Here is a 270,956-nt window from a genome sequence, read left to right on the forward strand (position 1 = left end):
AGCGATAAAGGGCAAGGGAAGGGAAAAATAGTCATTGCTTTGGATGTGCGTATTTCGGTTAAGTTAGAACAAGAAAGCCCTCATAAATTTACTTTTGCGAGGTCAGAACAAAAACTCCTTAAAAATGTTTTTTATTGCCAAGATCCCGAAACTAATCAACTCGATTGGTACCCCTTTTGAAAAATATATAAATCAGCTCGATTTGTCGGTTTTTAATCAAAACCCTGGAAAAAAAAATGGTCGTATGACATGTTGGAATGACATACTTCGTTGAATTCGTTATAAAATTTCCAATCCAATTGTAAAAAAAAATATTTTTCTCAAAAAATTTTGGGGGTACTCCTTAAGAAAATTATTTTGGCCGAAATTCGTAAAAATCAGCTCGATTTTTTAATTGAAACCATGGAAAGTATTGCTTTAATTTTGGAATGTTATACCTCGTTGGATTCGTTATAAAATTTTAAATAAAGTGGCATTCACAAAAATCATGAAAAATGTATTGAGAAATACAAAATAATAACAACAACCACAAATTTAATCAATTTGATCCGATTGTTGCTATATGCAACTATATTGTTTTAGACATTCGAACTGCGACGTTTTAAACTTTCAACACATTAAGACACCGTGTGCTAAAGTTCGATTGGTTACTTATGACATCACTTAATTTAAATTTATCTAAAGGCAATTTCTTATTTTTAAATTTGGCACTTCAAAAATGAGTGGTATTGCGGTTTCAAAGTGCATTCATTACTTAATGCACCCTTATTAGCCATGATAAACCAATAAATAATATTACTATTTTTATTTCAAATAAAAATTAAAAGCCTGGATAAACATTTAATCGATGAATCTCGCACATGATTAAAACTGGTCTTTTGAAAAAAAAGTAATAAAACTCACTCAACTAAAAGGAAATAAGCGTCATCATGGTTTTCGGAAAATAAAGCAAAATAAACTGTTAACTAATTTCCCCGAATCAACTGCACTGATTCTGTTTACCCAATTGAAAAGTGAAAAATGAAAAGAAGACTCAACGATGGCGTAACAAAAATTGCAAAAAATCTTTGTGAGTGATTGGAGTGCATCGTGATTAGCCAGGGGCTCGTTGGGGAAAATTGGTGGAAATGGAGCGAAAGTGGGGGAAATGGAATTGCATTTTCCGGGCAAGAGGGGTGTGTGGCAGGGCAGGGCAAACAATTTCGAGTTTATTGCGAATTAGAATAAAGCGAAGTCCGCACGGCCATACAAATCGAAATCAAATTGAAGCCTCCTGCTCATCTACCCCTCTCTTTCACTTCGCATCCGCCCGTCTCTTTCGCCATTGAGGAGCACAACAAAATTACGAATTGCAATGAAATGCTGGCTCCTAGCGAAATTCGAGGGCCCGAAAACAGCACTAGGTCAGCCTACAAATCAGGCACATTAATTATGATGAATTCGAGCGGCACTGCAGGCAAAAGAGTCGTGGGCGGGGACGGTGGCGGTTAAGGGGGCGTGGCTGCAGGACGAATCCTCGACGGAATCTGGATGGTGTCCATGTTGATGTGCATATACCCTAGTGCAAGATATTTTGACATTGACAGAAATACGCTGTCTTTAAATATAAATTGGTAATAAGTTCGAACATAAAGTTTATAATTGTAAAAATGTAATGTAATGTAAAATGTAAGTAAAAATTTAAAAAAAAATATCTGTATAAATAAAAAGTTGTACATTCTAAACATTTAAACAAGTTTTGAATAGATTTGTTTGTTTTTATTATTTTGTTTTTAAAGAAAATAGCAGTGTATTGCAAATACTGTTAGAAAAATCACGTTTTTTACCTGTGTTGTGTGATGCAAAATTGAAATTGGATTGGAAATATTTGCACGAAATTCCAATTCTCATTTTCAATTGACGCGGCCGATAATGCTGGACTATTGTTTCGTCACACCCCATTTTCCGCGGGGGAGTGGATATGTTTTGGGTGATTCTTTCGGGGTGGCATTACCAGTTGCAAATTGGTGCTGAGTTCCTGTTTTCCGGCAGCTCTCCACTCAATTACAGGCCCTTTGTGTGCCCACTGTGTGACTCCAACTCCACTCCAGCTACGAGACTTCGAGTCCCGTTTTCCACCTGCGATACTATACTCCTGTTTGGCCACCGTAACCGAAACCATTCCCTCAACCGAATCATCTGTCAGGCGTGCGTGCCTATGCGTCTATCTGTTGGTTATTTGTTTGTTTTGTTTGCTACTGGTCAGTTGTTGTTGTGCCTTCCGCCCACCGCCCTCGCCTGCTGCCCCGCCCCCCAAAAGGACCAAGGGAGTGGCCACAACGAAGTGGCTCCTTGGTGATGGACGCCCGCAGAGCGGAGAATAGATTAAAGGCAGGCAAGGCAGCGCGCCAAGTAAAGCTCAGCCGTAAGTTCCACGGCTGCAAATGCACTGGAAGAAAATCTTTTAGCCAGCATATACAATTATATAATAGTTATTAATATAATACCATTTGTTTTGTATCAAGTTATTCATACTAAGCCCTATCAATCGATGATTTGAAGCATCGACAATTTGGACTTTTTTTTTAAGTAAGGGAACATTTTTCAATTAAACTCTTGTTCCGGTTTCTTTATTTTTTGGTATATTTATATTTCTTGTTACTATTTTGAAAAATTTTTAATCAATTTAAAATATCTATTTATATACAGTAGAGAAATATAGCTAATCAGCTGACTTCCAAAGCTATTTATATCTGTGGTGCCTTAATTTTAATTGTACCAATATAATATTTTAATGCCAAGTAAATTAAATATGTTTTTTTACCAAAATCCTAAAAAAAGAAACTGCAATAAATTTAGATTTGGGAACCATTGAGGAATACGCACATTTAAAAGTAGCTCTCCCCCATTTGATGAAAAAATTATAAATTATTAGAAAAGTGTGCTATACAATTTTCTTCGGACTTAAACTTAGGTACATTTATTTTGTTAATTGTATATATGTTTTTTGGAGTTGAAACAATAAACAATTTTTTCCAGTGTTCCCAAAGCAAAGATTCCGGGCGAACGTGAAAAGTGTGGGTCGAGCGGCACGGCCCAAAAGATGAGATTCAAAGCGATCCGTGGTAGATTTACGGTTCAGAAGGTGCTCATTTAGCCAGGGTCATTACAAGAAATTTGCATAATTTCGTCTGTGTGGATGAGCTGCAGTGCTGGCATGGTTCGCTGCGATTCATGAATACCTTTGTGCAAGTGGAGGTGTGTGTGTGCTCCTGGCCAAGTTACTGGGCCCCTCAAATGGGCCAAGAATGGCGGCACCATGTCCGAGCTGATGGTGTGTGAATGAATTATGCCAATGCATCACGTAATTAATGGTCACTTAAAAGGGCTAAAACGAGCGCAACGAATGTGGTTATATAAATTTCGTGGAATTTTAAATATTTCATAAGCGAAGAATATTTTAAAAGAAAAACAGCATAATACAATTATCAATTTTGAAAATACTTTTTTTTTGATCCCAAGCATAGTTATACCCGTTACTCGTAGAGTAAAAGGGTATATTGTATTCGTGCAAAAGTATGTAACAGCTAGAAGGAAGCGTTTCCGACCCTATAAAGTATATATATTCTTGATCAGGGTCACTAGCCGAGTCGATATAGCCATGTCCGTCTGTCCGTCTGTCTGTCCGTCTGTCTGTCCGTATGAACGCTGAGATCTCGGAAACTATAAAAGCTAGAAGATTGGCATTTTGCAAGCAGATTCTAGGAGTTCCTACGCAACGCAAGTTTGTTGTCAAAATGGTGCCACGCCCCCTTTAACGCCCACAATCGCTTATATACGATTTTAAAAATTTAAATATTTCGGAAAAGTAAAAATGCAGTTTTATTGTGTTTATCAATACCTATCGAAATGTAGAAGAAATTTTTCAAATCGGACCATTCGTTAAAAAGTTATGTTATATATCAAAATTTCTATCTCCATCTCCCTCGCACTCCCTTTACCTGAGTAACGGGTATCTGATAGTCGGGGCACCCGACTATAGCGTTCTCTCTTGTTATACCCTTGCAGAGGGTATTATAATTTTGGTCAAAAGTGTGCAACGCAGTGAAGGAGACATCTCCGACCCTATAAAGTATATATATTCTTGATCAGGATCACCTCCTGAGTTGATATAGCCATGTCCGTCTGTCCGTCTGTCCGTCTGTCTGTCCGTCTGTCTGTTTCTACGCAATCTAGTCTCTCAGTTTTAAAGCTATCGAACTGAAACTTTGCACACAACCTTCTTTCCTTTGCACGCAGTATATAAGTCGGAACGGACGGGATCGGCCGACTATATCCTATAGCTGCCATATAACTGATTGATCGGAAATGCAATAACTTTGGTGTTTGTAAAGTAAGGAAGCTGGGACTTCCTATGGGTTTTATATTTGGCCAATCAATCCGACCTACCAAATTTCATAAGGATCGACCGACTATATCCTATAGCTGCCATATAACTGAACGATTGGAAATGCCATAACTTTGGTGTTTATACCCTTGCAGAGGGTATTATAATTTTGGTCAGAAGTTTGTAACGCAGTGAAGGAGACGTTTCCGACCCTATAAAGTATATATATTCTTGATCAGGATCAATAGGGGAGTCGATATAGCCATGTCCGTCTGTCCGTCTGTCCGTCCGTCCGTCTGTCCGTCTGTCCGTCTGTTTCAATACCGTTTGCGAGCTCAGTTTAAAAGCTAGCGATCTGAAAGTTTCACAGTCGTCCTAAAACAAGTGTACGCAGATCAAGTTTGAAAACCGCCCCGATCGGATGTCTATATCCTATAGCTCCCATAGGAACAATCGGATATAACTTGCAAGAATGGAAGATATTTCGCGCAGTGTAAAAGCTATTGACATAAATCTTTCCAAATCTTATTTTTTATGCGTACCTTGATCAGAGTAAAAGCGCGTGACGATCGGACGTCTATATCCTATAGCTCCCATAGGAACAAAAGGGTAAAATCGGTTAAAATTTAATGATTTTTAGGATATTTCACGCAGTATACAAGCTATTGACATGAATCTTTCCAAATCCTATTTGTTTATGCATACATTGATCAAGGTGAAAGCGCGTGCCGATCGGACGCCTATATCCTATAGCTCCCATAGGAACAATAGGGTGAAATCGGTCCAAATTTGATGATTATCAGAATATTTCGCGCAGTGTGTAAGCTACTAACATAAAATTTTCCAATTCTTATTTATTTACGCATATCTTGATTAGGGTAAAAGCGCTTGCCGCTCGGAAGTCTATATCTTAAAGGAGATAGGAAAAATTGTTAAAGGCTGCGAAAGTATCCCTTTTTTTCTATTTGTATATGACATTTTTGCAGTATAAAAGCAATTGACTTGAAACGATGCAAATCTAGTTTACTTATGTATACCTTATTCCTTTCGCTACTTTTTCACTTTTAGCAATTTGGCAAAGTCTGCAAGGGTATTAAAACTTCGGCTTGCCGAAGTTAGCTTCCGTCCTCGTTTTAAAGTGTATTTTATGAGTATTAAGAATGCATCATATGAATAATTTTGGAGAATATAATTTACAGAGTATTCTGCAAGGGTATATCAACTTCGGCCTCGCCCGAAGTTAGCTTTCCTTTCTTGTTATACCCTTGCAGAGGGTATTATAATTTTGGTCAAAAGTGTGCAACGCAGTGAAGGAGACATCTCCGACCCTATAAAGTATATATATTCTTGATCAGGATCACCTCCTGAGTTGATATAGCCATGTCCGTCTGTCCGTCTGTCTGTTTCTACGCAATCTAGTCTCTCAGTTTTAAAGCTATCGAACTGAAACTTTGCACACAACCTTCTTTCCTTTGCACGCAGTATATAAGTCGGAACGGACGGGATCGGCCGACTATATCCTATAGCTGCCATATAACTGATTGATCGGAAATGCAATAACTTTGGTGTTTGTAAAGTAAGGAAGCTGGGACTTCCTATGGGTTTTATATTTGGCCAATCAATCCGACCTACCAAATTTCATAAGGATCGACCGACTATATCCTATAGCTGCCATATAACTGAACGATTGGAAATGCCATAACTTTGGTGTTTGCAAAGCTAGGAAGCTGGGACTTCCTATGGGTTTTATATTTGACCAATCAATCCGACCTACTAAATTTCATAAGGATCGGCCGACTATATCCTTTAGCTGCCATATAACTGATTGATCGGAAATGTCATAACTTTGGTGTTTGTTAAGTTAGGAAGTTGGGATTTTCTATGGGCTTTATTTTTGGCCAATCAATCCGACCTACCAAAGTTCATAAGGATCGGGCGACTATATCTTATAGCTGCCATATAACTGAACGATTGGAAATGCCATAACTTTGGTGTTTATACCCTTGCAGAGGGTATTATAATTTTGGTCAGAAGTTTGTAACGCAGTGAAGGAGACGTTTCCGACCCTATAAAGTATATATATTCTTGATCAGGATCAATAGGGGAGTCGATATAGCCATGTCCGTCTGTCCGTCTGTCCGTCCGTCCGTCTGTCCGTCTGTCCGTCTGTTTCAATACCGTTTGCGAGCTCAGTTTAAAAGCTAGCGATCTGAAAGTTTCACAGTCGTCCTAAAACAAGTGTACGCAGATCAAGTTTGAAAACCGCCCCGATCGGATGTCTATATCCTATAGCTCCCATAGGAACAATCGGATATAACTTGCAAGAATGGAAGATATTTCGCGCAGTGTAAAAGCTATTGACATAAATCTTTCCAAATCTTATTTTTTATGCGTACCTTGATCAGAGTAAAAGCGCGTGACGATCGGACGTCTATATCCTATAGCTCCCATAGGAACAAAAGGGTAAAATCGGTTAAAATTTAATGATTTTTAGGATATTTCACGCAGTATACAAGCTATTGACATGAATCTTTCCAAATCCTATTTGTTTATGCATACATTGATCAAGGTGAAAGCGCGTGCCGATCGGACGCCTATATCCTATAGCTCCCATAGGAACAATAGGGTGAAATCGGTCCAAATTTGATGATTATCAGAATATTTCGCGCAGTGTGTAAGCTACTAACATAAAATTTTCCAATTCTTATTTATTTACGCATATCTTGATTAGGGTAAAAGCGCTTGCCGCTCGGAAGTCTATATCTTAAAGGAGATAGGAAAAATTGTTAAAGGCTGCGAAAGTATCCCTTTTTTTCTATTTGTATATGACATTTTTGCAGTATAAAAGCAATTGACTTGAAACGATGCAAATCTAGTTTACTTATGTATACCTTATTCCTTTCGCTACTTTTTCACTTTTAGCAATTTGGCAAAGTCTGCAAGGGTATTAAAACTTCGGCTTGCCGAAGTTAGCTTCCGTCCTCGTTTTAAAGTAAGAAAGTTGTGATTTTTTATGAGTATTAAGAATGCATCATATGAATAATTTTGGAGAATATAATTTACAGAGTATTCTGCAAGGGTATATCAACTTCGGCTTCGCCCGAAGTTAGCTTGCCTTTCTTGTTTTATTCTAGCTTCAACTGAAAACCTGCGGCTTAACAATTTCTTTACCTAATTTCGCTAATGAAAATGTTCTCTTTCATTTTTAAACTAAGATTTTCTTTTTAACTTACGTGAGTGGCAAGATTTAGGCTCAGTACTCTAATGACATTTCGATATTTCCATTTATATAAACGCCCATTTTTGGCCATAAATTAATCCAAATGAGTTTTATTAACAGAAATCTTTACCGCTGCACATAAATTAAATTGAAGGAGGCGAAGAATGAGCACATAAAAATGAAGGGAAATTGAAAATAAATAATTTAATAGAAATGAAAAGTTTTTCGATTTATTTTGGTGTTTTGCTGTGAACTTTTGTGCACGGCCACATAATTCACTTTGGCCAAAGGAGGGTAGATATTTATTATTATTTTTTTAAAGACTTTTGCTTGGGCAGCAGGTGCAACGGCATGAATTTATGTACATCGGGGAAATTCAAGAGACGGAGTCTAATACAAACTTAAGGAATGGGAAAGCTCTGCCGTGACATTGATTGGCCAACTGCTGGTCCTTCGTTTGTTTGGGACGGCCAAATAAAGCTGAATAAAATGAAATGGAGTGGGGGTTCTGCTTTGACTGGAAGCGTTTTACACCTGAAAATGATTTCATTTTGGTATGTCACCTGCTCTTTGCCGCCCTTGTTTGCGCACTTTTCGTGCGTCTGGGCCAAAAGTGTATTAAAGGAAAAAAGTGACAACAAATATTGTTACGCTCGTGCACTCGGCTTTTGGACAGTGAGAGAAGAAGCACCCGGCTAATGCGCAGAAAATTGGCCGAAATTTCATTTTGCAGTCCAGACATTCACCCCCATTTTCCCCCGCTTTTCCTCAATTTTCAGCCGCTTTTCGCAGGTAACTAATGGAAGCGAAGCTTACTTTACTTGTAAGCAAATATTTGCAGGTGAAACAGAGTTGCCACTCCCACTGCTACTCCCCTGTAAGCCACCCACCATCCCCCCACTCCCCACCATTCACCAAAAGATCCGCGTTCTAAGCTGTGTGCGGATTATCAAAGCAAACAAACAGGATTCTGGGGGTGGGAGTGGGCGTATCTGGGGGGTGGTGCGACAATGTTTAAGCAAAGGGTCGGAAAATGGGAGTTACGGGTGAGAAGTCGGCAGAAAAAAAAAGTGGATACCAAAAGCCATCGGAAAGAAGTAACTCTCTTCTCCTGACAGTTGACATTTCGTGATCGAATTTCGCGCTTAACTTCAATTATATTGCACCCAATTCCATTCGAAAACAAATGCAGCATAAAATGTCAATCCCTACAGCTAACAACAATTTGGAGAGGAAATTGAATACATAAGTTGGCATTGAATGCATTTGCAAAGATCAGCGGTCCATAGCTGTGACTTCTGTAAGTTATTTAAAATCAATTTAAATGTATATCAAAGTTCTCTTCTAACATATTATAATAATATATGTAAGACTTAAACAAAAGGGATGTTTTTTATTGTTATTTTAATTTTTTTATTTAAATAAAAGCTTGAAAACTTATAGAAACTATTTAATAAACAATAATCTTCTGATGAGTAAAATATTTGTTGTACAAATAATAATTTAGTATTTTTTTCCAGGTGCGCCTTTGTGTATAATATATTCAGTCCGAATCAAGGAATAATAATATAACAGATTAGGAAAAATTTGTCACAAATTATTATCTCTTGATAAGATTAATCTAATATTAATTAGTAAACATATTTGGCTTTTGGTCGCTCAAGACCCCAACATTTCAATGAGCAGAATGTGATGCATCGAAGGACCTTCTAATGGCGGGACATAAATCAAAACGAATTATGGCGCGACCTTCATCAATCAGGGCGGTTAACAGGGCTCATAACGTCACTTAACAGGTTGGTCGGGAAACGGAATCGAATCGAGCAATAGGAATTAATTCTCAGCGTTTTTCCGGGCGAAAGGAAAAGCGGAAAAGCGAGTGTCTGAGTGGGTGTGTGTGCTGGCACTAAAGTCTAATTAAGTTTTCATGCGTCCTCCGTGCTGTTGGCCTGAATGAATGAATGGTCAACTTGATTAATTTGAGGCAGCTAGACAAGCATTAATAATCTGGTTAAAGTGTGGCCAGCACACGCTCTCCCGCACAAATGTAAACACACTTAAGTACCGCTTGTGGCAACACCAGCAAATAAATATAACGAACACAGCAGTAAACACAAACTAAGTATAAAAGTCAAAACAAAGCCACAAACTGTTGGCACCACACGCAGAAAGAGACGGCTACAGCGGGCTTAGAAAGAGAGGGGAGCCGGAGATCTGGCAATGGCGCATTGGAGTTGCAAGGGCGCAAAAAAGACGGAGACATCTACATCTCGTTTTATTTCGTCTCGACAGCGCCGTGAAGTATGCAGTCTTTTGCCAGCTCAACTTGAATCTAAACCGGTGAATAAGCCGAACTATGGTTGACTAACCATCAAATAGCCCCGAGCAATTCAGTAATGGGGAACGAGTAACTTTGGATACGTTTTTACATATATATGTGTAAGAAAGAAAATAAAAGAATTAAAATAAAAATGTCTTGATCGATCTTATAAATTCACCAATATTATAAAAAGTTACTTAAAACATGTAAGCACTCATTTTGTATCTTCATCTAGTGTAACTGAGGCATTATTGTAAAAGTATAAGTTATACTCTTAGCGTTACGATACTAAGTACATCAAATCAAATTTAATAAGGTTGAATCATTTCGATTGCATTAAAAATATTTGTGCCGAACTGGCATCGCAAAATTCTGCGTAATTTAGATCCCAACTGTCTTGTTTTTATAGTCGACTTTTATGGACTTTTATTGTTGAACAACGATATATACACTTTATATGGTTAAAACCACATCCCTTTCTCTATTTGGAACCTTTTACAGATAAAAAATACCCCTTTTCTACACGATTAAGGGGTATACACATGTCATTACATTTTATACAATAGTTTCCGTCTTTAAAACTCCATCCATCATCTTTAAACTGTTAAGTAATATTTAATAAACCATCTTGTATGCAATTAAAAATAAATATTTAACACACTTAATTTATTGGGTAGAAATTTGTGCAGAAAAAACAATTTCCCTACGAGCAGCACAACAAGGAAGAAAAATCAACAAAGGCGGAGGCAATGAAAACGCAATTGGCTTAGTTTATGGCAAGTGTCAGTGTCTCGGCGAGTTTTCCGTTGCTCGGCCAGCCCACGCCCACCGCCGCCCCCAGAGCTTTTCTATTTCCCGACCAAAGGAAATTGTTGGCGCGGCAGTGTGTGAGGTCAGGTTCATAAGTAAGTCAATAAGTCACTTGGTTAATGACAACAACAGGCAGCAACAGCATCTGTGGCACTTGTCAGCGGAGTTTGGGAAATTCCCTCATTTTCCTTCGGCTTGTCAGCGGATTTTCCTCTCCGGCTGCAAGTTAAGCAACATCTCGTTGGCAACATCTTCAAATATATATTTAAAATGAAATGTTTCTTAGTTCTATTATCATAAATAAATAAAAAAGCTTGATTATTATTTATTAAAATAAAGAATGTCTCCCAGGATTTATCGACATATACCATTATTATTCTATTTATCTAAATTTTATGATCGAATTAACCATTTATGTAAATTTACTTGGAAAAATGGTAGTTACTAATTTTATATTTAAAAAACTTAAATAAAATATAGAGTAACCCAATAATAATTTAGATTTTTGACTAGATCTTATAAGTTTCATATTAGGTTAAACTATTTTTGATCAATGAGTTATATTTGCAATGGGGTTAAGCTTTGCTCTTTAATTTGTAGCAAATTTGCTAATGCTTTGCAGAAAATACATTTTTATAAAGCTAATGAATAATTCTATTTATATTTTTTGTCACTTTTGACAATTTTGTTCTTTTTTTTCTTAATGGTAAATATAAATCTAAGCTTTTTACATCCTACAACTTGTTATTTGTTGAGCCCTAAGTTTAAACTCCACAAACATTCAGCGGGGGAATTTCTCTCGCTGAATTTCACTGCAACACCCAGCGGAATCTGTTTTCCGGGAAATTATCCCTCTGGCGTGCTGTTCATTTTTTTTTTTGTGTGCAGACACTCACTTGGAATTTTCTGGGCATTATGCGAAAGTGCCGGCTAACTGGATTATCCCAGGCCATGGTCACTTAGGGGGAGGGGATGTGGGTGTGGGTGGGAGTGGCAGATGGTGGTGGGGCTTAGTATTTTTTCCTGTTCGCAGTTTTCAATGAGAAAATGCGCCGCAGTCAATTTGATGAATTTTTCACAAATTCCATCTTAACGTCAAATTGGCCAACATTACTTTTTATTTTTCTTCGAGTTCTCCTTTGCGTTGAGCCGCGAAAAGCGCAGTAGTTTGGCCTGTCCCAGCATATATATTTTGTATTTTTTCTCGACCACCCCCTTTTCTTTTTTGTGAACTCCTCTGTTACCCAACCCCTTTTCCACCGAACTATTCCCGTGATTGATGCATTGCGCTTGTAAATTTGATGCTGGCTTGTGGGCAAAGAGGGGGTGGGGGATTGGACTTGGGGGTGCACTGCCTCCCAAAAACTCCAGCAGTTCCACGGGGTTGGAAAATCTAGGTGGTGGGCGGCGGCATGCAAAGTGCGCGAAATTGACTTTGCTTCTGCGGGCGCTGACAGTGGCATTGCGGGTAAAAAGGAGTGGGAAAATGAGGGAAAAGTGGTAAAGGCGGGCGAGAAGAGTGCAGCAAATGATGAATGGAAAATGTGTGGAAAATTGTTAAGGCAAAACAGTGGGGGCAGCTGCAAAAGAAATTGTGAAATCTTAGTTGAAATTATTATAAATTAATGGCTATCCTTGTGACCCAGTTACCCGAATGTTTTTCGGTTTGAAGGGGGGAAAACGTGGAAAAGTGGTTGGGGAAATGGGGCTGGAGCTGAGGCTGGGTTGGTCGGGGGAAAATGTGGCCAACAGGGCGGATGAGTGACCTGGGAACGGAAGCCGTCTGTGGTCTTCTGCTGCGTCGTTCATTGTGCACTGAGAATAAAGGAAGTTGCCGACTCACACACACGCACCCAGTGAAAATCCTTAAGAGGCCAAAGAGTAGGGATCAAAGGGGGGCTGCAAAATGGAGAGGGCGGAAGAAGGGGAGACGAGGAGACGAGGAAGGAGCTCTACCTCCTAATGTCGCCTCGGTTTGACAGTTGCATTTTTAATGCTCGACATAATTAAGTTTGGTTAGCAGAGCAGGGATTTATCTTTTGTGTGTGTGTGTGCTTAGTGAGCTCACTGTGGTACAGTGCACCCTCCCCCTCAGGCACTCCTTTTCCTGGCTAACCACTTTTGGGACTTTTGTGCTTGAGTTTTGGAACAAAGCCAAACAAAGCGCCCAATGTCAGTGGGCAAGTTTTGGCATCGATAAATGAACTAATTATGTGATAATTTCAATACACAACGAAAATCCTAAAACAAAAAGAAATACCATAGATTGTGTTTATATTCAATGGATTTGATGAAAAGAAAGTTAGTTATTTAATATTTAGTTAAGTAAGTTTAAATGTTGATCACGTTATTATATCATCCATCAAGGTTTTTATTTCGCCACATCATGATTTAAAAGTGACTTGCTTTTACTTTAAATTATTTTTAACTAGCATCTTTATATTAATGATTATTCTATCGATTTTATGCTTTAAATTATTCAAACTGAATATAGCAATATATTAGCTAGTAATTAGAAATAGTCTTGGAAATAGTTTAAAGCGAAAGTTAAATAAGTTTACAATGTACCCTCTACTTTAGAGTTGTCGAAGATATTATGTTCGCACAACTATTTTTTTTAAACTAGCATATTCATATTAATGATTATTCATCTTTTTTATGCTATAAATTATTTAACTAGAAATAGTCTTGAATATAGTGGACAGCGAAACTTTAAATTTGTCGTAGATATTATGTTTGCACACCTGTGTTTTTCTGAATGTATTTTTTGTTATTAACGATGCTTAACGCTTCTTGCATTTATTAATTTTTTCGTCGCCTGCCAGGGAATAAAGTCCATGAAATATTGAAAATCCCCCTCGTCGGACAAGCAGTGTCATCTGTTAGCAATAAATGCAAACCGCAAGCTAAAAACATAAATGGGAAAAGGCAAAGGGAAACTGTTAAACAAATAGAAGAGGACACTGAAAAAAAAACATTAGTATTTATTAATAGAACTCCAGAATGTATTAAAATAGATTTTTTGTTTAAATGGTTTGTAATCGAGCTATATTGTTAGCTATTTTATTTATTCGTGTCTATGTGGGCACTTAAACATTTTTTTTCTCACTCCTAAAAGAACTCCTAAATATACTGACGATTAATTGAGAAACTTGAACTGTAAACCTTTTGTTTTTTATTTATTTTTATCTTTATTTTTTATTATTATTTTTAGGTTATTGACTTATTATATCTGTATTTAACAATAAAAGGTGTTCTGATTAAGAAAATCACATGATTTATTTGATTTTTTAAGTATTAATGCTTATGTTCTATAATATAATATAATATAAACATATATTTGTCTTTCTGTTCAAATGCAGTGTTTGCAGCTGTCAATTATGCTTCCTTCACTTTTCCCCCAGTGCATCTGCAGTGTGAAAATAAATTGAACATCTAGACGATGCCGTGCGAAGCGTCACTGACCTAACGCACACGTGAGCCAGCGGCATTGGCGGCGTTAACAAAAATAGCACGCTGTGGAAAAAAGGAAAAGCGGCTGCCCCCGCGGCGGGAATTTTCCTCGCGGCGGCGGCAACAAAAACAAAAAAAATGTGAGGCAAGAACGACGAAGAACGCCCGATGACAACGAGAACGAGAACGACAACGAATACCGCCGACATGTTGCGGCAACAAGCCACTTCGTGGATGCTGCTGAGATGGTCGGCGGAAGCTCGGGTCCGCTCGTACCGCTTCGCCGGGGAAAGTCGCCGAGGTCGGGGAAAAGCCGAGCCGAAAGCGGGATGCAGTTGCCGGCAGCTGACGGCAAAATCAGTCTTTGCGCGTTTTCCAACTGCTGCGGTCCAGCAGAAAGGCGACGCTCGAATTTCGCCCGCCAGACATTGTCGAGATTTTACGAGTGCCAACAAACCAACAATTTCCAAAACTCATTGCAAAACACTGAAATTTAAATAAAAAAAAAAAAAAAACCTAACGTATGCAAATATTTGATTTCAAAATACAAATATTTTATTCAGTTTTTGTGATCCCGACCCCACGCGAGTGTTGATTTATTTTTTGAGAGTTTTTGTGCGGGAGAAGCGCACTTTTTGGCTTTATTTTGGTGGCGTTCAATGTGTGTGTGAGAAAAATCCGAAACAGAAAGTGCAGCCCTCCAAATAAAAAACACGTGCCAGTTTCTCGGGTGAGTGCCAAGATGTAACCCCAACCGTAACCCCAAAAACTAAACCGCAGAAACCGCAGCTCGAGCCTTTCGTTTCGGGGAAATTAGGGGAACGGCGGTCTAACTTTTCTGCTGATGCACAGTTGTTATGACAGCGGCAAATTGATTGATTGACGATGACTGGGCGGAAAATGCTGAAACAAATACCCAAAAACAAGGCTTTTATTAAATCAAATATTTTCCATGGTCCGCAAGTTAGAGAATCATGAAAAATAAATCCACTGGTCCCTGAAACTTTCACTTCGTTTAGTAAAGTCAACAGAGAACATAAATATATTATTGTTCGTTGGCCATAATTCCCTTTCAAGCTAAAAAAAACAATGGAATCAATATATTAAAAAAAAAAGAACATGCTACTTTTCCTCATTTAATGAAAATGCGCCAAGCACATTATTCACAATGAGCTTTTTTCTATGGGCCACCTAAAAGGCTACTAAATTATTAAAAGTCAATAGCATTTTTAATGTCCTTGGACATTTTTTATTAAATTTAATAAAGTTTGAGCGAAAATGATTCAAATAATTTGTGAAATATATATATTACACATTTTAACCATTGAAAATACCAAAGACTTTAATAAAAAACCGCATCACATAAATTTGTTTCAGCTTAGTGGTCACAGTTTGCTTAACTAAACTAATAGTTTTTTTTAAATAAAACTTTTTAAACATGAACTTGCTTGATTTTTTTTCAGTTTGATTGTAAATAAAAATATGTTTAATTATGAATAAATAAGAGGCGAAATTTTGTTTACCTTGTGAATGGTTTGTCAAATAACATTTTTTGTTGTTATTCTTTTGCTAGAAAATTTTTTATATACCTTCCGGGGTGAGTATTTGGCCAAAAATTATATATTCTTGATCAGCGTTATGGTTTGATGTAGACTTATTAAGTCGGGCTAATATTTGGATTGTACAAAAATCGCATAGTTATGTTTATTCTATTGCTGTTTCTGGAGTTAAAAGTATAAGAAATTGTGTGAAAAAAAAAAAATAACTAAGCTTGAAAAATTAAAGAGCCAACCATGTGGTTTTTCAATGCGGAATTTTGTTCTAGGCATTTCGATGTATTGTGCCTCTCAAAAATAGTAGTAAAATCTTAGTAAGCTGTTGAACTAATTATTATGAAACCTCTTTCAAGATATACAAGATACAAGATATACAGGATATGATTTTTGAGGGAATGTATTTAAGTCAATGTTCTCGTGTATCATTTCATTTTGTGCCTCCAGATGTTGCACCTTCGACTCCTTCTTCGATATAAAGAAACGGCTTGGAGTTTGGAGTGTGTTGGGTAACGGAATTGATTTGGCCAGGTGAATCGTGAGGGAAGGTGGATATGGATGGTTGGGCGGTGGGCGGTGGTCGGTTGTTCGGTGGGCGTGGCTCAGTGGCACCTCCCTGCGGAATGCAAGTGAAAAACCAGCAAACAAAGCTCAAGCTGAATAAATAAGCACTCGGCACCCGGGCACAAGGAAAAATGACTGCAAATACAAATACAAATGGTAATACAAATGGAAATGTTGCCTAATGCATTTTCCAGCTTTTCCAGCTGTAAGCCGAGCAGCACAAAATACCAGTGGCACATCAAAAGCCAGCGGAAATGGACAGTAAATAAGTGTTTACAATTTTTTCGCCCCCACTGTGCGCGTCCTTGTTGCATCTTCCTCTCACCCTTGTGCATTTGCTGCTGCCTTTCTGGAGGGCATGGCACATAAATTTGAGCGGGAATTGTGCAGACCCCCTTGTTGTTGAATGCCCAACGCCCTAAACCACTGGAAATGAAATCTCAGCCAGAGGTAGGCGAAAAATGGCAAAAAATGCTTAACATTTCAAAATATTACTTCGCAAAGTGTGGATAACACTTTGCTGGCGAAACTTGGGAAACTAAATGATCAATGTGTCTTGAAAATTGATGGATATGTTTTCTTATATTTAAGGAGTTGTGCTTTTTTGGGAGCTCTTTTTAATATTTAATATTCTATAAACAAGAAAATTTGCTACTGAAGGAAAGCAGAACTCTAAATATTTATGACATAAATATTCGACTGCCCCATTCAGCTCTTTAAATTTATAAACATCTCCAGAAATAAGTTGGTTAAAGGCTTGGAGAACTTTTCGCTTTTATTATTATTTATATATTTTTTGCTGAATACATTTGGGAACCTACTTTCGCCCGAAAATCAAATTCATTCATTGTCTTTAAGCTGTTTCTATGTGAAAGCTGAAGCTTCTGCTGGCGAGCAGATAACTTTATTCCATTTGGCATGATGAGATATATTTTTGTATTTTTGTGCGCTGCGCTTTTCATTAGCGAAAAAGAATTGCACTTGAATGCAGCAGTCGGGACAAGTACTGCAATTACTGCATAAAGTACTTGTAACGAGCCAACTGCCACTGGAGCTGACTCTGACTCTGAATCTGATGCTGATGCTGAATCTGAAGCTGAGTCTGATGCTGATGCTGATGTGGATGTGGATGTGGATGCCTGGCAACGTCCTTCTATCTGTCCACCCGCCCAGCTAGCAGCACTTCCCCGAATGCAGCGCTAATTTAAGGCAATTATTCGTGCCACCCGCCTCATTGCACAGTGGGGCAAATCGGAGGACATGGACTTGGTGTCCTGGGATCGGTAATTGCACTGCCATGGATACGGCAACTACGTCTTTCGAGTGCATTCCGCGAAGCAACCAGTTGCATTTGCTTAGGTGCCGTAATTAGTATGGTGTTGTTGGTGGGGTGCTCGTAAAGGGGGTTTACTTTACTTAAGTTGTTTTCTCATTTATTTCAAAATATACATTTCAATATCGCTATTTGGTATTTTAACATAGCAACTTTCACTTGATTGAATCAAAAACGATATTCTACTTAAAACTACAAAATAATCAAAGGAGAATAGGAAATATGCTTTAAGAAGAAAAAAAAAAATATTGCGAACAATTTGTAGCTTTATTTCTTGATTGTTTACTCATTAATTTTTAAACTAATAAAGGAAAACTTATCACGTTGTGCCAAAATAAGTTATTGATTAATATGTTTAAATTAAATTAAAAGCTGAAAGGCGTGAGGTGTCACATTGAAAGAAACCCAACTTTATCTGTACAGAGAAAACTTATTTGAAACTGATTTACATATATTATTATGTGTGATTTTCACTCATATAGAATATAGTTTTGCCATTTTTCTAGTTACTACTATAAGGTTAAAAGCAATTCTTAAATGCAAATAAATAATTAAATGCTTACCTTCCAAAGAGTTTGACTAATTTATTAATTTCGTAAAGTTTATTTGCCAAAAATGTAGATACCATGGTATATTTATATATTTGGGTGGCTTGAAAATAAGACACAGTCCAACGCTCTTGGGCCATTCATGTTGTTTGGTGCTGGGCATTCATTTGGAGGCCTCACTTTAGTGCGCGCCCTCTCGCTTCCTCGCCTCGAAACCTCTCGCTCGCACACATTTAAGCACATCTATTCATATTCCAGTATCGGTGTGTCTGTGTGTGAGAGTGTGTGTGTGTGTGGGTGAGTGTCTAAGGCCTAAGCCATTCAGTCATTCGCCATGTCCGTTTCTGCTCCCCAGTCCCCCGCCCCCCCGACAACCCTTTTCCTCCCCCTTGGCCATTTAATGCACTTGTTCATTAAAATAAAGCACAAAAAGTAGAAAAATAAATGAATAAGAGGAGTGGCGAGGAGGAATGGGGCAAAAAGAAAAAATTAAATAGATGGCGAGAAGGCGCAACAAGAATGAAAATGAATGAAATAAAAAATGTAAACATACACAAGTGCAATGCAAATTAAAGCAGACAGCAAAGTGGCTGCACTGCGGGGGGCGGTGGGGGTGTGGTTTTTGTGGGCGCAAGCGGGTGGGGCGTGGCTGGTTGGCAGGGGGTGGGCAGGAGGTGGAGGTGGTACTCTCTGCGAAGAGGCAATTCATTAGCTTTAATTTAGGTAAATGTCCTTGGTCCTTGTGGCGTTGCCTCTTGCGGTGAGCGTCGCAAATGCAACTAAAATGTTGCGGTTACCATCATTTCCGCCCACAGCCACGCCCCCAAAAAGCTAGCACACTTGACAAAAATATTGCATTTGGATATAAGTGTAAAATGTTTAAAATATAAACTAAAATTGATATATTTCTTATTACATTTTATTGTCATTTTACACATTTTCTTTTTAATCTAAAGCTTGCATTGTTTATATTATTATAAAGCTTTTACTATTAAAATTTCATCATTCATAAACTGCTTATCTACAAATCTGTTTAATTATTGAAAACTATTTTTGTATATAATGAAAAAATGTTTGGTTCTTAGTCTACTTTTGCTACCAAGCACATGAGTTCAAGTTAAACCAAAGAATTTAGTTATAAATAAACAAAAAAAACTTAAATATTTAATTTGGAAAATAATAAGTCTTGCTTTTAAGTGGCTTTATATTAAGTTTCACACTGCATTAAATGGAAGTAACTGACTGAATGACATGCCTCGTTCATTAGCATAATAATCAAAAAACTTAAAGTGATTTCTACCTCATCAGCCCCGTTTTTCTCAGTGCACGTATGAGTGTCTTCCCATTTGGCAACATGCTTAATATTTAAGGTAGCCCTGCATGCGAGCGCCCAAGTGGGCTATATAATGGACCCATGGAATTCGCCACTCCCTACACTGTCGCACAAAATTGGGTTCTGCGGTGAATTTTGATTAGTGTGTCTGTGCATAACCGATTCGCTGTCCCCCTCCCCTGTCTTTGTCTCACTCGCACACTTGGCAGGCTTTTGGTTTGGTAATTGATTTGGTTGTGAGAACATAACGCCTTTGGCGCCCGACTACCAAACAATTTGCATCTCACATTATTGACCGATAACCCTGTTCCATCTAATCGATTTGTTTGACACGCGTTAATCGATTTACAATGCGATTAATGTTTTGTGTTATATGTAGCTTGTTTTCTAATTCCAATTATTTCAATGTTCTTTTATTTTCTGTATCACAAACTATATTACTAATCATTAAGTGAGAAAAGTTTTAAATAATATAGAAAATAAAATCCGGAAAAAGTTTATAGCTCTCATGGAAATACATTTAATTTCCTTTGGTTTCGGCTCTTTAACAAACCCCGCCTGTCGCTTTTCCATATTGAATGGCAACCCGATTTGGTTCGTTTTAGAGATGATTTAACAATTGGATGAGTGGGGCCCTGGAATTGGTTGCTTACATTGGTCTTAGCAACGAAACGCTGTTCAATTCAATTGTGTGTGCTTGCAACATCCGGAATGCAACCAGTAATTTTCGTTACTCGGAGTGTACCCCATTTAGACGCCCTTTGTTATCCTCTTCCACCCATTTAAATCCCCCTTCCCCTTCCCCCTCCATCAGTTGACACCCCCCTATCTGACCCCCTTTGGAAACCCCTCTTTCTGCAGCCATGACATTGGCATTCGCTGTCATCGGTCCGAGGCTCTGGAACAGTGGCGTAGGGTGGATGATGATGATAAGGAGGGGGAGTGGGTTGTGTGTGCCAGACCAGGGAGCTGAAATAAATCATTTCGAGTGCACGCAATGGGAGGGGCAGGGGGGCGGAGGGGATCGAGGCGCTGCCTTCTGCCTAATTAGATAATGTCAAATGCAGCAGACATCGGAGGACACCACGTCTCTGGTGGGGGACCCCTCTCGCGCACACTCACACACACACTCGCATGGGCACTCTTGACCCCAATTAAATTTAAATTATTTGAGTGCTGCTTAAGTAAAACTAATTGTATTGACCGACGCATCTTCCTTCCGTTTCAATCACTTGAGCACTCGAATGCTTCACTCGCACATCGCCATTGTCTCAAGTGTCATCTGTTTTGCTTTATCTTTATTTGTTTTTTGTGTCTGCTCTGGTTTTAATTCAATTTGTCAAAGCTGCTGGACAAAAAGCATATAAACTTCAGACGGTTGGCATATTAATGCGTCTCTGGTCGCTCATTAATGCGCTGGATAATGGACCTGGGGGGTAGGGGGGTTGGTTTGGAGGGTTGAGAAGGGGACTACGTGTTCCCACATGCGTTTCGCAAATGAAGCCGACCCCGAACTAATTCCCCGATCCGCTTTTGAATGCAATTTATGTAGCTGGAACTCACTGGCCGACGGAAGTTAGTAACATTGCTATATAATCGGGTGTGTCAACAGAAAATCGAGCGAAACATACATTCATTTCACACATTATCCAAAATTTAAACATAGACTTTTTTGGAAAACTATTTAAGACATATGTTTCGAAAGTTATAAAATTTGTTTCGACCATATGAACCTAAGGTGAACAAATTTGCGTTTTTCTTGCAACAACTTTTATTTTATTAACTTGAAAAATAGAAATCTTAAAAAAAAAAACAATATTAATTTTATAAAAATCGAAGGAATTGAATAGGAACGAATGAAAAATTTAACAGAATATACAATTTTTATATGTTTTTATAAAATAAATAAATTAATAATATACATTATTTTTAGCTTCAAGGGTATATCGAATTCGACTTTTTATACCCTTGCAGAGGGTATTATAATTTTGGTCAAAAGTGTGCAACGCAGTGAAGGAGACATCTCCGACCCTATAAAGTATATATATTCTTGATCAGGATCACCTCCTGAGTTGATATAGCCATGTCCGTCTGTCCGTCTGTCCGTCTGTCCGTCTGTCTGTTTCTACGCAAACTAGTCTCTCAGTTTTAAAGCTATCGGATTGAAACTTTGCACACACCCTTCTTTCCTTTGCACGCAGTATATAAGTCGGAACGGCCGGGATCGGCCGACTATATCCTATAGCTGCCATATAACTGATTGATCGGAAATGCCATAACTTTCGTGTTTGTAAAGTTAGGAAGTTGGGATTTTCTATGGGTTTTATATTTGGCCAATCAATCCGACCTACCAAATTTCATAAGGATCGGCCGACTATATCCTATAGCTGCTATATAACTGATTGATCGGAAATGCCATAACTTTGGTGTTTGTAAAGTTAGGAAGTTGGGATTTTCTATGGGTTTTATATTTGGCCAATTAATCCGACCTACCAAATTTCATAAGGATCGGACAACTATATCTTATACCTGCCATATAACTGATTGATCGGAAATGCCATAACTTTAGTGTTTGTTAAGTTAGGAAGTTGGGATTTTCTATGGGTTTTATTTTTGCCCAATCAATCCGACATATCAAATTTCATTAGGATCGGCCGACTATATTCTATAGCTGCCATATACATAACTGAACGATTGGAAATGCCATAACTTTGGTGTTTTTAAAGTTAGGAAGTTGGGATTTTTTATGAGTATTAAGAATGCATCATATGAATAATTTTGGGGAATATAATTTGCAGAATATTCTGCAAGGGTATTTCAACTTCGGCTCCGCCCGAAGTTAGCTTTCCTTTCTTGTTTGTTATGATAGTGTGAAAAATGTATATTTCGTTCAATCACCTTAAAAACTATTTATTTTCTACTCGTTTAATGAAAACCAATGTTGAAATACATACTTTGAAAGTATTTTACCAACGAAACACAAGGTTTTAATGCTCAGCAGCCTACAACTCCAAACTAAACGCACTGTTCGAAATATAAATTAACTATCCACCAAGCTTAAACTAATTCTGACAATTCTCTCTCAAATAATACAATATAAGCACTCGAATTTCGACCTCCTAAATTGATTGTCTTCATAAAATAAACAAACATAGAAAAATTGTTTGGGTCATATATTTATTGTAAAAGCCACACTTTTGAATACCCTTTTTGTGGATCTCAAATGAGCGGTATTTGCCGCCATGGGAAGGCTTCAAGGAGTGCTCCATTCTTCGCTGGAATGACCTTGGAATAGGCCGTTAAATGTTTTCCATTCTCCGGAAGGACGAGCGAATTCCATCTGGAAACAAATTGCGGCAACTGTTGTGGCCATTCGAAGGCATCAAATTAGTGCTGCTAATTAATTATAAATGCCTTGGAGTAACATATTTGCCAACTCGTCTTTAATAAATTTATAGTGGGCCTGGCAATTAGCAAATGCCGAGGATGGCTATGCATTCAGTAATGCCCGCAAAACTTTTCCCCTGAATCCCCTGGAATTGGGTATAATCCCAAGAACTGGGGACAAAAGAGTGGTGGAATGCTTGTGCCCCGGAACAAGGCAAACATTTGTTGCCTGATTACTTTTAAATTATTTTGTGGCATCATTTCAGGCGGTTTTGGATTTTCCTGGCTTGCATAATAATAAATAAAAGACATGAAAGCCCTTGTGGACACACACGGAGAGAAAAAACGGGTGGACAGGGGTAGATTTGTGGCTGTCCAGTATCAGGGATGTATGTATAGCTAGGTATGTATGTATATATCTTGTATCCACACGACTAAGATGGCTCTTTGAGGCTCGTCGCATTATGATATGCTTAAACAGCACAAAACTGTTTCATAATTTATGGCTCCATTGGCTTAGTTTGTAAGAGGGGAACATGAATTTAATGCAAACAGCTGTGCCCAAAAAAATAGTAGAAGACTGGGAATTGTTTTTGATATTATTAAGTTCTCAATATAAAAAAATCAGAAAAGCAGTAGAAAGTTAGAAGACTAAGAGTTCCACAACTAAATAATGATGCTCATTGTTTTACCACAAATAAAGAAATCAATATATGAACAATTATTATTTATAAAAATAAAAAAAAAATCATTATACATAAGCAATTGTCTTGTCTTGCGAAATTTCCTTGACCACTATGATTTTGAGCACCACTGTATAATAACGTAGTGAAGCATATGCCATTAATGGATAACAAAGCAGTAACAGATCAAAAGATACCGAAAATGGCATGAATAAATATGAATTATTGAAGCCCAAGTAAAAAGGAATGAAGAGATCAAAAAATTAAGTTGTATAAAATCAAGGAAAACATTTTTAGATCAATCTTTTTCTTTTTCCACAGAACATATGCCTTTAGATGTTTTTCATTTACCCTCCCTTCTTTTAAGTTACATTTTATACTTTATGAGAAAATACACATGTCCCTCTTTTGGACTGTTTATGTGTGGAAATTAATGAGCTCTTTGTGGGACTTAAAATAATATAATAGCTACAATATAACAAACACCAACAAACTTTGTGTATGAAAAAAGGCAGGTAAAGGGACAAGGGAAAACAAGAACAGATGCTTTGGCAAAAAAGGGTTTTCAAAGGGACAAGACAAAGCAACAGCACACACATACCCGGAGTGGCCGCAAAAAAGGGACACAGACACGGACACATGTCGTATACGTCATATACGCTAATCAGCGACCCGGACCCGAACCCGAACCCGAACTGAAGCCCGGCTAGGCAGCCGGATGTGGATCAGGACTCGTCCGTTTAGCCATTCCCACATCCTTCATTGGAGCCGAATGCAACGTCTTTGGGACTCTGGCTGAGCCCTTTTCGGCTTGTTTCCATATTAAGGCACAGTGGGGTAAATTCAGGGATATAAACCGAAATTGTGACACAAATAAATGCTGATTTTATTAAGCAAGGTGTGAAATATAAATATTTTATAATAAAATGATCTGCTGACTAGATAGCTATCAATAATAACATGATGCTTATCAAGTATCAATTAGAAGATTTTACTTTTTGTTTTATATTTGTACATATGATCTAGATAAAAAAAATCCGATTAAGACCATTCAACCTTATTTTATTTAATTTTTGTTAATTGTTCAATATTGTTAACTATTTAAGTGAGTAACAACATGATTCAAAATCAGATTAAAAATGAATAAAGTCTTGAATGTGTTAACCTTAAAACGTAGGAGCTGTAACCTATTTATGAGCTTTTTGGGCCCACTGTTCCCCGGTTTAAGGTCCATCCCAATTTCGGTTTCAACCCGTTCTCATCTGATGATGCGACTTCTCCGACGACGCCGCTGAGGCTGCTGTTGTTCTTATTTATTTTTTTTTGTTCTTTTTTATGAGAGCTCACATAAGAAGGATGTCAACATAATTTAAACATCAAAAAAGTTTCTTTTTGTTTTGCTCGCATTTTATATTTTATGTTATGCTGCGTTTACGGCTTTCGGTTACGTGGACTCCATCATTTGCTGTCTCTGTCTGGGTCCGTTACCCCTCCCTCTCTAACACTTTATGCCCCTTCTCTTTTTTGGCCACAAATTGGGTACCTCCGAAATGCGTATGTTCGAGTGCACTGGGAAAAACACTTAAAATTTATTTTAATTTATCATATTTGGTGAATTCAGTTCAGCTGCAACGATGTAAGTACTTCAACGTACCAGGACAAACTGGTAAACAACTTCCTCCCCAAATTGAACTTTAAAGATAATGAGAATAAGCTTAGTTTTTTACTTGTGTTTTTATGCTTAACTAACTACAACCAAAAGTATGCAACGCCTTATCATTGAAAGGGGTCAGATTTGCACTAACCTCTCCGTTTAAAAAAAAAAATACGTCAATTAAATGTTAAGTTATTTAACACATCAGAGGTTAAAGCAAAATAATTGGGTTTGGAAAAATCTAATTTGAGCTTTAGAGCAAAGACGGTGTAAGACGAAGTAACTTAAAGGTTAATACAACTAACACATTAGGAAGCATTACTGATATTCCTTGTTTTATAGAAGCTTTATTTTTGTATTACTCACAACTTTGTGAGGGGCTCAACCAGCGAAATACAAAGGGCGGTCGGTTTCGCCCCACCTAATATTACGAATTAGGGATTCGGAAGGCTGGAAGCCAAGAAATTTTGATTTTTGCTAAGCTTAGTTTTAAAACCATTCTGCAGCACCCTTGTTAAATTGAATTCGCCTGCTGATTTGTTCACTGTGTACCGAAAGATAGCGTTCCAGACACGTTAGCTCGGCCCAAGGAGATGGGGCCTTCGAGTGATGTATGACCGGAAGCGGAAGTGCGCGCACACGGCTGCCGCCTACTTTCACGCCCACTTACGCAATTTCACAGTTCGCATATCCGCTGGCGTATGTGTGTGTGTGCGTGTGTGTGCGTTTGGTTGCGCGTGTGTGAGTGCAGGCTTATTTACTTTTCGATAATTCCGCCCCCCGAGAGGTCAAACAAGATTCACCCAAAGGACCCTGGCGTCTGGGTTGGATTTTATTATTTTTAATTTTATTACATTGCTATATTATTTCATTATTATACGACTGTAATTATGTGCAATCTCCGCACACATATGCAAACAGATAGACTCACACAATTGAATGCAATTTTATCGCTGTTTCGCATGAGTTGGCATTTGGCCACGAAAAACACTGACCGCTCACACAATTTGGCTTTAATGTGGACTGACATGGGCGTGGCCAAAAGGGGCCCCTCATCAAATTCAGATAGTCAAGCGATAATGATTTATACATAAATCTGTTTATGGGGCTTCAGGCAACAAGCACCAAAGAAGTTGGCAGAAAAACTTTATTTTCAATTTTTTTCATTTTAAATTATAAAACAGAGCTAACAGATCCAATAAGTCTATGATAAGCCACTTTGACAAAAATTAACTATACAATAAAATAAACAATTTTTATGTTTAAAATTGTGAAGATATTAAAAAAGACTTAAGCTTCATAATTTATATTTTTTATAAATCGTAATCTCGTGTTTTTAATTGATTTCTTAACACTTTCATCGAGTATCACAAATAATCGTTACATTAAAACATTAATTATGCTATTAAAGTATCGATTTATCCTTATATTCCCCTGCTATTTCCATTATTGTATCACATTAGCTTAGTCCTATTTTCCAGTAATTTTCCCCTCCCTTTGATAATCTATCCTTTTTGTTATTAAATTATCTGTATCAAGGACAATTATAATTTGAATTGGGCTTTACAATTAAATGCAAATTTGGCAATTTGGCGCAAATACAAGACCCGAAACCCCGGGAAACCACCCATCCAGAAATTGGGGGGTGGCAAACTGTAAATAATTAGCCGATAACGGTGTATAAACAAACAATAGCTGCTTGCAACAATAACGCCAAAGTAATAATGTTCAAAAAAAGAACGCCAGCCGAAACATGTTCATTATATGTTATCGAAATGCGGCAACTGCCTTTGGGGCCATAATAGGTTATTGGGCGCCCATCATAAACTGACAAAGCGGCTTTAATGCTCCCGAAAACATGCAATATGCTCTTCCATTATTTCACAATTATTGGCCACGTTTCACTATTAGGAATGGCTATAATGGAAAATCAAATTTAAATAGATAAGTGCAAACATCGTTCAACGCTCGCCTTTAGCCAACGAAAAATGACTGCAAAATCGCTGAAAATTATCAAATATTTATTGGTCACAAAACCCCGAGAAGCGAACGATAATGCTATATAATTGACAGCCGATTCATGCGACATTTGTAAATGGAAAAACAACACCATTTCTGTTTATTTTCCCGACACATTCGTTATTGTTGATTCAGAATCGTTTCAATTATTAATTTATGGGTTTCAGTAAAATCTGTAAATGGTATCTTGCTGTGATTGTCCTTTTTTTTTTGTCATACCGAAATTAAGTGATTAGGAAAATTAGGAGAAGTTAAAGGGATTTTTTCTACAGGTTATGAAAATTCAAATAATAGTTGATCAAAGATCATACAAAAATTCTACATTTAATAATCAAATTTCGTAAACTGAAAATTGAATCACTTAAATGCAAAACAAATTTTGCTTTAAATTTAAGAGTATTGAATAAAGATTAACAAAAACTGATTATTTAATGAACATTTCTTCGTCATTGTAGAAAAAATAGTTTCAGATCCAATAACCCAAATTCATCAACATCAAATTTAATCACTAAAATGCAGCAAAAGTCAAACTCAAATCTCATTAATATATACACAGAAAAAAGTGAACTTATATAATAGCGTTGATACTTATTTGAAACTACAATATTTCCTATTAATAAACAAACGGTAAAGTTAGTAATTTGTTTTTAAATGCTGGTAACATTGTAGTGATCAGAATTTAATTTCATTATCCCCCCAAGTAAGATAAAATTCATACATTTTTCTTCAGTGAATCGGCTCACGTATACTTTGGCTAAAAGCTGAAATTCCTTGCACTTTCTTAGATTATTTTTTCCATTCCGCTTTTGCTATGGCTAAATTTGTTTTGGGAAAATTAACAAAGAGCTTGCCGAGCGAGCTAAGAGATTAAATTATTGAATGCAGTCGGCACATTCACTCCGGTTGCATTTATATGCGAGGCGGGTGGGTGTATCGATGATGCAAAACATTTCCGTCACAAAACGCTGAAATGACACGTTAAAATGATGCTTAAATTGATGCTGACTCCTGATGCCTGTCATTTCCCCAGACAGTTTTCAGGGCTTTACGGAGGTGGAATGTCTGATGCACAGAGAAAAAATCGCACTCATATTTAATATAGGAGAAAGTGGGTCCAAGTGGAGCCCTTGTTTTTCTTTAATAATTCATTGACTATATGTCTGGATACAAATAAAATTTGTATTTATGATTTATAGGTTATAAATGTATTGCTGAACAAAAGTAAAAGAAAATTATAAGCGGAGTCGTTATAACCGTATTCTACTGTATATTTTTGAGGGTTATTATTATCATTATATTATTCATAAGAAAACTTAAAATGTTTGCAAAGACAATAACAAATTTGTATATAAGCTGTTATTCTTTTAGATTCGTATGATAAATGTGTGTGGAGCAAAGACAACTTTTTCGGACTGGCCATCTATTTCGCTCAGTGTAGCTGGTGGGTGTTTGGGCGTTGATAGGTGATTGCGAGGGAGAGTGGTTGCCGTGTCATTGACTCGTATGGCGATGTCCCCAAGTCGCTGGCATGGCAAATATGTGTGTCAACTGGCAGTCGATGCCACAAATGCATTTTCCCTTTTCCCGTCCCCCGTCCCCCGTTTCCCCTTTCCTTTTGTGTCCCTGTATTTGTGGCTGTGTGCCTGCCTGCGTTCACATTTGTTTTTCCCAGCAGCTCTGTCTGAGTGTCTGTGCGAAATTCCTTGCATAATTTCGCCAAAGTATCGCCGTTTGCCATTCGCCATTCGCCATCGAAGCTAAATGGGCGGCAAAGTGTGCAGCTTGTTCGGCAGCAAAATGCTAGCAATTTAAGGGCAACTTCGATGAGGGCCACTCTGCAGGCCAGGAAGCGTCTTCAGTTGCTCTGGCCACTTTTAGCCAGTTCGAGTACTTTTCTAGCTTTTCCACAACAATTTTCGCCAATAAGTGTGTGCCATACACATGTGCCCCCATAAGTATGCTCACTTTTTATGCCCTTACTTCAGGCATTTCAATTTGTGCGGTCCATAAAAGAGAATATTTTGAATTATAAAATAAATAGGAAACCTGAGATTTTTAGGTAGCTCAAATAAGTGAAAATACATTCATACCTTTATTTATTTTTCAAGTGAAAGACCATACTTAAAACGTACTGCACACCGTTTTTATAATATTTAGCTTAAAAACAATTTAGTAAATAGTTCAGTGCATAGATTCGAAATAGCACAGTTGCTTTGGGAATCTCAAATTAGAGTATTTACATATTGGTGATGGCAGACCAGTCTCCACTTCATGTTTTATTATTATATTTTTTAGCTTTTTACATAAAATGCGCCTGGTCGGCGCCTTGGCAAATGACAGTAAGTGGTTCAAATGTGTGTTGTTGGCCCAAAAATGCTAACAAGAAAACTATTATCCGAAAGCCAAAGGAAATGCGGAAGTGATTTTTCAGGCCCTGCACGTTTCGTCGGGATTTTGCTTAGATTGCCTGGCTTTCCATTCCGCTTTCCACTTTCCACTATCCACTTTCCGCCCATCCCCCTTCAAATTGCTCCTCGTCGATTGTTTTATTTGCCCACCATGCTCCTTTTGCATTTAATGACGTTGCCGGCGCCTCCTTTGCAGCTGTCTCTGCCACTTTTCAATGCATTTTCATTTATTATGCAAATTGACGTTTCCCCTGCCCATTTCCCCGGACTTTTCCAGCTGACGGCCGAGCGGCGATGTGCTAAAAAAAATATTTGCCCAAGCACTTTCCACGTCTTTTCCTTCGATGGCGTTGCAATTTTTTTGGCAAACTAATTTGACATTGAAATTATGTGAAAAGCATGAAGTATATTTTTTTTAGTCCTGTTTCGCCTTTCAAGGAAGCAAATTATGATAAAAATATCCCGATAAAAGGCAACACAAACACAGCGCAGCCAAGGAAAAGACCAGCGAAAAGCCGAAGAAAGTAGAAAAAACAATTCAGCGCAATGCGCGAATCTGTCAATTGATGGGTGGCGACTAAGATGAATTGCTTGGTCATGTTTTTGGGCGTTTCAGGGGGTTTTTAGAGATTTTTTGAGCAAGTTACAGCTGCGCTTCCGAGAAAATTAAGAAATGATTGGAGCTCTTGCACTGGGCTTGAATGCGCACTTTTGTCAGTTGGAAAATGATGAAGTATTAAGACAGTAAGTCAGTAAACGTTAATTAATTTTTTGATTCTTTTTCATATTTGTTATAAGACTTTTATTAAAAATACTTAGAAATTAAATTAGGTAATGAGTTTTTGACAAGCGTTAGTTTTAAGAAATAAATATCTTACTTATACAAATATGTATAGATTATTCTTACTTTTTTATTTTATGAAATGCAAGGAGCATTAAAAAATGATTTAAAACTGACCCAGACGAAAACTCGAATTTAAAATTTGGCCAGGAGCAGACATTAATTTAGCCAATTGATAAATGAGTGCCATTTCCTTCAGTTAGACTCACAATTAACCCACACTGCCACCGTTTTAAATACATTTGGAATAGAAATGGCAAATGCTCGACAATCCAAAACTCATTTTACATTCACTTTTCGACTGCTGCCCGCGTCGCCAGCTGTGCCCCCGAAAAATCGACATTATGTCAAACAATATTTTGATTTATGGCCAAGTTGCCATTTGCCATTTGCCATGGCTCATTCTTCCCTTTTGCCGCCTCCGTCGCACTTTTCCGTGAGGAAAAATCAAATTTTCAATGATTGGCCTCCAGGTCACGTGGCCGGGCAATGTTTATGATCTGCTATCAATTTAATGGCTCGAATCAATGAAATAATAAAATCCAAATAAAGGTTCATGCAACCGGTGCATGCCCCCGTTTTCCCCCTGATTCTCCTCCTCGAACTAATTTCATTTTACCCCTACCACACGATTTTCACAATCCAAACTCCTGCATATAAATAGAATTTCAGCTAGAGAATTTAATCATTTCCTTGTGGCTGCTTTGGGACTTCTTTAAAATATGAAGACAGCTGAAAATACTGACGAGTATCAGCAAAAAAAAAACGACATTAATAAGTAATTAAAAACAAATTTAAATACAAATTTCACAATCTTATTATATAGACAAATAAATGTTAATTGAAAGTACCAAAAAATTATGTTGAAAACCCCCAAGTGCTTTGGTATTTATTTGCCATATTCGATATTATTGTTTTCCCCCTTTTTCATCCGGTTCAATTTAGATTTCTCCAGCGATGCGCAGTGTAAATGTTTAAATCCAATTTGCATAATGTCGTTAACTCCGGCCATATGTCTTGGCATGTCTCAAGGTTTTCGCAATCAGTTCATGCAAATAACTATCTATCCATCCCATCCGGAGCTGCTATTTTTCAGTCCCGACCCCAGTCAGCATCCCTTCACCCATTCACCCATTCAGTCCGTCATTCCGTCAGTCCGTCAGTCAGTCTGTCATTCATTCAGTCAGTCATTCAGTCAGTCAGTCAGTCGCTCATCGAATCGAATAAGACAATTCATTCATCTGAGATAATCGAATGGTGGCAATCTGTGTACGATGCCAATGCCCCGATGTTGTTTACAGTTGTCTCCGTCGGAACGTTTCTATGCCAAACTTTATAAAATAATGAACTCGTTCCGGGCCAAAAGGGATAAACTGCGGAAAGGGGGGAAAACGGGGAAAACTGGGAGTGGAAATGCGGGGGATAAACCGTCACTCTAATGCGAATGGAAAACAGTTTCATTGGCTGCTTTGCCATCAAATTATGGATAATAATCTAAAAAAAACATAGAAATATAAATGTTTACCATCCCTCCATTTCAATAAAGTGGAATGGGATGGAAATAAAAGAGGAATAGAATATTAATAAGTAAAATATATAAAACGAATCGCAATTCATAAGTAGATTAACGAATCTCTTAGTAACTATTAGTTGATTTTTTTTTGCTTAAACACCTTAAGTTTGTTAATTAAAGGGCAATTAGAATGAAAAGTTTATTATCCCGACTGCATTTTTGGGCGTCGTAAGTCGCCCATCATGCAGTTATGAATGTGTTCATTAGCATTTCATTGCTGATTGTTGACTTGACGCCATATTTCATACCTAATACCCCATGCTCCTCACATTCCGAGTCATCTAACCCCAGGGATGCCAGTCACCCGGCTCACCTCTGAGCCGCTCCATTTCGTACTCTTTGCTACTTTGCCACGCTTTGCCATTAAATGCAAATCTTGAAATTACATGTGTATTTATTTGCCACAAATATGTAGGAATATATATGCAAGGGGGGGGTTTGGGGGAGCCAGTCGACACACCGAATGAGAACCAGATGCAGTTGCATTTCGCCGGCTGAGGCGGCGGAAAAACGCATAACCAGAAAACTCAGACAGACGCCGTCGTCGACATTCTGGAATGTAATTTTAGCCTGGGGAATAAACTGCGAAACTTTCATATACGACAAGTGCAAAAATAGAAAAAGGAGCGAAAAAAAAGGCTTTCCGCGAAAAACGAAGTTTAAAATACCCTTAAATCTTTGGGATGTTCTACAACATTTTTTGAAGTACATAACATTGTTCTTTAAGATACTTAGCAATAAGCTACAATATCGAATTCTTTAATATAATTCCGTAATACAAATCATATTTCCATTGTAATAAAGAGCTACAATATCCATCGTTTTAAAACCATCTTTTAAGAATGTTCATCAATTAAAAATGATTTTGCTTAAGCACTCAAAACAAGGCATACATTTTAAATATTCCATAACCATTTCGGATTAAAGCTCTTCATCTGAAATAGTCTTTATACTTATCATTATTCTTAAATTAAATTGGTTGGTAATTGAAAGTACGTATACCCTTTGCCAGTGAATCAAAGTTGAAAATGTGTTGGAAAGCAGAAAAAAAGTCTCTTATGGCAGACGTTTCTTTTTTAGGTATAAATACATATATTCGCCAGTCCGTACCTATAGATATATATGTATATATATAGAATATATCCAGGGGGCGAAAATGCAACAGTTTAAACAGGCAAAAACAAATGCGCACACATGCCAAAAAACACCCACATGCAAGCGAATGCGAATGCGAATGTGAATGTGAATGTGAATATGAATGTATTCATTCTATATGCATGGAGGCGCACAGAGCGTATCACTGGAATTCTAATTTGCAAGCGAAATTGAACGGAAATGGCAATTTTCAAAGTGAAATGGCAAACGACGACGTCGGCTGAGACGACAAATGCAACTGAAATTGCGACTTGTTGACAGGCCAAAACTTGGAACGGGCGGGTTTTCCCCGAGGGGGTGGCTTTTTGGGCTTCGGCTTGGGCTTGGGTTTTTCCTGGGTGGCTGAGGGGAGGGGGGGCTGAAGTGCGGCAATCTGGGTTAGCCACCTGGGCGTGGTCCCATGCTCGTTATATATATTTCGCAGAAGCACCTAAGAAAAATACACCAACGGATAATGACATTCCGGGCGAGCACTCAATAAACACCAAAATAGCGAAAATAAAGCCCAAGACAGTAAGTAACTGGAACACAGAAAAAACAAAGGTTAACTTTTCCCACGAACATGATGAAGCACTTTTTTTAAGTGACGAAAATTTTTAAGACTTAAAACGTGTTATAAATTTACTCTTTAAAAAATCTTATAATTTTTCGTAATATTTTGATATCCCCACACTTATTTCACAAACTTACTAAGGCCAATTTCTCATTGTCATATTTGGGTTCTAGTTTGTAATCTGTGGGAGAAAGTCGCATATTAAAACAATATGTTCGGACACACAATCTTTATAGGGTCTGTTGTAATCGGTAAAAAAAAGTAGGACAGCCCAAGCTGAAAAATAAAAGTAAGCAAGCCTTTCTCTATTTTTACGTTTTGCCAAAAAAAATATTAACTAGAACGTTGCACTTAGTAGTGAGTAAATGTAAAACACCAAACAGCAATCTCAAAACATTGAGAAATTGGCTCTAAGTAAAATGTATTTAATAATTACATTTGTACCCTTAATTTTTTTTCTGTGCATTATTGCGACTCATACCGAAACAGAAACAACAGCCTGTGGCCATAAGGCATTTTTACAACTCATTTAACAAGGCGTTGGCCACTCTTCCGCCCTCAAAAAAACATTAACCACAAGGACGACGATGATGACGACAATGAGGCATTTTCCTACCCTGCAAAATTCGACCCAACGATTGTGTTTCTCTGGTGAAAAACAAGTTAATTGGGGGTTTCTCCAAACAAAACGTAGCCAAGTTAAAACTGTTCTTGCACAAGAAACTCAGGCATTTGCTGCAGTATCTCGTTAAAGAAATCAATGTATAGGCTGCACGCCTTTTCGGTGTCCAGAAAATGGTTTTCAAGTACATATATTGACAAAGGTTTACCTTGTTATTCCTTCAACAAACATATGCACATGCAAATTATTTTGACAAGAGTCAAAAGATAATCGTTATCCTGCACCGCATCGTTTCACATTTTGTTGTAGCAACTTCAGAGGGACTTATAACTTTATTTTGAGTGGGGAAATAATCGCCATCCCTTTTGGGAGTCAGTGTTTACCTGAGGAGTCCTTCAGCTTAAACCGAATTAAAATTCCACCCTTGGGTATCAAGTGCACGGATCCTTTTCTCCCCTCGGATAAAGTCATCTTGTCGCTCACAATTTGCATATTGGACTTCATTAAGCTGCTTCTCTTTTCCCATTCTATTTCCTCCCTTTTGTTTTCTTTTTTTTTCTGTGGAGTATCTTTTTAGCCAGTTCATCGTGTTGGTCAGTCGCCGCTCAAAGTTACCCGGCCATTTATCACGAGACCCAAAAGAGACCGACCCCAAAATGAACCGCAAGTCGGGTTCGAGGGGTTCGCCAAGGGATCTGGCTTCTAATCTGCGCCTTGTTGGCAACAGATTGAAATTTATTACGCATAAATCTAGGCATTCATTTGCACCTGCTCCTGGCTTTCGAGGACGCGTCGCTATGCAAACTATTTCCGCGGCCCGCAGGAGCAACAGCATTTCCCAGCTTCCGGCTGAGACGGCGGATTGGAGGTGATGGTGCGTGCCGCTACGCACAGGTGACAATCGAAGTAACCGGTAAAAGAAGGGCCGCCAAGGACCAAGGACGAAGGACGAAGGACCAAGGACGTGCCGCAATGCTCGTGATTCCAGTGCCTCTTCGTCCACTCCACTCCACAGAAAGAATTTCTAACCGTTCAATGTAGTTCGTTAGCTCGTTATGTAGGCCTGAAACCAAAGATACCAACAGCTACCACTTTTTTAATAAATTTTTTATAAATTTATATTTTAAAATCAAATGCAACTGCTACTTAAAAACTAAATCAAAATTAAACTTTTATGCACTTAATCGTGTTGTATTATTAACAGGAAAAAAAGGGAAAAGAGTAATATGCGGTACAAAATCTTCTTAATTTGATTTTCCATGAGTTTTAAGAAACAGAGAATTTTTCTTATCATGTCAGCACAACTCAATCCAAAGAACAAAATAAAAGAAAACGACTTATTTATATTATAAAAGTCTCTTATAAACATCAGTAATGCCGTTTATTTACTAATGTCTTTACTAACAAATGCTAAAATAGCTGTTTATACCCTTGCAGAGGGTATTATAATTTTGGTCAGAAGTTTGTAACGCAGTGAAGGAGACGTTTCCGACCCTATAAAGTATATATATTCTTGATCAGGATCACCTCCTGAGTTGATATAGCCATGTCCGTCTGTCCGTCTGTCCGTCTGTCCGTCTGTCCGTCTGTTTCAATACCGTTTGCGAGCTCAGTTTAAAAGCTAGCGATCTGAAACTTTCACACTCGTCCTAAAACATGTGTACGCAGATCAAGTTTGAAAATCGCCCCGATCGGACGTCTATATCCTATGGCTCCCATAGGAACAATCGGATATATCTTTCAAGAATTGATGATATTTCGCGCAGTGTAAAAGCTATTGACATGAATCTTTCCAAATCGTATTTTTTTATGCATACCTTGATCAGGGTAAAAGCGCGTGGCGATCGGACGTCTATATCCTATAGCTCCCATAGGAACAATCGGATATAACTTTCAAGAATGGAAGATATTTCGCGCAGTGTAAAAGCTATTAACATAAATCTTTCCAAATCTTATTTTTTTATGCATACCTTGATCAGGGTAAAAGCGCTTGGCGATCGGACGTCTATATCCTATAGCTCCCATAGGAACAATACGGTGAAATCGGTTAAAATTTAATGATTTTTAGGATATTTCGCACAGTATATAAGCAATTGACATGAATCTTTCCAAATCGTATTTTTTTATGCATACCTTGATTAGTGTAAAAGCACGTGACGATCGGACGTCTATATCCTACAGCTCCCATAGGAACAACAGGGTGAAATCGGTCCAAATTTGTTGGTTTTCTGAATTGTTCGCGTAGTGTGTAAGCTACTGACATACATTTTTCCAAGTCTTATTTATTTACGCATATCTTGATTAGGGTAAAAGCGCTTGCCGATCGGACGTCTATTTCTTATAGCTTCCGTAGGAAAAATAGTTAAAGGCTGCGAAAGTATCCCTTTTTTCCATTTTTATATGACATTTTTGCAGTATAAAAGCAATTGACATCAAACGACGCAAATCTAGTTTATTTATGTATATCTTATTCCTTTCGCTACTTTTTCAGTTTTAGCAACTTCGGCAAAGTCTGCAAGGGTATTAAAACTTCGGCTTGCCGAAGTTAGCTTCCGTCCTCGTTTTTCTTTAAGTTAGCTTTTGTTTGGCTTGGTTTTTCTTAGTGAATATTTACATTTAGTCTGGTGTTCGGCCGCCTGGGCATTTTGTATTGATTCCCCGGCAGCTGTGGCCCTAATGGGGTTTCATTAAACTTCGCGCAACACAAGGGTTCCCTTAAACGCGAATCCTTTGATATTCGAGCGTCCAGGACGTGCTGCAAATCCCTAAACATCATAGCAATAACAAAACAAAGTATGTAGAAAAGGATTCGACTAAAAGATACTCTGTATCTTATCGCTTGTTTCCAACTAAAACTTCACTGATCAAAAATCTGAGAAAAAACACTGACTGCATTTGGTTGCTCCAAGACTTGTTGTTTATTTAAGGTTATAATTGTCTTATATATTTTTTCACACCAACTTTCATGGGTGAAAATGTGAATAAACCCAGGAAGAAAAATGTTGAATCTTTAAGTTTATTCGCAGCAATATGAGCATAGTCGTTTGGTAAACACAATCGATCCCGACAAGACAGACTCAAATTCCGAATGCTGACTTAAAATTCAGACACTCGGGCAGACACACAGACAGGCAAAGCCCCAAAGGACTCGCATATTATAACAACATAAAATAAAAACTGAAAACAGCATCCGAAATCACATAAACACTTCGATTTGTATGCGAACATGAGAGTGTGAACAGAGGCGCCATTGGCACAGTCTGTGCCACAAGTTAATGGTCCCCTCTGGCTTGATTTATTGGGCGAGGAGTCAATAAAAGCTAAATAGACATCTGATCAAAATACATATGAATAAAGTCCATACCGTAAACAATTATATTGTTAGGATGGAGAGTGAGGATAGATAATAATTTAGGTATTCATAAGTGGCCCAAAAATCAGTAGGGTTTGGAAATCACTGACAAATAGTAAGTTTTTAATACTTACTGCAGATTTGCCATGAATATTGCTAATATAAGCTTGATTCGTTGTTTTCTCGTTAAAATACTTAAAATATCCATCAGCAGTTGGTTATTTATAAAATTCTTATACTTTGAGTTAACTAATCAAATTGTTTTGGTAAACGCTTTTTATTCACCCCCCAATTTTGAGGAAAGTGCCTTTATATGATATAGTTTTTTTATCAGGATAAAATAATTGTTGGATCATGAGCAGTGATCATACCCCTTTTCCAAAACTCTTGTTAGAAATCCATCTGTTCGAGTTTGTTTATACCCACCGCTCGGCATAAGCCATAAACTATAAACCATCTGGGCATTAACTATTCGCACTCACTGCAGACGTCAGTCATCCGGTCGGCAGTTGGCTTGAACAGAGAAATAAGAGGGTCGGCAGCTCTCAATATTTTTTCATGTCCCGCTTGTCGACTATTTGTAAGGACTATTTGCTTTGACTTTATAGTTCTATTTTGTTCTTCGCTCTGTTCTCTTTTTAAGTTCAGTTTTCAGTTTTATGGTATTTTTTTGGCTCTGCCCTGCTTTGTAGTTCTTTGTTTCTTGTGCGTTGTGTGTAGTATGTAGTGTGTAGTGTGTTGTGTGCTAGCCTGCTAGTTTGCTAGTTTGCTAGTTTGCTAGTTTGCCAGTTTGCCAGCTTGCCAGTGTTCTAGTTGCTTGCTGGTTTGCTTTGACTTTGCATGCCGTTCGCCGAAAGTTCATAAGAATGTCAGAATGTTGGAAAAGCAAATGGCAAATGACACTAATACCAAGGCAAGACCGGCCAAAGAGCTGTCAGTCAATGTGCAAACACAAAGACATGGTGTGTTTGGGTGTGTGCGTAAGACTGTGTGTTTGTTGGCCAACTTTAAGAGCTGCGAAATGCGATGCGTTAAATTTTGATACTTTCGCGGAGGGGAATTCAATGCGTTATCAGATGTTTCTATTACATGTTTGTCCATTACATACATTTTCTTCATTTTGTTTAAAAAACTAACAAATTAAAATTAAAAAACTATTTTTAAATATTTTTAGCCTTTAAGCGGTTTTTTTTAGACAAATTCGTTAGAAAATTTCCAATCAAGTTGTATCCTTAGAATATAGTAAAGAAAACCTGGGAATAGTGGTGGAAAAAATTGGCTCGATTTTTGGAACAATAGTTTCTTTATGCAAAGAGTAATTATTGCGAAACAACTAACCATCAGTTAAGGCATAATAGCGAAAAGCTAATTTTCCTTTTAAGAAATAAAGGCTGGGTGTAAAAGGCTATTTATAAATGTTTATTTAACCTTAAGCTAATTTTAAAATTGTCATCAAACGTTTTGATACTTTTAGGCGAAACTAACAGATTATATAAAATATATAAAAATCATGGTGGATTTGTATAGGTGGATTACAATTTTCTTGTTTTTTTTGTGCAATTATTTTAAGTGAGTGATTTTTTCATCGAGAAAATCTGAGATAAAATTGCTTTCGCTGCCTGATTTTAGCACATTTGCCTATGTGAATTTTCGCATACTTTCCTTTGACATTGTGTTGTAGTTAGTTCATAGTTCACACATCGTGTAAATAGGGGCACTCGAAACTTCGATCCCCAAGGCTTGGCCCAAATTCAGCGTGTTGTGCTTGTTGTTTGGCTGTTTCTCAGTTTCTCAGTTTCTCAATTTCGTTGTTTTTCTGATGCTGGGGAATCTGGCAGTTGCCTTTGTTTCTCCCCACTTTTTTCTGTTCCAACAGAGTGTTTGCTGCTGTTGTGTGACCTTCGTTACGTGTTTGGCAAGTTCATTTTTAGCGCGCCAAGTTAACTCACAGCACAGACACACAAGTAGTTGCAAGTGATGCTGAGTGTTTGGGATGGTGAAGTGTGTTTGCGTGTCTGTGGCACACGCCCCATTATGTGCCCTATATGCTTTATAATATGAACTTCGCGTATTTCCTTCGACACGGGCACCAACATGTGTAAGACCCCCTGACAAATGTCTGTGTGGGTTTGTGTGTTCGTCCGTATATGTGCATATAAATATAAATAAGTTTGTGTGTCAGCGGAGAACTTATTCCACACAAGAGCAGCTTACACGCACAAACACACACAGCGGTGATCAAAGTAATAGTATTTTCTGTTTCAATAATTAATTCAGCGGTGTATGTTTAGAGATGCTTCGCCTTGAGAAAACCTGTGTTTTTAAGCGAAATTCATTTTAAAGTAAGATGTATCTTGTTGACACGTAATATAAAATATATTTTGGTTAACCTCAATTGAGCATACAATTTGTATAATATATTTTTAAAAGGTCATTTATCATAGGTCTTAAAGACTTTTTATTTAAGGGCCACTTAAAAGGGTTAATAAGTAAAGTCCTAGAATGTTCACAAGCTATATATATTCAAATTATATCAATAAACATAATTTGTGTCATCAGTTTTTAGGCCAATTATTAGGTTCAATTTAAATCACTTCGCCTTGAGTGTCATTAGCTGGTAGTCTTACTCAAGCACTTGTTTGGAAATGCGAACTACAGAGTAATCGTATTAAAGGATCCGCGTTTAAAATGCTATTATCTTGGCCGCATCTGTGCGAAAACACACTCCTGGGCTCCCTTTGTTTGCATACTTATCTGTCTCAGTGTCGCTCGTTCGCTCGCTACAACCTAATTTGGCCGCGTCTTGCGCATTTCTTCTTCATTTTTCATGCATGCTAATGTGTAATATTTTGACAGGCATTTTCCGCCCATCCCACTGACACCACCCACTCGGAAAATGCCACCCACCTAAGCCAGCACCTCTGATGGCCCCCAAAGTCAGACAGGCTGTCTAGGCTGTTTACAGCTGCGTATTATGGCAACATGACTTTGGCATATTCCTCCTCCCTCCTCACCCACACTTATTTTCCCTCGTTTTCCCCCCCTTCTACACTCTCCCCTCGTCCTGCCCATCTTCCCCTCTTTCCCCCGCTTTCCCACTTTGTATGCAAATGTGTTTGGCTTATGTTCGTACTTAAGTCAAATTTATGGGGGATAACTTTTGGTTAGTATTTTGACCAATTGTACGACAAATGTTTATTAATTGCGGTGGTCATTTCGAAAGTCCTGGACGCTTTCCAAACATCCAGCATCAATTTGCATTATTATGGTTCTCGAATGACTTTGATTTCTTGGAAATTCGAAAAATATTTAAGGTTTTTGATTTAGTAATCCCATGTAAATTTAAATTAAAATCGTATTACTTTTTCATATTAATACTAGTTGTATCTGCCTATGTCTTAAACCAAAAAACCCAATTAGCCCAAATGAAAATATATTTTTTAAAAGAAACACTTCCTTAATTTATCTTTTGATCTTGGCATATAATAATTGTTGCACACGTGAAAGTGAAAACCTCAGGTTTGAAAGATTAAAAACTAACAGATTAGATCTATCAATATATGCACAAAAAAGTTATTTTTTGTTTAGAATATATAATTGGCACACTTTAAGGCATACAAAAGCGGTGGTTTTTAATCTCTGCAGATTTCTGTTTGTGTCGTTAGATAAGAAGTAAAGACTTTGGCAACAGGTAACCGTAAGTAGAAAGTTTTCCAATTTAATATTTGCCAAAGATCTAGCCAGAGCTGCAACTTTCCGCCAGTTGAATGTATACACAGATGCCATACGCATCTTATATGCAGTTCTATATATATATATATATATATATATATATGGTATATCGCATGTGTGCTCCACTTTGCCAAGAGTAAAGTTTTTTGGCAAGCTGTGCATGGCTGACGGAAATTTCCATAGTTTTACAGCGAAATTTGCTTAATCCGGGAGACCGCCGCCAGCGGTTGCACGCGGAGTCTTGAGCCGGAGTCTTGAGTCCGGGAGATGGAGTCCGGGGGATGGAGTCCGGGGGATGGAGTCCGGGAGATGGGGACCACGAGATGGGGACCCACGGCCTGCAGATGGAATGCACTTGCGGGCGGAGGCAGGGGATTGACAGAGTGACGGGATGACGGCGAAGATGTCCCGGGGGCTTGTGTAAGTCCCCGGCTTAAGCCATTTCATTCCATTTCCATTGCCATTTCATTTCACTCCATTCTTCGATCCGTCATCGCAGTTCGACAAGGCCGAATTCAATTGTATTGTCGTGTGTGGATGTTGGGTGGGTGGATGGGTGGATGGTTGGTTGGTTGGTTGGATGGTGTGTTGGTTAAGTGCTCTGTATTTCGCATTTTCATTTCGCATTTTCATTTTCATTTGCAACCGCAGAGCCACCAGAAAGAAGAAAAAGAAGTAGCGGTGGGTATGAAAGGCAACATTTTGTCAGCGAACCCAGTGTGCACAATAACAAGGAACTATCCTTCTGACTTTATTAAAATAAAACTCTTAAATAAATCCAAATTAAATAGAAGTAAAAAAAAAAAAAAAGTACGATGGGTGCGAGAGAAATCCAAGGTGATTTAAAAGATTGTTTTTTACACAAGCCGAGTCCGGTTGTAACTTACTTATCTCCAACTCGACTGTTTTTCTGCTGTTCACCCACCAAATGGGAATGTCTATCACCTTGTCGACTGCATCGACATTTGATTTTTGTTCGCCCCATGCAATCGAATCACTTTCGCTCACTCTCACTCCGCCGAAAAGAGTGTCCTGTGCCGGGGGAAATGCTCGTAATAAAGGAAAAACATTAAACCGAGATTATGCAAATCAAAGGCGGCCTTGCGGGCGAACAGTGGCAAGTGCATGCGGTGGAGAGCCACCCCCCCACCACCCCCTTTGGGAAACAACAACCACATTGACTTGCCCCCTCATGCATATGGATGCGTGCTCGTCGTATTTGTTTATGCGCCCGCCATCTTGTTTGATCAAACACGAGCGCAAACACATCTGTATATTTATGAGTTGTGTGGCCCGCCTACACTCCCACTCTCGCCACCCACTTTCACCACCCACTTTCACCGCCCACTTTCACCACCCGCCCGCAGCTTGGATTAACCGCATATCTGCCAGTGTAACGGCACTGTGAGCGAACTAAAAACCAACAAAATAAAAATGGGGAACTCCACTGCGATACTTTTTATGCAGAGCTGGCACAATATCGATAGCATCTATTGGATTTTCGCCTCTCACGTCGATTAATGCCATTATGGACTTTGACCAATATGGAGCACGATTTAAAGGACACACATGAATTCATCAACGAAATAAAACCGCGAATTCTTCAGCACAAAAAAATTGTTTGGCTAGCTTTAATTATGCAGAGCTCAAAATAAGTTCATTAGCAAACTAAGACCGCAAAGACATTTAAGACAATCGTCTTTATATTTGTTGATTTTATCGAATTCTTAAACAAGTGCGATTTCTTTAAAACAAAAAGATTAAAAAGCACTTCTTAAGATCATTATGATTGAACCAGGAATATCGGGACAAATATAAATGTTAAATACTATTGTCGATACCCAGTATATATGAATACATATTTTCTGAACAGGGTGTTTTCAAACGGCTTTAAAGTTTGCTTGTCCAATTTCCTTTATACTCTAATATGCTTATGGTTTTTTTTTTTAAATATGAAACCCCATAACTGAGATTTTTGAGCAAAGTCTTGCCGTCCAAAAATGTGATCCATTATTTAGTGGCAAAACCAAGGTTCCGCAGGTTATGAATTAAGACCTCTTGTGTTTTATATAAATTTATTTTTGGGCATGCATTTTCCCACAGCAGAAGACCTTCATGAACATGCAGATTTTTCCATATATGCAAAGGTGTATAAATATGCATTCCATTCGGTGTGTGTGTGTGTGTGTGTGCGTGTGTGTGAGTGTGCGACAACCAATTCGATTTCCATTTTTGCACAAAATTTATGCGCAAGTGCAATGCAATTTTATTGAATTTGATTAGAAACGCATCAAAGCTGCTGCTTCTGTGGCTGCTGCCTGAATGCTTCAATGCCACCATTTGCACACCAGTCGAAGGTCGTTCATTACGGAACCGATGAGCCAGGGGTCCGGGAACTCGACCTGACTTTGAATATGCATTGGGGTTAAGTTTAGCCATGTCGGTGAAGTGGAGTTACTTTCACAGCTGGAATTTATTAATCCAAGGTATCACAACTTGTACCATTATTTATTCTACTAAGCTCGGCTCTATATGTTGTTGTTTTAAATATTGAAACTTTAATTAAACTTAAAGTTAAGCTAGTTTGGTTGATAGTTTCATATTTTGACTAACTTATTATTATTAGCAAAATCTTAATCATTCTATTTTTAATTCCAATAAATCTTAGTAACATTTTTTTTAAGTATTAAATTTGAATACTTGTTTATAGCTTTTACTATACTCCCTTTTTAATAGGGGTAGGTCATCAATTTGATTGCTTGAAAAGTGGAGCTACTTTCACAGCTGGAATTTATTAATCCAAGGTATCACAACTTGTACCATTATTTATTCTACTAAGCTGTGCTCTATATGTTGTTGTTTTAAATATTGAAACTTTTATCAAACATAAAGTTAAGCTAGTTTGGTTGATAGTTTCATATTTTGACTTACATATTCCTATTAGCAAAATCTTATTCATTCTATTTTTAATTCCAATAAATCTTAGTAACATTTTTTTAAAGTATTAAATTTGAATACTTTTTTATAGCTTTGACTATACTCCCTTTTTAATAGGGGTAGGTCATCAATTTGATTGCTTGAAAAAGTAGATGCTGGTGGCCTTATTCTTTCATGTGGCTTCATGAAATCGACCGACAAAGTGTGATAACATCCAGTTGATACTCTGCTCCTTTGCTCGCATCCTAATTGCTGCGCCAACTCATTGTCCAGATATTGGTTTTCACATTCGCTAGTACCGGCGAACTATACTACTATACTACAATGCTGCCGCAGGCTGCTGCAACGAACTTATCTGCAATTTGCCACATTCCCACGGGAGTTTTCCACACCGCCTTCGCCCCCTCTGACCACGCCCCCTTTTCCGGTCCGTTCGGACGGTGCTTATGCAAAGCATATTGTTGCTCATTATCTTCACAAGGATTAACATGTTATCCTTAGCACGCGCGGCCGCTTCCCATTACGCTTGGTCCTTGCATCTCCACTTGCTCTTTTCGCTTTTCGTCCTATTTTCCCGCTTCCTCCCTAGTTTTTCAGTACCCCCCCGCACCGCCGCCTTCACTGGATTTTCCCCCCACTTTCTCAGCACTTTTTTGTGCTGTCTTTCGGCTTGCATTGTTTCTGCAGCGTTGTTCCTGTTGATTTTTGCATGTCGCTGGCTTTGGTTTTTTTGCCGGGTTTTCCCTGGACTTTTCCTGGTTATTCCTGTTTTCCCTGAGTTTTTTTTAGGTTTTTCGCAAATTCTTTTTTTTTTCCTTCTCTCTCTGTGCGCTAAGTAGAAGCCTCTTCTGGCAGCTTTTGGGCACCTTGCGAGCATCAAATGCGTAAGAAGAATTATTACCGCATTTTCCCTTTTTCGCCTTGCGCTCCGACGGATTTGCACGTTGCCTTTGGCTTGCTTAACCATCCGGTTATGTCGCGCACCTTCTCCCGTCGTGGTCCGTGGATGCCACGGGATCTGGAGTTTGATACCGGGATTGTCGTGGTCCTCCGGCTGGCGTATTGCTTACAAATTGTGCGTCGCCTCGCCAGCGGCAATATTTTCTGATGCAATTTCTGCCTTTGATGTCGCTCATACGCCGTGTTGCACGTGGCCCTCGAGGATATGCTTCCTTCTGCTCTGTTTTAGCAGGCACACCAACATCTGGTTGGCATGATAATAACATTCATTTTCGCTTCTGCCACTACATTCCGAAAATGGTTACCGTATGAAGGCCTTTTAATCATATTGAGTAACTCAGGAGAAAGCTATTTCAAAGTTACCATCTTAAGCTAAAGATTCTAATAACTAATATGATGAATAATTCATATATGAGAGTAAGAAATTAATGATTCCATCTGTAATATATTTTTAAAGCTTCTATCTAAAAAACCCAAGCCTTAAAAACTTTTATCAATTCGAAACGTTAAACATTAAACTTAAACATTTATGTTTATTGTGCATGTGTTGTATGAAAGCAATTAAGCTTGAATTTGTATACTTTAAAATTATCAAAAATGAGCATACTTAATTTAAACAATTAACTAAAAATCCTGTATTGTATTTTCCGGTCTTTAAAGACCTCTTTAGAAATACAATGAGAGCGTATACATTTGTCGAACAACGCGACGCACCTTTTTCAGACGGTTTTAATTCTTTTTTCTACGAGCTAAGCGGCCCTTGGCTTTTGGCTTAACGTGTTTACCTTTGCCATCCGATACCCGCCATCTCTCATACACCGGCTTTGTTTGACTTGAACTCTGCGCTCTTCTTGTTTTGTTTTTGCGAATTTTTTCTTGACAAAGAACGCCGCTCCTGATACAATTGCGGAGGTAACAACAAAATAATAAAACAGAGCACACAGAGAGTAGAACAAAAAGGAGGAAAATAACACAAAGCGTTGGGATTGATTGAATTCCGAATTTTTAAGCATTTCGCCGCAGTCCAAAATTTTGTTAGTCAAACTGCAGGAGCGAGTGCACGGAACCGAAAACTGCTACAAAAAACAAAAAAATAAACCAAGAAAACGGGAACGTTATAAATATTTCAGAAACTTTTTTTTCAAGTACAATCAAATTCAACTTTAAGGCGAGCTTATCCTCAGGCTAATTGAAACATCAAAAAAATGTACAAAAATTTTATTTAAATTTTGCAAACACCTTTTTTGTTGTTGGATATTATAAAGAAAATTATGTATAGAGTTTTAAGACAAGAGCTAAGATTTTGCAAGACAAAAGGTGTGGGTGCCAGTAATTTAAAAAATGTATTTTAATATGGGAAATACGCATTATATTCAGATTACTAGAGACTTAATCTACAAACTTTGAAAGGATACCCCTTGGAAATTTGGTTTGGTTTATTATTTTGTCCACTGTATAAATGTTAGGCAAATAATTAAGCAAATGAAGTGCATCCTGATTATGTTGTAGTGAGTCAAGAAGGCTAGCGATATATTAATTACAACTTGCACAGCACGTAACAATTTCAATAAGATGGAAATTAAACTATTACCCATTAAATATCTTCTCCCCTGTGGGCTATTAAATTCCCGCGATTGACCCCAAAAATCTGTTTGTAGAAATATGGAATCAGAAACTTAAAGTTGGGCACCCATTGAAAATGAGTCACCTTCGATAGGTCCTTATTGACAGGAAATGGGCGGAAAGTTTGCCAAGCGTATGTTAACGCATCACATTTTCGTGTTCTTCCTTTCTTTTCAGTGTCCAAGCCAGAGAGTCCGAGGTAATTGAATAAACGATCCACAATCACGAGTCAATGTGTGTAGGTGAGTACGCCACTCGAACTACGCCCCTTTTCACTGCTGTTGACCAAGTCAAAGATGCCCAGACGCACTATCAGTTTTCACCGACAAGAAGAAACCAAAGAACACTTAAAGAAATAGTGAAACAATTCATTAAAAGTTTTGAGAGGCTTATTGAAATAATACTTCTAAGTAAAAGCTGTTCATAAAACAAATACTATTTTCAAGTGGTTTCTTGATACAGATTGCTTGGATTATAAAAAGCTAGAAATATTTATAAAAATGTATTTTCGGTTGTTGCAATTATTTTAAATTTCAAGTGGTTGATTGCAATGATAATTTTAAATAAAAACTCTTTAGTAAACTAATACAATTACTAAGTAGTTTTTCTTGCAGTCCTTTTCTGAAAGAGAGTTCTTTTTGAATAATAATAATAATGTTAGTCCAAGGAAATTCAATCTTTTAGTGCATCCGCAAATTCAGAATGAATGTTGGACAAGACAGGCGAGAAATAGAAGAAAGTGCCATAAAAAAGAAACAAAAGGCCAAGGAAAAGAAAAAGAAAAGGAAAAAGAAGATGGAAAATAAAGAGTGTGAAGAGGACTTGTGCATATTGAATTAAGCGACAAGTGCAAGCAAGTTTGAGGCTTTTTAAACTGTTTATGTATGTGTGCGAGTGTCCTGGCAGGAGTGCGGCTGTGTGGGTGAGTAAGTGAGTAAGTGAGTGTATGAGGGCCATTATTTTGTTATAACAATGGCGAAAGTTTCGAGCAATGGCCACAAGCCGAAGCTCCAGTGGGAAAACCCTTAAACCACCCATTGCCTCAAGTGCACCGAACACTTAACACAATCAATACAGGCACACACACACACACACACACACACACACACACACGCATGCTGGGAAAATGAGAGAGGAAAATGAGTTAATGGAAATTCTTAGCAAGTATTGTGATTTGACAGCTGCGTGTAAACTTGCGAACAAAAGAGGACTACACGGAAATTAAATGTGCAGTATATTATTATGTTCATACGCCTGCTACTTGCAATTTAGTAACTTGATGTTTTTATTACGTTACATATACATTTCGTAATATCAGAAACTATTTGCTTATATTCATATATATATTTTTTAAATTAGTGACCATTTTTTATTTTTTTAAATCCTGCATTGATTTAAATTTGTGCAATAACTTTAATTTTGAATATTCATTAAACAAGGCGGTGTTGCTTTTTTTTTGTATACTTTTTATTGCAAACTTGCTATTAAAATAGTTTCTGTTTATGCATTTCACACGTAAATTTCCATTTAAAATGGGGGTCTAGTTTTTTAGTCTGTATTCTGAGGATGATGATGGCGCTGATGATGGTGAAAATGGAGTCGGAAAAAGGGGTGCGAAAGCTGTTAAAGCATCAACTAACTGCACAAAGACCGGCCAAAAACTGACAGTTTAAAGGAGCTGGTCTCCTTTTGCAATTGAATCTCGTCAAGGAAAACCCCTTGGAGAGTTTTCCTTTTGTGCTGAGACGGGAAAACTTCAGCTCAACTTGAAAAAGAGCAAGTTCGAGAGTGTGAGTGCTCCATTTCCCCTTGGAAAATTCGGGGATCCCCAGGCGTCCTGGCGATTCGGGCGTTTGTTTGTCTAATAAAAGCGCTCCCAATACACAAACGCATCATTATCCATTTTCGATTTGTGCGTGCACAACCCATGGCTCCAGCATAATTTTCATTCATCGATTCATTCATTCACTACACACCATTCCATTTAAGCCCGGTTTTTGCTGGTTTCCTTTTTCGGACATTGTTCTACAAATTGATGTTGGCCAAGAACATTGGAAAAAGTTAATAGGGGCAGTCAATGGGGCTCATATGCCCCAGAAAGTTGCGGCTTGGAAAATGTAATTGGAGCTCGGTTATCACACTTTCATTTCATAAAGCAAAGCGCTTTTTTCCAAATTATTTCCATTATAAAAGTGTAAATTAATCGCATTTAATTATTGATTTATAAAATGTAAAGCTTATGAATAACTAGACTTATTTAATTTATCACTTTTTTAAAATGTTTTGACAGATATTTTTTTTTAATTACCATTTTTTATTTGAAGTCTTTAAAAATTAATTATTTCTTTAAGATTGTAAGCAATTATGGTCTACAGCTTTTTTATCACTGAATGAACCATCTGTTTATGAATTCACCCAATTTTTAAGCACCAAAATCTGAGTAACCCTGTTGATTGATAAAGCCGAAAATACTCACCAACTTTTCGTGTTACATCTTTTTTTTTGTGGTTTATTACCCTGCACTCGGCTGATTGATGCATTAAGCCATGTCGGTGCCTTTGGTGGACTGTCCATCTCCCGAATCCACAGCCATCCCCCAGGACATCCCATCTCGAGCCAGTCCATCCCCAATATCCCCGCCTGTCTCCATAGGCTTTTGGCCTTTGATTAATGGTTCGACGACGATGGTCGGCCAAGCCATGTGCCATAAAAGTCAGCGGATAAATGGAATTAAACCTAGTTATGGCCAAAATGCAATGCCACTCAATTAGACGCGTGCCAAATGAATTTATCTACATTATTGGAATTATCTTGCCCATTAAAATCCAACGCTGTTCTGGGCATTTGCTTCTTAACGAGAAATTATAGCTGCATTGTTGTTCTCCTACTTATTCTTATTGTTATTTTTAGTGTAAGTGTTAGTGTTAGTGTTAGTGATATTGTTATTGGTGTTGTCCTTGTCACCAGAGGAACGAAAATAAGAAGAGGAAAATGCGCGTCTTTTATGACTTCCGTTTGGCTAAAATGCCGCAACGGGGCCATGGCTGTGGTGCAAAATAAAGTCGATGGGGGTGGTGCAACGGCAGCTTGACTCCATGCTCGAGTGCGCTTGAACCCACCGAAAAAGCACCCGGGAAACCCCTCCTCGAAACCAACCTCCCAAAGGCCACCCACAATTGTCTGCTTTTGGCCACCAAAGGCAGCTGCCATCGCATCGCCGCGTTTTGTTTGCAAAATAAAACTAACAAACAAAATTGTAATGAAAAGCACAATAAACTGTCAGTTTAAATATGAAAGACTCTGCTGTCTGTCTGACTTTCTGAGCACCTAACGCCCCCGCTGGACACGCCCCCAAACGCCCAAGACGCCCTCGGCGAAAGTCCATCAGTGGTGGGCCCACTGTAGATGTAGATTGGAGACAATAGACAAAGCAAGCAATATGGATATAGCTACAAAAATGTGTGGATTTTTGTAAAAATTACATCCCGAATTCACTAATACATACAATTATTAATTACAAATAAACTTAGAAATAAAACTGTTTTTATATAAATACATTAAATGAATGATATTCACTTTCCACAAAAAAAAAGAGTTTAGTTTTATTAAACAGCGTATTAAGTGGTTCTGGATACATTGATATTAAGATCCTCGAGCTGCCTGGCTACAAAATTGGTTGTGGAGTATCAACTAAAAATACTGAACTCAATAAAAATTTGGACTTTATTATATCATATGAATAAATATGAAGTATTTGAAAGCTTCAAGTAAGTTCAAGCGATATTTAGGTCTTAATTATGATTTTCAGCGGCATTTATTAAGCTCAAAAGGCTTAATATATGATTAATATGGAGAATTCCCGGATCTCGCCGAGAAAACGGCTAAATGGTCACCTCGAAAGACAATGCTCTTCCAGCGGAGACGTCTTCGAGGGACGAGCGAGTGAGTGACTCCGAGTCGGAATCGCAGTTGCAGTGGCAAGTCGGCGTCAAGTGGCGAGCATTGAAAGGAGCAGCTGCGTATACGTAATGCTGCCGCCCGGCGCACCACCCGGCGTATACGTAATGCCACACAAAGTCTTCGCTGTGCGCCTTTGTGCGAACTTGTCGCTACTTAGCAAATGGCTAATGGCAAACTCCCCAAACTGGGAAATCTTTTGGGGTCACTCTTGGAAAATCTTTCACCAGCAATAGAACAATGCGGGGAAAGTATTTGCTGTGAAGTGAATCCATAATGAATGCAGTCACTCGACTGAGGTGAGAGTTCCGCATGTGAGTGTGTACCCCTCGGGGTTAGCCCCCCCACACACTCAGCTTTTCTCCGGTATTCTTCAGGGTTAAGTCGGTTATGCCGCTGGCTTAACTCATATTCATGAATGTGGGCAGGTTGCGTACCGACTGAGCCCACTTCAATGGAATTAATTTGGCTTAATGAGGGGGAAATTACTATTATAATAGTCTATTTTCATGTTCTGTTTTGTAAATTAAATACCTCTAATTAAGGAAAGGATTAGAAAGTAAACATCAATAATTAAAGTTCAAATAGATAGCATTAATTAAAGAAATTCAATCAATCTTAAGAGTACTCACAGAAAATGACTCTTTAAAAAACTAAAGTAAAAATATGCATTTACGTGTTCAATTAAATTCAAAGTTATATAAGTTTAAGGTGTATACTCTTCGTACTCGAAACTTCGAAAACCAATCAATAAATAATGCAGTTGTCTCAGTCGATCCCTGTACAACTACGAATATTTTTGTACATCTCCTCCTCGTTATAAGTGCTATATGGACCAACCCATTAAATCGATTCAAGCAAAACTCATTCCACCCGCTCAAAGCCCTGCAGAGTGATGACAATTTGCGTTCATTCCGGACTCGGAAACGTTAACAATGCAGAGTTATCCTCCCATCCTGCCGCTCCTGCCATCCTGTCATCCTGCCGACCAGGACCTCCCCGACGTCTAAGCGCCATCCCAGCTGCATAGTTTGTAGTCATCAACGGGCAGCGGCGCAGTCTGTCGCAGCTCGGCCATAAAAGTAAAATAAAATGCAATATAATAACAATAACTGTAACAATAACAGTAATAACAGAGCACCAGGATGTGGGCAAAAGGCGGTGGGCGGTGGGCGGTAGGTGGTAGGTGGGCGTGGTCCCGGCGACAATGGCTGAGTCGAAATAATTAAATGGCATCAACAAACAACGGGCAACAATGGTCGCACAAAAAGAATAAAAATTGCTAAACAACATTCGGAAAACGAAAAGTTATGAAGTTGCCAACACGAACGAGTCAACATTGTGGCATAATTTTTCGGAAACTGCAATTATAATTATCCAAATGATTGCAGATGTAATTGAAAATGCAAAAAAGTTGCGTTAAACTGATATTTCTATATGAATTTATCATTGCTACATTTTTTGTGGCAAGAAAGGATAAGCAACTATCTAAATAATAATCTTTGTATTTAACATTTTATCAAAATAAATGTAACTTTAAAACAATAATTATCACATTTAATTGTTGTATAACTTTTACTAAAAGTGGGTACTGTGGAACAGCATCTTTGAATTGTTTTCGTAATTCATGTTTACCAGTACTAAACAATTAAATTGCTTCTTAATTTTGAAGAGTTTTCAATGATTATTTAATCTTTGAATAACAGATCTTATTTAAGACTGAGGCAATCATTAGTTTAATAATGATTTATAAGCCAAAATGTTAAAAATGTTAATAAAACAAATATGTAATACATTTTTTATTGTGTTTAATCTTAAATATTATTTTTTAATTAAACATGTAAAATTTATATTTAATTGATTTAGTTTTCTAAACACCATTTTTAATAGTTTTCGGTGATAAAAAATTATCTACATTCAGTAGATTTTATTTAAGAGTTGGCTAAATATTAGTATTTTGAGGGTATTACTCATCTCTAATAAATAGGTTTTCTTTTTTAATTAAAAATATAAAAAGCTTTGCCGCTATTACAACCATTTTACACCACTGTTCTTGAATAGAATCCACAGGAAATGCGACACTGCAGTGCGGGCCAAAATGGTGCTTCGCAACACTGTCAAATGGCGGGCCAAGGACTTCCTGTTAACGCTCCGCCATTTCTTTTCACTTCAGCTTGCAGTTTTAAGTGTCCAAATTGAAATGTATTAGTGTGCCCGACTGTGTTTGGGCGACTTTGTTGGGAATATATCGATGGAGGCGTCGAGTGTGTGCGTGGGCCATAAATCTCGACGCCTCAGCTCATTTGGAGCAGTAAATGTTCTAAATGCGACAGCAATTAAAAAACGGCAAACACCGAAGGAGCATAAAAACTGTGCTGCAGCTTCCTTCGAAGACCACTTAACAGTTCCTTAAGGATCCGCAGGACCTGCCCCTCAACTCGTGCAACTCTGTTGCCCAAATGCCAGTCGTAAAATGTCGAAGATTTACGCGACTCGGTCTAGAAAATGACATAATATCTTGTGGGGGCGATGCGCTTAAAAGTGCAACAGGACAAATGAAAATTTCATCCGATAATCGTGAAAAACGCAAGCTGCAGAAGTGCATTCATATGCTTCAGAACAGCTTACAAATCAGTGGAGAGCGTGCTTCTAGTTATTTTAGGTTTTACGACTGCTTAAGTGAGTCGAAGTGGATGTACTGATTTTATTAGAGCTACAATCTTGCACGCCACTAAAAAGTTCTACGAAAAACACCCTACCGAATGATTAAGCTAATACATTTCATAAATTACACTCTTTTTTTATTTCTGGACTGGACCGAAGATGCTCACTTTTTTTCTGTTGAGTTCACAATTAATCAATAAAAAACTCATAAATACTCATGACCAGCGTATACTTGATATCCTCTCCCTCGGCATATTAATCAGCCGCACCGTGTTCGACTGGGCAAAAGCTGAAAAGAAAATTGCATTTGTTTACTTAGTTTTAAGTACCTGCATTAACAGCGCAGCCGCAGGAAGCGGATGTATAAAAATTAATGCCCTGCCCTAGACGCAGAATAACTGGGAATAAGCGGGAAATCAGGACTTTCACTCAACCGCAGGAAAAGCGATTAAAATTCAGCAGAACAATTTACTGAATTTATGGGGGCCACGGCAACATAACTTTGGGACTCAATAAAAAAGTTGGGGCATGATAGAGGAGAAGGGCTCGCCGGCGTTATAAAACCAAATGATTCTATTAAAACGAGATTTGTGCCAATCAAGCGGAAATCAATCTGCTCTCCCACTTACATACTGGCCCGCCATCATCTCTCGAAAAATCATAAATAATTTCACCCACCTTGTTGAAGACAACAATAAAATATTCATTGCTTGTTTATTGAATGTAATTTAACAACACTTAACCCGCTCAAGGACGGACGGTCAATCACAGTAAAAGGGCCGGAGAAAAAGGGGAAAATCCGGCCCAGTCCAGTGCGGCCATCAAAGGGATCTATTACGTGGTATTTAATCAGATTTTTTACGACCAACCAACAATAAAAATGTAAATAGACAAGAAAGGATTGGCCCGGTCGCTCTGCCTGTCATTTTCCGAGGAGGGAAAGCGACTGGGAAATTCCCACATCCCCGGCCACTGACCACCACTAAACTTTTCTGCTACGTTTAACGTTTGCTGTACTGTTCAGCTCTGTTCTGTTCTGTTTTCCGTTTTCTGGCCCTTAAGCGTCTTCATTTTGGCAGTTGGCTGACTTTGGCTATGGCTTTTATGGCCATATGCCAACCCAACGCTGGGCCGTAAAAAAATATGGTTTTACGACCGGCGGAGGGTTAAGTGAAAATGTCCATCGATAAACCCAATCAGTCAGCAAATTTACCATTGGCCTGTGTTCAATTATATGTCCAACATTTTATTATGTCGTGGTTTTAGATGGGCACCAACAAAAACACAAAAAAAAAAAATAATATAAATTGTCCTGGCAGGTGAGCTGTGCGTATAATTAATTTCCAGTAGCTGGCAAAAACTTTTATTAGCTTGTTTCCCATTTGAAGGCTGTCAGACTAGAACAGTATGAAATTTACCTTGCTCTCCTATTTTCCCAGAAATCTGCCAGCCATCTACCCGCCGTCATATTACATAGAATAATTAATTAATTTTTGCGAAACAGCCGTGAGTATTTGACTGCCCAAAAATTTTGCAATTACTGTAATTGTATTTGCTCAGCAGAAGTATTTGACGGCCAAAACTTTAGCTTAAACTTTAACCATACTCATTTGGCCTTATCGGCTTATTAAAGCTATTGTGCTATCAGATTTATTGCAGGCTGCTAGAGAATGTATTTAAATATTAAATGTTAACATTTAAATTGGAGAGGAGAAAGTAGCTTCTCGACTTTTGTCAAAAATTTCAGTCATATTTGAAAAGGATTCATATGCCGAAATCTCTGAAATCTGGGGTATTTAATTTTTACTTATAAGAAAGAAAAGAAAATAAAAAATCCATGATGTAAGATATATTATAAAGAACGTAGGAAATAATTTTGTACTGCTTTTCATTTATAAGACAAGATAAACAAGGAGCTTTCAATGATTACATACACAAAAAGAAATTAAACAATTTCTTAAGCCATTTAAAGAAATTAACAAAAAAGAAAAGTAGTATTTAAAATAGTATTTATCTCCTATAGGATAAGCCTGATTGACAAAATTTGTATGCTTGTATAAGCTGATTTCCTAAGATAAATATTGGCTTATATCAAAATATATTTCTCTATTTGCTTAAAAAGACAAGACTTTATTTTCATCTTTAATAAAACGTTGTGTATTGATTTAGCTTGAAAACAAATAAAAGAACTTTCCCTCAATAACGTATAATTTCGGCTCTCACAAATCTACCATAGGTTTAAAATACCCCCGCAAATCTGCGATTGACATTGGATAACGATAGAAATGGGCATGTGCAGCTTTTCATTTTCGTTTCAGGTTTTCATACAGGTAAAACATTAATAGGGCCATACATAAGGATAATCTGGCTCTTGCTTTTAAAGCCATTGTTTGTCACCATTGTGTATTTGTTACTCTGTTCTGGGTGTGTGTGTGTGTGTGTGTTTGTCTGCCGAGAGAAGTAAAATCCATAAATATTACTGTAAGTGTTACCATTACGTTTTCCATGGCCGTGCTGCCTTGTTTTCACTTTGATTGTTACGTGTTGCCTGCACCGCTCGAGCTTTCCCGCCCCGCCCACTTTTCCGCCGCCCCTTTCGCCATCTTTCCCCGCAGCATGCAGGCAAATTGGATTTTCATGCATACTTGGTCACACGCGCCCGAAAAGGCAGCCCAGAAACGGATGGCGGAGATTGGGACTGAGAGATGGCGATGAATATGGAGCCATAAGGCCGAGCCACGCCCATGGACAGAGTCCTCTTCGGAGGTGCCCACTGTGGATAAGGGGGAAAACAGCCAGAAAATACCTCTCTTTCAGTATTTCACAAAACAACACCTAACATATTTTATCATAAATGAGTCAACAAATATACTTTTCTAATACAAATTGCATCATATATATAAATCAGAAGATTTGATTACTAGCTTTAGCTTTTCTGTTTATTCCGCAGTGTGACCTTGCACTTAAGCTAAATCTTAACAGTGTGACCATGGTATTCAGCTAAAGTTGTAAGCGACGATTTGTATGCCATATATAAATATATAAATAATAAATAGTAGCCGAATTCCTTAGCTTTAAGAAAAATTTATATTAAATTTAAGAAAATATTATTAAAACCTTAAAAAGCATTAAAAATTGTGTGATAAAAATGGCTAGAATCTCAACTCTGCCAACGACTACTATCCAGAATTTGAAAACTCTTCCCGCCTTCTGCTAAACGTTGTTATCTGCCTTATTCTGCGTCGCCTTGTCGTCTGTCCCATGTCCTCTGTCCCCAGTCCTCGGTCGCATTGTCCTTTTCCTTTTCGGCTTGTGTTTTATATCCTCGTTCTGTGCTCGTTTGTGCGTTCGATTCGTTGTTGCTGTCGCTGCTAGCATAAATTTATTATAAAATAATTTGCATAATTCGTTATTACTCAGCATAAACAAAGTGAAATTAAGACGATTTCTTTTTATGCCTACACAGAGCCTCCATCCCGCCATCCCGCCACCCCTTCGCCACTTGACTCCATTCCGAATCCATTCTCGCATCTGAATCCAATCCCCATGCCCTTTGTCTCGTCTTTTGACTGCTCCGTGTCTATTTTGTCAATGTCATTTGTTTAGTCAACGGCTCAGCTCGACAGTCGCCTGAATCATTTGGATGTTGTTCCGTCCCAGGCATTTTCCGGGACACCTTTATGTCGCAGCTGCTCGAATTTCCAAATCCCGGGCCTTTGTCTTGCCGGGAAAGTGGGGAAAGTAGCATTGAAACATCCAATGCAGCCTAAGCCCTGAGCCCTGAGCCTCTGATGGCTTAATATTTATGATTATTGTAAATCTATTTGCATGATTTAGAAAAGCATCCAAGGAGTCGGCACAGTGGGATTCGAGGATCTTTTCAGGGATCAAATCTGCACCATTCAATAGGTTTTTCTTTGGACTTTGGATGTATTTTTCGGTTAGGATTGAATAAATATCGTTATTTTTCGTTATAAAAACTAGGACTAAAAATCTTTAATTTTTGGTAAATCCAAAAAGTGATTACTTTGTTTTAGAATGGTTTTCTTAATTGATTTTCTTGAAAATATAAACATTTGTAAAAAATATAAAAAGACGGATCATTATTGAAAATGTGATTGGATTTTTACGAAAAAGGTGTCTGGGAATAACTAATAACGAATGGTAGGATTCTTTTAATATCTGTTAAATTTAAATTTAGACCACAAAAGTCGAAGTTGGCCCATAGTGCGCTCTTCCTAGGGACTTAAAATCCTTTCAGGTTCCTGTGGCACCTCTCGATATTGAGTTTCCCCGATACTGCTCCCTGTAATACATCTTGGAGGTATTTGTTTTATCTGGCAAACTTTCTTGGCCTGTTCACTTTGCCAACTTCCCTCGCAGCTGACCACTACCAGAAACTTGACCCAATCGGCGCCATTTTGCTTAAACACACGAACATACAAATGCAAATACACGAATGTATATGCCATACATATGCAGATATGCCATACATATACACATACATATGCAGACGCCCATAGGTGGAATACATTTTGTAGCTTTTGAATGCTAACTGAGTTTACTTTTCAATTTGATTTCGTTGTCTAAGCAAATAACGTGAGCCAGCTCGCAAGTATAAACAAATGGGTGTACTTACAGTGGGTCTCCTGAATGTGTGTGTGTGTGTGTGTTAGAGTGTGTGTGTGCGAGAGAGAGGGAGATATTGGGGCGGATATATGATACTTTAGATTTTGATGGCCTGTCTGAGAGGCAGAGCGTCCTGCGTTGGTCCAATCTCCATACAAAAGCACTACTTATTATGCCAGTAAGTAAATATTATTCACGTTAACTTCTACAAATAGTTCCCACACACAGAAACTCGTAGTGGATACTAGCACATCGGACACTCAGAGAAAAACTGTACACACGTGAGGCAATTTAAAACTCTAAACGGAATTTTAGATGCTATGTAAAAGTTTTTATTGATACTTGTTTATGAAAACAAAAATCTTCTTTTAATCCATTTTCATATGCAAATAGCTATTTGAAATGCAGCAAATTAATTTATTTATTTATTTGCTATTCTTTGTGGAAATTTCAGTTAATAATCATTTTATTATTTTTTTATTTTAATTTAATTATAGAACCTCTATCACCCATCATACAAAATTCGAGCTGTAATGATACTTATTACTGTAATTTTTGGATGAAATACTTACGCTTATGTGTTTGGAACACTTTTTGTTGTGGTTTCATTAAGAAAACATTACAAGCTGATCAAAAAGAGGTCAAGATAAAAGGTAAGCTATCGACAAGAAAATGATCTTAAAAATTCCAAAGTTGAGCCCATATTTGTGACGCGTTTAACTGCGAATGAGCAAACTATTTTGCAAGTGCATCGGTCCAGGACCATGTAACTTTGCTCTTGTTGATGCCGGGCTGAATCTTGTTGTCCTTCCTGTTCTGTCCTTCCTCTAGAAACACACAGATACACTCTCACACACACTCCCTTATTTATTGCCCTCGCTGCTTACCTTTTGTTGGATGAGGGAAAAAGTCAAAGGCTGCAGGGGGAATAGCATTTCAAGTTCTTTTCAAGCTGCTTTAGTGAAACCTTTTTTAAAGGAGTTCTAGGAAGCAAAATACTTCAATAAATTACCCAAACTCGCTTCAGGTAATCCATAATTGAATTAAATTTGTAGCCTTAACAGTTCGATAAGTCAAGTTTTTTTTTCAACTTTTAACTCTGGAAATTTGTTGCATCTTTAATTGGATTGGGAAGAATATGGAAATTCTGCATCATGCCTAATATACGAAATAATTTAGGTACGTAAATAAAAAAATTGCAAATGAATATTCGCATTAACTACTAATTAAAACATCTAGAAAAAAGTTAAAAAAAGAGGCATGTGAAATTTAAAAATGCCTACCCAAAAGAAAATGCAACCGCTTAAGAATTGGAGGAAAAGTTATGGAGTCAGCTAAGGAGCCTGTTTCTTTGAAATCGTTTTTGGGCAAGTTGATTTTGGACTGGCCTCTTCGTGGAATTCATAAGGCAAATATGCTAAAAATGGTCAAACAAAAAGTTCAAAATTCGTTTTGTACATAAAGCGGCGCCGGCAAAAAGCAAATACCCTCCTGCGGTGGGTGATTTTTCATTTCTTTTTTCTCGTGGCTGGGTGGTAAGGTCGCGGCAATGGAGCTAAAGAAAAAACGTTAAAGCGGCTAATAAAATCGTGCTCATTAAAGCAAAGCCAACTTTTGCCCCTCGGCTAAAACGTAATAAAGGTTAGAGGAGTAAACTGAAGCCCAAATCGGTGGCCAACGTCCCACCATCCAGAGTTCGTAGCCGTCGGCGGGTCAACAGAAAAAAAGGAGAAGAGGTTGCTAAAGGGGGAAAGGGGAGTGTAGGGGAGGGGCTCTGGAAAAAATGAGGAAAATCAAAGGAAAGTGCACACCGCAGTCTGGTCACAAAAGAAGAATCAGGAATCAAGAGTTCAAAAGTGGATACAATGTGTCTGAGTATATGAGTGCACATTTGTAGAGTTGACTGTCTGGAACTGCACTTGAAAAAAAGGCTAGATACACAAATTCGATTGGATAATAGTGTTAACTTTTTCAAAGTTTAATATTGGATTTTTAGTGTTTACGTATTGAACTAAATTATTAAATACTTTTTCTTTATTTTAAAGGTTTTTATCAGGGACCGAAACGATTAAAATTATTATATTCAGGATTTTTATTATTATGCATAAAACTCATATTGGGGATTCTTATTTATTTTACGTTATGTTTAAGGCATTTGTTTTAAAAATAATAAAATTTCCGCATAACGATTCACTGGGGCTAAATATCTGAAGGCTTCAGAGTGGCCATGGATTGTAGTAGAAGTAGAAGTAGGATTTCTGAAAGACATGTTTTTAGGTGAATTGAAAATCAGCCACTCCCAAATTTCTTCCAGTGCCTGTGGCATGCGCCATGAAAGGCGAATGAGCCGGAGTGAATGTCCTTGCCGGGTCTGAGCTGGTGCACATGTTGCCATGAATACGAATCGCATTTTCTGAGGGCCGGACGAGGGCGTCCATAGGCCTGCGAGTTGCACTAGCAGAAAGTCAAGTTGAAAGACGAGGTCCAGCCCGTTTTGGGGGTCAACTGTTGGTCAGCCGAGCACCACTACCAATACCGCACCACCACCACCGCATTCTGTAGCACCACTCGACGGTGGGGCCAAGAACAAGATTATTTAACCAGCGGCAACATGCACATGGGGAAAGCCAAAAGGAAAAGCCAGAGAGCCACATTCGGAAAACAGGGCCAGGAAAGTGTAGGCAAACAAGCGAAGAAAGCCAAAGAAAATGTTAATGGCTCTCGGACTTTAGCCATCTCGCTCTGGCATTTGCTATCTCTGTCTGTCAGTGGGTACACAGAGAAAAATATTGTACATATTTAAGATTTTTTGGTTTTTCATGAGAGGCTATTTTTAAAGTTAAAGATAGTTTAAACAGAGCAACAGAACAACTAGAAGTATGTACTTGTAAAGGTAGGATATAAATAAATAACATTACACCATATTTAATAATAAGTTAAATTTAGTTTTGATTCAAATCACCAAAAAAAACATTTTAGGTTTCATGGCTTATAAAATTAAGTTCATGGTTATGCCGTTAAAAAAAAATTAAAATTTTCAAGTTCCTAAAACAACGAATTTCAAGACAAAAGTTGTACAATTTTATCCCGACATTTATTACACATTTTTTTTCTGTACATTTGTGTATTTGCTCCTGCTGTTGCTGCAGGCAAAGTTTTAATAAAGACAAGGACAAAAGCGTTGAACAATTTAGGCGCAAAACACAAGGAAAACAAACATTTCATGCTCAAAATAAAAACGAAAGCAACCGAGACCGAGCACACAGCTTTTAGATACGGCTACAGCTACAGATACAGATACATCTACAGCTACATATGAGCTGAATTTTGGAGTGCAGAGTGTAAGTCAAAGCTGAAAAGTCAAGTCAAAACCAGGCGAGGACCATGAAAGTAACCAAACGGCTGTCTAATGAGAGCAGTCAAGCGTTTTCGCAGCGAGGGTGCGAGTTCGTCTACATGGGCTAATTTACCATGCTCCGCCGCTCCTGATATGTGGGAACGTACGACAGGGGGGGGGTCTTTATTGTGGGCGGCACCCCAAGGCTTTGCAGAGATTGTTCAAGCGGTATTCAATTACCTCATAATTGAACACTGACCTCCAAGATGATTCGCTCACCCACCTTACACAGCCTCAAGCAAATGATGTGTAATTTAATAATAAAATGAACAAACAATCAACAGCAAACAAAGCACTGCCCAGTAGGTTATGTAACAAAGAGGTAAGATTCAAATTATATATTTACAAAATTGGGGAGGAATACTTTATCTATACATATATAATTACCTACTAGATATTTTTCCTTTAACTGGAATCTTACCTTACTACATGCTTAAAAAGAGCAGTGCCCCACAAATCACTAGACTTTTCAAATCATTTATAAAGGTGCCTAAAAATATGCAATGAATAAAAAAACATGGTCTTGCGGAATAAGCCCAAGGAGCTCAAAATACATTGTTGCATACTTTTAGGCACCTTTTAAGTGATTTCAAACATCTAAACATTTTTTCGGCATCCACCATAGAATGAATAACTGAGTACAGTAGTAGATTTGTATTCTACGAAATAAACATTATTCTGCCTATTTTAAACAAGCGTTGATCCCCCAAATAAGGTTTCATTGCCCCGATTACAAGTCCCCGAGTCCACGAATCACAACGATAATGAGTGGGCTCGCTTTTATTCCGCTTTGGTTTCCTTTTTGTGGCCTTCGGCCGAAGATTAGAAGCCTTTCAAATTATTCAAATCGATTTCTTGTTGCGGTCAGGCGAACAATGTGCGGTTGTCGGGAGCGCCGCTCCTGTGGTGACAAATCCGCTGCAACATTTATGAGCAGGTCAATTGGAATTGCCGCCCAAGGTGGCAGCTGTGACAGGCCGGCGAATCGGCCGGCGAGGGGCGTAATGCATCACCTCATTTATAAATCATACGCTCACACACGCGCGCATCGCAAACTGGAGGCGGCTGGCGACTGGAAACTGGGGTCGATTTATGGCCCAGGATCAAGTTTGGGGTTAAGGCGAGGGGGAGGTGGGAGGGGGAAGGGGGGAAGGGGGTCGAGGACACGCGCGAATGAATTTTCTGCTGGCGTATGAATTTGTTACGCAAACCCACACACACAGACGTGCCCATATAGGTGAGAGGCCTTTGTGGTTGCTCGTATACAGATAGAGAAATAGTGAGCTATTACTGTAATTCTGATTTATTAATACCTTCTTGTTCAATACAAAACTTTTTGCAATTAAAAAGTTTGCTCTTTACGTATGTAATTTATCGTTCCTGACCGTTACGCAAACCAAAACAATCAAAAAACTTTTGTTTTCATTCATATTTTATTTGTAAAATTTGTTCGTATTTTGCGATTTGACAGGAATTGGCTTAAAAACTTCTTACAAGTTAAGACCAAATTTGCAAATAAGGGCTTACTCTATACGAGATTTTATAAGTTACTTATTGGCAAACGTCAAATTGTGAAATATTTTCGAAAATGCTCGTTTCAAAAGAATTATGCAGGTACACTTTTACTAGTGTTTCTAATGGATATTTGAGCTCAAAACCCAAGACGATTAGGGGTTTATAACATCGTATATTAATATTTGTTTTTCCAAAATATCTTAACCAAAATAAAATTATTATTTAGTGTTAAATACATTGTCCAAATTTATCTTTTAAGATTTGTCCTTTTAAAGTTCAAAGTATACTAAATATATCGAGGATAAAATTGGTTTTCGACAAGTTTTAGTTGAGTTAGCTTCATAATTTGTATATACTTATATCAAAAAGTAACTGTTGGACTGCTTGAGCCTGTGAATGTAGTCCCGAATTGCTCACAGTGCACTCGAAATTCTATTTGTATTTGCCTGGGACTGCCTACGTCAGCACTGACCAGCGGCAACTAAAACGGGGCGGGGAACACAAAGGCCCAGTTAGTCATTGAAAGTCAAAGTCAAAGGCAAAAGTACAAAGGACCTATCCAATGGAAACATGCTGGCCTACGCAGGATAAACACGGCCGAAAGTCCTGCCTAATTGTTATGGGCCGAATGTCTTTCTCCTCGTCGGCCGAATTCCAAACGCGTTCGCAGCCAAGGAAAAGAACATGGGCGAACTCCGAGGACGGAGAAAGTATGGCAAAGAAATGGTTTTGAATAAAATGAGCGAAATTAAAACGGAAATTAAGCGCAAAATGAGCAGCAGCAAAAAAGAAAGGCTCGAAAAGTGAGGAAAGCGAAAACAAGGGGTAAAACCAGAAGCTAACCCAAAAATGAGTTGTCCAACTCGGTAAACAGCGAAAGCGTGAAAATAACAAAACAAAAAAGTCCGTTTAAACTAAATTGGGAATGCTCTTTCTGGAATTTTTCTATAAGTGTTTATAAATATTATTAAATTTAAAAGAAATTTTTGTAGCTATTGGAGATAAAATACTACATGTAGTAATAATAAATATTTACGTAACTTATAACAAATATAAATACATAAGCATATTTTATATAAAAAATAAATCTTCAATATATTTTAAAGACTCGATTAAAAAAGTTGTTCAAGCATCATTTTTTACCGCAAAAATGTCTTTTTATTTTTATAAAGAAAAAAAATTCCTCATAATAATCATAGTTCAAATTTAGTATCAACGACATCTGGATAAATATCGAACTGTTCCCAAATACCTATAAAAACTAAAGGAATATGAAAATGAAATACCCATTAAGACTGTTTTTTTTTCTCAGTCTTCCTCCAATTTTATTGAAATGTTTGGCAACCGGTAAGCTAAATTTGAAAACCCCTTTTAATGATCGAGTGAAAACCCCAAAATCCGAGAGCAAATAAAAATGGCGAGTGCTTGGATGCGGCTGGCAGAGGTGAAAAGTAGAGGACCGCAAGTGTTTGCGGGTAGCTAAAGGAATGAAAGTTTTCCCCCAGCCATTTCACTCGTCCCAAGAATTTTCCCGCCCATTTTCGCTTGTTGCTTAGCCCAAGGAAAATCAGGAAAAGTTGGGCGAGGTTAACAGACGACAGCGAGTCGCGTTTGGCAACTAATTCAAGAGCGTGTTAAGAACGACGGCTCATTAATATGCGGTGGGCGTGGCAGTTAAGCAGCGACAAAGGAAAAGGTGGAAAATTCGTGCGAAAACCTAAAGAGAAAATTCTGCAAAAAATAGGTGTAGAAAGAGTGTAGAAAATTAAAAACAAAATTCTCCAAAGTCCGGTCACAAATGATGCTAATAGCCTGGCTTAGGGCGGGGAAAACTGCACTCATACTCATACCAGCTGGGAAAAAAATAGCAAAGATTCGCATGAACTACCTTTTCTTCTTTTTTTTTGCAATTTACGCTAATTTGCTGATCTTGTGGAAAGAGGACTAGCAAGTTAATGCGCTGCTGACAAAGCAAAAACGTTTAATGCGCCTAAAAGTAAAAAAGGAAAGTGCGTGAATGACATCAAAAATTGGAGGGGGTGATAAGAATTATACAGGAAATAGAGCTATCCGAAGTGTATATACCCTTGCGACTTCAAATAAATGTATATACTCTTATTCCAACGCACTTAATTACATTTATTTATGCTTTTATATCCAACCAAGTAAAACTTTGATTGTTTTCAATTTAAAGAAAGTTTCATGTTGCTTTTGTTAAAAGCTTTGATGTTCCGGTTTAAGAATATTTATACTTTAATAGCCCAAAAAAGTATATTTTACCGAGTTGCAATCAGCTGAATAAAAATATAATACCCTCTGCAAGGATATAGAAACTATTCAGATCGAGGTTATTGCACATTTGCCACTGCCAAAGTTATTATCCATTTTTAATTGTTTTCTTCAAAAACTGTTCACTACTTTATTAAGATGTTCCCGAAGAAACTAATAAACGGTTAAATATGTTTTCCACTTGATTAAACATAAAAGGAATAAGTATTTTGTAAAATAAGGGAAACTCTAAAAAATGTAATTAGGAAGCTAGCATGTAAGACAAAACACTTCGTCAAATTGGAACTTAATTTATTACATCATTTTACAAATTGCTAGATATATGTGGGCCACTTGCAGATATTTAGTTACAATAACATTGTCAAATATTTCTACTGCACTCAGTTTATTAAATTGAATTGCGAAGCCACGTTTGCCTAATGGAAAATGCAGGTTTAATTCCTGATTCGAGCTGCAGCCCCATAATCCTCGTTTCGGGCCTTTGAAGCCTGCTGAATAATTTAAATTCGATTTGAAAGCTAATTAGTGGAGTGTGTCAATCGTGAGGTGAAGTTGATTAGTTATGCAAAACTTCAAGTTCAGATAATTCGCTTTGAGCAATATAACTTTGTGTGTGGGATTTTCGCCTTGAAAGTTTTCCATACTTTCCGACAGCGCCGTCTCTTTCCCACCCTTTGACCCTTGCCGCAGCGTCCGTCTCTTTCGCTCCGCCCGTTTATACAGATTTTTCCCGCTTGTCAGCGTTTCTAAGCGACTGGGGACTAATGTGGGTTCTGCAAACTAATCAGAAAATGTGTTTGCCATTGTTGTTGCTCCTCGGCTTGTTTCTTGTCATTTAGCATAACGACCACACACACAAAGAATCGCATACACACGGAGAATACGACATTGCTGCATTCAAAAAGAAAATTCTATTGGTTGTCGATGGTTTTCAATCTATTCCTTTCGAAATTTCGAAAGTGACCCTAACCTTTAAAGTTAAAGGCCATAACTTTTCTCACAGAAATTCGATTTCTCAGTGGTATACCTTTAAAAGCCTGTGGTTCAATTCCCTAAAAATCTGTATTAAAAACTTGGTTTTTAATTTTTGGTCAATTTTTTTTAAGTTTTTATTAATGTAACCCCTTTTGAAATTTTCGAAAAAATCCATAGATTTTTCCACTATCGATAATATTAATTTGATTTTTCATAAAATATAAATAGTCCTTAGTTTTTACTTAATTTTATTTATTCTTACCTATTACATATGTCGTTGGTAAAAAGGCAATTTCGCAAAAACGTAGCGCCGCTGATTATCTCTTTTGTGAAACACTACTAAAAATATTCATATGAATGTGGAATTATATAAAATCCTTTTCATTTAGAAAACAAAGATTTAATTCTGTGTTTTAAATTAAATTATCTAGTATCAATATTTTTTTTTCACTGAATCCATTGACAAGTTTTGTGTGCATATGTAATTTAGTTTTGTTATTGTTGCCTTTCGTTTCGGATCTCGTTTTCGTTTTCGTTTTCATTTCGGCTCTTCATTCTTTTTCAATTCAATTCCATTTGCCAACTAGCACTCCGTGCTCCTCTCGCCCGATTCGTTGTCCCTTTCGCTCCTGAAGAGTCTGGCAAAATATTGACTGACATTGATTATACACTCAGGGGGGTGTTGCGAACCCCGGAAGTCCCTGAAAAAATGTCGTGGACATGAAGCTTATAGCCCCAAGATGCTTGCAGACACAGTTTTTCTATTATGGTCTGTTATGGCATTTGCCGTCTCCCTCTCCCGGCTATACCCATCTCTTTCGGAATGCGTGCGTGTGTCGTGTTTGTATGCTTTTGGTGCCCGGTTAAGTTTAACAGTCAAGGACTTTGTTGTCGAAATGTTGATTTTTGTTGATTTGGCTTAGTGGCTGCCACTCACATCACGTCACTCACACACACACACACACACACACACACACACACACGAGAAACGCACACCATCACGGTCGCAAGGCATCGATTACTCCGCCGTACTCACTGGACACTATGGCCACAAGAAGGATCCCGGAATCAGTGCTGAGTGCTATATACTGGACCTAAAACGCTAGGGTATATAATCCAAACGGTGGGAATTGGGCAAACATTTATATATGTGCTTCTGCGACTGGCTAAATGAAATTTAAACATATTTCAATATGGCTTTGCCGTTATTATTTTCCAAAATAATATATACCTCTCTAGGATAAACATTACAGCAAGACATGTCTTTTATCCAAAGTTTTTCTTTTTTTATCCTTTTATAACGTAAACAATAAATTTTGCAATCTAACGCTAAAAGCCAAGTGATACTTATCAAACGGATATAATTTATTATGTAAATAATCGATAGAAAGCTACATCATTTTTAATTTTTTAAAACTTGTATTTGATATTTTTACTATCTTTAAGTTTGCGGGTAGCAAAACTAAAGTTTAAGAACATAAAAAATTTTGACATAATTAAAGCAATCTATTTTGATGTCTAAAAGTATTTTGATCAGTGGTATTATTTTTATTAGCATAATTATAAGTTTTATTGGTATTTTAAATAATATCAAGATTTTTTTCATATTCATTTTTTTTTTTTTAAATAAACACAAATTTAAAAATATAAAAGCAAACAATTTTTTGTTTTCTAACTAACAATAGTTTTCTACACAATTTAAAATTGAGGTTTACTAAAAAAAAGTGAATTGTCTGATATAGGGTGCATTTCCCCCTTTAATATTTTCAGAAACGGTTTAATTTTGTACTCATTGATTTTAGAAAAGTATTAAACAGTTAAAAAACTTAAAAAGCCTTCAGTTCTCTAGTCCAAACCAAAAGCCAGAGTTGGCTTGGAAAAAAGACAAAAAAAGTCAGCAACTCCAGTCTTTTTCCGTCACTGAAATGTTCCAAAGGCAACTAAACTGCTGATGAAATGGATTGTCATGTGCGTTTCAATTTCCGCCAATGACATTTCCCACACACACACATACGCATACCCGCACACAGACACACCCTCAGACACACTCACTCACACACACACACACACAAACACAGCACGCACCCACACATGCGACGCAGTGTGTTTGTGAAAAGTTTGCACAAAGTTTAGCCATGTTTTGTGTGCGGCCATTAAGTGCCATTCGAGGGGCGCTAGAGCGTGTGTGTGTGTGTATGTGTGTGTGAGTGTGATGGGGGCGTGGCCGAAGGCCTTTGTGTCCGTTTTGTGTTTCGCTAATGAAAAGGATAATCAACGGGTGGCCCGCAATGATTCCCCAAATGATTGAATACAATTTTGAGTGCAGATCTGTTTGGGGCAACTGATTGATGAATATGAAAAGCGGGTGTTGCCAGTGGGTGCTACCAATTTGGGGCTATGAAATCATAATTTTAAAGGGCCCTAAACTCGTAAATGACTGCATTAGAGCGCATTGATTTTACTGGAGGGGAAAACATGAAGTGATTGGACATAAAATAAAATATTTGTATTTCAGTAATCGATCCATTAACATTTACTGAGGACTTTTCATAACATATTTTAATTAAATTATAAGTAAATTTAGGTGCAAAATTATACATTACCTATTATATATTGTTCGTTTTCCTTTATTTATTGTATAACAGTGTTATTTGGGTAGCTTGTGCAGTTTTATTTTTACCTCGTAATATTTGATTACAAATTCGATAATTTGTGCAGTAATGAGAACCACTTTGCAATTATTGAATTTAAATGATGGGTCGTATCAAATTACTTGACTCTTCTCCTAAAACAAAAGCAGCAAGTTCACAGAGATTTGAGGATTTTCTGAGCCTTCAATTTGCATCGCTTAGTGGATTTCCCCCAACTAAATCTCCTCAATTCTTTGGCGAGGTAAGTCCATGCATAAGCTATGCTTCCTCTCCTTCCTCCAAATGTACTGAAATATTAATGGCTGCCTAAAAAATAAGACCTTAAAATAAGCTTAGTATAAAACCATTGTGAAAATGATGTTTAAAATTTAGAGCCAAAAATATAGCGACAGATATTTTTTTGTTAACCATTGATAAATATTAAAGTCTGCAATTTAAAAATGAAATATGGAATGGTGAGGATTTTAAAATTATAGATCAGCAATTTTCTTCTAATAAACTGAAACTTTTATTTGTGTACACATTAACATTTTATTTACTAAACATATTTTTTTTTTATTGGATAACTTATATATTGAATTGGTTATATTTTAATTTCTTCTATAACACAACGTTTTTTCCACTAAACTTGCACTTAATGGGGATATATTTTATTAAATATTATAAGTTCTAATTTCATAAATTAACATTTAGTTGACCATATAGTTTTTTATTTATTTTGATTATAGCCGCAATGCTAAAGTACTTCTCTCGGTGTATTTTCCATCGCATTTCAAGGGGAGAAAATAACAAACTTTTGGTGTTTTGCTCTACTTTGGCACTTGAAATGACCGGGGAGCAGGCGATGAAGCCAATGGTGATGATTATTACTATAGTGATAGTGGGTGGAAGCTACACGGACGACCATTAGACAACTTACTGCGATGTTTAACTATTTTGTTTATGAAAATTACACGCAAAATGTTGACGATGACCTCAAATTTAAGCTTAACTTTAACTCTAACTTTGACTTCCACTTGGGCCGCAACTTCAACTTTGGCTTCCACTTCCGCCGAGGATTGGGATTATGGGAGTGGGCAAATGGGATCTGAAATGGCAATGGAAATGGCTCCTCTTGACTAACGGCAGTTTCAGTTTCCACAAAAAAGGAATGTGTACTTGGACTTGTATAGAAAAGCGATAGACGCAAAGGCAAAGAAAGCGCCGAAAAAGAATAGCAGAGCGGCGAAATGAAAGCAAAAGGAGCCCGCAGGATGCGAGAATACAGGGCCGAAAAGGATCCATTGGCAACTTTGGCCACACCCCCTCCCCCTCCCCCTCCACGTGTATATGTGTGTTTGCACCGTTAGAAAAGCGCGCAAAAGTAAAGTTTTTGCTTTGCAAACAACAACCAATAAAACTTTAAGCAATCTTCCACGGCTTCAGTGGGTTAAGGGGCTGCTTCCCCAGCCTGCAGCATAACTTTCGGCGCAAATGCCTCGCATACGGTTTGGTTCTGTTCAGTCCGGCTTGGCTGCTGCACTGCAAAATAGTTTGGGCGCTTACCTTTAAATATTTCTTAAATTAATATCTTGGCTTAATTCAAACTTCATATTAAGAAAACAAAGCCCCTTCGATATATCTTTGATTGAAAGATGCACTTTATAATCGATCTAGATTTTCAGTAGAAGTCCGGTTAACTTTACCATTGGTTTTTTACTTACCACATGTTTTGGCCATTTAATTTGTTTAGAATGTCATTAAAATGATGAAATGAATAGGTAAACAAATTCTGATTTTTGATTTTATTTTAATATTATTTTTTTGTATTATTATTTTGAACTCTTGCAGCTTATTGCTATGAATACATGGGTCAAAACTTGATGTGTGATGATTAAATAAAATTGCTTGTAAGGCCTTTTTCAATTCAAGTAACATGGAAATTGTTTCTTGTGCCATTTTTTGTATAGAAATGTACATTTTTAAGGTTTTCGGTTAAAGGGAGCATTTTGGCTTAATACACAAATTGTTGACAATCGAATCTCAGTGTCAACACGTGTGGATTTCAAGTGACTCAAGTAGATTTTGGTTTTTTAAAACGGACCGTTGCTTTTCTTGTTCTGAAGTGTCAACAATGTGTGTTTTGAAAACGAACTCTTTTTGTTTCTGTGCTTATAAGACATAAAAGCTGAGTGTGTTAAAAATGTTTCTTCGCATGTGAACTCGAGCCCTGTATGGATATGTTTCCAAAAACAAGAACAGGGCTTGGAGTCCATTGGGTTCACTAATATATGTGACACACTTGTCAATAATTTTGTTCATGCTGTAGAACACAACTTGTAATATTTGGAACATGTGTTTCGCTTTGCGAAGTCTCAAAAAGCATCAATAAAAATATGTCTCCATCTTTGACATAATTTCTTTCCGTGTGTTTAGATGTCTGGCCTTTTTTCATGTCTGACTGAGTTCAGTTCGCGGCTTCCTCTGCTCCATTTTGCTTTCGTTTCGTTTCATTTCTTTCGCCGCGTCGCTTCTTTTTTCTTTGTTTTTAATTTATTTTCACTGCAGATTCAATTCTTCGCCTTGTCCTTTTCTGCTGTCTGTCTCTTTCGCTCAGGTATGAGTGTGTGCGTGGGTGTGAGTATGAGTGATGTGGAAACGGAAGTTGTAGTAGCGGCTTTTTCCTGTTTCCGCTTGTTCTTTTTCTTTTTTCGCTTTTTGTTTCTGTTTTTGTTTGGCCATAGGCAGTCATTTTGACGTCGCCATTGCTGGCTGAAATCTGCATGCCAAAGCGCCACCTGCCACGCCCACTTTTCCCCCCACTTTTCCGCATTCGATAACGGAGGCTTTCATTTCCTCATGTGCGAGTGTTTTTTATACCCTTGCAGAGGGTGTTATAATTTTGGTCAAAAGTGTGCAACGCAGTGAAGGAGACATCTCCGACCCTATAAAGTATATATATTCTTGATCAGGATCACCTCCTGAGTTGATATAGCCATGTCCGTCTGTCCGTCTGTCCGTCTGTCCGTCTGTCCGTCTGTCCGTCTGTCCGTCTGTCCGTCTGTCTGTCCGTCTGTCTGTTTCTACGCGAACTAGTCTCTCAGTTTTAAAGATATCGAATTGAAACTTTGCACACACCCTTCTTTCCTTTGCACGCAGTATATAAGTCGGAACGGCCGGGATCGGCCGACTATATCCTATAGCTGCCATATAACTGATTGATCGGAAATGCCATAACTCTGCTGTTTGTTAGGTTAGGAAGTTGGGACTTTCTATGGGTTTTATATTTGGCCAATCAATCCGACGTACCAAATTTCATAAGGATCGGCCGACTATATCTTATAGCTGCCATATAACTGATTGATCGGAAATGCCATAACTTTGGTGTTTGTAAAGTTAGGAAGTTGGGATTTTCTATGGGTTTTATATTTGGCCAATCAATCCGACGTACCAAATTTCATAAGGATCGGCCGACTATATCTTATAGCTGCCATATAACTGATTGATCGGAAATGCCATAACTTTGGTGTTTGTAAAGTTAGGAAGTTGGGATTTTCTATGGGTTTTATATTTGGCCAATCAATCAGACGTACCAAATTTCATAAGGAGCGGCCGACTATATCTTATAGCTGCCATATAACTGATTGATCGGAAATGCCATAACTTTGGTGTTTGTTAAGTTAGGAAGTTGGGATTTTCTATGGGTTTTATTTTTGCCTAATCAATCCGACATATTAAATTTCATAAGGATCGGCCGACTATATTCTATAACTGCCATATAACTGAACGATTGGAAATGCCATAACTTTGGTGTTTTTAAAGTTAGGAAGTTGGGATTTTTTATGAGTATTAAGAATGCATTATGAATGATTTTGGAGAATATAATTTGCAGAATATTCTGCAAGGGTATTTCAACTTCGGCTCCGCCCGAAGTTAGCTTTCCTTTCTTGTTTAATCTTAAATTTATTTTTAAGTTTTTATAAAAACTTGCGGAAATGCTCACAATTTGGGCATGTGCAGTTCAACCTTTTCAGCGGAGAACTCAGGAGCACTTAGCCAAATACACACACACACACATAGACAGACACACAGACAGACAGTGCGCACTTTGGCTGTAAGGCGGATTGGCGCTAAGGACGATTTAATTTATTAGTGCACTTAATGAGCTCGAAATAATGGGAGAATCTACTTGCCATCCGATCTCATTGGAAAGCTGTTTAATTTTATTGAGTGTTGATTTGCAGTTAGCCTGTGAATGTGATCTGAGTGACTAATTATTTGCTGGTGATTTTAAAATTATATTGCAAACAAATCGGTCGTTAGCTAAATAATTTAAATAAATATTTGGAAAGTAAGAAACAAAATATATGAAATGCCTAATATTGGTATTGATTTCTATCCCAGCCAGACAACATTTATTTTTGTGCAAGAAAATGTTTTAAGTCTGAAGGAATATTTCCATTGCTCTTACAATATCAATAATTGCTTTACAAATTGTGAGACCGAATGCGTTCTGCAGATGGCTTAGTGCTAAATAAGTCTACTTCTATTGAGCTCCAACATGTTCTTTATTTATTTACTTTATTTTGTATCGTACGATTGGCAAGCCCAAATTTCAAATTTATAATTCAGTTGGCCTCTTTCATTTGTCGGCATTTTGGCTAGTTTCGATGTAAGCCAATGCAGCTACCTGGCCTAAAAGTTTAGGCCAGAGAAAATTGCCTAGCACGGAAAACAAAAACGCGTTATTGAAGATAGCAAAACACACATGCTCGTGTGGTGGGCGGACAAAGTTTACATCGCTATTGGAATGTTTGCTTTTTTTAGTTGGCCGCCTCCTTTATTTCATTTTATTTATTTTACTTGAATTCTATTTTTATTTTTATTGGCCGGAGAGAAGTTTCTGGAGAGTGGCCCTCGAACAACGCGCCAACACAAACGACACTACACACACACACACATATGCAGTTGTCATAAAGGAAAAGTTGTATTACATTTATGACACTTTTGAATATATATTTTTGTACATTTTTCGCCCCTGTGAGTGTTGGCATATTTCTGGCCCCCTCTTTTATTTAACTCGCCATTACGTTTTTACAACCCTTTTCGTTTACTTTCGGGCCCGCTTTTCCCCAGCTTTCCATCCGTTTTTCCCCCGGCATTTCCCCGCTGTTCTTTGTTGCCTTTTCTTTTCCTTTTTTTTTTGTTGACAAAGCGGCAAAGGCAAACAACGCAAACGGCAAACAACGCGATAAACTTGGTGGGCGCCGGGAAAATGTGAAAAGCGGGGGGCGTCGGCTAGTGGGCGGGGCAGCCTTGGGTGGGCGGGAAAGTGGAAGGCATTTTAGTTGGCGACATTCCATCAAAAATGGGTAAATGAGTCAATCTCCCAGCCGGAATGTCGGAGCACGCACTTAATCAAAGTATACTTCCCTTTGGGGACTGATGGTAAAAAATCTAAGACACGGACAGAAATTCGTTGTATTTTCTATCATGGACCTTTTTACTTCAAAAGTATTTCATTTTAAAATATACTAATAAATGTAGGCAAGTTTTTTAATGCCTTAGTTTTGAACCAAACAATGTCTTCAGAATGCAGTAATTTAATGAATAATTAATGCCACTCAATGTTATTAATATTTCGAAAATGGATATTTGCATACTTGCAGCACAACATTAACTTTAAGATATAAATAAAATACTAGAGATCCAGCTAATTTAACAATAAAACTTAAAATTTAAATATAACGTTTTACAATGCGTCATAACCTTAAAATTTGTTTTTAAAAAAAGATTCATAATTAGAGTTTGTGGTATTCTAAAGTATGAACTTATTTAGTCTAATAAAATTCCTAGTCACATCTCATATTTTCAGTTTTTCTTTATAACCACGAACATTATTAACGTTTTTTTCACTGTGGCCTAGAAATCAGAATCATAAAAGGGGAACCACTCCCCTGTCTACGCTAAATAAATAAACCAGACGTACATATGTGCGCCTTTGGTTTCAGTCAGTAAATATAAATAAATAATTTAACAGAGCCCTGAGTGTTGGCTGAAAATTCCTAGAAATGTGACAAGTTTGCACTTGAAATAAACGGTGATGTGAACTCAATTGATTAACGAAAACGATTAATGTGGAAACCAATTACGCACTGTTAATTGCGCCGTTAATTGATCCTGCCACGCCCGACCAAACTAATCTGCCGGAGGGGGCGTGGCAGTTAATGCACATTCCACCGCCCGGAGTGTCAATCATTTGGACGGACATGGTGTCTGGCGGAAAGGCACTCTCAAGGCATTGTAACTTTAATTAATGTAGTACAATGAAATATGTTTTTTTAATTATATTTTTCCTTTCTTAAGGGGGCGGTATGGTCAATTCGGCCAAAAAAGGCCTATTTTCATGATTTTTTTTATGCGATACGGTTAATTTCAGATGAATTATTCTATAACCATATTAAAGTACAACATTTAAACTACGTTTTCACAAATTTTAATAAAAAACAAGAGAGAACGCTATAGTCGGGTGCCCCGACTATCAGATACCCGTTACTCAGGTAAAGGGAGTGCGAGGGAGATGGAGATAGAAACTTTGATCACGCATAACTTTTTAACGAATGGTCCGATTTGAAAAATTTCTTCTACATTTCGATAGGTATTGATAAACACAATAAAACTGCATTTTTACTTTTCCGAAATATTAAAATTTTTAAAATCGTATATAAGCGATTGTGGGCGTTAAAGAGGGCGTGGCACCTTTTTGAAACAAACTTGCGCTGCGTAGGAACTCCTAGAATCTGCATGCAAAATGCCAATCTTCTAGCTTTTATAGTTTCCGAGATCTCAGCGTTCATACGGACGGACAGACAGACGGACAGACGGACAGACAGACAGACGGACAGACGGACATGGCTATATCGACTCGGCTAGTGACCCTGATCAAGAATATATATACTTTATAGGGTCGGAAACGCTTCCTTCTAGCTGTTACATACTTTTGCACGAATACAATATACCCTTTTACTCTACGAGTAACGGGTATAAAAATAAATGAGCCGTTCACAGCAAAGCTAATTAGGCGCCTCCAAGAAACAAGATTATGCGGTGAACAGCAGAACTCGTTACTGTATCATCAGAAAAAACCAAAACAAAATTGTTTATTAGTTATCAGTACTTGCGGATTTAGGTACAGAAATTGTTGCAGGTTCGTGTTCACCGACTTTGAAATTGCTACTTTTCAGGAGAGCGTTTTTAAAGTTTTGGACATCGCAAAATCGCATACAAAACGAGCTAACTCACCTACGTTCAACTGCCCATAACTTCGGAAGTTTTACTGGAATGAATCTAAAATTTTAACGCAATATTCTTCAAATGTTGTGCATTCAAAAAAAAAATTAAAAGGAGCTACAACAAAATGATTTGTATTGCACCAAAGGTACAAGTAACTAAATCAATAGCTCTTATGTTTATTCCTTTATTTAATAATGTATTATTCGCTTCAATAAATACTTATTTTTTAGCTTAAAAGCTTATTATACAAAAAGTATTTTTGCACAGAATAATACCTCAAATTTCTTCTATATCGCAAAAAAACAACATAAACCAAGTTAGCTGCTATTTGAAAAGTTAATGAGAAATGTTGACGTACTCCAAACGAAACCCAATATTCCGAATTGGATCTTTTTTGCTTGCGCAGTCCACTAATTAACGTCAAATATCAGCTCGAAACTTTGATATCTGATTGGTTTGCTGGCAGAAACTACTTTTTCATTTGTTGGACTTTTGGAAATTTAATACTCCCCATAATGAGAAGAATGGCCCTCAAATTACTTGAATAAAAAATCGCGAGTGATTGTTAACGCGCACGTAGCAACTACACATTAATTTTAAAATTAAGGGAGGGGCTGGGAAAATAGAGGGAAATAAAATTCAGGGCCCGCAGAAATGCCAGTTTCCAGATGACGATATGCCTGGCATACACACACAGGCGTGTGTGTAAAAGGAAAATGGAAAATCATGGTGTGAGTGTGTGAGTGATAACGACTCTCCGCCTTTTTGTCCTTGGGCTTCGCACATTCGCGCAATTTATTTAACTTGATTTGCTGCAATTTATTTCAAGTGTTGTCGTTTATTTAAACACCACACACACACGGACATGGAGAGTTTGGCGGCACGTGGAAAATGCACCGCAAGAAAAGGCACACACACTCGCCCATTTGTGCAATTAACCCTTTGATGTAATAATAAATTGCATGTTATGGCGCACACTTTTTTCCACATTTTTTACCGGCTTTTCCTTGGAATAGTTTGCCGCCTGTTCGCCGCATTTTTTCCCCGCTTTTCTATTTCCATTTTCCTATGCTCTTGCTTTAACAGTTTGTCTACCATTCATAAAATTATTCAAGCAAATTTTATTTGCACAAATGTACGCGACTTGTTTGCCTTCGGCTTTGTGACCCACACAACTGCCAAAACCCCCCTCTCGCCCACCAGGCGTTTTCCACCCACTGGGGTGGCGGAAAACCCACTCGGAAAACCACCAGCAGACGTCTGGCTCACTATCTTGCGATCTAGTCAACTGGCAGGGTGCAGAAAAAACGCACAGTGGAAAAATGCCAATTTAGAGGGATTTTAATTAAATTAACAAAAAAATTGTCTGTTCTTAAATTACAACAGCTTAAGTCTCTTAAAAGGCATCTTGGAGATTGTTTGACAAAGTTTATCTGCTAAATAATAATAAATACATATTTGTCGTATATTTACTATAATATTATATTTTAAGGCTGCTTAAAAATACCTTATTGTCTAATTGCCTTTCAACTAGCCACGTTCAGTTGGTGCTAAGCTTTTAAAAGAGTGCATTTTATTTATTAACAAATGACACTACATTTTTGTTACATTTTGTGAATCATTTTATTGGTTTATCCTGAATTTTAATTTTCCTTGATATCAGATATTAGACACCAGTCCATTTCCATACGCAAACAAAATCACTTGCCTCACTGCCTGGCCTTCCGGGTCATTTCGTAGCCAATGTTTTGCATTGTCCCCTCATCCATTTCCATTGCGATTACTTCTGTGTATATTCTATATTCCTCCGTCCGGGTTTTTTTTTTCTTGAGCGGTGGCAAGTGGCAAGTGGCAAGTGGAAAGTGGGCGTGGTCTTAGTGTCTGTTCGATGCTAGCCGGCGAAACACTTTCAAGTGTTCATCATTTTCCGCTGCTAATGGCGCTCATTTATTTTATTGACAGCCGTTAGCAGAGCGTCCTTCCTCGGTTTCCGCCTCTATTTGCAGTCCTTCGAAGGACCTTTGCATGGGGAAGTGTGCAAATTAGTTGATTTTTATGCGAGCTCCGTTTGATCTCGCACTTGAGCTATTTTATTTTACTTTACAACCGCCCTTTTTCGCTCCACCTGAAAAGGGGGGGAAATCAATAAAATAGCCACGGAGCGAAATGCAAAAGAAATGCCATAAAATAAATACCCAGCAATTTGCATGCGGTGTGGCAATGTTGCTTACTGGGCCATAATTAATTTTGCTTAATTTTCCTCTTTTCCCGTCTTGTTTTCCCAGGCACACTCTTCGCACTCTACAGCGGCTGTGAGGCAGAGTAATTGATAATATTGAATGCTGGCAGGACATTGCCAAGTGAAATCCATTAGTGAGTATAAATTAATCCTTGTATAAATCATTAACAACAGGGCGGGGGAAAAAAAAACAAAATGAAAATAAAATCTGGGGCAGGAGTCGAGCAATGCAGTTGCTTTTCTTTGTGTGTGTCGTGTGTGATGGATGCACAGGAAAAAATACTGAGAAATAAGACAGTTTAGTTAAGCTAAAGCCATTTTAGACATATTTTTAAGATTTTTGAGGAGTACAGAAATAATAATAATAACAATAGTGTTTCTATGACAGTTAATTTTTCTTTATATTTTAATTGCGAAGCACATTGTTTCTTTAAATTTTAATGATAAGTATTATTAAAATATCTAACTTTTTAAAATAAGATCAAAATAAAGAATTTTGCCATGTAGAAGTAGTTGGCATGCAAATATAACTACCATAACTCTGATTTATTTAACTCGAAGTCTACTTTTATTGGCAATAGACAGTACAGATGGATATCAACAGGCTTATTTGCCGGTATTTAATTAAAGTACCTACTATTTTCTCAGTGCATAATACGTTCAGGTATCCAGGCGCTTTTGGTGTGTGCGTAAGTTTTAATTGAAGCTTTTACATTTGGCTTTGCGGTGATAATAATTAATAATTGAAGGCGTTATCGTTGCCGCTGTCGAAATGCTGAAATGTGTTTATCTTTGTCACACACACACACACTTGAGTGGGGGAGGGGGTGGAGTGGGGAAGGACCCCCTCCCCTTCTTCAACGAAGATGTTGGACACACAAAGTTGTGCGGCTGAACCACAAGCCACAATTCTTCAGCTCGTCCCTCTGAAAAAACCACAAGCAAATTGAATGCTCGGTTCTTATTATCCTCCTCTCGCTTCAACCGTGTGTTCCCCTCTCTTTCTTTAATCTTAGACACACACACAAATATTCTTTCTGTGGTTTCCTCAGTGTAATACCCTGCCGAAAGGCTTAAGGAATTAGTATTTATTGGCTACTATTTTCTGCCAGCATAAATTCAGTATTGTAAATGTAAATATAATATATTGAAATCAATTTCCAAAATGAATGTTCAATTTTATAAAATTTGTTTTAGGTTAAATTTAAGGGTATAGCAACACTAAGTTAAGGAAAACCCACCACCTTTTCTCCTTTTCCTCGTCTCAGCTTAAACTTTTGTGTCTGATTCTTGGCTTTTTGTATTATTATAATTTACGACTTTTTGACAAATTATCGGCACCGCTTGTCCAAATAAAAGGGCATAAATAAAAATTTTGTGAGAACGGCAATAAGCGTAAATTTCAATAAATTAATCATTTCCCGGCATTGTTAGACGGCCACAAAGGCGGCTGGGCGCCAGTGGGTTAAGAATTGAATGGAGGTGGGGGGGGTGAGCTCCGAGTATTATTTGTTGGGTGCGGCAAGCAACAGGCTGAGAAGTGGCAACGATTGCTCCGATGTTGGCCGAACATCTCCCAGCCTCTAAATTCAAATATTTGCAGAAGGAAAAGCGGGGGGAAATCGAGGCGGGGGAAATGGGTGTGGAAAGCCATGTTGAGCGATGTAGCAACAGCTGTTGTAGGCCATGTCGGGGGCACTTAATGGCCATCGAATGGAGGAGCGTTCCAATTACTGGTCGAAAAGCGAAATTTCATCAATTCATAATTCATTTCACTATGCAATTAAATTTCGCTGCGGCCACACTTAACAGCACAAATCCCCGGGGATCCTTCGTCCTTTTTCGGCAGCTTATGGCTAGCGAGCCTCAGCCATCCGAAACATGGCTACAAATTGATGTGTCCTTATCAATTTCCGGTCCATTTGACATCAAGGAAATTGCCAGGAGCTTCTTCTTTGTCGTCCTCACTAATTATTTTCTATTTTATTACTCTCCGATTTTTATGGTTAGTGTTTTGCGGGCTCTGTAATCTCAAACTAATCTCTGACCGCATCCACCGATGCCAAAACAGTCTCGGGGCCAAAAACAAATATCAAAACATTTTTGGTTTGCTTTCCTTTGGTTTGGTTTGGTTTGGTTTGGTTTTTCATTTTCCATTTGTCAGCCGGCTTGGCTTTTTTGTTTTCCATTTTTCTTCGGGGGTTTTTTGGGGTTTTTGGGGTTCTTGGCAAGTGCAACCGAATTGAAAGCAAAGCCAAGTCATCAGGCCGGGTGCTAGGGCGAGTGTAATTGCTGCCAGATGGGAGCGGAAGGGGATCGTCCTGGACTTGGCCAGAAGTAAGGTAAGGCTCGACCCTATATGTGTGCACTGAAAAAAATAATTGTCAAGGTGGAGAAACGCTAGATCTGAAATGGATGTAAAATTATTAAAGAAGGTGTTAAATGTAATGTTTAACAAGCTTTAGGATATATAGCATAAAATATGTATTCTTAGTTTTTTAATTCCTTTGGAGGGAAAACATTTTATTTTGACGTATTTTTTTAACGCCTTTCCATTTTTGAAGATTTTTTGTAGTCTGTTATTTTATTTGAATCTTTTCTACTCAAATATAGTTCATATGCGATTTGAAACTATTTAAATTTTAATATACTTACTCGACGCTCTTTAAATTGATAGATTCTGAAGTTCAATAGTACAATAAATAGAAAAAGGAAGCATAATTTACTTCGATGAAACACATGACTGCTTTTCAATTAATCACTACCATTTAGTTTGGAATGTAGTTCCAGTCATGGAATATATTGTGAACTTCTGGTCTTCATTTTTTTCGGTGCATGCAACACAACATAAGAACTGCGCCATATATTATGTCAGAGGCGTCAGATAAGCGAGCAGACTCCTTAAACACACCGCATATTCCCCGATGCCATCGCCGAAAAGCGCAAGCGAATGTAAATCGGTTGCAAAATTGGTTTCCTTCTCAAATGAGATTACAACTTGATGAGCCAGACAACACAGAAAAAGTATAAGAAAAAGAAACCCACAAGGAATAAAGGGGCAAAAAAGGGAAACCCGGAAAGTTCACAGACCGGCCTGAAAACTCTCTAACAGATAAAACACAGACAACCGAAAATTACACATGATTGAGCCGACTAAATAAGTTGGCTTTGGGGAATTGCTTAATAAAATAAATACAAAAGAGATAAAAGGCTGGGATAAATGGGTTATTAAATATTTACGTGTTAAGAATACATTCCTACAAACCTAATAATGGGTCTTTATTTCTATTAAAATTCAGTAATTTCAGAAAACATATTTAGTTTTGTAATGAGTGTTTACTATCATAAAGTAAGTTTATTTTATATAGATACATAGTTTTTTTGAGCAACTATAGCAAGAAAAATGGAAGGAAAACGCTATAAATAAAACCGTGAAATTTTATTTAAAAGTCGGAAACCGTGGGAGAATCATAAATTAAACAGGGAGAAAAACGAAATGCGATTGTCAGAAGATGGCCATCGGAATACTGAATGGCAGGTGCAGCTGTTCGACTTACAAATGTTGAAGGACATCAAGGAAGGAAGGACCCGGGAAGTTCAAGTTAAAGTGGGCTCCAGGACGAAAGGGTCCCTCATTTAATGCCAAGAATAATTTCTAATTAGAAAGGCACACACACATGGGCAAATGTTTAACGAAATTATTAATGTACACAGGACGGAGGGCTTTCATTACTCATTTTAACCCCGAAAAGTAGGCAACATTTCCCCCATTGCCCGCACTTTTCCCATTTTCCCATTTCGCCAGCACTCCAACTCAAGTGCTCAACACAGCGCACAAACAATTAAAAACCGTAAATGTCCCCACATGACAAAGTGTGAACTTAATTTCATTTTTGCAATTTACAAATGCTGAAGGGAAGGGGACTTTGATAATGGCCAAAAGGAAAGCGGCGAGAGAAGAACTAAATATAAATGAAAATGCTTTCTCCGAAAGCCACAAAAACAGGAAGGCAACGGAGGAGCATGGGGTAAGGATCGGCAGGACCTAAACCAGTTGCCAGGCTACTCCTTCGACAATAACAACCCAAACGAAGCACACACAAATGAAAGTAATTTTCCAAATACTTATGTGTGCAGAAGTTGCACTGTGTGTGACTCTGTGTGTGCAGTCATTTTTCAAAGCTTAATTTCCACAAACAAGCAAAAACAACAGAAAAATACTTAAAGCAAAAAAACGCAGACAATAAAAACCAACCGAAGGCAATGGCAGGGCAAAACAAAACTTCAATGTAATGAAGCCGAAAACAAAAGCAAAACACGTTAAAGTAACCCCACAAAGCAAAAAGCGAAGAAAAAAATTGAAAACATGGCACCATTGAGTACTTTTCCTTCGGCGAAAAGCGGACGGAAAAGCTTCCTCGAATGCAATGAATATTTACAGAATGTGCAAACGGAATAATGAAATGATTGAAGAACTCGACATGAAATGAAAGTAATGAGTAAAATGCTCCAAGAATTCCGAATTCATATTGTGAAACAAATTAAGAAAAATGGCTACACGAAATGGAATGCTGCTGCATTCCATTTTACGCAGCCATTTATAAATACAATAAACACAAGACATATTTCTGTGAATCATGTTCAATTATTGCTATTAAATACGCAAAATTGTTTAATATGATTACACCAAGAAAAAAAAGAAAACAATTGTGTAATTGGCTTTTCGGCATTGAATTTCTATATCTGTGACCAAAACGGTCAGTAAAATCATTAATTGTCAGCTTATTGGTCATCAATTTTTTATAAAACTGTACCTCTTTCAAAAAAATGATGATAAAACCATAGTTTTAAGTGTGCATAATATTGGCAGCCAACAAGGCTTAATTACGTTCTTAATTAGCGTTCTTTTTATGAAACGAACTCTTGTAAGCTATTGAAATATAAGAACCATTTTTAAAACGACATAGAATGTTTAGGTAAGAATAACCTTAAAATAAAAGGAAAATAGAAGAAGAGACTAACGAAAATATCACCTAAGCTTCGCAAGCCCTTCCGCTGCCTCCTTGTCCCGAATCGCTTTCAAATAATTTCCGAAATGCGGGAAGTTTTGCTCAAACGCATAAGCCGAGCCAAGCCAAGCCAAATACTTGGCGAATGGAACTCGAGTCCCGAACCCTCGCCTTGAGCATGCCACACACTTAAGCTTATCCGGGACTTGGCTTCCTAATTCATTCATTTACCACATATCCCTTCAGCTCGCACTGAGCTCCGCTCGATCCTGCCAAACAAAAGGACTGCAGCTGCATCAAGAGTTTGCTACAAATTGCCGAAGCACTCGACTTCCGCTCAACTAAACGCATCGCAGTCAAAGTCGCATTCATAACCCTCCCAGCCCGAGCCCAATCCCCCATTCCAGCGAATTTCCCTGCTGTTTGTTTAGACGCGGGACTGCGAGTCCTTAGAGCCAGCACTACGCATACGACGCGTTGCCGCGTGCAAATGAAGTTAGTGCTGCACTTAGGCGGGGATCTGCTGCACGGCGGGAAAATATAGCCAGCTTATTTTATTTATTTTATTTAAACAGATTAAATTTATACGGGTTTCTTAATATAGATTCACTGTGTTTTGAACTTCTAGAAATAATAGTGGTTATTAAAAAAATATATTGAAATCTTTTAATATTTATTATACTTTTTATATATTCTTATACTTATATATTTTTTAGTTGTCACATATTTAAGTTTTTTTTTCTTAACAAAATGATATGTAGCAACTCAAGCAGAGCTAACATATAATATATATACTATTTTTTTCGCTGTTCTCGCTTCCTTGGGAAGTTCATGAAACATTCATTAAGAACCTTTTGGGGATGTCCTTTTTTCGATTCTGCGTCGTCCTCCAGACGTTTTCCCAAGTTGCAAGTGTGTGCATCCCTTGCGAAAGTTGCATTTAAATGCCGACCTGATGATGGGATGGTCTTTTCGCACCACAGGACGTATGAGCAATATTCAAAGTTGGGCCAAAGTTGCAGTTAATGGCCAACGGAAACTTGCGGCTATCTGTGGCAATAAAAGTGAACTGGCGCACTCCACATTCGGGCAACTTTCTTATCAACGACAAAGGAAACTAACGCAATGTCAACCAAAATAATTAGAGACTCCGACAATTTGGTCAGCTCGACATGATGACTACATTTCGGGGGGGTCAAAGGTGAGGACTTTGGGGTCTGAAAGTTTTTCAGGCGACAAACAAAAACCCATAAAAAAAAATATGTAAGGGGGAAAACTGAAATGAAATTCAAGAATCATCAACTGGCAAACACACACACACTCGAATACAAAGTAAAGTTTGTCCTCGATGTGTGGTCGGAAAATGGGAAATGGGGAAAAAGGGGCGAAAACTTGCCAAGCATTAGGCAAAAAGTCTCTCAAAAGAGCAGCCGAGTAATTTCATTGTTGTTCGAAATTTCTTAGCCACTTTTGTCGTGCACTTATTTATTATTTGGCTAATTCGCGCATTGCCAAAGTGGATGCTATTTTTATTTTACTTTTTTTCAGCTTTTCTTAAGGAGAAAAGTAATGAAAGTGCAAGGGAAAACTTTTTCGGTAGCCAAGTGGCGCTCGGCTGCTTGTCCAATTCTATTTCACATTTGCACAGAACTTTAAACAAAGCCCACAGAACCGATAAAGAGTGGTGGGGGTTGAGTTTGAAAACTTTGCCGCAAGCTACCGAGAAACAGCCCCACTTGCAACTTGCAACTTGCAACTAATTTGTCTTGCCCCGCGGATGGAAAAATCCCCTTCGCCACTGAATCCATGGCTTTTGTTTACAGCTGATTGTATTTGGCCTTTGTTTTCGGTCATTGCAAAAGTTGTCACCCTGTCGAGCGGGGGGCCTAATGAATTGAAAGTTAAGTCAACACGAAAATCCGAAGCCCCGGCTGTCCCAACTAATGTACCCGAAAATTTGTATTTAAACTCTGTCAAGTTGATTTTTAATTGGGGTACTTTACAAGCCAGAAACAACCAGCCTATTTGAAAACGAAGGTTATTCCAATTGAATATACCTGTGTACATGTTTGTAGCTTTAATTACAATATTTTAAACCAGGCATAAGTGTTAATATCTCTCTGAGAAACTCTTAATTACTTTGGCAAAACAGAAATGTCAACAAAAGCATTTATAATTAACGATTAAATAGAAATTCGTCTGTAGGCAACTCACTTAAAATGAAGCTATTCTATTTATACCATTTTAGGCTCATTGCTTGTTTGTCATCCCAAAATTATTCTCCGTAACCTTGACAAAATAAACAAAAGGAAAATTGCTAAGATATTTGATTTTACCCTTATTGCAGTTTCCTCTTTATACAGAACAAATTGAGTAAAATTAAGTAGGGGCTTTAGATATTTTAAAACTACAGTGTCTGGCATAAAGTCGTGTTTGGGATTACATTTTAAGCCAAAGACGACCAGTTAACAAATCAGTTATACTGCTTACAGTAAAATATATCCTTGAAAACTTTTATACTTCTTTTACTAATTTCTATATTTATTTTTTTTAAATCCAAATCGTTCTAGAATCAGCAGATTATGTATGCCATTGTTTAGAGTATTAGGCGTATTATTCCATTCCAAATTAACTAAATGGCTGTATTTTTCGCGGTAAGCCCCTCAAAGTTATGACAGCCGAACAAGCTGGCAGTGACTGTGTGCGCATAAAATCAGATATCAAAAATTGTTTACAAATAATTAAATAGCCCCAACGCACGCACGTCACGCATTCGAGTGGTCCGCAAAAACAAAACTCACACACACGCACGCTGGCAGGACAATCCATAAATCGGCTTTGTTGACCGGTCCAGGCAATGCATTGGTATTGGAGCGAGAGATTTGTTGGTCCTGCCCCTGCCCCTCCCCGTCCCCCGTCCCACCTCCCCCTTTCCCCACAACCCCCTCACCATTTAGCTTATGCCACTGACTGCGGTCGAAACGACAAAGGACCTTCTCGCATGTGTGTGTTTGGTCATAAATAAAATGTTAGTCCGAAAACAGTGTAACCATGGGCGGAGGGGGCTGCCTTCGCAGGGGGGTCTCAGGCGAGGGGGGAGGAGGGGGCGGGGCCAGGCTGGTCGGATGCGACTACACGACATTAGGCCGAATTAATGCGCGCTAGGACTTAAGTCGCAAATTTATTTCTATTCAACATACGAGACAAAACGACGAGCCGCAAAACAAGCGCTGCCCACAGCCTTTCGGCCCTTTAAATACACTCAAAAAAATGGTAAACGTTAGTAAATATTTTAAAGGTTTTTACCTTTTTTTTTTATTTATTAAAGAATACACAAAGGCGGAAAAAATAATAAATCCGACGAAACCTAATGTAAAATATTTAAATTTTTAAACAACCTAGCAATATCCTATTTGATTTTAGCTCACCAAAATCTACAACTCCTATGTTTAGATTAATTTTAAAGCAGTGCCGTTTTGTGTTTTGAAAATTGCTTGGAATCCCAAACGGTATTTATAAATATGAAAAACCAAAAGCATGCAACTAAATGGGTTTGTAGTATTAAAAATAAATGTGTACCTAATTATGAGTACACGAGTAGATTAAACGGAAAGGCAACTAAGCCAGTTGCTACCAATAAATATTAAATACACATTTTTTTTCAGTGCCTGCCTGCTCGTGTGTGTGAGTGCCGCTGTGTGTGTTTTGTTGAACATTTCGGCATGACAGTGGAAATCCGGCGATAAATGTTACCAGCAAATGTGCGAGTGCCTACCAAACTGGTCACTCTCATGGGCGGTGGCGGTGGGTGGTGGGTGGTGCCTCCCATGGAGAAAGTGTGGAGGGGTGAGGGGGTGTCTAAATGCTAACTGGTACAATTTAGGTGCTCCATGGAACTGTTCATTCGGGGCGATGGACGATGGACTATGGACTACGGGCGATGGGCCATGGGAGTTGGCAAATGGGCGCTGGGAAATGGAAAACGGGGGGTCCACTCCGCACGCTTTGTGTTAATTTGTGGACAAATTTGTGCGCCGCAACGGATGTGAATGTTTCAGGGGCGACCGGCAAATTGGGGGGGGGAGGGGGGTAGGGTGTTTGGAAAGACGGAGAGACCATTGTCTTCCTGCGTCCATCTAATCCCATGGATCAGCAATCGATAATGAAGTTGCCGAAAAACACACGCGCCAGTGTCATAAGTTAGATGGAATGGAGCCGAGAGATCGGAAAGCGGCGAGCGGAGGGTGGAAAATGGGCTAGCATACCGATTTGTTTGCTGCAAATCCAGTTATCGATGGGGCTTTTTGGGGGGTTGTGAGGGGGGAGGAAAAGAAGGGGGCAAAACGAGGGGAGGGGCGGTTAACATTGCCCGGCCACTGTTTCAATTTATGTTAAGCACGGAGCAACGAACAGAAACCGAGACTGATTACACCGAGCGAAAAAATGTGAACTTAAATCGACAATATCACTATGTGTGTATTTGTTTAAGTAAATTTATCAGCCACAACAAAAATTCAAAATATTTTGTAAGGTCCCTACAATTTGGTAAATGTTTTTTTTTTACAATCCTTAGACTTTTTTCTAAAATAATCTTTAAAATATAGCATATTGGAGTACATAAAAATACATGTGGGTGTAAAAATTATATTTTATTTGGATCCTTACAGAAATTCTTTGTATTTTTAAAAGCAATTATTCAATTCAAAGGTTAGAATTGAATATCTAATAGCTACTAGCTTAAGTTATTCGTTTTAACAAGTATTCAATTTTCTTAATCACTTATCTGTATACCTAGTAAATAAATTTACATTTATATATACTGTGACTCTATGGCGTGTTATTTCTTAAGAAACTGCGCAGTATGTGTAAAATTTGGCTTACCTGTAATTTTGTTTCAGTGTATACCGTGTGTTAGAGTCGAGGGTAAGCCTCGTTGGTTTTGCGTCCTGTCTTTGCACTGATTCATGCATTTGCTTACGATTCCAGATGTTTTTGGTTGCTAGTCAGAAAGGGAAGTTCAACAAATTTTCAAATTTACTGAATGGAGAGCTTAACGCCAAAGTGTGTAGGGTGATTTTCCGGGAAAAGAAGCAGTCATTCGATAACCTAAATTAATGAGTCTTGTAAAAATTTTGGGGAAATAAATATGTAACTTGAGGTTTAACTACACTTAAGTTATTTTCGTGATGAAATATTCTTTACCAAAATTTATTCAACTTTGTTTTAAAAATATACTTTCAAAAGGAAAACGCAGTGGTTGAAGTTTTTTAATTCAACATAACCCCTTCGCTAAAAAATAAACTATCATTTTATATCTCCAGAGAAAGTTTAAAAGGTTTAAAAAACCAATTTGTGCATCATTTTTTCAAACTGCCCTTTCAAACAGCCCTATTGTAAATTATTTGGCATTCATTGATGCATTTTTCTAAATTCCACAAAATCTCCAAAACCTATTCGCTAATTCAACGCAAAATTCCGCATGTATTAGTCCAACCGATACTTTTTGCCATAGACTTTAATCCCCGGCTAAATTCTGGCAACCAAACAAAATAAATTCTATCTTTGCGGCCTTACTTTTTATGTTTTTGGCACAGTTAAATTGGGGACTTTAATCGAATATCGCGCATACGCAGCGTTGCCAGCCGACCAGCGGCAGCCGCTAATGCAGCAAAAATTATATTTCGGGCATAAAATCTGCATATTTTACGGGCGCACAAACACACCTTGGCATTGGCCAGGACTTTGGCCGAAAAAGCATTGCCGAAAATTGCATATGCAATCAACTTGCGAAGAGCCAAATGAGCCTTGCCAGTTGGCGGTACTAAAAAAAAGGGATTCTCCGCCAGGTGCACAAGAAAATTGGGGCCAATGGCCAAAAAGGGCCGGGAAAATTCTCGGCCAGCATGCACAATTTGTGCGAAAGGCGGCTGCATCATGAAATAGCATAATATTGACTGGGAAAACTATTAAACTGTCAATCGCCAGTGCCAGTCCTGCTGATGCTCCATTCCGCTCTGATGCCGCTTTTCCCATTTTCCCATCTCGACCGCAACAATTTCCTCTGTCACCCAACATATGGAAAGGCTTATGTCCTCAGCCGCTTTTCCAGGATGCACAATTTTCATGAGCACTGCGCGGAAATGCGACAATGTGCGATAAACATTGAAACAGATTTAGTTTGGTTTCAACTTATGAAAGAAATAAGTATATTTCCAATTTTAAGCCAGTAAATCAGAAAAATATAAATATATAGCATTAAGAAATGTCCATACCTTAAACCCCATAAATAGTTTAAAATTCAGCACACCGACAAATTTTTTATTCGTTTGATACAATACCCGATAATATGAGCCCATGAAAGGTTTTTTATCATTTGAAACCGACTTGTGAAATACGAATCATTTGATAGAACTTATGGCATTTTTGCACTGTGAAATCGTGCAGGATATCGGGCTCTTGCCGAAAATTAAAAGGCTGACGATATCCAGACGAAGTTGATAGAGCAAAAAAGCGTACCAACAAGTAGAGGCGTTGAATTTGAGCGAAAAATGGAGTCCATATAGCCGGGAAAACAAATTTAAAAGCCAGCGGACTGGGAAAACTGATTGCACCACTTGGTCTGGGTATGCTTTGGACCCTCGAAGTCCCTCTACCCGATTCCGGGGCGTCACGTGCGCACTTTAACATCAGCATGATGGTATTTTGCACAACGAGGCGCACAGATACTGCATATGGTATATGTATTCGCACATGTGGAAGGCACCGATGTGTGAGTGCTGGCCGGGCAAAACATACACCCATCCATCCATCGCAGTCGGTTTAGAATCAATAAAATATAACTTTGCGTGCTGATTTCAGTAAGCGCCGGAGGCCACAAAAAGGCGCAAACCTCTCAAGGTAACCAGACGCAGTCACCCCAACAACCATCCATCGACTCAGTCCCCGCCCCCCCGTACGTATCGCCCCACCACCCAGCGCCACCCCCCCGAAGGCCACCCATTCTTTGGGCCAAATGTATTCATAAACATGGCCAGACAACATCGCAGCCAACAAGCGAGTGACAGAAGCACGTGCATCTGTCTGTCTGTCTCTGGGCCCTCCGACATTTAGCACACGGAAAAAAAGGAAAATACTTTACGCTTCTAAAGTATTACTTTGTCGATTAACTTTATCGATTTTCCGATTCAACGGACCAAACTTAATTTTCTATAGACGAATAGGATGCTGATTTTGCCGCAGCAGCAAAGTGTCCGATAGTTTGATAACTTCCTGAAAACTAATCGATATTATCGATAGAATCCTTGTGCGATAACAATATAAATCGAGTTAAGCTTGCAGCTTAATTCAGTATATAGTTCCGCTGTATTATTATTTTGCAACTAACTATCTTTTCTTAAATTATCAAATCCATTAATATTTATCTTAAAATAATAATAATAAAGGAATAATAATAATACTGCCAAAATAATTAAATTATCTAATCTGTTTTTTTTTAACACGAAAAGAAGTACGCCTTTAGGCGCCATTTGGGAAAATAATAAATGATACTACATATTTTAAATCTTATATAGAATAATTTTTAAGGCTTTCAAGTACTTGGTTTAAGATGCCTTAACCTGCTATTTTAAGAACTTTATTATTATAATTATTATTATATATAACAAATAAATAAAAAATAGCATTCTTAGTCGAATTTTCTGCCAGTGCAAGGCTCTTATGTGGTTTGGTCGATCTCCGGGTGGCGGGGGAGGGGTTTTGGCCCTGTTTAGGGATTTCCGCTCGAATGCGAATTTGATATGCGCAATAAAATATTAAAAAACCTAAAACACACAACAACACGCGGGGAATCGACAAAATTGTTTTTAAAGCGCGTAATTCAGCAGACAAGGATTCAGGAAAAGGGACGAGGAAGAGGGATTCGGGATTCAGGATTCAGGATTCAGGATTCCAGTCACTCGGCCACTCGTGCACATATGCAAATGGCTGTGTGTTCGAGTGTTGTGGTAAAAGTCAAATGAAAAACCAAAACAGAACGCATTTGCCAGCGCTTTTCGCCCCATTCCGAACGCGTTACGAATGGAAAATGAACTCTTTAAATGGGATTCAATGACACAGCAGAGAAGCATCCATATTCCATACTCCACACTCCCCACTCCACACTCTACACTCAAACCAAATATAGAAATGTCCATATGGGAGCCCGCTTGTGTGCTCGTTTGCCGTCTTGAATTGCCAACGGATATGGGCCGTCGCTCAAATGACAGTGAGTCTAAACAGATTCTGAGTTGCCCGCAGAAAGTTTTGGCGCTGCCATTCGGGCCATCAAAGCGAGACAAGATTGCCATCAATTGCCTTGATTTCTGCGAATTTACCAAGCGAGTAAATCAGGTTGCTTGCCAGGCCTCTTGTACGCCAATAATAATGTGGAAATCAGTTGGATGAAGGGATTCGCATTGGTTGGAAACTCAAATGCTTGCCATAGTTGTAACTCACTTGGTCCTTGAATATAGATGGATTGCTTTAAGTATGCAGAGATATCCAATATTGAAATTTCCATTACCAAAAATACTCATTCTAAACAATAATAAAATGATTTAAAGATTGTAAGCTTATAAATAAACATTACCGATACATTTGACAACCATTTGCCACTGATTTATTTGTAAAGACGAATGTCGATAGGCAATAAATTGCTCTTCAACTAAATTGGCCCCAAGTAAATGGAAGAAATATATGTGTATACATCCTTTATCTGCAGCTTAAAACCCAATTAACAGTCACATAAGTCTACGGATAAGCACAAATTAATGGCTAAACAAACACTCGAGGACTTGAGTCACTTAAAATGTTTGGGGTCAAAGTTGACCAAACATTAAGTTTCACTTCACTTCACTTCGGTTCATTTCATTTTATTGGGGGTAAAACGGGCTGGAAACCCTTTCAAAAGCCCACAGGCTGCTCAGGAATAATAAAAATGATTTAAATCAAATCAGCAGCAACAATAAAAATAACAAACGGCAAACGGACTGTGAAATGCGGTGGCAAACTTGGCCCAAAAGTTGCGGGCAAATTGTTGGGAAAATGGGAAAAGTGGGGAAAATGGAGGAAATGCGAATGCAAATGCAAATCAGTCCAGTGGGCAAAAAATGGGCGTGGGACAGTGTAGCTGGCATAATTGTCATTCAAGTTAGTTTTAAATGCGCCACTTGGCAACACTTTTTGAGGAGTGCAAATTGATTTTTGTTGATGCAGGCTGCTTCTTCCCTCAGTTTTCCTCTCGATTTTCCCACCCAGTTTCCCTTCCTGTACCCCATATTTTCCACCTATTTTCCTGTCGCTTTCCCCATTTTCCCTCCATTGATTTGCACTCCCCTTCGATTGAAGAGAGCTGCTTCTGATGATGATGTCATTTCAATGCTCAGCTGAAAAAGTTTGCACAAATTGCGGTGCAAATTTGCAACTTTCGCATAAAGTTTGACTCAAATTACCTAAGCGATGGGCGTTGAAGGGGGTGGGAGGGCGGGGTAAAATGGGGGCGTGGCCGTGGCAATAGTCGAAGCTGTTGGAAAGTGAAAAGCGCAAAAGTAGTTTGCCCAAAAGTTGTCAGATTGTGTGACAAATGCGGGCAAAGAAAATGAGAAACACTCAAACAGATGATGGAAAAATTGAATTTATCATCAATTCCAGTAAATCTGTTGTGTTGACAGCCTCTTTGTGAACCAATTAATAATGTAAATCGATAAGATTTTTTTTTATGAAATATATATTTCTTATTTGAAAACTATTAACTGAATATGTTTATTGTGGAAATTCAAAATCAGTCTATTTCAAGGTTTCAATGCTGTGAGGGTACCAGGTATTATATTGGCATATGATACATATATTTATAAATAAAAAAGTAAGTAAAATATGGTTTTTTTTTACACCTATAACAACAACAAAAAGTAGAATGTTTGGTAAAATAGATTTTTACCTAATCCTCGATGTCCTGTTATGAATTACCTATATTTATGTGCTAGACGCTAGTTTTTCATGTTCCCTAAAAGCCAAAATGCATCTTATGGCATACATTTGAACCCTTTAATTGTACCCCAAAAATACCGATATTTGCCCTTGATATTTGCCTAAGTTCAACTTCACGACAATAATTACTTACGACTGCCTGAACAAAAGGAAATCAGCCCGAAAGTCGGATCTCAAGGAGCCCAGACATCATTCATATGCTAATGCAGGGCGCGCGTTGGCATATCAAATTATGCCTGGCGATAAAGCCCAGACCGAGATGAGAATCTGGATGGGCGCAAGGCCGCAGAACCACCCCTTTTTACACAATACAACACAAAACCCAAATACAAAAAAAAAAGAAAAAAATTAAAAAACAAAAGCCAAAGTTCCACATCAGAAAAAATCAGAACAATTTCGTGGCAGGCTCGCTCTTTATTTATTTTTGCTGGGCGCCCTTAGCCTCTGAGATGGCTAATGTCGTTGTTGTGGGCAAAATTCAATTTACTGCATGACTCCATGGCACACAAGCACACACACACTCACACACAACCAGGGCACACACACACACGCACACACGTACAGTGACGAGGACAAGAACAAAAACAAGAGGAAAACGCGTTTCAGCCAGTGAAGCGTATAGAGCTGCGTGTGTTGGCAGCTCTGTGAAGCATATAATCGACAAAACACATACACAAACACTTTGAGCCGCCTCACACATACCGACGCACATATTGCGTATACGCTGGCCATATTGCGTATACGCAACCAACACAATAGCTTAGCCAGCCATCCAATGCCAAACCGCTTAAAGCCAACGAAAATTGCCAGCGACAACATCATAAACTCAATATTCAATCCATTTGACTTTTTGCCTCTTCGCCACTCCCCCTTAAATCCCAACCCCCCTTTTTTTCCCCGGAAAAACAAGGGCGAAAGTGGGCTGCGGGGGCGTGGCAATGGCAACAGACTTCCTTTCTATTTGATTTTCTTTATTCGGTATTTTTGGCATAACACATCGCCCAGTGAGTTGGTTTAAAGGGGTAGATCAGACGGGTTGCGAAATGATATGGCTGGATTTTAGTTAGGTAGGAATCCTTGGTATGATTTATATTTATTTATGTTTTTGTAAAATTTTTCAAATAACTGTTTTGAAATTTCAAACAGGTTGTATTATACTATTATTTTTAATTACATATTGCAGATCAATTGTTTTTCTTGGTAGTTTATTACTTGGTAATAATTATTCGTTCTTTTAGACAAACATAGAATTGCTCTAAATATTTGTTATGCTTTGCAAGTCTATTTGAATTTACTCTATAATAAACAAGAGGGACTCTAGAATTCTTGAGTACCATCAAATCGTTCCCATTTTTGTTCCAAAACCACTGCCGTTGATTTACAGACATTGATTGTGTGTGTTGTGCGTCCAACAGATTGATATATGCCCCCAACTCCGACTGTGTGTGTAATGCGATGGCAACGCACTCGATATAGACATCGGATGGAATTGACCAGAGACCAGAGGCGATTGTCAATAGATCAACAAACGCAGGATAACTGCAGTCGGTGGCCAAATGGCAGACTCGATGGCCGACTGAATGACCGACTGAAAGATTGACTAAATGACCGACTGAATGACCAACTGAATGACCGACTGAATGACCAACTGAATGACCAACTGAATAACAGACTGAATGACCGACTGACTGACTGACCAACTGACTGCCTAACAAACTGATTGACAATGCCTTGGTGCATCGCATTTTATGCAAATGGCAGACGACAATCAAGTTTTTAGTTTTGTGTCTGGACTGCGGCACTCGAATTTGCATTCGCCATGCGGTTTGGCATTCAGAAATTCGCATTTGACATTTGCATTGGCCATCGGGCATTCGTAATAAGCCCGAAATGCATTTCCATCGAATGCGGCGACAATGATCTCCATGTGTTCCAGCAGTTATACGATATATTCACATCCAATATTGTGAAGTGGAACTGCGGGTGTGAGTTGGCTCCGCTGTTATGATTTCCGTATAAATGATTTTGTTTTCTCTGACATCGCCCCACGAAAAGTTTCCCCTGCAACTGACAGCTTGCCGAATTACAAAACTGTCCATCAGGCCGCAAAAATGAGGAATTTCGAGGAACTAGACGGATGTTTTGGAGAAGGTAATGCAGTCAAATTAAGAGCTATTTCATTCGCATTATGATAAATGCCTCGAGCGGACTTAGAAAAAGTTGAAATTCACAGAATGCTGAGGGTCCTACATTTCAATGAGGAAAGGTGATTAGTTATTGGTTCTTTTAATTGTGGTACACTCGCAGAACTCAACAAATATATCTACTTAGTAGATTATAATTCACTATATCCAAAGATTGGCTAATACACAAAACAAATTAGTACTTTAAAGGGAGTAATTTGTGAAAGAGCGGATGCAACCAGTTCGTATATTTATATTTTATAAATCAAAGATTTTAGTCAATTAAATAGCACTATCATAGATTTATTTCCACCAGGTCATCCGTTCCGACGAGAGTTAATGCTGGCTCATTATTTAACGATAAGTCAATAAATTAATCGTTTATTTGAGCACCGGTTCGACGTTCAGTTATTGCCGTGTTCAGCATCGAGGTCCAAACTCCATCAACTCCATCGAATCCACGTTAAAATCTCACTTTCGCAGTGGGTCAAAGGCCGGCCTCATGCAATTTGCTTAACTCTTATTGTTATTATTCTGTTTTATTTGTGCTTTTATTTTATTCCCCAGTTTTTTCACGAATCCCCTGACCCGTGACCCCTGACCCCTGGCCTCAGCACTTGGGCAAAGTGCAGCGGTCCAATGCGCATGCTTCGCGGGGCGTAAAAATATTTTTAAATTTATTGAAATTAAAAAGAGAATTGCTCACCGATGTGGGCATACCGTCACTCAACTGCACATGGTTAAAAAATGAATAGGCCTTTTTCGCCTGCCCAAATATTGAACTTAATCACTTATTAAAAACTCTATATTTTCGAAAACATGATAGCTGCACATGAAGGATCCCCTTCTTTATTTTTTTATGGCCTGAAGAGCATTTCATAAAACAGTATAACTACTGTATACATATATGGTTTGTTTTATTTTGTTTTAAATCGAACCACATATTTGTTTTTATCGCCCCTGGCCTGGAAAATTCATATGCTGCGAATAATTGTATATTTTTGTATGTAAAAGAAGTTTTTATTTAGGCAGTAGAATGATATTTGCGTTATTCTATTTACCCTTGCTGTGCTAATTTAAGACTGATTCGCATCTTTAAATAAACACTGCTTATAAGGAAAAAGGAGATTCGGTGATTCTCTTCCAAATATATGTGATACATATAGGTGATCTTTTGAAAACAACATTCAGTTATTTTTATTTCATTCATTTGTTTTTCCGAATGTTCCATTATAATCTTTTGATTCTGACTTATACTCCATCTGCACATGAAAGAAGACTTTTGGAAAAGTTTCATTCAGTTAGCTTTAAAAATCAGAGTCCATTGCACTACACTGAACTCTGATTTAATTTTTTTTACTCGGAAAACCAACTGATTGAGTGGCTTTTTAGTGTCCCGGAGGCATTATCGCATGTGTCCTGGCTGCTCCTTTTTATGGTCCCCCGAATCCTGCCCAGATTCTCAATGTCTGTCAACGGCCGTTGAGTGACTGCTCAAATCTGACTGGCGTCTTCTGTTCGTCCTTTTCAAAAAAGAGCTCATTGCAAAACAGTTTGCCATTGATTTGTGTGTGGTGTGTTTTTCGGGTATGTGTGGTGTGTGTGGAGTGTGTGGTGTACGGTGTGTGGTGTGCGACGGCCCATTTCGCTTGATTGCCCATTTCGGGCAGCGCCAAACGCTTTCAGAGGCATTAAAAAACACACACTCGCGGAGAAATGCTCGGAATGCCTCGTTTTTTAAGTCAATATCGAACGGGGGCAATCAGGCAAACTGCCACGCCCCAGAAAAACACCTACGATCGCGGACAGGCAATTAGCTCCAAATATGTCAGACTTCAAATTATTAAATTATACTTACTTTACATTGTTAGTACTTTACTTTAAAGTACATACAAAATAGTGATATATTATATTAATATTACTATTAATAATAATATTAATAATAATAATAATTAATAATTAATAATAATATTTAAAGTACATATTTAGATAACAAATCACCTCAAGCTATTTTTTATTTCTAGTCACAACATCAGTACTAAGAAATATAGCTGAACTAGAAATAATATTTCGCAGTACTTTTTTATAAATAGTATTAATAAGCAGACACTCCTATTTTTCCGACCCAAACTGTGCATATGCATGTCTATATCATTATCGACAGAGAAGTCATCACCATTGCCATATCACCATCATTATCATCCTAGTCATAATCATCGTCGTCGTCGTCGTCGTCGTAGTCGAGCATAAAACGCGGCGGCATAAAGTTTGCCAAGTCTTCAACAGTTTTCAGCACACTTCCCCCTTCGGCCGATTTCCCTCACTTCTCCCTCAGTTTTCCCCACTTTCCCTCCCCGCTTTCCCACTTCCACGCCCATTTCAGCGATTTCCGAACTCCGTGCTCCACGCTAATAAAAACATTAACGTTGCCCCCACATGTGATGAGAGGCTGTGGAGCCGGGGTGCCAACTTTAGTCATAAATAAATATTTTCTTGGCTAACATTTTGAGCTGATTTCGGGGGACGCCTTTAAGGCTAAGACTTTTGGCCAAAAACGCGACGCGTGCCAATTTGTTAATAGACGAAAGTTACTTGGCTGTAATTTGAAACTGTTTGCATTCCCCCTTTTTGTGTTTTGTGTTTTGTGGGTCCAAGTCCACTGGTCCGTTTGTGTAACTTTTGAAATGTTCGCAAGATAACAAAGCAAAAGTTTTGGCGAGAAACAACTCTCCAGCTTCTACACTGAAAAATTATTTAAATACAAGGAATGTTTACAAAACAGGATTTGTTTATAGCCCACACCACTTTTTATTAAATTAAATCCGATATAAATATTGAATGGGTTGGTTTTATTTAAAGGCGTTAAATTATCATTGAATAATGTTAGGAAAGTGTTTTTTGCGCCCTAAGAAAACATGCCAAAGAAGTCAAGTCAAATATTTGGAAATAGTGTTTATTTGTTAGACGAAGTTTTCACACCCTCAGTCGACAATATTTTCTGTTTGAATTTTTTTCTCTGCCTTGAGTTTTCCCATCTGAAACTGACAGATTGAGAGACTGACTAACTGAGTGGGTCATGGGCTGATTGCTTGATTGGCTGATTGACTTGCCAACGAGCCGCGACCTGCGGCTGGTGACCCACTTAATTGTTGGCCACTCGTAAAACTATTGGCCCCTCAGCGACTTGCAAGTTTGCCAGCAAACTACTCGAAATTCACGTCCCAGCAAGTGCGATAACCGATAACCAAGATGGCCAAAAGGAGAAAAGGGAGGGCCACAGGGCGAAAGGGTGAAGGATACTTGGCCAAGTCTGTTGTTTCAGCGGATACAATACACAATCTGGCCAAGGAGCGCTGCTGTTGATGTTGGACTTGGGTCAATGTTATTCGAGCTTGCTATCGAGCCACATTCATCGATTGATTCACCCAGAGAGTTGGAAACTATATTTAAGATAATATGCAGTGAAGGAGCAAGGGGGAAAATGGTCCATCTTACTCGGCATTAGAAGACGTCCCGGAACTCCAAACAAATAGAAAACATTTCCTCCTGGTAAATGTCTATGTATATTCGACTTTAATAATATGTTTAGTTCTTAACTATGGTAAGTTCAAATTATTTATTTAGGGATCGATTTTCTGTTATTTGATTTAAAATTATCAAAAACGGCTTTGCAGAAAAGTGACCTAAAACCTAAACTTCTAAGCCCATAACTTATCTTCCAGACATCCGATTTCAATGTGGCATACATCTAAATGATTGTTGTTTCAATGTCTAAAACTCTGTGTCTTCAACTTAATTCGTATTTTTGGGTCCATTTTTCGTAATTTTAACGATGTTACCCCTTTCCAAATTTTCGAAAAATGGGTTTGCAGAAAAGTGCCTAAAGTCAGCACTTCTAAGCTCATAACTTTTCTTACAGACATCCGATTTTAAATTGACATACCTCAAAGTCATTGTAGTTTAATTCTCTAAAAATCTGTGTTTTCACTTTAGTTTTTTTTTTTTGGGTCGATTTTTCGTCATTTTAATGATGTTACCCCTTTCCAAATTTTCGAAAAACGGCTGTGCAGAAAATAACTTATCTGCCAAACATCCGATTTCAAAGTGGCATACATCTAAATGATTGTTGTTTAAATATCTAAAACTCTGTGTTTTCAACTCAATTTGTATGTTTGGGTCCATTTTTCGTAATTTTAATTTCCAAATTTTCGAAAAACGGCTATGCAGAAAAGTGGACTAAAACCTACACTTTTCTTACAGACATCCGATTTCAAAGTGGCATTTAGACGAGTGTGGTTAAATGTGGTTGAGTCCATTTTTCATAATGTTTATGAAACCCCTTTCCAAAGGGCGCATATCAGTTCCCACAGTCCCATTAAGCACATTTTTTAATTAAATTAAGAACTTAAGCAACAGTTCCTTAATTTCAAAACATGTATTTCGAATCAGTTAAATTAAATTCATCGCCCCCAAGAGTTAGGCCCATTTCACTCAATTTGCTGCAAAAGGACCTTCGCTCTTAATCCTTGTAGCTGTAGGACTTCTGGCTGGCTAAATCACCGGAATCTCGGGCGTTTATCGATGCAACTAACTTGCTTAGCCAACTTAAAATGTACCCAAGAAATTAAGGGCCCTCGGGCAAATTGTATCTGCATAAGTGCCGGCATCATCCAATCCTAGAAAAGTGGAAGTCTTGAAAGGGAGAAAGGCAGGCATGGCATGTTGCATGCCTCAGTGAGCAATAAGTTCGACAAACTCATTTCATTAAGCTCGGCGCTGCATAAAAAAAAAATATGGGTGGAAAGAGCTAATGCGCTGCCCCAAAACCCCATTTTCCGGCAGCTTTTCCGACTTTTCCGCCTGTCTCTCCGTCGCCGTCGCCGTCTTCGATGTCTCATCATTTATTGGCAAGCGCTTTTCAACGGATTGGCATCGCTCCGCATGCATCGCTTAAAGTGGATAACAGGGAAGGATATGGTTGCCACCGGGGAGGGGGGTGCGGAGTGCGGGGACCTGGTACCGGGATCGGGTGATCCTTAAAACCAGAGGCAGCCCGTCTGTTGCTATTTATTGCCAGCTCGCAGCGTCGCACTCGAAAGCCATCAATTTTTTATTAGATTATATAAAATTTACCAACGATTTATCTATGCCCAGCGCCGCTAGCATGTCACCATCTAACCCAATCAGTTTTCCCCCCCATTTTCCGTTTTCCCCACCCATTTCCCATTTCCCAGCCCCCTTTTAAGGTCCCTTGTCGCCGCCTGTTCATCCGATTGCAGCAATCGGAAATCTGACGACAACGACAACAGGATGTATTGGTTGCATTTAATGCAACTAATTTAATGAACAAAGGGCGGCAAAAGGAGAAGGGGTTTATGGTATATCGTAATAATCGTGCTTTTATTATCGCTGGATGTCGGTGAAATACATGGGTTAAATGCTATGGCAGCAATTAACTCTTAACAAATATGTTATCCTTAAATAATTGAGAATTCATTGGGCCACATAAAAGGCCTTTAATACCTCTTTTATAAAGATAATTCTGTTGCTTTAAACAAAAGTATCGTTCATACCTTTAAACTCTATTTACTTCCACACTATTAACTATACTGAATAGAACAATTTAATGCTTAAATTTATTTATTTTATTTTTGAAAAATTGTTCATAAAGCGAATTTATTTTGTATTAATATTTATATGCTCATTTTACTTTTTTGTAAAAACAATATACAAATTATTTGATAATTTGCACTTAATTAATTTTTTAATTATTAACACAAGAATTTGCAAGCTATTATAATACATATTATTGATACATTATTTATATTCTTAAAATGTTGTTTCGCAAGAACCATGACAAATTTTTAGTTTTTGTATTTCAATTAATTTAAAATTAGTTTTATTAATAGGTAGGTCTGCTAAGTATTAACACCTTCCTTTACCTTTAATACGTGTTCAGTGCTAAATTTCGAATTCAATCGTTTCCTATCGATACATTTATTGATTGCCATTTTCTTCCCTCATTTGCAATTGAATAAAATGGGAAAATTCTTAAGATTACCTTGATGTTGCTGTTGTTACTGTAACACTGCCCCGCCCACCGTTCGCCGCCCATTGCCACGCCCCCCGCTCAGCGATACAGTTACTTTGAGTTGTCTTGCTGCAAATACATTAAAATGCAGTTGAAGCTGCAATTGCTGGCAGGGCCACGCCCCCTTTTCTCACTTTCCCACGCCCACCTGTCAGTCTGTCTGTCAGTTTTCTGTTCTCGGCTCCTTTTTTTGCGCTGGCAGGCATTCATCAGCGTTATCCTGTCTCCTTATCCTGGCGCTCAACATGCAATATCTGCACTTTGCATTTCTTCGCTACTTGCGCGCAGGAATTAACATTAGCTCAACCAAAATGAAAGCCAGCTGGGAAATTGATTTGCTCTCGTTTTGCTCCATCTTTGCAGGTTAACGGGCATCTTTAATCACCTGGCACTCTCTTATGGGTAAGTCCTGAAAATATAAGGATATAAAAAATATAATTATTAGTATTCTGAACTGTACCTATCAGAATTTATTTATCTTAAATCTCTGTATGGTTATGTTCCAATGGATAGCTGTTCTTTACTACTAAAGATATAGGCGATTTTTATTCTTAAAATAAATTTACTACGCTTAAATATTTGATATTTTATATTTTAATATATATTTTATTTTTTACAATTAACTATTGTTTCTCAAGAATAAATCTAACGAGCTTAAGCTATGAATATGTTAGTTCTTTGAACAAATTCATTTCAAAATGGTGCCAAAATAATATTTAATATTTTTATTTCTGTTAAATTTTTGTATAGCAAATTATTGTAAATTAAAAGTGTATTTTAGGGAAATAAGCAATTGGTATATACATTTTTTGATTTAAATTATTTTGATTACAAACATTTTGAAAGCAAAACCGCAGCACTTAATTAAATGATTTTTGATACTCTTTCCCCATTTAAATCTAGAGCTCCCCTCAATACAGCACCGAAAATGGTACATCTTAAACTTATTTTTGTTTGGCTGCTCGCGATGTAATTGAAAACTGCCGCTGGCCCCCAAAAACCTCCGACTAAACCTCTCTATTTAATGGGTCGACATTAGTCCTCCTGCTGTCCCGTGATCCACTCCTTTGGATCCTTTGACTTCGGCTTAATACCGCTGTCGTTAAATGCGCCAAACGGGCGAAAAGAAATTGCCACTAAATGTTATTGAAATCGAATACGTTGCCATCCCCCTCCCCCTCACCCCTTCGGCGGTGGGCGGTGGCACGCCCCCTTGTCACTTGCCATTGGCCTCGGTGCGTTGCGGTTGCTTTTAATATCCTTAATGTCCTTGTATCTGCGAGACGGTGAGCTTGTGTTCCCCTCTTTTCTGGTTTTTCCCGGAGCTGTTCGCTGGAGCATCCTGCAGTGTTTATCCTTTTTAATCAGAAATTGATGCGCTGCCTTTTTCACAGCCATCGAAGGCGAGACAGAGGACTTCAGACAAAGATATAGATACGGATTCGGATACGGTTACAGATACGAATGCGAATACGCATTCGGATACAAAGGACAACGGACTGCGGATACGTGCCCTTTTCGCAGTTTTCGTCGACATCGCTTTGACTTATTGCCCGCAACTAATTCCTAATTACAATTTCAATTAAATATTTATTTTAATTAAAAAGCCAACTTCAAAAACACATCTCATCCGTATCCGTTGTTTTGCAATCGTTGGTGTACTGCGCGAAAAAAATGTATGTTTTTTTAATATTCGTTAATATTATTTTAAATTTATTAGCAACTTTGTTTCTTGTGAGTAAAATTCCTGTTAATGGGAAAAAAAACATATCAACCACAGATGCGTAATTCTTTTAACTATTTCACTTAAGATAAAGTGGTAATTTGGGAACATTTAAAATAATTTCAAAGTTTCTAAGCTTTTCAAAAACTCAAAATCTTAAAAAGATACTTAAAATTGTATTATAAAAGAAGGTCAATGATATAAATTAACACATGTGATTATTTGTAATACATTTTATTTTGAAATTTGATTTTATTTTATTTTAAAAAATTTGTCTGTGTGTGGAGATGAGATTTATCTTAATATTTTTTATTATTTGCTTTTTTCCCGCCGTGTAGGGCCCCGAGTGAGGCAGCAATGCGGATCTGGTGGTTACCTCGAAGTCCTCCGGGCCGTCGAACCGCCGGAGCACCGCCCCCCGCCCCCTGTCCCCTGCCCCCCGCCCTTCTTCATTAAATTTCATGAATCGCCCGCAGCGCTCAGCCATATCCTGTGCATGTTGTTGATGGCTCTGCCCACAAACTGCCGTGGGGGGTCACGGGTATATCATCTGCCATTGTTGTCTGCTCAAACATAACTCTCCTCGGCCAGAGCCAGAGCCAAAGCCAATGCCACACACGCCCGTATCCGTATCTTGACCATCCTATAGCCCCCCAACCACCCAACCACCCAAACCACCCAAACCAACCAAGCCAGCCAGAAAACCCAACGAACCACCCTCTGTTGTTTCAGCGAAAGCCACAAAAACTGTTGGCGCTTTTATTTATTTGCTATTGATTTCCACTGTCCCAGGACGCAATTTGTTTGCAATAAACTTCATAACAATAATTCATGTCCGCACAAATAAATAATTCATGGAGCCCGTTCCGAAAACGAAAGGCCACAGCCACTAAGATTTGCGGGGCTTTGATAGATAATTTCTTGGCCACCCCGCAGCGCCCCCCTTTTCGTCCCTAATTGCGGGGGTGGGCTGGGTCCTTGGTCCTTGGTCCTTCCAAGGACACCACAAGTTAATAAATCCAGCACTCGCAATGATAATAAAAAGTCGGCGTTAAATTAAAAGGTGTTTCAGCGCATCCAAGCATGTAAGCGAGTTCTGATTCAATACGTTCTATCAGGAGTTGCTATTAACTGAGGATGAGAACGGGGCAAATGAATGATGATCCAATGAATGATTCAGTAGGTTGCTTAGCAGCAGTGAAAAACAGTATACGACTGGAAGGAGGGAAAGTCAGCTAAAAGGAAAGTAACAGTGGCTAATACATATCTGTAATTAGGTGGATAGTAACACCGCTGCAACATAGTAGTTCTGGCAAGGCCTGATAGTAAATATAATATTTTCGACCATAAAATTATACTTTCATATATAAATACTTAAATTGATATTTGGGAATATATAGATCTTCAGTCTTTAATCATTTGTTTAACTTTATTTAATGCAAGGTAACTTTACTGAGGCACTAAAACTAAAGAACATCATATAAAATTATATATTATATATTGACATTTTTGTAACCCTTAAAAAAAGGGTTTAAAATAAATATTAGAATATATTCTTTTTTTGTCACATTCTCAAAATGCTATCCAAAATTTAAGGATACTAATTTTTTGGTATTTGTATTTTTCTTGATGTAGACTCAGCAATAGACATGAAATATGCTTTATAGATTAAAGTCAACAAATAAACAGGAAGTTAACTCTACTCAGGGATATACTTACCTACCCCACTGTACTGCATTAGAGCCCACTCGAATGCTTTTGAGTGCTCGCATATGATATCGCCAAGCAATCGAAAAGCAAAAGCGATAAACGAACCGGATCACAAAAAATACGAGTGCGCCCTTCGCATTTCCCTTAACATTTTCGCATCCGCATTTACGTTCGCATTCGAATTTCGATTCGTTGGGGTATGGATTACCAATTAGCATTTCCATTGGCGTGGCCAACCCACGCCCATTACCTCGTTTTGTGTGCGAATTGCGGTGGCGAATCGCCGGCAAATGTGGAGTGCTTTTGGGGACATGGGAAATTGAATTTCCCATTATCGTTTAAATGAAAATTCATGCCAGCGGCGACAATCGAAAGCTGCAACATTTTACTTTCCACTCTCGCTTAGCTGATTAAATGCAGGCCACGCGGCGTATGGGCAATGTGCCCCACCCACCACATTCCTCATACGCCACGTGTGACGCCTTGATTTCTCGCCATAAAGCACAAAACACAGTGTGTGTGAGTGTGCGATGCGGTGGGGTCAGTGGGAATTGCGTTTCAGCAGGCCGGACAAACTCAGACAAATATAATAAAAATCAAGGGAAAATAAAATATTTACACATGCATACAAATAAACACAAATAAAATATGGCCCACGACGATGGCCGAGAAGGAAAATGCGAACGAATCTCCAGCGACAGCGACATTGGCAAGAAGGGCAATTGAGAAAATGAATTTACTGTGTACGAAATGGTTAAGTAAAAGTTTGTGTATCGAAGCCAACAGAGGAAAGACAGACAAAGTGGCTGAAAGTCGAACAGAAACAGTGGGTTAGGCGAAGAAAATATTGCAGGAAACATTAAAATAATAAAGAAATCTGTGTTTACTGACAAATACCTCTTTAATTTGTAAATTTACCTTCCTTGTATTCTGATTTTCTTTTACTTGTCTTGTTTATTTTACAGCATTCTGAATTTTATTCTAAAATGGAATTAAATAATTTTTGTTTACCAATTATTTGTACACTCTTGATTTGTCATTCACACATCACTTCAATATTTAACAACATTTAACGTCAAACTGTAATTAAACTATGGGTCAATAAAATTTATAAGGTTTCCTTTCTAGTTACTATAATTTAATATTTGTATATTTATCACCTAAAATAAATAGAATAAATATAAAGAAAAGAGGAAGAAGAGTTTCATCCAAAAAGCTCTTAAACTAAGAGACTTGTTTGCGTCCAAACGGACATAAATCGATTTTCCTGGTGCTGTTGATCAAGAATATATATACCATATAGGGTCGGAGATATTGCCTTCACTGCGATGCAAGCTTTTGACTGATATTAAGATACCCTCTAAAGTAAAAAAAATAATAAAACATATTAAAACTTATATAATATAAGACTTTAAAATTAAAAACTTCATTAATAAATCGTTGTAAGGTGTATTTTACACTTGTTGTTTCTTTTGTTATATTTTGATCATAAATTATTTCAATAAGACCAGAACAAACAACTTTTTACCATATTAACATATTTCAAACAAATAATTGTTTACAACTAATTGTTTGATCCTTGCTTTTGTTTTCAAGGCTTAAAAGAAGTTGTTGTCAGTTGTACGAGCATTCATAAAATATACCATAGTTATGCTTTCAATTTCCCAAAAGCCATATCCTGTAAAACTAAGTTTTGGAAATTTGTGACCATTTCTTTCCATTCCAAGTGCTGAGATACCAAGACTTTCTTAAAGGGACACATTTTAGTTCCCCGGGCATTTAAAGCTCACACACCTTTGTACTTTGCTCCACCGTACAGCCAAAGTGCTTGTCCCAATTTCGGGACTTGGCCGTCGTCCTAGCTGTGTTCCCGTTCCGGGATCCCGGATCCCGGATCCCAACGAAGTCCTTTTTGGCCAGCGAGTGTGTCCCTTTGGCCGGGTTTGTTTAACTGTTTGCCGATGCTGGACGGCTGACGAGCTGATTGAGGAAATGCGCATCGGGCGCACTGAGCCACTGCCAATAAAGTATGTGCCTGCTTTCCCCAGATTCCGCTTTATATATATATTTGTATACATATATATATATATATATATATATATATATGTATACAAATATATATATATATATATATATATATATATATATGTACATACATATAGGGGAGTGTGTGCATTGATCTCGAGAAAAGCAAGCGAAATCCTATAAATATGCCATTTGAAAGATAATGCAGCAATAACAAAGTGGCGGCAGCAGGAGGGGCTGGGAAATGGCGAGGTGGGTGGAAAAGCTCGAGGGAAACCCGAAGCCAAATGCAGGCTGAAGAAAAGATAAATAGGCAGCAGTAGGCAAACAAGATGAGCAAACAAACGTGCCAATGGGAGGTGGGAAAATGTGGGGAGGCTCACACTCAGAAAAAATGTTGTAGATGACCGCAACAATTATTTTAGTATTATATTTTAAGTGGTCTGTTTTAAAAGTTCGTGTGAAAAGTTATCCGTCTATATGTTATGTATATAAATTATACAGTTGATAATATTTTATTTATATTTTTTTTTCTATCTAAAAAATATATATATCTTCAGTCAACATGGTTCTTTTCTTTATTACTTAAAAGTTTTTAGGCGCTACAAGTTTATTTAATTTTTAAATTATAAGACAAACTATACTTTTGTTAACATTAACTAAATATCATCATTTGACATTAAACCTTTTTCTTTGATATTTGGCAAAACAGGTTAACAGGTATTATCTATATTTTTATCGATGCACAAGGAATATTAGTTAAATAATGATTAAGTAGGTAGTATTTTTAACAGGAACTTGGACCAATTGTTTCCTGTGTACTGGGTGCAGTGGCTGGCTTTCGACTCAAACGGGTAAACAAGCCAGCATACACACACACGTACCAGGGTGCCAGAGGCGGCAAAACGCATTTGGAAAACGCAATGAGAAACAGCCAGAAGGACACTCACACTCACAGGCACACTCACACTCACTGGCACACTCACACTCACTGGCACACTCACCAACACAGATAAAGAGTGCAGACAGGAGGGAGTCGCATAAAAATGCCAACTGTCCGCTTGTGTGACTGAGCCTGTCAGCAGGACATGAGCAGGAGCCCGAGCCCGAGACACGGCAAAATAGATAGATTTCGAAGCTGAAGCTCCAGCGGGGATTTGGCACACAAACATACTGTAAAAGGAAAAATTAGAAAGCCAACAAACATGCCGATATCGAGGGGAGCGCTGTTAAAGGAGATGGCACACAGAGCAGAATTATAAACCGCTTTAAAACTGTGACAATATTAGCAAGAAACCTGTTTAGAAAATGTTCTTGATATTAATAGCATTTTTTATTACACTCTTAAAGTTCACTGTCATAAATCAAAATATAAAGTATACAAAAATTATTATTTTATTTGCAAGGCTCTTTCAAGTATCAAATTATCAACATTTCTTCCCATTTTGTATTATGTTTTAAATTTTTCGTAATATACGACACAAAAGTCGTTGAATATATTCTTGAAATGACAAATAAATATGTTAATAGTTTTGCATTGCAAAACATTGATTAAAAAATATGTTATTAAAAGACTTGTAGAAATCTATTTCTATTTCTTGTCTTAAATAATAAAAAAGAAAGCCAAGTCAATAAATTGAAGAAAACCAGTCTTCGATACTGCCAAGATAATAATTCCACTTAATATTATTCTGTAACATCTACATATTAAAAATAAGCCAGCATTGTTTATAACGCCAAAAAAAACTATCGTTATTGCGTTTGCAGCCTTACCATAGTATATATAGACTATATTTTTATTTAAATAATTACCTTTTTTGCTTCAAATAATTTAAAATGTAGAAACCAGTTTTTCTCAGCGTGCAAACCGTAAATAGTTGGCCCGCTCAAGAAGTTGTAATGTGTTTTATAGGTATCCTAGGGTCAGTGGGAGGGCAGGCCAAACTGGGAGTTTTGCGGGGAGAAAGCGGGACACGACGGTTGTTTGCTAGATTAAATTTACTACATTTCGAATTGAATAACTAAAGCTCCCGGAGGATCATCTTCATTTTGTATTTATCCAGAATGAATGGTAAACGACAGTTGGAATAACATACACACACGCGCGGAGCCAGGGATTGATGATGGAAGCGGAGGAAAATATTGCAGAATTACGACCGAGAGAAGCGGGAATGGGTGGATGTGGATGTGGATATGGATGTGGATGTGGATGTAGATGGGGCTGGATGGCAGGGCACACATACGAAAACAATCAGTAATGTAATAGAGACGACGACGAGGACAACAACGCCTGCAAAGGATTTAGGACACTGGACTCCTCCGGACGGAGGATTGCGGAATCGGGGGGCAGACAGGAGAAGCCAGGACGAAGGACGAAGGACGAACGAAGCCATTACAGTTGCCAGCGGCATTTTGCCGGAAACAGCTTGACAAGCCGTTGAAATTTATATTGAAAGATGTTTCGTAGCCAGCTCTGGCAGGATTAAGTAACTACAGTCAGCACCGAACGCTTGCCCCTGGATTTTTGGTCCTGTTGCGCTGCATAATTCATACAGAAATGAAATCATTGCCTATGCATGGGAGCTGCAGCGGCGATCTGTATCTGGATTTAAAGTTTCTAGCCCCGCTTAGAATCGATACCACACAATAAAGGACATAAAGAACGGCCTGATTTCATTTCAAATCATAAAGAATGCCTGATTTATTCCATGAATATTAAAACTTAGAATGGACACTCAAATATTTTCCAAAAATTTAATTCGTAGACATTTTATTGTGTAAATGTTAGCAAAGAGATACCTAACAAATGAAAGTAAAGATTTGAACATAAATTTAAAATAAAAAATGTTGTTATTTTTAAATTATTATACCACAAATAAATCGTCATTAAATGATATTGCACTTTAAGTTAACATTAAAAACCAAAGGAAATACGGCTTTTTCTTCTACCCTTTTTTAAGTAACTCTGGCTGATTTTCAATTTAACTCGATGGCGGATGTTAATCAAGTGCATAAATAAAAGAGCATAAAAATCCCCGACAAGAAGCTGTTTTCCAAGAACTCCCCGCCATCCCGTTTGCTGAAAATGTTGAATTAGCAAAAACTCTGATAAGAAATATGCAAAAATGTTTGAGAAAACAAAATGGTAGTCATTTATCCCGCCATGTGTGTGTGTGCAGGGTGGTGTGTGTGTGTGCGGAAAAGGGTAATACAAAGGGAGGCTGTGTGGGAAGAGGGAAGTGGGAAAAGGTTCCGAAGGACGAATCGCTTCCTTGGAGGCATGGCAGGTATGAATAAACATAAAAGCGTTTTCGGAGCCTTTATCGCGTAAACGCATCAAAAAATTCAATTGTATTTAATACGCACACACACATTGATTGAACCGAGCACAAAAGAAGCAACAGAATGTGTGTGATTGGGCCATAAAAGTGAATATTACGCATACGCCCCATCATCAGCCCAAGGGATCGGGCCAGTTAAGCCGCGCCAAAAGCCAATTTGATTAACAAAAACCCGCCAGAGATTGGGAGCACGATGATGATGATGACGATACTCCTGCTAATGATGATGATACAGCATGAACATAATACAACGGAAAAACGTTGCGGCCATTGCAGTTAAGGCTTACCATCTAATCTCCCGAAAAATGCTAAAAACTCCGAGAGCTTACCCTTTGGAAAATGAATATTTTCTCAAACAAATTGCAGCCATCGAGACTGGGTCTTTCTCCCCTTCGGAGAAGGGAAAATTGCATTTGAATATAAATCAAAAAATATATGTTGGCCATCAGGGGAGTCGAAAACTTTAAAACCCGAGTTTCAATTAATAGACAAGACAGAAAATGGGTAAATACACTTGAAAAACACGTACTGATTTTTCTTAAAATATAAGTTTAAAGTAAAAGATTGTAGTATCAAAAATTTATTATAATTTATTTAACATCTTTTAAAATTTGTTTGTGAAATGCATCACCAAAATACGTATTTATTTATGTATACTTTACCTTACTTTTACAGTTACAACGCGCCAAATTTAGTGACCTCCTTAAGTAAACATACATTTGTTCCTAAAACTCTTTTTCACTGTGTACTCCAATAAATTTCCGAATTTCTCGATGATTTTTGCATTGCAGTAGACTGCATATTGCAGGCAATTTGTTTTATATTTACCTGAATATTTCTTCAGATTTAAAATGCGGCTGTTGACAATGCGTCCTGGTAAGCATATTTCATCCGACGAATTAGGCAATGCTTTCTTTTGAGGTTTTGTTCTGTGGCCTCAAGGATTTCGATTCCGATTGAGATTGAGTTTGAGTGTGTGTGTGTGCGTGCGTGTGTGTGTGTGTATGTGTGTGTATGTGTGTGTGCTTCTCCCAAGCGCCAGTTACTCTTCAACTTTTGGTGTTGAACAGTATCCCCGAATTGGGAAAAAGGAGGGTTACCTTTTTTGGTTTTTTGGGCCAACGCTTGGCCTGGTTTCCGCATCGCTGGCTCGCTCTACACGTGTTAAGTGTTCAGCCAGCTCACCTGGCACAAGTTGGGGAAACTTCCCCCTCCATTTTTTTTGGCCGGTCAAGCGACCTACGTTAAGTGTCAAACACATTTTACTTCGCAATTTCTTGGGTCGTTCGCTGTGGCTTTTCCCACACACACACACCGACACACACACACACACACACCGTTTTCCCAGAGGCGCCTAATGCTCTTGTGTCTCATGTCGTAGGCGTTGCCAACTCTAATGAAATGATTCATTTCCGCTTTCCGCTCGGGCTCTGTGTGTGTGTGTTGGTGAGGGTGCGAGTGTGACTGTGAGTGAGGGTGTCTTCCGGTTGACACTTTCTTTCCGCTCTGGTTGTGTGTGTGTGTACGTGCAGCCGAGTTCTTGGCGGACTCGCTTCGTTGGCTCTCACTTGGCCACGTTGATAAATTTGTGTAAATTCGTTTTAGCCAATTTCCACACTCACACACACACAGCAAATGTCCTTGGGGAGTTGCTTTTCACCTTCCTTTTTGTACGCTTTACGGTGTGTGGTTTGCCTATCACGTCCTCTACTCATTCAAACGATCGGGTATAAATTTGGAGATAATTTCACTGGTTTCGCAACCGGATTTTGTAAATGCGGCAAACGCTGTGTAAATATTTTATTGGTAGCTCCTTAGCTGCTGTTTTCGCAATTAACTGCTTGAGTTTTGGCCCACAAGCTGTTTAACTGATATGCAATTATATCAATTTTGTGGCTATTAAACTTAACGTTTATCCAGTCTCAAGGGAGTTTTTAGCTATGAATTAAAGAGAACCATAAAAAGCTTGTGATTAAAATGTGACATGTCTAACACAAAATAAGTTTAATTATAAATTAAAATGTCTTGAATAAAAGATTCCTATTTTTTTCTAAAATTAAAGGCAATATATTTATAAAAATACATAGGGCTTCTCTTTTAAGTCCTAAGGAGGCTAACTTGTAAACACGTTGAGATCAATATACTTATATATACATTTACATAACTATTTATTTGTTGATTATTGATATTTTTACATTTTTAAAGCTAACACCTGAGAAATCAAAAAAGGTAAACATGTTATTTCCAGACAATTCTCCCCAGGATTCTCTGACTGCTTGTACCAAAACGTAACTTTTAGCCATCGAGGCCATCCGTTTGGGCCACTATTGATATCCCTGTGGTCGCGGCTTTAAACTCGTGACAAAAACAACGCCAACAAAACGCTCAAATTGTCTAGTGTTTAAATAATTTCTGTGCCACTTTTTCCTAAGCGCTCTGTTGGCCATATTTTTTCCTTTTGCTATGTGGGGCTTGATCTTTTTTTTTGTATTTTTATTTTTGCCGCCCCGATTTTTCTTCTTTTTTTTCGGGGGACGCTTGGTGCTGCGGTTTCATCTGCAGCCGACAGGGGGCGCCTCTTGGTCAGCCCACCCATTTTTCGCTTCGGTCACATGTTTCATGCCAGCTACATCGGATTGGCAGAGGGCGCGGGGAGGGATGTGGATGGCTATCAGAGGTACACTGTTCAAAATATTGTACTCAAAATTAAATTAGATTTGTGCACTATATTTAGGGAGGAGGTTTGTTCCTTCCCATTCTTGTTTTTTAGGTATGTGAGCCTATTGATTTTTTTAAAGACCCCTATAAAATGTATGATGTGCTACTCTCTCTCCCACATTTTTTAACAGTGTAGTGTGGTGGGGGGTGAGTATTCTCCGCTCGGCGAACGACGGGGCTCATAACTTATGCCAGAGGCCCCCGTTCCCACCCTGCGCTACCAAAAAATGGCAAATGGCGGGCCGAAGTAGCGCATTTGTTACCACGGCCATGTTGTCACACACACACACACACACACATATGGGCTGGGGGTTTTCCCAGACCCCCTCCCCCTCCCCCTGGTTTGCTGCACCATCCTGGGGCGTCAGTTTTGAAACATTTACTTTATGTTGTTCACAGGAAATTAGATTTTTTTCCCTCCGCTCTTTGTTGTTTTTGCCGGCTGATGCCACGCCCCTCATTTCGGCGGCCTGTGGGCAGTAGTGTGTCCAGTGTTGGGCAGCGCATTTAGTTTTTATAGCCAACTTGTCAATGACAGGAGCAGCAGTAGCAGGAACGGAACCATGTCCTTGCGGACAGGAAACAAGCTCATTGCGGAAACAGCTTTTTAGCCGTAACAAGCCGCACACCAACACTCTGCCAACTTGTTTGCCATGCTAATTTATTTATAGACGGAATGTGAGGGGATGATAAAGTAAGCTTCTTGTTTTTCCACTCTCGTTTGTTCCTCTCAGCGATATAGCGTTTTTTTTTTTTTTTTTTTGGATTGCCTTCCATGTAAATTTCCGCCGCAGACGACAAATTGCATACGTGGCACGCCCACCTGGTGAGCGGTGGGTGGGTGACCCACTCATCCGCCCCCTTTTGCCGTCTTTAATTCGATTTCGAGCTGTGCAAACAAATCATTTAATGCCCGCCAAACTCATTTGTGCAAACATATTTGGGTCACTCTCCGTCCCCTTCGCACGTTTTCCCTCCCTTTCTCGCCGTGGGGCCCAGTGGCCATGGAAAAACCGTGAAAAAATGTAACCACAAATGTTTCGCTGGTTGGGAAAACTCCAACACGAATGCCCTCGACACCACAAATTTTCTCGATTCCTAGAAATCTATGTAAAGTTTTTTTTGCATGAAAGGTAGGATGATTATTAAATATTTTAAGTTTTAACATTTTTTAGCTAAACCATGTAATTAGTTATATAATATCCGGCTAGACTTAGTGTGGTCAAAAGGGTCGCATTTATTCCGTTTAAAATATATGATTAACTTTCTAATGAAAACGTTGTGATACCATGGTCTAATTACACTTTACCAAATTGGGTGTTCGATTGTCAGGATATCTACTGTTTCGGCCCTCACCTTTTGACAGCTCTATTTTCTTCACGCCACCCATGTGCCACGCCCCCTGATGGACAGCTGGCCCCTATAGGCGGTACGTGCCACATGCTTTTTTGCCAACTCTCCATTTGTATCGTGACTGCGCTGACTGCAGCTCGTTGTAGGACATGATAAGTAGCATAACCATTAAAATCAAAAGCAGCCAACGCCATTTGCAAATGGAACGCGGGCCACTTTGCTTAATGTTCGGCCTGGCAACACGGTAAAAGCATCAACCCCCCACCCCCCACCACCCACCACCATCACCCAAGCCCGCACCTCAAAAAACCCGCGGAACAGCCAAAACCCAACAGTCCACCGATCCCACGGCATGGACATGCATTCATGTTGAATGGATTCGCGGAATGTCGACGGTGGCCGCAGTGGATCAGGTGGACATGAATGGAGATTGGTGGTCCCAAGGTGAAAGGAACCATGGAGACCGGAAAACTGAGGGAATGGAAATGGGAAATGGGAATGGAAATGCGAATGGCAATGGGTTAATGGGTTAATAGGTGAATGTCGCTGCGGGAATATATTGTACGTATTATCCTGTTTATGTGTGAGCTCATTCAAGTCCTATTAAACGTGAATGTCTACCACTTTATGTCATCATATGCAGAGAATATTTAATAAGCGTTCCACAAATGAGAAGTTTACAGCGGATTAATCACGTAAATGTATTGCCTTTATTTAGTAATTGTATTTTAAATCTATCAGCATTTCGATAGATTTTCCCCTGGCTGATTCGCTTTAATTTCATGCCTCAGCAGCAAAGCGATGGACATTTAGTACTTAAATTAAATTTCCATCGAATTAATTTCGTTTTTGTTTCTCTGTGGGAAATAGTTTACAATGGCTTGGATTATTTCCGGGGAATGCTAAGGTATTAGGAAATGGATATATTTAAATTGGCTGGCCATATTTAAATGTCGCCCCAGCAGGGACTTCTTTGTGCAAGGATATTAATAAAGATCCAGAGGAATGTGCAATGAATAGCGCTAATGGTCGTACACATGAATACGTTTACTTTTGACCTTATCAAAGGTTGGCTCATTACAGCTGCATTGAAAGGACCCAGCGCAGGTCCTTTCAACTCATCTGCTTTGAGTTAGGGCAATACGTTTAATAACCACAAGCATCTTGGTGATTATGATTATGCCACCGACTTTTCCACCCATTCATTCAGCGGCGATCCACCGCAGCACTCCATCTTTTTTGCCAGGACAACTAGCTCTGGTGGCTCGTTGCTCATTCATTTTCTTTCATTTTGCCGTGCACTGGAACATTTCGTTTCAATTTGTAAAACGTTCTTCTTTGTGCGGGCGACGTCGTCATCGTAGTCGTTGTGGTTAAATTTCATATTTTTTAAGGGCAGTCGAAACTGTAGCCACCGCTCAACGGCATGACAGCTGTTGCCCGACGGCCCTGCCCCTCGCACTTCGCACTTTTCCAGCACTTTTCCAGCATTTTCCAGCCCACCCCGTTCCGAGTCCCCATCATGAACAAATGAAAAGCAATTTACGCCGCTGAAGGTATGACAGGTGGGGGGGTTGGGGGCGGTAAGAGTGAGGGGCGTGGCGCCACGAAATGCTACCCGTGCGGAACGGGGGAGTGGGGCGGAGGGAAATGGCAGGAGGCGATGGCCAAGTGAATCAAGGTACAGAAATCGCTCAAAAGCATTCAGAAACCGCCATTCATGCGAATGACCAACACCAGATGCCCCGCCGACCCCTGACCCCTGACCCCGCAGCCCCTCACCCCGCAACCCATCGCTCGATGTTAACCCTTGCCACTGGCTGTCCCTCATTTTCATTTTCATTTTCCAACTGCCGCTGCTGCTGCTGTTGTTGTTGTTGTTTATAACATTCTAAGTTGCTTTAATGGACGGCGAAATCAACATTTTTGAATATTAAAATGAGGATTCTTTGAGCGACAGCGGCGGTTTGCGGAAAAGGGTTGGTGGGGGCGTCGCAACAAAGGGGCGTGGCCCTGTGGCTCAGCCATAAATAAGAACATTTTCTTAGCGAATTTCTGCCCGCAGAAAAACTTTGCCGCCACATTCGCTGAAGCGAGTACGTCTTCTTGGCTTTTTTAAGTGCGATGAAGGAAGGGTTCGCGGTTGTGCACCTTTTGTTGGCCTGCTCTGGAATTTATATTTTATTTCATTTTCTTTCACATTTCGCCGCTGCCATTTTAATATACAATATTATGTCTTGCCCTGTTTGGCGTGAATTTCCTTTCTTTTCCCTTTTCTGAGACAGCAAAAGAGGGTAAAGAAAAAGGCGGAAATAACAGCAACAACAACAACAACAACAGCAGTGACACATTTTAGAAATTTTTACCCAGAAAATGTATGTAAATTAAAAGAAAAAGTTTTGTTCGTGGACAAGTAGATAACGTTGTTTGGAGCATGCGGAATTTGTTGGTATAATCGAATGAAAAATGTCAATGCTCGTGCCTGGAGTTACAATTATTGTCTATTTCTTACGGTTATTCATAGGTTGACCCGAAGGACACACAATTATTGATTTTATTGCACCTCCCAGTCAGTAATCGCATGTGAACCCTTGTTCTTAATTCTGCCAACTCACACTCAGAAAAGAATATTATATTTGTATCAAAAAAAGGGGATATCTGCGTATATTTAAAATTTAAGTAGCCTTTTTAAGTGGTCCTTAAAAACAATTTGAACTTAATTTGGGAAAAAATTGGGTTCTAGTCCGTCAATTACTTTAATATTTTATATAGCAGTATAAGAAACGAAGTACATTGCCCAATAATTTTTAATGCAATGACTTAAGACAATTGGTTACAATTTGTATTGGTTATTGGTTACTTTGTAATTGATCCTTCTTTCAAAAATTACATTTTAATTTGATAATTAAAGAGGTATTTAAAATTAGTACAATTACCAAATTGGGCATAAAAAAACATTAGCTATGAAAATGTCTATTTAAGCCCGTCTTTAAAATATGTAAAAAATAGGATCGTAATCTTAGCCTGTTTTTTCTGTAGATGTACCTTCCTTGTTGCTTCTCTGTGTAAAAGGCAAGCCGCCTGGTATCCCTATCAACTATGCTACTTATGCTGCTTGAACAGCTTTTCTAGATGTTCTCTGTCATATTTTCTGCAAAATGTTCGCTTATTCCGCTTCGTCATGCGGCAGTTAAAGCTGGTCAACCCCCCCATCCCCCCAGCACAATTTTCCAGCTATTCCTTATACCTTCAAGTGGCATTCTGCGAGAGTCCTGTCATCTTTTACGCATTCATTTGCGACGCCTTTTAGTTGGTCCAGCTCGTGTCCTGTTTCCGAGGCTTCGTATTTCCTATTTCTACGGCACACTGCTGCAATGACTGTGTAAAAGCCTACATAATTTTCCAATTTCATTTCCTAAAGCGAGCAGGCAACCAGAAATCATTTAAATTATAAATACCTAAAAGGCATCAGATTAAACTTCTTGTAATAAATTTATTAAATAATTTGACAGGGTAATAATTTTAATAAATAAATAGTCAATATATAGGATTATACATTGGTTTATCTAAAAGCCAATTTTAATAGTTTACATTTTAACGATTGTCAGACCAACTACATATTTAGCAATATACATAATAATAAGATAAAGTCATATAATTAAAATACGATTGAATTCTTTTGTTTGAAAAAATTACACTAGAATTAAAACCTAATTCCCTTTATTCTCTCCTTAAAGAAATAAGTAATCCACTTTCTTTTAATGACAACAAATTGAAAATTCATAAAAATTAACCAACGGATGTGTTAATAATAACCATTTAAATGAATTTTGCACCAATGTGCTCAATTGGTAACCGAATCCGGGGCAAGGGAATCCAACTCAAGAGCTGGACAACCACGCCCACACCCTTCTTGGGTTGCCTCCTCCCGCCCCCTTCTCAGCCGACCTTCTTTTCTCCGCCGCCACTGCCTGCGTCTCATTTCATTTCGTTTCATTTTGTTTTAATAAATTAAAATGTCAACTTGATAAATGAAGGTTTCGTGGCGGCATTTTTGAAGTCGCATCCGCATCCCATTCTCGTTTGGAAAAAAGTTGACGCACACACACGCACCGCATACACACAAAGGCACACCCACACCCACACCCACACTCACACACGCACACGTACTTACACACACATTGGGGGACCGCTGGTCAGCATGGAAAATGAAGATTGTCCCTTTTGTGCGGAGGTCCCAAGTCCATTGCGGCACTAAATTATGTTGTTGTTAGTTTCACTTCATCTGCGGTCCGAATGGGAAAGAGATGGGCATACATAGACCAGAAAGAGATGGACAAACATAGACCAGAAAGAGATGGGCATACATAGACCAGAAATGGAGGGGGCCATACAACGCCTGGGGATTGTCCTGCGGTCGTCTAAGTGGTTATGAGTTAATTTTATTTATTTATTTATATTTTATTGTTATCATTTATTTCACTTTTTCTTCGCTTCCAGTAAGTGTGCATTGTTTTATACTGCCCCACCGTGCACACTACAACCATATGTGGACTTTACAACAGAGCCGGCAATTTTTATGGGGCGTTATTGCCCCGGGGCCTAAAGATGGAAGGAAGGTCCTGCAGGACCCAAATACCATAAATTTGTTCCAAGCTAAAAACCGAAAACCGAAACCGAAAAGACATTTCCGCCTCTCATTAAATTTGTCTACGCATTCATTTGTCAGCAAGTCGTAAAAAAGGGACCCGACACGAATTTTATTTTTAGGCCTTGTCCTTTTTTTTATTGTTTCCCCTGTCCCGGCGGCTCCTTCCACTCGCCTTTGGTATCCGGACACCTGTTTCTTTTTCAGTTTCAGTTTCGGTTTCTTTGCCAGCCCGGGGCTTATCAGTCAGTCAATGCCAGGCATCAATTCATCCATCTGGGCCTCGTTGCGAGAATCTAGCCGAGGAAAGCCAAGGACATCGTAATGTGGATTGATAGATACAAAGAGAATGACAAATTATAAGGAAAAATGCCGGAGACAACGGCAAAGCCATCTTGAGAATGGAGGACATCGATTCCTAATCAGCAGCGAAGGTCCGACTTAAATGGATTTAAAGTGGGCGATTAAAGCTAACTCAATTGCAGACTTTTGATTTGCTCATTTTGAAAATACACATTGTGAATACATATGGCCCAGCACAGATTTTCGATCTTAAAATTAAAGAAATAAATCAGGTTGTCTTTTAAGTTTGAGAACATTTTTTTCTAAAGGCCTATACATGTTTAAATGCTAAAAAAAATAATTAAAATGTCAGAAATGATATATTTGTGATTAATATTCCATTTGAGCTCAGCCAACCGTTTTGTGCCCCACTTTGTTGATTACAAGTTCCAGCACTTTTCATATGCACGTCCCAATCAAGGGGAGCTTAAATTTAAAATCGGAGAAATGATTATTTCCTTTATACGAATTTTATGCTTTTTGTTAGCCCAACTTTTTATATTTCTTTTTTCGGAGACAATGTCCGAGTATCGGTGGCAGGTGGCTGTCCTGGCTGTTGTTAATTTTCCTTTGGCAGGACTTTGACTTTGGACACAAAAGGAACTCCCCAAAGCGAAGCGAAACGGATAAAGAGAGTGGGAAGTGGAAGTGGAAGGGGAGAGGTGGGAGGTTGGGGGGTGGAGCTCAGACATTGACCCACCTGAATGACCCCTGGGAGCTGTCAGGAAACATTTCCCGCTCGTTCCCCTCATTTCTTCCGCTCCAGTGTCAAATGCTTGCATTAATTGTTAAAAAACGAGAAAGAAGACACAAACGATCGCTGGGGAATGTGGCATTTTTTGTTTATATTTCACGCCAGTGCAACAAATCAACAAACTTGACTTTAAATAAAGGCACCTCCAATCCACTTGGATGAGCTCGATGGAAGGAGTCCTTGCTGGAGTCAACTTGCAGTTTAGCCACCGCCCACCGAAGTTTGTGTATTAAATTAAAACGCTCAGCGCCAAACTTTCCTCGGCACACACACACACACACACACTCGTTCACACGCACATGCCCACAGCCAACGTGGCGTATGCGCAATGTGGGAGCAAGAGGAAACGGGAAATGCAAGGGAAGGATACGAAACCCGACCAGGACCACCTTGGGAGGGCAACTTTTGCACCTTTGTTGGCACTTTCAGCGTAAATCGTTTTCTGCCAGTGCCCACATCTTTACCCTTTGCTTCTACACTGCAATGAAAAAGTCACACAATCTTTAATAACTAATTTATATAAAATATTTACAATATTTAACATTTGTTGACTTTGCTGTCCAATCTTTGCTGGTACACGCAAAGAATGCGGTTTCACACATAAGTCACTTGTACATGTTATTGTAAATGTGGTTAATACTAGTTTAGATTTAAATTCAAAATTATGCTTAGTTTGGTAAGCTCAAGTATTCTTTTCTTTAATTTTTAAATTCGGGTAATGTGATGCTTGCATTTTCTTTGCTTCCAAGTCACTCGCCGACAATAGTGTTTCCAAGTAGATTTCTTTTAGTGTCGAGGTCCTTTTCGCATTGCAACTGTTATTAGCCGGAGCTTGAGAGTCAGGAGTATCAGGATCAGGAGTGGGAGAAGGAGGAGGAGGAGGAGGCTGAGCAGGAGCAGCTGCTGCTCCTTTGGTGCTTGTGCGGCGTCTCTGAAGTGCAACTGCAACGGCAGCCTACATCGAGGCGCTGAAGAACCGAAATCCCAAAACAAAACTTTTTCTTGCCACGCGGTTAGTTGATGTTGGCAAACAGGGGCTGGGAAATGTGCGGGAAAGCTCAAGTTCTGGAGCAAGTCCTGGCCAAAAATTCGAAACCAAAAGAAAAGCGAAGGAAAAAGACAACAAAAAGCCTGGTACTCCTATCGAGTGGAAGATTGTTTGGGTTATATGTGGACTCTGTCGGTGGGTGGATGTCGAAATGGGAAATCAAAAGGGGAGCCGAGCAGCTGAAACATTTCCCATTTATTTATTTCGGTTTAAATTGTTCGATTAATGGGAAAGTTCAGCTACGGAAATCGGCGATAATAGATAGATTGTATATGACGGCAGCCAAGATATGAATTTAAAATGACTGTAGAACTCATTGATATTCTACTTTATAGTATATTATTTAGGTCATTTCCTATATTACATAATCTTTTTATTTTTTTAATGATTTTCAATTTACTATATTTTGTATCGATTTTCCAATACAAAAATATTTAAAGGATGGCGGTATCTTCCTTAAATTCATCACACTTAATTCTGTTTTAGAAACGTTTAAGAAAAATAGTTTTAGCTCTCTTCAAGCTTAAGAATATTATAATGAAAATCGTTCAATTACCAATTTTAAAATGAGGCTTATATAATCGATGTTTGTTATTACGATATATGTTATCCGGTATTTTGTTACCGGATATTCGTCATTGAATTTTCAACTAAATTTGGTTTGGTCCAATTTCGCTTTGCTTTTATAAAACACAGTATTAAATTAATAATTTATGTGTGGACGGGCATCTTTCATTTCGACCAAATGTAAAAAACATACACACAGCGACATGAAAGGCCAACAAAATATCAATTTTATGAAAATCAAACACACAAAAATAACGCAATTAGCGGCTTGGATGGGGCAATCATAAATTGTTCCCGCCATGTGTGCGAGTGGTTGTGTGTGTGTTGGTATGTATGGGTTGCTTTATGAGTTTTTCGTTTTAATTTCCTCTTGTTAATGGGAAAAGCTCACTCACATAATAAATATGAATTTGATACGAAAAATGCAATTAAAATGTATGGAAAAGCGTTGGAGAAAAGCCAAGACCAAGAACGAACGCACCCACACAAGGACACGATAAAGTGTGTTTCTGTTTGTGTGTGTGTGTGTGTGTGTGTGTGTGCGTGCGTGTGTGTGGGTATGAAAGCCATTCATGCAAAACATCAAAAGCCTGCGCTCTTCGCGCATTTGCAATTTTTCATAGCATACTTCTCTGCGTTCGCCGGGCCTAAGAAAGTTGCAAGAATTTTTCAATCGAAACACAAATGAAATTATACCTACGCGTGTGTGGGGATGGCTGGCCTTTTGGTTGGGTGGTTGGGCTGTTGGGATGTTGGGATGTTGGGTTGCCGAGAGTGCCGCTTTAAGTGAGTTTTCGTTCATTAGCAGTCGCCCAGTGGGCCGGGCCAAGCCAAACAAGTGACAGCGGCAGAAGGAGACTATATGGCGAAATGGGGGCGGAAGCCGAAGAAATGCCAAGAAAAATAAGGCAAAATTGTTGCCACTTCAAAAGCAATGCAAAAACCGCCGCCGGGACGAGAAAAGAAAAGAAGCGCCACCCACAGACAAAAACAAGTTGGGATATTGCCACACGGGACGAAGGCTGTGAAGGCAGTGATTCAGTTAATTTATTTTATAACATTGTAATGGGCAATATATATTAACGGATTTTTTCTTATAAAGGCAATATGATATTGAATTAAGTGTGATAACCGGCAATTTTCCCAAAATGATATAACTATCTAAAAAAAACGAAAATGTCTTTAGAACATCTAAATGAGGGAATGCGAAAAAATGTTTCTGGGAAGACCTGGAGTGTTACAAATTTGGGTTGGTTGTAACCTATTTACTGTCTAGACTTGAATTCAGAAAGCTTATCTATTTAGCAAAACCGAAATACACTCAGCTAGGGTAAAAAAGAAGTAAAAAAAGTAGTTGGTGGAATCTGCGCTTGACTTTGACTTCAATTCAACGCCTTCGAAATTGCCTGGCGAAATGTGGCAAGCTTTCCAGCCAAACAATCTTTTTTTCTGCATTTTCCTCCGCTTTTTCCACCTTTCACCACTTCCGATCTGTCTGTCCATCGCCTTTCTGCTGTGTTCATAAACATTCTACCCCAAAAAACGGCATTCTTCCCCTTTTCCCACTTTTAACGCCTATTTTCCTCAACCTTTGCACATGCGATTTCCTTATTCTTGCCATTATGTGACCTGCCGATGGGGGAAACTGAAGTCGTTGCTGGTTGACAAGTTTGTCACGCCCCCGCTAAGCTTAGTACCACCTAAAACCCCCCCTTGGCCACCTTTTGCCCACCGACGACACCCCTTTAGCTCCGCTCCTGGAAAACTCCCATGAGCTTCCGACAGGAAGGCATCGAAGAAAGCCACTTCCGACTTTTCGCAACCGCTCTCTTTTTCGCTCCTTCAGTGGATTGTGCCCAAAGTGCAAACGGAAATGGGAGGGGCTAAGAGAGGGGGGGTTGGGAGGGGTACTGAAAAAAGAGGAACAGAAGGGGCTACATGCCATGCAACATTAAAGGCCCAACCGCATTGTTAAGCTCTGTTGTTGCTACCATTTTTATTAGCCACAATCAATCCGCTTAAGCAGAACGACAGAGGATGATAAAAAAGGGAGAAAAAGTAAAATAACTTTTAAAAAAATGTACAAAAAAAGAAAGAAAACGCAAAAAGAGGAAGGAAAAGAAAAAAAGAATGAAAGCAGATAGAACAACAAGTGAGGAAAAAAGTAAAAACTAGCAAGAAATAAAAGAAACCAGAAATAACTCTATAGTCGACTCTGAAATACCCATTACTATGTCCTTCAGGCATACACTTCGTCGTAATATCTTTAGGCATAAACCACATGGGTCATTTTCTTAGAAAAGGTTAAAACATGTTGAGGATTGTGGCCAAGAACAAAAGACCGTTAATAACTAATTTCTTACTTTATTACCCATTGCGTTCTTTTTTGTATTAGTTCATATATGAAAAACATTGGATCATCATTGGCAAAATATAATAGAGCTAGGTTAATTGTTCAAATTGTATTTAAAATGTAAATTTTTAAAACCATTTGTTCATGGCAAATTCAAATTTCATGTGATATAAGAAAGATATGAAATATGTCAATTATAGCTACAAATTATATGAAGTCTCATTTATAATAAGCAATATTAAGTATAGGAAATAATGGAGTTAATTTGCTCTCAGGTGATTTATTGGAAATATTTGTAATAGATGAGAGCTGCGTTACCAACACATAAATAATTATGTTTATTTCCAATCCTATGGCTCTTATAGTTTTCAAGATCTCGAAGTTTAGAAATGGCTCGTATAATGATCCTGATCAAGAATATATATAATCAATTGTGTTGTAAGCGCTTTCTTCAACCTGCAACCAACTTTTCAGCGAATACAATACTTCATTTCACCCAATGAGTATCGGGTATACAAATAAGAGAAATAACAAAAGAGAAAGTAAAAACGCAGAAAAATAGAGAAAAGAAAGTTGAAAAGGGGCACCCATATTGAAGGGCTGATGTCTGCTTTCAGCGGTTCCTGTTGATTACAATGTCGCCTCACAAAACGGAAACCATCTTCTTTTTTCGCTTCCTCCTTACAAAATCACAACAATAAACCCAAGGAAACTTGGGGCGAAAATGAATGGAGAACGTTGTACAAATGGTGGAAATCTGATGCAACAATATAAAGATGTTAGTCGGTAATCAGTAATCCGTAATCAGTAATCAATGAGCTGCCATGAAAAGGTTTAACGAAAATGATTTTCGCAGACCAAAAATACTTCATTGCTATTTGACTTTTTATATTGTTTTGGTTAACTACGATACATTATTTTTTTGTTTGCATTTTTTGTTAAATATACAGGTGTTTTGTAAGTTAACAGAATCTTGACTGAATAGTACTACACCTGAACTTTGTTTCTGATTTCTCTACGAACAATTTGGCAGCCCTCTTGGCTCGTTGGACCCTTAACTTGGCCCTAACCGGATTGCAAATTCAGTGAGCTGTCCATCGACGCACCTCTCCCAGAAGCCCTGGCCATCAATTCAACACTTTGGCCCTTCGACTCACCCCCTTGCCCATTGAAATTGTTGCGGGTGGAGCGGCGATGCCGCATTGAACACCAAATGGCCATTATGTGCTGAGCAGGGCCACTTGATTTGTGGGGTCTGCTTCGGTTCCTGTTCCAGTTCCTGTTCCTGTTTCTGCTTCTGTTTCTCTTCCTGGAAAAACGTGATTCGTGATTTACATGTGTTTAACCTTCTGCACAAGCCCACTTTTGGCCCCACAAAGCCGGAATGGGAGAGCAACTTTTGCCTGGGGAAGCGATTAATTTCCAATGACTTCAAGACAAGGTGTGAGAGATTTGCGAGGGCACAATTAGCTCTGTTTTTATTCACCAATACTGCTGTGCCAAACCCATGTCGAAATTTATGTGGGAACTTGGGAAAAAACGAATGTGCCTGGACTTTTTCTCTTCTACTATTGCATTGAAAGTGTTAGTGTCTTAGTGAATGGTCTAGTTATTTGGAAAAAAAACAAACAGACTATTTTGATATCGGCAAATTAATTCAATATAAAAATAGCGCTTTTATTGTAATTTTATAAGTACAAAATATAGTTAGTTCGAAGATAATATGCTAATCGATTTAAGTCTACAAATTTTAATCACTTTAAGCAAAGGAGTCTATAGTTATTATTTTAAATCTTTAAAAGAAGCATAAACAGTAGACAGCCAATGAAAAATGTACAAAAATATGGTTTTTTGTACTTGGCTACTCAATCGAAATATATATATATATATATAAATATATTTTTTATACCCTTGCAGAGGCTATTATAATGTTGGTCTGAAGTTTATAACGCAGTGAAGGAGACATTTCCGAATGTAAAAAGAGTTGATTCAAAAAATAACTTGGAACACCAGAATATCTTTTTAATTGAAGAATGCAACTTACATTTAAAGGTATTCTTTTCACTGTTTCCCTTTTCACTTGCAGCATTTATGTTTGCTGTTTGCATACATTTAGCTTCGTTAGTCTGAGCCGCATTTTCCCGCATTTCCCCCGCTTTTCCAGCTGCCATTCACCATTCGCCAGTTGGTTGTTGGTTGTTGGCAGACTTTTCCTTTTCGCCGCGCCGTATCAGTAACTCTGTGTGCGAGGGTTTAATTGTCGCAGTGCGACCCAACTGCAAGCCCATTCCGAGAACTCCCCCATCGCAACCTCAATTTTGGCCGTTTTTCAAAAAGGGTGTGCGCACAACGTAAATCGCCAAAAATTGTCCCAACAGCGTTGTGTCGTCGGCTTTCAATGAAATTTCGTCGAGCGTTTTTGTGCCGCTGCAAAAGGAGATCATCGGAGTTTTGTTTGTTTTCGCAGGATGAGGCTCTTCCATACCCTGTAACCAGTTGAACATTCGCCCCCAGAGGAGGGCATTATTTGGCTGGGTGCGGGAATTCCCGGAACGCAGCTATACCCTCGAGACAGAGGACGGGTATTAAAAGTTGCCCAACAAGTTTGGCATGGCAAAAAGGATCAGGACAAATTTTTCCACAGCTTCGCTGATAAAAATAGCATGCACGCATGCACACAGAAATTAATTCAATTGGTTCAGTTGAGAAATAAGTTCTAAGTGAATTAGTTCTGTTAAGTGTGTATAATTAACAAAATTAAAAAGATGATTAATTAACAAAATTAGCGTGGTCTATATTTTTTGTGTTTAACGAAATGCACACATTTAGCATTTACTTTCAAACATTTAAACTGCTTCTGTTTTAAGCCAAAATCAATATATATTCACTTCGAACAGCTTTGGTTTTTTGTATTGATAATTTTCCAATATAAAATCTTAATTGAAAATTATTTTTTTTTTCGTAGTGTACCTGTTCATATGTGTGTTTTGGCTGCTCGAGAAAATATGGTGCAATAAAGTTTTGCGCTCTTGCGACATGAGCGCATATTTGAAGGCTCCTGTTGAGTTTCTGTGTGCTCTACGCATATGCAGATTCATTGGGTGTGCGGGCTGTGGAGAAAGTGGCTGGAAAGTGGGTGAAAGGGGGTGAAAGCGGAAGAAAGGGGTGCGGAAGAAATAGCCCCACAGAAAGATTCTATGGCTGCCAAAATTTTTAATTTCAAACTGCGCTCCGGGGCCTTTTTAAGTCAACAGCTAGTTTAAGGTAAGACTTGGGTGTTTTGAGCTGCGAAATTTTCCACTTTACTCTTTTAATAAAAATAATATTAAGTTAGTTAATAGTTAAAGTTTCTGAATTAATCAGGGGTTTTTGGATTATGTAATATCTACAAATAGGACGAGTGAAGGACAACTAAAGTAAAACCTGATATGTTATTCTGTTATTCAGCCCATAATCATTGTTACTTAAAAATAAACAAACATGTTTATACCCTTTCTAAAACTCTACGTTTTCATCTTGGTTTGAATATATTTGAGATTTTTCATAATTTTATGATGTAACCTCTTTCCAAATTTTCAAAAAATGGCTTTGTCCAAAAACTGATGATTTAACCCATAATTTTTTTTTTGCAAAGAGTCTAATTTTTGTTACTTATAAGTAAAAAAGGGCGGGATCGGACAACTATATTTTATAGTTCCACTGGGAAATATTTTAATTTTTCGTTAGGTTTTTTTGCAATTATAATATATATTATTTAAAATCGCCACAAAATTAAAAACGGCAACTTGAACGCTGGTTATGGAAGGTATACCACTTTTAAAAGCAAAGCCTATATTGATGCCTTCGCCGCGCTCGACTGATTCAATTTGCTTTTCAATTTGTTGATTTCCGCAATGTTTTTTAGTTTTCTTTGGCTTTTGCTCGCCTTGGCGCCGTTTTCAATCAGAGCGGATGGTCAGTGTTGATTTTGGCCAACGTCGCACCCCGTCCTCACACAGATACGCACCAATACAGCTACACAGCCAGCCCATGAATATGCATTGGTGTCCGCACATCGGCCAAACAAAAGGCGACATCGATGGCTAATTTGTAGCAATCGAGCAAAATCAACAATGGCGAACAACAAAAGCTCCAACAGGTGATTGGGCCGGTCATAAACTCCCTATAAATGAATTTTCAATTGGTCATACGGGAATAAGAATTCTTTACATGCAAAAAAAAGTTTCTGCTAAACAATGGAAAATATATTAGCTAACTTTATATGGGTGAATAATGCCTAAAAACAACCTTCTAAGATTTGAAATAAAACGTTCTAAATATGAATTCAATATGAATTCAATATGCATATCGTATATGTGTTTCTCAGGCTTTTAAAAATATTACATCATTTGATTTCTTCATTTTAAATATACTTGATAGTGGATACTTCATTTTACTGAGACCCATAACATTAAATAGCTTACCATTTACAATTGACAAAAGGTTTTAAAAATACAAAAAATAACGAAATGTTGAATGTACGGAGTTTACTTTGTAAGACCTTACTGAGCAAAATGCCAAGTAGAGTTACCCTCAAATGATCTCACTTTTTTGTAAAGATAGAATCTGCCTAATATACGTATCCTCTTGATCAAGGGTAACTGGAATAATTCTTTCGTATTAACAAAAGCTTATTTCCGTCTGAATCCTTAGCCACTTGGCCGCTTGACATGATAACAGAGCTCGAGTGCGCCGGGATTACCTCGATTCCTTTTGTTTTTCGCCCACCGAAACTCCACTATCCCGCATTTTCCGCATTTCCACCCGGCTTTTCCGACGGCAGCTGGCATTAGAGCTCCGCCTTTTCAGCCTTGCTAATAAAAGCTACAAATAATCGTGCATTCATTACGCTTATGCCGTGCACCGAAACACACATGTTGCCGTTATTTATTTAATGCGCACAAATTTAGTCTGGTGCACTCAGCGAAAAAATATAATCTTTTCTTGAAACTTCACTAAGTCGAATATTATGGACTTCAGGATCAGGAGCCTATTCGAATAACGTTAAAGGTTTTTTTGGAAAAATATATGTCAGCTGATTTTAATTTCATAAAACTATTATTTAAATATCCAAATTGAATTAAATTTCTATAATTTTAATTAAAAAAGAATTGCCCTCTTAATAGTAGAATTAATTGATTGAAGTCACAAAGAATTGTAAAAATTTTGAAACCTAATTTTTTTGGTGTGTAGTTGCCTCATTTTTTGTTTGTTTGTTTTTTCCTGTTTTTTGCGCCCTGAATTTGATCATTATTATTGTTATTACTATTATTACGCGTCGGCCTAATTCGCACAGATTTCGCAGCTCCACGGGTGGCCCCTCACGATGCCCCATTTCCACCTGCGATACGGATGCCATTCTCCATTCCGATTCTGATTCTGATTCGGTTTCTGATTCTGATTCTGATTCCGATTCCGATTTCCCTTCCGGCTTTGGGTCCCCGGGCAGTGGCCCAAAATACTCGGCCATGCTCCGCGTATTTGGCCAGCGGTTTGCCGTCTAATAAGCTAAGAGGCGGCCAAATGCCCTTAAGTCGATAATTAGGGGCATTGTTGTGGCTGGCCAATGAAGTATTCGCCGACCACTGTTATCGCAGTGGGATTGAATGGGCCGATGAATTATTCCGGCCACGAGTCTCAGAGGATTGGATGAGTTTTTAAGCCCTGCGAGAGCATAGTTCCAGGAGTGCAAGGACTAAGCAGGAAAAGAGAACAACTTTTCTTTGATTATAATAAAATGGGCTTAGTCAATTTGCGCTATTAAAAATCTAAAAAAAATAGCTTCTTTAATTTATTAAGTTATATAAGCCAATGCAAAAAATATATTGTTTTAGTTTATATCCAAATAGTCATTTGGAATGTTCTGTGAAATTTTATAATAAGGATTTTAATTAATTTAGCTTGGAGCTGGTTAATTAAAAAACACAGGCATTCTTCTAATTCATTTCCTAAATATTCGTATTATTAGATACAACAAACATTAATTGGTAACCCACAAATCATAAATTTATTGATGGCTTTCCACTTTGTGCATAACAGCCGAATCGAGTTCAATTATTCTGCCTCTCACATTTCTACGAATCCCATGAATTGAAAAGCCTTCTGTATTTTTTTTTTTGCAAAACACGCCTGAATTCTATTAAATAAAAAATTTAAATTTGAGCCCTGATCCAGCACTTTTGAAAGCTTGGGTCGTTAAGGCTTAAACTCCGAACCGAACGGAAGGTCAAAGGCCTGAATTTAAGTAAATAAAAAAGTAATTATTTGTCTTACAAAACGCAAAACAAATAAATTAAAATGTATCCTGATGAAAAAAGCGCAGAAATTTATTGACTTTTATTCTGATGATTATTTTGCAGTTGGAGCAATGAGAATTATTGGCCCACAAACAAATATTAAACATTTAATGATTTTTGCTCTGCGAAGCATTTCAAATGAAATCTCGCCCCAATACTGTCAATTATTTCGAATATTTATTTATGCGTGTATATCTTTACTTTCCCCAGAGGTCTATGCTTAAAAATGGTTTGTAATATATAAATAAATTCACCTAAAGTGCAGTTTCTTAAACTGATCAACTGGTCGATGGCTGTTCAGTTTCAGCCAATTTAAATTTGATTAATACAGTATACATTATTTTTTTATTATTCACCCTTGGCATCTGCTTTCTCTCTATCTTGCAGCTCGGTGGATGCCACGTGGCCGTTGAGGTGAGTTGAAGACATTTTAAATATGCTGCACCCATCTAGGGAATTGGCCGACGGCTGAGATACAGATACGGATACCCGGCTGCAGATACAGATACAAGTGCCGGGCCGCGATACTCATCCGAGACAGCTGTCTTGGCATTTTAAGTGACCGGTCTCCACCTCCCAATCGTTCCTGGGTCCTTCCTTTTTCCTTGCCTTGCGATAACATAAGCAATCGACCCAAAAACTTGGTCAATTGGCAATAAAATCAAAAGCGAAAAAGTTCAAGAGCAACGACAGCTTCTGGGGGAAAACCGGTGATGGGATGGGGCAGCCGGGGGGGTGGGGGTCGGAAAATGGCGGGTGAGGGCTGGAAAAGTTCCCCGACAAAGTCCAAGCGTGACTGGCATCGGAAAACCGAGGCGGTCGCCGTTCGAAAGTCGAAGTTGGTTTATAAAACGCTTTGTACGCTCAAACAGACACAGTAATTGGCGATACACCAGGATACACACACACACACACACATACACAGTCTCAGGGTCCTGTGATATACCCCTACTTTGTTTTACGTGGCCGGCGGTAGGCCAAAAAAATCTATATATATATTCCAAATGACCCACAGCCAGGTGCTCTTTCAAAGAAAAAATGTGTTTATTTTTGGTGAAATTAAACTTATTGTGACAGTATTATTGTTGTGAATTATGAAACTAAGCAAAACATTAAAAGATTTAAAGAAAGATATACCTTTTGTCGGTAATGGCTTTAAAAAAGTCTAATGCTTTCTTTAAACATCGTAATTTTGTAAAGTAGTTAAAAGAAACAAGAAATCGCTGCAATTTTAAACTAAATAATTACTTTGTTTTTGATACTTATATTTACTTAAGCGAAAAAATAGTAATGTCTTATAAAAAAATAACAAAACTATATAAATTAAAAAAATTAATAGATTAGGGGACTTTCAGTCATTTCTAAGATAAGGTTTAATTCGTTCAGCCATCCATTTTGAAAAGAAGAAAAACTGTAATCAAATAATAGTTTTATGTTAATGGTGTACTCTTACATATATATTTAAAGGAAACAAAATTATGAGTAGAAAAATAAAATAATAATATGAAAATTAAAAGATTAAAAGGTATTTCAAGCCAAATACTTGCTCTACATTGAACATTAATTTAATTTTTTTTTTCATTCAAAAGAATGCCTAAATAATTTAATACCTTTAAAGTATAAATTGGAAGCGCAGTTCTAGCCACTATATCCAATATATTTTATATTTAGGTTCAGATAATTGACCACCATATTAAAGAGAAATCCACAAAGAAGATCTTTAAAATACTGACAATATATATATAATCTCAAGCCACATTTTAATTAAAATAATAACATAGCATCGAGCTTCCCTAGCCATCCTATTTTTCCAACTAAATCGTATATTTTGACTTGAACTCCATTTTCCAGGACCCTGCTTCCTACAGAGTATTGAGAAAACTTTGGCGGCGACGAGGACGCGCCTTTCATAAACTTTGAGTGTTTCTGGTGCTGGCATGCACTTACTACATTCCGCCTTTCTTTTTCCATTTATCCCCCGATTTTTTGGCCTCACTCGCATTTATTTGTATTACGCTCAGTTTTGTGTGTCCCTTTCTGCTTGTGCTTGTGGAGCGCTTTCTTCTTATTTATTTTTTTATTGAGTGGCCATCTTCCGTCTGTGTGCTGGAATTTTAGTGAAAAATTATTTATTATAAAACCCGCCAACGAAATTATGAGGGAAATTTCCGTTCTTTTGGCTACTGCTTCTGTGCGGAAATTTATTTCGCATTCGCTGCCCAAACACTATGTAGTCTATATAGTTCATAAATGTAGCAAGTTGGAATTGCATTTCAATGCAATAAGCAAGTTTATTCCTTTGCCGGCGAAGTGAAGGAAAACTGGGAAAAAAGGGGTAGAAAGCAGCAAGTGGATACTTGAAATTCGGCTTCGTTAGCAGCTGGCCAGATCCCTTTGCTTTGAGTTCGAATATCTGGCTTGAGTCGGTTTCTCAGGCCCCAAATTGCATTTCCCAGTCATAATCCGATGCAAGCCTGCCAAAGAGCCGATTCCCTTAATTTTACACATTCCCCCGAAGTTTGGGGCACCAAACTGACTATAGACATCCGAGCCAATGGTTATGGGCGATGGATTTTATGAAATTTTAACTGGGCCTTTGAATGCACCAGGAGCATAAGGTCAGCAAACCTGGGTTATCAAATAATAATATACCACAGACTTTCGCACAGCACAGAAAATACCTCTGAAAAAATATAATCTATTTGCAATAATATCAATTGTCAGTTCTCATTAGACTGAACACCTGTAACTTTAAATACATTTAAGCAGAGGTGATCAAAATGCACAATGTGTTAATGGCACAATCGAACATTTTTGTGTCAAACAAATTTAGTTGGAATTATTTTAGGGCAACATATGAGTATCATGACATTGTGACGGCAACAAAAAAAGGTTTGTTTTTAGCTGTGACACAAGCACCTGAATATTTTTTGACATCTGACGATGCAAAATTAATTTCGCAATTAAATAACAAGCGAGCGTCAAGAGCGACTTAATTTGATTGTGTGTGTAAAGGTCGCTGCATGTTGATTAATTGTAAAAACGCAAGCCGCAACTGCAGAAGTAAGTGCACTAGCTTAATGAATTTGCACTTCATCGAGCTTCACAAAGAAGTAATTACCTAATGCAAGGGGGGGCGTCGCAGCAGGGTGGGCGTGGCACATCCTCTAACCGCAAAATCAAAGCTCTTTCTTCATCATCCTTTCCCCTCTCAAACAGACAGATTCACACACACACACACAAACAATATGCCGGACAGCAGGATCATGGGATGAGTGACTGGCTGACTGGATGACTGAATGTCTGGATGACTGGCTGACTGGCTGACTGGGTTTCAGCCATTCCCGTCCTGTTGGCCAGCACTTGTAGCCATTCTCCTGCTAAGCAGGCCGACACCAAAGCCAAATGAGTTCAGCGCCCGCAGGCAGAGACAAAAGCGGGGACAATGGCACAGGCAAATGGGATGGGAAATGGGGGGAAATGGAGGGAAATGCTGGGAAAAGCCATGAAGAGTGCAGCTACGGACCGCACAAACTTCTGACTTTACAAACCGATTTAATACCGAGCAAACGCATCACAATGCTTAAATACTATTGGAAATAATTATAATGCTAAAAAATATTGAAAAATAAATAGTCAGAGATAAAATATTGTTCTTAATAAACAAACAAATACCTATAAGAACTCAGTTAATACTTTATTCTGCTTAGAATATAATAAATTTGATCCAAATGAATTGACCATAATATCTTGGAATAAGCAAAACTAAAATAAAAAAAATAGCAACTAAATAGGGTATATTCATAATTAAAGTTTTATATCTTAACATTAAAGGTATAGAAAGAAGATGCATAGCGATTAATTTAAAACAATCTTTTATTAAGTATACGCCCCGTTGGGAATGACAATATTGTACAAGGTATAAGATTTGCAGGCAGGGACAATAGTAATCAAACGGTGGCTGGTAAAAGATGTTGACCCTAAACTTAAACTGAGTCTAAAATCTATTAACCCTCTTTCCTTTAAATGCCGGACAAATCATCATATTCACGAGTCTAACAAAAAGCTTGCCCACAAATTCGGCTCGAATCAGAGTGCAAGAAAATGCATTGGTCGCTTTTCTTTGAGGTTGGTTGGACCACCAACTCCGCAGCCGCACTTTCGTCGCTTTTCACCCTCCCCCTCCCCCGATTTTTCCACTTTCCCGGGACGGGTGCTGCTAACGAGCGACGAGTCGAGCAATGATTGCGGTTACTTGCTGGTTTTCATTTCATTTTTCATGCCACTTCTTTGGTGGCTGCAGCTACCGAGCTCCAGAGCTCTATTGCTCCATCGGATCGGTGGTGGGTCAACTGGCTGGAGGCCGTTGGAAGGTGTTGGCTACCCCACCCCCTGCCCCCCTCGTCCTTGTGATCCTGCCGCTTGTTAAGCACTTTAAACAATGTGGCAGCCTTGGCACTCGTCTTGTTAAATTTAATTTTGCCACTTGCCCGACCAATGACAGGGCACAAAACGAATGCCGACAGCCGTCCGAGGAGTGAAATGATGCATCTGCCCTCCGCACCCTTGGTCACCGCTTACCCACTGCTTACCCACTGCTTACCCACTGCTTACCCACTCCTCCGCTGGACAGACAATTTGTCAAATGAATTCCGAGTCATTTTGGAAAATTGCATAAGTAGGAAAAGCAGGGGGGAAAAGCGGGGTGGAAAAGCGGGGTGGAAAAGCGGGCGAAAGGCGGGGACACTGGAGACACTTGACATGACACTTGGAGTGGCCCCGGGAATCCCCGGAATGCAGCAAGGCAAAATGTTTTAAATGCATTTCGCTTTAGATATTACCTTGCAAATGGAAGCACGAAGTGAGGCGCAAAATCAGGCGAAGGTGAGAAACTCTGCGCCCGCACTGTTTCACGCTGCAGCAGCGTAAAATTTAATTTTCCAATTAAATGGGAAAAGTTTTTTTTTTGCCTTTATCCCCCTCCCTTCCCGCGTTGTTTGTTGTTGCGGAAAGTTTGTATTTTTTGGCCATCAAACTGACATCGGGGAATATTACAAAACCCCCAAAACGCAGCGGGCGAGATAAAACATTCAGTTGCAGCGAAAAAGAATATAAAACCCCCTGACCACTTCGGCGATTGCATTTGTTTTGCGTATCGGATGCACAAACATTTTCAGGTCCGCAAAAAAATGTTTTAAAAATATATACGAATATATGTGGCAGTCGAAAAAGAATTTGAAAATATATTTAAGCACAAAATACGGATGGACTTGCCGATAGCCTAAAAAAGTAGAAAACTATTGGAGAATATCCAGTGAAATCTTAATATTTATACAAAATAATACTTATAACAAAAACAACATTTTAACATTTTATAATTGAAGATTTATTTTTTTTTTTTTCTTGTACATTACACATTGTAAAATAATTAAACCTTAAATATATATTTAAATAGATGGAATAATATACTTAATTACAAGTATGTTTCTATTTAATAAGTTTTGAATTTTTTCGAACCAATACACCCTTCCTATTCGAAAGTATTTCGATGACCAATCTCGAATTGCGAATGCGGGCGCGAAAAGTTGGTGGCACATATTGTGATTACCCCAGAGGTGCCCCTACATATATGCCATCGATTAATTAACTATCGTGAAATTGTTTGGGCAGTCGCGCTGAATGGAAATTGAGAAATTCGACGGAATTTTTCGGAAAATTCCTGGAATTTGTATGGTTGGCCAAACGCAAAAAAAGTATAATGAAACACTGAAACTGCAACGGACTTAGGCTAATTCCGAGTAACCGTGAAAAGTTTTCGACACTTTAGCAGTAACCGTGAAATTTGTATAAATCGCACTTGACATTTTCTCCGCGCATTTTTCAGCTCAACTTTCGCCATAAACTAGCGAGGGGAGAGCGAAGAGTTCGCGACTTGTCCCACATTAGCCGGGAGCAATTGAAATTAGTATGGTGTAAGGGAGGGGAGGGGGAGAAGGGGGGCGAGGCGGAGATGGCGACTTCACTTTCGGGGACGAATGGTGGCAAAGTTTCAAGTTTTTCGCGAATAACTTTGGCTGCAATGTGGCGGCAAATTGGACGCTTGGCAAAGACCGAAAATTAAGCGGCCAGCCGCAAGTCATCCACTTTCCCCGCTTTCCCCCCGCTCTTCAGTACTTCAGTTCCCACATTCCCCTCCCCCGGGAGCGATCTCCGGCGAACATGTCCAACTGAATCTAAGTCCCTGACGCACAATTTTCCATTCTATTTGGTTGCCACAAGAACTCAAATTCATCAGAGCCAGCGAACCAAGGGAGTCAAGTGGTGAGAAGTGTGGGGGAAATCAGCAAGGAAACTACAGAAAGTGCTCTTCGCCTTATTAAAAATCATTGTTCTATTTAAATCTATTACACAGATATAATAATTCAAGCTTTATTATATTCTAAAGAATTTTTCTGCGAAACCAGCTATTTAATCGAATACAAAACACTGCAATTAAGAACATAACATTTTAGTTTGCTCATATCGTGTTGTGGAACTTTTAAAAACCAATACAATTATATTGAATTTTTATTTATATTGCACTATGGGGCCAACGACCACTTTGGTTGGCCAAATCCATTTTTGAAAAGTCGTCAAATCCAAAAAAGTTGTTTTAGGATATATTAACAGAAGACCAATCTGCAATGTTACGTTTCAGAAATTCCGATAGAGTGCGCTTCTGTTAAGATAACAGCTGTTAAATCAGATGTTTAAGATGCAAGCCACGTGCTTTTGAAATTCGACTTTTAAATTGCATTTTTAAAGCGTTTAAAAAAGCAGTTTATAAGCGTTCCAAAAAAATTTTGTGATATGAATTCGATGAATGGTGGTGTATACTAAGTGTTTGTGTGTTTAAACGGTTGAAATCTATCGTGCTTTCTTTGTACTTAAGTGTTAAAGTGAGTTGTCTAAAACGCGTTTTTTAATTAGAAAACTAATTTTTAAGTAGAGTAACAAAGTGAGTCCAGCGGAGTCCACTTCTGAAACCTATTGAGATTTGTAGAGTATTAAATTCTTTTTAAAATGTATATGGTTAGAATCGCCACTTATTGCCACTTTTTCCGAAATTTAATTTTTAAGCACATAACCACAAGTTTTGCAACCTTAACAGTAGTTGCGTTGAATATTAGAATCCTTTTGATTTTCAATGAAATATTGAACTAGAATCCAAAGAGCATGATGTTTAATAGCAGGTGCCATTTTTTTACTTAATAATAAAATTTGTTTAATCGATTTTTGTGCATTTACATTGAATCTTTGTGGAACGAAGAACATTTTGTCTTGCATTTTGAATTCTATTCAGAAGCAGATATAAAAAATATAAAAAAATATAATATAAATGTAATTATAAAGTATATAATAAAAAAAAAAAAATTATTCGATTATCTTAAAAAATAACAAAGTTGACTATATCGATCGTATGGCAGCTATGGGATATATTTGTTCGATCCTATTCTTATTAACATATATGTTGCCTAAGGATACCAAAAAACGATTGGTAAAGTTTTATCTCGATATCTCTAAAATTGAGCGAGTTATTAATTTTGGCCAACAAAAGTGGTCGTTGGCCCCATAGTGTATTGGTTGGTGGCACACAAATCTTGGGGGCTTGGAAATACCTTTAAAAGGTGTCTTAAAGATAACAAATTTATATTTTAAAACAATACAAAGTTGACAAAATATTTTTACTGCATAGTCTTAAACACCTCCACAAAATGATTTCAAATCCCAAATGACTTTGGTTTCGCGTTATTACTTTTAATTAAAATTTTGTTTTAAACTTGTATGCTTATGTATTCTAATATATTTTACAATATTTCTGAAATGTAATTAAAAGAATAGTTATTTAAGTTTATTTGAGGTGATTTCACTCAAGATGAGTAGTTTAAACTTCCCCTAAATCAATAACTTATAAGCAGGCACTGTTGAGCTAAGGGTCAAGAAAACTCCCCTATCACTTCCGTTTCATTCCGTGACGGCTTCCGTTCCATTTCGCACCGTTCCACTTCGCTGGGGGCAAATAATTAATTATGCAGCGCCCCTAGAACTATGCAACAGATATCGGTGGGTCGCCGTTGCCCGGAAAAACCAATGTGCGGAGGCAACTTTCGCTGGGCGTTTGACGTTTCGCTGGGCAAAAAAGTTAAATGAGTTTTTATGCTACCCCTTGGAATCCGCCAGCCCCCCTCTCCTTCCCCGAAAAACCACCCCCCAGAACCGCCGCCCATCTCTAATTGGAAAAAGGCGAACGTTCGCAATGACAATACAAAACTTTGCAGCTTGGCGAAAATTGAAATAAATTTCCGGCAATAACAACAACACACAATAAATAACAATGAACGAGTTGCCAGCACCTTAAGGAAAAGGGGGAGTGGGGGTGGGGGTGGGTGCGGGTAGGCGGTTTGTGGCCATTTAAAACTTGATTAAGGCCCTGAACGATGACGTTAGTTGATGAGAAGGCGAGGAAGAGCGAGGAAAATGCCCATTAAAAGGGGGAATGCCCCACTACCACTCACACCACCACCCCGAAATTCTTATGTTTGTCTGGGCTTTTGGGGCACTCTGAGAGGCCCGCATTCATGTGGGCCGTTAAATCGCTTTAATTGCCAATTTCCGGTTAAGTAATTAAAAGCGTTTTGCGCCCGCCCAGCACGAAAATTGGTAAGAGAGCTATTAAATGGGAAAAATATTTCTCGTTGCGATTCCGCTAAAATGAATAAATTAATGTGCGCATGAACGATTGCCTGATTGATTGATTGACGCAGCAGCAGCGGCATCGGCGGTCGGGCCAATGTGCTCGGAAAATTGGAAAAGTTTCCTTTGTCTGTGCGGCCGAAAACATTTTATGTTTGCCTTTACTTTCTGGTATCGGCCACGAATGGGTTAAACAAGTTAATTCGGGTTAACGATTGCGTGGCTCTTGGCTTTCCATTATTTAAAAACTTGCGGTCAATGTTTGAATGTTTTTTTCCCAGTTGTATATCAAATCAAATGGCGAAATTATAGGAAAATTGTGAAAGACATTTATGATGTATTCCTTTTGCTGACTTTGATGGCACTCAAAATATTAATATGTTAAAACTTCATGGTCCTAAATTGCTTGATTACATCCTTAATAAGCCTTGAGCCTAAAAATATTTGCATTTTAAAAATAATGAGTGAGACTGCCTTGAGTGTAAATCCCTATTTTTACGTAATAATTTAAACTTTAACAATAAGTGTCAATAAAATACAGACTTATTCCATAGCATTATTTAATTTAAGTGAAAGCACTAAACTATTTGCCATAATATTTTTGAAATCGCAATTAAAAAAACCCATAACTCGGAAAAAAGTGAGGGGAAATGAACGATGCTTACATGCATGATTTGCCTGTTGGTCCGCGCATTTTCCCCCATTTTCCACTGTTTTTCCACCACTGGGACCCTTCGCTAATTGAGTCAGCCGTCCAAAAAGAACAAACCCCGAAAATTCTAATGGGTTTTTCTCGACTGCTCTCGTGCTTAACATTTAATTGCGCATATTTTCACGTTTGCTCATTCGCATATTTTGGCATTGCAATAAATACAAAAAATAATTAACTCATTAAATAAGCATTTGGCGGTGCAATTCGTGGGTGGCTGCCTGTCATAAATATTGCTTAATGTCTTGACCAGTAATGGGGACTTTGGGTCAGGTAATTTTTGGCCACTAGGCCGCAATTAAAGCCAAATGCCGGCACATGGCCAGGACATCGTCATTATCGTGCCAAACAACTTGCGGCAATAATAAAAGCATAATTTACAATATTCATTTTGGCCGGCACAACGGCCTTTGCCAGCCACTTAATAATTTAGTTAATTAATTTTCACACAGGCCACGCCAGAAACTTTCGTCCGCCTGCGAAACCCTTGCACTCAATTAACATTTGGAATTATTTATCTAAATGATCACAGAGCCAGGTAAACATATATATGAGTTGTATATCAAATGCGGAATGTGCAGGGGCAGGAGCAGGAGCAGCAAGGACCGATGTAGAGACAAGGACAAAACACCGACAACCACAACGACAAATGCCGCCCATTGTTGGCATTTGCAATTATTCATACGCCACGTAGACAAATGTGCTGACAGGCCACACACACATGCCGTGCACACAGGACATTCCTGCTTAGATTTGTTGCCTGCTTGTAATTGTCGCAGATAATTAAGTTGCCTATACTCGTAAGTCAGTCCCGAGTTTGCCCCAGGTCAATGGTTCTGGCCATTAAAGGATCGTCCTTACGGAGTGCCAGTTGCCAGTTGCCAGTCGGCAGCCATATTTTTACCAACTTCCCTTTTACCAGGATTCAAACATAATTGCCGATTTCCAGGTGCACAGAGAAGACTTTTGTTCAGGGACAACCAAACTCTTAGCTAGGCCATTCCACAATTCAACCACTATTTCTTAGACTTAAAAAACAGAAAAATAGAGGTAATTTTTCCAGATTTCGGCCAAAAAATTTTATTAAGGGGTACCCGTACCCTCATGATTTATTGTAAAAAAATGTATTTTTGTATTTATTTTTCTGAGAATACAACTTGATTGGAAATTTTAAAACGAATTTAACGAGGTATGACATTCCAACATACGACCACTATTTCCAATGGTATCGATTAAAAAACCAAACAATTGAGTTGATTTTTTTAGATTCCAGCCAAAGTATTTTTCATTTTTCTGCGAAATTTTTTTAAATGATTAACTTTATATTGTTTTGCAATCTAATGATTTTAAATTGGAAAAAAAAATTAAAATCAATATGATTAGAATTGAATATTTTTAACACTATCGGCCGATTTTTTAAAAACAAATATTTAATATTTAAAATATTTAATTATTTATTGCTCTAAGATATATGGTTTTTTCATAAGCTTCAACTTCATTCTAAAACACCTTCTTGGAAAATTACTAAATGTTAGCTTAAGTCCCGTCCTAATTGAGTCGGAATCCGGCAGTTAGTCACCAAAGGGTTAAGCAGCAAAGGAAACGCCAATACAAATAAATGAGCACTGGAGAAATTCACTTCCTTTTGGTGCAAATTAAAAGTTACAACTGCAACATTTTTCTATAATTTCTGCTCGTCGCCCTTCGGATCTTTGTCTTTTGTAGTTATTTATATTTACTGCCTCTGTTGGCCACGCCCCCTCCCACAACGCCCCTATTTGGGGGGGGGGCTTATTAAAACCCAAGAAAGAAGCGAGTGGAGAGCTGCAAAAACGGGCATAAGATTATAAACAAAGTGCTCAGTTTTTGAGTCTTTGTAAAATATTAAAACACATAATTTACAAGGCGGAGTGGCAGGAAAAGGAAAGCGCAAAAAGAGGAGGAGAGGTCCTGGGGACGAGGAACAATGGCCAGATTAAAACGCATCCCCAAGACAAAGCCAGTGCAATTTGTTGCCAAAGCGAAGTTCGCCCCCGAGTTGCCGGTTCACAAAAAAATGGATTCGACCAGAAGCTGAGTCAAGGAGTTCAGGATATATGAAAAAGGCCAGGGGAAGGAGTGCAATTTCGGAGTCCTTTGCAGTCGTAATTAACACTTTTCGACTGCACCATTTCCATTTAAAGAATTTCGGAATGCGGCGTTATGAAATTTCAAAAATTATTTAATTGAAATATTCAACATTAGTATGATATCCTGGTTAAATCTGGGGAAAACTTATTTCGTGTGCCAAAATTATAGTAATAACTTTTAAGAAGTTTCTTATTTTTGGACTATTATCTGTTTATGTTTGATCAATTATGTTTAAAGTAAAACAAAACTATCAAAATAAGTGAGAGGGTAAAACGAACCATTCAATTCCTTCCGCCTGAGTGAAATAATTTTAGTGTCTGTAAAATTATAAAAGATTTAACACATAAAACGAATATTCTGCATAACCAACTTTTAATAGATATATTAAGTAAATACAATTATAAGTTCGTTAAAGTGCCATTGTCTCATTTCAAACAATAATTGAAATTTACTCGCTTGAACAATCATAATGGCAATTTAACAATATCAATGTCGTATTACATTTGTTCAGCAGATTAAGACTCAACAATGAGTAAACTTCCGAATGAAGTTAGGAACAGAGCGACCAAGAAAAGGCAGTTAGTGCGGCATAAAGCGGACTATTGCTGCTCAAATTAACTCATTTAAGACGAAGCTCCACAACACCTGATTGCCGCACCAAATACGTCGTAATCCGGCACTTCTGTTATTGTTGCCATGGGGAGGGATCTGTTTTCAGCAGGATAAAGGACACGGGACGCAAAACGCAGGGTGCAGGATTCAGGATTCAGGATGCAGGATGCAGGATGAACGACACAGGAATCAATTGACCATGCTGGGCGATGGCTTCTCTTCTTGTGGCAGCCACTGCAGCTGCTGCAGTTTCAAGGGTCCATAAATAATAGGCACTAAGCATGTGCTCCGTAATCCGCCAGCAGTGTCCGAAAAATACAAAAAAAAAAAATACGAAAAAAAGAAGAATGGAGAAATATAACCAGAAAACAGCACAACAATCCAGTCCACTCCACTGGCAGCCACTCTACTCGACTGCACTCCAGTCTTTCCCACTTGCCCACTTCGCTGGCTTTCTTCTGGCTTGGAGTGGCCAAAGGTGCAACTATTTAAGGCACTAAGACTGCCACAAGGCAAGCGGAATAAGTACACTCGGAAAAAGAGACCCCTCAAATGATGACCACTCAAAGCTGATGCAAAAACACATCAAATATTAATTATAATGTGCTCTGAGTAACTTTTAAAATACAGCAAAATAATTATAAATATAGTATGATATAAACTTTATAATTCAGAAATACAATTATAAAAATAATGCAATAAACACTACAAATAAATAACAATAAATGCATAAAAGTAGGATAGCAAATTAAAAAATCATGCATTAGAGATTTAAAAAAAAGCATAACTAACTTTTAAAATTCAGCAAAATAATTACAAATCTAGTACCATATATACTTTAAGAATTCAGAAATATAATTATAAAAATAATGCCATAAACAGGTCAAATAAATGACAATAAATGTAGTAATGTAGGATAGCAAATTAAACAATCATACATTAGAAATTAGAAAAATCACAGCTACATTTTAAAATACTGAAAAATAAGTATAGCTTAAGACATTATAATATATTTTTGAGCTCCATCGGCGTATTGTAGAGAAATGTCCCAATTGTTTGAAGGCTGAAACAAATTTCTTCGAGTGTAAAATAGACTCGCCTTCTGATTCCGGTGGGGCAGCGCAGCACAGCAGAGCCCAGTACACAAAAGGATCAAAGTTTCGCCCTGCTCCTGCCCCATTTAATATTAAATGTTTTGCCTTGCCCTGCTCCCTGGGATTCCCCACTCCACCCCGAGTTCCCCCGCTCCTCCGCACACTTTCTTTATTTTTTCTGGCCTGGGAAAGTTTTGCTGGCTGTTGGGCTTCTGCCCCTTTTGTTCGGGTGGCGACGGAAGCGACCGTAAAAACTTGTCAAGAGTGATAAATAAAACTATAAATAATTATGCTAAATAATGAGCCGGACACAGAATGCCAAAGCGCTGACAAAATCTCGACAATGCAACAGAGAAAAGGAGGTCCAATGAGGGGATTACTCTAACGAAGTTGAGCAGAATAGCAAAATAATCAATTGGGCATTGGCAAATCCACATCTTAGAGCAGCTTTCACTTTTATTTTTCCTTAAATAAATAATAATAAATAATAAAATATTAATGGTAAACATTTAAACATTTAATGGCAAACATTTCTTAAAAAAATCATAGGAAATTAAGAAACCTTTTTCTTGCCCTAGAAATTGTGTACACCAAAACACCGTATAACAATTAGCTGTCCTGCTAATAGGAATATTTGTTTTCTTAAGGGAAAGGGCTTAAACAACGACCTCGACCTTATCCTCATAAACCTGCTCACACATCCATTAAAGTGGATCACCTGTGAGTGCCCACATCCATCATAAAATTATACGGGGAACATGCACTTGAACGGCCACTTGACATCCGAACATATACACTAAGAAAAATGTCTAAGCTATTACAAAATATGACATAAAATTGATATTCGTTCCATTTGTTCTTATTCATCTGTTACCAAATGGGCGTTAAAAACGGAATTTCGTAAATTCACTTTTAGTTTTTTTTTGAAAAAGAGTATTTTGCGAATATTTCAAAAAGATGATTAAAATACTTAACTGGTTTCTTGATTTATTTTATTTTTAAGATTCCAGCAAAGCAAAGCTGATTTCTTAACAAACAAAATCATAATTTGTGTTTCTGAGTTTTTTTTAAGTGCACTTTTGGTTTGTTTTGACCTCGTCCGCTCCTCGATGGCTGGACAAATGTGGGCTCGTTAGCGGCCTGGTCGGTGAAAACGAGTTAATCGAGGGCCGCAAGGACGAGTGGGTGCGGGTGTGGATGTGAGGCATGGAAAATGGAAAATGGGAAACGGAAAATGGAGAATGGACAAGGGCGCTAATTGCGTGGACATGCCAAATGTCGCACCTGTCCTGGCCAAACAGGACAATCGGCAAACTGGCGGGCAGGAAGCGAGCCCCGTGGAATGGCCAGCGGAAAAGGATCAAGGATGGCGGGAATGGCACACAACAGGCGCTGAAATGGCAAATAAACATTAGAGAAAATACAACAACGGCACTGGCACATCAAAGGGCAATCACACGTGGCTCGTATCCTTTTTTCGCACTTGTCCGGGGTCCGTTTTATCCTGGCCAAAGGATGCATACCGGAGGAGGGGGTGGTAATGCTAAAACAAACGAGCTGGCCACAATAAAAGCGCAACACGTAATTGTTGTTGCCATCTAATGGGCGTTCGAACGAGTTGGATGCAGCTAAAAAGGATACACGGCCAGGATAATAGCACTCGAAAGGGCCAACAAAAGGAAACGAACGATAAAACAATCAATCTAAGGCAATGTCCGTATGCCAAAGGAAAACTAGGGAGTAGAAAGCAAAATCAACATGAAAATAGGCCTTCAAGTGATGGCTTCAATCGGGAGAAATTCACACTCCATAAACTGAATTCTGAATTTAAAAAACCAGAACAAAGAATTACAAAATTAACGAACTAATAATTTCATATATATAAGCAGTAATCAAGGTACTTTTGGATACATAAAATCAATGTTAGTCTTTTGCTAATATTTTTTGATCTGTTTTTGAATCAGTTCCAAACATAAAAACAAATACTATATTCTCTGGCTTAGTTATATGATCTTCATTAGATGGAATCGATTGATCATACTACAAATACAATTAAAGAATTCAAAAATCCCTTAATTTAAAGAATGGATTTTCCTGTACGACAATCTGTTTATAAATTTACCAAATGAGTGAACGCAAAAAAAGTAAGCAGAATGGCAAAAACCGAGTTCGATGTCCATCGACTTGGTTGGCTTCAGTTGGCAGTGGACCGGGGAAAATAAAAACAAGAGCCAGGACCCCGATGGCCAGCAATCTGCTCAGTGGTAAGTGAATTAAGCGGGACATTCTCCATTCGCCAGCTCCACTTGGCCAAGTTAAAGGTTGTGAAAATGCCCGACCTGCGGACAGGAGAATCGAACTTGGCCCGAGGACGAGCTGTTCACAAGGATGCGGAGTGTGGAAAGTTGGCTGTCCTGCGGGTGATTTTCTGCAGGGTCCTTAACGGGGACCCTGTTGGCTTTGGGAATTGTGAGCTGTGGCGACAGGGTTAGCGATGCACTAACTAATTAAGTTACGACTTAAGTCAGATATTTATTTATATTTATTATATATTTAAGCAAAAGAAATTATTCTTTGAGGTGTCTCCTTAGGCTAAGCAATTTTACTTATCATTTAGCTATGAAAATAATTTTATTAAGCTTATCAACATTGTACAAAAATTATTCAAAAGTATACGCAATCTTACATTTTAAATGCACCTTGTGAACAAAATGATTCGAACTTGGTTAACGTGTGTTAAGTTATAAAATTCGAATAAATTGTTGTGGACTAAAAACCGGAGGTATAAGCATATATTGACCAACAAAAATCTAAAAAAAAACACCGGTATGCTGGGAATACTATTTTCAATATAATTTACAAATACATAATAACTTCATCTAAATTGTATACTAAGCTAATCAACCTCGTTAGCGGAAAGTAGTTCCCGCTTGCCTTTAAGGCTTACATATATTCTTACTTGACTTTTTTCTAGTTTTAATATATAGTTACACTTTTTTCCCCGTTTTGCGACCGCCGGTGCTGGCGGCTTTGAGTGGTTGGCAAACAAGGACATCGCCGCAGGATCGGCGAGTAATCAAAGCTGGACACGAAGCTCGAGGCTGCCATCCTGGATGTTTGCGCTGCTCTTGATGGAGTTTGGCGGTTGATGGTGGTGGGCGGAGTGGGCCGAGTGGGCAGAGTGGGTGGCTATCAGTGGGTGGCTGGAGGACACTCCAGTGCTAAGCCTGGAACTCGTCCTGCCGCTCCTCGCCCGGCGGGGTCGTGACCTCTGGCCTGTGGAAGGACAGCAGCTGCAGGGGTCGATCCGGTCCCAAACTGGGCAGCGGTATCAGCACCTGGCCGGTCCTCCTCAGCGGACTGCTCTCCCTGCTGCTCAGGATGTCGCCCCTCAAGTCGCGCTCCCGCTCCAGTTGCTCCTCGCGCCAGTGTACACTCCGCCTGCCCCGATCCCGGCCAGCACTCGTGGCAGCCTGGTGCATCATGGCTCTGTTCCTGGCCGGACTGGAGCACACACTCTGCACACTCTGCGCACTGGAGGAGCCGTGGGGCCAGAGTCTGGCCAGGCTGCTGATGTCCGGCAGACTGCGACAGCTGCTGAAGCCACTGCCCCCGGTGTTGGCCGTGGTGGTGGTGGTGGTGTTGGTGTTGGTGTTGGCCAGGTCCGGGGTCTGGCCGGAACTCGGCTCCTGGCGGGCGAACAGCTCCATCACCGTGGGCGGCTGCACTTGGCCCTTGGGCGCCGACTTCAGGCGATGCAGCGTGATGCAGAACTCCTGGAAGCCGTGCACCGTGTGATAGTTGTCCGGCTGCTCCTTGGCACTGGCCACGCCCACGCCCACGTCGTCGTCGGAGCCCCTGATCCCGGTGTGCGAGACCGCCTGCCTTCCAATGCCCGGCGACCAGGTGCGCTCCGCCTCCACCTGCGATCCCTCGTCCAGCCGATCGATGGCATCCTGCAGGTCCGGATCGAGCAGCGCCACCTCGCGGGCGGTGCGCACATCGTGGCGCCAGAACTGCTGGTGCCGCTGCACCGCCGGGGCCACCTCCTTGATCCGCAGCACCACCACGCCCATCACCCACACGCACACGATGTTCAGCAGGGTCAAGGCCATGCTGACCGCCGCGCAGACCAGCAGTTCCACCGACAGCTGCGCCGAGTACGCCCTGTGCTTCTCCAGACTGGTGAGCAGCTCGTGGTCGGCGGGCAGGAAGTGGCAACCGATGGCCAGGGCCCCCAGCAGACCCGCATTCACGGCGGGCGGCAGGAGGGAGGCCGAGATGGCCACGCCCACCAGCGAGCCCGTGTTGCCGCCCAGCACCGCAATGGCCCCCGCCGCCCCCGAAGCCAAGGCGGTGCACACCCCGATGGCCAGGGAGTGGGTGTCGCAGCGCGAGACTATCTCCTCGGTGAGGCCCGTGGAGATGGCGAAGAAGTGCCCGAATCCACAGACAATGGCCCCGAAGAAGAAGCCAATGGCCACGGAGACGGCGATGCCCAGCAGTTCGTTCTTGAGGCCCAGCCAGCGCAGCTCCCGATCGCCGATGACCGAGCCGAAGATGGCCGCGATGATGGGGCCCATCAGGGGCGAGATCAGCATGGAGCTGGACAGGAAGAGGAAGCTGTTCTCCACGAGGCCCACGCACGAGAGCAGGGCGGCGGCCATCAGCAGGACCACGAAGTCAAAGGTCAGGGTGGCATCGCGTCGCACCTGTCGCACCACCTGGTTGACATTCAGCCTGCACCGCACCGAGTCCATGAAGCTGTGCCACCCCTGACCCTGCTCCTGGCCCGGGGCGATGAGGTCGCCCTGGTTCTGGCCGGGATCCTGGGGCTTCGTGCGCGTCTCCAGGCAGGTGACGGCGGACACATGGGTGCCGCGTCGCTCGCCCACGCCCCAATCCTGCAGCGTGCAGAGCAATCTCTCGTACCGCTCATCCTGCAGAAGATCGAAGCGAGCCTGCAGCTGCCGGCCGGTGACGTCCTGCGACCAGAACACGTCCTCCAGACGCAGCTCCTCGGCAATGGCCCGCAGCAGCTGCTCCAGACTGGCGTCCTCCTTGAGATTGGCCAGCTGCAGGGCCCTGCTCGCCTGGCTCCTGGACGGCGGTGGACGCAGTGCCTCGCCCTCGTTGCACCCAGCTATCTGGCCCAGTCGCCAGCAGCGTTCGCATGTCCCGCTGCCCAGATCCTGCGGGCGTTTCCCCTTCAGATGGCCACCGCAGCTGGAGCAGCAGTGCCTCCTGTCCAGCGGCCTGGGGTTCAGACGCAGCTCCTCCGCCTCCGTGGGCACTGTGACCACCACACACACGGCGGCGTTCATGGGGGATACACCCAGATGTGGTTGTGGCCAGGATGCGTTGCAAAAGTGGATCTCCTGGAATCCCAGATGTGAATGTGTGCGGAAAGAAACGAAAATGAAGTGATCGGTGACGATGGATCTCTGTGGGGCTACTGAGTTGGGTTTTTCTTTATTTATGGCTAGTATTTGTATTACATCTTCAATTGTTTAAGTTTTATATCACTTGCCTTTTTATTAAGCATTCCATCATCATTCCATCATATATTGTCATAAACTTCTACGTAGCTTTTCATTTTTTAAGCTTTTTTATTTCAAGATATTCGTGATTCCTTTTTTGTTCATGCTTAAAATATTTCAAACGAGTTTACTTCAAACTTATTCTTAGGTTAATCACGAGTTCTTGCTAACAAATATGGTTATTTAAATTTGAAATTTCCACAGATAATTGTATCACAGAAACCTAAGTAAATTCCGAACTAAAAATTTATTAATTTATTAATTGAATGCCCCGCTGGCATAGTTTCTAAATATAATTGAATTGCAGTGGCTGGCTTCCTCTAAAGCGTTCAGAGGTTTCTCTGATCTGGGTTTCCTTTAGTTGTAATCCCTGCGATACCCCCTCCCCCGCTTTCCCACTAAGCCAAAACTCACATCAAAACAACGGACATGTCCGTTGCAACATCCTGATGATGAGGATGCTCCTGCGATGATGGAGATGATGGGGATGATGATGATGGACACTGCGACAGATGCGCGTTTTATCCTGTTTGCACGCGACTGCGGATGCAGCCAACCCCTGGAACCCGTAACCCCCAGTTAACACCCCGAAACCCCCTGAAACCCCCTGAAACCCCCTGAAACCACCCCTGAAACCACCCTAAAAACCCTCTTTAAAACCCCCCCCCAAACATTTTCCTGGCGCTTCTGGCTGCGTTTGTTTGCATCCGCTGCAGTGGCTGCTTTGTGGAAGATCCCCGCTCCTCTAAAAAGAACCGCCTCCATTCCCCCGCTTGCCGCATAATCGAAACAACTACAGCAGCTCTGGAATACAACAAAAAAAAGAAAGGGGAATATACAGCCTGGAGGTGCAGGGCAGCCAAAATGTCAACAATCTGCAACCGCCATGAAATATTATGAGGCTTTGTGGGTGGGGAAGTGTGGACACTGCTGGCGTTTCGGCAGTAATAATGCACCACACAAAAGTCGCACGAAAAACGCGTGAAAAACGGAATAAAAAACGCTGCAAAACCTCCAAACAACACACACACACACACACACACACAGATACTCAGGTACCAACACAGAGATGCACTGACCCACACATAAGTGGTCAAGCATGCTTCCTCTTCATCGGAAGATATACCCTATCTGAGGGTTAAAGTTCCCTTCTTTCATTTAAGTATAATCTTATTTTAATTTACTAAAAACTTGTTTTATTTTTATATAAATTTGTGTAACATTTTTAGTGATATAAAAAATTGTTAAATAATTTCATCAATATTTTATGAACTTATAGAAAATATTATAATATCCTGAAGGTTTCCAAACTAGATATTTCACAAAAGTGAATAGTAGAACCAAAAATATACTTAACAAACTACAAAAACCTTGAGATATATAACTGAATTGCTTTAATTTCATATTGAAATTCTAACTTACACTCAAATCTTTTAAAGGGTATTTAAGGGTGTGATACCCCACCATTTTTGTGAATTCCACATTTTTTTGTGAGTTGCGGCCAGCGAATTCCTGGGTGTCCATTATCTAGCGAAGTTTTTTGATGCTCGTCTTTTTTGAGAATCCAACGTGTTTTCCATCTGCCATTTTGCAGTTGCCATTCATATGAACCTACACGGCGATTATTAATTGATAACATTGTAAAATGGAAATCATGAGATATATTAAATTAGATTTTTTTTGCAAATTTATTTTACTTAAGATTTACATTGCCAGACAAACTAATTTTATACATTATATATATATTTTGTTAAGCCGGATGAGTTAAAGATTTTGTCTATATACAAAACAGCATGTCCTTCAGATGTCTTTTTTGACAAGATTATTTTGTAGTTGACTTTTCCTGTGACCTCAACCGCAAGTAAACGAACCTTATTAACTTTTGATTATGAATTATTTAAAATAAAAATAGGTTAAAAGCATGTTTCCATAAGTTGCAAAGTGTTAATGAAAGAGTTCATGGTCCTGATTTCAACCAGTAATAAAATGTATTTAACCAGTAAAACAATGTATTTACGAATATGACCAGTAAAAAGGGGAATTTAAAAATTAAATCTAAAAAAGACTTTAAGATGTGTTTTCTCTCTGTGTAGCGATGCATGTGTGTCTGCCGAGATCAAGCGTCAAAATTACATTGTTGGCATACGCTGCCTTTTTCTGGCCCCGTGTTTTTTGTGCCTCTTGCAGTCCGTCTCCGCCGCGACTACCCGTCTCTTTCTCTGCCACATATAGCCCTCCCTTTCCCACTTCCTCAGGCTGTCTCCCTCTCGTTCGGTTTGTTGTTGTTGCGGCTCCTGTTGCTCGAAATCCTTGCCATTGTCTGAACATTTGTGATTGTGTGCGTTGTTTTTTGGCCATTTTTTTATTTCCCGCCCGATGACTGTCCGCAGAATGTGTGGAGGGGGCGGGGGGTGTGGCAGAAGGGGGCAGGAAAATCCGAAGGGGGAGGGAGGGGGGTAAGGGCAGAGGACACAGGAGCAGCGTTGATTGTTGCAATTTCTCGTTAAATTGAATTCGCTCGTTCAATGCGAGAGCCCAGGGATTCGAAGTGCGAGCAAGGGATTGTGGATGGAAAATTGGGGAAAACGCGGGCGAAATCGGGGGAAAACGCGGCTGCGAAAATTGGGTGGGAAACAAGGCCCTGCAAGCTGCACTGCTTATTTATGACAAGTGGCCAGAGAAAAGGGGGCACATGGCTTTTCCGGCCGGACAACGGAAAACGAATGAATGCGACGACGCATTATGAGATTGCTGGGCTTTGATTTTTCCCCAAAATTACACAAAACACAGGCGGCTCAACACTCTTGTTTTTCCGCCCATTTTCCAGCCGCCTTTTCCACTTTTCCCCGCCTCGAACAGCTTTTATCCTCAATTAAAAAAGCGAGCCGCGAAAGCAATGACTGCAAATGGTCCAAATAACACGAATACAAAGGACTGTGCGAATATGTCCAACTGCACGGTGGAAAATTGGGTTTTGTTCTCATAAATATCACTTTTTAATAGCCCTGCAGAGGGTATTATAAATCTGGTCAGGAGTTTGTAATGCAGTATCGCAGAAATGTCTTCTTCACATTTCCGACCTAATAAAGTATTTATATTCTTGATCAGCAGTTTTGCCAAAATCTATAAAAATCATCGAACAGTAGTTTATATGTGTTTAAAGATTTTATAGACGATTTTCTTAAGCATGATTTAAAAAAAAACAAGAGAGAACGCTATAGTCGGGTGCCCCGACTATCAGATACCCGTTACTCAGGTAAAGGGAGTGCGAGGGAGATGGAGATAGAAACTTGATCACGCATAACTTTTTAACGAATGGTCCGATTTGAAAAATTTCTTCTACATTTCGATAGGTATTGATAAACACAATAAAACTGCATTTTTACTTTTCCGAAATATGTAAATTTTTAAAATCGTATATAAGCGATTGTGGGCGTCAGAGGGGGCGTGGCACCATTTTGAAACAAACTTGCGCTGCGTAGGAACTCCTAGAATCTGGATGCAAAATTCCAATCTTCTAGCTTTTATAGTTTCCGAGATCTCAGCGTTCATACGGACAGACAGACAGACAGACGGACAGACGGACAGACGGACATGGCTATATCGACTCGGCTAGTGACCCTGATCAAGAATATATATACTTTATAGGGTCGGAAACGCTTCCTTCTAGCTGTTACATACTTTTGCACGAATACAATATACCCTTTTACTCTACGAGTAACGGGTATAAAAAAACTAAATTGTATTTAAAGTAAATAATACCTCAAAAATTAGTAAGTCTGTGTATAGAAAATAAGGTAGTTAGAAGATACACAAAAAAACACTACTAATTTTGTTTATTTATATTAAGATCCTGGAAAAAATGGTCGAAACCTGGATTGTTATACCTCGTTAATATCGTTTTTCCCAATCAATTAGCATTTAAAGGTGACATTTTTTATTTCTGATCGATTTCCGCTAAAAAACCTTATCTAACCCCTTATAAAAAATACAAAAATCGTCAAATAAAATTGAATTTTTGAAAATTGATCGGGATCTGGACTGTGCTTTAGCTCTGGGTATTATTTTGACCAAGTTACAACAAAATAACACTAAAAAAATATAATAGTTTGGCCTGAAAAACTGAGGAAAACAAATTGATTAGCAATTCTCAAGTAAGTTTTTAAAATTCTAAAGACAATGTAAAATGGGTATTGTTGTCCTGTTCGCTCAGTGTAGCCAAAAAGTAGCTGGAGCAGAGATAATGACAGCAGCAGTGTCATCTTGATCTAGGGCTGCAATGATTCATGACTTACTCGTTGCAAAATGCAATGGGTTAATTGATGACAGCGAAGCTCAGTTTTCCCCACTTTCCGCCCACGAAAATCTCCAATTGCCAACTGTGAATCGCAATTTTCCGAGTCCCAGATTGTGGTAATTTTCAAAGTGGCATCGACAGAGGCGGATGCCAAAAATTAATTTGCAAATAGCCAGACGGCCGAGTAAGAAATTCAGAATTATGTATGCTTCGCATTTAAATGCAATTTACATTTGTTGCCACTAATTGAGATGCAATGCGAAGGCGAATATATTGTTTGAATCCATCAAGCATTTGGGTAATGAGCTGACTAAAGGCTTTGCAGATGAAGGGGGATGTGAGGACCATCTTTGGCAGATTACAAAGAGTGGCAACTGGCCGTAAAGCCCAATCTAAGCCATTCCAATTACTTAACTAAAATGCCTGGCCAAGTGGCTCAAACCAATGAAGGCGGAAGCGCAGGCAAAGTGGCAAATGAATAAGGTGCAAACACGTGTTGGCAGTCGGGGAAGTGGGAAACTCAGAGGAACTCAAAGGAACGGAAAGGAACGAAAATGAAGTGCAAACAGAAGCAGGTAACCCAACGCCCGACGTTATCCTTATCATTGTTATACTTAAGTTAACAGCAGCTTAAGTAAGCAAACGCACACGAGCTTACGCCAGTAATCAAGCACACACGCCCTCAAATCTTGGCTTTTATGGTTGCCGCACAGTGGGCAAATAGGCGATCTTCAGTTGCAAACATATCATCAATAATAACAGTTTAGAACTATGATATATTTGTAAAATTTCCTAACTAATAACCAGTTTTAATTTTACTTGGGAAATAGAGTTTCTCTGCAAAATAATAAAAAATCATTGTTTCCTTTAATACTTTACTTTTATAACACTAAGCCTTAAAAGTAGATTTTTTTTAAATTTTAACTACAAATTTATTTTTATACCCTTGCAGAGGGTATTATAATTTCAGTCAAAAGTTTGCAACGCAGTGAAGGAGACATTTCCGACCCTATAAAGTATATATATTCTTGATCAGGATCACCTCCTGAGTTGATATAGCCATGTCCGTCTGTCCGTCTGTCCGTCCGTCTGTCCGTTTCTACGCAAACTAGTCCCTCAGTTTTAAAGCTATCTGCTTGAAACTTTCCCAAAAGTTGTCTTTCTATTGCAGGTAGTATATAAGTCGGAACGAGCCGGATCGGGCCACTATATCATATAGCTGCCATATAACTGAACGATCGGAAATGCCATAACTTTGGTGTTTTTAAAGTTGGGAAGTTGGGACTTTTTATGAGTATTAAGAATGCATCATATGAATAATTTTGGAGAATATAATTTATAGAATATTCTGCAAGGGTATATCAACTTCGGCTCCGCCCGAAGTTAGCTTTCCTTTCTTGTTTAAAATAATATAGTGTTATGCAACGCTTTTTGGTTTCATGGTACACCGAAAAGAAACATTTTTGCATCCTTGATGACTTATAAAATTATGTGGCTTATATAAATGGAATAGCCGTAATATTTTAAATTAAGCCCTCAAACTTAAATGGAAAGCATATTTATTGTTCGGCAATCTATGGTCCAATTCTAATTATGTAGCAATGGCATACATTAGTATATTTCTGTGCAGTTCTTATGGCAGTTTACAATTTTAATCTGCAATAACCCAACGCAGCCCACTGTCCCAGAAGACTGCACCCATTCTTACCGCTCCCCTCGAGCGATTTACTCTGGCAGAAGATCTGGTTTGGGGCAGTGGGAAAGCGGTGGAAACTGGGGAAAGTGGCGCTGGCACTTGCCTCATTTTGTGGCAGGCGCATATCCCCATAATCAGAAAGCTTTTGCGCTTTATTTGTGTTAGTTTCAATTATATAAACAACGGCAAAGACGAGCAGTTGGCAGTGGAAATGGCAGTCGAAGAACCAATTACCGCTTGATTTAGCACACGCACACGAATGCAAACACAGATAGGCACACTCGCACACTCGCACCCACACCCCCACACACTCACAATCGCAATCACAATCACATGCATTAGCCATAGAGCCATGACAAACTTATTGAGATTCATGGAGCAGATTGTGAAGCTTCAGTTCAGTGGCCATGGGTGGCTTAAAAGGGGGGTTAAGGGGGCTAAAGGGGCTGAGGGGGGGCCAAAGGGGAGGGGGTTTGACGGGCACCCAAAAGGGGGGATGGCAAAAAGAGGGCGTGGCTGGTTTGTGGGCTCTTGTTGCCTGGTTTGTTAAGCAGACAATGGCTAATGCTTCAACTGGTAAATACAAACACAAATATGAACACTGAAAAACTTTAAAGGCATGAATGTGTTTTTGTTCTAACAATTTGGGGAACTGTTACTACTATTCAAAATTTTATATCAAAATATATTTACAAAATTGTTTTCCAATTTATTATGCAACTTAGAACTTAAATAAATCACAAAACAAAAAATTTTACTTTTAGTTTATGTTCTAACAATTTGAAAATATATATTACGAACCACATTACTTCTAGCTCTTAAGTTGTAAAACATTTTTAGTTCTTAAATGTATAAATAAAGGGTAAGCTGTTGACTTAGAAAAACTATTTAATTTGAATTCAAATAAAAAGAAATTGAAAAACAATGTTAGTATAATATCGAGATTTAAAAATATATAGTACAATATAAGGTGAAACGTTAAAAGCGTGATCAAGACAAAAATTCAAAGGCATAAATAGTGAAACAGAAATAAATTATTACAGATACAAATTTAAAAAATTAAATTTAAATTGAAATATACATTTATATAAATTATTTCTTCCATTCTATATAGCAGTTTATGTGCGTGTATGTACATTCGTGGGTGTGTGAGTTGTTTGTTTACTTTGCATAAAAGCTCAGGCATTGAAAACTAAAATACTGCACAACACATTGAAACTTTGTATTTCAAAGCATTAGGCGCCGTTTCATTTATATTTTATGCAAACACAGATAAGAACGCACACATACAGACACAACTTGCAAGCGTTTAAGTGTCTGTGTGATTGTGTGTGCACTTCTGTTTAATATTTAAATAAACAGAAGTTTCCTTTTACCATCGCACAGTGGGTTATAAAGTTAATTTACATTTTTTTAACATTTATTCCTTCATTAAAAGAAAATGTATTTTTTAAAAGTTTCTTATACAAAAAGTAGCCATCTAAGGTTTTATAATAATTCGTTTCGATTTAAGCCCCAGCATAAAGTACAAATTCTTTGATTACAAACTTGTTAAAAAATTCTGGTTAATGTATTTACTTACTAAATAAAAACTGATATTCTTTCTTTTGGACTTAAAAAATTTCTTTTAACAACATTTTAGAAGATAATGTAACCCTTTACTTTTAGCTGCCTGATTTGTCTGTTCTTTTAACGAAATTTCCACTTTGAAATTGTGATATTAACTAATTTTCATAGGGAAATAGTTAAAAATACTGATGTCATTGTATTTTGGCCAAAATTGGGATTCGCTGGCCCAGTGTGCATCGGCAGGCTTACAAAACACATATACGTTTCTGAGGCCATTTCCACATCCCTTTTTCCCTTTTTTTCAAGGGTATGGCAAGCATTTTACAGTTATTTAGATTTTAATAGACCGGGCCCTCTTGATTTCCATTTACCCAATTATTACTAAAGATGCAGGGTTCTTATTCAAATTATAAATTGACAAATTGATCTTTTGTGGGTATAGCACTGAATATAATTTTTATTTAAACTCTTAATCTGGAACGATTGCAAACTACCTTTAATCCGTTTTTTTTAGATACACTTACATATTTGTCTAAAATGTATTTAGTTTTAGATTAAGCTATAATTTTTTGTATAGCTTTAATATCCCCATATAGAATCCAAGATAAACAGTTTCATTACTGTAACAATTAAAAAACAAGAAAGGAAAGCTAACTTCGGGCGGAGCCGAAGTTGAAATACCCTTGCAGAATATTCTGTAAATTATATTCTTCAAAATTATTAATATGATGCATTCTTAATACTCATAAAAAATCCCAACTTCCTAACGTTAAAAACACAAAGTAATGGCATTTCCAATCGTTCAGTTATATGGCAGCTATAGGATATAGTCGGCCGATCCTTATGAAACTTAAAAGGTCGGATTGATTGGCCAAAAATAAAACCCATAGAAATTTCCAACTTCCTAACTTTACAAACACCAAAGTTATGGCATTTCCGATCAATCAGTTACATGGCAGCTATAGGATATAGTCGACCGATCCTTATGAAATTTGGTACGTCGGATTGGTTGGCCAAATATAAAACCCATAAAAAATTCTAACTTCCTAACTTTAAAAATACCAAAGTTATGGCCTTTCCGATCGTTCAGTTATATGGCAGCTATAGGATATAGTCGGCCGATCCGGCTCGTTCCGACTTATATACTACCTGCAATAGAAAGACAACTTTTGGGAAAGTTTCAAACAGATATCTTTAAAACTGAGGGACTAGTTTGCGTAGAAACGGACGGACGGACGGACAGACGGACAGACGGACAGACGGACATGGCTATATCAACTCAGGAGGTGATCCTGATCAAGAATATATATACTTTATAGGGTCGGAAATGTCTCCTTCACTGCGTTGCAAACTTTTGACTGAAATTATAATACCCTCTGCAAGGGTATAATAACAAATTGAAAACCACTTATAATGTATTGTTTTTCATGTGTAATAATATTTGTAAGTACAGTGAGTAGTTAGCTCTACCTAATTAATTTATTCGCGAAAGTGAAATCGCATGCCTAAAAGTAGGCAGCACAAAAATGCAAACCCAGCCCGCCTTCCGCCGCTCGCCCACAGATGGCGTGTGTGTGTGGTGTAGTGTGCTGGAAACTTTGCGATTTAAATTTCAGGCAAATACAGGCTTCAGAAGGCAGGTGATAGTGGGCCGGAAACGAGGCGCCACCGCATCTCCATCTGCAACTGCATCTGCATCTGCATCCACAGTCAGCTCAGCTCAGCTGCTGCAATCAGCGACTAATGCAGCTCGTTAGGCAAACACACAGATGCAGGCACACATGATTTTATTCGCCATGTTAACATGCCGTCTGCATATGTTTACCCAAGGACATTTCTCGACAAGAAGCTGACAAAAAAAGAAAGGCAGCGGGGAAAGCAGGAGTTTCGAGGCTGCTGGGAAAAGTCTAAATTTTCCTAATGGCATTTCTTTCGGCAACAGACGGCGGGCCTCTCACAACTACAACGCATATTCCTGACAGATATTTTGGCATATTTTGTTAGTAATTTCCCCGTCTATGTGTGTGTTTTGTGTTTGCCCCCTACCTTCCTTCCCCCTTCCTACTTCCCCCATTCACAGCCAGTGAGTGTGGGCTTCCTTTAGTTGATTTTGTTTCCATCTCTCAAATTTTCGGCCGCTTCTTTGTTCTTTTGCCAAATGGATTCGTCAGTTAGTGGCAGCAATCGTTCGCCAACCACCGCGTTATTTGCCTTTAGCTGCACTTAGAAAAATGGGTCACAATCATAAAGATATGGCAAAATAAGAAATAAATATACAGAAGTGTATTCCTCCAAATAAATAAAATTAATTTTTCCTTCTTGTATTTAAAGTTAAAAATTATAAAAAAAAGACAGTGCTTTACAATTTGAAAAGCCAAGATTTATTGAACATTTTTTAACTCAATTATCTTTATAATAATTTATCGATTTTGGTTTGTTTTGTGTGATTTTCTTGGTTTAAAAATTTAAATAAAATTAATCATTTAATCTTTAAGCGAATGCTGATCGTTTGGTTACCTTTTCTCTCAGTGCAGAGAGAGGTAAAAACTCTCTTCGACAACTCTTTAGGCTGGTTGCCACTCAAAGCCCGTCCATCCGTCCATTCATTTGTCCACCTGTCGGCCTGCCAGCTGATTTTTGGTCTGTGCCTTTGTTCTTCTTGCCAATTTGCAGTGCGAAGGGCCAACATCCGACCTTCGGCCAGACTTTCGAGGGGGATAACAAAGGCATCTTCATAAAGTTGCAGTCGCGTGGCAGTTGGCATTACGGTTGAATGCGTTTCGCCCGAAGTTCCTTTTCAAAGTTGCGGCCTAATCCCGTATAATCGCACCGAATTCATGGTGCGATACTTACCGCAGTCTTTTGGCCAGCTATTAAATTGCGAGGAAACCCTGTGCCTCAGTGAAAAGACCCGGTTTTTGCATTTTCGCATTTGTTTTTCTTCAGAACTTTGGTTGTTGGTTGAATTTCAATTGACAAAAACATGTTGGTTGCCTGATTCGTTTCGTTTCGTTTGAGTTAATGGATCGAAACACATTTTCTATAACTATATACATGCATTACACTATATTTTAGGCTTTAGTTTTAATTTGTGTTTACAATGGTTAGCATAACTATTTGACTTACATGCTAGGGATATATACTCAGTGTTCAGTGGATGCTTTTAAAAATGCTTCGATTTGAATGGCTTTTGCACTATATACACAGAGACAGCTACAACAAATGCTTCAGGTTTACACATATATATTAGGTAATAATAGTGGTAATAGTGCAGTCGAACTTTCATAACTCTAGACTCCGAGTTATATAATTGATTTTACCTTATACTGTCAACAAACATATAAAGGCTTTGAGTTAAGGAAGCTCGACTGCAGCAAAAAAAAAAAGATAAATCAATAGATTCAGGGTATACAAATACATTTACCTAAGTCTAACAATCAATTCATAAGCCTAAGTAATCACAATTAAATATTGCTAAGGTTCGCAACAACGACAGCAGCACGCACATATAAAACTATTGTAATATAAAAAAAAGGTCTCCCTAAAATTAAATCAACAACTTAAAAAAAGAAAGCAGTTTAAATAATACAAAAAAAGGTACAATATAATGCCAAGGCAAAAAAAAAAAAATAAAGGGCAATGGGCAAAAGTTGCTGCTAAGTAGTATGTTCTTTTACGGATATGCTATGTACAATTTGGCATTCGATTAAAACATTAAAAGGTAATAAATATTTACTGTGACAAGGGCTGAGTGTAAAGGTGAGACAACTGTGAACAAACTTCAACACGCAATTGAAACGCTGTTGCTGACACGACACTAGGTTACACTAGACTACACGACATCCAACGACATCCTGCGGCTCTCTAATTGCTAGCAAGAGCCAGGAGTTGCTGCTGCTTATGATTATGCTCATTCTGATTCTGATTCTGATTTACTGCTGCTGTTGCTGTTAGCGAGTGGCTGTTGCCGTGTCGCTGCCGCGAAATGTGCTGAAGAACCGCAGCAACAGCGACTGATCCTCGCCATTGCGATCCACCTGGCGGTCCACTCGCCACCCAATACTCGGAAGCCACCAAAAGGGCTTATAGCCGTCTGGGTTGCTGCTGCTGTTGGGAGGTGTTGCTGCTGCTGTTGCTGCTGCTTCTGGTATCGCTGCTGCTGCTGCTATTGCTGCTGCTTCTGATACTGCTGCTGCTTCTGCTGTTGCTGCTGGCTCTTCAGCCAACTGTTCTACTCTAATTATTTTACTATTTCTATTGCTACGATTAGTAATACTTAAATGTTTTTCTGATGTTGCTGCTGCTGCATTGGCCGTCGAGCGGCTCTCATTAACCTGACTCGATGTTGCTGCTGTCTCTGTGGTTGATTCCGCTTCACTTGTACTCCGGCCTAATTGCGGCATCACCTTTGACCAATTTGAGTATGTTGCATCCTCAGTTGGTGTTGCTTCTGTGCTGGTTGGCTTAAGTTGCTGTTGCTGTTGCTGTAGTTGCTGTTGCTGTTGCTGTTGCTGCTGATGCTGCTTTCGCTGCTTGCCCTTTACCAGCTCGTTGATGAGCCGCAATTCCTGTTGGGCATTCATTTCACTGGAGCTGGTGGCTTTATGGCCGCCAGCATCATCCTCCTCGCCCTGGCCGCCAATTGTATTTGTCATTAAATTGTCATTGTCACTCGGCAGCATATTGTTCTGCTCGATCGGTTCGCTGGTAGTACTGCTGCTGCTGCTGAGCTCTGGTGTTGCTGTTGCTGCTGTTGCTGTGGTGCTGCTAGCAGCAACATCTTCGACAAAATGCTGATAATGAAACCGGTCAGTGGAGCTGGAGCTTGAATCAGCTGCAGTTGTTGCTGTTGGTGTTACTGTTGCTGTTGCCGATGTTGTTGTCGTCAGCTGAACCGGTTGCACTTTCGATTTTATCAAGACCAGGCGATTTTCACGTTCATCTATCTCGGGTTCTTCGGGCGGATGTGGTGATGTTTGGCTGGAGGTGGATGTGGATGTGGAGGTGGAGGTGGAGCTGGCAGGAGGAGACGTATCCATTGACGCCTCCGCAACCGTTGTGTCGTCTGCAGTTGTTGTTGTCGTCTCTGTGGTGTACTCCTCCTCCTCCTCCTCTTCAGTTGGCACTATGTCGGTGGTGGTCTCCTCCTCCTCCTCCTCCTCCTCATTGTCCAGCTCCCCTGCAGCTTCATCCGCCTGCTTGGGCTTCACATCCTGGTCTGCGCTCAGAGGCGGCGCCACCTTACGATGACTGAAGAGCGGCGGCAACAGCTCAATGCTGCCGTCGTAGGCCGGCAGAAAGGCGTCGACCTTGAGCAGCTGGGCCAGATCCGCCTCCGCCTCCGCATTGATGAACCCATTCGCTGCGGTAGAGGTAGAGGAGTCATCGGAGTCATCGACGAGGGAGCTGGTCACCAGCTGCACAGAGCCATCCTGCGCCTGACCCGCCGGCAGCACAATGGCCTCCACCTGGCCAAAGTCGCTGTTGCTGCTGTTGCTGCTGCTAGTGGAGGTGTTGCTGCCGCGGGTCAGTGTTGCTGTCGTGGACAGGGCATTGCTGGGAGCCGCCTGCAGATCCCCGCCAGCTATGCGATTGCCAGTTTCCCCCGGAGGCGAAGCTGTCGTCGTGGTTGTCGTCGCTGTGCTGCCAGATGTTGCTGCTGTGGTGGTGCTGCTGCTGCTGCTGATGCTGCTGGCATGTGTTGCTGCCACCATATCCGGCGGCAGGGGCAGCTCCTCGGGCGGCTCGCCCGTGCCGGTGGGGAATTTCTTCTCGAATATATTGAACTTCAGTGGTGCATCCTCGCTGGGCAGCGCTTGGTCCTGTGCCCCTCCATCCTGCATGGCGGTGGGTATGACGGATAGGTCGTACACGATCTCCTCGCTCTCCGTGTCATCGCCATAGTCGTAGTCGGCGATGGGTGGTGGCGGGGGACTGCCGTTCGAGGAGCCGGCCAGGATCAGTTCCTGCTTGACGAGGTCCGTGGGATCGATGTTGGACTGGGGGATGCAGAGCTGGTTGTACAGCGTGTGACCCTGCGGACAGTGGCGAAAGGGGAGCGTGAATATCGACTTGGCCGTCACCTTCTTCTCCTTGGTGAGGTTCCGCTGCTCGGGGTCCAGGTTCACCCAATCCTCCCACACCATCCGCTGCACATTCCCCTCGATGGGTCGCGATGTGATCGGCAGGCCGTTGTTGGCCCCCAGGAAGACCGTTAGCGCCAGGACCGCCAGCAGGCAGTTGGGCGGTGCCATCGCTCCGGGATCGATTGCTGGTTTACTCCTGGCTAGCGCTGGAAAAAGAAGAAAAGACAGAAGAGTAAGTAAAATATCAGTGACGGGGCAGAAAATAAAAGCGAATGGGGGGGGGGGATCGCCACCCAGTGCGACGAGTGCCCACAATGCGCTTTGTGCCCCAGCAGCTGTTCCTCTGTCCGGATCACCCGTTACCCCAACCACCCACTCCGTTCTTTGTGGTCGGGGGATCAGATCGACAACAAATACCGGTTCTGTGGCCGCACACAAAGCGGTACGTTACAGTGGGACAAATGCAATATCTCAGCCATAGACCAATTCCTTATATACATGTTCCCAAATAGATAATATGTATTTTTTTAAAACCCGCAGAGAAAAGATTACAATACCCCTAACTACCTTTTTCTGCAACCGCCACTGTTTTAAGCCATTCGAAAAACTCCTGAAATTCTTTAACACAGAACGACCGAAACCCCTAAGGATTTCTATTATTTGCCAAGCAAAAGGGATTAATGACAAAATATACACAGATGTTCGTAAAATATCTTTAGGTATTTCAAACAGCAGGTGTTTTTTGTATGTACATTACATGTAAATCTTGTGTGGAGTTATTTGTTTTTGATAGATCTGTTAGAAGACTCAGTTTCTTACCACATTGTGTTACTAGTTAATCGAAACTTTTGGAAATGGTGTAGTCTGGCAATGACTTGCTGTTTCTGATCATCAACAAAACTTCTAAACCGTTATAGTGTAACTTTATTCAGCTTGTATGTAAATCCGTATGAGGTAATACAACCACTGTGTTTTGAGGAGCATTTGGATTCAAAGATGAAGGCGGAGTTGCAGGCGGCGTCGCACAAAGATTGTAAGCTTGGCCATCGCTTTAATGGTTATATCAACGGTTCCACTCGCTCGCACAAAGACAGGCCCTCGCCATATCGCACATCACTCATCGCCGTTGTCATAATCCACCGCAATAGCGACTATAAAAATAATAACAGCGGCAGAAGCACAACGGCAACACAGCAGCAACTGCAACAACTTGTTGCTGCTGTCGTCGCTGATGTTGCTGCTGTTGCTGATGTTGCTGCTGTTGTAGGTGCCGTTGCTGTGGATACTGTTGTCGCTTCGGCTGTTGGGCATATTGCTGCTGACATTGCTGGTGTTTTTTATTTTATTATTTTGGTTTTGTCGCTGTTATTGCTGTTTCTGTGGTAACTGCAATTTTTAAAGATGCGCAGGGCACAGAGTCTGCTGAAAATGTTGCTGCATTTATGGCTTTTTCTTCTTATATTGTTGCTGTTGTTGCTGAAATATTTACTCATATTGATGCTGTTGCTGCTAATATTTTCTATTTGTTGCTATTTTAAGCAAATTGTTGATGTTTTTCTGTGTTTTACTGAAATTGTTCGAGTATTTCTTGGTGTTGCTGCAGTTATTGTTGCTGTTGCTGCTAATATTGTTGCTGTTGCTGCCAATACTGTTGCTATTACTGCAAATATTTTAAATATTTCGGTTGCTAACATATTGTTGTTGCAGTTGTAACTGCAATTTTGGAGATGATTCTGCTGCCAGATAATACTATTGATGATTTTCTTGATAATGCTGCTAATATACTGTTGCTGCTGCGTTTGACATAAACGCACACGTCGAAATCAAGAGTGGCACGCACAAATGAATAAATGTCTAAATGCTTATTTATACAATACGGTGAGAGGAAGCGAGACGGAACCAGTTAAAGCGGGACAGCGACAGGGGGACACACGCATGTGTAGTGTAAAGTACATATAAATATGTAGGTTATCGGGGGGTTCTCAGAATTTATGAGTTCAAGTGTGTGGCACTGCGACCGCGACTTTTCTAACTGTTGCACTCAAGTTTATGGCTGTTGCTGCCGCTTCTGTTGGTGTTGCCGGTGTTGCTGTTGTTGCTGCTGTTGCTGTTGTTGCTGCTGTTGTTGTCATTATTACTTGTTAATAGCCCTCTTGAATCGGAAAGTGCGTGGCGTGTGTATTGCTGTCTCTGGGTCGCGTATCGGTCGTAAAAACCGACCGCAGCGGAACTCTCATCTCTTCTTTTTCGGGGCCCGCGTCTGAATGTCAAGTACCTAGTAGTAGATAGTGTGCCTCAGTGTTGTGTGTTGTTGGACCTGCCCGATAAGGTTAATGTCACAACGGTAACGGTATTATATAAAACAATGACTTTGACACCCGCAGCAAATGAGGAAGGCGGTTGGAAGGGGATTGCACCTGCCACATGAGCATTAATCACGACTAGAGGGGCCGAAACTATTTCGGAATAAAGCCACACATCTCTCGAAATAGCGACCCAATTTTAAAAAACTAATTTGGGTGTACAAGATTGGGTAAAGAAATATATAAAAAAGATTCCGAACAAATTATTGTTGAATACTTATTGTTTTTGTTATATACAATTTTCAAATCATTTGATTGATCTACGTTATTGTTCTGATTTTATTTGTAAATTAATCTTTTTAAATTGTCTGTTAATTTGAATTAAGTTCGTGATTAATAGCAGAGCATAGACATAAATAATATAAATAGACTCCATAAATAATATAAACTCATCAAGAAGGCCTCGCTTTTACTTTTAATTACCAAAAGAAAAATGTTCACATCTCGTTTTGCAATTTCTGCAATCATTAATCCCGTTCGATCCCCTTGAAAATGCATATTTGCCTGGCTTATCCCATCACTCGCCAGCCGACCAATAATGTGACGCTCTATTTCCTGTTTCGATTTGCTAATCTATATTTATGAAGCCCCCGGGAAACCGAGCAAGGCAACCCGGTGGAGCCCCTGGAATCCACCATTCATGTCCTGGCATTCGGCGGACATGTGATGACTGCTGTTCCGGGCTGTCACCAGCCATCAACTGTTATTTCAGCCACGAGAGTCCCGTGAAAGCCTTTCTAAAAACTCCCTCTCCGCGGAGAGCCCCCACTGCAATCCCCAAAAAAGCCCCCTTGTAACCCCTAAACTCGCAACCTCCATCGTCCATCGGAAAACCCCCCTGAACCCCATCCTCTGTGGTCAACAAACGGACGTGAAGGGTCGGACATCATTCCATCTTCCGTGTCCGTCCCAAAACATCGGAATCGGAATAGGAATCGGAGCATCCAGGGGGCTTCGCATCAGCGCCCAGTTGAGCTTCCTATATCAGTTCATCTGTCAGTTTGGCGGGGTCCAAATTGAAATCAACTTCACACGTCGCAAATTTTTAATTAAAAATCAGCAACTGATGTCAATTTTGAGGGAGCTCTGCTCCTGTTTCCTTGCTCTTTTTTCGTTGTTTGTTGATTTGGACAACATTTGATGCCTTTAACGCGAACATGGAGATGGGATAGAGATAGAGATAGAAAAAAAAAATATAAAAACAGGACATTTGGGCATGTGGATATGGATGTGTCTGCTGTTTGTACATAATTCCGCAAACACACATTGACATCTTGCTAATACAAAACAGCAACACGTAGAATTCGGTGTTGGGTGCTTCGTGCCGTCACGTATTCAATTCGATTCAATGATTCAATCCCGCATTCCGTATTCCGTATTCTGTACTCTGTACTCTGCACTCTGTAGTTTGTATCCTGCGTTCCCGTATCCTGGCAAACACGCACAGTCAGCCTGGATTTCCCGCAGCTTCGTAACTGAACGAGTGCGTGCACGGGGTCCTCAGATTTTGGTTTTTTCGGGGAACGGGTCCTGGTCCCCCAAACTCATTTGCCCGCCGATGGACACGATTTTCCTGCCACTGCCTTTTATTTCTATACATTTCCCATCTAGTCGTGCTCTGGCTTAACAAGACTCGGCTTACAGCTTATATCATGGCCAAAAAAGTGCATTAAAATGGTCATTTAGACCATTTAAATTATTAAAAACATGTTTGTCAAAACTCGAACTTTTTGTATAAGGGTTAAAAGCAGTTGTGTCAAATTGGAAAGACAAATTCATTACATTTTAATTTCATAATTAAAATCACAAACAGAAATTATAAATATATTGAAGCAAAAGCATATATTTTTAAGATACCCCAATTTCCTTCACTTTAAATAATTCAAATTGTTTTATAATTACAGGTTTTGATGCCTTTCCTAATCTAAAAGTGAGTAGAACTTATATAATAATGTTTCAAATAAATACTTAGTATGTCACAAAATGTATATTTTTATAAGTAGCATTATTATCATATAATCAATGAATGCTCAGTCAATTTTTTAAGTTAATAATTTGTTTCTATTAAAAGGTTTCTGCACGAAAGATATTTCGATGAACTAACAAAGCTCTCATTGAAAAGATATAGCCTGATACCTTAAAGCTTTATTTATTTATTGCGCCACTTGTTGAAATCTCTTCAAATAGTCATAGACTAAAAATATGTTCATCGCTGAATATTTTGCTCCACAACTTGATGAATAATTTATAAAGTACCGGGCATAAAACCCCGTTAACTGACAGGTCAATTGCATCATTTGTGATCTCATCGATATCTCGCACTCAAACACTACACCCGTACAATATCATAGCTAATGGCCAAAGGGGGCTGGGAAAACATCTGGACATTCAATTGGCCATTGCTGAAAGTAGTTCAATTAGCCGCAAGTGCCGCGTATCCACCAGATACTTGGCAGAACTCAGATAGATAGATACAAAAATGTGTGCAAATGTGACCATTAGAAGGCCTTATTATGCAGGCGACTATGTCAATGTCTGCTGGCCAAGAATTATACAATTCCGAATGTGGATGGCCATCCGACTATCTGTATCTGTATCTGTATCTGTATCTTTCAATGTGCCATTGCCCACGCATGTGGCCACTTTTTACATTTTCACAGTGGCAACCAGTTTTCGTGCTCGGTTTTCTTCGCCGCATTTTCGGCGGCTGGTTAAAAATTGAAAATGCAAAACTGAAACGTAACGAATTGAGTTGAACTGAAGCAGAAGTGGCTGCTTTTGCTGAGTTGCCACTGATTTTGCTGCCTCCGATGTTGCCGATGCGTAACAAGTGGTCACAGCAGCAACATGCAAAGCAGCAGAAGCAGCAACAGCAACACAAAGTGGTTCGCAGTGGTGTCATTTAGTTTTTATTGCCGCTTAACTGCCGCCTCAAAAGCTCCAAGTGCACTCAGAAAAAAGTGGGTAAGCAAACTCTATAGAGATATTTAGGATCATTGCCCTATAAAAACAACAGAACAAAATGTAACGCTCTTGCTTCATAAATCAATGGCAATTCAAAATCCATTTCTCATCGATTTCTTAAGATATGTTTATGTTGTAACATGTAGTCTCTCTTACACTTGGAATTTTTTTTTTATAAGACTTGTTATAATTTCAGAAGTGGTAACTTATGTCTATTGTCTCTTAAATACTTTTTAAAAATCATTAAGAAAGGGTAACAAAACCAGTTTAATTAATCTATAAATATATTCATTTTGGCCAACATAAAACATTATCTTTAAATAAGTTTAGTAAAACTCATTTAAATCTGGTAAAATGGTTACAATTAATACATAGTAATAGATTAATAATTTGTATTATAAACTTTTAGAGCAAATTGATTTTTTAATATAAAAAATGTATATCTTTTTTAATTTAGCTCCTTTTGAAACTATAAATGGTTTAAGAAACTTAGAAAATGTCTAGTACCAGAAGGTTCTTGCATACAAGTCATGCTTTGTGGAAGCATGCCCCGTTTTTCTCAGTGCATGAACAATCACTCAGCCGCCTGATGACTTGGCTGGGCTGCCAAAAGGTGGCCCAAAGAAACGGACAGGTTTTCTCGTTACTGCGGCTATTGTTTTTTCTGTTTTTTTTGTTTTTATTTCTTCTTTGTCGTTTGACAAGGCACTTGAAAACCGTTACACTTAACTCGAATTTGAATCTGAGCTGAAAACTGTAAAGAAGTTGGCTCAAAAGCACTGAATGCATTCGCATGAGATCACTGGGCCCTATCGGTGGAATAAGATCTGCATTCCGACATCATATTCTTGGGGTTAATGCTGCGATTTCCATATTTCCAGAATCCTCAGACAAACGATGGCATTTGTTCAATTGCAAATCTCATTTTGCATCTGCCCCTCATCGTTTGAAAATGAAAAGCCCATTGAAAATGCTTACACAAATCACACGCCAATTTCCACAACATGCTTATGGCCTTTTCTTCCCCATCATAAACTATTTAAATCGTAAATTGATTTCCAAACAAACCGAAATGCGTGTGAAAATCAGGCGTGAGAAACGCAATTAGTTTTCAATTACCACACGGCGAGTGGAAAATCGAATCGAATGGAATGGAATCGAATCGCGATTGAATCAAGCACAGCAGGTGGCCGCAAAAGGGGCAGGATCAGATCAGTTCGCAGTTTCCAAACCAATTTGTATCAGTTACATATTGTAAATGGAGTTCTATGACCGAAAGCGAAAGAAATAATCCAATTTGGGGCACACGCGCTCAGATCGACAATTAATGATCGACGATCGACGATCAACGATCAACGATCAACGATGAACGATCGCAATCGTCCAGCTGAAAATTGTTTACGACACCGTCGTGTGGCCTGTGTTTTCCTTCGTCTCTCTTTTGGGTTTATTTTGTAGTTTTTTGGCCTGTGGTGTGGGTGCGGCCATAGTCTTGGAGATATAGTAGAGTCGGTGGTGCCGAATGGGTTCTACGCCTTGGCACAGGCCACAAAACACGCAGCTGACTGAAATGCGCACGCAGACGCGTGCCGAATTCATAAAAACGCATTCGCACTCAAATCGATTTACATTTCGGTGGCACTTAGGCTAGAGCACGGCAGAAAGCCCCCAGAACGACAAGCCAGGCACGAAACTTGAGCCCAATAAAATGAAAAGCCCCAACAACAAGTAAATAACACACAAAAATAAAAGTAAACAAACGAGCAGCAAAATTGGAAATTGGCCGGACAAAGCCATGAATAAAGAAATATAACTTGGCCACAAATTGCCAGGCTAATCTAGTTTAGAGAATTAATAAACTAATAAACGGCAGTGGTCAGTATTTATTTGCACACAAATTCTAAGCAAATTATGAAAATAATCAGAAGATGAGTCAGCTTTTATCTAATTTAAATTTCAATTATTTATTAATTATATAGTTAAGATACAAAATGGATTCCATGTTTGCATAAGCCAACAAATAAATGTTGAATAAATAAACTAATGAATAAAGTGCGCTTTTCTTGGTTTTTTCATTTAGCTATTTCACGTTACTTAAGCAGACATTTTATTATTTACTACTATTATTTTGAATATAGCTGTTAATAAATTTCGTTCTTAAGATGCAATTTATCAACTTCCAAAAGTTTAAGCTTTACTTTAAATGCACATTCTTTCAAATCAAAAAGGCAGTTTATCTGTTTTTCATATGTGCTTTACTAAGCTTAGTTATCTGCCTTAAAATGTATTTCATATTTGTACAGGCTTTACACATTCCCCTGGGAAATACTAATCTCTTAAAGCTCTTAAGAATCATTTACGGATGCTGAAGTCCTAAGAATCCCCAAAAATATGTCAAAATTATGGATTTTTCCCGCAGTGTTTTAACATTTCCCAACGACATAATCTGCCGCCCCCTCGCAGACGTAACCCCCTCCGAAAAGTCGGACGGGGCATTAGCATAAGTAGCGATTAGAGGCTACCAAATATCGTGAGTGAGTCTAATTTGTTGCCCTCGCCTAAGTCTGATATATGAATCGTTTTACTGTCGATTTTTCGGGAGGCGGGGCTATAATTTAGGTCCCCTCTTCGAATGACGCAAAGAGTTTTTGTGGAAGATTTCCATATAATAAATTCTCGCCGTTATTGTAATGTCTGTGTACTTACAAGCATTTGCAAACAAGTAAATAAAAACTAAGTGAACTAAAGATGATGTATGATTTTCCGCACTTTTCCCATTTTTTTTACTCACGTTTTATTAGTGATATTTGCACAGCACTCAAAGGAAAACGTTTGTTGGGTTTTGGATAAAAAAAATATATCGTTTTTTATTAAATATTAATCTAATAAGTCTTATTTGATTTTATGGTCCTTTCATTCACAATGTTTCACTTTGAAAAAAAGGCACAGAAACCAGAATTTAAAACAAGAGATTTTCTAGTTTTTTTTGTTTTGTTTTTGGAGCGACTTGTATAGCTGAAGATCTGAATACAGACTGAGTGGAAAATACAGGAAAAATCACAGAGAAACCAAAACCAAAACAAAATCTTAGCCGAGAGCAGCGAGCACACACAACAGATGCAAAGATACAAAGATACAGAGATACGGAGATACAACGATATTTATGTGTGAGCGATACGAAGAGCATGCTGTAGATAAACTTACGCAATATAAAGAACCGAAGAGCTAGAACCCGCTATGGCAAAGTATCTGTATCTGTAGCTGTAGCTGTATCTGTATCTGAATGTGTGTCCAAACGAGTATCTGTATCTTCATGCTCTTACGATTTGGCGGTAAATCTCTTGCCACACTTGTTTGTTTTGATCCTGAGGACAGGTAGAACGCCGCACCTCGTATCTCCCCTCCACATCTACCTGCCGATCAGCCTTGAGATACTATCTTTTGAGGTAGAGCGAGATGGATCGATCGGAACGTCCTTGCGAGGCGAGCGCCAAAGTATCTGCAGCCGCAATGTATCTTCTGCTGATAGCAGCGCGCAAGCAGAAGATACACAAACTTGGCCCTGAAACTGCATCCTCTCCTCCCCGACTCCCCGCTGCCTTCCCACTTCTCTGCTCAAGGCGGATTCCTGATAACGGACCGGGTGATATGACGCAACCAAGGTGAGAGTCGGCACCATAATGCATCCATTATCGCTTAAGTCGGCTGGCAAATATGCACACATGTGCAAATCAATAAGGTTGGCGGATCTTCAATATAGGCATTTTTGTAACATATGAGACATTTCTCTTGGGCAGGCTTTTTACAAAAACCACTCAACTACACATTTCTAGGCCACCATTTATTGACATCGCAATAAAAATGACAATTGAAATTTTAAATTTCATGTGATGTAAAATGAATTTCAGCATAAATCGTATCACAAGCTTTTGTACTAAAATACAAAGTAACCGACCAAAAAGGAAAAAGTCCAAGTCAACCAAAATCAATGAATATGCAGAATAGAATATTTATTTATTTTATTGATTGTCGATTTAAATATATGATAGCAAGTGAAATTGATCACAAAGTGCAACCGTTGAAGGTAGACAAATATATAATTACACACATTTAACTTAAACAGATATTTTAAAATTATAAAACTGCTTAAAAAGAAACAATCAAAATGTTTATTATCATAGTAAAAAAGCAGATTTATTAAGATGTTTACCATTCAATTATTTCTGGAACACATAAGTTACACGAAAACAAAAAACGAGGCAAGGCTCGAGCAAACACACTCGCAACCTAGGTCAATGAATAAAGCCGTCGACACCTGATTCCCAACACATAAAAAACACGCTGAAAACCCGATACCCAATCAAACAATCTCTCTTGGCAGCCGTTGGATTCTTTTTGCCGCTGCTCGTCGAAAGTGAATAGCCACTCCGATTTCGAAGCTTTCGCCTTGGCACCGCAATATGAAAATGAAAATGAAAAAAATAAACCAGTGTTTGCAATTCAATTAACGCCGTAATGCCGCGACTGTCGATGGGCTACAATTACAAGATCAGCGACGATCGTCGACCAAGAAAACCAGCGACCGTGTGCATATATCTCTATATCTATATTGTCTCGCATGTGGCTTATCAAAAAGCCATGCTCTAGTGACAGCCATTGTCTGGCCAAATTCAATGGATAGACAAACAGCCAGCTACAGATCCAGATTCCGATAGGTACGAGTATATAGTCAGTCGACATCAGACAATGCACAAATAACAGAAAGAACTGAAAATGCGGCAAACAGAAGCAGCAACAAGTGCATGTGAAACAAACATAACACTGGGAAAACAACCGAGAACCGTATTCAAACTGTTCCATTTTGGTATTTACTCTTTTTACTCGAACACAATGTACATAAAGCCAAATACAGAGCAAGAAAAACACAAAAAGGTTCTGGACTTGGAGTAGAGTACATTCTTTAAGGGATAAATCCATAAAAACATAGTCTTCTTTGTTTCGAAATGAAGAATTAATCAAACTGTCCAATCGATTGTAATAAAAATGAATAAATTCAAAAAAGACAGGGTCTAGAAAAATTGTCCTAGATTACAGAGAAATAACAAAAAAAAAATGTCAAAACATTTCATGTTTTTAGGCAAATATCATCACCAAATTTCAAAATCCCTAACTAAAGTTGACGACCCCTTAAAATTATTTTAAATTCCACTGTGTTTTTAATGGTAGAATATTTTATCAAATGCTATTTTTCTAAACACAGAAAAGGTATATTCTTTTGCACGGCACAGCATTAAAGTAATTCAACTTTTGTATATTAGTTGTTACAGGGACACAATTTATACTCCGTCATTAACGAATCGCGAGCTTTTCTCAGTGCAATCAAAGAACAAATGTGACGACGAAACGAATCGGAACGGATGGTATCGGCTGGGATCGCCGTGGAATCGTGAAAAGTATCGGTTGAGGGGCCCACCTAATTGCCAGTGAGTCAGGGAACCGGGAAAGGGAACGCGATAAGCATCGATAGGGTCCGCTGGGGATTTTCGTATTCGTATTCCACATAAAAGTGGCTAAGGTCAGAAGGCACACAACTTGTCATTGACATTGCACGTCTGCATGGTGTGTGTTGCAACCACTGTGCCGCACAATGGGCTTCCTTGTTTCGCTGAAAAAAAATACAAATTAATAAAAAAAATAAAAACCATAGCTTAAATGCTGAACCTTCAATGACAAACGGCCGAGCGGAATCAATCATCACCCTCTATCTCTGTGGCGGCGTGACGAATGGCCACATAAAATACCAGACCAGACCAAACCAATTAGTAGATCTAGTTTCAATAATCGTAAAACGTCAAAACACAACGCATTTTAAACTGAACCAATTGTAAGCACCAAACACATTCTCTTGGGTCTTGGACTTTTACCAGAAGTCAGGGCCTTGCACACAATAATATGTGGTATTGGGAATTGTGTACAATAATATTTCAGGTGGAGAATTAATTGATAAGCATTTAACACCAATTAATAAATCAAATCAAAAGAATAAAAATTGTTAATCGAAAATAATCAAAAAAATTTGCTATAAGTTTGTGTAAAATCGTTAGGTGCTGTGTACATTAAAACAGATATTTCTTATTTGCTTCTAAGATGTTTTCTTTTTGAACTTTTAGAAACTATTATCCAAAGTCCGAACTTCAACCAGACTTGCCCCATTTAAATAGTGCTAACTCTAATAAATGCTCCTTTAAATATAGGCATCCCAAATTGCATCAAAAAATATTCATTTAAATTATTGACGAAACACGTCATTGTCCAGGAACCAAAAAAAAAAACCGGGAAATGCTCACAACCTAAACTGTGCCACCGCATCGAGGCATAGTCATAGTTTGAAATAAGCTAATTGAAATAGCCTTCAAATGACTTTATGAAATATGCAAACTATTGGCAATCGGAATGGAAATGGTACGAAATGACATCGAAACGAAAGTCCGAAAGGGAATTTAATTTAATTCGACGTTTTATGAACATCGATTGTTGCAGTTTTATCAATCGTGTTCGCAGTTTAGTAGTAGGTTTTTTATGTAACGCCCAAAGAGCACACTGCAGAGTTCGTGAGGGGCCAATCAACAGCGAAATAAATAATAAAAAAAAATAGAGGGAGGGTAAAAAAAAAAAATGGGAAAAAGAGAAAACAATTGTTTATTATTTATTTACGTCGTGGATTTGTATTTCTTTTCGCGTATGTGGCGCACAATTCAAGGCCAAACCTTTATTTGTGCCATATTTCATTGTTTGAATTTTCGGCGTTTTTCGGTTTTTTCGCCTTTTGCCTTCGTGGGCGACGTCGTGTAAACATAGAAAAATTGCCAAATTAACTGGCCATGTGAGTTGAATGGAAAAACAGATTTTGAAACGGTATTCGGCCCGTTTGTTTGGACTTTATGGATATTTTCAATTGCGTACCGCCTCAAAAAAAAGGGGGTGATGATGGCGCAAATGAACCGGTTCGTCCAGGCATATTCTCAATTGAATGCAAATCGCAGTGTAAAAACCCTCGATTGCATGACAATCCTAAAGGTTATCGGTTCAAACCGGTCTCCAGAGCATGCTTTTAACAAATCTTATTCAATTTGAATTTTTTAAATGTAATTCTTTTAATTTATGGTAGTGCTTTAAGGAATTTCATTTTTTTATGCCGCCTGTTCGGATTTAATTAATAATTTTATTGGCAGGCAGATTGGATGATTGAGTTGGTGAAATTTAATCGTGTTCAGCTGGTTTTCAGGTTTTTATCGTAAAAGAGTTACTTCTTCACCGTTATGGTTGTTAATTAAAATGAGATTATTTTAGGGTTTTAACATTTCCACTGATTTACTCACAGTCATGACTTATGAAATTAAATTATTAAGGTTAACTGAAAAAGTTATAACCTAAACAAAACTTCATCCACATAAATAAATCGAAAGTATAATGAATGAATATATAAAGTGTAAATTATGTTTTTCGTTAATATATTATTATAAGAAAGACGCTAATCTCACGGTACCTTTCTAGAAAAAAATATAACCTTTTCCTTAAAGCAATAAATAACCATATACAGCAATGTGCTTAAACAAATGTTGGACTTCACAGATACATAGATACATTGAAAAAATATTAATTAATTACCAAAAAGCATCCAGATCGACTGGTAACCCTTTCAATTGACCAACAGCTATTTGCTGGACTTTTGCAAACATTTTCGCCAATTGCCATTCTGCATTTGGGGTTTTCGATTCCGTTCGATTCCGGCCGCTGTTTTGTTCTGTTTTGTGTTTTGCGGGCTGCAGCTTTGCGGCTTTTGCAACGCATTTTCAAATGAATTGTTCGGCAAATCAATTTGCATATTGCGCGGCACATTTGCGGTAGCAACAGTCGACGACAACGACAACAACAGGAACAACAAAAACATCGGTTGCTGCCCCAAGAGGTCACCACGCCCCCTCAACTCCATGACCCCGCCCCGGCAATTTACAAAAATATTTTTGTGTTCACACTCAATTAATGCCAATTGACTGCAAAATTGCCAACACCTTTGACACTTTTCGAATGCAAATGAAAATGGAAATGGATGTGAAAACAATCTCACAGTGCGCACAGTGAGTATCTATGGACGAGTATCTACATATCTATGTATCTGAAATGCCCAAGCCAATTTACAGGATGGACAAAGCTCGCGGTTTTCTCCCGTTGCTGGATGCAAAGTAAATCAATAAATAAATAAATTGTCACATGCAAAATTCATGAGAAAATTCTCAAAATACATGAGTCGTATTGATAACAGGCAGCAAGAACAACAACCTCGAATTATTCACATTTTGAACGCAATTGAACTTTTCGCATAAATTTTCGTGGCAAGAACTCTGCTGACTTTTTATATGGCCACATATATGAACAGTATTGAATTGAATTAAATTAATTGTAACAGCTTAATTGATAAATAATTTGTATTGTTATTGCATTAAATCGGGTGGACCCGATACAAAATGCGAGAATATTACCCACACTGAAATTGATGGTGCGGCTGAATGGGTTGGAAACCCAGCAAGTACAACAGATTAATTTAATGGTTCTGTGTGGTCGACTTATCAGATACTTGCCAGCGTTTTTAGGGCCCTTAAAAATATTATCTACGTTTTTGGGATATATTAAGACGTCGTTTTATTGCAACCTTTATGCGCTGACACAGTGACATAGATTGATATGAAAAAATTGTCTTTAGCTGACACACAATTTAGTTTATTTGAGCATATCATATCTCTCTAGGTTCATTGTTTTAATAAATACCTTTAAGTCTTCTTTTTACACAAGTTTAATGACAATCACTTTTAAAAAATCTGTTTTATTTTATTTTGGAACTGTGTTTTTTCACATAGACCCAAAACATTACGTTAGTATAAACGAATTAACGCTGATTTCGGGTTAAATTAGCATTGCAAGCGCCGCAATCTTCTCAAGAGCAAGAGCAGGGACAGAAGAAAGAGATGGCAATGTGTGAGATGAAAGAGACAAGTGCATACCTTTTTTTTTGCTCACTTGGCTTCTTATTTACGTATGTACCGACTTTATATTTTATTCATTGGACTTTTGGAGCATGGTCAGTTATCGGAGCTGTTCGTCAGCTGTTGCTATCTCTTCCGGGTTAAATCGAAGGCAGAGAAAGAGACGGCAGGCTTTGGGCAGAAAGAGAGGCTCACAGGCACCTTTCCCGTTCTTTTGCCGTGATTTGGTTGTTAAAATCGGTACAAAATTAACCATGCAGCCCTGGCAAGTGCGATTCCCATGTAAATCGCAACCCCCTGGTTTTTAACACTGCTTTTTTTTCTGCTGGGTTAACCCCGTTTGCGATTTTTTTACGCGACTCAGCGAACTCTTTAAATTCATTGTGTGTTTGCACCCGATATGCTGGCACTTGTTTTCGATTTTATTTTAATTAAAATTATGTCAACGCAATTGAAATGTTATTGAACCAGCACGAACGATGCTTGCCAAATCGACGAGTTCATTAATTTGGATTTTGTAACTTTTATACAATGTGCGGTAACAGCAACAACAACAACAACAACAACAAAAACACCAACGATAGCAACAACACTTGCAATATTAATGCACACCGAACTTTGCGAAGTTCCCATAATTTATGGCCATTGTGATAAAGAAACAGTCGGCATCGCGTCGAGAACAAAAAAAAGCATTGGAAGCTAACAAAAATGTAACAGTGAAGAGTTTCAATACTCTACATGAAAGCTAATATATAGCAAACAAGAGTATTAAAATAAAAAAATTGATCTATTAAAACAAATTGGTTTAAAAAAACCAAAGGAAACTAAACACATTTATTTTTGTTTTTTTATTTAATATATATTTTCTCTAAATGATTTTTCATGTATTTATTATCAATGTCATTAATAACAAATAAATGGGGAACTATTACAAAATATCCCCACTTATATAGCTTTTAAGAAAGTTTCAATAAAAATTCCCAATCTTAAATTGCACAAGCCAAAATCGCCAAGCGATACCCATTTAGCTGTCGATTTTTATTCAGGTCGGAAGTTCTCCTCTTCCTCCGAAAATCCCATTAATACCGTATACCCCCAATAGCTAGTGTTACTACAAAATATGAAACGAAATGCGGACTGGCCGTAAAATGCATTTTCAGCAGAAGCCAGCAATAAGCAAGCGTAAACAGTTGTGTTTAATCAACTAAAACAGAGGAAAAACGAAGGAAAAGTGCGAAAAAGAAAAACTGAATCGAACAGAAACGAGCGGAAGAGTGGGTGGGAAATGTGAGTGGGCTCATGGGTGGGTGCTTGTGATGGCGAAACTTGTCAACGCCCCCGCGAAATTGTTCCTTTTCGCGATTTATGGCAGGAAATTTATCAGCTGAAAAATATACACGGAAAATGGGAAGCTAAACGAAAACCAATTGGTTAAATACTCTCTTCGGGTGTTGAGTAAAGAAAATATGTAAATACATTTTCAGTTTTAAGATATTTGAAAAGAAATCATTTAAAAGACAATGAATGATTTATAATTAGAACTTACACACTTTGTTTTTAAATTAAATTAATAATGCAAAATACACATGCTAATTTAATAAATTAAAGTCCCCCTTGAAAGAGAACTGGAAACCACTATCGATGAACTGTGCCAAACATAAACAAAAGTGCCCTTCCAAAAAAAATGGTGCTGTCTATATCTGTTGCTATTTGTTAATATATCTGGCTATAAAAACCAATACTCACCCCAAATCAGGCCACATAAAGACAAAGATATATGAAGTGGGCGGTAGGCAGTGTCAAAAAGTCCTTTCCAATCGAACCGACAATCTTTTTGCAGGATGTACAATACTTTTTTCTTTTAGGTGGTTTTTAATGGGTGTTGGTTGGGGTAACTCTGCAATTAAAGAGAAGCAAAACCAAATTAAAGAGTTTGTAACATTAAATCAACACGAGTGTAGTGCCCCGGATTTGGTGATAAACAAAATGTAATGAAACGAATAAGTGATGGGTGTGGTTCAGTTGTCAAGAGGAAATCTCAAATGGCGCACTAAACAAGACCGTCGACCTTGAATATAAATTTCAAGAATTTTAGTTTTCGAATATGTACACAACATCCGGAAAACGATAAGCAATTTAGTGGTTCTGCCGCCCCAAAACTTTGATAAATAATTCACTCAAGTTGAACTTTCAGGGGCATTAATGGTGCGATTTGTATATTTTTGGAAAGGACTCTTTGAGTTTAAGTGAGTATGTGAAGTGGGCCATTAAACTGTTTTTAATACACTGATTATCCATTTTATACTTCTGACTGTACAGGAAGTAATTACTTTTAAAGCTGTGATATATTTGATATTAAATCTCTTTAGTTATAAGGTCATAAAAATTTCAGAAAGTAGGAAATGAACAAAGATTAAAGCACTAAATTAATGTTCATAAAAAATCAGCTTGGACCAAAGTGAATAGAAAAATGTTGTTGCGGGATTATTATAAAAGTTTCTATTTAAATTCTTCAAAAGAAAATAATCTATTTTTATTTATGTTTTCAAATTAGACCTTTTGAAGGTCTTAAATTGTATTTAATTGATTTTTGGGGCCCTTAAAGCACCTAAGGCTATTCTATTCCTTTTTTTCAAACAAACTAGAATTCATCTCTTTCTTTTCTGCTCCTAGTCTTTTTTTGGTTGTGTTCGAACGTTTCAGTGTTACAAATCCAGTTATTTGTTGAATTTGACAGTTTAATTCTACGCCTCGATGAACGAACCGAACCCCAATCAGAATCGACCCCCTCTTTAACCCTCACGCAATGCCATGTGTCTATTTCAATCCCACAGATACAGATGGATGGCGGTGCAGAGTGGAGATGAACACTCGTGACGTGAATTTAACTGTGTCACGAGCTAGCAATATCTACATATTTTTGTATTGTAAAGAATGTAAATCATAAACCACAAAATTAACTAATGAGGTAGTAGAAAGATTAGATGTAAAAGATTTTAAAATATTATAAACATTTCATTTTTACCAATATTTGAATAGACCAGATAAAACGTTTATCGATAAATCAACAGAAAGCTGTTATATATATCTGACTCTTAATTCAATGAAATATTATTTTAATTACATTTTTTTTTTAATTTTCGTTATGCAAATTGACACATAACTCTTATTTTCCATTTCTTTAGTATATATTTAAACTAAAGGATTACATCCAATTTTTATTTTTAGATTACAAAATATACGATGCAAGAAGTTTGGAATTTTCGTACACTTTCTGTTTTAGTGACAGCCCCCCAGAAACTCGAGTTTAGCCTTTAGTCTATAGAAAGAAAATTGCGCACATCTCTGGCGTCGAAACAGACACATCAGATGTATCTGATAGCAAGCTTTGTTGTTGATTTGAAAATCAAACAACTTTGACATTTTGATTTTTCAAGGAAAATTTTGGATGAGCCTCCAGTAAGATATTTAATCCTATAGATGTTGAAAAAATAATACAACAAAAACAATGCCCCAACAAAATGTTTATATGAATGAATATATAAATGAACAGAAATTTGCATCGAGGCACGAAATTTTCTATGTCGCCTACTAGACATTCAAGTTAGCGTTCGCTAATGGATTTCACGGGTGCCGCGGGAACCCGAGCCAGAGGGTTGGGTGGTAGGGCCCGGGGCTGAAACTTGTCCAGAAATCAAGCGAGCAATCAAGAAAGCAGACTGAAAGCCAGCGAAGAGCAAATCAAGAAAGATAATAAAAATAAAACGAGTGAGAAATGCCGCGAAGTGCCAAAAACAAGTTTAAATGTCAAAATGTAACTCCCAGACGGCAACGATAAAAAACCAAAAAAAAAAAAACAAAAATACAAAAAACAAGTAAATATACGAAAATAAAACCCAGGGAGGCAACAATAATTGTTGCAATATTGCAAGTTGCTCGGACGCCGCAACAGCAACAAAAATCAAATTAGCGCCTGTTGCAATCGACAGACGTTGTTATTAATTTTTGTCTTTTTTTTCGGTTTGTTTTTACTGCCGTTCATAATTCGCACTTATGCAAAAAATGCTTAAATTAAACGCAATTTTTTTTACTTGTTTTCATCTGACAATAAAAACGGGGAACAACTGCAATAACAACAGTCGCAACGAGTTGGCGACGAAGACATATAAATGATAATCATTATAAGTCCGTTAAAATTTATGAACAATGAAAACTTCAACGACCACAAAAATTTTAGGGGGATGAGCGGGGATGTGTGGCTAAAATTAAAATAACGCCAAGCAAATTTGAATTGAGATAATAAAAGGCTCTAAGAGAGTTATTTTTTATCGGAGTGCAAGATGAACATTTGGACGAGTAAATTGATGATACCCGGTATTAATTTGTGCTGATTCGTTCTGGGTAAATCAGAAGCAAAAAATGGCAGATATATTATCTTCTACGTGTACAACTTGCTTTAAGCAAATTCCAAAAAGCCATTATAAAGGCTTATGTAGAATCTATTATATTTTATTCGTTTTAACGGAAAACTGGTAAATTGAAATATATAAAGCACAATTATCAAACATGACTTAAGTAAGAAAATGATTCATCTGGGTCCCCAGATCTGCCTTTAGACTACCAAATAAAAATGCATTAAAAATAATCGAAAAGTTACCATGCTTTAACTCATGATACGGCGATTTTGATTATTTCACAATTTTTGTAAATATAAAGGCGCTTCTCTGAGAATTATCTGTGGGATATGGCTTAGGTCTTGAACTCTGTCGATCCCACAGATCCCAAGACAAGAACTGCGACCAAGACACGATTAAAGCTCAATTAATTGCGCTTGACAATGACAAGGAGGCAGCATCATCATCATCATCATCGGCTACAGTCTATAGTCTATAGTCTATACTCTATAGTCGATGGAATAAACCAGCTCCGATGTCAGGGACAGCCGAAAACACCAGTCAAATCGTACGTGGGGGAACTTTGCCCGCTGAAAGGGGGTGGAGTGAGGCTAAAGTCATAATCATTATCAAGAAAGACACATGGAGGCGGTCTATAGCTATAAGTCGATGCAATCTGTTTTTTTATAGACTTGTATTTGTTGGTTTCCTCTTGCTTTGAGGGATGAGTACTGTCTCTGGCTTTGATTAAACAAATTGATATACATGTAATGATTTTAAAATATTACACTTATAAGATTATAGATGAAATAAAATTAATACATATGTAATAGTACACTTATAATAAAGTAAGATTATAGGATTATAAATTAAATAATATTAATACATAATAGTACACAATAGTACATTTGTAATACAGTATTAATTAGGGCTTAAGAAGTTTGGTTTAATTCTTACTGAACTTAAAAATCCTATCCACTCAAAAGCACAACAAATAAATAAATACCATTTGGGAATAGTTGCATTTACTTTTAAATTAATACATATTCCTTCAATGTATCAGTTTCTTCCAGTGTAGGATTAAAACTCAATGCAGGTCAATGTTCTCGACTCGCAAAATGTTTTCCACATTGTTTTTATACCCTTGCAGAGGGTATTATAATTTTGGTCAGAAGTTTGTAACGCAGTGAAGGAGACGTTTCCGACCCCATAAAGTATATATATTCTTGATCAGGATCAATAGGGGAGTCGATATAGCCATGTCCGTCTGTCCGTCTGTCCGTCTGTCCGTCTGTCCGTCTGTTTCAATACCGTTTGCGAGCTCAGTTTAAAAGCTAGCGATCTGAAACTTTCACAATCGTTCTAAAACATGTGTACGCAGATCAAGTTTCGCCCCGATCGGACGTCTATATCCTATAGCTCCCATAGGAACAATTGGATATATCTTGCAAGAATTTATGATATTTCGCGCAGTGTAAAAGCTATTGACATTAATCTTTACAAATCGTATTTTTTTATGCATACCTTGATCAGGGTAAAAGCGCGTGGCGATCGGACGTCTATATCCTATAGCTCCCATAGGAACAATAGGGTAAAATCGGTTAAAATTTAATGATTTTTAGGATATTTCGCGCAGTGTAAAAGCTATTGACATAAATCTTTCCAAATCTTATTTTTTATGCGTACCTTGATCAGGGTAAAAGCGCGTGACGATCGGACGTCTATATCCTATAGCTCCCATAGGAACAATAGGGTAAAATCGGTCCAAATTTGATGTTTTTCAGAATATTTCGCGATGTGTAAAAGCTATTGCTGTACATTTTTTCAAATCGTATTTTTTTATGCATTCATTCATCAAGGTAAAAGCGCGTGCTGATCGGACGTCTATATCCTATAGCTCCCATAGGAACAATACGGTGAAATCGGTCAAAATTTCATGTTTTTATACCCTTGCAGAGGGTATTATAATTTTGGTCAGAAGTTTGTAACGCAGTGAAGAAGACGTTTCCGACCCTATAAAGTATATATATTCTTGATCAGGATCAATAGGGGAGTCGATATAGCCATGTCCGTCTGTCCGTCTGTCCGTCCGTCCGTCTGTCCGTCTGTCCGTCTGTTTCAATACCGTTTGCGAGCTCAGTTTAAAAGCTAGCGATCTGAAACTTTCACAGTCGTCCTAAAACAAGTGTACGCAGATCAAGTTTGAAAACCGCCCCGATCGGATGTCTATATCCTATAGCTCCCATAGGAACAATCGGATATAACTTGCAAGAATGGAAGATATTTCGCGCAGTGTAAAAACTATTGACATAAATCTTTCCAAATCTTATTTTTTTGCGTACCTTGATCAGAGTAAAAGCGCGTGACGATCGGACGTCTATATCCTATAGCTCCCATAGGACAATAGGGTGAAATCGGTCCAAATTTGATGATTATCAGAATATTTCGCGCAGTGTGTAAGCTACTAACATAAATTTTTCCAATTCTATTTATTTACGCATATCTTGATTAGGGTAAAAGTGCCGCTCGGAAGTCTATATCTTAAAGGAGATAGGAAAAATTGTTAAAGGCTGCGAAAGTATCCCTTTTTTTCTATTTGTATATGAAATTTTTGCAGTATAAAAGCAATTGACTTGAAACGATGCAAATCTAGTTTACTTATGTATACCTTATTCCTTTCGCTACTTTTTCACTTTTAGCAATTTCGTCAAAGTCTGCAAGGGTATTAAAACTTCGGCTTGCCGAAGTTAGCTTCCGTCCTCGTTTTACCTTTCCTAGCTTTTTGCGACTTTTCTCAAACTGATTTGAGTTTCGATTTCGATTAGACCAAGACGAGGGCGCTCCGTTTTGCTCTCGGGTCGGTTCCCTAAAGTCATTAAACTTTCTATGTCTGGGCTTATCACTGTTGTTGTTGCAGCAGTTGCTGCAGTTGCCGCCGTGCTGCCCGCCAGCAACATGTTGCAGCTGGGACGCATCAACTGCCGCTCGCCCGCTCATTAGTCCAGTAATTTCGGACGCGGAGGGCAACTAGCAACTTGCAATAGGGCATCTATTGCAGCACTGATTTATCTGGCATCTCACGTTCGCGAAGGGCTTGGTCGTGATCCACTGGCCAGTGGGCATTGGATAGTGGATAGTGGATAGTCCACAGTCGATATTGGATATTGGCCACCCATGAATTCCAGTTTCTGTGTGCCGCGCTCCATGTTTAGTCAGCAGCATCAATTCAATTGCTCCGCGCCACAAAATCATTGACAGCGCCAAAGTTAACAACTCCCGATGCTGGCGCTGTTGTTTCTTATATTAGCTGCTGCACTCGGAGAAATATATCGGCTGTTTGTGCATCATTCTGGCACTCTTTTATACCATATCAGCTCTCTGGTCTTGTATCAATCTTTAGAATCATCAGTTGTAGAAGCAGCTCACATATTAAAATTCCAAAAAAAAACTTAAGACCATAAAATAAAACCAATTTTATTAAAGAAACATTGATCTATCACCATAAAACGATTAAAATATATATTAAATGTAATTGAAGTCTTAGGTATTTATTTAGTTATTCTTTTTTTTAAATACCTTTTTAATTGTGGGGTTTAGTTAATAAACAGAAAAGTAAATGCAATTTTACACAAATAAGATGAGGTTAATATATATCTTTTGAAGGGTGACGAAAAAAGTAATGCTTAGTTCTGCCACTGTACATCTGTATCAGCAGCATGTCAGCATTCGTGGTCACATGACCCCCCTTGCACTTCTTCTTCTTCGCCTGAGGGCGCCATCAGTTCATGGGAATCCGCTCCAGAAGATGCCACACACAGCAAACAAGAAGCAGCAGCAGCAGCAACTGCAACACCAGCAACACTAGCAACAGCAACAGCAACAGCAACAACTGTTGCAGCTGCAGCAAACTTTGACCCCGCGCTGCATTCTCAGGCATTGGCGTGGGTGCCACCAGGGGTGGTGGCTAGGGGGGTCCCAAAAGGGGAGAGGGGAGGGGGGCATTTCCAAGGGCTACTGGCAATTTGCTTGCTTGCATTTCGCTGTCGCAACAATTTTAATACATTTCTCACATGATTTTGCAGCGCACATACAATACAATACAATGCGAATTGCTGGTGTTGCTGTTGCAAGTGTTTCGTGTTTCGTGTTTTGGGTCCCATTGTTTGCAGATCTGGTTGTCTGTCAGTCGGTCATGTGGCCAAGTAATTGATCATGCGATGCTCTGTGCACAGCAGCAACATCAACGCCCAGAAGCAACACAAAGGCATCGCATTAAGAAAGACATTTCTACAGAAATTTCCACTTAATTTCCTTGAAATTTAACCCTTTTATTTGATAACTTTTAAGTGGTTTTTGGTGGTATAATGCATAAGTGTTCTTTGGCTTGCATTTATATTAAAACAATAACAAGTTACATGACATTATACATCTTCTTGCTATACTCAAAATGCTCTTGTCATAAGTTATTTAAGTATTAAATTATACAGTTCTTAGTTTGTTTTCACTTAATTAACGTAAAATATTTCGTGTAAAACGATTAAACTCTTCAACGCAATTATTTGGGCTTTAAATATAACATTCCTGTTAATCATCTCGTTGGCTTATCGTGTTTATTTGTTTTAAATGGCTGTTGTTGCTGTCATAAAACGAAAAGCCCCAAAATGCAACATACTGCATAATAAACAACTGCAACAACAAGCAACCTTAACAACACTGCGGCAACATACAAACATAAACAAGAAATAACATAACAAAAAGTGCCAAAACATGCAAAAAAAAAAAAAAAACTATAGGCAAAATAAATGGAAAAAATATAGTCAAGCAAAGGGAGTGTGGGATAAAAATGCCAAAAAGCCAAACGAGAATTTTCAAGCAAAACAACGCCTGGCCACCGCAAACAGCTGTAACGGACGCCAACAATTACAGCAGCAACACCAACGACACGGCAGCAACAACAGGAGATTCTGCAGCAACAGCAGCAGCAGCAACATCAACACGGCAGCAGCACCAAGAGTATCAGCAACACAGAGTCGCTGGCAAACACGCGTTTTAATTTTGCGCTGTGCCGAAAACTTGCAACGAAAATGCTATGCATTCCCTACCCCCCCAACCCCCTACCCGCCAGCAACGTCCACCCCCGTCCACGCCCCCTTTTGAGGCCACGCCTCCCCTGCAACATTCAACATCCGCTGCCAAAAAACCCTGGGGCTGAATGTTAGGCTTTCGGCCTGGGACACAACGATAGCATTGTCAAAACATATGCTTTCACACTTGCCATGCTCAAACATAAAATGGAGAAAATGGGGAAAACGGGAAAATCGGGGGAAACCTAGTGGGGAAAAGTGGGAGTGAAACAGAAAAAGATGCACGAAAAAAATACTCTCAAATGTGTCAGAGCTCTAGAACACGAATAACCTGGGAAATAAATGCAAAAGAAAACGCGTGGGGGAAAATCTTAAAGATATGCAGCTGGGAAAAAAAAAATGAATCATGGTATCTTAAAAAATAAATAACCAGTCTTGCTTAAAATCACCTGCATTCTTAATCACCTAAGATCACACAAGATAATAAGAAATATGTCGGAAAAGCTCCAGTTTGCCTTTCCTGTTTGTCATTCCGTAAAAATGTTTATATTTTCAAAATCTAAATTTTGAAATATCGAAAGATAGTGAAAATGCGACCTTGTATCTGATTCTTATTTTGCATAATAATAATAATAATACTCAAAAGTTACAGTTAGCCTTTACTGTGTGTCCTAAACAAATTTTTTTTATAAATATAAACTCAACTGATGTAAGGAACCTTTATAATATTTTAAGAATTTCGATGAAAAAACGACGTAATTTTGCAAATATGGTAAAATCGAAAACATTTTTCTTAAAGGCTGAAAGACAAATTTATAAACGTTTTTTTGTCGTCTCTAAAATTCATATAAAAGTCCTTTAGAGTCCAGGATCACGTTCCCTTCCCCGAGGCGCTCATTTTCCAAACAGGAAAATTAAGTGCTTGTCACATTTGCGGTTGACAACGTTTAATTTTCTGTCTATTTTTATGCCTCTTGGCCCACTTTTTTGCCCTTCTCGTAGTTTATAACATTTGCGCTTCTCCCCACACGGAGCATAATTAAATCATTTAGCCAAAAGCAAAACAGAGAAAGAGCACGGTAGAAATATAAATGAAAACGGAATATAAAATGTGTAATAAAGTGTAATAAAAAAGAATTGTAAGCGGAAGTAGCAGCGACGCATTCAGCTGGAACTGAAGCGGACTTATATCGAGAAGCGGAAGAAGGAGTCATCATCATCGTCGTCATAAAGAAAGACGAACGGCCGTGGCGTGTAATGGAAATTACGAGCGGTGGCTACGGACAAGAACAATAAAAAATCGCATTGTAATAGCAGCAAAAGCAACAGCAACATCAGCAGCAGCACAACAGCAACACATTGCTGAGGGGGCAGTGCACCTGCGACCATATAGCGTCCAAATAGGTATAGTCGCTACAATTCCGATGGAGCAGCGGCGATTAGACGCTGCCCCAAACCGTTTTCTGCTTCCGCTTTCCGCCGACAACAACAACAGTAACGCAAATAGCAGCGGCAGCAGCAACATGAACCACACACGCAGAAAAAAAGCACCAAAAATTGACTCTAATATTTTATAATCCACATTGATTTAAAATAATAATAAATAATTGGGCCATCATTTTCTAGATCAATATAGTACACAACATATGATATTCCACAAAATAATTTGCATTAACGTAATTCTAGTTTAAAGCTAAATAAATCCAAACAAAAGTAAACCTTGTACTCAGTCTTATCAGTAGTTAATATTAAATTATGATTATCTAATATTTTATAATCACAATGATCTAAAATAAAAATAAATAATTGGGTCATAATTTAAAGATAACTACATCAAGAAAACCTTGTACTTGGTCTTATCAGTATTTAATATCAAATTATTCATATTATTTCGATGTTTTCACATATTTCAATAGATAGATTTGTAATTTTCACACTAATAATTTTGGACCACTTGCACATTTATAGTTTCAAAATAAACATATATACTTATTAGAGATCTGGTTAAATATTTTACTTTTTCATACAGTTACATTTAAACTATGAATCTTTGTGATTAGTATAGTCGAGTTTATAGTCAAGTGTTCAGATATAAAAAAAGAGTCATAGAATATGAATAATTAAATTAATAACATTTTATGAGACATCATAAATAATTAAATTAATTTTAATTTTGTTGACTAAAATTTGAATCGCTAAAAATAATCGGAATGACAAAATCCGATGTACAATAATTTCGGTATAATTCTTTTCTTTTCATCAGTGCTAGCCAGAAGTATGGTAACTTGTAACAGTCGAGAACGAACCCCCTTGCGCCACTGCCCCTGAACCGCCGCCTCATCCCTCCCCCCGTAAGCCCCCAAAGCCGCAAGCCCCTTTTTCACCCACCCCTGCAACTGAGGCACCTGTTCGTCGACACTTTTACGCTCAGCTGATTTTAGGCGAGCGCGGTGCGTGCTACGCTTTTGACTTGGCGATGACTCAGCGAACGTACTCCTCCCAACCCCCTACCCCTTCAAATCCCCGCCCCACGCCCCTCATCACCAAAATCATCCGCCTTCATGGTTAAATAACCATGCGGGCCAGAAAGGGACAGAGAAAGAGGGAAACGCTACGCTGCACATGGGGCTCAAAGATGGAAAAGGGGGCTAAACAAAAAAGGGGGGGAGGGGGTCTGAGGGAGAGCACAAAAAACGAAGGGGGGGTCGGACGAAAAAGGGGGTCTTGGGCGGGTGGAGACCTCGCTCTAACGGCGAATGTGTATTGCCTTATTAGCATTTGCCGCCCAAACGTGTTCAACAGGTGAATAAATGAATGAATACCACTTGAATGGGGGATATGATCCCAAAATAAGATGAATAAAGAAATGCTTGCGATAACAGACTCAGAATGGGATTTCAAAGCTTCTGGACCAGAACAAATAAAAAAAGAAAGGAAAACTTGGGGGGGAAACATAAAAAAATTTAAAAAAATTATATAAAATTTTAAAAAAAAAAAAAAAATAAAAAAAAAAAAAAAAAAATTAATATATTAAAAAAAAAAAATTTTTTTTTAATTTTTTTTAAAAAAAAAAAAAAAAAAAAAAAAAAAAAAAAAAAAAAAAAAAAAAAAAAAAAAAAAAAAAAAAAAAAAAAAAAAAAAAAAAAAAAAAAAAAAAAAAAAAAAAAAAAAAAAAAAAAAAAAAAAAAAAAAAAAAAAAAAAAAAATAAGATGGAAGCCATATAATTAATACGATTTAATTAACTCCCTTAACACATTAGCCTAATATAATAAATAATTAGGCGACTAATGGCGATAACGAAAATAATATAGTCCGGTTGGGTGTATAGTTTGAAAACTGTAATATGAACGCCGTTCTTATCTATATTTAAAAATTCGATTTTCATATATTACCAACTTTTCACAACCAGTCTTTGAAGTCTAAATACACCTTATATTTAAGTACTTCTCGCTAAGAACTTTTACTGGACTTCCTGGTCTCCACATTCTTTTCCCAGACCCTTTAATATTGCCCAAGTTCTTGGAATCCGTTTGAGAGCAAAGTATTCGTGATCTGTACCTAAAAGAAAAGGGAAATAGAAAATTCCAGAACAAACATTCATCAAGATTTTGAGTGTGAGTGGAGGTCGGATATCGACTTTGGTATTTGGTATTCGGTTTTTGGGCTCCCGGGCACGTACTGCCCTACGGATCGCCCATCCGATGCTGTTTGCCCCGATGCAGCTGAATCAATTTTACCACGGCTATATAGCCATGGGCGCAAGTCACTCAAAGAGCCTCCAAAATAATTTCGTGATAGATTCGTTTTATTTTTTTTTGTGGTTGCTGATTTCATTCCACGTTCTCTGAGGGTGTTTTTGAATTGGATTCGTAGAGTGGGGAGTCTAACCGTCTGGGTCTCGCACAGATTCCCAGCAAGTCTATATAGTGCCATCACCATGCCCGGAATTTGATTTGCGTGCCGCCTGTAACACTTTCTAATGCTGATAATGACTTTGCGAGTGTTTTGCGGGCATTTCGGCACTTGCACCGAAAAAAATATTATTATATATTCATCACATAAATATCAAAATCAATTGAGTCTCCTTTCTTCCACATAAATACTTGATATAGAAATCACATTAATCTTCAAACGATTTGGTTTAACCTTAATAGTATCAGCAGAATATTAAAAAAATATTAAAATGATATGTAAAATAGCCCATGGGTTTTGACACATAAAAGTATTCCTAATATTGTTTACATTATATAGTAAGTACTATAAAATGTTATAGCTGGGTATATCAAGTGCCTATTCCCTCTATTTTTTTCTCAGTGCACCATGCTCCCCTCGGATGTCAACAATTTTCGAGCTACTCGAGTGTTTTACCACCCTTCCAACTCTTTATTTTTTGGACAGTCGGTTAAATGCAATTAACTTGGTTACACTTTCATGCGGGACTCGAATTTGGATGTAGAATTCGTTTCGGTTTTGGTTTTTGCTTTCAGTTTTTCACTTTAAAACAACGATTTAATTTTGTGGTCAGCGGAAGTGATCGTTTTGCCACTTTGGCGCTGATAGGGTCACCCAGTGAAATCACCATCAGCATAATTATTACCATTCCCACAATCACATGACACTCGTCTCTATAAATTATATTCGTGAGCTGCTCTTGTTTTGCACATGTTTAATTGCGAAAACTGATAAGACACCACATAAAGTACAAACTTGGTTCATTTAATCGGTGAGAACTCTTTAGTCAGGGTTGGATTTGATAGCACTTATTTGTTGTGATTAAGATTATTGACAACTAAGAACAACTTGTGACATTTTTTTAGTACTAAGCCAGGTTATGATTTGTGTTAAATATATGGTCCCTAAAAATATATGCTATTAAATTTAAAACTATTTAAATTCAAGTAATTTTTAAATGTATGTAAGTACATGGCTCATCATTTTAAAAACCTCTCTAAAGTTTTTCACATTATAACAAATACAATTACCCATATTATTAAGTAAGTCACGCTTTTTTTTATTCCTATTGAAACCCGATCCTGGCAAGACAAAAAATTATTTAAAGATAAGTGACGAACTAAGCACAACATGATGTGGTCAAAAAAGATAACACAAGTCAGTTTCGCATACGCAGAATGGCTAGTTTTCCCACATCCCTAAAAGTCAGAAGGTCAACATCGGGCGTGAACCCGGAAAACCCCTGTGGATAAGCCCATGGAAATGAGACATCCCGAAACCAAGCAGATAATACAAATGAGGAGGATCAGAAAGACCAGAGATATTGAACGATTCCAGTCTGAAATCCGCATTCGCAGGGGCCGTAAAAAATTTCGCTGTCTTCATTTCAATCGAATTTGTATTAAAAAACAAGTTTCCACAGCAGAAAGAAATGAAAACGAAGAAAATTATAAAACACACTTAAAGTTATAAGCAAAAAAAAAATATAATCCACTTACTTTTGCTGTTTTATATCCCAAAACAAAGATGTTAAAGAAGATGCGCGTGCTTTTGGTTTTCTTTGCTTGTCTTTTATCTTTCACCCGTTTTCTGTTGTTGTTGCTTTGTGGGTTAATACCAAATTATTGTAAAAATAAATTAGCATATAAATAAATATTAAACACCACAAATTTGTTCGTTTTAAATTTCGTTTCGTTTTGGTTTGTGTTTTTGTTTTTATTGTTTTGAGAATCTTTTAATTTTGGTTGTTGGTTGGCTTATCTGGTTTTAGCCAGTTAAAATGTATTTTATATGGGTCTAAATTTTATTTAATTGCTTAAAGTTTTCCCGTGGTCGCCTTTTATTTTTCGCTGCTGTTTTATCGCCTTTTGTCGCTGCGTTTATTGTTGTTTTTGTCATTATGACAACACACACTGTTTTTATTTGAATTTTGCTTTTTATTTATTTTTATTTCTTTAACTGTATCCCACATATTATTTCATTCACAAAGACTTTTGCACACACACAACAAAATCACGTGAAAAAAAAACGTTGTAAGATATTTTGAATTGTAATAAACTGGAAGAAAAACATAAAATAATATATTAATATTTAAATGGAACGCAAGCAAATGAAAAAAATTACTGCCTTCTTTGACAATACATAATGACACAGTAAAAAATTTTAAGTCAATAGGCTGGTTTTACTTAAAAAAAAAGGAGAACCAAACTATTAGTGGTATTATATTATTTAAATATTTTAGTATTTACAATATTTTTATAAAATACCAAGTTGGTTATGATCTAAGTCTTAAAAAGTAATTATTTTAATGACTTGAGTATTGGAATACTAAACATGTATTTCTCAGTGCACATAGGCAAATGTATATGTACACCGCACATATATTTTTAAGATTATAAATTATCGGATGCCTGTTGCTGTAAAGCCAACAACAATAGCAACTACAAAAACTGTTTCACAACATAGTATAGTATATATAAATATATACATATATATATAGTATATAAATACACGCTTTCGTATTATGTAGTTTATTTTACTTTATTTTACTTCACTTTATTTCATTCTCCTTTTTTCTGTTTCCTTTCACAGATATGCATTCTTGCGTTTTGTTTGCGTTTTTGTTTTATGTTTTAGTTTCTGTTCAAATCCAAATCGAAATCGGGTCAAATTTAGGGAAGAATAAAGACGACACGAAAAAAAAACTTAAAAAAATAGTTTAACCGAAATGCACACGAAAAAACGTTTCAGTTTTTTTTTAACACATTTTTACGGGGAAGTAGAGGAAAATTTGAAACTCTATTTATTGTTATTTATTTTGGTTGAATTTAAACTTATATGCACACGTTCTGGCCGATTGCACATGTCTTTTAAGTTTATTTATGTATCAAAAATAATAATTTGAAATTATATTTCGTTGTTATACCCTTGCAGAGGGTATTATAATTTTGGTCAAAAGTGTGCAACGCAGTGAAGGAGACATCTCCGACCCTATAAAGTATATATATTCTTGATCAGGATCACCTCCTGAGTTGATATAGCCATGTCCGTCTGTCCGTCTGTCCGCGTCCGTCTGTCCGTCTGTCCGTCTGTCCGTCTGTCCGTCTGTCCGTCTGTCCGTCTGTCTGTTTCTACGCAAACTAGTCTCTCAGTTTTAAAGCTATCGGATTGAAACTTTGCACACACCCTTCTTTCCTTTGCACGCAGTATATAAGTCGGAACGGCCGGGATCGGCCGACTATATCCTATAGCTGCCATATAACTGATTGATCGGAAATGCCATAACTTTCGTGTTTGTAAAGTTAGGAAGTTGGGATTTTCTATGGGTTTTATATTTGGCCAATCAATCCGACCTACCAAATTTCATAAGGATCGGCCGACTATATCCTATAGCTGCCATATAACTGATTGATCGGAAATGCCATAACTTTGGTGTTTGTAAAGTTAGAAAATTGGGATTTTCTATGGATTTTATTTTTGGCCAATCAATCCGACCTACCAAATTTCATTAGGATCGGCCGACTATATCATATAGCTGCCATATAACTGATTGATCGGAAATGCCATAACTTTGGTGTTTGTAAAGTTAGGAAGTTGGGATTTTCTATGGATTTTATTTTTGGCCAATCAATCCGACTTACCAAATTTCATAAGGATCGGCCGACTATATCCTATAGCTGCCATATAACTGAACGATTGGAAATGCCATAACTTTGTTGTTGTTAAAGTTAGGAAGTTCGGATTTTTTATGAGTATTAAGAATGCATCATATGAATAATTTTGGAGAATATAATTTACAGAGTATTCTGCAAGGGTATATCAACTTCGGCTCCGCCCGAAGTTAGCTTTCCTTTCTTGTTTTTTGTTTGCTATTGTTGCTGGTTTTCCTTTCTTTTTTCATTAATTTTTTGTTCAGTTCTTTTCGAAAAGAGATTGAATAGGCAGAAGAAAAAGATAGCACGCACCGTTACCGTTCACGTTCACAGTTTTTATTGGAATGAGAAGCGGCTTCAAAACGCTGCGCGGGCGTCCACGTTGGCGTCGCAGTCACCGCCAGAGAATGAGAGAGCGGGAGAGAGCGCGAGAGACGATCATATACATAGACATTCGATCGGTGACTGCTGGCAAAGAGAAGAACTCTCTTTCGAAGAGCAAGCTTAAGCCGCGCTTAGCTTTTAGTGTTTTTTATTAGTTGCAACTGAACTCAGAAATGTTGTTGGTTATTTCGATCTTTTTATACCAGGAGGCTGCCAAAAATGCAGTCAAAAAGTGTCACAAAGTGAAGGAGTTCAGATTGGACGACTATACTATATAGCTGCCACAGGAACGATCAAAAAAATAATAGTAAAACAAGAAAGGAAAGCTAACTTCGGGCGGAGCCGAAGTTGATATACCCTTGCAGAATACTCTGTAAATTATATTCTCCAAAATTATTCATATAATGCATTCTTAATACTCATAAAAAATCCCAACTTCCTAACTTTACAAACACGAAAGTTATGGCATTTCCGATCAATCAGTTATATGGCAGCTATAGGATATAGTCGGCCGATCCTTATGAAATTTGGTAGGTCGGATTGATTGGCCAAATATAAAACCCATAGAAAATCCCAACTTCCTAACTTTACAAACACGAAAGTTATGGCATTTCCGATCAATCAGTTATATGGCAGCTATAGGATATAGTCGGCCGATCCTTATGAAATTTGGTAGGTCGGATTGATTGGCCAAATATAAAACCCATAGAAAATCCCCAACTTCCTAACTTTACAAACACGAAAGTTATGGCATTTCCGATCAATCAGTTATATGGCAGCTATAGGATATAGTCGGCCGATCCTTATGAAATTTGGTAGGTCGGATTGATTGGCCAAATATAAAACCCATAGAAAATCTCAACTTCCTAACTTTACAAACACGAAAGTTATGGCATTTCCGATCAATCAGTTATATGGCAGCTATAGGATATAGTCGGCCGATCCTTATGAAATTTGGTGAGTCGGATTGATTGGCCAAATATAAAACCCATAGAAAATATCAACTTCCTAACTTTACAAACACGAAAGTTATGGCATTTCCGATCAATCAGTTATATGGCAGCTATAGGATATAGTCGGCCGATCCCGGCCGTTCCGACTTATATACTGCGTGCAAAGGAAAGAAGGGTGTGTGCAAAGTTTCAATTCGATAGCTTTAAAACTGAGAGACTAGTTTGCGTAGAAACAGACAGACGGACAGACGGACAGACGGACAGACGGACAGACAGACGGACAGACGGACAGACGGACAGACGGACATGGCTATATCAACTCAGGAGGTGATCCTGATCAAGAATATATATACTTTATAGGGTCGGAGACGTCTCCTTCACTGCGTTGCACACTTTTGACCAAAATTATAATACCCTCTGCAAGGGTATAATGATCTTACCTTAATAAGTAATTGGTTACGAATTGAGTAATATAATAAATACAAATCTGAGGACTATACAAATATATTTATATGTTGTTACTAGTCAAATAAGTATATTGACTATCAACTTTTTTATAATAGTAGGGTATCAGATCTTCGGCCTATCGAAGTGAACTTACTTTCCTTATACACTCTACAAAAAAATGATATATGCGAATGAACAATGTTGCCTAACTAAAGGGGCTGAGCAGGGATTTTATAGAAATAATGTTAGTTTTTTTTTGGGAATAGTGTTTAATGGATTCCATTGTCGGCTAACAAATTATTATACAATTACATGTGTTTAAAAAGTGTATGGCAACTTATTTAGTTATGCTGAATTATGCCATCGACCAAAACTGCAATATTATCCAGAAAGCTTATACGAAATAAGATTTTTTTTACATATCTTAAAATATATGTTTTTTTTCGAGTGTCCAAAAAGAATCAACAAAAGAGCGCACTGCACTCTTCTGACCGCCTGCAAAGGATGATTAATGACCCTATGGCAAATGCATTTGTCCCCCTGGTTTTGTCTTTCTTTTTTCTCTGAGTGCAGCTAATTGTTCAATTTACATAGACACTTCGGCTCTTCCTGGTAATTTTCCGCTCTCAGACGCTGTGAGTAAAATCTATTTTCAATTTTTTTGTCCGAGGTCGGGAGACCACCAGGGGAAAGTATTGAAAATAGGAACACGAAAAATAGACAATTTGGCCTGGCCAATATAAGAAGAAATCTCAGTAAGCCTGAATAAATATCCTTCAACTTAAATCAAGAGATGTTTTCCTTTTATTCCCCGCCATCTTCATCGGGAATTGTCTCGCACTTCTCGGTACATTTTATTAGCCTCCACTTGAGCTACTGTGCTGCTTAGGCCAACATAATGACCAATTAGGCCCACTTGGTACCAAATACACCGCTCAAATTTTTAAAGCTAATCATTTAATTTGGTATATGTACAAGTATATATCATTTTATTGTTCTCATTTTAAGCCCAAACTTAAATGTTCTAATAATATGTTTCCTTACGCCTAATATGTGAAATTTTAAAAATGATGTTAAAAATAAAAAATGATGTGTGGTCTTTTATTTACATATATAAAAACCTATCTAAAAAATATATCGGAAATGATTTTTAAAAAATTTGATATCATAAAATAGGCTATTACAGAAATTTCTTATCCAACTAAATTTCAACAGAAGATCAATTCTCTGTTTATCAGGCTTTAATATAATATATTAATATTAATATAATATATATATTTCTATTATCTTAGCAGAGTTGCTCCCAAACTCAAAGGAATAACACAAATTTTAACCATTTGGCCCAAAAACTTTCTTAGACTTATGTGACTTACCATAAAGTGTAGGTGTAGGATATAAATATTTGGGGAATTCCGCTACATCTAAATAATACTTTTGCCAATTATTTTGTGGAGTGTTTCGCTTAGTGTATGAATTCGGATCAGCCTTTTTCCCTGCTTACTCCCTTTCTCTGACTCTTTCCCTTTTCTGTTGAATTTTCGACGGTCAAGTGTGTGTGTCTGGTCTTCAGGCCTTTCGCCCAAAATAAAAAATCGAAAAACAAAAAGTTTAGCAAATAAAAAAAAACAATACAAAATCTTCATTTTTTTTGTACTTTTCCGTCTTCTTCCTCTTGTGCAGATGCTGCCTTGTTTTGGTGCTTTAAGTGAAATCAATTAAAAAATTTCGTTGTCTTTCGAATGTTTGCCTTCTGCCGCAGCTTCTTCTTTTCCTTCACCGTCCCCCTTTTTTTCGAGTGGCGTTTGGAATTTTCAATGGAAATTAATTTCTTTTTACATTTTTTTCCACAGTCCTACATATTTTTTCTCTTCCCCATCATGCTAATCATTTTCACTTTTATTTTTTCGTTAATGTTCTCGTTTTCACTTTCCAAACAAGTTTGTGTCTTTTGGAGAAAAAAGACCAAACATTAATTAAGAAACGTAAAAACAATTCAAACATTTTGCGTGGGAAGCTAAAAATGAAAATGCAAACAAGACAAGTAGTTAAGGAAACGAATTGGAAAGCTAATAATATAATTATTTTTAAAGAAGCCATAGAAAATGGGAATAAGCAAGAAGCTGGTGTGGGGGATAATAATAAAATTAAGCAAGAATTATTAAGTTATCAAATGGAACATTTTTGGCGGCATGTTTTTATACCCTTGCAGAGGGTATTATAATTTTGGTCAAAAGTGTGCAACGCAGTGAAGGAGACATCTCCGACCATATAAAGTATATATATTCTTGATCAGGATCATTTCCTGAGTTGATATAGCCATGTCCGTCTGTCCGTCTGTCCGTCTGTCCGTCCGTCCGTCTGTCCGTCTGTCCGTCTGTCTGTCCGTCTGTCTGTTTCTACGCAAACTAGTCTCTCAGTTTTAAAGCTATCGAGTTCTAACTTTGCACACACCCTTCTTTCCTTTGCACGCAGTATATATGTCGGAACGGCCGAGATCGGCCGACTATATCCTATAGCTGCCATATAACTGATTGATCGGAAATAACATAACTTTAGTGTTTGTAAAGTTAGGAAGCTGGGATTTCCTATGGGTTTTATATTTGGTCAATCAATCCGACCTACCAAATTTCATAAGGATCGGCCGACTATATCCTTTAGCTGCCATATAACTGATTAATCGGAAATGTCATAACTTTGGTGTTTGTTAAGTTAGGAAGTTGGGATTTTCTATGGGCTTTATTTTTGGCCAATCAATCCGACCTATCAAATTTCATAAGGATCGGCCGACTATATCCTATAGCTGCCATATAACTGAACGATTGGAAATGCCATAACTTTGGTGTTTTTAAAGTTAGGAAGTTGGGATTTTTGATGAGTATTAAGAATGCATCATATGAATAATTTTGGAGAATATAATTTACAGAGTATTCTGCAAGGGTATATCAACTTCGGCTCCGCCCGAAGTTAGCTTTCATTTCTTGTTTCATTTAAAGCCTGTTTTTTTTTGTGTTCGGTAAAGTTGCATTGTATTTTTTTCATAACTAATGAAGTAGAACCACGATAAGGGGAACAGCCGGCAATCTGCGAGATAAATCCTTTTTTTGAGGGTCTATAGATTATAGGCGCCTGATGCCGGCGCTCTAAAGTCAGAACGCAAATTGACAACTTAATGCCATCAAAGTTCAAAGTGCGCGCACACAAAAATTCCATAAAAAAACACACTCCCTTAAATCGCCCTCTTACTCCATTTTCCGATTTTCCAGCCATTTTCCCCGCACTTTTCCCTTACCAAAGTTTGGAATAAATGTCGATGCTGATTTCGATTCGACATTGACATTCAAATCTAAACATAAATAATAACAATGATAAACATATCAACACGCCGGCGGAGAAAAGAGGCGTGGAAAGAGGGGCTAAGCCGCATATGCATGCCAAAGATACCAAAAGACCCGAAAAATGTTTGGAAAAAAACGAGGAAAAAAGAAAATATATCGATGCCGAGCGCCGGGTAGACATGAATCAAGTTTAAAGCGAGAAAACCCGAAAAGGGCAGCTAACATTTTTGGGATTCATTTGCTTTCGGGCCTCCAAAAGAAAACATCAACACAATCCTATGGACAGAGATAGCCATATGGGGTGTGAGCGAGAGGGGGAAAGAGTCCGGGAAAACATGAAGAAATCCATGGAGAAAAATAGAGACATGACTGGAAAAAAAGGGATCAGATGACCAGGACAACATGAAAAGTGGACAGCAATTTGCAAGTTTGCCAAAGCATAAGCCATTTACATATCACTATCCCCCTCTCTTTCTGTCTCCCTCTGCCCGTCTCTTTCTTTTGGGATAAACCGAAGGAGAGTTCAATGCAGGCCAATCATATTTAGCATTGTTTAAGAAAGCCGAAAAAGTGGGACACAAATTTGATTCCCGTTTTGAAGGAGAAGAAAAGTTGTAAAAGAAATTAAAGGTCAAATTTAAGGAGTACTTAATATCATTTATGCCATGATGATATTAGATATTAAGTAACTTCTTATTTACTTGCATTTAAAAGTTAAATAGCCAGCTGGTATTCTATTTTCTTTTCCTACTTAATTATATCTATATCATACTTTTAAAACGTGTTCCTCAATTTCTGAGTGGACTGAAACAACAAATATTACAAGGCAGTGATATGGTAATTTCGGAAGTCGCTGTGCCAACCCAAAGTTTTTTTTTTATTTTTTTATCATCTGCGGGCAATGCTCTTGTTTTTAAAAACTGGGAGTCCCCTCATCGCCGCCACCCCATCCCCTTGACCAAAGACGACGACAGCCAGTGAAATATTTCCCTAAAAGAAAACACACACAAAAATCGGGAACATATCTTTGCCGAGCAGTCGGGCAATGTTCGGGCTCTGATAAGGCGGACACGGCTTACTGGGAACGCGAAACCCAAAAACCAAAAACCAAGAACCGACAACACTGAACTCAAAACCCAGAGCCCCAATCCCAAATCCAAACCCAATCCCAAACCCAAGCCCAAATCCAATTCCCAGCCCAAGCAACTCGTGACACTCGAACTTGGCAATGAGTCATCAGAAAGAGCCAGAGACCATCGTTGCATTGACCTTCCTGGAAGGGAAAACAAGGAAAATAACTCACTCCAAAAAATCCAAAGAGATCGCACATCTGTGGCCCATTAATAAGTCGCCACTTGAAATTCCTTCGCCGCTGTGTTATTAAACATTTGGTTAATTTCACTCGGGAGTATCGACATCCAACATCATCTCGTTTCCATCACTCAAAAGTCTGCTTATGTTTTCTCGGCAATATTGGGATGTTTTCGAGTGTTCCCGAAGTGGATGTGTCGGCATGTCCAGAAGTCTTTCCCGGTTGTAATTTGGGCCATAAGTTGCATCATTGGATATATTAATTGCTGTCAGGTTTATTTCGAAATCAGAACAGGATCTTCCCATTTGCCAATCATTTTATTAACTTGGGTATGTTGTTAGTTTTATCGGTTTAATATATATTTTTTGTTTTTTATTTATCTTTTAGTTTTTTATAAATATATTTCATTTATCATGGGTTATTAATTATTTTCCCTTTCTGCCTTTTTTATACAGTAAAATTTAATTCCGAAAAAATGTATTTAAATCTGAATTATTACTACACTTTTGATTTTCCATTAGTAAAGTAATATTGTGCATGTTAGAAAGCCAAAAATGTTCTATATATGTAGATAAAAAACCTTTTTTAATATGCACCCGGGTTATGGTTTTGACCCTCTAGATTCAGAAGCTTATACAATATATTCCTTTACTCCACAAATAGTAAATAAAATGACCCAAATGAGCAATATTTTTAATAATTCAAACACAGTTTGCAGTTATACTTGTAAAACTTATCAACACAAAATTATTTAAGAAGTAGACCTTCCCCAAAAGGCAAAAGCCCCTCCAAAACAAGAATTTTGATAGCGAAAAGTCCACTTAGTGTAGAAGTTTTCCCCTCGGGTATTCTAACGATGATCATAATTTGTGTCACATAAATGTCACTTTATGAGTAAAAATAACTTCATTACGGGCAGAGCTCCTGCTGTAAACTAATTACAATCAATTCTAATCGCCTTTAAATTGCTGCCAGGCCAAACCAAGGCCCAAACCCCTCGCCCTCCGGGCCTTCCTTTTCTGGGCCGGACTTTAAAAGGTGTTGGCTGTTGTTGTGTCTGGGCTTCCGCCTTGCAGGAGCTACTTGAAGCCAAAGCAGACCAAACAGACAGTTTCCCCGACCTTCCTTCTCCGCTGTCCATATTCCATCCACTGTTTTCCCCGCTTTTCCCGCCTTTTCCGCTCTCTCGCTGACCATTTCCAGTTGGCCATTTAGTATGTGCATGTAATTCCCATTACAATACCCTAACCAAAAGCTTTTCCACACACTGATTTTGTGCGGTGTTTGCAACATGATAACAATAATAAGCTTTCACAGAAACTAATTTTAAAGTTTATCAAAGGTTAATAAACTTATAATAATTTGTGTTGCAAATATAATATTATTATATTTATTTTGCTTTATGCTCAAAATATTAGCAAGTCAAAATTGACTTGCGCATACACTACTAACTTTAAAAGTTAATACAAAAAAAATGTTTTCTTTTTAATAACAGACTTTTTAAAATGTTGTATGCCCCAAAGAGTATTCACACGTCGTCTGGTGCCGAACTTTATTTTCTCTTTTCACAAAACGCCATGTTTATGGGCCTTTGGCGTTTTCCGCTTGATTCTATTTTCAAACTAAACCTATCTAAACTGAACTAAACCGAACTGAACTGAACTAAAACGAGCTGATGGCTGATTATGGTATTAAACAGAAAGAAATGGTAACCGTTTTGGTGGCACTTTTCAATGGAAGCCCCAACTGCAGTTAGCTCCCCTCGCCCAAAAGTGGAATCGCAATCGAAATGGGAATAGGACTGTTAGCCGCCAACAAGACAATCTACTTAGAGAGACCATCTCCAGAGTTCCCGCCTCTGTGACCCCAACGCCTGTCAAATTGACATTTTTCCAGAGTTCGGTTTCGCTTAAAAGCCACAAATGCCAGATTGTTTGTCTTAACACCAGTAGTCTCATGCCCCATCCGAAAATTCCGGGACTGTCAATCACGTCTGATGCGATGGCTCCTCCATGATATTCCCCCGTTTGAACTTCATTTGACGTGGTATTTTCCAGCATTTTTCCTGGGCACTAGGCATTTGCCAGGGTGGCCAATTACCCCTCCTTTAAAATCGCCAAAAAAAAAAAAAGAAATGAAAAACTGGGCAAGAAAAACAGAGAGCGACAGAAGTCGGCTGTTTGATGAATGGCCTGTCAGTCGGAGTTAAGGAAAACATGCATGTACATATATTTTTCGCCAAGCCGAAAATTGGAAAGAAACCAATGTCATTGGAGAATGGTTAATTTAGAAAACCCTGACAAGGTATACAATGATTTTAAATCCAACAAGAATAGAAAAATGGTGTTCTAAGCCTTTTAAAATATGTTGTTACAATATTGCTTCATAGATCTTACAAGAACAAGTATTATTAATTCAAATCAAACTACAAATTATGTTTATTATGTAGCATAGTAGAATATTGTTAAGTGTGTGTGAGACTTATTTTAAGTACTTACAAAAAGAAATACATTAAGTCGCTTTTATATATCTTTAAACATTTTTGAAAGCTTACCAAAAAATGATGTAGCATAGTACAAGGTCCAAACAATTAAAAACCTTATGTAACTTTTTAAAGTCAGATGTTTCATATTCATTTCCCAAAATCATGTCTGTTTGTTTAAATTTAGATGTACAAGACTGAAGAGAGGGTAATCGATCTGCCAAAGAAATAGCAAACCACTCAGCAATAATCTTTTGACTTTATATACTACTATTAAAGGGCCTATAATCCCCAAATCGATACAGTTTGATAATCGGCTTGTCCATGTCTTCCTTATGAAAATTTTCCATTTGCTGATGAGCTAATTAACTGAATGTTTTGACTACCAGCACCCGCTTTTCTATTCCATTTCCCAGATTTTACCCTGACTACGAAATGCAGAGTGTATGTGTGTGTGTTGCTCGAAATGAAGTAAGAACCCATCTCAGGTCTCTGCCGGCTTATTCTATTCCCCTTCCTTCCCCTTCCGTCCCCGCACCCATCTCCATTTGCTGAGCTCTGTGTCTGTTATGTAATAGCATGTTAGGTGTATAACTTTTATTATTATGATTATACTTTTGCCCCAGCTCCAACTAACATGGACAATGTTGCTGCTGCTGCTGCTGCTGCTGCTGCTGCTGGTGGTACTATATGTTCTTATATGGGAGCTGGTCTGGCACTGAAGAGATACGTGAAAGTCACGTGAGTCATTAAAATGGAATAGCAGTCAGTTCTAAGTAGAAGCATGACGAAGGGCGATTGGGAGGCGACGATGTTGCTGCTGTGGCGGTTGATGTTGCTGCTGGGCCAGTTGCTGTTGCTGGTGGTGTTGCTGTTGCTGTTGCTGTTGCTGGTGGTGTTGCCGCTTCAGTGGGACAGGAAGCGAACTTGGCCCGGCCAAAGGCAAGCTCAAGTGCAGCTTTCGTGCAGGGAAAACAATTATAGAAGGGTCAAATTGGTCTTATATCATAAAAGGGAAACCTGTATTTGACACAAATAAAAAGCAAATCATTTCAAGTAAAACGCTGCTTTATTCTATTCTTTGATCAAATTTGTTACAATATTATATAATACGAACCATATAGCACGTGTTAAGCCGAAGTTTAAGTCGAAATTTATAAAATCTAAAAAAACCAACTGAAACTGTAAAAAATTCAACTAAATGCAATAATTAATGTAAATTACAAAAAGTTTGTTTACATGGTATAAAATACCAATATATTTAGATAGTTTTTTCATAATTTATTATGATTTGCAACTATATGACTATTATGAAATATTCCTAAATCAAGTAAAGCATCAATGAATTATTATCTATAAAACACTTTAAATTGTCTTATAAATTCGTATTTAATGCAAAATATGAAGGTTTACTTTAACTAATAGAGAATATAAATATCCAATTGTAATAAAAATAATCTATATCCTATGGTTTTAAATATATTATTGCTTTGTCATAAATATAGTTGACATGCTTTGAGGATGTATAAATATTTTTGTTAATTTTTTTACAACCTTTTGGTTTTTCTCCCCAAATTCCACTATTTTTATCTTTGATCTGCCAGCCCCTCTTTCCCAGTGTATTTTTATGTAGCTGATGGGACGCTTAATGCCATAAACAAAGTGATTGTTGCCACTGCTGATGCTGCAATTGGCTGGCATGTTCTTTGTCAACGCTAATGTCATCCGAGCTGAGGTTTCTCCTGGGCTTTCGTTGGCAGTTGGACTTTCAGGTGGGTTACGGACCCATCATTCGCGACGCCACCGCCATCGTGGTCCATTGTCATCGTGGCTCGGCCCTTGGGAGCTTGGACTTTTAATTGCAATTAATTCAATTGGACGCTACCTTCTAGCCGGGCTCTTCGCAATAAGTGGCAGTTCATCATGTTTCCCGGGGAAACCAATCGATTTCAGATCGATTAATAGCGGATGGTGTAGATTGCACTATCTATGCCCTAAATTCAATCTGTTGTGTGAGTTTCGCAAGGTTTATACGGAGATTTTGACATATTTTGCATTAACATTCACTTTCTTAATTTCATATAAAATTTTATCTGACTAAAAACTTTTAGCAAGAGAAAATTTTTTGTTGCCAAAAAAATAATCCCAAATGGCATAAAGTTGACTTAAACCAAATACCTTAATAGCAAATAATTAAGATCAATTTATTCCTCATGAAAATAAAAATTAATCAAATTGAAATCCATTTTGTTTCAGTACATAGCTGTTTCTAAGTTTCCTTACCATTTCGTTTCCTAAAGTAAATAAAAAGAACTAAATTTACGATAGTTCCTACAAAAAATCTCATTTAAAGGGTTTTTCAGAAAACAAATATGAAAAATACCAGAGCACTTGATGCAAACTTCTCTTTTATTAATGAAAAAATAAGTTTCTCTGAGTAAATAGTGTGGGTCATGGGAATAAAGGCAGAAATATTATTTATATGGCTGAGCAAACCTGTGGTCCTCGGTTGCTGTCTGCGAGTCCTTTGCTGCTTTCTCCGCTTTCCCCGCTTTCACTGCACTCACTTTAAATTGTTTAATTCCGGCCACATTTTGCATTAATTTATTCATATGGCGATTTATTGATTTGGCCGCGTTAAATAAATTGCCACTGCATATTTGATTTCAGCGCCTTGCCATGCCCATAATTTCAATTTCGTTTGTCAATTGCGAATGCAATTGCATTACGGGCTTTTGTTGTTACTCAATTAACTTTTAATTATCCGCAAATGCGAATCCAGCTTTACTGTGCAACTGGGAGACTGGCTCACTGACTGACTGACTGACTGACTGACTAACTGACTTGCCAACCAAATGACCGCTGCAGAAAACTGAGAAAACTTGGAAAAACCCAACTCAAATGTAAACACGAAACGCGCCCGAATAATGGGAAAATAAAGTAGAGAGGCCGCAGTAAAAACTTCAGTTGTCATGGCCACTAATTGAAAAGGCCGCCAGCCAGGGGATGAAAAACGTAGTGGTCGCCGGCGGAATTCCAATTCCCACCGGGACATGGACATCCATCGCTGGAGGCGACAGGTGAGGCGATCGCCCAAGGGATGGGCCATACAGGTGTCGCCACAGGGCGCGAACAGGAAGTGAAAGGGCTCAAGCCCATCGTACCACCGCAGGTGAAAGGTATCCACAGTTCGGGCTTTCACGCAAATAAGCTCTAGCTCAGCCGAGTTGGGAATTATAAGGAGTACAACTAACTCACCTGCATGAACGAAAGTAAAAAGCTAGAGGCTCGAATTTCGAGCTTTTTTAACTATTAATAAAAAAAGCACTAGATATTTTTACTATCCGTTTTTTATCATTTGTTTATTAAACTTAGAAGAGTACATAAAATAAATTTAAAAAAAAAATTTTTTTTATTTGTTCTTAAAGAAGAGGGGGGAAAAAGAGGTCGTGTCCTCGTCGCCATGATTTCTACCCTTGTTGTCATCTGAAAAATATAATGATAGATTCTTAATGAGTACAAATGTCGCTATGGTATGAAGCAGCAAAAAAAAATGTTTTCATAAAATGGCGGCTACTCAAAAATAAGGTAAATTTTTTCACTATTTTTTCAAAAATATTATAAATTTCAAATTTTTTTTTTTTTTGATTCCAGCGATAGAGATATATTATATTTAAGAAAAATTCATACCAAATTTCAAGTAAATCGACTGATTAGAACTTAAGATATTGTGGCTACCGCATCAAAAAAAGTATTTTCGAAAAAAAACATGTCACTAAATTAATTTGAGTTTTGAAATATCCTTTCGTTTTTTTTAAATTTCTAGACTAAATCTCAATTTGTAGGTTTATTTATTTATTTTTTGGTTTGTTTCTTTATTTAATGTAGATCTATTATCGTCAACAATCTTCGAGATAGGAATTAAATTAGAAACTAATTGGAATATTGAAGACATATAATTCAATTTATATTAGAGCGGGTTCATTTGTTTTATCCAAACATTTTAGGGGGAATGTAATTAGTGAACAATTCTCACCCATAATGCCAAAGGAACTACGTGGTTAAAATTCTTTTTACACCTCCCCATTTGCAAAAGGATGGATAACTTCGATTTCTTAAATAAAATTATACTAACTTTAAAAGCTTCTATAGAATTTATTATTATAAATTTCTGGGACAATATTGCTTTGAATTGTTTACATTTTAAAATTAAGATTCTCGTTGCCGAACATGTGAACTATTATTTAAAGCCTGACTTTAATACATTTTTTGAATAGAATTCAAGGATTCAGTGTATTGCCCTCCACTCTAATCCCTTCTCTCTATAATTCAGCGTTGTTTCCCTGTCATTTCACTAGTCGGAAATTCAGAATAATTAATATTTCACTGCTGTTGTTGCCATTTTCATTTTTTTTCGCCAACGAATTTCCGGTTAAGACGACGGGCAGCCGGCAGGAGTCATTCGGCGCATTAGCTGCCATAATTTTAATGGCCTTTAATGGCCCTGGAATGGAATTGAATGGGGAAAAGCGAAAAAACGCATTAATTAGAAAACGAGCGAACAACAACGACTAAGTAATAAAATAATAATAATAAAGCATGCCAACGTGACCGTCCGCCACAAGGGGAAAAGTCAGTAAATTAGGACGCAAAAAAAAAAATATATACCCACAAAAATTCACGCACTTGACACAAATTCCTTTCGGGAGCATTAAAATTGAAAATAAAAATGAAACGAAATTCACGAGTGGCAAAAAGTGGGCAAAACTGCTGCAAAGGCATGCAGGAACATAATTCATATTACAAACGATGGCAGTCCGACCAAAAAAAATGGTCTAATATTGTCAGCATAAAATAACAGAAGGAAAAAAGCCAAAGGACACTAGAAAGACAAATAAAATGGCGACCGGGAACCCTGGGAAATGGGTTAGTCTTGGGTCCACAGTCACTCACATAAGCAGGCAACTATTAATTTTCTGTATAATTAAGACCCAACGGGGGCTTCGCATTAGCACTTTAATTACATTTTCCAACTAGTTATTTAATTCGCAGCCGTTTTCGTCATTCGTGGGGCTTTAATGATGGATAAATTTGGCAAATGCACGAGAAAAAAATTGATTGACCAATGCGCTTAGTTATGTAACCATAAAAAAATAGTTTTGTAACTATTAACAAGAAAGGAAAGCTAACTTCGGGCGGAGCCGAAGTTGATATACCCTTGCAGAATACTCTATAATTATATTTTCCAAAATTATTCCTATGATGCATTCTTAATACTCATAAAAAATCCAAACTTCCTAACTTTAAAAACACCAAAGTTATGGCATTTCGAATCGTTCAGTTATATGGCAGCTATAGGATATAGTCGGCCGATCCTTATGAAATTTGGTAGGTCGGATTGATTGGCCAAATATAAAACCCATAGAAAATCTCAACTTCATAACTTTATAAACACGAAAGTTATGGCATTTCCGATCCATCAGTTATATGGCAGCTATAGGATATAGTTGGCCGATCCCGGCCGTTCCGACTTATATACTGCGTGCAAAGGAAAGAAGGCTGTGTGCAAAGTTTCAACTCGATAGCTTTAAAACTGAGAGACTAGTTTGCGTAGAAACAGACAGACGGACAGACGGACATGGCTATATCAACTCAGGAGGTGATCCTGATCAAGAATATATATACTTTATAGGGTCGGAGGTGCCTCCTTCACTGCGTTGCACACTTTTGACCAAAATTATAATACCCTCTGCAAGGGTATAAAAAAAGGAGTGTTTTTATTAACTATTATTTATACGTAAGAGTATGAGAAACTTTTTAATAGTTACTATATAAAGGTTAATCCATCGATTGGATTGTTTTTGTTAACCATTATTTAGTTATTAAATAAAGAATAATCCATCGACTGCCGAATTGTAACTAATTTATTGGATTTTTGTGTGTGTTGCTTAGTTTTTTCCATCACTAATTTATTTACCCTTCTTAAAGAGTTAATGTATACGAAATTCTATATTTAGTGGAAATTTATGTGGTTATACATAACTAATTAAGTTTTTTTTTCGATTTCGCCACTTTTGCAGGGATGTGGCAAGAGGAATATATCCGGCGAATGCGACACGCTGATTGAGACCGGCTGAAAGGGACAAACGGAAGGAGACAGGTACACACTGGGATACAAGGATACTACAAGGACTGCAAGGAAAATGTGCAAAGGCAGCAATTCAGGAACGACAGCAACGCTGGTAAACTTATTAGCGAAATGCACGAAGTCAACAAACGGACAGGCGGCAGCAGTCCTCGCAGAGGAAAAGGAATCGCAAAATCGGGGGAAACTCGTGCCGCAAAAGCAACGAGCAAAACGTCAAAACAAGCAACATCTACAGCTGCAACAGCAGCAGCAGCAACAGCAACAGCAGCAACAGCAGCAGCAGCAACACCAGCAGCAACACCAGCAGCAACACCAGCAGCAGCAGCAACATCAGGAGCAGCATAATCAGCGCCAGCAACAAGGACATCAAATAGAGCAAATGGCAATGGGGACAAATGAAGAGGCGGCGGCTGCCAAGGAGCACGAACGGCAGACCAAACTGGCAGACTCCAAATGCAAAGGCAAACACCGGCACCAACGAAATCGCAATAATGTTGCCGGCGTGCAGCAGCATGTCCTGCGGTTCCTGCTCCTCCTCGTCCCGTTCGTCCTTGTCGTCCTGTTCGCCCTGTTTCCGGCCACCGCAGCCTCGATGACACCTTCGGCCAGGATCTCCAGTGCCAAAGGCTCGGCCCGTGAGCTCCTCTTCACGGAAATGGGCGGTCTCTCCCCCGGCGGCGGAGCAGCAACCTCAGGAGGCACTGGAGCAGGAGCAGCTGGAGGAGGAGGCGGAGGAGGGGGAGGGGCAGTGGGAGCAGGGGGCGGAGGCGGAGGCGGGGGAGGAGGAGCGGCTGGGATCGAGTGCCCCAGCTTCGACAACACCGCCTGTCCCTGCTACAAGTTCGAGGATGGTAAGTGCGAACGGTCGAGCGAACTAATTAAACGCATCAGTCGAGACTTGAAGGCAAAGTTTATTGCACCCAGGATGTGCAGAGGAGTCCCATAGCCAGGCAACGACTATGAGATGCCCAGTGTCCAAGACCAATTATAGTCCAAATAGTCGCATTCCTATACAAAAAATAGTTTTTCTTTCTTTTGCCACAATCAACAACAAGAAAATAGAAAATATAAATACAAACAATATTGCACACAATCAAAACCTAAGTAGAATGTTAGTTTTTTAAAACAGGATAAGCTGTCATGGCATTGAAACCGATTACACTAGCTTTCAAAAAATACTTAACGCCTTTTAACAGTCTTTTCTTTAAGCTTTAAAAATAATCTATTCATGTTAAAATCTGAGAAATTTTGACACCCACATTTTTTATGGTAGAAAAATGTGTTATTTGTTTATTTACCATCTGTCGACCAACCGAAAAGATTTCGTTTCGGGTATCTTATAGTCGAATCACATATTTTATGACTGAGACATACATACCCCTTTAAGTTTTTCATACAAATTAATAGTCTTAATATTACAAAAAGTGAAAAACACTTTAGTACTATTAATTTTTGTCGAACACGTTCACGAATGCCGTTGTATTTTAAGTTTTGATGAGTACCTGATATAATCAGAGCTCCTTGAGTACATAATCAGTCTCTTTAAGATGCACAGGATAGAAGTTGTTAACCACAAGCACCAGGAAATCATTATTGCATAAGATATCAAGGAGCAAAATACAGTGGTTGACAGGGCAATATTAAAGAAACATATGTATTCTGATTTGTTTTCAATTTTCATTGCCATTTTTGTATTGGACTTCATTACTTTAAACTAGAAAAACGAGTTCATTTCTTGGCTATTTTAAAATCAAATTAGTTATAACTGGCATAAATCTCTTTTCTGAACGTAATACAAAAGTGGATGTAATAGAGAACCAATTTCTTTGATTTTTTACCTAAACAATCAGTGGAATGGAAAGTGTCTGTAGGTATATGAATTTATATATAAATGTATAAAGAACCGGCTTTTTATCAGGGCAGTCTAATCATATCCACTGAAAACGTCTAAAATCCATCGTCACATGATAACTGGTCTAATTTGCAGGACTATTCCTGGAGTGTCCTGGGACGACGGCTATATCGCTGCGCTCGACCCTCGAGCGGATATCGGCGCCGATCCACTCGCTCTCCATCTACGACTTCGACCGCTCGGTGACGTCACTCTCGCAGGACGTCTTCCAGCCGGGCGTCCACATTCGGCACCTGCAGTTCTCTCACTCGCACCTGGAGGCGCTCAAGGACAACAGTCTGCGCAACGTCCGCTCGAGCCTGGAGTCGCTCAGCATTGTCAATGGCAAACTAACGCAGGTGAGCATTCACATTATGAAAGCCTTTAAAGTCAAAATTAATGTATTGTAATTTAAGAAAGTCAAAAACACATTGATATCTATCGCTGCTGTTATGTTTTCCATGTTACTCTTTCTAGTCCCTACGTTTTATAACCATTTAATTGGCTGATTAACGTATAAATAAAATATATGTTATATAAACCAAATCACAAAAAACAGCAAAAACAAGAAAGGAAAGCTAACTTCGGGCGGAGCCGAAGTTGATATACCCTTGCAGAATACTCTGTAAATTATATTCTCCAAAATTATTCATATGATGTAACCTTAATACTCATAAAAAATCCCAACTTCCTAACTTTAAAAACACCAAAGTTATGGCATTTCCAATCGTTCAGTTATATGGCAACTATAGGATATAGTCGGCCGATCCTTATGAAATTTGATAGGTTGGATTGATTGGCTAAAAATAGAACCCATAGAAAATCCCAACTTCCTAATTTAACAAAAACCAAAGTTGTGGCATTTCCGATCAATCAGTTCTATGGCGGCTATAGGATATAGTCGGCCGATCCTTATGAAATTTGGTAGGTCGGATTGATTGGCCAAATATAAAACCCGTAGAAAATTCCAACTTCCTAACTTTACAAACACCAATGTTATGGCATTTCCGATCAATCAGTTATATGGCAGCTATAGGATATAGTCGGCCGATCCCGGCCGTTCCGACATATATACTGCGTGCAAAGGAAAGAAGGGTGTGTGCAAAGTTTCAACTCGATAGCTTTAAAACTGAGAGACTAGTTTGCGTAGAAACAGACAGACGGACATGGCTATATCAACTCAGGGGGTGATCCTGATCAAGAATATATATACTTTATAGGGTCGGAGATGTCTCCTTCACTGCGTTGCACACTTTTGACCAAAATTATAATACCCTCTGCAAGGGTATAAAAATAACAAAGTAATAAAAAAAAACAACAATTTAATTTAAGAAAGGCTTTGTAGTTTAACAATTTTCAATTGGACTTCCAAAAAATCAATATGTGTTGAACTCAATCTTAGTCAATGTTTTTATATCAATTAATTTCACAGAAACATTTTGGGGTTTTGTGTAAGCATAAGCAAAAAAAATTAAGTTTCAATTTTATTTAGAATTCTTTATTCGCTAATCATAATGAAGACTGCAAACTGCATTTGGTGGAGATTTACGAAGGTAATGAGTTATTTGATCATGGATCAAGGAATTTGGTAACACTTTTGGTCCTTATTTTAGACTTATCTTGTCTTAAACGAATACAGTAATCAAAAATTTTCTGGAATTAAAAAGAGAAATCGATAATTTCTCATTTGTGATTTAACTTTTTAACTTTGCATACACCACAAGCCTATAAAATCGAGTGACTTTCACACATTTTGTTGCCGACTTTCGGGCTGCTCATGGTTCGAGTCCCAGCTAAGTCACTCGGCACTGTGGGGCAAACGACCACATTTTGTGGCCAAATTTAATTGTCAAACAAATTTATTATAAGCTTAAAAGAGAAGTAATATTTAATGACTTGGTTTTTTTTAATAAAATTTATTTTTATTAAGTGCCAAACCTAACAGGGTCGCGATTCTGTTCCACACTTTTATTTCGCAATGTGAAATATGAATGTTCTGATTTGTGTCAGTTAAAAAACAATTTTTTTACCACAATAAATCGTTATTGTTCCCATAGTTCGTGGACGGGAACTCACTTATGAGGACTCCCAGCCGCATAAATTGCGTTTCGCGGTTGTTTCAGCGGTGGTTTCGCCCAAGCTAATTAGTCCATCGAAAGCTGGTCCTGGATCGGGATCATGATGGGGATCGGGCACTGAGAACTCCGCACCATACGGCGCCGAATAATGTTAAACAAAGTTGGGCAACCAAAAAAATGCAAATGGCTTTCTAAGCCATTAAATTTGGAAAAACAGTCGCCGCAACGGCAGCGCCAGTATCCAGCATCCAGCATCGAGAGTCCTGAATCCAGCATCCAGCATCGAGAATCTGGCTACGGGCATGGCCATCCCAGAATCCTGCGTTCCGCATTCAACAAATGCGAGTGGCAAATGGAAAATGGGCAGGGGAAAATGGTAAATGGCAAATGGCAAATGGGAAGCGAAAGCCCGCCGCCAGCCATAAAAAGTAATTTGCCGCCGAATAACAAACGAGCCAAAGCCAAAAACAATTGCGTTCAATAAAATAATTTGCAGGCGAGCGCAACTGGCGAAATCGGCCAGCCGGAAACGCACAGAAAGAGACGGCAGCAGAGAAACAGATAGAGATGGCTATACATGCGGCGAATACATAGCTTCAAGCGGTCGAGGTAGTAAATAAGCAAATATCTATCAAAAAGCTACAAAAGCCACAAAAATTGCAGTCAAAATCGTAATTAAAGTCATATTTTCAATAAATGTGCCCACAATTCGATGTTTAAAAGAGTACAAATTCTTTTATGGACTTATTTTTATTTGCTATTTACTTAAATGGTTCGCAAGATATATTTAAGCAAGGATAGTTAAGGGCCTAAACGGCTTATTAAAAAGGCTTTTTTTTATTAAATACTTTTCTCCGCACCACAGGATGACCTCCAAGTTAGAGTGGAACCAATTAATTGGTGTCATTTAGTCAAATGGTTTCATTTCGTTTAACCCATACCTAAAGTACGCTCTCCAAAGCGTCCAAAAAAAAATTAATTTCAACCGAAAAATATTGTTTACATCCAACAAGTTATAAGACCACATAATTACCCCCTTCAGAGCTTGTATTTGGCTAACAAACAGGCTTTTAAATGATCCAGCAATGGCTTTTTGGATGTATGAAGCATGCAAAATCCAAATAAAATGTTATCTTTAAGTTTAATTTAACTTTCGATTTATTTGACCCATCAAATTATACCAATTATCGAAAATCGGTTAGTGCAGTGGCCTTAGTGTTGGCAAAGTAATCGGAGTGGGCAGCTTTTCGCAGACATCTGGCTTGTCGCCCACCTGTCGTTTGCCACAGTGACGTCTATCGGTGCGGTGCCAGTCTAAAAATGTATATATTTAAATCAATTAACATGTATTACATAAATATACGAAATTCGTATCCAATTACTCACTGTTTCTGGGGCGAGCGTGGCAGTTCTGGTTGAGCAGTTGACAGTTGTTGGCCAGCAGCTTGCAGCTCTGCAAATTGCGCGTTCGCACGCAGATCTCCTTCTCGGGGGGCGTTCGCCTGCAAATCACCGGGCGGGCGGGGCAGGGGTGGTAGCAAGGTCGCCGGTAAGCACCGCCCACTGCGCGAATTCCGCGGCAGTCCAGCTCGCGGGTGTGGACCACCTGGAGGGGGTGCGTTGGCGATTCAGGGCCAGGAGGGTGCAAATGTTGTCGAAACGCTGGCAATCGCCGTTGGGAAAACGACCGCAGACCCGCGGGCTTTGGGGAATGCATTGGGGCGGACGGATGCAAAGGGGGCGTGGCGGCGGAACGCGGATCACAATGGATTCAATGGTAGTGGGCGCCCTGGTGGTCGTCCTGTTGGTGCCACTTACCACCGCCACAAGGACGAAGCCTACAAAAATTGTTATACATATTATCACTTATTATCAACGTTTTGCGAAAATCTTTGTTGAAGACTTATTGTTCAAGAACTACTATTACTTTCATTTACAAACGTCAAAAATTCACAAAGTGTATACAAATTTGTCTAATTGGCAGCATACAAAAATGTAAAGGATTATTCTTTCTTCCCGATTGATATTTATACCCGTTACTCGTAGAGTAAAAGGGTATATTGTATTCGTGCAAAAGTATGTAACAGCTAGAAGGAAGCGTTTCCGACCCTATAAAGTATATATATTCTTGATCAGGGTCACTAGCCGAGTCGATATAGCCATGTCCGTCTGTCCGTCTGTCCGTCCGTATGAACGCTGAGATCTCGGAAACTATAAAAGCTAGAAGATTGGCATTTTGCATGCAGATTCTAGGAGTTCCTACGCAGCGCAAGTTTGTTTCAAAAAGGTGCCACGCCCCCTTTAACGCCCACAATCGCTTATATACGATACATTTAAATATTTCGGAAAAGTAAAAATGCAGTTTTATTGTGTTTATCAATACCTATCGAAATGTAGAAGAAATTTTTCAAATCGGACCATTCGTTTAAAAGTTATGCGTGATCAAAGTTTCTATCTCCATCTCCCTCGCACTCCCTTTACCTGAGTAACGGGTATCTGATAGTCGGGGCACCCGACTATAGCGTTCTCTCTTGTTTTGTATTAAAGTATATGGAGACGAGACTTTCTTCGTACCTAAAATCCAACACAAGTTGATTTTGCACATTGCTCAGTTTAAAATTAATATCACTGCTGCATCTGTTGTTTTTAGTGGATTGTTTATATACCATTTCTTGCTGATATAAAGACAATTACCAGAAAAGATATTATTTTGTATGTATTTTACTCATTATTAATTTACTCGTACATATTTTGTTAAGTCAAACAAAAATTAATAAAAAAGACAATGTATTACTTAATGAACTTTAAAAGGTATTTATTCACAGAAAAATCTGGCAAACTTTTGAATAGAATTCAATTCTATTGAGAAATTCAACGAAATTCTTTTAAAATGAATCAATGTACAAATATTATACTTTCCATAAGTTTTATGATTTTTTTTCATTAAACAGAAACCTTATATTAACGAATGACTTAAACCATTCATGAAACGTGAAACGAAAGTCTTTTCCTGGTAATTGTATTTATATCAGCAAGAGTGTAATATTTGCTAAAAATAAAACACACTTAACATCTGCTTTAATAAGTACGCTAAATCCAGACAAAGGTACTCACCAAATAAAACAACATATGTTTCGGCGAACGAAACAACGAGCCCCTGATTTTTGGATATCCGAAGACCTATAAGTACACCGCTCTCTGGGTGAAAAGTTATCACTCAATCCAGAGAAGTTGATATCACAAAATCATGTCGAAACTGAGCATTTTCCTGATGATTGCCACGATTGTGGTGGCCATTCAAGCCGATGGCAATGTGCGACCTGTGCGGTGTGGCGATCGCTGTACCATAAAGGACCTGCAGGATCCACGACTCCTTTGTGTCCGCGACAGGGGCACCAACAGCTGCACCAAGCTGCGACCGTGTCGCCTGCCGGAGTGGAACTGTATCCGCCGGAATGCCGGAAGGGAGTTGCTCCGGGAGACGTGTCTCAGCCAGTGCCGCAGGATTCCCGGAGGCAGCAGTGCCAGTGGTCCTTGTGCCCCCAAGAAACGGCCCCTGAGCAAGGATTAGAGTGCGGAGAGCTGGGAATTGTTTTATCCGCCTGTCTTTGGAATTCAAAATGCCCATAAATATTTCATAATGTGCCAACAATAAAAATAAATATCATTTTATGGCAGACCATTTTTTCGCTGGCCAGCCCGTGGCCATAAATTTCGGTTGAGTCGGGGCGGAGTCGCATATCCTGGGTGTCCTCGATGTCCTCGATGTCCTGGTCGCGTTCGCAGTCGCAGTCGCAAGGCGCCAAACGGCAACGCGAAGGTTCAATAAATTAAAATCGACTGCCATAAATTTCCATGTCAGTACATTAATTAAAAGGCCGTAATTCGCTTTGTCCATGTCAGGTGACACTGCATCTGCATCCTTTCGATCCTTTGGCCCTCACACACAGCCACACACACACACACCCACAGATGACCAGTGTGGTGGAAACTCTGCTCAATCAGTGCAATTAAAAGTACCTCCACTCAAGCGGTCGTTCAAAGAAATTACGAGAATATACATTCAATTGCTGGACTCCAGTTGCCATTGGCAGCTAAAGTCCTTTCAAAACATGCAAAATATTGGCTCAAACGGAAGGGTTGCCACCAATGCCAGTAAAACACTAAGAAGAAAAGCCAAAGTATATGGTTAACTTTTAGTATTTATTGATTCATTTAATTGACGGATAGGCACAATTAATAATATTAATATTAAATCATTTATTCCATATATTAGTTGCAATTTCAAATGTACCTGTACGTCAATATTTTGGAATTTCAAATAACTTTAATTAAAAAACGAAATATATTAGCTATTTCTTAATTATATGTAATCTACTTTTTGCTCAGTTAAGATGAACGTAGTCGCCTAAAGCCACTATGTTTAATTATGGATATATAAAGAGCATACAATTTTTTATTTTTAGTGATTTTTATACCCTTGCAGAGGGTATTATAATTTTGGTCAGAAGTTTGTAACGCAGTGAAGGAGACGTTTCCGACCCTATAAAGTATATATATTCTTGATCAGGATCACCTCCTGAGTTGATATAGCCATGTCCGTCTGTCCGTCTGTCCGTCTGTCCGTCTGTCCGTCTGTCCGTCTGTTTCAATACCGTTTGCGAGCTCAGTTTAAAAGCTAGCGATCTGAAACTTTCACACTCGTCCTAAAACATGTGTACGCAGATCAAGTTTGAAAATCGCCCCGATCGGACGTCTATATCCTATGGCTCCCATAGGAACAATCGGATATATCTTTCAAGAATTGATGATATTTCGCGCAGTGTAAAAGCTATTGACATGAATCTTTCCAAATCGTATTTTTTTATGCATACCTTGATCAGGGTAAAAGCGCGTGGCGATCGGACGTCTATATCCTATAGCTCCCATAGGAACAATCGGATATAACTTTCAAGAATGGAAGATATTTCGCGCAGTGTAAAAGCTATTAACATAAATCTTTCCAAATCTTATTTTTTTATGCATACCTTGATCAGGGTAAAAGCGCTTGGCGATCGGACGTCTATATCCTATAGCTCCCATAGGAACAATACGGTGAAATCGGTTAAAATTTAATGATTTTTAGGATATTTCGCACAGTATATAAGCAATTGACATGAATCTTTCCAAATCGTATTTTTTTATGCATACCTTGATTAGGGTAAAAGCACGTGACGATCGGACGTCTATATCCTACAGCTCCCATAGGAACAACAGGGTGAAATCGGTCCAAATTTGTTGGTTTTCTGAATTTTTCGCGTAGTGTGTAAGCTACTGACATACATTTTTCCAAGTCTTATTTATTTACGCATATCTTGATTAGGGTAAAAGCGCTTGCCGATCGGACGTCTATTTCTTATAGCTTCCGTAGGAAAAATAATTAAAGGCTGCGAAAGTATCCCTTTTTTTCCTTTTTTATATGACATTTTTGCAGTATAAAAGCAATTGACATCAAACGACGCAAATCTAGTTTATTTATGTATATCTTATTCCTTTCGCTACTTTTTCAGTTTTAGCAACTTCGGCAAAGTCTGCAAGGGTATTAAAACTTCGGCTTGCCGAAGTTAGCTTCCGTCCTCGTTCATTATAAAAATAATTTGATTCTTATTACGAATAAGCCAATAAACAATTTCAGTTTGAACATTGTACGTTATATAATATGTAATATAAAAATATTTAAAATAAATAAAAAAGCTGTCCCCTAGAAAAGAAAATTATGAACTCCCCCTTAATTTAAAACAATTAAAATAAAACCAAAAATATAAAAAAATAAAAAACAATAAAACTTAGCATTTATTTATTTATTATAAATGATAGAATAGTTTATAAAACCAAAAAAGCCATTGCTATTTATTAATGGACCCTGTTCATAACCCGCAACTGTAAAGTATATTAAGGTTCATATCCTTCCTGCCTTAAAAACATTTTTAAAAATTAATTTATTAAATGTATTCCCAATACTTATTTAAATAATAAGTATTAAGGAAATTCCTGTACTTTAGACAGCGATTCGATAAATAGTATTTTCATTTGGATTGTTACCTTTTTACTTCTATTAGAACGCTTTTAATCGATTGAACAGTAGTGTTCAACGATTCAGCAATTCATTAGCACAGAGATGTAGTTTCTACCCCAACTGTTAGGTGGCCATCCAGATCCTCCAATCTAGTAGCTTTTGAATTTTCCTGGATGACAGTTGTCGCCATTTGCCCTTTCCCCATTTTCATTTGGTAGCAGTCATCCGAAGTGAAAGCAACTCAGCAGCAGCTCCTGAACACAGAAAAAAGTGAACGTGTAATATTTTCGCAGAGCAAGAGGTCAGGTCCAAAGATGCCCAAAGATAAAGGAAGCAAGGCTAAGGATGGGGTTGAGCCGCCCACCAAGCGGCAGAGGAAGGATCGACGGGATCGCAAGGAGGTAATCCCCGCCGGGGGAGGAGGAGGAGCAGCAGCAGCTGGTCCAAGGGTGAGGAACAGGTCGCCCACCCCCTCGATCGCCTCGGAGAGCAGCGATTGGAGCGACAGCGAGTCCAGCTACTCGGACCCCAGCTTTAGCTCCACCTTATCCTCCAGCTTCTCCAGCTTCTCCAGCTGCTCCAGCTCCACCAGCAGCAGCTCCTCGTCGAGCGACAGCGATGTGGAGGCGGGTGGCTCCACCAGGAAGGCGGATCGAAGCACCAGGAAGCACTCCTGCTGCCGCCATCGGCACCATCACCGCCATCCGCGCCACCACCACCCCTCGCGCCACTCGCACCGCCGTCGTGGGCGTGGCAGCCGTCACCATCGCTCCGCCCACGGCCGCTCCACGAAGCGGTCCTCCAGGAAGGGGCGTCGCGGCGCCACCTCCTCCTCCGCTAAGGAGGAGGCTCCAGCCGAGCAGGCCATCCAGATACCGGACCCAGTTCAGGAGGAGGAGCCAGAGGAGGAGCCAGAGGAGGAGCCAGAGAAGGAGGAGGCCGAGGAGGAGGAGGCCGAGGGCAGCCAAGTGACCCATCGCAACGGCAAGCCCACCATCAAATTCCGCCAGCCCGTCCGGAATGTGCGTCTCCACATCAAGGGACTCACCCGCCAGGTGACCAAGGAGGACATCACCGAGATCTTTGGCCGTTTTGGACCCCTCACCGCCGTCGACTTTCCCACTGACCGCTACCAGGGGCGCCAGGCGCGTGGCTACGTCTTCGTGGAGTACGCTCGTCCCGACGACTGCGCCTGCGCCATCAAGCGCATGAATGGCGGCCAGATCGACGGCAAGCGGATCACGGTGTCCGCCTTCCAGGAAAACATGCTGAAGGCTCCGTGGCGCCACTACCGCCGCTACTCGCCGGTGAATCGCCGCCACCGCCACCGCCACCACTCGCCGTCCCGCTCTCGCGCACGCTCCCTATCCCGCTCTCCGTCCCGCTCCCGTTCGCTGAACTTCTCCCGCTCCCACTCCCGTTCTCGCTCCCATTCCCGCCCGCACCGCCGCTACCGCAACCCCTCCCGCTCCCATTTTCCGAGCGGCCGCTCGTCGCCGCGCTACGGGCATTACCAACGCCCCGCATCGCGTTCGCCTTAGGCAGGCCGCACTGTGGACGAGGACAGGAAGAGCCAGATAGACGACAGCGAAGTCCAGCCACTCTTTTAACTTTTTAATCTAATTATTTTCCACACAAATAAAGATTCCTGGCAACAAAATGTGGTTGGGGATTTGTTTTTTGGGGTCTTAAAAGGCCCAAAGATAATCTCCCAATTTCAAAAACAAACAAAACCATTGAGACACTATTCTAAGAAAACATCCAGGATGTTTATCAATTAACTCTTTTCTTTACAAATTATTTTACAAATATTTATTTAAGAGGCACTATGCTTTATGTTAAGTCTCATACCACTGATTATCTGGCAGATATGGGATATTTTATAAACCCTTTTAGTTCTTCATATATGAGATCAGGCAGAGCAATACACTTACTGTTTGCACTGCTGAATTTTAAATAACGGTAAGCCCAATAAAAAAATACAGAAGGAACGGTACTTTGTTTTTATACTACTTCCAAATCGGTTTTCAATCCATTTTTCGAAAATTTTGAAAGCTATTTTTTTCATACAAAATTGAGTGACTAATTTTTGAACACTGATTTTTAGGGAATTAAACCACAAGTCTTTAGAGATGCGAAATGGGATTTCAGTGAAAAAAGTTATTGCCTTAAAAGTGCTGGCTTTAGGTACCTTTTTAGCACAGCCATTTTTCGAAAATTTGGAAAGGGCCCAAAATACAAACCAAGTTGAAAACACAGATTTTTAGAGAATTAAACCACAATCATTTAGAAGTATGCCACTATGTAATCGGATGTCTGTAAGAAAAGTTTTGGGCTTAGATGTGCAGTTTTTTGACACTTTTCTGCAAACCCATTTTTTGAAAATTTGGAAACGGGTTACATCATTGAAAATGACGAATAATCGACAAAAAAAAAAAAATGTAACTAAAAACACAGATTTTTAAAGAATCTAATCACGATCATTTTAAAGTATGCCACTTTGAAATCGGATGTCTGTAAGAAAAGTTATGAGCTTAGAAATGCAATCAATGGAAAACAAATTTTTAAACAAGATTTGAATTGAAAGATTGGAAGATTAGAGTTGAAGGTTTTAGAGAATTAAAGCACAATATTTTAGAGGTTACTACTTTAAAATCGGATTTAAATTAGGAAATTTATGGGCTTAGAGGGGCAGGTTTTAAGTCACTTTTCTGAAAAGCCATTTTTCGAAAATTTAATAAACAAAAATGTTTATAAAAACGAACAACTTAAGACACAACAGTTATGAGTAAGGAAAGTAAGTAGGTAAGTTCTCAATCGATTAACAACAAAAGTCAATAAAGTCGTGAGGAACAGGTGAAATTGCCAAAACAGGTGTGTAAATAAGCGAACTAAGGATGTCCAAGTTGCTAAAAGGGGTTCGCAAAAGAGGAACATTAAATGTTTTTGTAAAGGTCCATGGTATAAAGGCACAATTGGAACTTTTACGTGTTTAAAAATCATACCTTTATGCCATACCATACGAAAAAAAAGAACAAATAGAGCAACAATTTATACACGTGTGAAATGCGTAGGGTAATTAAAATGAAGTTTGGCACTAAGTTACGAAACTTGTATGCAAACAACAATAGAAATTTATAAAACTTTCTTTTTGAGTTTAAAGGTTATAATGATAGTGATAAACTATCTTATTGGGTTGGTAATGTGTTGAACTCTAAGTTTTAGCAAATAACATTAAGCTAATTCCTATTATATGGGCTTGATAACTCAAAATGTTTTCAAGGCATCAGTTTTTTTATATTCTTAGCTATACTGTGGATTCTGTGGGTGGTAAAGAATAAGTTTATATGGAAACTTAGCTCAGGATCATCCAAACCTCATAGAAAAGTACAAATGATATGTAAATGTTTGTGACTGTGTAGTCGAAGAAGGAGCTTCTTTAACAATATTGTGTTAGTCTATATCTCTGATTCCAATACAGTACAACAACACCATTAATATATCTTAACATCTGTATTTATATCACGTGTTTGGGTATTTTGCAGATGCCATCCCGTGCTTTGAGCTCGATGCAGAAGCTGACGGCCCTGGACTTCGACTACAACGAGATCGTGCGGGTGGAGGACTACAGCTTCTACGGACTGCGGCTCTCCAAGCTGAACCTCAAGGGCAACCGGCTGCAGGGGATGACGGAGCACGCGTTCGCCGGACTGGAGGAGTGCATGCAGGAGATCGATGTGTCGGAGAACGGACTGCGCACCTTTCCACTGATGGCGCTCCGCAAGTTGGACCACCTGCGGATCCTGCGGCTCTCAAACAACCGGATACCCACCTTCTACGGCGACATCCAGTTGGCCACCAACAATGCCTCGGCGGCGGCAGCTGCGGCCGGAGCCTTCCAGCTGCCCTCCCTGATCTTCCTGGACCTGAGCTCCAACCAGTTCGCCGAGATCGGGGACGACTGCTTCAGGGCCTTTCCGCAACTGAAGACGCTCTCCTTCTACGCCAACCAGATCGAGTTGGTCCAGCCGGAGGCGTTCAAGAGCCTGCGAGAGTTGATGTCACTGGATATGTCGCACAACCGGATCATCACACTGGATCCCAAGGTCTTTGCGCGGAACAAAAGGCTGCAGACGGTGGACCTCAGCCACAACCACATCCACGCCATCGGAGGAGTGTTCTCCGATCTGCCCCAGTTGCGGGAGGTCTTTCTGAGCGAGAACAATATACTGGAGCTGCCGGCGGATGCGTTCACCAACTCCACCAATGTGGATGTCATCTATCTGGAGTCCAATGCCATCGCCCACATAGACCCCAATGTCTTCAGCACGCTGGTCAATCTGGATCACCTGTATCTGAGGAGCAACTTCATACCCCTTCTGCCTGTCACGCTGTTCGACAAGAGCACGAAGCTGACGTCGCTGTCGCTGGACAACAATGAGATCCAGGATCTGGAGATAGGCATGTTCAGGAAGTTGGAGCACCTGCGCGAGGTGAGGCTGCACAACAATCGCATCCGGCGGGTGAGGAAGGGCGTGTTCGAGCCGCTTCCTGCCCTCCAGGAGTTGCACATCCAGAAGAACAGCATCGAGGACATTGAGCCGCAGGCCTTTCACACGCTGGAGAACATGCAGCACATCAATCTGCAGGACAACCAACTCACCGTGCTGGAGGACATCTTTCCGGACGACAACTCCTCCCTGCTTTCGGTGCAACTGGAGGCCAACTACCTGCACAAGGTTCATCCGCGCACCTTTCGTCGCCAGCAGAAGGTGCAGATCATGTGGCTGAAGGACAACCAGTTGGCCAGAGTGGAGCGATCCTTCTTCGCCGATACTCCCCAGTTGGGCAGGCTGTACCTCAGCGATAATCGAATCAGGGACATTGAGAAGGACACGTTTGCCAACCTGCTACTCCTGCAGTTTCTCGACCTGAGCGGCAACCAGTTGAGGCAACTGAGGAGGGACTACTTTGCACGGCTCCAGGGTCTCGAGGAGCTCAGTCTGGCCCGCAATCACATCGAGGCCATCGAGGGCTATGCCTTCGCCAAGCTGAAGAGCCTCAGGTCCCTGGACCTGTCGCACAATCCGTTGGTGCAGCTGACACGCGATGTCTTCCTGGACGAGCTGCCCCTGAACTCGCTGAGTTTGGCCAACTGTTCGCTGAGGAAGCTGGAACAGCATGCCTTCAAGTCACTGACCAACCTGAATGAGCTGAATCTGGAGAGGAATCAATTGAATCCGGCGGACATCCAGAAGCTGGACATACCGAATCTGAGGAGGCTGCTGCTGAACCACAACAACTTCAGTCATGTGGGCTCGGGTGGCATAATGGCGGGCATGTTCGATCGACTGCGATCCCTGCAGCAGCTCTCCATGTTCAATTGCAGTTTGGGCCAAATACCGGACCTGCTCTTTGCCAAGAACACCAATTTGGTGAGACTCGACCTGTGCGACAACAGGCTCTCGCAGATGAATCGCAACATCTTCAGTGGGCTGAATGTGTTCAAGGAGCTGAAACTGTGCAGGAATCAGCTCTCCGAGTTCCCGCACATAGCCCTGTACAATCTGAGCACCCTGGAGACCCTGGACTTGGCCAGGAATCAGTTGGCCTCCATTGACTTCTTCAAGCTGAGCGGCACCCTGAATCTCAGACAGCTGATCCTGCGGGACAACAAGATCACCGCTCTGAGCGGCTTCAATGCGGTGAACCTAACCCAGTTGGACAGTGTGGATCTGAGTGGCAACCTGCTGCTCTCATTGCCGGCCAACTTCCTGCGGCATTCGATCAACTTGCAGAAGGTCGACTTGTCCAGCAATCGATTCCTGCAAATACCCTCCTCCGCACTGTCGGATGTGTCCATTCCCCGTTTGTCGTGGCTGAACCTGACCGGGAACCCTATCAACAGGATTTACACGGTCAAGGAGGAGAGGTATCCCTACCTGAAGGAGCTGTACATCTGCCAGACGAACCTTTCCATACTGACATCGAAGGATTTCGAGGCCTTTCAGGCCCTGCAGCACCTGCATCTGGTGAACAACAGGATCACCAGGATCTCGCCGGGTGCCTTCAAGTCGCTGACCAACCTGCTCACCCTGGACTTGAGTGTCAATGAGCTGGAAATGCTGCCCAAGGAGCGATTGCAGGGACTGCAACTGCTGCGCTCGCTCAACATTTCGCACAACACCCTCAAGGATCTGGAGGAGTTCAGTGCCGACCTCTCGGAGATGCAAACCCTGGATCTGAGCTTCAACCAGCTGGACCGCATCTCGAAGAAGACCTTCAGGAATCTGCAAGGACTGCTGGAACTGCTGCTCATGGGCAACCGGATGACGGTCCTCTCGAACGACGCGTTCCGGTTCTTGAGGAAACTGCACGTGCTGGATCTGCGCAAGAACTACTTTGAGCTGGTGCCATTGGAGCCACTGAAACCGCTGGAAACCAATCTGAGGACTCTTAAACTGGAGGGTAAGTACTCCTCCCAAGGCACAAAAATTCAAAAATAGTTGAGACTCAGTGTTATTTTTACGGGCTTACCCTTTTTTTTATTTGCTATATTTTATAATTTTTAACAATATTATAATACTACATATTATGTTTTTTAAATCAAAATTTTAGGAAAAAATTGTCTAAGCTTGGGACCTCTTTAAAATCGTTTTTTAAATTGTCCTTGAGGCTGACATATTTTTCCTGACCGATTTTCGCAAAAATCATGAAGTTATGAGAAATGCGAAAATCGGCCAACAAATACAATTAATAATTAAATCGGATAGTAATGCGGATTGATAGTTTCAGTTTCTGCTTTGGGTCTTTTTTGTTCAAGTTACAACAAACAATCCTTAACAAATTTAATAATTTTGTAAAAGCACTGAAAAAACCAAATCGAGTAGAAATCTGAACTCACCAAGAGTGCAACCAGATTAATCTATAACGTTAAATGAATATGAACTGCCACTTATTTATCAACATTAACGAAACAAGAAATCTAGTTGGGTAAATTGCAATTAAATATTATAGAAGCTATCATTTAAGCGATCTTTATTTTATATCTCACCAATGACGACCCTGTTTTCGCCCTGTGTACCTGTGTGTCAGCCCGTTGTCATGGCCAATTTGTTGCTTATTGCGTGCTCGTTTCAGAGAATCCACTGCATTGCAGCTGCGACGCCCAAAAACTGTGGGAATGGCTGCGGGATCATCGCAAATGGTCGCTTTCCACGGGCTCCGGCGCCGCGGGGGGAGTGGGCGGAGGGGGCGGCGGAATGGGCGGCGATTCCATTAATTACCTGAAGTGCGAACACCCGACGGAGCTGCGGGGCAAGGTGTTCGGCCGGATGGAGCCGCAGCAGTTCTGCGACGCCCCGCTAATACCCAAAATGGCCATCCAGGACATCCAGCCCTACTCGGTGGTCGTGTCCTGGCAGAGTCGCGACCATTTGGGCCTCAATGGCTTCGAAATTGTTTACCACGCCACCGGCGACGGGCTCGTTCCGGCCGGATCTTCAACGGACCGTGAGCGGGAGCGGGAGCGGGACGGAGAGAGGGGTCATGACCCGGACAGGGAGCGGAACCAGCACCAAAACCGGAATCGGAATCCTGAGCAGGACCTGGAGCAGCGGGCACGGGAAAGGGAACGGGAGCGCGAGAGGGAGCGGGACAGGGAGCGGTTCCCCATCGCCACGGATGAGGTGAGTGCCCGCCTACACTGGGAAATACATTTATGATCATTGGAATATTTTTTATTAAAAATAAAACTCTTAACATAATTATTTACGACTTTAGTAATTTGAAATGAAAATTTGTTGTTACAAAATATTTTTTTCCGTAAAGAAATTTAAATTTTTCACAAAACCACTGTAAGATTAGCATTATAATTTTATTTTAGTTGCCTTTTTCTCCTAAAACTAAAAATGCAAACATACAACTTTTTAGAAATATTTATAAAAATAGACGTTATTAACAAATTTGCATCCTTATTGAAAATATGTTTAGGGCTTAAAATGAAACTTTAAATTTTTTCTAAAGACAATAGAAAATTAAAAGAAATTACTTTAAGAAAAAAAATTCTTATTTTCGGCCACGGATATTCGTAATATTTTTTCAGTGCAGCAAACTTAAAACTAATTTGACGGTCTGCGCTGCCGGCTGATTCCTCGTAATTTCTTTTAATAAACGTTTAATCTAGAGCTCGCTTTCTGTCAGGTTGTTCAGCGAGATTCGGGAGGAGAAGGTAGAAGTGGACATTGCGCCACATTGGATCGACGATAAAGCTCCGAAATTGCAATCCAAAATTTAACTTTGTCCTTTGGGCGCACAGTGTTTTGAAATGTCGAAAAATGGATATAAAATAACTCTTAGCAAATACATTTTTTTTAATTTAAAAACGTTCATATTTAAATAAAACTAAACCAACACATGACGAAGGCCTCCAAATCAAAACTCTTTAATAAAGAACTTTTCTTTATTTTTTTTTTAATAAAATAAATTTAGTGTTTTAAAATGAAAGTTAAAGTGAATCAAGCTTATATTATTTTTATTGTATTGCAATTGGTTTTCTGCAAAGGGGCTTATAATGTTAATTACTTTTAATTTTTTGAGAAAAGTTTTCAACGTTTTGAATTCTGAAAATGTTTTTACTCAAATTTGTAAGTATTATTTGTAGCTCTTAAATTAATTTGGTTAATTAACTACATATAAATATTTTACTATTTATAGAAAAAACTAAAAAATGTGGTATAATTCGTTGATAATTTAAAACACAACTAAAGCCCGCTGCTGTGAAGCATTGTTTTGAACTCTTTCCTTAATGGCCATCTGTACCACTGAATTAATCCAAAGCCTCTTGGCACTTTTGTCCGTATTTCCGAGGAAACCAGTGCCAGCTGGTCTGCCAATTAGCCACTAGCCCATCGATAAATCCCCTTTAGAACGCAGAGCTCCCTGCCACTGTCCGCTCATTACAATTTCTAACCCCGTAAGACCCGTAAGACCCATGAAGTGGCACACTGTGCCACTGGAAAGTCGAGGGCCGCAGGGAAAGTTTTTAATAAAGCGACACGGCATCGACATCGGCGATGCTGATGAAAACGAGAATGAAAATGAGAATGAAAATGAGAATGAGAATGGAGTAGACAATGGATGACAATAACCGGCTGGCGACCTGCTTAATTTATTCCACAGATCCACGGCAAGCGGCTAAACGGCACGGCCAGCTCGACCAAGTTAACCAAGCTGAGCCCCAATACCCGCTATCACATCTGCGTCATCGGGAGCGGTAATTGGCTCTCGGAGCCGCTGGCGAACGCACTGCAGCGGCTCCACGCCAACGAATCCTTGCGGGAGGAGGAGGCGGTGATGATGTCGGCGCCCCTGCCGGACTCCTTCTCGCCGTATCAGCACCAGCATCAGCACACTAGGAACACCAATGCTGCGATGATTCAGGACCAGAATCAAGATGCGGACCTGGACAATGCCATCGGTGTGGACCACGCCCTGATGGAGGTGCTCAAGAACTCGCACATCTCCGCCTGCACGGATGTGCAGACCCTGGACTCCACGCCCAGTTTGGTCACCGATGAGAACGGGCTGTCCAGCAATGGGTTCATACACTCCATCCTGACCAGAAGATTGGGCCTGATAGTGGGCTGCTGTCTGGGCATCATCGTCTTCATTGTGATGATCTCCGTGTTGAGCTATGTGAAGCTGAAGAAGCAGCGCATCGAGAATGCCAAGAGGCAGGCCGCCCTGCCGCCGGAGTATATATCCTATCGGCACTTCTCCATTCCCAACGAGGAGCTGACCAGGACCGCGGCCACTGCAGGAGCAGCTGCGGCAGCGGCGGCCCAGGCGGCACAGGCTGCGGCGAATAAGTCCGGCGAAGTTGGCAGCTCGCCGCACATGTCCAGTGTGCCCAGCGGCATAAGTGCGCACATTAGTGGGACCAGCCTGAGCACAGGTGGCACGGGCACGGGCACTACCACCACCACGGCCACTACGCCCATTGGGGGCGTGCCCATTATGGGCGTGCCCGTGCCGCTTGGCAAGGGCGGCAGTCCGCTGGTGGGCTTGGTGGTGGACAGCGACCACGCCCACAATCACACCCACAACCACGGCCATGCCCACAGGCAGAATAACGGTTACATGGCCGCGGGGGTGGTGCTCAATACAAACCACTTGAGCGTGTGTTAGTCGCACCACCAAAAATTCCAAGTAAATAATTAAAGCAGGGGGAGTCTGCCCCAAAGAATCGAGCGGGATATGGTGGCAAGTGGGGGGGTGTTGAATTTAAAAAAAAAAATACATTTCAATACATTTCACAAATTTCCGCATTCATCCTGATAACTATCCTTTGTCCTTGGATAAAATACCACACGTACGTTGCTACGGTTTAAAATGATTAGACGTTCAATTTAAATTATTTATTTTACCTATCAAAGGACGTTCGTTTAGGATTGAATCGAACTTAGTTGTTGAACGTCACAAAAATCTTGAGATCATAAAGGTTATCTAAAAACGCAACCGTATCAATTTTTACAAGTAGCTCACATTTGACCAAACTATCAACGCTGTTAATTCTGATAATTGCAATCGTCACTAGATAAATACCATATGTATTGCTAAGAGCATTTATAGTAATCATTTATTTTAAAGTAAATGTGTTTTATTAAGTTAACTAGTTGCAGTTGTAAACCAAAACTTAGATAGTGAGGCAATTATTTGAAAAAGTACTAAACAAGTATGAATTATAGTATATTAACTTATGCCAAAAAATCCTAACAATGTAATCAGAAAGTCGAGAAACTGTTTGAACTGTGTTAAATAATATCACTTACTACATTTTTAGAAAATTATTTGAGTTCCCGCAAATACTGAGTTGATATCCAGCTCAACTGATAATACCCAAAAATAATCGCTTACTCATTCGAGAATAAATGAGTTTTAAGAGGATCTACCGCATGTGTGGTCTCTACTTTTGCCATTCAAAAATAAAATCCGATTTTAATAATGAAATGGATGGCGTGATATATTGAAATTTTAAGTGAATTAAGTGAATTCAACCACTTCAGCACCCCCCTTCAAATCAAATCTGCAACCCAACAAAACAAAAAATAAAAGGCGCAAAAGCTCGCATATTTCATATTTCAAATGGAGTCAAAAACTTTTGCCAATCAGAGCAATTGCAATGGAATTTTTATGTTTTCAATGTGCCCAAAATGCATTTAATTTACGATTGAAAAAACTAAAACCAACAAGCCCAAAAAAAGGTAAAGAATGATAAATATAGAAAAAGAGAGAAAATCTAGGTTAGTGATAATCATGATGATGCGTTCAACGTTCGTTTAGTTATGACAATTGAAAGTAGAGCACTATGCGAAAATCTAAAAGCGGTCGGCATCGCGGAATTTTCAATGTAAATAAAGTGAAATCAAAGCGAAATCTCAGCCGTAAATGTTGCATCTAAATCAAATTAAGCTCCATATAAAGCTATCTATAAGAACTACACACACATGGCCATATATCTACATATATATAAATAAACGTATATATATTAATAAAAATATATATACCTGTAATGGAAAACACACAAACACAGACGTTTTTTTTGAGCTAGAATTAGTGAATGAATGAATGATCGAATTTTTTTTTTTTTTTAGACCTGCGCTGAGAAATCCAAGATGGACTAGATATATAAAACGATATGAAAGCGACAAGACATATTACCAAAAATAAGTAACTAATTATATTGGGGTAAAACAATAAAATTAACTAGTTTAAGTGCAGGCCCCCAAAGTATGCATATTTGTTAGCAGAACTCAAAGAGTTTCATATATAAATATATACATACTTTTTTTTTCTGATAGTTAACTATATATGGTTTTCCTATTTTTCGATTTGAAAAACAAATTAAGCTTTAGTCGAGGAATGGAAAAACACATAACGATTTACTTTAGCAAATAAATATTATGCATAATGACGAAAACCAGATGCAGAAGCAAAACCAAAATAATAGTAATAATAAATTGGCTAAAGAATTTCTAGAAAATTAAGTCAAATCAAATTAAAACGAAACACAGAAACACACATTCGCACACAGAAACACACAGCCGAGGCGAGGAGATTTCCTAACTTTCCGGCTCCCCCTTTTCTCCTTGTGTACGTCTCTGTGTGTCTGGGCTTCTCAAATATTTTAATATTGTTATATGCAAAACACAACATGCATGCTGGCAAACTTAAGAAGCAAACGATAACAATGGCCAGAGGAATAAGAACGCAAAATGAAAATGAAAATCAAAAAATCGAACTTAAGACAACATGAAATAAACAAAAAACAAGACAAAGAAACCCCAAAGAAAAAAATAAGTATAACATTTAACAAAAAGCTTTGTTATGCTCTACAAAAAGAACAACACAAAAAAATGCATTCGCTGCCATGCCAAAAACCCTTCTCTTCAATTCTAGTTAAATTGTAGGGCATAAAAAGCAAAAACACAAAATACACACAAACTGCAGAGGTAAAAATTAAACAAACATACAGCAAACATGCAATAAATGTAATAAATTAAAACCTAAAAAACCAAAATATTGTATGGCAAGCAACACAAAGTAAAATATTAATAAATGACAAGAAACTTTCAAATAAAAGCAAACACTATTTTCATTTGATTGCAGCGGATATTTGCACACGGTATTGTATTTGGCCACTGCCCCAAAAATTTCACCCATCACCTGTGTTTACCCACTGACAAAATGCCGCATTATGCTGACTATAACTATTTACAAAGCACAATGATTCTTCGTTTTTTGGTGACAAAGGAACGCGTGAACAGCGCGATTGGGTGATGATTTTAGGAACACAGTGCGTATGAGTAATATGTTTGAGGCGTTCGACTTATAGCTCACTATATTTTGTTATTTGAATATTTTATTGTTTCTCTTACCACTCGTTTACAAAAGAAGAACAGAAGCTACTGAAAATTGATGACAGCATGCACTGCGCAAAAATACATATGACAGCTAACAGATATTTTAAAATTAATGAATGGATCCGAACTGATATAAAACTATCAGCAATTTGTTTAAAGGAATCATTGACAACCATTTTCAATTGAAATTAAAAAAAAATAAGCTTTGTTGATTTAATTTAAGATAGTTAGATTCTATGGAAAAATTGTCCAGACTTGGAGAAAACATGTCCAAAAAATAAAAGGCCTTAAGTGTGAAGGTTGTTGATAGTTTGGGGCCTTGGTAAAACAAATCAGTACGTTCTTTAGCTTTGGGTTAAAATCGAGTAGAATATTTAACGTTGATTCTATATACTACAAGACATGGTAGTCAAGAATATGTTCCTTAATTTCTGCTTTTAGACACGCTTCGTTTACTTTCAATCAAACTGCATACTTGTGTTTAAAGAACAAAAAAAAATACTTTTAAGATCGAAAACTATCTATTAAAATAGTTGCCCTTTTTAATGGTAAGCTTTAAGACTTGCGTTACATGGAAAAATTGGACAAATAAATGCCAGAGTTCATCATCGAACTCCGAACCAACTCCACTTGACTGCTGCTCATTTCAGTGGGTCACATGCACAAAACCTGGCTTCTACTTAATTTTATTTATTTTTATTTACATGCACTTGCCGTACAGCATCTCCTGGGGGTTTTCATTTTATACCCTCTACTCGAAGAGTAAAGTAAAGTATATCATATTCGTTAAAAAGTATGTAACATGTAACAATAAATATATAAATAAAATAAAACCTATATTCTTTAACAGACGAGTCAATCTTTGTGCCACACTTTTGAAAGAGAAATGTTGTTTGTCTTAAAATATTTACCTTTATATCCAATTACTGATGGAAATGCCCACATGTTAATAGTAATTTGTTAATTTTGATCTGCCCTTTAAAGACTTATTGAATCATTCCATATTTACAATTTACCCACAAATGGTTGTTTATTTTTGCATATAATTAAACTTACGTGCAGTTTGAGTAACGGGTATTTTAAAGTCGGGGATTTCAACTACAGCGTTTTTTCTTGTTTTTGTTGCAAATTTTAATTAAATGGAAATTTCCGCTGTCTTGAGCACGTTTTCTCATCAACGGCATTAAATGCTATGCAGAATTTTAATTAGGCTCGCAACACACACCCACAAATATATGTAAACTCGACGGTGGGTAAATGCAACAGGGATTCCAGTGCGAAAATGCTCCTTGGCGCGAAATTGAGTCCTGTCCACAGCAGCCCAAAACAAATCACAGTGTATCAACAACTAAGCCAAGTGCAAACAATGAAATTGGGCCACCAAAATGACGCGACTGGAATCTATTTAGCCTGCAACAATAAGTAGTAAGCCGCCTAAGTTGTTTAATTAAAGCAAACTTTAATTGGCAAAATTTCCAGCTCCTGCGCTTCCGAATTTCTCCTCAAATTTTCCACCGCTCCTGACCATTGTAAATATGTCGCACTAATTGAAAATAATCAAACGGATGGCGTTAGTCCATCGAAGTTAATTGGCTAACATGGCATCGGGTAAAAAACCGAACACTTCGACGTGTTGTTAGTAGTTGAAGGTAAAGAAAATAGGAATCACATGGAAGAGAACAAACACTACAGACTTTCAATTAAAATTCCCATTAGTAACAGAATTGAAAAGGCTCTAGGGCATTCCTTGAGGATATACGTTTTACGTTGGCGTTAAAAGTCATGGTACAAACAGTTTTTTAGAATGGCTGGCAGAAATATAAGTAATTTTAGTAGAATAGAATAACTCGTCCATCGTTTAAGTATTGAAAACACAAGAAAAGCTCCGCTTAACCAGTGCTATGTGTGCATTTATCAAATATATATTCGCTGATGGAGTGAGAAATGCTGTATTCTACACCTCAACTGAAAAAACGTGTATCCGAAGGGCCTTCAAAACGAAATTTATGACATAAATTTGTACACGAAACGTATGTTTTGTCATGTGGCCATTTATTGTCCGCGCCTCGCCATTTTCAACGTACATATGTCCTCTCCACTCGCCTCGCCTTTTTTCTCTACAACTTGTCCCAGCAAAATTGGCTTTTTGTTCTACTTTTTTTTTTTTTTGTTCCAAAAAATATCTTTGTTTGTTTTGCAACTTTTGTGCATTTTTTGTGGGGAGCTGGGGGAAAAAAGTGCAAAAACTAGAGGGAAAAATTGAGCTGTCATCAGGCATAAAAATATGTGTGTATAACAAACGGAATGACACTTGAAATGGTGTTCCACAGAGGGGCAATGGATGAAAGGTAAGGTTATGTGCAGACAAAGTTTGAATCCCATAAAGCCGATTCTTTTGTAATGTTCAGTGGCGGAATCCCTTTGACTGATCCGCACCACAACATAAGCTGCAATTCCTACAATCGATATATTACCAAACAAGGCTAAATGTCAAAGGTTTTTTCTGTGTCAACTAGGTCAGTTACAAACTTGGTTTTGTTATTCTATTAAATTATACACATATTTGTTTAAGATATATCCCAAAAGCAAGACATTTTTAAAAGGAATTTGTAGCACTTTAGAATATTTTTCAAGAATGTAAAAAGCACACTCGCCTTAAAAAGCCGAAAAAAAGTTTATTTATTAGTTGGGAAAACTCTTAAGACAAAAGCAATTCAAGTCATTTGTTTTATCTAATCGAAGGACTATCTGTAACTATTTATCAATATACATATATATTTGAGGCTGGCGAAATTTGGCTTGGGAAATCCTTTTAAATCAAAAAGTTGGCCAATTTTCGACTTCATTTCTGTCGCCGCTGCCTTGGTGCGAATATTTTGCGCGCTTCATTGATTTAATGGAAAAACTTTTTGCCCAGTTTTGTTACTTTTTTGTTGTCCTTGCCGTTGTTTACGAATGCTATATACATATGTTTATACATACACATGGAGGGCTGCCCACAAATCGCCGCCCATAAATCGAATCGAGTCGGTTTGGTCAGGTCCGTGGCTATCATAAAAACAATATGTATGCTGGATATTGTTGGAGCCGCGGTTATAGTTTCTGTCTGATTTGGCCAGAGGTCCATACTGTTTATAATAATTCTCAATAGTTTTGCGATGTTCATGTGCGAAATATGTTTTTCCTCCATCTGTTATGCTGTGGCACAGCTTTCCATATTGCCGGATTTTTGATTGCTAAGATGTAGGTCACGGGTTTTTTAAAACGTGAATAGCTGTACAAAACAATAATCCTTTTTTATATAATGAAATCGGTAAACACCAATTAACCTGATTTGTACATTAAATGTAGCTATCGTGTTTAATGTTTCTTATAAAAGAAATATTTATCTTTTTTTATTATTTCTGTGAATAACAAATATTCGGTCAGACCGACTTGGAGTCGATCTAGCCATAACCGTCTTTCCTTTCCGTCTAACCTTTTCTTGGCAAACTTGTCCCTCAGCTTTAAAGCTATTTGGATTCGATTTTTCGTCATTTGCTGAAAAGTGACCAAAAACCTGCACTTCTAAGACCATTCGTACAGACATCCTATTTCAAAGTGGGACACCTGTAAACGATTGTGGTTTAATTCTCTAAAAATCTGTGTTCTCAGCTTGGTTTGTATTTTTGGGTCAATTTTTCGTAATTTTTTTATCCTTTCCAAATTTTTGAAAAAGGCTTTGCAATGGCCCAACTCTTTTCTTACAGACATCCGATTGGTAAGTGGCATACTTCTAAATAATTGTGATTAAACTTCGCATTGGTTTTATGAGAAAATGATTAAAAAAACAAGTGTTTGTAGTGTTTTACAGAATTTTAGCATGAAAACAAAATAATCTTTCACTAAGTCCGCTTGTGAAATTATTTAAAAACTGTTTGGAAAATAATCAACAAGCGATTCTGCGAAATTGCGTAATTTTTGCAGCTGCAGTTTAAACAGTTTAGTGTCGCCATTACCTGTTTTCCCTCCGCATTTCGCAAACATTTGATGGCACTTGGCCACAGATTTTTACGCCCATAATATCCTCGATATGTGTGCGTGTGTGTGTGTGTGTCCCAATGGGCCTGTGTGGGTGTTGTGTGTGCGTGTCTGTGTGATTTGAGGGGGATTCCCATTCTGGCATTCCATTTGACTTGCCATTCCGCGGGGAATTCGACGTGTGAGATGTGTGTAAAAATGCTGAAACATTTGAATACATCAGTGTGGGTGGCAGTGTATCTGTGTGCATGCTTATACATATATGCATGTGTGTGTGTGTGTTTATTTGCCTGTGCGTATATACATATATATGGCAATCCAAGTACAAATCACATTAGTGGATGATCAGAGAGCCGGGTAGTGAGCTGACGGCCCAACGAGGGAATCAAAGTCATGTTTGACAAGGAAACTCCATTAAAAATGCAACTTTTAAATTTTCCAGCGGTAAATGAGCGGGCGAAACAACCGTAACAACAACAAACAACTGACAACAACCGAGCAACAGCGTGCCCGTTATTATGCTGTTTCTGCAGCTGCCATTGGTTTTTATAGCTGCTTACAGTTGAGCGAGCGAATCGAAGGACCCACGGCTGCACTCGAAAAAATACTTTTGTTACTCTTGAATAGTCTAGTATTCATATTCAGAAAAAATTGTTTTTGAAAAAATTCCAGTTCCACAACTTTATAATTCCCACCGGGTTCTAGCTTCCCCGTGGAGGTAGTATTGCTAAGTAAGTCTGCTCCTTACTTTAACAAGTACTTTGTGTGTTGTCTATTAGGCAGCACTTGACTTTCAATCGGCTAGTCTTGTCACTATATTTTATACATTTTAAGTATATTTTAGGTATTGTTATTATTCTCCGTGCATGGCTCTGGTCATGGAAATGAGCATAACGAAGAGCACGTAATGTGGATGCCGAAACTTTCAAACCGCCAAAACCACCGAAACCACCACCCGATCCACCGTCGTTGTCTCTGTGTCCGCCATGTGATAAATGACCACTCCATAAATTTTTATCCTCGCTCAACTCAATCTTGTGCTCAATCTGGAGCCACGTCGCCGTCCCTGGTGGTCAGTTTTATGGAGCTGGGGCTAGAGTTGTTGATGGAGATGGAGCCGGAACTTTAAGATTGCAGTCAAGTCGCTGTCGGGCGTCTCGGAAATTGTTTGCCTTTTCCGGTTCGACGGATGGCGATAGCATCGCGTCGATGCATGCAAATTGATTGCATCGCCAGGTGAGATAAGCGGCGGCAGAATGCGGAAAAACAAATAAATAAACGCGTCGCCATTGAAATCATCATTGTTGTCGAGTGGCATTTTCAATTTGGGCTAGATGCATAGTTATATCTTTAACGAAAACTCTGTATAAATTAATTTTAAGCCGTTAAAACCGAAACAAATGATCATATTTTGTTCTTTAATTTAAAAATTTGTTTTCTTGGTAAACTTTTCTTTTCGGAATTTGTCAAAATTTGTTGAATTTAGTTTGGGAGCTTTGAAATTAAATTCCCTTTTCATCAAATCACGTTATAACTACTTTTTTCTCTGTGTAATTAGTAGCATTTGTATAATATGTGTTTTCTGGAATTCGTATGAATATTTCTTTGTACATACTAAATTATGTATTCACAATTCTTTCAAACACATTTGTAAAGCGGTTACCCTCCAGGACCTGTTAATATTAAGTATGTCTTAAGTATCTCTTTGTTGTATTACCTCGGCGAGTTCCTCATGCTTTGTATTCCGGGGCACATTTAGTCCACTCAAATCATCCATTATGCAGCAGCGTGGTCCACTCTCGATCTCATTTTAAATCGTCGCCGCTTTTGGGCTCATTTGTAGTCCTGCGGCGAACTCCTAGATGCGGCCAGTGATGTCTCCTTTGCTTTCATTTCTGTTCTTTTCCTGGGAGCCAGTCTCCTTTTTGCATTGTGGGTATTTTGGGAGTATACTAAGTTTGTGTAAATTTATAAAATGGGGATAAGCCTCTTTTTTAAGATGTGTTTTTGCTTTGTAAAGTTTTTCCTTATAACACTTTAAAACAATGCCCTCCAAGAAAGCCCTTAAAAGTATGCAATATATTTTTGGTATGCCACACAATACGTTTTTTTATTTTATTTATTTATTTCTTTTTTTGGTTTTAAAAGTATATTTTTATTTAAAGCTTAACAAGTTTTCTGCTACCCATGTGGCAAATTGACCAGGTTGTAAATATAATATTGCTAGCATAGGTATAACATAATATATAATACATTAGTTCACATTTCTTGTTCAAGAGTATATAATTTCTAGTTTGGAAATAATAATATTAATTTGTATTTATATATATCTCTATTTTTTATTTTTTTAATGGGTGTAATCAGTAAATTGAGCTGACTTTTCAGAAATGGGTATCTTATAGTCTGCTCTCTTGAATCCCATATCTTGGCCTTATAATTTTTTTGAAGCGGCCACGGTTCGGACGTGATTCGGGAACAGGGGCCGCCGGTAAATTGTAAGCAGACGTTCAACGCACGTTTGAACACATAAATCAATTACAGGGCTCATGGAAAAAACCGCCGGGGGGCGTGGCCACCGCCCACTACTGTCGATAGTAAGTTTCTCTCTGTGTGTGTCTGTGTGTGTGTGTTTTTGGAAAGGGCGAGGCTGAATCGTAGATAAAGCTTTGTGAAAGCGAAAATTTTTAACGCAATAAAGAGCAACCTGCACTTGCCGGGCTTCACGAAAATTTGAAAACTTTTTTAATACTTTGCTTTCGCTCTCTGGGCGATTTTGAGGCTGGGGTGAGACGACAAAGGGGGAATCCCAGCTGTCGGATAAGAAAGGAGCAGAGAATCAGAGAAGCACAGGAGGCGGCAGCTCGGAAATTCGGAGGTGAGAGCAAGCCGCAGGCTTCCGGGGCGAAAGAAGCGCCGGATTTACCGCCTTACAGGCCAAACTATGTGCATACAGCGAAACTTCGGCCGATAATTTAAGGGTTTAAGCACAATTGTTGGAAAGCGGTCCGAAAATTCACTGGCTCGCCCGGCTGCCCGTTTTATTGATAGCACCGCAAATGCGCTGCGATCTAAACAAACTAACGCCGTCTCCGATTTGAGTTGTCCGCCGGCTGTTCATCCGCTTTTCCAGCTCGTTATTGATGGATGGACGGCTGACTGCCCGCCTGACAAATTGTAGCCCTGATGGATCGCACAGCCCGAAAGTCCTGGGAAAACTGCACTTTCTGTTTCGCAGCCAACCACTCCTCAATTTACTTTGTTTATTATACCCTTGCAGAGGGTATTATAATTTTGGTCAAAAGTGTGCAACGCAGTGAAGGAGACGTCTCCGACCCTATAAAGTATATATATTCTTGATCAGGATCACCTCCTGAGTTGATATAGCCATGTCCGTCTGTCCGTCTGTCCGTCTGTCTGTCCGTCTGTCCGTCTGTCTGTTTCTACGCAAACTAGTCTCTCAGTTTTAAAGCTATCGAATTGAAACTTTGCACACACCCTTCTTTCCTTTGCACGCAGTATATAAGTCGGAACGGCCGGGATCGGCCGACTATATCCTATAGCTGCCATATAACTGATTGATCGGAAATGCCATAACTTTCGAGTTTGTAAAGTTAGGAAGTTGAGATTTTCTATGGGTTTTATATTTGGCCAATCAATCCGACTCACCAAATTTCATAAGGATCGGCCGACTATATCCTATAGCTGCCATATAACTGATTGATCGGAAATGCCATAACTTTCGTGTTTGTAAAGTTAGGAAGTTGGGATTTTCTATGGGTTTTATATTTGGCCAATCAATCCGACCTACCAAATTTCATAAGGATCGGCCGACTATATCCTATAGCTGCCATATAACTGATTGATCGGAAATGCCATAACTTTCGTGTTTGTAAAGTTAGGAAGTTGGGATTTTTTATGAGTATTAAGAATGCATTATATGAATAATTTTGGAGAATATAATTTACAGAGTATTCTGCAAGGGTATATCAACTTCGGCTCCGACCGAAGTTAGCTTTCCTTTCTTGTTTTTTAATGTATCAGATGAATAGAGAAATAAACAATACGCAAGCTGGTTTCAAATAATACAAAGAGGATAAATAAACCTATTAGGTTTTATAGGATACAACTTTTAGTGTATAAGTGTTTTTGCTCTTATATATTTAAATAAATAAATTTTTTTAACAACTTTGCAAAGGGTTAATTATCAATGTTAATTTTATTTGTAGTAAAATTTGATTGCTTAAAAATTTAGTGATTTTATTGTAAATCATATTGTTCAGGTTAATTCTGCGTGGTAAGTTTATTTATATAATATTTTTTGTCGTCTGTTTTTAAACGATCCGATCAAATTCACATATCAATTCTCTGTGTAACTAACTAACATTCTTTTATTAATTACACTTTTTCCAAGGGCAACAAATATTTTGAATTGATTAGTATATACGACCTTAGACTTAATTTACTCAGCAAGTGTTAAAAAACAGAACTTTATTAAACTTTATTATATATATAATACAAAGATATTAAGTTTACCTATATATTTTCTGTAAAATCTAAGATACTTTCAAGGAAGTGTGTCTGGTTACACAAGTTTTTCTTTCGCATTTAAACTTTCATTTGTTGTCCTTTTCCACGTTTTCCGAACCCTGACCCCTGACCCCCGACTCTTGGGTCCTCTTACCTTTCCCTTAACCCCCTTTGGACCACTCGAAACCGTCTGCTGTCATCCGCCTGGCAATCCGCATCGATTTGCACATTTTCAGCATGACTTCATATTCGTGTCGGTTGCAGCGACCACGCCCCTTTTTTAAAGCCGCCCTGCACTTGCACTTGCACTTGACGTTCGCGATTCCAAAGAGGAAAAGAGCCGAGGACACAACCAGCAGGATTTCGATGGGCTCAGCCTGGATCTCAGCGAGGGGAATCCCCTGCCACACCGAAACAAATTGTTGCAATAAATTGATAAAAATAAACTATCTATTCAAGTTTTAGCAGTAGAAAACTGCTTATGGTAATTTAAAATCACTTTGTTTTTAATACCCAAAAATATATCAAAATAAAACTGGCTAAAACTTATTGAAGTAACGATGCAACTCTTAAAATACTATTAAAAAGCAAATTAAAACTAGGAATCGAAATTCAAAAGAATAAGTAGCTGAATTTTTTGTTCCATTTTAAGTGTCATTTAAGTATTTTTGTTTCTTCATTTTTTTGATTATTTTGTTTTATTCTCCCAATAAGATTGCCTACGTATTGTGTTTATATATGTCCCATTTAACTAATTTATACAAAGATTTTTCGCAGTGCACTTGGCTTGTACTTGGTTATTAGTTTATGATTGGATGGATGTCGTTTGAAGCATTATACTTGCCAATCTCTTTGGCATTATGCTAGGCCGTGTTCGCTGTTCAGTTGTCAATCTATGATGCCACTTCATTAGCGACTCCTGCTAAGTGGAAACTCGGTCTAAAATGGGATCCTGTGGCTCCTCCTCGAACTCCTGTTGAGCCTTGAAAATCCATTTTCACTTCCTGCCCCGCCGTCGCCGCCATCGTTTATTTGCGCTTGTTATCTCCTGTGCGGCTTTATTATTGTGCTCTGTGCCAATTTCCGCTGCCGGCAAATGCGTTTTGTAAATAAAATGTCAAAAGGATTTGTGCGACAAGCCAAAGGACCAAAAAACGAATTCCGAGCGAATGGCCGGGCGACTGTGAGTGAGCAAGTGCCTCCTGTCATCTCCTCAGTTCTCGATTTGCATTAACAGGGACGTCTTTTTTGTACGAGAAAAATGTGTTTTTTAACTGCAGGCAAGTGGACTTTTTTGTACACTTTTCGTATTCTTTCACAGAGTATGTTAAATTAATTCAAAAAGTGTTAACGCTGCAAAGAAAGCATTTCCGACCTTACAAAGATTTTGTCTTTAAGCTTTGCACATACTAGATCTTACTTAAATTGAATATCCACATTTGCAATGTCGTTATATAGCTATTTAGCTATTTAGCTAAGCTAAAGTTTTTTATCGAAATGATCAGATCACAAAAATATAAATACTGATTAAGATTTTATCGATTTTTTCGCTTTAACTAATTTACCAATACTTGAATTTTGTTAAAATATCTTCAATATAGATGTCTATTCCATTAGTTTACCGAAGCTTACTTTCCTTTTGTATAAATTTTTTTCTTATACTCATCAATAAACTATTAAATTTTTCCTTTTTTAACTTTTTAAAAGCAAATTATATCTTAAATGCAATCTAAAAATCTAGCAAATATATGATCGCAACATCGTCAATAGTAAATAAAACATATTTTGAAGCTTTAAAATGGTAATGCTTTAAAAATGATTATAAATATTATAAGTACACGTATTATAAGACAGAACTAATATTTTTAAAGAAGTTATATCTTCATGTATGAACAAATACATTTTCATTGTTTTTTGGGCTCGTAGCACCCTGTTTTGAAGCGTAAACTCGAAATGCCAAAACAGATGTGGCCTCTGCTTGCGACTTAAACTCAGACCGTCCCCGTCCACTTTTTTTGCGATTTTCCCCGCTTTTCCGCTTCCTTTTCGCGAACTCATTTCCAGTTTGCAGCGATTTCTTTGTACATATGCCTGAGTGTGTATTTTTAGTTCGATTTTGGCCGGAACACGCCCTTGCTTCTCACCGCCCCATGTCTCACTGCTGCTGGCACATTTATTGCCCAACGCATTTGCATGTAAATTATTGAATTTGGACGTTCTCTCAAAGGAAACGGCAATGGAATTATTGCCTGGCCATAATCATCAAGAAAAAGGGGCAGAAGACCAGAAAACCTTTCGCTTTCACCCAGCTCTTTGGAATTGAATTCGGAATGGGAAATTCGTCAGAGAAGCCTGTTTACAAAAATATTAACCCAAGTTTTGGTTACTCGAGACTTCGAACTGCAACTAATCGGATTTATGCACTCGTTGAGACTTTATTCACAAGCAAAAATACACCTGTGAATGCAAGAAAAGATAGGGTTAAGTTCAGGAAAAGAATTCGGTTTTTGAGTACCTATAGTTTGTTTCTACCTTGTAAAATTATGGAACTAAAATCTATTTTAAATCGTAATTTCTTACATTGTTAAAAATCACAAAATTCAGCAAAAAATTAAATTATCATTCTTGTTTATCAACCACCTACCACACATATTTATTTGCCAATTGTTCTCCCAACGAATGTAGAAATGGAAATGCATAAATTTCATCGGCACCAATCAAAGGACTTGGCTCCTTTGTGTGCCAGTTGATAGTTAATAAGAAATATGAGCATCCGAGTCCGAGAATCGGATGAGATGGGAATAAGCGATATGGCCAGCCACTTTCGGCCCTGCATTTTTGGTCCTTTGGTAAGCCAGAAAACATATAAACGATAAATGAAATGAAACAATTTCAATAAAGTTTTGGGTAACAACGAAATGCAAAACCGGAAGCGGAAACAGCAAAACGAAGTAAAAGGCAAATTACATGGGACTTTGTCTGCCGTATGTCTGTGTGTGGTGTGTGGATATGAAAATATTGTAAATGAAAGCAGAGAGCCATGTAAATTGTGGCCATAAAAAGCCACAAAAGAACTGAGAGTGAGACAAAGTGGAAATGTTTAAAATAAACCCAGCATGAATGCTAAAATGTATTATATTTCTACTCTCACCAAAAAGGTCATTCTAAAACTGACCAGAGCCTTGTGATTCGTTTTTAGTCTAATGAATTATTAAGCAATATTTGCCTTGAGTTTATGAAGTGTCAGTTGTAATTAACAGTAACACATTTAAAAATATTCAAATATTTTGATTGCAGCCTCACGATCTAACTGAAATAAAAGAATGTTTGTAAAAAAGCAAATAACAAACATTTACAATTCAATACATAAATATATATATTTCTATATATTCTATTCGGCAACTAAAAACCTCATCCACATTTAGTAAAAGTATTCAAACATTCGACTTTCTGCTTTTTTCCAATTATAGATTTTATGCTTGTTAAAGGAGAGGAAATAGGGAACATTTTCTAATCACAAATGTATTGAATAAGCTTCCATTGGCAAGAATCTTCTTTCTTCACAATAACATCAATGGCAAACGAAACCAGGAGAAGTTCAATCTCGGCCACTGCACACTGGACTCAGAATTTAACACAATCATAGCGTTTTTGGAAAAATAAATTAAATATATTGAAACCCTGTTGAATGTACTGGAAACCTTTTAACACACTTCTGTGAAGATTTTTGTACCGGATTATTAAAGCTGAATTTTGTATTTATTTTTTATTAAAGAGAACGAAAGCTTAACTCGAAAGCCGAAGGTTTAATACTCTTGCACGAATATACATATGAGAGCTAAAGGATGTAATTTACGGATGGATCCGAAATGATATACAACCATCATTTCATCAACAGACGGACGTCTGTTATGTCTGTTATGCTGATCAGATATATTTATATATATATATATATATATATATACATACATGACTCATTCACTGCGTTACAAGCTTCTGAACAAAATTATACACACTGAAAGGTTATAAAAAAAAGAAAACTCTTAAATAAATTGGGTTCCAAATAAATTTGTATGAAGCTTTTATAAACAAATACGAAATAATTCTAATTTAGAGAGCTGTTTGTGAAAACAGATTAAACTAATAGCTGACTGTGTCATTTTTGGTCGATATCATTGAATACCTTTCAGAAACTCGACCAAATCATTCTTTCATGTGCTTATCTTAACAAGAAAGGCTGGTTAAATATTGAAAAACTTTATATTGGTGTTAATCTAACACAATATTGGAAATCGTGTTATAGTTTCCTTGCTAGACAGGGGAAATAAATGCTGGTTTTCTGATGAAAACAATAACTTGCTGACCCACTGTGCAGCTTATGAGGGTACAAGAGCAATAGAGGGCGGTTAATCCCGAGGCCACAGGCACATATTACGCATACGCACCATTGTTCTGGGCCCATCGGTATGGCCGACTCAAATTACGGATACTGGCACTTTCTCGAACTTTGAATAGTTTTATTGCAAGTCAAAATGATTGGCAGTCTGTTTTCGGTTAGCTGTAAGTTGGCATTCGGGTAATGCACATCTGATATATGAGGCGATATATGGGGCCTGAGACGACTGACCGACAGTTATGCAATCTCTGCTTCCCCCACCTAATAAATGCATTTAGCCAGGACGAACATTCCACGGAGGATGCCCGCAATGTGGCCAAAGGATGCGACGAAGACATTACGCAGGAAAGGCATGGTAATGCACGTTGAAATTGCAATGCAATTGACAACAATGGGAGAGTAGCAAAGGACCAAAGGACCCAAAGACCAGGACACGAGGAACCCAGGGCAATGCGAAATGCCGACCGGAAATGCGGAGCAGGACACACACTGAACCAGACATATATGGCACAAGAAAGGGCCAAGATGTTCGCTCTGCCAGCATGAGGATTTCTTAGCTCGCAAGCCGAAAGTTCAGGCTTCGAATGCCACTCAGAGAAAATCTAGCTTAATATCTACATAGATGTAGTCCAAAAATTCTCTCCAATCACTTTAATTAAATATATAAAATTGTAGTGCTATTGAATTACTCGAGGTCATACGTTGGTTATATTTTAATTTAACGTATGACCTCGAGTAATTCAATAACACTACAATTATTGTTTAACAAGGTCGATACAAAACCAACATAAAATATATTAAATATATAAAATAAATACATCATTAAAGCTATTTCTGAATCATTTGTATAAGTCTTAATAATTTCTAATAACCATTATATTCTCATAGTTTTTTAAATCGAAACGCTCGCACATTTATATATATAATTTTTAACAGCTAACAAAAAATGTTTCATTTTACCTGAAAAGGTACAATTAATGAAAATGAATTAAATAATTACTTTATAGTAATTTTATTAGTGCATTTTTTTAAAAACCAAAAATAATTTTCATTAATTTTGTTTGGCTTTAAGATTAACAAAAATGGTAAGATAATTATTATAATATTAAAATATAATTCTCACAACTTTAAAGGAAATATACATACATCCTTTAATTTCCGACTAAGACAGATATAGCTAGATCGAATTGACTGATGATAATGAATATGTATATTTTGTTGGGTCCGAGATGGAAAATCTCCCTTCTATTTGTTTCATTTTAGTTTTCGAATAAGTATACTTTTAACTGAAAGAGCAACGTGCAGAACGATGAAAATGCCTATGTTTTCTTATTTATGAATGATGAAATCACGCCTAAGTAAACCATTTGACACTCTATTTTCTTCCAGTGCAGCATGTGGGCGAGGGGTTGGGCCACGCCCTCCGCCTGCATTGAAACGGATAACCATTCCGAGGGAAATTGCTTCAATATGCGATGTGCATTAGCTGAGCTCATTTTGCGTAAGTGCGCGCTTTTCCAACCAGACCGTAGTCCACACACATCACATTCGCATAATTGACGCAGAGTCCTGCAGAAAGGAGTTTGTGGCATCCACACTCGGCTGTCGCCAGCTGTGCCCCACTGGTCGCTGCATCAGCAGAAATTTTCCGTTCTGTTCCTGGAGGAAACGTGGCAAGACGCCATCGATGCCATGACCAATCCCGCAGAAGGAGCCACGCCCCACTTTCCACGGATGATGGCGATGGAGTCCCAGTCCCAATCCCAATCCCAATCCCAATCCCAGTCTCAGTCTCAGTCTGTCATGGCGCAGCAGCTTTATTCAAATTCAGCATTTTCATGGCACTGGCGTAAAATGATTTTATTGCTTCCTGACTGAATGACTTTTACAACCTCGCCTCAGATTCGCATTCAGATTAACCCAAATCGGTTGCCGATGCCTGCAGCATTTCCCTCGACTTCGACTTCGACTCCGACTCCATTTCAATAAAATTGCGCTGACCATCGAAGGTACGAGAGTGGTATAAAATGGCAGCTTACATCGGTCATATATCAGCGGCAGTTGCATCATCTGCAGTGGCAGCAGCAACACTAGTTGCCGGCGTAGGAGCAACATCAGCAACGTGCAGCTGTTGGAGTGCGTAGATGCAAAATCAATGGGGGGGGAATTCAGCACAAATCCATGCTATTGATTAATAGAAAATATTGACTATTGATATATATAATATTGAAATTGAAAAATAACAAGTAAACCCCTTTTTCAGCTGTAATGCGTTAGATCAACATTAAAGTGGGTAGCAATAAAACATCAAAAAGGCAACAGCAACCAGAAGATACCGTAGCTGCTTTAAATTACACAACATTTAATAAGTTATATTGCAACTCACAAACTTTTCAATACCGAAGCATCCTGGAAAAATGAAATCACCAGTGTTACCAGGCGGACGCAATAAACTAATTGCGAAAAGTCTTACCGCAGTAGACAATGGATTTAGCTGTATTTTACCATTTTGTCGACCGGAATTGTTGGCCAACCCGTAATGAACAGATTGGCAAAGGAGCTGCACGTATGTAGAGGTATCGTCATTATCGAGAAAGCGTAATCAAAATCAAAATCATAATGGTAATCACAGTCGACATATGGTAATCGCAATCGTCATTATTAATGTGGCCAGGCTAGCATGTAATTATCATGAATGTTTTGCAATTGCATACATTTTGAGGTTTACTTCTGCGGTGGTAATCACTTTGCACGAAACGGAAATATACGAAAAACCACACTTATTATTCCTGATTATAATGTGATTATGCAAAGCCCGAGTGGATGGGTGTGGAATATGTCTGTTTAATGAGCGGCAGCCACCGCAAAATCGGCTTAGGACCGAAACTAACGAAGATAATTCAGGCAACTCCGACTTCAACTGAGAACTGGAGAAATGAGAACTGAAGAACTGAGAACTGTGAATTGAGAACTCCAAACTTTTGCAATGCTAAAGGGATAATCAAGCAGCTCACCTGAATTTAAAGCCCGAACATAATTTAAGTAGCTGTCTGAGGTTGAGGATGGGGCTTTGACCCATAATCCAAAAGCCACTCAAACTGCTGAACACTTAATTTGGCCGAGCAAACTTTTGACTAGCGCCAGTTGCAAATGCTGCACGTGTCCATGCTCCGCCTGCCACGCCCCCCCACCGCTGCCTCCGCCTCTTTTTGGTACAGAGAGAAAAACTGTAGTTCATTTGCCAACTTTCCCCTTTAGAGAATGTTTTATTTCAGAGACCCTTTTGGGATGAGAGCAATATATTTTTAAGCACGATTGTAAATTAGTAAGTAGTTAAATCAATATTTTATTTACGATATAAATGATTATCTTCTAATTTTCAAAGTTATGTAAGACACTTCTAAGCTCGACTTTATTGGAATGTGAATATCATTTTAAAATTTCTAAATGCCTTACAATTTTGATTTTAAATTAAATGACTGTTAAATTTAAAAACAAATTGAAATCAATTTTCCAGAAAATGGTTCCATTTTTAAGCAAAGTTGTTATCGTGAATAAACTTATCAAGAATTTCGTATAATTTCCATTGGATAATGGTATGCTAAAATTGTGTACAAAAATTTAAGTAAAATATTTAAAAATTGATTTATTTATAGATATTCAAAAATTGGAATATCTCGAGATATACATAAGATATACAAATATTCTACACAGATTTTTTTTGTTAAGTTAAGTTAAGTTAAGTTTTTTCCCAGTGTACCCGCCCCAAATGGTGGTAGGCCACTGGAGTTCAGGCTGGGTAACGAAGTGGCCTCGTTTCAGACCTCACTGCTCATCAGTGGGCAAAGTGGGCGGTGGGTGGTGGGCGGTGGTCGGTGTATGTTGGGTGCTCGAAAAGGGGGCGGGGCAAAAGGCTCTGCGTATGTGCGGGCACATCACTCCGGACTAAATCCACGTTCAGCACACGTGCACACTCTTGACCTTTATATCAATTTAAGCGAGCCCGTAAAACCATAATAAATTATTTGCTTTTGTTTTTCTCTGTGTATGCGTTTGAGTGTCCGTAGAGGAAAACGAAAGTGTCACACACACAATTACATTCATTTGTCGTGTCGTCGTCGTCGTCGTCGTCGTCCTCATCGTTTTTCCTTTTTTCCTTTTTTTCTGCACTGGCAACGAATAAAATGGAGAAAATTCTTCTAATTGTCGCCCAAGTGCACTTTGCCCCATCTCTTTCGCACGCGCGGAGGGGCATGGTATCTTGCCTCTCTTTCTTTTGGACTGGCTGTGACTTGGTCTCTTTATTTTTGTCATTATGCATGCAAGAGCAACAATGACACACGACAAGGGCAGACATTTTTCTTAAACGCCGTCAGAGTAGTGGCAAAATATCCTCTTCATTTTTACCACCCCCCACCCACACTTTCTCCACCCCCCCCCCCCCCTACTGCCACCCCCTCCTTGTGTCTGCACGTTTGCAATTTGGACACACAACTTTTTCACGTTACGTGTTTCATTTGCTTCGCCACGCCCACTTTTCGGTGACAACGCCTTAATGAACACCACAACCCCCCCACCTTTGTGAAGACTCCCCCGTCTGGCAATTTGCATATATATCCATATATATATATCGGAATATACATCCATATCGCTGTTGAACTTCTCTTAACTTTCGCCCAAGTTCTGTTTGCACTTTTCATTTGCCTCGCCTGCCACTTGTCATTTGCATTTTAACAATTTTAACGCTTCTGATCGAAAACTGATAGGGGGCGTGAGCAAATTGCATTGATTACTGCTGGGTGGGGTCACCAGGGTGACCTCGACAAGTGACCGAAAAGCATTCGCTTGAGACAGAGCAAAAAAAAATGCTAAGAAATCACAATTATTCTTTACTGTATACTCTCATGAAGTTGCAAGAAATTATAATGGAAATTTAAATCTCTGGAATATAATAAATATGCAATAAAAAGAGCAATTTTTAAAATAAAAAAATAAAATTTAACTAAAATTCAATTCAATTCCTACACATATAAAGATAATTTAGTAAATAAATATAATCATAAAAAACAATGACACTTAATTTAAACACTTAAAGATAATATTTTGGATAGCCTTAAACTGCGTCTAAGAATCCGAGCAATCTAATGACTTTTCCTGGCCGCATTTTCCCCCTCCCCAACTGGCAAGTCAGGTGGGAGTTTCTCCGGCATTTCCCACAGCTTTTCACCACCAGCTTTTCCCAACAGCATTTTCCCCCAGGATCAACCGTCCTCGAATCGATGGACCTCGATGAGCATATGGCCGCCACGCCCCCTCTTCCATGTGCAAGTGCATCGGTTGCAGTTTGAAATTTGAGTAAAATAAATGAAGCTGCATTTGCCAGCACGTCGCAATTGATGAGCAGCAGCAGCAGCAGCAGCAGCAGTGGTGGTGCAGTCAAGTGTTCACTGTACCGCCTGCTTTTTGCTGCCGCAGCGACACTCGTAAGTAATTCAAGTGAAACCCACATTAAGCTTACTTTGCTAATTGCAAGCGACACGTCGCCAATGTCGCAACCCCTTTTGGGGGAAAACCCCCTGGAAAAACCACCCACCTCCCCCCTCGACCAACGCCTTATCTACATAAACGTGACATGGAGAAGGGGGGGGCGTGAAGGCGAAGAAGAGAGCATCCTCCGGAGCAGGCCAATCATTTTAATTAATTTGTCAGAGTGTTGGTAACACACAAAAATTTATTATACTCCAACGACGCGACATCGCCTCGGCAGCCCCCGTTTTCCCACCGCCCCCGCATTTCCCCCGGAAAACTGCAGCAAATTAAGCTTCTCGCATGTGTGTTTGTACGGCTGTGCTAGTGTGTGTGTGTGGATGTATGTGTGTGTGTGTGTGGGGCTCGGAAATCAGTGTAAACGCGCCGTGGGAACAAAACTTTTGATTGCGAAAACCAAGAAAATCAATCCCAACCAACCCAGAAAACTAAGGCCAACCTAAACCAATTCTCTGCGGCATTATGACGAAATCTTGGGTGTGGTTCGTGAAAAACTATTCAACATTGGTTTCCCCCGTCCAAGGATAACACCAACTTCAAGAAACAAAACAGACATCTTTAAAAATCTTTGAAGAAACATTGGATACCATAATGAATTTTAATTAAGTCTAAGTTTGTATAAAAATTATAGCTAAATATTACGTAAAATAAATAATATTTGGACAAAATAATCAAAACAACACAACATTTCCAATTCCACATACAATTTTAAGAAAAATTGTTAACTTTTCCAAAAAACCTATTTATGACGCTATCGTAATAATTGGAAACCAAAGTCACAACAATTATATTTAAATCTTAAAATTTATATTTAAGCTTTAACTTTTAAAGTAATTCTCCTCTTGGGTTTCTAATATAAACACTTCTTAATAAAAAAGAAAACCAGCTTTGGTAATCAACCCCTGTAGAATAAAATGTTCAATTGACATTTAAAACAATTCTATTAAATTTTACTACATTTCTTAATGCTTCTTAATAAAACCAGAAACAACAATTTTAATTTTAAATTGACAAAAACTACCTTTTAAAAACCCATTTTTGCAGATTTTTACTTATATTATATAAAGTTATTTATAAACGAAATATTTATACGAAATGAATTTATTTTTACAAGCAACAATATGTAATCTCTACATGACTTCCATATAGATTTTTCAATCGTTCTTATGCCATATAGAAGATATAGTCGTCTGATAAAGTTGGATAAGATACACACTTTCATTATAGGTCAATTATTGAAATTTAAAGAGTTTGTTTTTAAAAACTTTAAAGTTGGCAGTTTCAATTTTAAGCATCACAAAATAAATACTTCAAGCTAAAACATTTGATGCAAAAAGATGCCGTGAATGCAAACTATTCTTAATGTATATTGATTTTTTGAATTTTTAAAGTAAGTTATTTTAGTTCAAAGCTAAAGCCTTACGTTTAGAAAAGACTGATTGAGCAGCTTATCTTAGAACACTTATGATAACATTTTTGTAATTGAAAATAACGGCCTTTGTAGGTTTCCGTACAAATAAGCCATTGAAAATGCCAATTGTGCTGCATACCTTTGGGATGTTGGAAGGGTTAGACTTGATTTCCGTCGCAAACCTTAGCCCATTCCTTGATTTGGCCATATCGATGGAATTAGCCAACACTTGAAAAGAAAAGCATGACCAAGAAACTAACCAACACTATGGAATAAAGTTACTATCTTAGCGTGTGACAGCTGTCAAAAAAGAAGTGCAATTCCGATTTTAATTGTCAGTGCAGAAAGTACAAATGGAGAACCAAGTGATTCTGCTGAACAGCTGGCACACCTCGAAGTCCACGATAACGCTGAAGGACTTCCGCGAGCTGGGCATCCGCGATGGCCACAAGTACGTGCCCAAGGCCCACGAGATCCAGCCGCCGTACCAAATGGACTTCCGCCTGCCCAGGTCGACCCTCTCGGTGGTGACCGACACCCAGCTCTACGAGAAGTACCACAACGTGCGGTTCGTGGACGACGGCGTGGATCTGGACCAGTATCTGAATCAGGACCAGGATGCGGACGATGAGGAGGCTGAGAAGGCCTACCGAATGCTGTATTCTGGGGAGGACCGCGATAAGGACCCGCGGGTACTAGATCGCCAATATTTACCAGAAATCCGCTGCGAGGCATACAATGCACTGGAGCCTCAGGTTTCAGTGGAAGTTGACGACAATCAGGATAGTCTCCCGAATTACTTCACAGACATTCCCATCGAGGAGCACAACTTACTGGAACCTCCAATTTCAATGGAAGTTGCCGACTTTGAGGATAATGTTCTCAATGAATTTTTGTACTTTCATGGCAGGGATGACAATCAAACCATAGTAAAAGGTAATAACATCTCCAAACATTTGTCAGACATATTTAATGAAGAGTATATCCCACTAGAACCCGAAAGTTTAATGGCAGTTAGTGACATTGACGATAATATGCCCAAGGATGTGGTAGCGGTTTGTGATCCACAGGAGGCTCAAACTGGCGATGAGGATGGCATCACGACCTATTTCTCAGAACCACCCAACGATGAGTATTTCCCAATAGAAGCACAATTTTCAATGGAACTCACTGACTTTGAGGACAGTATTCCCAAGTTTGTGTTGAAATACACTCCACTGGAAGCTGAAACTTTGAACATAGATACTATCGATAAGGAAGGCATCCCCACGGGTTTTTTGGAGATCTCAACCGAGGATCCTAAAATTCCAAAGGATGTTTCTAGCGAGGAGGCCAACAACAATATCTATGGATCCCAGTGGGGATTTTAATTAATTTATTAGACTCCTTTGAGAAATGTATTCCATTTAATTGATTGAATCAATTATAATGGTTAGTCAAATGAAGAAATATCAGTTTTATAATAAATGAAATCCTTTGGAAACTTTTTGGCTATGAGAAGGGTAATAAATACGTTTTTAAATGGCAAAAAAAGGAGTATATGAGTATTTTTCACTGATAATAAAAGATTTCGTTCTATTTAATCCTGCACTGAAATTTAAGGAGTAGCCCCAATCAAGTCGGAAAATGGGGAAAACTCAGCAATGGGATATTTCAAATGGGAAATGGGAAATGGAAACGGTGAGGGTTGCTTGTCACGCTGCTGCACTTTGAAGATTTGCAGCTGGCTGTTGCATTGCCGGGCCAAAAAGTGGGAGAAATGAAATGAAATGAATTGCCCTGAGTGCTGGCGGCTGTTTAATTTAAGTGTTTAGCCCGGATTTTAGTACCGCCCACCTGCAATTGCACGCCATTAGCAGAAGTAATAGGCGAGGCGACCCAAAGTGCACTCGAGGTGCTTTCTTACCACAGGTATTCCAGGTATCTCCATCCCGTCCCCCTTCAGTCACCCAACCACATGAGTAATTGCATAACACACAACTAATCCCCGGTGGATACATATCGCATCTGTAATGGCTCTGATTCATCGACTTTGACTTGAGCACGTGTGACTTTCGTAATCCCTCCACAAAGCCTGCGGCGCCTATCGATGCAAATTGTGTTTTATAGCCAATTGAACTTACGGCCTGTTAATTGCCGCAGCATTATCGAGATGTGGATGTGAGCGGGGTATTCCGGGGATCCCCGGGATTAGCAGGCACCAAAAATGGGAATCTATTTGACGGACAAGTAGTAAGCTCTTTGAGTGCTCATTATTATTATTAACATATTTGCGAAATTTGTGTTAAGCCAATGGCACTTTGTCAGCCAATTTCGGTTTATCTTTCGACCACTTTGAATAACTATCAACACTTGTTCCCTATGCGAATTAGGAAATGTAATGGCAAAATAAGGGAATTAAAAAAAGAAAATAATAATTAGGAAAATAAAAATCGGGATATAAATAGTCTGAAATCTTAAAATATAATTAGGAAAACAAAATAAATAGGAGATTAGGAAGTTAATAAAATAAATCGCAAATATATTTACAGCAAATTCACAATTATTAAACTAGGCAATACAAATTTAAAAATTATAGAAAAGAAATCATTAAAATTTAAGAGTGGTTAGTAGTCAGTAATATTCGAAGGTACAATATAAAAAATGTATTTAAAGGATATGTTCTATATTCCAGAATACAATATTTTGGAGATTATAATTAAGAAATTAAATCTTTTCAAATAGGTATTTATCTCAGTGCCGAAACCTTTTCAAAATCTTGTAGCGAAAATCCTTTAGCCAAGTACAAAAATTAGGCTTTTAATATTTTTGTTTTTTATTTTTCTTTTCTGAATTTTAAGGATACACATTTTTTTGGTTTTACTTCACTACCTCCTTACCTTCTTCGGGAGAAATAAGCATTTACCTCTTTGCCTCGAATAAAAAATATATATCACTTTGAATACATACTCTATTAAGAATTCCATTATGGATAACTACAATAAATAAAGCTAATACACATTTTGCAGGTATTTATATTGTTTTAAAACAACATCAATACGTATTTTAAGTTCCTTACGTTTTCCATAACCTCCTGACCTACGCAACATATTCAGCAGCTGCAACATGCTGCGCAGCCACAGGCTCTTGGCAACATGCTGCGCATCCAACAGCACGTGGCAACATGTTGCTCTGCAAAGCAGACTCAGCGGAGAAGGGAATTTATTTGTACCCTGCACAGGGGAAGGGGAGTGGGGGGACTCCAGCGGGTTGGGAGCTGCCTAAAAGTATGCAAACAAACTGCGCGAAGACATTTATCTGTGCGCTTGTGTGTGTGTGTGCTGCGTATGAATTGCAAATGCAAATGAAAATGCTTGAAAATTATATATCATTTTCACGGAACTCACAAAAGGGCGTGGCAAATAACTGTGAATGGGGGTAGGGGTGTAGGGGGGAAGGGGGTCCTGCCACATGCGTGCCTTTGCAAATCACGTCGTAATATTTACAAATGGTTTCTTGTAATTAAATTAACACAAAACGTGACATTGTCACTGTAGCAGATTTTTAAGCGACACACACACTTGTAAATTAGATGCACACCCCCGCACACACACACACACACACACACACTACCCACACTAGCACACTCACTAATATATACAAATCAAGGCACAAGGATAAAAGTCCCCAAAGCATTAAGCACCAGGACATCTGAAGTTGGGCGTCTAAATTGTAACCTTCCTGTTCTGTCCCTACTTCACTTAACGGTACTCCTTGAATTTCCACCGAGTTTTCCACCCACTTTCCTTTTGCCAGCCCCCCTTTTCTTACTCATTGTCTCGAAATGAAATTTAAAACATAAATGAGCAAAAGTGCGTGCCTGTTCCTCGCCGGCTGTCTATTTGTGCGTCATTTGGGAAAAGCCAAGATGGGCGGCGGGAAAACTGGGAGTGGGGGGGTTGTGTGGGTGGGAAACTGGGTGGCATGTCTGCGCATCAGCGGCCTTCCAAAGATTAGGAATGTAATTTACAATTTACAACATGCTCGCAAATAAATGTCGACTTCTTTTATACAGGCACTTATGCCGAAACGGGTCCCCAGCCTACCCCCTTTTTCCACCACCCCCTAACCCCTGCCCCTGCCCCCAAGGAGCCGCCCCCCCATCCCTACCCCTCACACCTGACGACTACTCACGTACGAAACTCGACTGGGCTTGTGCCACAAAACGATACAATATGTGTATCAAAACACACGACCACATGGCGGATAAGTGATGGCGACGACGGGGCGGCGGAAAAGCGGGAAAAGCAGGAAAAGCGGGAAAAGCTCGAGGGCTTGCTTGGAGAATGGGCGGCCGCTTCTTGGGTAATTCTCGACGGCGCTGCTGAGGAGCGGAAAGATTGACAGTTGTTGGCACTGAAATGCGCACACAAACAACACAAAAGGCAGCAGCAACAAAAGTTGCCACTGAATAAAGCAAACGAAAATAAAAACCGAGACGCATTCGAATAAAGAACAGGGTGCTTAGACTCCATTAATATTACACTGCTTTCGACATGGTATTATATCTTAGAATAACACTTTATTCACAACTCAATTGCTCATATCCACAGCAATTTTATTTATTAAATAACACAAACTGCATTAAAACAGACATTTCAACTTGGTAAGACTATGAAAGTCTATTTGAGTGCATAGTTTTAAAATGTAACTCTAGTCCTTTCCAACCCTTTATTATTTAACTTTTATATTTAAATATCAAGGCAGATCATTTCAATAAAAAACTTGTTTCGCCAAAAAAAACATTAACATTTTCTAGATTTAAGTGCCCACTAAACAGATTATATTATACTAAAACCTAGATCACTAGATCTTAAGTTAACCTTTGAATCTTATCATTTTTTAGGACTTTCTATTTAATAGCTAATAGTTTATCAGACTGAATTGGCTTACTCTGCGATAGCTCACCAAATTTTGAAGTCCTTTATAGTTTGCGATGACAAATAAAAAGGTGCAAGTTCTGGGACCTTTACATCACTCCTTTATATTATTCTTGTGAGGGGCTCCCTGTATCGAGGACATCACTCTCACATGTGCGAGTGTGTGGCATAAGAGAAATCTAGAAATTCCTTATCGCACCTCAGCGTGCTGCATTAAGTGGGCCTGTGGCACGGGCACGTCCTCGTCCTGGATGCCCGAGCACCTGGATTCGTCAGTCCCAGTCGCCTCCGCAGGTGGAACAGCAAGTCGGGGGATTGGGGGAGCGGTGCCAGCAAACCGATTAACTACCCGCCCAAAAGTATTTCCACACACCAGCCACCAGGACGATATAAATTCGGGGGGCGGTGGCATTTTCCAAGGAGCGTTGAGAGCGGCAAATGTATCTTGGACGTGCTGAGGCGGTGAGACATCGGGTAATCCGCTCAGCAGCCAGCGAACTATTCGTCCTCGTCCTCGTCCTCATCCACATCCTCATCCTTGTACAATGTGGCCTCGGAATCGGAATAGGAATCGGAATCGAAACAGGAATAGGAATAGGAATAGGAGTAGGAATCGAAATCAAAATCGAAGACGAAGACGAAGCCGGGGCGTAAATCTGATGTCGCTCACAGCTCGCTTAACCGGCAACCGACGATTTTGTTTGGCCGGGTAAATGCAATCACATCGAATCAAATGGAATGACATTACCGTTCAGCCAAGTCCCCATTGAGAGCTATGTCGCGTTTATGGACTTGATTTGAATTCATCGGTGAGCCATTGGTGGCATAACTTAAGCCTTTTGCCAGGAACTCACCTCAGATCTTGACTCATAGACTGCACGTTTATTTATTTAATGTAATCCAATATTAAACTTATTATTACTGACTTCGAAAATGCAGTGAAAATACTACTTATTTTAAAAAAATATACCATTTTGTTACGAAATTTTAACATTTCTATTATTCCAATTACCACATCAGCGTTTTATAAAATTTAAGTTAAAAATGGCTGTTTTGATCAATTTAACAACATGACTACACTCATAGCAAAATTAACCCTAAATTTTAGAAATTCACCATAAAACTTTTTTTTTCCAAATCCAAGAAAAGATTGCTATTTTCAAGGAATTTTTTTGCTCAAAACAAGAAAACTTTTCTTGAATCAAGAAAGTGCCTATAGGTACAAACATTAAGCTTCCAAATATTTATTTTAACAAGTTTCTTTTAGTTTTATGAACTAAAAAATTTCGAAATATTCTTTATTGACTATTAACCCATAGAACGAATGAAATTAAAAACAAGAGAGAACGCTATAGTCGGGTGCCCCGACTATCAGATACCCGTTACTCGGGTAAAGGGAGTGCGAGGGAGATGGAGATAGAAACTTTGATCACGCATAACTTTTTAACGAATGGTCCGATTTGAAAAATTTCTTCTACATTTCGATAGCTATTGATAAACACAATAAAACTGCATTTTTACTTTTCCGAAATATTTAAATTTTTAAAATCGTATATAAGCGATTGTGGGCGTTAAAGGGGCGTGGCACCATTTTGAAACAAACTTGCGCTGCGAAGGAACTTCTAAAATCTACATGCAAAATGCCAATCTTCTAGCTTTTATAGTTTCCGAGATCTCAGCGTTCATACGGACAGACAGACAGACAGACAGACAGACAGACAGACAGACAGACAGACAGACAGACAGACGGACAGACAGACGGACAGACGGACAGACGGACATGGCTAGATCGACTCGGCTAGTGATCCTGATCAAGAATATATATACTTTATAGGGTCGGAAACGCTTCCTTCTAGCTGTTACATACTTTTGCACGAATACAATATACCCTTTTACTCTACGAGTAACGGGTATAAAAAGTTAAATTCTTAATAATTCTCTTAAGTACTTGCCTTGCCATCCAACCTAATCTGTGGTTAAACATAATCTGGAAACTTTTCCATCTTGCCAATTTTCTGAGCAAATTAAAACACTCTTTCAATCTGCCTACTTAATTGCCAGCCGTGAAGTACAATTAAATGCCAATATACCATTTTGCAGTCCTAAGCCTTAAAGTTGCCGGGATGTTCAACAAGTACCCGAAAAACTCATTGAACTGCTCTTGTGGGAGGAGGGAAAATTGCGAGCAGTGTTTGCCAGCGATGTAAGCAAGCCAAATGTTTAGTGACGAACGCCGGGCAAATCGATTGCCAGTAACTTTCGCCACTCCAGTTCAAGAACCTTGTCAAAACTCAAGGAAAACTCGAAAGCTCGAAAACTCGCTCTCACTGCGTCTCTTTCTAGACACCTACGGCCCTCTCTTTCTAGACACCTCCGGCCCTCTCTTTCTGTCCTTGGGTCAGTTGAAAGGAATTAACAAAGCCATGGCCAAAATGAAAGTGAAGTGCATAAATTTTACACCTAATTAAAAAGTAAATGTTCGCTTTATGCAAATCAAGTTGTAACTAAATAAATTACACCCCCCTCCCCCTACCACTCCCCCTTGCCGTCGGCGGGAAATCCGCGGCAGGAATAAACTTGAATCAACCGAAAGATGCAGGATACGCCAGCGAAAAGATGGTGATGATGATGATGGCTCTATAGGGTCCATGGGTTCCATGGGTTCTATAGGGTGGACGGGCAGGCCTTTTGTCTTACTCCATCTATCTTTGCCGGGTCTCCTTTTTCGCGCTCTTCGCTTTCCTTTTCGAGTTGTGAAAGCGAAAATAATGCATAATGCGGCTAATGCCAGGCCCAACGCACATACATACACACAAAAAAAAACATTGACTTAGGTCCTTTATTACAACGTTTATATGTACGCTCTATTCGGTAGGCTGAAACCGCTGTGTAAACGAAAAAGTTATTGTATTTTTTGCAAACTTCGTATAAAGTTGTCCAATGCTAATAAAAAATAAACAAAAAAAAACAGATTTGTGGTTTTAGCTATATGGCCACGCTTTAAAAAAATTTGTTAGAAAAAATCCTGTAAGAGTACAAAAATACCATTAAACATGTAAATAAAATACGCATTTAAGCAAATGATTTCTAATATAAGAAAATATCTATGTTCTTCAATCTTTTTAAGTGGGTTAACACTCACCAATGTATTTATTAGCAAATATTTTAAACGTAGAATTAGTTAAGTGAAGCTATGCTATTTATATGTTATATGTTTCGCAAGTTATTCTAATAAGTACTTTTTAATGCAGATTTTTAAAGATTAGAGATTATAGAAGGGATTTCATAGTTTATGCCACAAAAAATGACTCCAACTCAGAACTAAAATTTACATTTAGATTCTAAAGGGTCAAGTTATTACTCAACATATTTATTCTAATTGCACTAGACTTTTCTCCCTGTGTAACGACAGGGAGCACCCACAGATTGAAAATATGGAAGACGGCTGCGACGGCGTCTAAGCTCGGCAGCGTGTTAATCACACTTAATCTCATTTTTATTTCTGGGTCAGCATCTTTATTTATTTTTTCCCTCCCTGTCGCTGTCTCCCTCTCGCTCCCCCACATCTATTGCTGTCTCATGCAAAACGCGCCAGACGCCGGGCCACGCCCTCTGGAAAAGCGCCGCCTTCGCCATGCCGTAAATATCCTTGACAAATCTTTTTGCCCTTTCGGCGCGCCAGGCGCAAATAAAAAGACATTAATTCGTTGTCGTTGTCGTTGCCGCTGTTTCTGTTGTTTTGTTGTTGCTGCCATCGCCGTTTGTGCACTGAGAAAAATAGCAGTCATATCCAATTCCACAAATTTGAAATTATATCTTAATTTATATACATAGCGGAATTTTATTAAGTATTTGATGGTATATTTTTTATTTAAATCTTTAAGAATTCAAACACTGTTGGAAAAAATATAAAGAAACACATACGATTTTTTTAATTCAATAATATTATGTATTGTGCAATTTTAATATTTTAAAATAAGGGCTTGCATTTTTTATTAGACCATATATTATATATCATATATGTTGTATGTTTATACAAATATTTTTTAATTTAATAATATTTTGTATGGTACTAAAAAAAAAATTAAAATATAATACTCAATTATTATGTATTTCAGGCTATTTTAGTATCTTAAGTTCGTGCTTGCATTTTTGAATACAAATATAAATACACTGATTTTAAATGTATATTTAAAAAACGTTAGATAGACAATTTCTAAAAGTTAATTTTAAAGGTTTTAATTAATTTTAATTTTTACGTAATAAATAAAAACCAAATGCTTATTCAAAATGTAAATTTTATTCTTTGCGGTGCATTGTGTTGCTATTGCCATTGTTGGGTGCGTTTGCCACGCCCCCTTTGGCTCTCGCCCCTCGTTTCACTTCGTGAGCTCCTCTTTTTATGGGCCAGGTAATTTACGTAACGAACCTGACACTTTCTAATTTATGGCATCGGGCGGGGGGCGGCAGTTGGCGGGCTGCATCGTCTCTGAATTTTTCGCTGTCTAGGCCGACCTTGCGAGCCCGGCCCAAAGCTGTTGCCACCACCCCTTTTCCCCCCCACCCCTCTGATGACGCCTGATTATGGCCACGATTATGCCATTGGCGCTATAGTCGGGCTCATGAACTTAACAGGTACCCACGGGCGTCGAGATTGGGGATTAGCGGAGGATCAGGAGGCGGGTGCTTCGTGGGCGGGGCATTGTCAAGTGCTCGCTGATCTCCGTGGCAGGGGCATAATCCAAATTGCCAAGTGTCACAGCAACAGGCTCTCCGTCGACTTCGCAACGCAATCAATGCATGTAAGCTGTGGAAAGACTATTACTTTTAATGGGTAACAATATTTTAGGGAAGAACAGCCAGAACAAAATAGATAGCACTACTTAATTCACAAATGGAGCCCTCAATATATTGGGAGCCTAAAAAACTTGGCCTTGTAACTTCAATAGATGATTGTTATTAAATGTAAATTAGCGCTTATTGTCTATTGAGTCTATTGAGCTCGAACATTCAAAATAATACAACTAGAATAAAGTTTTAACTTAGAATTTATTATACAAAAATGACTATTGTTCGTTAAACCTTTTGAGATTTGAAAAAAATAATTTTTTTACGAATTTGGCATTTTTTATAAGATTATCTTCATTGTAAAAATTGATCAAAAAATAAAATTTTTCAGCTGTGAATGCTACTTGATTGAAAATTGTATAACGAATTCAACTAGGTATTACATTCTAACATGAGATAATTTTTTTTTCCAGGGTTTTGATTAAAAAACTAAAAATATCGACCTGACTTTTACCGAATTTTGGCCAACATATTTTCCATAAGGGGTTTTTTGCCAATTTGTTTTTTTAAACATTTTTTTCTGTGAATGCCACTTGATTGACAATTTTATAAAGACCATGCGATTATTGTTTCTCAGGGTTTTGATTAAACAAACGAAAAATCGAGCTAATTTTTTCCGTATTGTTGTTTGCAAAAATGGGTCAATAATAAAACTTTCCCAAAGTAAGACGCTCAGGAAAAAGAGTGACTATTTTGTCCATACATATGTAACACATATTTATTTTAAGATGTACAACAGAAAAATATAACCTCTCAGTTCATCGAAGGGGTTTTTTTTTTTTAAGATTTTTGGAAACAAAAATTTTGGTACGGAGTTTTCAAAATTTGCAACTTGAAAAGTTCTTAATGAAACTTACCAAGCGTTACCATTTTAAATTATCTGAACAAGTTTCCTCAAGAGATGTATGCAAACGAAATGTCAAAAGACCTTCAAGTATAAAAGAGGAAAAGGACAGATAGGTTGACAATTTAATGCAGCATTAATAATATATACATATGTATATTATGGCACGGAGGCGTAAAAAGCTGTAATTAAAGCGCATAGTCTTAACTTCGACTACTGAACGACCTCGGGCGATTTCCACGGGGGCCAGGTCATATAGTGCACAGTGCCATAGCGGGCAGCTGTTAAAATAACAATTGTGGGACTAAGCCGCTTTTGGCACTTTACGGCAAACAGATCAACACTTTTTGCCCACCTGAGTGCCTTAGCAGAGAGCTTCCCGGCTTCGACACTTTATGACGTCCATTAGCCGACGACGACGACGACGCAGGCTGCCCATTAAGCGGATTCCCATTATTCTCATTCAATCTGTGGACCCAGCGGCCAAGGGCAACAGTTGTCGGTCGAAATGTCGGCAAAAAGCGGTGCGAAATATGTGAAAACATTTGTGTACTCGGCGGGGCAAAAAAAGAAAAGAGCCGGGAGTCGGGAAACGGGAGCCAAAAGCCGGGAGCGGTGAAAAAGTGCGGTAAATGTAACCAAATCCGCACCTAATATGCAAATTTAATGAAGTAATTCAAAGGGTCGTCGGCCCGGCGAGATCCCAAGCATTTCATTTCATTTCAATTTGGTGCCCCTGTTAGCCCAACACCTTTGCGCACCCACACCCATACGAAAACCCACACACCCACCCGGGGAATAATTCACGCAATTTGCCGCACATTTTAGTCAAGCGCCGGGGGAATCCTTTGTGGAGGAGGGGGAGGAGAAGGCGGTGGTGATGGTGTCCTGGACGGCGGAGTATCACCCTGGGTCCGTGGGCAGTCCGTGTGTCCCGACACAGTCGCAACTTGGTCAACTGGTTAATTAATAAAACAAAAAGAACGATATAGTTGCATTCCCCGACTGTGGGATACCTGCTAAAAAAGTGTTACGAAAAGTGCATTCAGGTGCCAAGTTATAAAGGCTTTCTATAAGTTATTCAAAATACTTCTATCCAAAAAAATCTTAAATAAGATTAAGATTTATGTACCATTAATGTTGTGGATGCCAAATCTCTAGCTTTTGGAGAGATATGCACAGTAGATGCAGATCAAGAATTTACATAGGGTCGGAAACGCTTTCTACTACCTAACACATACTTTTGGACAAATACCTCTCCATGCAGTCCGAAAGTGAGTTAGCTTATAATACCCTTTGCATGTAAAATTCAAAGGAGTATTAGTATAAAGCATATTATCAAAAATTAGTAACGTTTAAAAAATAAAAAATGGGCTTAGCACCAATCGATCTGCATTTAAAATAAAATAAAAATGCTAACAAAGATATATCTAGAAAAAAATATATCTAACAAAGATAAATATATATAAAATAATGTTTGGCTGAGTATGGAATTATAATTGTTAGGAAATATTCCAATTTAAAAGCCATTTATTTTATTTTAAATGTACCCAAAGTAAAGTTTGAATAAGTCAAGTTGTATAGCAGCAAATTGCAGTATTATTTTATAAGTTCTTATTTTAGTAATTACAACTTATTACTTTTTCATTATTCATGGATAATATGAGGTATTCAACTGACGTGACTATCGAATCCATCATCTGGACTTCCGTTTTTTTCCGGGGAGGAAGCAGGGAGAACTGAAATATTTGTCGTTCAGTGACCAAGACAATGGGTCAGCAGGTGGCGAAACAAGTCCGAGTGCGAGGGCACAAAAAAAACGAACAGCAAAATAGAAATTAAGAGTTAATTGCGTTGCTATTAAATTTAATTGTCGCGCTGCGTTCAAAGGGCAACGGTCAGACAGTGGACAAAAAAAATAAGGGAAAACCGGGAATAAATGGAAAAGCGGGCAAAAGGAGTCTGTCGACCATTAAGATGAATGTGTGCCGTGTGGCAAATGAAACGGAAAGTATTTTCGGCTCATTCATATGGGACGAAGGTTAAGCGCCAAATCATTTGTTAACTGAAAATGCACTTAAATGGGCTCCATTTAAAGAGCTGACATTGATATATGTTAATTTAAATTAAGTCTTTCCCCGATTGCAATTAATTTGGTTGGGACTGCTTTTTTTTTTACAAATAAAATCATTTAAAGTTTAGTAATAAAGAGAGCTTGTATTCCGTGCACGGAGAGAAAACAGAATTTAACCTAAGATGCTTGCGGTTTAAGTCTTTTGGAAAAATTATAATTAATTAATGTGACTTAAAATACATTTTTTTAACATTTAACATTTAACATTTGATTTAAGTATGCAAAATTATTTATTTTTATGCTTTTTTATCCATCAATTTGTATAATAAAGACTAATGCTATTTTCTTCTGAAACATGTAACAGTTTAACGGAAATTGATATTATAATTATCAGAGAATATTAAATGCTATTAAAAGCTTTTGAAATATAGGTCTTAAAAGATGATTACGTACAGTCGGTGATTTTTCTTTAATTTTGCTGTAATATTACTCCTTATACAATTATAAACACTTTCACACCGTGTTACATTTGACCCATCTAAATGGATAAATCGTTTTATTTAACCGCGATTTATTTACATGTTGGAGGAGGAGGATTGCCCTGAATAATCTGCGGTTTACAATAGCATTGTGGGTCATCGTCTCCTGAAAAATTTTGCGTATCCTTGTTTAAGTTGGTTGAATAAAGTTTCTAAGAGGCGGACAAGAAAACGAAAGTGGGCCCATCGTCATTTTAAACTATTCCTCCCATCATGTTAAAACGGACCTAAAAAGAATTAAATATTAAATAAATATAAATAAAGCTCCTCGCCTTTTTTTTACACCCACATCAACACAGAGTTGGGGAATAAGTAATGGAAATTTAGTCAAATTCCTTCGATATTGCACTTTGCTAAATTTCGTCTGGTAAGCTTCCATATAAATAAATGCAAATCAGAGGATTCGGGCGCATTCATTCAGGCATCGACTGTCATTCATTTGGTTTATTCACGTACACCCGCCGCAATTATGATAATATGATGTGCACATGTCAGACCAAAATTCATACGCCATGTTGCCCATAGCGCAACCAATACACGCACCCCCTCTCACCCACGCACACACACACACACACACACATACACACGGGGGGTATAGCCACACCCACACAGAGACGTTGACGGGCCCTCTCGAGTATGCAACATAATTGAAAGCTGCATGCGTCAACATAATTTTCTGACAACTTTAGTTAAGCATGTAAATTAAGTTAAAAATAACGATGACATTGGTTACATAAGCGCAAATGCATGCACAGTCAGTTGGTGGGTAGGGGGGGGTGGGGGAAGGTTCCGGGTCCTGGGCTCGGGTAGGCGTGGCATGGCATGCAAGTGGGCGTGGCACTCCTTTCTGCTCCTGCTTGCACATTTTTCTTTTGGCTCAGGCTCTGGCACGACTGCTCGTAATTGGAGCGTGGAATATCACTCTTCATGTTATGACATTTTTTCGCCAACAGCGAATTAATTGTACACCGTACGAAATGGGTTACATTTCATTTTAATGTCAACATTATAAAAAGCTTGAAATAATCCATACAGACATGGTTTTCCTGCTATTCAAAATAATTAAAGTTGACAATTCTGTTTAAATTCTGTTTAAATATAGAGAACCTTAAGCATATTTCAGTATAATTTTATACATTTATCGATTTATCTAAATTAGGGCACAATTATTAAATAACTTGAATTTAATATTAAAATCATGAAAAAAACATTCAATTTATCATTTCTAAAATTTAGCGTTAATATAAAATTAGGAAATGTAAAAATTTATATATTAGAATATTTTATTAAATATCTAGAGACTTATGGAAAATTAAAGAAAGGTTTTCAAAGACACGCACAAAAAAACAAATACAATTAATTATTTTTCTATAGATTTTAGAATATTCAAAACAAAATGTCAAACACTTTATGAAGTCTTTCTCTTTTCTGGCAGTGCATTTATCTGGCCTGCAACTGACAAGTATTTGCACGCTGCACGGCGAACATGTGTAGGGGGCGGTGGGGCACCCACCACGATGTTGCGGTAACGGTTGCACCACCCACCACCCACAACCCGCCCCCGCTGGCCACATGCAAAGCAAACCGTTAAGCAGCAACAGCGGCGCGGCATTAGCAAAAATAAAAGGAGCAAAAGGGAGAAACGGCGACGCCAAGGTTACGCGCTACTTGAAAATACGACACACTCAAACACCCAGGACACCCAGCCACCCATCCACCCATCCACCCACTCCCCCACCCATCCACCCACACACCCAACCACCCACTTGGAATACCTGGCCAAGAAGAGGGAGCAAGGACCGTAAATTGCGACTACATCCTGCTCCTTATGCAGAATTTTCTTGGCTCGCTGCACACTGCCCTTTTTGCCATTTCCCATTTCCCATTTTCCCATTTTGCCATTTCGAGGTCGCACATTGGGCGACTTGAGAAGGCCCACTTGCGGGTTAAAGGAGCCACTGGAAAAAGGGAACATTCATGCGCTGAAAATGTAATCAAATATTTGAAATTATTCACAATACTGCTATTGCGAACATGCTCAACAAGTCCAATTCGCAGGATAATAAGCAGAGAAACTCATGGAATGTTATTATTGTGTGGAATATTTATTTAATAATTTACCTGAGACTTAACAAAATTTGTTTGTAAAATTTGCAATGGAAATGTCTGTCATCATAATTAAATATATTTGAATAGCAGGTAATTCATAAACATAACAACGAAATAAGGCAGTGTTCGTAAAATAACACACACTGGATTTTAGGTGTGTTATTCACATGTTAAATGTAAATTAAACAAGTGAAACAAAATTACTATTATGGCAATTCTATATTATTTACCAAAGAAATAATGTGAAATACAAATCTCTAAGCTTCATTTTTATATGAATAACAAAAACTGTATATTGTTCAACTTATTGATATAATTATTTAATCAATACTTGATGTCCCGAAAATCCACAAATGAAATCTCGACCATATTTCCCAAGTAGTTAACATCTTAACAAAGCTCTTAAGCTGCTCGTTATTAAATCACAGCGAAAACAATTCCATTTGCTCAAATAAATGAGCAGCGAAATTGTAAAGTCATTTACAACCTAAGTTGACATTATGGCCAATAAAGCTTTCGGCATCAGCAGATTATCTATAAATCTGCGGTCGAATATCTCTCGCCCTCCGCTTCATTATCGTTATCATCAGAAGGAGTGCCGAGTTTTCCCCTCGCATGGGGGAAACTTTTTGTCTCTTTTCCCGGGAAAAGGAAAATTGGTAGCTGGCAGTAAGGAGCGAGATGCGAGATGGGGAAATCTGGGGGAACCTTTATTAACGAGAACGCCCACAACGCCCGTAAAGTGCTTCATATTACGCCACTAATTGCATAATTTCGTTGCCATTTTTATTAGAGTCCCGTAGTGAGGGCGGTGGGGGCGTGGCAGGTCCAGCAACTGTCCGACAATACCCCCCCACTTGCTCCCATCCTTCTCACTTTCCGTGCCATTTACGTTCGACAGGCGACTGGGAAAACGGAGACTACTAAACGCGGACATCGACAGCGACGGGTAAATGTAGTGGCCCGTAAAAAAAAATAGGGAGAAACCGAGAACGAGAACGAGAACGAGAACGAGAACTGTCGCCCACAATTGCCATTAGATTATTATAAAACGGGACTATTTATTGCATAACATGTACATGGAAAAGAATGTAATGTCTCTGAATTGTCAGCGCTTTCAGAACGCTTCGCCACGGTTCAATGGGAGTCAAAACGCTTCAGGGATGCGACTCGGATATCGGGGAAAATATCGGGGGAAATAAATAAAGCCAATTAAAGGTTTTACAATTCTAAGACAACAGCTTTATTAAATATATCTTATTTCAAAAGCTGCATTTTCTAGATCACTTAAAACGAAAGTTATTTAGCAAATAGCATTACACGAATATTATAAAACCAGTATTTATAATATTAAATCATGCCAAAAAAAAGTTCAATTTTATAGCTCATTATACTGTTTCACATTTAATTCAATATGTACAACATGTACCACTTAAATAAAAATTTCACAGATTCGTTTTTGGGAATTATTTATGCGAAGCGAAATTATATAAAGTATGATTTTTGTGTTTTGTCAGTGCACTTTCGTCCCAATTTTAACTTTATTTTTGGGCAAAATAGAAAAGAATGGATAATATTTTCAAGATATGTAAGATATAAATTTATTAATCGAATTTAAGTTACGGGTTACCTGTTTTTTCCATTAATTGTCCTTGTATATAACGAAAGAAATACTTTGTGAACCAAATATTCAGTATTATATTTCTTAAACAAGGAAAATAAGTCTACATCTTCAAGGTGATCTAACTACAAAATGTACCAAATAGGTCAAATCAATGACCATATGCACCTTTAAGTCAATGCTTTTTAAATAAATAAATTAGTATTTATATATATAGTAGCATATTATAATAGTAAAGTATATTAGTGTATATACCATAAATGTCCGACAAGAAGAAGTGCTTTTATTTTAAATTATTCTAGAAAATAGTCCCAAGAAAATTAGTATTTAATTCTTAATAGAAAATATTTGAGTGCTCAATGCAATGGGTGAAAACCCATCTCTAGCAGACATGTAGTCGCCATGGCCGCAACAACTTGAACCGGAATAAATGGGGCTGGGGGTTTCGTAATGCATTCCAGGGGAATGGGTGTGGGAATGGGTGTGGGAACGGGTGTGGGAACGGGTGTGGGAATGGGTGGACTCCAGTCCCAGCCGATTGAGCAGCACTTTTGTGCTCGGCAGTGGACTCGTAGTATATCCACGATGGCTCCATAACAATCCCGGTCCTCCCAGCGAAGGTGAACCGAATGGTAATCCGCGTGACAGTAACCCCAAATCACACCACCGCCCATTTGGGGCGGGGCTGGGTGCTTATGTCCGGTCCAGCATGCCCGTCACAGATTTCAACGGACAGATTTAATGGGTGCAAATTGCCGGTTGCCGTATTATGCTCAAATTGGTATTGTTCTTATTTGCTGTTATTTCCACCGCATTTTCAGGCTTATAATTCACATGTGCATAACAATTTCGTAAGGGTTCATTAACCGGCCGAGAGTTATAGAGGTTGGGGATTTGAGGATTAGTTGGCCGGTTCTTCGAAATTAGAGAAACCATACACTTTGAGCGATTACCAATTACACTTGCTTTTGGGAACTCTGGCCTAATGAAATTGCTTAATTTATCTGACTTCCACCCAATAGAAAAATCCATATTGTGAAATTCGTAGAAGTCCTGTACATTTGCGTCTCGAAAATGGGATTTGCAGCTCTTAAACAGATGCCTTTAGGAAAAACAAATTTTACATTTTACAAAGTAGTTCAAAAGATAGGCTTTGATTACATAACAACATAAGGATCAACATTAAATAAAACAAAAGCATTTTTTAGTGTAAAAATAATAATAATTAAAATAAAATATAACAAAAACAAAGGAGCTCTTATTTCCTTTGAAGGGAAATAAGTTTTTAGTTTGCCCCTTGTTTGCTAGAAAGATTTTATTCAAACAAAGCACTCTGTCCCTGAACATCACAGCTTGATTTCATCAC

General features: G+C 38.7%; 4 protein-coding genes and 1 pseudogene across 5 annotated transcripts in view; 2 read left to right on the forward strand and 3 right to left on the reverse strand.

Moving 5' to 3' along the window:
* Window positions 1–14,547: 14,547 nt before the first annotated feature.
* Window positions 14,548–232,357, forward strand: LOC108043568 (chaoptin). Its single transcript, XM_044461346.1, has 12 exons — window positions 14,548–14,899; window positions 47,177–47,241; window positions 58,747–58,902; window positions 78,634–78,721; window positions 102,257–102,295; window positions 131,198–131,224; window positions 167,544–167,569; window positions 209,721–210,639; window positions 211,776–212,038; window positions 223,358–226,280; window positions 226,953–227,500; window positions 228,993–232,357. Exons 8-12 carry the CDS (start codon window positions 209,844–209,846, stop codon window positions 229,998–230,000), a joined length of 5,538 nt encoding a protein of 1,845 aa, XP_044317281.1. The 5' UTR covers window positions 14,548–14,899; window positions 47,177–47,241; window positions 58,747–58,902; window positions 78,634–78,721; window positions 102,257–102,295; window positions 131,198–131,224; window positions 167,544–167,569; window positions 209,721–209,843; the 3' UTR covers window positions 230,001–232,357.
* Window positions 146,950–149,464, reverse strand: LOC108042124. Its single transcript, XM_017120262.2, has one exon. The coding sequence runs from the start codon at window positions 149,410–149,412 to the stop codon at window positions 147,310–147,312; it is 2,103 nt and encodes a 700-aa protein (XP_016975751.2). The 5' UTR covers window positions 149,413–149,464; the 3' UTR covers window positions 146,950–147,309.
* Window positions 160,106–193,128, reverse strand: LOC108038949 (protein folded gastrulation). Of its 2 annotated transcripts, XM_017115842.2 has the most exons (3): window positions 192,574–193,128; window positions 179,391–179,541; window positions 160,106–163,482 (listed from the first exon to the last, which is right to left on the reverse strand). In XM_017115842.2, exon 3 carries the CDS (start codon window positions 163,442–163,444, stop codon window positions 161,141–161,143), a length of 2,304 nt encoding a protein of 767 aa, XP_016971331.2. In that variant the 5' UTR covers window positions 163,445–163,482; window positions 179,391–179,541; window positions 192,574–193,128; the 3' UTR covers window positions 160,106–161,140. The 2 variants fall into 2 exon arrangements, with proteins under 2 accessions (XP_016971331.2, XP_016971332.2); XM_017115843.2 differs by lacking the exons at window positions 179,391–179,541; window positions 192,574–193,128 and adding an exon at window positions 171,395–171,693.
* Window positions 214,956–216,362, reverse strand: LOC108040741 (annotated as a pseudogene).
* Window positions 232,358–270,936: 38,579 nt separating the features above from the next.
* LOC108043445 (nuclear envelope phosphatase-regulatory subunit 1 homolog) overlaps window positions 270,937–270,956 on the forward strand; it is an 807-nt gene continuing 787 nt past the window's right edge. Inside the window, exon 1 of the mRNA XM_017122156.2 lies at window positions 270,937–270,956. This exon is cut by the window's right edge and continues 33 nt beyond it. The gene's annotated coding sequence lies outside the window, so the exon portion shown is untranslated.

Source organism: Drosophila rhopaloa, unplaced genomic scaffold (genome assembly GCF_018152115.1).
Source record: "Drosophila rhopaloa isolate 14029-0021.01 unplaced genomic scaffold, ASM1815211v1 contig_3, whole genome shotgun sequence".
NCBI classification, from domain to species: Eukaryota; Metazoa; Arthropoda; class Insecta; order Diptera; family Drosophilidae; genus Drosophila; species Drosophila rhopaloa.

What these genes read in the sequence shown, in the direction of transcription:
- LOC108042124 (XM_017120262.2), bottom strand. Translation starts at nt 149,412, where the DNA reads ATGAACGCCGCCGTGTGTGTGGTGGTCACAGTGCCCACGGAGGCGGAG.
- LOC108038949 (XM_017115842.2), bottom strand. Translation starts at nt 163,444, where the DNA reads ATGGCACCGCCCAACTGCCTGCTGGCGGTCCTGGCGCTAACGGTCTTC.
- LOC108043568 (XM_044461346.1), top strand. Translation starts at nt 209,844, where the DNA reads ATGTGCAAAGGCAGCAATTCAGGAACGACAGCAACGCTGGTAAACTTA. An exon ending in GAGGACTCTTAAACTGGAGG is followed by an intron (nt 226,281 to 226,952) that starts GTAAGTACTCCT and finishes TGCTCGTTTCAG; the next exon opens with AGAATCCACTGCATTGCAGC. An exon ending in TCCCCATCGCCACGGATGAG is followed by an intron (nt 227,501 to 228,992) that starts GTGAGTGCCCGC and finishes TTTATTCCACAG; the next exon opens with ATCCACGGCAAGCGGCTAAA.